General features: G+C 39.7%; 13 protein-coding genes across 17 annotated transcripts in view; 5 read left to right on the top strand and 8 right to left on the bottom strand.

The window, feature by feature from the left end:
* The first annotated feature begins 3,596 nt into the window (after nucleotides 1–3,596).
* LOC146616187 (cytochrome c-b) lies at nucleotides 3,597–5,274 on the top strand. 2 transcript variants are annotated; one of them, XM_085373921.1, is made up of 3 exons: nucleotides 3,597–3,728; nucleotides 4,261–4,434; nucleotides 4,535–5,274. In XM_085373921.1, the coding sequence occupies exons 2-3, from the start codon at nucleotides 4,263–4,265 to the stop codon at nucleotides 4,678–4,680; spliced, it is 318 nt and encodes a 105-aa protein (XP_085230047.1). In that variant the 5' UTR covers nucleotides 3,597–3,728; nucleotides 4,261–4,262; the 3' UTR covers nucleotides 4,681–5,274. The 2 variants fall into 2 exon arrangements, with proteins under 2 accessions (XP_085230047.1, XP_085230046.1); XM_085373920.1 differs by having other exon boundaries at nucleotides 3,597–3,714.
* Nucleotides 5,275–6,590: 1,316 nt separating this feature from the next.
* Nucleotides 6,591–58,619, top strand: pde11a (phosphodiesterase 11a). The gene is made up of 20 exons (XM_085374062.1): nucleotides 6,591–7,379; nucleotides 7,890–8,048; nucleotides 20,121–20,210; nucleotides 20,821–20,961; nucleotides 21,116–21,180; nucleotides 22,816–22,948; nucleotides 24,335–24,410; nucleotides 35,200–35,267; nucleotides 35,358–35,450; nucleotides 36,282–36,332; nucleotides 39,350–39,496; nucleotides 39,628–39,735; nucleotides 44,112–44,221; nucleotides 47,102–47,192; nucleotides 52,328–52,428; nucleotides 52,626–52,703; nucleotides 52,800–52,863; nucleotides 53,158–53,232; nucleotides 54,091–54,174; nucleotides 58,386–58,619. Exons 1-20 carry the CDS (start codon nucleotides 6,591–6,593, stop codon nucleotides 58,617–58,619), a joined length of 2,757 nt encoding a protein of 918 aa, XP_085230188.1.
* A 4,926-nt stretch (nucleotides 58,620–63,545) lies between these two features.
* On the bottom strand, nucleotides 63,546–92,192 carry agps (alkylglycerone phosphate synthase). Its single transcript, XM_085374164.1, has 20 exons — nucleotides 91,927–92,192; nucleotides 86,479–86,568; nucleotides 85,226–85,316; nucleotides 85,018–85,138; nucleotides 84,821–84,895; nucleotides 83,898–83,969; nucleotides 83,257–83,336; nucleotides 82,038–82,118; nucleotides 80,785–80,910; nucleotides 80,551–80,659; nucleotides 76,540–76,667; nucleotides 76,136–76,187; nucleotides 74,594–74,670; nucleotides 74,396–74,508; nucleotides 72,691–72,760; nucleotides 71,680–71,741; nucleotides 70,849–70,938; nucleotides 69,318–69,417; nucleotides 69,082–69,139; nucleotides 63,546–65,388 (listed from the first exon to the last, which is right to left on the bottom strand). Exons 1-20 carry the CDS (start codon nucleotides 92,190–92,192, stop codon nucleotides 65,267–65,269), a joined length of 1,983 nt encoding a protein of 660 aa, XP_085230290.1. The 3' UTR covers nucleotides 63,546–65,266.
* A 4,513-nt stretch (nucleotides 92,193–96,705) lies between these two features.
* nfe2l2a (nfe2 like bZIP transcription factor 2a) lies at nucleotides 96,706–103,366 on the top strand. Its single transcript, XM_085374139.1, has 5 exons — nucleotides 96,706–96,889; nucleotides 99,833–100,078; nucleotides 100,695–100,784; nucleotides 100,883–101,074; nucleotides 102,058–103,366. Exons 1-5 carry the CDS (start codon nucleotides 96,854–96,856, stop codon nucleotides 103,276–103,278), a joined length of 1,785 nt encoding a protein of 594 aa, XP_085230265.1. The 5' UTR covers nucleotides 96,706–96,853; the 3' UTR covers nucleotides 103,279–103,366.
* Nucleotides 103,367–105,647: 2,281 nt separating this feature from the next.
* hnrnpa3 (heterogeneous nuclear ribonucleoprotein A3) lies at nucleotides 105,648–111,102 on the bottom strand. Its single transcript, XM_085373718.1, has 11 exons — nucleotides 111,069–111,102; nucleotides 109,550–109,672; nucleotides 109,290–109,436; nucleotides 108,981–109,191; nucleotides 108,798–108,887; nucleotides 108,619–108,690; nucleotides 107,927–107,974; nucleotides 107,551–107,688; nucleotides 107,317–107,433; nucleotides 107,170–107,237; nucleotides 105,648–107,067 (listed from the first exon to the last, which is right to left on the bottom strand). The coding sequence occupies exons 1-10, from the start codon at nucleotides 111,072–111,074 to the stop codon at nucleotides 107,185–107,187; spliced, it is 1,005 nt and encodes a 334-aa protein (XP_085229844.1). The 5' UTR covers nucleotides 111,075–111,102; the 3' UTR covers nucleotides 105,648–107,067; nucleotides 107,170–107,184.
* Nucleotides 111,103–213,975: 102,873 nt separating this feature from the next.
* On the bottom strand, nucleotides 213,976–215,371 carry hoxd3a (homeobox D3a). Of its 2 annotated transcripts, none has more exons than XM_085373918.1 (2): nucleotides 214,924–215,371; nucleotides 213,976–214,727 (listed from the first exon to the last, which is right to left on the bottom strand). In XM_085373918.1, exons 1-2 carry the CDS (start codon nucleotides 215,369–215,371, stop codon nucleotides 213,976–213,978), a joined length of 1,200 nt encoding a protein of 399 aa, XP_085230044.1. The 2 variants fall into 2 exon arrangements, with proteins under 2 accessions (XP_085230044.1, XP_085230043.1); XM_085373917.1 differs by having other exon boundaries at nucleotides 214,909–215,371.
* Nucleotides 215,372–224,378: 9,007 nt separating this feature from the next.
* hoxd4a (homeobox D4a) lies at nucleotides 224,379–225,534 on the bottom strand. Its single transcript, XM_085373931.1, has 2 exons — nucleotides 225,084–225,534; nucleotides 224,379–224,677 (listed from the first exon to the last, which is right to left on the bottom strand). Exons 1-2 carry the CDS (start codon nucleotides 225,490–225,492, stop codon nucleotides 224,379–224,381), a joined length of 708 nt encoding a protein of 235 aa, XP_085230057.1. The 5' UTR covers nucleotides 225,493–225,534.
* Nucleotides 225,535–237,624: 12,090 nt separating this feature from the next.
* Nucleotides 237,625–238,923, bottom strand: hoxd9a (homeobox D9a). Its single transcript, XM_085374153.1, has 2 exons — nucleotides 238,356–238,923; nucleotides 237,625–237,869 (listed from the first exon to the last, which is right to left on the bottom strand). Exons 1-2 carry the CDS (start codon nucleotides 238,921–238,923, stop codon nucleotides 237,625–237,627), a joined length of 813 nt encoding a protein of 270 aa, XP_085230279.1.
* A 2,107-nt stretch (nucleotides 238,924–241,030) lies between these two features.
* On the bottom strand, nucleotides 241,031–242,818 carry hoxd10a (homeobox D10a). 2 transcript variants are annotated; one of them, XM_085374209.1, is made up of 2 exons: nucleotides 242,071–242,818; nucleotides 241,031–241,305 (listed from the first exon to the last, which is right to left on the bottom strand). In XM_085374209.1, exons 1-2 carry the CDS (start codon nucleotides 242,816–242,818, stop codon nucleotides 241,031–241,033), a joined length of 1,023 nt encoding a protein of 340 aa, XP_085230335.1. The 2 variants fall into 2 exon arrangements, with proteins under 2 accessions (XP_085230335.1, XP_085230334.1); XM_085374208.1 differs by having other exon boundaries at nucleotides 241,031–241,297; nucleotides 242,060–242,818.
* A 4,046-nt stretch (nucleotides 242,819–246,864) lies between these two features.
* Nucleotides 246,865–248,451, bottom strand: hoxd11a (homeobox D11a). The gene is made up of 2 exons (XM_085374150.1): nucleotides 247,760–248,451; nucleotides 246,865–247,100 (listed from the first exon to the last, which is right to left on the bottom strand). Exons 1-2 carry the CDS (start codon nucleotides 248,358–248,360, stop codon nucleotides 246,865–246,867), a joined length of 837 nt encoding a protein of 278 aa, XP_085230276.1. The 5' UTR covers nucleotides 248,361–248,451.
* A 4,647-nt stretch (nucleotides 248,452–253,098) lies between these two features.
* hoxd12a (homeobox D12a) lies at nucleotides 253,099–254,354 on the bottom strand. The gene is made up of 2 exons (XM_085374470.1): nucleotides 253,805–254,354; nucleotides 253,099–253,337 (listed from the first exon to the last, which is right to left on the bottom strand). The coding sequence occupies exons 1-2, from the start codon at nucleotides 254,352–254,354 to the stop codon at nucleotides 253,099–253,101; spliced, it is 789 nt and encodes a 262-aa protein (XP_085230596.1).
* Nucleotides 254,355–264,164: 9,810 nt separating this feature from the next.
* On the top strand, nucleotides 264,165–266,552 carry evx2 (even-skipped homeobox 2). Its single transcript, XM_085374746.1, has 3 exons — nucleotides 264,165–264,822; nucleotides 265,161–265,402; nucleotides 265,938–266,552. The coding sequence occupies exons 1-3, from the start codon at nucleotides 264,165–264,167 to the stop codon at nucleotides 266,550–266,552; spliced, it is 1,515 nt and encodes a 504-aa protein (XP_085230872.1).
* A 14,930-nt stretch (nucleotides 266,553–281,482) lies between these two features.
* Nucleotides 281,483–288,358, top strand: part of lnpa (limb and neural patterns a) — an 11,691-nt gene continuing 4,815 nt past the window's right edge. For both annotated transcript variants that reach the window (XM_085373915.1, XM_085373916.1), the window contains exons 1-6: nucleotides 281,483–281,553; nucleotides 282,285–282,390; nucleotides 282,894–282,935; nucleotides 285,037–285,224; nucleotides 285,309–285,367; nucleotides 285,465–285,505. In XM_085373915.1, the coding sequence (XP_085230041.1) occupies nucleotides 282,364–282,390; nucleotides 282,894–282,935; nucleotides 285,037–285,224; nucleotides 285,309–285,367; nucleotides 285,465–285,505 (357 nt within the window). In that variant the 5' untranslated portion in view covers nucleotides 281,483–281,553; nucleotides 282,285–282,363. The remainder of the gene's footprint in view (nucleotides 281,554–282,284; nucleotides 282,391–282,893; nucleotides 282,936–285,036; nucleotides 285,225–285,308; nucleotides 285,368–285,464; nucleotides 285,506–288,358) is intronic.

Here is a 288,358-nt window from a genome sequence, read left to right on the forward strand (position 1 = left end):
AAGCCGTTCTCCTCTATCCTTTAGCCTGTGCTTTGTCCTGTTTCCATATGCTCTCGTTTTTCGTTTCTCTTTCCCCTCACGCCCCTAACCAGTTGCAGTGCATGGCTGCCCCTTGCTGAGACCGGTTCTGCTGGAGGTTTCTTCCTGTTAAAAGGGAGTTTTTCATCCCCACTTTTGCAAAACGCTTGCTCACAGGTGGGTCTCTGGATTGTTGCGGTTTTTACAGTATAAAGCACCTTGACGTCACTGTTGCTGTAAATTTGCGCCATATAAATAAACTTGAATTCATTTGGCTCTGACTTGATAGATACACGTAAACGATAGAGGTTAAATGTTTGGCATCGATGACATAAAAAGGGCAAATCATCTGCATTGTATTGAAATGCACTTTTCCAAACTTCTTACTGAAAGTTTAAACACATCTTTATGTTCTTATGTGATTGTCTTTGTCCACCTGTGTACTTCTGTTTTCTATTTTAATGACTGTTAGTTCAGCTGCTTTTCTGTCTGCTGATCATCTTTGGGTTTTCACACTGATGTTTTTCAGCCATATTTCTTGTAAGAATCAAAACGTGGGACATGATCTCAATATGTCGGATGAGGAGGGACAAAGGATAAAAATGCAGTGCAGTTCATCTGGTCACCCTGGCTACAAACAGCAATCAGCCCTCAACCTGTCAACAACAATATGGTTCTTGTTTTGGAATTTTCTTTCTGCAGATTTCTTCATATTTTACTGTTTTGTTTTTTTCACGTTTGAACGCTACTCTGGAGCTGCAGTTTCAGCACCCCTGGTTTAAGGCATCAGAGTATTTTCTGTCCATGTCGTGGTACATTAGATCTGGAAATACTGAACTTTTCATTTTCACTCATAGATATTCAGACGAACATCAAAAACAATGACGTAGATAAATGGCAGACAAAATGCTACAATCACAGGCTAGACTTATGTGCAATAACTAAACAGGGTATGTGAAATAACAGATGTAAAGACGATAGAAGATAAGACTCATGGTTATAATGTGCACAGAGTTTATCATCTATGATGTACATAGCTTTTTATATACACAAAAATACACTGACTATCCATCAACCAATCAAACTGTGTTTGTAAGTTGATGCAGGTTCAAAGTGCTTCACACATAAAAAAACAAAAAACAAATTGAGAAAAATTAAAAAAGATTCCTTATTAAAAGTATTAATAAACACTTAAAACGTGGATACAACTAGTGTTTAAAATAAAAAAATACTAATCAATAATTAAAATTCTGAAAACAGGCATTTCATTTGTAATCTGGATTTTTGTGGCTCTGAATATCTGACCTAAATTAATATTTTTAAAAGCACAACACAAAGACATATTTTGGAAAATGTTTCCAATTTATTTATTGCAAGAACTATTTTCAAGGTATTGTACTCAAACAAAACAGTGCTCCCTGGTGGACAAAGGGTTTTTAAATAACCTGTTATTACCACACATACAGTAACATCATCCGATCTATCATGGCCCAAATAAATTACCAGCTGGCTTTTCATTTTAAAATTGTCACGTTTGCACCTTTATGTTTATTAATCTTTGGCAACACTTGACTGAATAATGCACAGTACATTGAGGGTGAAACTAAAAGCACGTGCACAGTCACAAGATTGAGAATTTATGAAATAAGACATACAAATTGCATTTCTAGAGAGAAAAAGATTCCCTTTTCTAGCCAAATAAATAAATAAATCCCTGAGAGAGGCTAGTAAAGCAAAAGGCCAAGACAAGCATATGCTGCAATCTCCCAGATGGTTTTCTTGATAGCAGGGTCAAAGGTGGATGGACTTTCATTCATTATGTAAACAGAATGATGACTTTAGCAGAGTCCACGTAGCTCTGTCCTATGGATGTTCCAGTTAGCTGCAGATAAAACTGGAAATAACTATGATATATCTGTCAGATAGTGTTGAGTGCCTTGAAAGCCTGTTGGTAGCTTTAGCGTGCTAACAAATCTGCTTCATCTCCTGAGGAACTCAAATTTTAGACAATATATTAATCTTAGGCTATAGATAATATTTTTTCTGGTCACATGGATTTTTTTAAAAGACCAGTGAAAGAAATCGCAGTGATTAAACTTCTGTGGTTATTTGATTCCAACAGCCAGTGGATGTCGGTTCTAATTAGCCTGCATCATTTGTACACGTCACGGTGCAACACTTTGCCACTCATCTTGCTGGTGAAACTAATCCCGAATAAGCCTGCTGCTTCAAATGAAAAAAAGAAGAAGCAACTTTGTGTGTTTTGTTTTATTGCTCATTAGCGTTTGGTGCCAGTGTCAGTCACATAGAAGCTTGTACACTCATGGGATTTTTTTCACACTTTTTCTGTGCAGAGCTAAGTTGAGAGGTTTTCTAAGGGGAAATGAAACCTAAACTAATATGCACTGTGCGTGTCTCCTCTGCTATTCTACTAGCAAATGGACCGCCAAACATCCTCTATTCCTGGGTGTTTGACTTTGCATGCATTATTGTCACTTAAGATTAGCAATCACACATGCAGAATAAGAACCATGTGAACCTGAGGGATGCTTGTGCTAATCCCCGTGCTCTACACCCTCTTAACCTGTGCAGCCTTGTAGACCACGACTATTAAGAAATTTGCGGAATTAGTTAATGAACTAATTAGTGAGGGTGATGAGGGAGCAAACAAAAAGAAGAAGATGGTGGAACAAAACAATGACATAATGTGAATACGTGCGACAGAGGTGTAAACGCCTTCTTAATTTAACCCCTTGATACAGTTTATATTTCATGTTTTCAGAGTAAGCCAATAGGTGTCTATGCCAAATTTTGGACCATGGATCTATTTAGAATATATAAATAAGCTGACATTAATAAATGGAATAAAAATCCTCAATTAATGTAGAGAGGTCAGATTAAGAGAGCAAGAGTTGATTTTGAGATGTAGTCCCCAGCAGCAAATCAGTGCAATTGTGTAATAAGCTGGAACCGCCCCCCACATACCCCCACATTTATTGTCATTCCAACACTTGTACTGACATGAGGTAACAGGAAAGTTTGCACTTTAAGATCCTGGTTAAAAGCCAACAAGAACATGTAAGAGTAATATATATATATATATATATATATATATATATATATATACACACACACTTGTATGCAGTATAAAGCTTCGTGGCAGGCATACCATGGTCAAAATACCATGTCAGTATTAAAAAGTGTTTCATTTGAAGGCCTCCTGCGTGAATAGTGTGTGGGAAGTGAAGGCATGTGGGATGGCAAAGAGAGTCCAGTAATTGTGACTCCATAAGGTGACAATATTCTCCACTTGGTTGCAGCAGCATACAAAAATTGTGCTTTTCAATAACAGATCTGGGCTAGAAAATGCGAAAATAAAAAATAGCAAAACACACAAAGAAAACAAGTAAGTCGGACGTTTATTTATTTATATATTAGTGTGGTATTTTTTTGTTGTTGAACCGATTAATCGGTTAAATGCGAAGATTTAATCTTACTTGCGCTTTCAAAATCCCGTCATGACGTGCACGACGACGCAGGTCAGGTGACTGATGACGTCTCAGGGATACTAAAAGTTTTGTGAGAGGAGGCACGTCCGTGAAACTTTCGTGAAACGGGTGTGACAGAACCCGGCAGGGGGATTAAATTCAAGAAGCTGCGAGTCTCTTCATTGTGCGCGGAACGGAAACGTAAACGGTAATTACTGAAATGTGAGGTTTGCTGTTCTCTGTTCTTCGTGCTCACAACTTTTTACGGATTCAAATCCGTCTGCGTCGGTCCTCTAACATGAAACGTGCTCCAGCGCCGATGTCTTTAAAGACGATATTCTAGCTGATTTTTTTTCCTTATCTGAGGAGCTGTTTGAGTTTAACACACATTAGATACATTACCTTACATTACAGTCAGTGATATTTAAAAGATGAACTTTGGTATGTTTTATGTAAGGTTGATATATGAAGTTATAGCTACAGGCTTAGCTTGGAATAAGATGTCAAGTGTGAGGTGGTATTGATATTTTTTACTGGAATAATTTGCTTTAAGAGGATAGCAAACGCGCTTTTTTAAACACCTGTCTTTGGTTTCATGATAGGAGCGGTGTAATTTAGCAATACTGTGAGAGCCAGTTTGGTAACGCCCCCAGGGGCATAGTTGCGCAACTAGCACGTGAGCTCCCCCCTGTGGCTGAATTGGTGTATACCGTTATACTGTGATTGTTCTAAGCCTGTATATTCTCCTTGTTAGAAATGACTGGAGACGTTGAAAAGGGCAAGAAGACATTTGTCCAGAAGTGTGCCCAGTGTCACACCGTGGAGAATGGTGGGAAGCATAAGGTTGGACCCAACCTTTGGGGCCTCTTCGGACGCAAAACCGGCCAGGCAGAGGGGTACACTTATACAGATGCCAACAAGAGCAAAGGTGAATACTCTGTGTGCATGCACTCTTTAACCAGCCTTGTAAATCACACAAACTTGATTTTAAGCCTTACTTTCTCCTGTTGTTGCCTACTTTAAAACAGGGGTTATCTGGAATGAGGAAACCCTGATGGTGTATTTGGAGAACCCCAAGAAATACATTCCAGGAACAAAGATGATCTTCGCTGGCATTAAAAAGAAGACTGAGCGAGCTGACCTTATAGCGTATCTCAAATCGGCAACTTCATAAAGATCTCTGTATCCGTGCACCTTTTTAGCAATCTTTGTTCCTTAACAAACTGTTCAAGATACCAAGACTTGTCTTTTCCCCCCCCAAAAAATAAGGCAAAAGAGCAATCAGTTGTGGTGGCACTGGGATGATAAGTTGTCGCCATTGTCTCAGGTTTACTTGATGTGGACTAAATATCTCCTGGTTTGAACAGGTTTCAGACATAAATTATTAAATAATATACTGTGCATCCATAATGTAGGGACCAAAAAAATGTTTAACTGTCCATTATTTTTTGGGGTGAGTAGGTTGTTGTTTTGTTATCAAGTTATTTGAAGATGTGTCTGTTCTAAGGATGAATGTGCCTTCTCTGGTTTGATTCCTACCTCAGCTGTCTTTTTTGTCATTTCTGAATTTGAATAAAACGACACTAAACATGAGAATTTCTTCACCTTTTTTTTTGCCCGAGATCATAAAATGCTGAGGAGGCAGCATGCCAGGTTTTGATACACTTGATTTGTCAATCAAATAAAGATTAGAGTGGTGTACTTCATTGTCTTATATGCCAGAGGATGTGCAGGATTTCTATCACAAAACTGAATAAACATGACACACTGGGACACTACTTGCAGGATTTGAGTTGTTAGTGGGGAGAGAGAAGCAAATAACTGAAGTGATCTTTAAGAGGCTGTGACTGATATGAAGCTATTTAAGAAAAAAACCTGCTACACTTTGAAAACTGTTCTGAGTTGTTTGACCACATTTTGAGAAAGAAAATACTGGCCAAAAAGACAGAATGCATTTGTAGGGGTCATGTTAAGCAGATAAAGGCATGTCGAAGTTAACCTTGCTTATCAAATCTAGAGGTTTCACGCTTGAATTCAGATTGCTGAACAATGAGGTGCTCATGATAGGAGTCAGATTTGTGCTGGTAGCTGTATCACTGTCCAAGTTGTGGACTACAACTCCCCCTAGTGTTCAAATTACACACCTACTCACAGAGGAACTAGTATAAAGGAATTTGAGTATCTGGCATGCTCACTAGCGATAAAAGTCGCGGTTACATAACTAAATGACACAGACCGCTGCAGACGATGTTTAATATATGCTATGAATTCCTTCTTTTTTAGTCGACTGTCACTCATTGATTATCACAGAAAAGCCTTTTTTGTGGAATGCATAGAGATCCATTGTATTTGAATCATGTTAAAGAGTTAATTCACCCACATGGGGTTCCTTTGCTTCAGATAAGCCTTACAAAACTGGAGCGGATCCGAAATATTGAAAGTTATGAACAGTGTGCAACAAATCTATCATTATAGTCTACTGTTTTATATTTTTGTGTAGCTTATTGCATATGTAACCATACGCATTCTGTATAATATGTGCTGGACGGACAGACGTTAGTATTATCCTCGTCGTTTTCACACTTGGAGCCTGTAATAGGGGCCAAACGGTTCAGATGTCCAGAGGGCTGCGTACTGAAGCAACCCTGAGCTCCTTCTCGTGTGACGAAACGAGCATCAGTGGGACCGAGCCAACCACAGCCAGCGTCATTTGCAAACTAGAAGACGCACACGACAGTAACGCTCGGTAGTTGCTGTTTGTTGTCTTTTCAAAGCCCGTGGCAGTCCCAGCGAGCATCAGTTTGCGTCCACGCTGCTTAACCTAGATCTGCTTAAATGATCTTACATTAAGTGAAAACGGCGTGGACATGCTGTGGAAGAATATGCTGGTGCGCAAAGGGAGTCTCCATCGCCACAGAGTGGAGCTGGATATGTAGCCGAAGCTCCAGGGATGCTCCAAGCGTACTGCACCTTGGAAGTTGTCAAACGATTCTTGTCTTCAACCCCCCAGCAAAGCCTCATAGATGATATTTCTCTGCGCGACTTCATGGATTTGGTTCTCTGAGGACCATCTGAAGAACAGACATGGCAGTGTCAAAGATGCTGTTCTCTGACGTGGAAACTTTTCTGGACTCGCATCCCGAGTTATTCGAGGATTACCTGAACAGAAAGGGGAATTATAGCATGGTGGAGAAATGGCTCAAGAATCACCAGGCGAGCAAAAGTCCAACGGCTTCAGCTCCGGCCGAGACAAGAGAGGAGAAGAGCAACCCGTACAAGGACAGCTGGGCGAGCAAATGTGACGGTTTGCAGCGGAGAGCGTCTCAGAAGGAGCTGCGTAAAACTTTCGCCAGATCCAAGGCAATCAACATCAACAGGACATACGACGAACATGTTAATACCAGGGCGCAGGAGCCGCTGACAAGCATGAGGAGGAGAGCACTGCTGAGGAAAGCGAGTTCTCTGCCCCCGACCACTGCGCACATACTGAGCGCACTGCTGGAGTCCAGAGTCAACATCCCCCAGTACCCTTCCACAGCCGTGGATTTTAAATATTACCTCAAAGAACACAACGAGCGAGAGTTTTTCCTGGAGCTTGTAAAAGACATATCAAACGACTTGGATCTAACGAGTCTCAGCTACAAGATCCTCGTGTTTGTTTGCATTATGGTGGATGCAGACCGGTGCTCCTTGTTTTTAGTGGAGGGAACAGGCAACAAGCAAACGCTAGTGTCCAAATTCTTTGACGTGCACGCAGGCACCACAGTTTTACCCTCAATGAATTCAGACGAAGTTCAAGTGCCGTGGGGGAAAGGGATCATTGGTTATGTAGCCGAGCACGGGGAGACAGTGAACATCCCTGACGCTTATCAGGTGCCTTCTGCTCTGTGTGCATGTGTTTTTGTGCATTTCCATCTGTCACAGGCAGTGAGTCAGATCGTTTTCGTGCAGCTTTTCATTTTATCTCTCACAGTTTGACGAACAAGAGCACTGCTGATAGCTTGGGCCAAAACCACACGTTCACACAAATCACATAAGAGTAATAAAAAAAGTGTTTTTTGTTCTTTCTCCCCCTCAAGTCCACTGTGATTTAATACAACAACTACATAAAGGTGCTTAATAATGGCAACAGCCTTTTTAGATGTAAAAGTCTTAATGGCTGGCCAAACATTTACACTAATGCCTCACCACATTGCTCTACTTTACTACTTTTTGTAGAACAAGCTCCAAACTCTGCAGACGTCCATCAAACTGACATTCCTGTAGACACGCAGTCATGATCTTTATGTTTAGTGCCCCGTCATCTGAAAAATAGAGGAAGCAAGTGCTCTTTTCCAACAAGTGCTTACACTGTGTCTTTTCTTCTGTGCCTACGGCTTGCAGGATCGTCGGTTCAGCGATGAAATTGACAAGCTGACAGGGTACAAAACCAAGTCACTGCTGTGCATGCCCATTCGCAACAGTGATGGAGAGATCATCGGAGTTGCTCAGGCTATTAACAAGAATTCAAGTGGAGAGCTCTTCACTGAAGATGATGAGAAGGTAATTTAATCATTACAGTTATGAGCATACGTACTGAGTAAAGAAGACACACACATACACACACATGCTTCTCTAATACAGTGCATCCTCCCTGGTGTGTGCAGAATAAGCTTATGTGTTTGTTCTTTGTTTGATCCCTCCCTGTTTTCTTACATCTTACACCACTAAACCTTCCCACAGGAACTTTGTGCACGTGAATCAAATGACTTTATAAAGCGCTATACAAATAAAAATAATATCTGGGGCAGTTTTCGATCACACCATTTCTCATTCTTACATAAATAGAAACAATGCTTGTGGGTAAAAGGATGGGAAGTCACAGTGAATCGGTAATTTATCTCAATAAAAGCATACTGTTTATTTCATTTTTATTCTGTTTTGTTAAATTATTGCAAAGATGAAATAACACATTTATGTGCTTAAATCCTAATGTTACATTTCATAGACTGGCAAAGCAAGAGAAGGAAATGTGACAGACTGCATTTAATCACAGTGAAACAAATAAAGCCATATGGGGTAAAATGGTAGTTTGGGCATGAATTTTAGCCACACTTGTAACATTGTGCAAGAGCTACATCAACTGGCCTGTGCACTTCTTTGGTCCACATGGCAGGTTGAACTGCAGAGATCCTGTGACCTCTTCTCAAGCACTAGGCATGAAATATGGTTCCTTCATGTTTGAAGATGTCACCTGATCACTTTAGTAACCTGGTCACTGGCTTGATGTTTTATGAAAGCTGTTGTATGAACAGCGATGAGATTTGGCACAAACATTTTTAGAATATTTGGCTAGAACCTGCACACATGCACACACACAGTCCCATTTTCATGTCTTAGTGACATAATGCTATCCCTTGCTGCCTACCCTATTCCTAACCATCAAAAATGAATGCCTAACCCTAAGCCTTAGCTTAAACATAACCTTAACCTAATTGTAACCCTGACACTAAAACCCAATTTTGAGTCTCAAAAATGCCTTCAAACACGTGGGGACAGGCATTTTGTCCAACAAAAGGGTTTTACATCTATTGATAAAAACAAAAACAAAACGAGAACACAGCTATTATAGTTAAGAAGAAGCCAGTTTATTGTTCCATAGTTTAATTCAACAATACATACATGCAAGCCTTTTTCATAAAAGTTGGTATGCTTCATAGGACTTAAATAAAAAACTGAATACAAGATCTGAAAAAATCTGTTAAATCCCATATTTAGTCGCAGATAGTAAAAGAGAGGATTTGATGATGAAATCACAAAAACCATGGTTGCCATCAATTCAAATTCATTCACACTTTTCTTGCACGATGATCAGATCAAATTTCAAGTGTGCCATTATTTGGATTTCCTGAACCTGCAAAAGTAACAGTATTAACACCAGAGAAAAGATTACAATGTGAACACATTGCAGGTAGACTGTGAAAATAGTAAACCTGCAAACCATCAGCATGTTATAATTTCCATTGCAAGGAAACTGTGGTGATAATGATAGCGCTTCTTAACCATGGCTTTACAGAGCTGCTAGCAAGGCCTCCAACTCTCACTTTTTTTTGTTATTATTGCAGCACATTGAAGTAAAGTACAGATGAAAGAATAGCCCTGAAGTAATGCTCATGCTTTATGATTCATGTGTGGCATTTCAGGGATGTTACTCAGTTTTTTTTTTTTGGTACATAGACACTGTTTTGTGGTGTTAGCGGCACACAAGCAGCAGGGCTGTAGCGATGCCAGCTGTCATTTTTCATTACCGTCAGCGCTGCAACACTCATGAGTTTACAGTTGTAAAGATTTTAAGAACAGGATGTTTTTTTCTTCATATTTTGCCTCCTTTCGTGTTTTGTTTTGCACTGTGACCTACAAACAGGGAACAGTTTTTTTTCTATTCCCTCCAGTTTGTTGGGTGATTCTTCAGTTTCTGTGACATTAAACTTAGAGTTAGCCTCCATTCTGTTTTTAATATTTAAATTGATAAATAAATCTGCTTTATTAAATTACTTTTAATTATCAGATGACACAATAGATGTACATCTTGGAATTTTAAATGTTATTACAACTGATTAATTTCTCAAGATCTTGCTTGGCTTCAGTTGAAAGTCATTGTTAATGTTTTAACACACTGCTTAAAACCCTGAAATTAGTAACTACATCTTAAAAATATCATAATATTTAATGTAGGCCACGCCAGTAGAAGTGATTGGAACCTATTTTGAAAACACTTCCTCTCAGTTATTTTGGCATTTTAAACCTCTGTCAAAATGTATAAAACTGTAATTTAAAGGATGACTAGGCCATATTACAACCGAGTCACTAGTAAAAAATCTGCTTTAAGAAATGCTTCTTGCACATTGAAAGTTTTTTTCAATGCAATTCATACTTTTACTGCACATGTGCAAAGTTGCATTACATAATGGCTTTATTAACGACTCAGTCCAGAGTACTGACATGATAAAACACCTATTGCCTCATCCCACCAGAGCACTTGAACAAATACCATGCTAATTCATGTTATAAATACAGCAAGCCAAGGAAGAACAAAAGCAAAAAATTACATTAATTACACACGTCTCCATCTTTAATACACACGCCATGTTTATGGTCACATTTCAATTCAGGGTTCTTCGAATGCCTAACTGCCATCATCACAATGGATATTACCTTTACATGAACAACAGTAAATATTATCATGTTACATACTGTAATACTGAATGTAGGTCATGTAATGTTGTCACAGCTGTTCTTGCTTCTATCATCCCTTGTCATAAAGTATTTGACAAACAACATTAACTGAAGACATCATCGTCCACTTTATTAGATACACCTCTTCAACTGCTCATTAACACATCTAATTTAACATCTAATTAGCCAATCACATGGCAGTAGTTCAACTCTAACCTGCTGAAGTCCAAACTGAGCAACCGAATGGGAAAGAAAGATGATTTCATGTTCATTTCAATGTGGCATAGTTGTTTCTGCCAAATGGGCTGATATGAGTATTTCAGAAACTGCTGACCTACTGGGATTTTCCCACATAACTATCTTTAGGGTATACAGAGAATAGTCCAAAAAAGAGAAAATACCCAGTGAGCGGCATTTCTCTGGGAGAAAATATGTTGTTGATGCCAGAGGTCAGAGGGAGACGGCTTTGAGCAGCTTTGAACTGATAGGAAAGGAAAAGTAGCTCAAATAACCAGTTAGCACACTCACCTAAAATGCAAAAGATTTCTGGCTTGAGCCTGAGAGCTGAAACAAATCCTTTGGAGGATTATGTAAGTGTAAAAGGATGTTCCAAATTAACAATGTGGATCCATCCAGCGTGGCAACCCTTTGTGAATAGGGCATCAACCAAAATAACTTTTCAACACACAGCCTGCCACACCTTGAAGCAGATGAAGATCACACCCCTTTCAGCTAAGAACAGGAATCTGAGGCTAAAAAACATTACCTGGTGTAATGAGTCACAATTTCTGCTGTGACATTTGGATGGTAGAGTCAGAAGTTTGCGCAAACAACATGAAAACTTGGGTCCATCATGCCTTGTAAGATAGTGTCTGGGATATTTTTTGGTCACACTTTGGGATTCTTAGTACCAAACAGCATTTTTTGAACACCACAGGCTACCTGAGTATTGTTGCTGACCATGTCCATCCCTTTCTGATCTGTTCAGATGATCTCAAACTAGCTTCATGAACACCAGACTTATATCATGGATGTGCAACTGACAAATCTGCAGTAACTATGCGATGCTATCTTGTGAATATGTTTCCAGCACCTTTTCGAATCAGTACCATGAAGAATTAAGGCATATTTTACATGCAAAAGTGAGTGTATATATGTAATCTGATAAACAGCAGATCATTTTTTCTCATTCTGTCTTCATTCCTGAGTCCAAACTGACTCAGTATTTATTATTTAAATAATTAACCCCACTGTCTGAATCCATAAACCAAGGTTGAGTCATCTGTCATTAAATTTTCCCAAGGCAGTATGATGTAAAGGGCCGGGGCACTGTGTTAATACCACCAGTATTGGCTGGTAAGACCCTCGCATTGGTTAATGCTTCACTTTACTGCTGAGTAGAATATCCAGTGTGTCAGCAATTAATTTATTGTCACCCCTTTGGACTGCGCCATTTGTGTGATTTTGAATGGTTGCCAACGGCAGCACCATGGGATTTGTGGCAGTGTTGGGGCAGCCAAGTTACTTAAAGATGATTCAAGAGGACGAAAGCAGACTCTTGGATGAGAACCATCCAGGATATTACTCCATCGGTTAGTAAACACACTGGTCAAGTTTTCAGCCCCAGCACAAAGCCATCGCTGTCTGTGAGTTAATGTAATGTTTAAATTTCAAGCAGCTGTCAGGGGAGCAACATCTCCCACAGTGATCCAGATAGCCTTCTGTTTGTGAATGATCGTTTGTCAGAGAGACACGAGGAGCACGTGTTGAGTCCATCAGCGCGCTTGAATAGACGTAGCAGGAAGGCGGTGAAAAGCCAATACAGCGACTTGTTCTCTTATTGCAGGGGCCCCTAAAGGAGAGGAAAGATGAAACATGAAAGCACAAAGCTAGCTGTGCTTTTATTTAAGCGTCAGGTTTCACTGTGGCAAAAATGATCTGTCGTATGTTTTTCCTCCACTGCTGCTCTGCCATCAAAATTACATCTCCAGACTCGATGCGTTGTTTATAATAGATGCAGATTAGGAATTCTTTTTTTCATTTCCCTTGTTTTGAGTATGTTTCACATTTCGTTAACATCACACTAATGCCTGGGATGGCTGCAGCTGAATTAGTAAATGCAATGTGAGTGTCAGAGAACACAGCAAGCTCCCTGTACAGCACAGCTGCAGCCCTGCTTTTATGGAAGACCTTGTAATAAGAAAATTTATCATACCTTTCGAAGCAGATTCCTTTAGAGACATAAGCTTACGTTTATCCTTAAATGATTGTGCTGAAAATTTACAGGATTTTGAACACATTACATGCTTGGTTTTAAATCCCAACAGCCTTAAATTTGTTCTGTTCTGTCATTCAAGATTTGAGACCTTTGGCAAGTCTGAAAATGGTTCAGCCCATGTATAATTGCTGTGTCTCATTATCTTCTGCAAAGGAATTTGGCTACCGACTTAATTTAAGAGTGCAAACTGACCCCGTCCTCCTATCTCTATATTTTGCATTACTTTCTTGATTCTTGTCTTGCATGCCTTGTAATACATCCGATGTGAAATGTGTTATTCTTGTGAATTAACTTTTATTAATTCTCCCATGTAGGTTCCATCTGCCAGTTTATCTCAACATGTGTGTGAGCTGATTGTCAAACAGCAGTCCCCCCCTCACCACAGTGCTCCCTCTGGCTGCCAAATTCCCAGTCAAATTGGCTCAAAGCATTTCAGTTAATAACCACTTTCATACAATTTCCAAATGTAAATCTGCAGCTAAAGAACAAAGAACACAATTTCAGCTTGGCACCTAATTAAAAAAAACAAAACAAACAATCCTAGAGGATATCAGATCAAATCAAATGTAAGGAGTGCATCATACCAGAGTTGCTCATTGCAAAGCAAAAGAAGGGAACTATCACAAGAAATCCTCTTAAATCTTTGCATGTTGCTGTATTAAACTCTGTGTATACTGTACAGGGGTGACCCACACACAGTAAAAGGAGACCTGCCTCCCCAGCCACTAAATAAACAGTTGATGAGAAAAATGTAATCTTCAATATTTTTTTCAGATGTTTAACAAAAGGTCTGATTCTGTTCTTTATCCGACTGTCTTCTGATGTTCCAGGAATAATACTGGATCATGTTTATCTAACAGTCATCATATTTGGTTAAAATTAGTCTTCTGTTATGCTTTCTGGGGACTTTGGTTTAACAATTCACTGTGTTATCTACCTTTGATGGCAACAGCAGTGTTAAATATATGCACATTACTTTTTTTTATATGCAAGGGAGCGAGGTGCACCAGGTCAGTCTGAGAAGAAAAACTGTATATAAAAGATGGATGTAGATTCTAGGTCTGAAAAGCCTTAAACTTGCATTATTTCTAACATCCAGCAGGATGTGACTCCTGCAAAAGTCCACTTGTGTAGAAGTTTAGGATCAAATGATACTTCTTAGTTGCTTTAATACCTCATCTATGAGTTTATGGTTACAGTTTCAAGTTTCAAGTCTTTTTTATGCAGCAAGATGCTTATTTGGTACATTATGGTTCCAGAATATCAACAAAGGCTATACTTTAAGACTAGAGATGGCACGATACCGCTTTTTTATGTCCGATACCGATACCATAAATTTGGATATCTGCCGATACCGATATGAATCCGATATAGTGTATTTTATAATCAATAAAATTGTTTTTCTATACATTTTACATCAGATAAAAACTTTTGTTGTAAGATTCAGAAAATTATTTATTAAAAGCTAGACATGAGAATAAGAAAGAAAAGTATTTCTTTGTGCCCCCTTTTCCCTGTTAATGCCCTACCTGGCCCCCTGGCAAAACTTTGCTAGATCCGCCCCTGCACAGTTACCAGCCGTCAGCTACTTAGAAAAGGATCCTGGTGTGGAAAGTAATATTAAATAAGTTCTAACAACAGCTTATCAAGCTTGAACGCGCTGCTGTTGTTTAGTGCAACATCCGCTGGTTTCCTCTTTCTGGCAAAAGTGGGCCAAAAACAAACAAGAGAGACGGGAGTCGCGACAGAAAAGCCGATCAGTTGATCATTGATCGGTTTCATGATTTCAAGTAGCAACAGTAGAGGGAGGGAGAGAAGAAGAGGCAGTTGCTCCATATATCGGTTGTTAAGCTTAACGTGGGAATGCTTTACAAACATTCCGAGACGAACTTACACACTTGCTTTACTTCTCTGGGATAGCTTTGTCGGAGAGGAAATGCTGGTTTGGAAGCACATAGCAAGGCTCCAAATGCTCAGGGAGACCACCGACAGGTCTGGCACACCGCAGCCGCTCTATCACGCGAGACATACTTCTCCGACGTGCTAAGGTCATGAGTTGGATTACGTCATGTCGCAAGTTTTGTGAGATGCTTTTGTGATACTTAATGGATCGATTACATTTTTTGTTTCTTTCTGATATCCGATCCAGTAATTTAGGTCAGTATCGGACCGATACCGATACTTAATATCGGATTGGTCCATCCCTATTTAAGACATGTACATGTGACTGACAAGTTGCTGCAGTATAGGCAAATACTCATAATCAGAGGCTTCAGAATACGACTCTACAAAATGCTGGGTGATGTGACATTGGCTACATTCACCTTTTGTATGCAAACTAATCTATGAGTATATAAAAAAAATAAAAAATAAAACCTGTGATGGGGATGTCTGACTTGTTGAGGTCAACATGTCGGTAACAGTGGAACCTGTACTAGATTAAATTAAAGCAGTGTTTGTGTCAGACAAATAAAAAGTGTGCAAACCTTTAAAGTACAGAAAGTGTAGTATTGAGTAAAAACTAGAAGAGTGTGGGTCCTTCCAGTGAACAAAGCAGAATAAAGCTGAGGATAACAGTTACATTGTCTGTGAAGAGAGAACTAAGTTAAGTTTATGTCTTCCTTTTTAAATCCTCATATTTCACAGTTTGTTATTAACCTGCTTATTAATTCCATCAAAGTTTAGATAAAAATAAAACAAATAAAACATCTGAACTAATTTCCACAGGCAGGTGGAATATGTTGGTTGTATAAGCGGCCAGAAAAGGATGTTTCAAAATTTCTGAATGGATACAAAATCATGCTCTAGGGTTAATTAGTAAATTCATTTCCATTCTGAATTCCAAACTATTAATGATAACCGATTACTCTAATTTTCTCAGTTAAGAAATTAGCATATGTAAACCACCTTGCCAAATATAGTGGCAGCACACTGATGTTAATAGAGTGCACCTGATGCCTCTATGGGTAGATTTAATCACTAAATCAGCTTTCTGGTTGATGGAACACAAAGTCCATTTTTCTATCCCAAACTGCACTTCAGCCTCAGTGAGTTACTTGTTGCTTGAATGAATATATTTAATATATTTTTCTATTTAAGATAAGTGAAGAATCTGTAGTTCTTTTCTTATTGTAAATCAAGATCCATGTAATGTCAGGGAAGAGGAGAAATTTTCTTTTTTGTCACTGACTACAAACCTCGTTAAAAACAACAACTGTTTCCTCTTTTCACACATGCAAAGCTTTAAAGCGCAACTTTAAAAGATATCCATAGAGAAATGGAGACAAAAAGTATTGTCTGTGTAATTCCCCTTGATTTCTCTCATTTGAAATTCCAGTTACAGAGAAGGAAGTCACTGAGGTTAGAGGAACTGACAGTCCCTGAGGCGGTGGCCAGTTAGCTTTGTTATTAAACCGCTCTTTACTGGTCAGCCCAGAGGTCTCTAGGCAAAAAAATGTCTTGTTTGTAATGCAACCTTGTATAATGGCCTGCTTGACAGAATGTAATTAGAGCAAGCAGTGCTTTTCTTGGCTATGCCTGTTAGTTCCACAGGCAGATCCATAGCCACATCCCCCAAGTCCTGCTCATTAATGAATCTGCTCCTGCTGGGGCTATTGATGGCCACTGCCTTTCTGGAAGATCATTATTAGAGAATTCCATAGGACAGCTGAAATACATTATGTATGAACTCATTGCTCAGCATCATCTGTTTTCTGCATCTGAAAACAGTTGCATAAGGCACTGGATTATGTATAATGACTGAATGAAGTGCATAAAGTTAATTTACCCATTAGCATGACTGAGTAAGTTTTCGTGTCACGTTATGATTAAATATGTCTTTAATTACAGTGGCTTAACATGTAGTTAATGTATCATAACATGCACACCAACAGGACATGGGAGAGCAGAGGATTTACACTTTAACGTTTACTGACGCAACGCAATAATTATAAATACACAAGACTATAACTCTGCCCTGCAGAGTTTCAACAGATGAGTGACATAGTTGACTTCTTTCAGGCTATCTTTTTAAAATCTATGCATTTCTATCCATTTTGAATATTAATTAATAATCCCCCATTAATTTACTCCTCAGTCACTAGAGTATTGATGCCAAAGTAATGGGTCACATACAGCCCGAATTTGATCTTGAGTATGTATACCAGGCCGGTAACCTAAAGACGCTACAGTCATACAAGACGATGGACAGCCTGAGAGGAAAACACAACAGCTTCAGTTTTTGCTGTTGTAAACTAAAGGCACACCTCCTTGGATTGACCACCTTACAGTAGTTTGACCTGCAAGTCATTGGTAATGTCTTTGGAAACCCACTGCTGTGGTATGGTCCAGTTTTAAGAACTGACGATCTAAATAGATAGTGAAAGAAACAAGAAGTATGTCATTTAATTGTTTATCTATTACCTTTTGGCAATTTTGTAGTAAGATTGACCATGGGACAGGTCTTTATCAGTAGAAAAACCTATAAAACTAAAATTGAGGTCCCCCTTCACATTTTCCAAAGCTGCCCAGTGGGCCAGATTGCAGTCTTTTGCAAGCTCATTCTGGCCCCCGGGCCTTATGTTTGGTACCCTTGGTCTAGAAAAAGTGACCTTCTTTGCAGTTCCAGATCCAGCAGGACATAGGTTTGATACCACTACACTCGATACCACTACATTATCCCCAATCAATTTCTGCTATATTAGTGGTTCAAAGTAGTAGCACTACCACTGTAATACAGACTAGGAAGTTACTGATATGCCACTAACCTTAAGCAGGAGCCAGCAGAAGATGGGTGCACTGTGGCTTCAAAGGGACTACCTTAGTCAATAGCAATACTCAGGCAAGCTGTAAAGTTAAAACAATGCTCATTTAGTAATAAGGGAAAGAAACTGTGCAGAGAAAATATTCCCCACACCATTATACTACCACTACCAGTCTGAATGGTCAATACAAGACAGGATGTTGCCTGCCACCTGAAGGCAACATTTTTGGTGAGCTTGTATCAATTGTAGCCTCAGCCTCCTCTTCGTAGCCAACAGTGGCACCTGGTGTGGTCATCTACAACTGAAGCTCATTGGCTTTAAGGTTAAATGTATTGTGCATTCAGGGATGCTCTTCTGCACACCTTGGTTGCAGTTACTCACTGCCTTCCTATCAGCTCAAAGCAATGTTGCCATCCTACTTTGACCTCTGGCATCAAAAAAAAAAAAAAAAAATCCCATCAGCAGTTTCTGAAAAAACTCAGATGAGCCTATCTGGCACAAAGAACACCGCCATGTTCAAGAAATTCAAAGTCACTTAAATCACCTTTCTTCCCAAGACTGTTGCTTGGTTTGAACTTCAGTAGGTAACATCAGGTGGTATTATCACCTCACATGGCAGCAGAAGTGCTGTGAACCGACGGTGTACGTAAACGTAAAAGAATATTTTCCATGTAGGCCACAGGTACAGGCGTATAGTTTTCCACAGAAGGCTTTAGCATTGTGTTCTCCACATGTTCATTTGCAGCTGATGAGAAACTGATAGATTATAATTTCTGAAAAATGAAAGCGATATCCTTGTATCAGTGGCGACAGCTGAGTAACTTCCCATTCATGTATTGTTGTAATGTCCCTACCCTCAGGTCACACTGAAGGCTGGTAAATATTGGTGGGTCTGTTGTGCTGATTGTATTGTTTACACAGCAGCCAGATGCTAAAGATTGACAACTAAACAAAGAGGCAGCGCAAGGAAGCACACAACCTAAATTCTATTGATTTAATGTTATGGAGCTGAGTGTCACACCGATAAGGCCACATTGTTGGAGAACTGCGGTCATATAGAATTCAAGCCGCACGTTCACATCACAGACATATTTTTGTAGCACTGCAGCCGCTGCTTTGCACTTTCTATACAGGTAAGGTGCGTATTGATATTCATTATGAAGCAACTGTGGTAAGGAAGCAAGGAATGTAGTTTGACTCTGAACCAGTAATACAATTCAGGTTATACATACCATACATATTAGCTACAGCAATCAGACCACATCAAGTGATTACATTATTTATGTGAAGAAAATATGAGGGAAATAAGGAATTCATGTTATGAGCCCAAGGCACAGTAAGTCAGACTATTTGGTCAAATGGTAAAATGTCAGTTGAATTGATTTATTTGTCCTAGCAAGTAATAACACCAATGAAAGGCCATTTCTTATTTGTTCCAATTTAATTTAACAGCTAAGTTTTTCCTGGATGAAAATATTACTTGTGTTTTAATTTCCTAATGCTAAAAGAGAAGAGTTACAAACAAGCAAAAACTTTTGTCTTTTGGTTAAATGTTAAATGTTCAGTTAGTACTAAGGGGGCCAAAACGTGCCAAAAAATATCCCTCACATCATTAAACCATCAAAACCAGACTGAACCATCACAGGATGGATTCATGCTTTTACGTTGTCTTACTGTAGCCTCAGCTTCCGTAGTTAACAGGAGTGAAATCTGGTATGTATCCGTGTGTTGTGTGCTCAGAGATGCTCTTCTGCTTAACGTGGTTGGAATGAGTGCTATTCTGAGTTGCCTAATTATCAGCTACGAGCCATCTGGCTATTCTCCACTCATGTCTAATATCAAAAAGGTATTTTTGACCAGAGAACTGCTGCTCACTGGATATTTTCTCTTTTATGGACCATTCTTTGTAAACCCTAGAGGTGGTTGTGTGGGAAAATACCAGTAGATGAGCAGTTTCTGGCAATAACAATAATGCCACATTTAAACTTAAATTACCTTTCTTCCTCATTCTGATGCTCGGTTTGAAATTCAGCAGGGCATTTTGCCCATGTCTTCATATTCCAATGGACTGACTTGCTGCCTTGTGATTGGCTGATTAGATATTTGTGCTAATGAGCAGTGGAACAGGTGTACCTAACAAACTGTCCGTATAAGTCAAATGAGATTTAATATTATATTGTATTTTTTTATACAACAATAATGTGTTATTTGTGGCATACCTCCTACTTCAAACGATGTTTCATGAAGTCTTACAGTTTAGTTTCAAAGATTAAATGTGGGGGCTATGTGTCTCATCTCAACAAGCGCTTCAAACCTGTTGCTTTATTTAGTCAGCAAATCTGTTGAATATGTCCACAGGTGCTGCAGATGTACCTGCCCTTCTGTGGTATTGCAATCTCCAACGCCCAGCTATTTGCCGCCTCAAGGAAGGAGTATGACAGGAGTCGGGTAAGGGCAACAGGGCCAACCAAGATAATAATCCCCACCTACCCCTAGGATCAGCGGTACTTCCTCCACCCTCATGCTGACATTGAGGCTGAGTATTGATCAGCAGCAGCCCACTTGTTGCCACTGCAGTGGGAATCTCAGAGCAGCATGCAGCCCTGTCTGGACATTTTCTGTGGACCTGTGGAGGGGGATGGGCACATATCCAGCAAGGGGCCTGGTTCATGATCTAAATCTCTTAGGGACCGTTAAGAGATGCACTAATTCATGTCACAGGCATTGATCTGTGATGGAAGAGAACATAATGAGTGCACAGTTCAGTGAGTAGAGAAGAAACCGCATGATTTTTATGTGGTTGTGTATTAAATTCGATTGGCACTCGCTAAGATAAAGGGCCTAATTTTCTTTTATTGGGCAAAGTAATCATATTATATCGTGCTGTTGGTTTATGATTTAGAGATAATGATAATAATCAAGTTTCAATAGCTGAGCGAGGCAAAACATCTTTATTCAAAGGGTCATCACTATTACCTGTTGACCAATTTTTTTTTTATTCAGCCTTTGATTGTTGGGAATAATGCCAGTGGTAACGTTTTCTGTCACTGGTCTTTAGGCACTCCTGGAAGTAGTCAATGACCTGTTTGAAGAACAGACTGACCTGGAGAAGATTGTCAGGAAGATCATGCACCGTGCACAGACACTGCTTAAGTGCGAGCGTTGCTCTGTTCAGTTGCTGGAGGACATTGAGTCACCGGTACTGTTTTTCTCTCTGCTGTCCTGTCATATATGTCAATGCATTTGCGCATGTGCGTTCTTGTTTTTTTGTTTTCTGTTTTCCCCCTTTTTTCCCAGTAAATACTTTGTATGTCCATGAGCTGTTGTGATTTCTTCCCTTTTGCATCTTTCAGGTTGTGAAGTTCACCAAGTCGTTCGAGCTGCTCTCCCCTAAGTGTAGCGCAGACACTGAAAGCAGGTATGTTTCATTCAGAGCACCTCGGTAACATTTGGCCTGATTAAAAAAAAAACCCCTCATACAACCCCCCCTCCATAATTTTCCCTTCCATTTCCTCACTCATCATACCATTACCCTTCTCATTAAATAGTCATATCTGCAACATGGCACCTGTGCATTTGGCACAGAGCCTTTTTGAATCTGCAGAGCGTCCATCAAGGACAAAAAAATCTGTATAAAATTTGACTATTATGTAGTGCTGTGGGAGTAATATGCGGATTCTGAATAGAAGGCATACTGTGGGAGCCCTGCTTAATTGGGTTTTCCAGCTTCTCTCTACAGCTAGGCATGGCTGAGTGGAGAAAGAAAGGTTTAATATTGCGTAGGATGTTTATGGATGAAAAAAAAAAGGCTGAAAAGGAAGACAAATTATCCCCCCAAGTCCTGCACTTGCTGTAACTGATATGGTCACTTTGAGGCAGTAGTTACAGTAACTATAACAGTAATTTAAAAATATCATAACACAAGAAATACCAATATTAAAAAATTAGCGATGATGAAAGAAATTTTCAGCCGCTAGACTGGGAAATGTATTCTTTCTGACTGCACGCTCCTTTCCGATATGTGTTGCTACTGTCACATTTTAAATATGAAGCCAGTTTGTAAATAAAACTGCACAAATTCCTGAAGCACCTCTTCCTAAAGGCTCTCATCTCAGTAACAAGAGAGCTAGTGAAATTTATGTGTGTAATTAAATAAATGCATTCGGTGACAAAAGGTGAGGATACTGTAAGATTTCTGATGTGCCTAAAATCCCCAGCTACTCCCACAAGAACAATGTTCCTTTATGAGAGGGATGAACCGAGGAAGACAGAGAGAGAATTAGGAGAGAAACATAGTAAAAATAAAAGAAACAGGAGGTAAGGCAGATTGCCATCACACCCATGTGGTTTATTACTGCTGTGCTGTGGTTCCACATCTACACACAGCTGTATCGCTAGATCAAAGGGATCCAAAAGATCTGACATCTGTGTCGTTCCGTCTTTTTTCTAACCTTAAAAGACAAAATGAGCCACACTGAACATTTACTTTGGCGTATTTGAAAGTAAAAACTCAGTGATGGCACCCTGCAATAAGATGTAAACAGTCTGAATAGTGATGCAGGTGTCTGGCAGAGAGTGGGGGCACCGTCTAATCAGAAAATAGCTCATACTGTATGCTTAACTTTTCATTACTTTCATTACTTTTTAAAAATCAAGTAGCTAAAAATAAGATTGTTTGCTTATTGTAACATTTCTAAATGCGTATAAAGGGGGTCTGACCTGTGCTCATTTCCAGCTCCCTGTTTTATTCTTGGACTCTGCTGGAGCAGCTATGTGTGAATCAAAGTTCATGTTAATCCTTTATAAATGTATTCTACACTGGCTTGTTCCCCGGCTTGAAACAAGTTGTTTTAACTACATTACCTTTCCCTCTAAGCCAGCTTGTTTCTAAAGGTCTGAACAACAGTTTTTTGGGACTGAACCTTTGAACCTTTAGGTCACAAGGATTCATTTCACATATCCTCACCTCATCTCACACAGTCTAATTAAACAAATCTGGTTGAGAACTGGTTGAGTCTTTTGTCATCTATCTTGTTTTTTTTTCTGACCATAGTTTCAAAGACAGCATGGAGAAATCATCTTACTCAGACTGGCTCATCAATAACAGCATTGCGGAGCTGGTGGCTTCCACAGGACTGCCTGTAAACATTAGTGACGCCTATCAGGATCCTCGCTTTGATGCTGAGGTAACCACACAGTAACATACTTCCTAAAGTTCACATCACTAGGATTTAAAAAAAAAGGTGAAATGATTTGTGGGACTTGTATGAAATACACCTGCTGTGATTGTCTTGCATTGTGATATATTATATACAACGTGAATTCAAAAAGCTGAGACCAATAAAAACATACCTGATTTAAATCTGCCCACTGTGCTCTTCAGAGTCATTTCCTTGTGCACTTCTGGCCTTTTTCACGTGGCCCTGCTTTGTTTGGATAAACCTGTTTTGATCACTTCTCTGTCCTAAAGATATCTTGTAACTCACTGTTTCAAAACTTGAAAAACAGAAGGAAGTTGCAGGGGAGCCAAAACTGCCAAGTAGGACAGGTGGCAAACAGTGATTTTGTTTTCAAAGTTTCACAGCATTGTGAGCAGTCATGTGATGCCACATGTTAGCTGGTCTGAAGCAAATTTTCTACGTCAGACACTTGAAGACATTACAGTTCTCCACATTGACAATCTGTTGGGACAAATACATGGCTATGTTGTGTATATGTACGATGGTTTCCTAATAATTTTCACATTAAGCAACTTATTTAAGTTTAACATTTAACCTGGATTCACACAATAGTGAAGTGCTCATATAGATTAAACTGGCTGCCAGTTTTTTGAGCTGGTGAAGCCTCTTGAAAATGTCTTTATAGCTCTCTGCACACATAAACGTACATTTTCCGAAGCTGTTCTTTCTCATTGCACTGCAGGAAATGCTCTACTTAAGACACTTTCACACTAACTGAAATACTCCGTTGGGTTTCGGTGATGGAGAGTGTAGCTGGCGGGTAAAAGTCTGGCTAGTGTCCAGCTGAGTGTGCATACTGCACTTGATCTTCCAAACAGAAGTATTCTGTCAATGCCGCACTTACAATAAAATCATATTCTTAAAATCAGTCTCAAATGCATCAGTTTAATGCAGTAGCCATTCAGAATAGTTGTAATCTGTTTTAAAGGCATTTGAGTGCACATCCTCTGTCCATGCCCTTGCCCCAAAGTGGAGATTTTAAAGAAAGTGATTCGGAACTATTACAGCAATAGCTATAGACTTATGGCTTATAGTTATAAACTTCTGTGCAGTACATCAGTTTCACGTTTTATATTTGGACTATTTTAAACTGCACAGGCAAAAAAACAAAAAACCCCCCCAAAAAACTGCACTGTATAGATGAAGAATAATTATAACTACAAGCAAATTTAACAGGTTTTTCACTCATTTTTTCATGATATTGATGAGGAGAAAAACCCAAAACACTGATCACATAAGAGAATGAAAACATTTTAAATAAAGTAAATAAACATTTATTATTTACATTTTATGTAGAATAATTATAATGTTTTATTCTCCCACTTTTTGCAGGCAGACCAGTTCTCTGACTTCCATATCCGCTCAGTGCTTTGTGTCCCTATATGGAACAGCAACCACCAAATTATTGGTAAGTTCATACACAAAAAATCTTCTAGATTCTCAAATTCTTCTGTTTAAAAGTTTCTGGTGTGGCTGAATGACATTAGATACTAAAGGATGTCTTTAGGCACTTACTAAGGTTCTGGATAGCTTATGTTGCTACAAAGGAATGCAAAATGTCCTAAAATATCATTTTAAAAGTCATTTGTAGAAGGGTCCCTAGCTGGAACCAATAGCAAGAAGTCAAGCCATAAAACATCACCACATTCCACATACCTTTGGCTGCATGCTGTGTTCAATTGCAGTAATTTCATTACCACTAATACTGCACAGGCATGCACCTTTTTGCTGCATAAGGCAGAGAATATAAGAGGGGGAGGGCTTGAAAATTTGTCCAGCCGAGACTGCATGATTAACTCCATGCTGCACCATCACGCCACACTTAGAGGTGGTTCCCTTCTTCTGGCAGCGTGCTTTGTGTTTGTGAATCAGCCCCAGGCTAACACCACACTGACACTCTGATAAATCATTGATCTCTCGTCTGGCTTTGGCGCTGGATATTGCAAGGAGGAGCGACGATAGCGGCTCTATTCAGTCCACTGAGATCTGACGCGGGAAGCCATTAGTTTTATTTGAGTGCAAAGTGATCAGCATATCTGGTGCAGATGGTTGGTGAAGACCTGTGTGCATCTTTGCGTAGGTGTAAGTGCATTTGTCAGGGAGGGGAGAGGAAGAAGAACACAAAGAGTGAGGAAGAAACACAGTGTGTGGGTGGCACCTGAGGATCTGGAGTGAAAAACCATTAAACAAACAAAGCAGCAGAAGATGAAATTCTTATATCAAGGCTACATTCAGCTAGAAAAATTAAAGCCCTTGTGTCATCCGCAAGGTTCCAGCAGACTCATTCAAAATATAAGCAAAATAAATACTTTAACAATAATAATGATTAGTGAAATCCATCTTAGCATATTATGCATCATTGAAACTGACTTTAATAAAAGCAGATGGCTCACCAGGTATTTTTAATGATTTATTTTCCTGAATTTAATGAATATCTTTTTAAAAAAAAAAACAATTATTTTGCTATCCAGATAAACAGAGAGAACAAAACATTTTTTTTATTATACTTAAATCCCTAGTCCCTTTAATGTAGTACACTGTGTACACTACCTATTTATTTGTGTAGTATGTGTTTTGACAGCGTAGTTTTGTCTGAAGTCTGAATCACGTTTGTAGCACCTTCTCAATCTTAAAATGCAAAAACCACAGCCCAACAGTTCTACCCAACTTTGGACCAATTTCTAAATTCTTTATTTCCATAGTATCCCTGTATTTAACTGGGAGAAGCGTTTCAGTTTATGTGGGGTTCCTCAGGTGTCTGTTCTTGGCCCAAGTTCAATCATGAGAAAGCGTGGCCCCTCACTTCCTTTTTATGCAGATGATTCTCAAAATTAAATCTTGATTTTAAGATTTTATTCTTAGTTTTTTCCCGAGTGACAGGAGAAGGGAGCCGGAGATCGACAGACGGATTGGTGCTGCGGCCGCAGTGATGCGGATGTTGTACCGGTCCCAGGATACGCTGGAGAGATTATATCTCTTGGCTGGCCTGGGAATGCCTTGGTGTTCCCCTGGACAAGCTGGAGGAGGTGGCTGGGGAGAGGGAGGTCTGGGCTTCTCTGCTTAGGCTGCTGACCTGGCCCCAGATAAGCGGAAGAACATGGATGGATGGATGGATGGATGGATGGATGTTTTTAAGTGTTTGCCTGGGTTGGTGCTGCGTACCTCACTGATTGTTTGCCCCTGCATGCTCCCACTTTACCGGTGGGGTCTGGTGAACAGATGCTCCTAGCTGTCGTGAGGTTCAGAATAAAACATGGAGCCGATTGGGTCTTCACAGAAGCTGCTCCTAAATTGTGTAACAAACTGCCTCTTCACATCACATCGGGATCTCCCCAACATTAGAAACTTTTAAAGCCGCTTGAAAACCCACTTTCATACTTTGGCTTTTAAACCAGACTGCGTTTTGATTGCTTTTGATTTATATTGTTTTATTATTTCAGCCGCACTTACAGGATCAGCTGTTTTTTTTAAAAACTGTTTTGTAAAAATAAATCTGACTTGACATGAGTCCACTTTATAGAACGTTGCCATAGACTCAAGTGCTCATTGCTGCACTGTTGCTTGTTTCCACCTTTTCTGGGATTTTTGCATTGGGTAGAAGATTTAAACACATCTGTTATGGTACAAAGAATCGGCACAGGCGCTATCCCCGCATCTAAAACTGTAGCAGTTCATTTGTTTCCATTTAGCATTTAGCACTAAAGGCCTCCTTCTCCTAACAGTTATTTATTTATTCATTTATTTTTTGGGATGTTCTACAGGAGCTAAAATGAATAACCTCTGGAATTCAATCTAAATTATAAGGAAAATTATTGGAAAACTTTTTTTCATTCAACTTCTTTTTTTTTGTCATCAACAATTTTTATTTATTTCATTTTAAACTTAAATAACAGAACTTAAGAATAACTACATAAATAAATAGTTTAAAAAACAAACAAACAAAAACAAACAACAACAAAACAAAACACAACAACAGAAACAAAACAAAAAAAAAACCCCAAAGGAAAGTTATCCTATCCGGTTGTTCAGTCTGACGTCACTAGCCGTGTCTGGGCCTAAACTCTGCTGCAGGTCCATATATCAAACGATCATATGGCATTACTGAGAGTTGAAAAACTGTCTAAAGTCTTTCATCTTTAATAAAATGATCAGCGTTCTGCTCAGGTGTAACAATTGAGTTTAACATCCAGGCATCCATGAAAACGGAATTTATGACATTTAACGGAGTTAGAAGTTAGCAGGGAGTTAGCTCGCTAGCTTCTATCTAAATACAATATAGCATGTCCTGACTGCGGGGTTTTGGAAACAAATTAAAACGTACAGCTCTGTTATCACTTCCAGCATAAATGAAGACAGAAAACTAAACAGCAGTGACGTTTGTAGGGTTACTGAAGTTGGGCTAGCTGGTATATAATGATGTGCTGCGTGACCGCTAGCGACACAGCTACGTTAGCATAATATAAACAAGCTAACTTTTTTTCCACTCGATAAAAGTTACCGTGAGTGTTCTCGGTGGTCAGGAACAAATGTAATCGCATGGCAGGATGCTGTAAAAGGACCAAACTTCAGCCAGGAGAACAACTGAGATAATCCATCCACAATACGAGGTTAGTCATTCATAGGGTTGCCAACTCCCTGAAAAATAAATAAGGGACACCTCGTGGCCAGGGCCGGGCGACCCAGTTGTCTTCACCCTTCCCAGTGTGGTGAATTTTCTAGCTCTTTTTTTGTGTGTGAAATTATTTTTTTAACCATTTGACTTGAAGTTGATTTAAGTAGATGCATATTCTATTCTTTGTGATATGAACACATGTGAAACAAATGATCATTTAGCCATTTATTTTTAGCTCAAAATGACAACATTAACACAGTAAAACAGGTCTCTTTCTTAAACAGAAGCCTGTCATGCTTAACTTTTGAGAATATAAGGCTACGTTCACACTGCAGGTCTTAATGCTCAATTCCGATTTTTTGATCAAATCCGATTTTTTTGTCTGCTCGTTCACACTACAAATAAAATGCGACAGCAAACGTGCTCTAGTGTGAACGCTCAAAGCGGCCCGCATGCGCAAAAGAAGATGTCACACACAACGCGCTCTGTTTAGACCCAGAGCAACAGTATTGTTTGACTGATGGCCCTTAATATAAAGACTTCGGTCTTCACGTTTCCCAATTTTTGCTTTAAGTTATTTTGTTATTTACATAATAATGTAAATAACCTAATAATGATCCTTATTGCCGTTTAAGAGAGGAGCGGTGCTTCAAAGGATAGCTGTAGATTTCTGTCAGAATCTGCAGATTATACAGTACAAATAAAATGTTTACGTTGTCTTCCCAACAGTTTCACTAACATCTACACTGGATGGCCAGGAAGCGTTCGCGATGTCTTCTCGGGCGCTTCTCTGGCGCTGATAATTGGCTTCAGTCTTGTGTCGGTGACGTAAAAGGCGGATTTAATGCGACTTGACCGTTCAAACAGCAGTCGCTTTCTAAAACATCGGATATGTATCGGATTCAGTACCACATACGAAAGTGACCCAGATCGGATTTGAAAATATCGGATTTGCGCCGTTCACACTGTCATAGCATGATCGGATATGGGTCGCATAGGGTCAAAAAATCGGATTTGATGCGCTTTCGCCTGCAGTGTGAACGTAGCCTTAGTAAATCTTTCTTTAAAAGCACTCTGTCCTGCTTAACTTAAAATAATAGAAAACAATAGAAAGAAAAATATTCTTGTAACAGTGCACATTTAGTGCATTTAGTACAATTGGCTTCAGTTGAGGTATTATTTCAGCTTTTCTAATGCTAATCAGCTGCTCCTGTTTGTAAACCCGCTTGTTCCCATGATTACGCATCTTAACTCATCATCATTATTCATCTATGTATTACTTTTATGTATTAGTCATCAATTTGTTGTAATCATCTATCCTTGCAGTTGTTTATTACACAAAATAAATTATATTATCACACTTCTGGCCACATAGCGCTGATATTCACTGCACATGCCCATATTAACGTTTTCCAGCCAGGTGTTTTCCTTTTCCCATTCTTCCCTTTCTCTGAGGGGAACAAACATTGCTGCTCTAATGCTGGGCTCACACTGTGCGGTTTTTGGCCCATTTTGAGCCGATTTTTGAGTGATCGGACCGATTTTGGCCTTCATCGTGCGTCGTGTAGTATACGTGGGGTAACGAGAAGTGATTAACACCTCACGACCAGCTCCCGATCATCAATCGCTCGTGAGGGTGTCACCACAGGCGCTCACACTGCTCACGCGCAAACGTAAACGTTGGTGTAAAAGATGGAGCAGCACGGCTGTGCAGCGTGTGATCTGGACACAAGCGATGGAGGCACAACTTGTAGAACTTTGGAAAGCTCATCCGAGCCTTTTCGATGTGGCATCACAAAATTATCACGACCACAACAACCGTGAAAATAGTTGGATTTACACTGCTGCTCAATCACAGCTGCCTGATCAATGTTTTTCATTAGCAATTTAGCAAAGTTGATGGTAGTGGTGTGTCTGTGTGAGTGAAAGACAGAGAGAGCGAGCGACAGATTTTCTGTTATAACCTTCATGTTATGGAGGCACAGTGTGCGCACTCAGGTCCCATCAGAGCATCGGGCCGTATAGTGTGAGAGTACATCGTGACATACGAACTTCTAACCCCTGCGAGTCAATCGTGCAGTTTGAGCAGGAGCTGAATAACGTGACTGAAAAAAATCGCACAGTGTTTGCCCAGCTTTAGGTGTACTGTCATCCGAGACTTGCACCGCAGAGTCGGCGTTTGTTCCCCTGTTGGCCATGCTTCTTGTTGTGGTCATCTGTTGTCTTCCGGTATTTTCTCCACAAGCGACCTTTCCTCGACCAATGAGATGAGCGGTAATCTGAATTGTCATACTCGAATTGTCATAAGTGTGCTGTCAGCTCATTGGTCACAAAGCAGGAGAGGGGCTGGGAATTATGTTTTCAAACAAAGTGTTAATTCCATAAACATTTATAGACTACTTTTGATTCTCACTGTATTACGGGACAAAGTGCGTCCCTTATTAGCTCAATACGGGACGTGTACTTTTGTTTCGAAATACGGGACGATTCCGTATTTTAAGGGACGGTTGGCAACCCTAGTCATTCATATACTGCTGCATGGGCTGGGCTGTAGTTACATCCTAAGGTTTTAAAAACTGAGCTTAAATAAATGATTAGCGGTAATAAAAGCCGAGGGAGATCAACAGTGATCACTGACTGTTTTAGGAGCTTTTTGAGATCAAATAGAAGAAAATACATAACATTAAACATGTTAACAACACAAAAGCCATATTAAACGCAGACTACTTTAGACCCGGAAGTAGGATTCGTCGCGTCATCACTGAACAACCGGATTCTTTCTTCGCACACCAATCCCCACACCACCACTCTATCATTACTCTTCTGTTCTTCAAGTTACAGAAAGCCAGCTTGTAAAGGGGGACCAAATACAATCATATTGATGCAATTTATCTAATAAACCATAAGTCACTTTTTCATAAGACGCCAACTTAGCCGTTGTCTTTAGCCACTCTTCATAGGGAGGGGGGTTCTTTTTCCGCCAATGTCTTAGTAGGACCCGTTTGGCCGTAGTAAGAGCCAGAATAATCCATCTTTTTGTATAACTAGAAAAATCTCCATCAGAAAGTTCTGTGGTTATACCAAGTATGGACAGTTTTGGTGAGATACCAAATCTCCTTTTTAAAACACTGAAAATTACCTCCATTATATTTTCCCACCAATCTCGAAGTGCCGAACAGCTCCATAAGATATGTAAAATCGAGGCATTTTGACCATCACATCTCCAACATTCGTCCGTAGAGGCCAGGTTCCATTTATACAATTGTTGCGGTGTTCGATGCCACCTATGGATTATCTTAAATTGAATAAATCTACTGCCTGTTTCTTTATACATAGTATTAACACTTTGAAAACATGAATCCCATTCAACTGAAGATATGTCCAATGCCATGTCCTGGGCCCAGTAGCCCTTAACTTTAAGGAGAGGTGATCTTGAGAGCAGGACTTCCACAGGGCTGCCCACAGGACAACTCAAGGGGGTTCCCAGCCACTTCGATAATGAACTATGTATTTGGACATATCTCCAGAATTGATTACGCTTCAACTTATATAACTCCACAATTTTATCAAAGCTTAAAAAACATTTAGTCCCACAGTCAAATAAATCTGATACATTAAGGATGCCTGCTTTACGCCACTGTAGCCAGTCAACCGATGTCCCTCCAATTAAAATTCTTTTATTCCCCCATAAGGTTGCCTAAGGTGATTTAATAAAGTCCCAGCGACCTGCCCTATGTAATTTACACCACAATGTCTTCGCGTTTGCAATTATAGGATGGGTAGTTTTATGACTGGTATCAAACAGCTCCCTCCAAGGAGAAATACCGCCATTAACTTCCGTCTCTATATGGGACCAGATGGGTTTAACTGGTGCAGTAGGTAACCAAGCTCTAAGTTGTTTCACGTTCATCACCCAATAATACCATTGGAAATTAGGCAATGAAAAACCTCCTTGTTTTACACTCGCTTGAAGTTTCCTAATACTTAAACGATGTGGTGAACTACCCCAAAGAAACTGCCGGATCAAAAAGTCTAGATCTTTGAAATACTTATCTGGAATGTGTAATGGAATATTAGATAAAATATAAAAGATCATGGGTGCAGTCATCATCTTAATACAACTAATTTTACCCCATATTGTGAGACACACTCTGGACCATCTACCAAATTCCATTTTTATTCTTTCAATCATTGGCTCCATATTTGCTTGAACCATCTTAGTGTAATCCGAGGTAATTTGTATCCCCAAATACCTCAAACCATTCACGGACCACCGAAACTCCCACTGTTTAAATAAAGTATGGGGGCAGTGTCCTGACATAGGCATTGCCTCTGATTTATCCCAGTTGACACGATACCCTGAAAGCAGCGTAAAGCTTTCTATACATTCTAATAGGGCTGGAATTGACTTCCCAGGCTGGGTCATAAGTAACAACATATCATCTGCATATAATAGAAGCTTATGTTGACTATTACCCATCGAAATTCCAAATATATTTACATTATTTCTCAGTTTTTGTGCCAGAGGCTCTATAGCAATTACAAAGAGACCGGGGCTAAGGGGACAACCCTGTCTTGTGGATCTCTGTAAAAGGAATAGGTCTGATATGAGCCCATTCGTCAATACTCGCGCTGAAGGCGAATCATATAATATCTTTATCCACCTAATAAAATTATCACCAAAACCGAACTTTTCTAATGTCTTAAACAGATAATCCCACTCAACACAATCAAAAGCTTTTGCAGCATCCAGCGATAGGGCCACTGTTGGATATACTGAATCATATACATAATTTAGCAAATTAACCAACCGCCTAATATTATCTGGACCATAGCGGTTTGGAACAAAACCAGATTGGTCTGCATGAATTATTTTCGCCATTATTGCTTTTAATCGGCCCGCTAAGACCTTTGCCAAGATTTTTTGGTCAGAATTCAGCAAAGATATAGGGCGGTAACCACTTGGGTCTAAAGGGTCTTTCCCAGTTTTAAGAATAAATGTTATAAGTCCAGAGTGCATTGACTGAGGTAATGAGCCTACTTTGAACGCCTCATTATAAACATCGAGCAACAGGGGACTTAACATATCTTCAAATGCTCTATAGAAATCCAATGGTAACCCATCTAATCCTGGAGCTTTATTAAGTGGCATACTGTTAATTGCACGGGTAATCTCCTCCACTGTAATTGGAGCATCTATAATCTGCTGGTCAGTAGTAGAAAGCTGTGGCAGGTTTAAATCAGTAAAAAATGCTTCGAATTTCTGTTCATCTAAACTACCTTGCGTAGAATAAAGATTATTGTAAAAGGCCCTGAATCCATCATTTATATGTCTAATAGAAGTTGAAATAACCCCATCTGATTGTCGTATGCCTGGGATATGGTTCATACTGTCTTTCTGTTTAAGACGGTATGCTAATAAACGACTCGGCTTTTCTCCCATTTCCCAATATGCTTGATTAATGCGAAATAAAGCGTATTCTGCCTTTCTGTTGTACAGTACATTCAACTCATATTTAACTTTAACGATTTTATTCAACGTAACTCTGTCTTTTGTATGGGAATGTACTGCCTCAAGTGCCTTTAATTTGGCTTCTAACGTAATGATATTCTTGTTAGCTGCCTTCTTTTTAAAGGAAGCGTAAGAAATTATTCTCCCCCTTAAGTATGCCTTCATAGCATCCCACCAAGTAGCCAATGTAGTGTCCTCTCGATTATTTGTCTGTTTGTAAAATTGTATTTCATCTCTTATCAATTTAATAAAACCAGAGTCTTTAATTAAGGACACATTTAAACGCCATCTGCGGCTTGGAGGAATCTGTAAAATATTTCCAAGACAGAAAAATTGGCGCATGGTCCGAAATTACTATATTACCAATACTTGAATCTATAGAGTTATTCACTAAGGCTTCAGAAATAAGAAAGTAGTCGATTCTAGTATAAACATTATGAGGCGGAGAGTAAAATGAATATTCCCCGCCTTCTGGATGCATTGTCCGCCAAATATCATTCAGACCCAAATCTGAGGTCATCTGCCTTATGGCAACTACAGATTTACTCTCTGTGCCTCTCCTAGGAAGTGATCTATCTAGGTCTTGATCCAGTATTTGATTAAAATCTCCTCCTACCACTATTTGTGCATCTTCTAATTCCAAAAGATACTGTGACAGGTTATGAAAAAAGGCGGGTATGTCCGCATTAGGTGCATAGATATTACATAAAATTATTGGTGTGTCCAGTAATTGTCCATAAACCAATATAAATCTACCTTCCTTATCTGGTATTACTTTTGTTTCAGTAAAGCTAACTGCTTTATGAATCAGAACCGACACTCCCCTGCTTTTACCAGTTCCAGGACTGGAAAAGACTTTACCTACCCAGGAACATTTAAGTTTTAAAGTTTCTGACTTACAGATGTGTGTTTCTTGAATAAAGGCTATATCAACTCTTGATAACTTTAAATATTCATTCATTCAACTTCTTGACCAGCAGAAACTCTTTCTTGTAGGTAAATGTATATAAAAAACTGGCATTATAATTGCTGTTCTAAGCCAATCAAGTGGAGCTTTGACTTAAAATGTGCTTTCTTAGAGGGATAGGTTAACAGTGCTCTGGTTGCTGCTTCACAGAATGTAACATTGCCAGTTACTGGATGAAGATGACTTTGAGTTTAGGTTAGTTCTTTGATACACTGTAATTCCTCCTGGATTAATGTAGTGCTGAGCTGGTTGCAGCTCAGGTCTGGCCCAATGCTTTGTGAAGCTCTAAGCAAAATTTGACACCACCAGAGCAGTGAATAAATTGTACGGTACAGTCACACAAGACCATAAGTCGTTTGCGTAAAAACCCGTATTAGTGCTGTGATCATTGTGATAGTGTGTGTGTGTTTTTTTTAAATGAAACACTTGTGGCACTAGGAATATAGCCTCGTTAAACCAATTAGCTTGTCTATGCTGCAACTCATCACAAATTACAAGCTCAATACAGAAGGAGCAAAATTAGATTTTAGAGAATGTTTGCCATGCATTAAAAATTAATGGCACCAAAATGAAAATTGATCATAGTTGCATTGTAAATTCTTTTCACACTATTCGTTGAAATGAACACATAATCCCATTGACAGGCTTCTTTCACCTCCTGCAGATAAATAAAAATTGTAATGATGTGGAAATAAGAGTTGCTGTATTAATTGGATGTTCTCCTTTATTACCGGAGTTCTTTCTGTTTTGATTAGACAATGAGAGAAGCGGTCTAAAAAGGAAAGACTGCTTTGTTAAACCCCACTACAGGGTTGTGGAGAATAACTGGATTTTCGGTCAAAGATAACATTATCTATTTTGCAGCTTCAGCACTATTAAACAATCATTTTATTCTTCTGTTTTCACTGATTTCCAAATGTTTAACACAGGAGATAGCTGCACTGCAGACTTTTGTTTCTTAACCACATTTATGTGCACTATTGTTGCCTCTTCCCTTAATTTTCTTTAATAATTCATAATATTGATCCTGATACTAGTCTGCCAGTATCAACCTTAAAGCATTACTGCTATGCTGTTGGTATGGGTAAACTTATTTTGTGTAACAGGTGTTGCCCAAGTGCTGAACAGGCTCGATGGGAAACCCTTCGATGATGCAGACCAGCGTCTTTTTGAGGTATTACAATTGCTTGTGTATTTTTTTCAGCATTAGCAATTCTCTAAACATTTTGGAAACCATGGGAGTTTCTCTGTTTTATCCTTTTAGGCATTTGTGATCTTTTGTGGACTGGGCATCAACAACACCATCATGTACGACCAGGTGAAAAAGTCTTGGGCCAAGCAGTCGGTGGCTTTGGATGTAAGAGCGCGTTTTTGTGTATCCACTTATATTTGTAAAAACACTGCTAAGCAAACTGCTTGACGTGTTTATTTGTGCTTGTGAGTCCTACTGTATTTATTTTTCTGTTTCATTCACTATAACGGCATCTTTACTTTGCGTTCCGATCAACATATGCTCAGGGGTAACACATTTAACCAGAAGTCACAGCAAACAACAGCTGCTACATGGAAAATGTAAACTCCCTTCCTACTTATTCTCTCTCAGTGGTCTTTTGTACTTGGCTTCTCTTTTTTGTCTCATATTTCCAGAAGAATGTACGCATTAAAAAAAAAGTGCTGATCTCTCTTTGTAGATAACCTTCTCACAAAGGTTTTATTGAAAATTTATGAGAGGCAGTGAAAAGCAATCCCTCATCTGCCCTGCGGTATGAAGCCATTCAGCACTATTCAGCCTTTACAGCATGTCCTTAGATTACAATAGGGAGCTTTCAGGTGCATTATGGTAGTTAGCACTGCTGTTTCCAAATAGGACAAGTAGAGAACAGAATTGAGACACTGGGTGAACTAATATGTTGATGCACTGCGTCTGGTAGCACTGAATAAACATGATCAAATAAGCAACTGCAGGCCTGTGCAAAGTATTTCTCTCGGGGAATGAGCGATGGAATCAGCGCTGACATTGCAGCTCTTGTAAGCTGTTCCAGATGTGTTACCGTCATCATCTGGATGATCCACTAAAACGTACAAACGGGCAGTATTTTCAGCTGCAGCAACAGCTGGGCGTCTTGTAGAGCCTTACTGGTAAGGGTTTGAAAAGTACACTGAGTGACACTGTGCCATCATTTTGCAGGTTCTGTCGTACCATGCCACTTGCTCCAAGACTGAAGTTGACAAATTCAAGGTAATAGATGTTCACTGTTGTTCACAGTAGAAACTTTTGTTTTTCTTTCAGGATTTGCAGATGTGGCACAATCAAGTTTTTATATTTTTATTTTAAGTATTTTGTAATATATATTTTTTTGTGTTTTTGGAAAAACACAAAAAAGGAGGCACTGGTGCAAATTGGCCACTGCACAAGAGAAGTTAGCATGCTGTGCCATATCCTACTCATTACTTGCAGCTACAAACTGAGCATTTAGTTTGGCTAAATAAACCTGATCAAAAACCTATAAGGCATTGGAAGAAAGCACCACCTTGTGGGGTATTCTTTTAATGAGGTAACTTCCATAGACTCTAAATAAAAAATGGACTAAACCCCCTAAAAGCTACTAAAATCCTGTTTTGAAGCCTCATTTTTAAAAAGATGGTAGCTGGCAACTTAGTTATTGGGGGCTAGACGTTGAAGCTGTTCACAGCACTTGAAATGGCTTTGTCGACAGTGAGCACTGATCTGTTACTCACATTCTTTTGGCTTGCATTTAACAATGGGTTGGCATTAAGGTTACAGCTGGTTCAGTTCTTCTCTTAAGGTGTCAGTTTTTCTTATTCTCTGCCCCTGTTTCTTGTGGGGTCCCTCGGGGGTCTTTGCACTTTTTTCCATTTAATAATAATATTAAGAGATATAACATTGCCTTTCATTTCTATACTGATGATTTACAGCTATATCTTCCAGTAAAATATCAGGATTCCCTATAGCATCTACTTGACTGTCTTGGAGACAAACAAGGTTGGCTGATTAACAACTGCTAAAGCTGTTAAACAGTGACAAAACTAAGATTATCATTCTTATGATCAGGAAAAAAAAATTATGTGTACCTTTATTACTTCACGTCTGGATTAATCTTCCCATACCTACGTCTGCAGATGGTGCAGAAATCAGCAGCAAGACTGCTGACTGGTAGTAAGAAATATGAGCACATCCCTCCAGTCCTGGCCTTGCTGCATAAGCTTTCTGTCAATTTTAGAATCCAGTTTAAGATTTTGCTGGTTGTTTTTAAGGCTTTTAATGGGTAGATCCCAGTTTATATCACCAATCTCATTCATTTTCTATCAGCTCCCAGGTCTCTCAGGTCCATTGGCAAAGATCTGTCATATGACCCAAGGTCATGTCTCAAACAAAAGAGGGTGACAGAGCCTTTGTAGTCACTGCTCCACAGTTCTAGAATCAGTTTCACATAAAAAAGTCCTGCATCTCTGCTTTTAAATCTAAGCTCACAAACCACCTTTACTCTGGCCTTTCCTGCCCACTAATCTCCTATTTACGGTTTCTCCCCTCTTGTCCTGTGGTTGTTGTTATTGTTATGTTGCTGCTTATTTGTTTTTAATGTAATTATGTGCAGGTGAGTGTATATAGGTATATAAACTTTGTACATCACGAACCTGACGGCTAGCATCCACAAACGATCGATCATATTGGCATCCGATTATCCAAAAAAGACCAAAGTGGGTCATTTTAAATTTGGAGTTTGTAGAGATTGGTTAACTTTTGGAGTCACTGTTTAGTGGACATTGGAGGAAACTATTGAGGCCGAAGCAAACAATCACAAAAGCAAAGACAAGAAGTAAGACAAGAGAAAAGGTCTTAAGGGAGGCTTCTTGATGTCTGTATTGGTGCAGATAATTACCATGATCTAATGTTTTGTTCTTCTAAATGCTGTCCTTAATTAATAATAATAATAAGACAATAATAAGAATCAATAATTAATTAAGACATATGAAATAAAACACCAACATTAAAGGTGTATTAGGATTCTGCTGCAACCCGATTTCACAAAAGTTTGATCTAAGATAAACTTTTACTGATACATAAAATGAAAGTTTTTTCACAGAAAGTTAAGATACTCACAATGTATTTGGTTTCCTCGTAGGTGCTTTAACTAAGATATATATTTTTCTAATTAAATAACAATTTCTTATTAACTTTAATGAGAAGGGAAAAAAAATCTATGGCAAAAGAGAGAAATTATTGGCAGACTTCAGCTTCAAAAGAACTGCAGCAGCGCACAAGCATAAATAGGAGCTGAGAAGTCCCCTGCGAATTTAAACTAATTGTAGCATTTGGAATGGATTACTTCAATCAATAAGCATTCATTCACAATGCATTATTGATAAAGATGAAAATATGGAAAATGACTACATTTTTAATTGGCAGGACATTTCTGAAAAATAGATATGACCTATTTTCCTGCACTTTCATGTTTAGGATTTTCCCCTGTGGCCATTATTGCATAGTAGGATCCCTGCTCTCTAGTGTGCCTGTGTGATCTTTCAGCCCCCTCATGCAGCACTGCTCTCTGCTTCTGCCTTTCCCTCCACTTTCTGCACTACATAAGTAGCCTTGTTGAGCACGCTTGCCTGGGATTCCACTGGTGTGAAAAAGGCAGTGGCAAACAAATCTGGCTGACATTTCATAACCCCGGGGCTATGAATTAAGATCTAAAGAATACCTGCTGGCCAGAAAGGCAAATGTTTGCGCAGGAAACAATGGTGGTTGTTAGAGAAGACAGATAGAGAGGAAAGAGAAACACAGCTTTACAGAAACTTTAACTCTGCTAAGATATATTTGACTGCAAAGCTCAAAATCCTTCAATTATAAATGCTGACTCAAGTCAGGAAGAGCATTTCCTGATCAGATAGACGTTGTGCTCATTAGAACCGATTAAAGATAGAAGATGTGCTTCAATATGAAAATGCTTAATTGGAATCCTATATTTTTGTTTGAATACCACAGAAAAAAAGCTGCTGCTGATTATTGTTGCCACAATTGTCAGTGAGCTCTGAAAGTAAACAACAATGAAATTCTCCAGTAGATCCCCCTCATTAATCTTAAACCCCTCCAAATGAAGCTTCGGGTCTTAATTAGCATGTTTTTATATTTCCGTATAACATCTGAAAATCGCACAACATCCTCTGACCTCTTCATCTTCATTTCTGCTCTTGTTCTTCTCCTGTATGTTTCCTCCTGCCATGGCGAAACAGGCTGCTAACATCCCCCTAGTCTGCGAGCTGGGCATCGACAAGCTCTCCTTTGATGATTTCTCTCTGGATGTTGACGCCATGATAACGGCAGCTTTGAGAATGTTTATGGAACTGGGAATGGTGCAGAAATTTAAGATTGACTATGAGGTGAGGACACTGAGTTTCCCTGTCTTAATTCCTTTGCTTTAATACTTGATTGAGATTGCCCCGAACAGTTTTGGAACTGCACGAGGACCGCTGACCCATGTGCTCATCTCGCCACCTGTCTTACCCTGCAGACGCTGTGCAGATGGCTGCTGACTGTCAGAAAAAACTACAGAATGGTTCTCTATCACAACTGGAGACACGCATTCAACGTTTGCCAGTGCATGTTTGCCATGCTGACGGTAATGGTCATGCTCATTTTTGATCACTTTCTGTTCTAAACACAGTTAGATCAAGGCATTGCATTTCAACATACAGTTAGAGATAAGAATAGAAAAGCTTTGAGAAAGTTGATCTGACCAGCAGTGACGATATGAGGGCTGTTGCCATATAAACTGCTATTGATAACTGGAAAACTTAATTAAATAATTTGTTTGCTATAATGATCGTAGTGTATATCTACATATATGTTTGTATGCATCCTATGTTGCATATCCATATGTTTTCGCTATCTTAGAGTTAGTTGTTCGTTCCACTTTGCTTTTAGCTTTACTTTCCTCGTCTTCTTCTCTATGATTGACTTCAGCTTTCTCACTCTCTCCAGCTGTCTCCACTTCCCCGATTGCACTTCTGTGTACATATAATCGCTGTCTCCTTTTGTCCTTAGTTTGAGTGTTTGTTCCTCTTGTCTTACTGCTTATTCAAGCTTTTATGTTCCTGTAGTTTTATAATTTAGAATTTCCTCTTCTGGACCTTATGTTTTGGTTTTTTGTTTGAATATAAACAGTCATTAAACAGCTCACTTTCAGTTAATGCAGTCTGCCTCTGCACATCTGCATTTGGGTCCTCCTCTAATCCTTCACTGTCAGTAGCACAGCTGACCATGACAATAAATTTAGAAGACAAAAAACCCCATTTTTACAGATGTCATTTTTTAAAAATTTCCTATAAATAGTCTTTATTTGACAATCCACCTGCAAATATGATGTTACATTCTACATTTGCGTTTTTTTTTCACCTATGATGTTCAACATACATCACCTGTAGGGGAGACCGGGGATAGTAGTAACATTTTTCACATTTCTGTCTGTAAATTGGAGCTCTTTTAAGGTAGTGGATTCAAAATGTAATGCAAAGTATTTACATGTCTCTGCTATTAAATAGTGCAGCTATTTTCTCTGCAGCACAATTACCCATTGCATGGTATGGCCTCAAACATGAAGAGTGAAATGTTACAATTAACCCCATAGTCTGGGTTAGTTGTAACATATCCTGGGGTGAAATGTAACACAATGAAATAAGGGTACTAACAAAATATTAACATGTAATCTTTGTTTATTCAACACATGAATGCACTTACATCCATTTATGTAGCTGTGTGTGTGTGTGTGTGTGACAGAATGCAGAAATCTAGCTTTTGAACATATTCCAACCCCCCAAAAAAGACAAATTATGGAAATTTCTGCAACTGAATATTTCATTCATTTTGGTTGGTCTTCCTTGAGTTTGGCCTCATTGGCTCAGTGGGCATTATAACCTACAACTCTTGCACCAATTTTGAACATAACAATGGAGCTGAAAAAATGTAGTTGTTCACCAGCATCGCAATTCCATTACTTTTTATCATGGCTTACCTTGGTGTGGTTTGCAAAGTGCCTCAGAAAGATGAGGAAATCTGTTTCTTGCACCCATCCTGATTTATTTCACTACCAGTACTTCCTGCTGGTCCATCTCTGACACAGTGGTCTGCATAATGTATGTGTGGGAACACAAACAGTGGAGGAATTGTGTTGCCAATGGCATTAACCGCATATACAAATGCGACCAGTGAACCTCTCTCTGCTGATGTCGTTGCCCCAACTTGTTTAATATAAGTTAAAGTAATAGTGTGGTAAGTTGTAACATCTGCATTATTGTTACAACTGACCCAGACTGTTGCTGTTACAACTGACCCAGACTCCTATAGCCATGAACTAGCTAACATTACAGCCAACGGCTAAAACATTAGCACTAAAGACCCACACAGAATATATCCCCATAGACATACAAATAACATAATTTAAGTTTGATGAGTTTAACTGCAAAGCAGATAATGCTATTACAAATTGAAATAAAGTAGAAAAACTTACTTTTTGGCATACAAATTACTTTTTTTCATGTTAAACTGTCTGTGTTTGACGAAATGTGCTGATTTTTCACATGTGATAGCAGAACTGAGTTGGGCATGCACAGGATGAGTCACATCATTTGAAACTTAGCCCTGATTGGAGAAATTGGAAGTGTTACAACTGACCCACGTTACAACTATCCCCGGTCTCCCCTACGCAACGTACCAAAGTTTGTATCCGTGATGGAATTTTATTTGGGCCACGAAAAAATACAGAATGAAGAATTTCAAAAAGCGCTGCAGCAAAAACCACGCTGCTTTTTACTACATTTAATATTATTAACACCAGCAAAAACCAGCACAGATATGATAATGGCTGACACTCCAAAGTGGTAGGTAGTGATATTGTACCTTAATGATTTTGACAACCACCAATATGCAAAAAAGAGAGGACAGTCACTGCTCAGGTAGTGCCACAGTGTGTAGCTAGCTAGTACCAAGCAAAATCATGTTGGAGGAGTGTGAGAATTCTTTGGTTTCTGTGGTGTTAGCATAGTATAGCATAGACTCTACGTGGGAAGCTGAAAAAATTGTACTATCCTGTTTTCTTGGTGTCAAAATTGACTTATCTCAAGACAAGACTGTGAGTGCTAACTTATCAGCTAATGCCAGTTTGGTTTGTTTTGCTGATTAGTGCTAAAGGGGAAAGCGATTTTGCCACTTGTCACTTTGGTGCTGATGGTTGACTGCTAGTGGACATTTGAGTTGCTCTGGTTGCCTAGGTAACCTGCTACCACCCTTTTGTACCCTTTCTTTGTTGTCACATGATTCAGTCCCACAGCTTAAAGTTTAAGTCTGATTGCGTCCACTTCGTTGGACCAAATTGAGTTTTTTTTGTTGTTTTTTTTGTACCATTTTTCTTATCCTTCTTTTTGGTGGATAAGTTTTGACAGTTTGTCTGTAAACCGAGCTTCCCAGTAGGCACAATAAAAGGATTGAATTGAACCAGTGGTTATTTCATCTGATGTCACGTGAAGTCGCTGTCATTTTCAATGAACTTCACTTCCCAAATCTGGTGCACAAATGTCTTGCACAATCAGTGAATAGAGTTAACCATATAGCAAGCTACTTTATTTTCCCCATTATCTTCTTGGAAATGCTGCAAAAGGTACCAACACCATAAATTCTAGGTCTAGAAGCACACTAAAAAGCCTCAAAGCAGGCTACAGGTGCTGGTGTTGGCAAAGAAACCCAGTAATTCACAACTTTAAACTTTAATGCAAATAAAATTGGTGAAAAAAAAATCCCTCTCTGCAGTTTACATTAGTGAAGAAATTAAAGATTTTTCAGACCAAGCTGTGAACATGTCTGCAGCAAAGTTGGACAGTTTTTTATCACCACCATAATCATGGCGACCAGAGGCCATAGAAAGTCAGTGGCATTTAGTGCCTTTAGCCAACCATGGATGAAAAATCACTGGCGATGTGAAAGGGGTGGATTCTGAGTTAAACTTTTTTAAACTTTGAGGAAAACGATCCAAAGGACTACCAATAGGAGCGCAGGATACCGGTGATTGACATATGATAGGATAGTAAGTATATTTAAATGACGGACCTGGATGTTGCTGGATGTACAGAAAATCAAGTTAACGTAGCATATAAATGAGAGACATTAAAAGATAAGGTTGCAATAGCTTTGCTGCACACTGGCATGAATATGAATGGAAATAACTAGCCAGCTTGCAACTAGGCAGCTGATGAATGACCCTATGATCAATGTTAAGATTGTTAAAATCGTATTATTTTATGTAATACTACATTTCAGTTTGATCTACGTTGAACTCACAGAGATTTAAATGATGACTCACTATATTATTAACTGTACAAACAGCCAGTTCTGTGTTTGCTTGAATTGAGACCCCAAGAGAATTACTTCTGCTTTTCCAGCAGGCCTTTTAATTTATCAGGTCCTTGGGGTAACGCACACTCTCACACAATTACACATGCATACAGACATGCACACAAACTCGTATAAAACACCACAGTGTAGTTCACTTAATCAAGTGCAGCATTAATGTGTGGCATCCCATCTGAATTGATTATTGGCAGAGGGGAAAGAAATAGCAGTGTGTAAGCTCCTGTGGACCCCTCAGCTCTTCTCCCATGTGCTTTAATGAGCAGGCTGAGGGCCTTGCTATCTTTGCCGCTATCCCGACAATGACCTATAGTGACTCACTCAGCACATGGCCTCCAGAATCCATTCATCCAAGCCATAAATCTCACTGTTTGGCTGTGTTACTGCAGTCCCCTCATTTTTAGAGGGATATAGTTTTGGATGATGCTGCTGTTTTAGTGGGGTTTTTTTTTTTCATTTTATTCAATGTACTGCTTACAGCTTCATAAAATTATAGAGTAATAGATGCAGCTCTGGAGCACATGGAATGTGTGTGTGTGTGTGTCTCTGTGTGTGTGTGTGATTTCTTATTTGCCTCCTGTTCTCTGTGCCAATCAGACAGCAGGTTTCCAGGAGACTCTGACAGACGTGGAGATCTTAGCCCTTATTGTCGGATGTGTGTGCCATGACTTGGACCACAGGGGCACCAACAACGCTTTTCAAGCAAAGTAAGGAAACACACACACACACATACGAACATACTGCAATCTACACACTGCTGTTCCCATCTGCAGCAGTCTGCAGTAGTGCAGCTCAGATCAGCAAGAGTCAAGTCGGAAGTTGTTTAAGGCTTATATAAGAGTCTCCTTAACGAAGAAACTGTAAACATTGCTGACTCTGGGTGCATTAAAAAAAGCTAATAAATTACTGAATATAAATATTTTCTGCTTCCATCAAGATTGTTATAGTGCAAGCTGATTTTCAAAAATGTTGGAACATGATCGAAAATATATCAGAAAATGATATGAGAAATGTTGTTCTGGCAACATGTTTATATAAAGAATGGGCATTTATCACAGCGCTGTTGCAGTTTTTATTTCAATAACACGGTAAATGTACAGCAGCTGAGGAGATTGCTTCGAAAGTTAGATTTCTTTCGCTATTCTTGTTTCATGTAGGATTTCAGCTGCTCAACAGTTTAAGGGTTCCTTTATTGTATTTTGACTTTCAGAATGCACCCAGTGTTTTCAAGCTGGGCACAGTAGTGTTGGTTTTAGCAGCCCAACACCTGTTCAGCTGCTTGATAATGCAAATGTCATCACTTGGCAGCAACCCAGTACATTTAGACAATGTAGACAAGGAAATCTGCTCAAGGTCAAAGTGAGCATCAGAATGGGAAAGAAAAGTGATATAATGATCTGAAAAAGAGAAACTCTTAAGTGAGCAGTTGGGTTAAAATGTCTTGTTGATGAGGAGGCTGGCCAGACAACACGACGATGTGGATTCAACCTGCCTTGCAGCAGTTCAAACTCCTGGTGGTGTACTGCTTCCTTAATTATATTTTTTGGACTGACTTTGGCATTGTTTAAAGTCTGCAGCCTACCTGAGCATTGTTGTTAACCATGCTCATCCCCTTATGACCACACTGTACCCATCTTCTCGTCACATCATCTCAAACTGGTTTCTTGAACAGAGCAGTGAGTTCATTGTGCTTAAATGGCCCTTAGAGTCACCAGATCTCAATCCAACAACACTTTTGGGATGTGGTGGAACAGGACACACATCATGGATGAGCAGCCAACAGATCTGCTGCAATTGCATGTACACCTCAACCTATTAATCCAGACTAATTCACATTTGTAAAACCCTCATTATAAGAAATGCTGATTTTTACCATGTGTAACCTGGACGTGTGTCCCTCTATCTATAAAGAGATGATCTATACTGCTCGCCCAAGTGCAATGTCTACAATATCCGAATCTAGGTTTGGGAAGGAGATTGGCGGTAGCAACTCTGTAAGAGCAATGAGACTTCCAACCCACATAACACGCACGACCACAGGTTTATGAAACAAAGTTTGCTTTATATATTTCCTTTTGGATCAGTTCCCTTTGCTCATCCTCAATGTAGGGATACCTCCAAATGCAGTAACCATCTCAAATGCATCACAAAATAATTGAAACAATCAAAATAGATGTAAGACAAGAAACACAATATTTCAACACCCCAAAGAAAAGGAAAAAGAAAAGAAAATAGCATGTGAGTGTCCAGTTCCTTATGGTGTCAGTTTATTCAGTTACCCACTGTCCTGGGTTAAGAACTGAAAACGACCTGAATCTCAGGCGGAGAAAAAGTAGCAAAAGAAAATGATAAGGTATCTCTCAGGTGGGCTTCCTTTTGTTTTTTTTTTCCTACCGCCCTCCTGGTACGGCAGGCATCAACGTGTAGCGTCCTGACACAGAGAAGGCCTCCACAGCAGCAACAGTGTCTTAGACCCACGATACCAGCTCCTCACTTGGCACCCATGGAACTGTACCTCAAAAAAAAAACCAGTCTGCACACAAATACGCAGAATGTTAGATGTCCACATTCCTTAAATGTCCTTGTTCCTAATGTCCTTGGTTCTTTTGAAATATTAAAATAAATCTGCATCTTGTGACACATTAAAAGTAAATACACCGTATTACTGTGCATCACCCGCAGTTACAGTAACAGCACAGCTATTGCACGTGAACTGCGCATAACCACTTAGCTGGCCGCGGCTGAACTAGCAGGCCCAAGAAAGTAAAAACATTAGACACTCATAATAAACAAAACTGTCACAACATTGCAATACTATGAAAACACATCTTAAACATCATTAAACACATTTACTACTATTCTGACTGGTTAGTTATTTTTTCCAGTGCATTGAACTGCAATAGCGGTGCTAAGTGAGCTAGGCTAACTCACCAGAATAGTTCAAAAAGTTCGAAGAAATACTCCGACTCCTTTCAGGTAGGTACCCGTCTGTGGTTCACCGCTAACGACAGCTCTCTCACAAATGTTAATTAAACCTCTTTCCTCTCTTTCAACTGGAAAAAACCGTGCTCCGCGGCAGCATGGAGTTTTTCCTTGCCGTCCTTTTTCCTCTACACCACACCTTCACGCGCACGGAGCTGCAGATGGTGCCTTCAGGGCAAGCCCGGAAATTAAACTATCAGACAAGGACTACGATGCATTCAAAGAACCCTGTACTTCTGATTGCTGTAAATCTTACCAGGGTTACACATGGGTAATAAATAACATTTAAAGACGGCACTAAAATGTGGGATATTTTTGCATTTTAAATCCAGCTCGCATGCGTCGTTTGTGGCTGTGTCACTTCTCTTGAGTATTCTTTTTAGAAGCTAAATTAAACGACGATCTTATTCAGTGTGAAACCTCTCCGTCTTTGCTGTAGTTTAGGATATGACTCTCAAGCTGTTTTCTGTACTGCAACACGTGGTGACAGGTTGGTGAGGAAATCATACCAAACTCAATCAGTTTCTCTGCATGTGTTGAATCCTGATTATGTTATCCCTCGTTTTTGATCCCAATATGCGTGCGCGTGTGTGTGTGTTTGGCAGGACGGGCTCAGCTCTCGCTCTGCTTTATGGGACCTCTGCTACACTGGAGCACCACCACTTCAACCATGCTGTCATGATCCTGCAGAGCGAGGTGGGCTATGTTCTTATATCTGCTGCAATGCAGTTACCATAAACGGTTTGCTAATGCCTACCTCAGACAAAACAGAAAGCATTCAGAAAGACCCAACATTCAGAATCTCTTCACAAAGACATTTTTTGCAGCACTCTTGTATTTCAGTGCATTGCATGTTCACATTTGTGCTACTTTTCATTATATTGAAAGTCTGTTAATATCTGCACTGCAGATCTTTTTCACTGCCCTGATATTTTACATGGTCAAACTAATTTCATTACTGATGCCAGCTGCCAGCAGCATGCACAGTACCAGGAACCTGGAACCACCAGGTCCAAAAATTAAATGCAATAATTTTAGTAACACTCATGGTTTCCCTGCTGAAGTAGATGTCAATGCCTATTAATCCTGAAGGTTGAACAGTGAGTGATAGAAGGTTAAAGTTATGACCTTAAAGGACTGATATTACCTTTTTTTTGGTAAATACACTACTGTGTAAAATTCTTGTGCCACCCCTCATTTCTTTATATTTTACTTCCAAATAGAGACATTTATTTTTTTTAAAGTGGTCTTGAGCAGTAGCTCTCCAGACATGTTTTTCTTTGGTCATTGGCTGCTTTTTCCCACTCATTTTCAGTTCAGTTCTTGTACCTGAATATTTTTAGAGGAATGTTTTTTGTTTTGAAGCCACTTAACACTGATCTATGAATGATTAAGCATTAAAAAGTCATCTCACACAAGGGATGAACCAGTGTTGTGTTGACCAATAATGGACAGATTAGCAGAGAAGCAATTTTAAATCGTTTAAGCACTTTGTTACTAGTATCTGACGTAAAAATAAATCCTTTGTTTACTCAAATCTATGAAAAACTGCCACAGATAAAATGGTATTAATAAATAGTATTTTAGAAGTGCTATCAGCTTAAATGTTGTCCAATCTCAGTATGGTGTGGTATCTCAGTATGGTGTGTCCCTAATATATTTGAGGAAACTGGCCCGTCAGATGATCCATCTACTGTTCACTGGAGCCTCATCAGAAATGGTCTCAGTGGAAGGGTTTTTGTCAAGAAGTGATTCTTCTTAAATGGGAAAGAGGGAGAAAAGACTGATGTATAACAAATTACACAAGAACTAGACTGAAAAATCAGTGGTAATAGATTTTATGGAGTGATGAATCCAAATCCAGATTTTCTGCACATAAGGAGGAAGTCAGTGCAGAGGTCCAACAGTGAGCATCTATAGCCATCTGTAAAAGACAGTGGTGCTGGGAAATGCAGAAAAGAACCACCTCAGTTGTTCTCCTGGCTGAAGTTTGGTCCTTTTGCAGCATCCTGCCATGCGATTACATTTGTTCCTGACCACCGAGAACACTCAAGTTAACTTTTATCGAGTGAAAAAAAAGTTAGCTTGTTTATATTATGCTAACATAGCTGTGTCGCTAGCGGTCACGTAGCACATCATTATATACCAGCTAGCCAAACTTCAGTAACCCTACAAACGTCACTGCTGTTTAGTTTTCTGTCTTCATTTATGTTGGAAGTGATAACAGAGCTGTACATTTTAATTTGTTTACAAAACCCCGCAGTCAGGACATGCTATATTGTATTTAGATAGAAGCTAGCGAGCTAACTTCCTGCTAACTATTAACTCGGTTAAATGTCATAAATTCCGTTTTCATGGATGCCTGGATGTTAAACTCAATTGTTACACCTGGTAGAGCAGAACGCTGATCATTTTATTAAAGATGAAAGACTTTAGACAGTTTTTCAACTCTCAGTAATGCCATATCGTTTGATATATGGACCTGCAGCGGAGTTTAGGCCCAGATACGGCTAGTGACGTCAGACTCAATGACCGGATAGAGACGAGAAGAAAGCTTGCCTAAAATTTGTATGGCTCTGTAAGGGTGTCAGCCAACCAGAACAGACTTTAGGATGGATGCTCTTAAAGTAACACGACTAGTATCTACGTTTTACCATGACTGCGCAGAAGTCACGTGTTTCCCTGCTGTCAAACTCCTGTGCACCTAATGTGGCTCTTCAACTCTCTGGCATCCCAAATGAATAAATGCTAAATTTTTCATAAAAGAAAACAGTGTGTGTGTGTGTGTGTGTGTGTGTGTGTTTGGGGAGAGGGGGGTAGTTTGTACTCACAGTGCTTGGAGGCAGACAAGTGGTGTGGATTGTCTGCTACATGTGAACGAATAAACAAATAGCTCACGCTACTCTCAAATCAATGTAATTACCGAGATGATTGATTCGGTGGTAATTGGTTGAGAGAGACATTTTACCAGGTGACTGGATTCCGTGAAGTTGTAATTGAAGGCGTTTTGAGGGAGCAGCTGAGGCGAAGCTTAGCGGTAGTTTCCACAGGCTTCATTATCGTGGTGCTGACAACACAGTAAGCTGACAAATGTTTGCTTGGAATATCATAATGGTGTGTGTTGATACTGGGGTTGAACTACTGTTATCCTTAGTTCATTAGCATATAAATGAACAGCGGGGCTAATTCAAGTCGAAGCTGGAGCTCAAATTCAATCCGCCAGCCCGCGCAAACCATTAATAAAATTGTAAACTTTTAAACGTCACTCGCTTCCTTTGTATCTCTCAGATCCCGCTAGTCATTCTATTTCAGTCGCCTCCTTCCTTCATCTGCTCCAGTTGTGACAGAATGAGAGATGTCCTTTGTGTTACTGATGTTATGCAGTTCAATATTTCATAGGAACCCATGAGCTGATGAAAGGAATTACAAGCATGTTGGCACAGTTTTTAGAGTTCAGTGCTCAGGTTGCGAAAGGGAAAACGGTGACGATCAGCATTTAAAAACCTCTGCTAATTGCAAACCATCCGTTAGAGGAGAGTGGATATAATGTGATCGCTTATATTCTAACTATGTGTTCTACTGTTATGGCTTAATTGTCCAAATAAGATCTTTTTATGACTCTTTCACACGTCAAATTTGTGAAGACTTCATAGGACTGCACATTCCCTCATTCTCTTCTCTCTATAACACAGAAACGTTTTATGGTGGTGTAGTTTTATATGGCTTTAATTTCAATATGAACTGACAATTTGGTTAGATATTTAGGCGTGTTAATGGTTCTAACAGGGGTGAATACCAGGTGTAGTAAGCACACTCCCTTCAAACACCCCCTGATTTTTAAAATTCTCCCATCAGCCCTTTGTGGTGCTGACACAAAGGGCTGATGGGGCTGACCCCTGTTATAGAGAGATACACTTGATATCTCTCTATAACAGGGGTGTCAAACTCAAATACACAGTGGGCCAAAATTCAAAACTGGAACAAAGTTGCGGGCTAACGTTAATATTTATTGAAATATATTTATTCCTCCAGATATAAGAATGAATCTTTTCTTATGGACTCAAACACGTTTTGCTGAAAAACTGAATATGGAACAAGCAAAGCTTAATTAAGCTGTATAATACCAGTAGGCCAGCTCTAATAGTAATTTGGTATGGCTTCGTGGGCCAAATGTAATTAGGCTGCGGGCCAAAGTTTGACACCTATGCTCTATAATATCTGGAGCTATATAAGTAAAATTGAACTGAAGGTTTTTGTTTCAGTTTATCAGCTCTCTCTGGTCACAAAATGCTCTGTATATGCTTCCCCACATATGAATTAGTACCTATTAGTAATAGGGCTGGGCTATATCATACCGTTCACGGTAATACCGGTGTAACTTTGGGCAACGATAGGAAAATGAAATATCGTGATAGAATATGGGTAAAACGTGCGTGCGCAGTGCCTTTGTTTACATATGCACATGGCGGTGACACAGAATGAGAAGAGTGAAAGCGGATCGTTGAATGAAACGGATGAACCAGAATTGGTTTGTAAAAATGCTGCAACTTCAGTGGTGTGGAACTGGTTTGGCTTTCATCGGTCAGATACACAACAAAGCACTATTTTTGGTAGAGCATCCTAGCGGGCCATCGTTATTACCGTGTTGTTTGGAAAATACAGCACACTTAAAATCAATCCTTTGATTTTTCTGAAAATCGACAGTGCCCCTTATAATCCCGTGTGCCTTATGTATTAATTCTGGTTGTGTTTACTGACCTCGAAACGATTTTATGTGGTACATGGCGCTCGAAAATCTGTCAAATGTTTTAGTACGACTTTGCTAAGCTACGAAGCTGCACCGCTTGATGGACTGTCGCAGCATTACGGCTATCGTAGGCAGGAGCCTCGCGGAGTGATACCTACTGTGCTTCAACATAACATTGCCGTATTGTGTGTGTATAACCTCTTTTTAAGTTTTGTGGATATTATACATGGTTATGCTGAGGAATTTCCACTGGAAATGCCTTTTGGTTAAACTGTCAGCAAGGAATTTACATTTGCACTGTTAAATTTTTATATAACTTTAATGCACATAAAAAGCAGCTGCTTGTTTAAGTCAAAATGCATTGATGGGGTTTTTTGCACTAATAAAGTTGTGGAGTTGTAAAGCATTTGTCTAGTGTCAATTATATCGTCAGTTATATCGTTATCGCAAATTTTCAAATGTATATCGTGATAAATATTTTTGGTCATATCGCCCTGCTCTAATTAGTAAAAGTATTATTATTAGTAGTAGTATTAGTATACATTATTACTGGAATTCTTCTTTTTAAAAGAATCTTTAAATTTAAAAAAAAAAAGGCTGGGAACCAACTAGAACTTTGACTGTAAAAAACAAAACAAAAACGCTTCCAATTCAACACTGACAGTAGTTTCCTTGATCTCTGTGCCACCTTTCTAGTTGACAAATGCTTATTTTAACACGTAGATTGTAACAAAATTTAGCCCAAACTTTTATTAAAGGCCAAATGTGAGCAAGCCTAGATGAGTTGAAGTTGAAATTTTGGGACTAAATATCAAATGTTAATAGTTATTGCGGTAAAAACATTTAAGTGGACGGATTGGGTAATACATTTGTAAAGATATCCCACACTGCTATCACGTCAGCTGCTTTAGTTTGTATATCTGACGACAGGTTTGTGCTTCTCTTAAAAATTATACAGCAGGTCATAGGAATGGTACTTATCCAAAATGTCCAGGGACAGTAATCATTCATTTCAGGCTACTTGTATGCTTTTAGAAACGTGGCTTATGTTTTCTTTATGGTGTCTCTGTGTGTCTCTCCACAGGGTCACAATATCTTCTCCAACCTCTCGTCCACAGAGTACAGCGACCTCATGCAGCTGCTGAAACAGTCAATTCTGGCCACAGACCTCACACTTTACTTTGAGTATGTACCGCTAAAAAAAACACTGCTTATTAAACTGTTAGTGAGATGTCCACAGAGCCCTGACAGTGTAGCACACTGACAGCTACAGAGCCTCTAGCTGTTCACAGCTTACTATGGGTTTCTTTTAGGTAACATCGCCCCCTTGTGGAATTTATGTAATTTACATGTACATATGAGGATTTCTTGTTTTCATTCAGGAATAGAAACATGTTCTTTGAGCTGGTCAGCAATGGAGAATACAATTGGAATGTGAAGGCACATAGAGACATGTGCAGGTAATCGTGTATGTCTTTGTCTTCCTGATTGAATTTGGTTTTATGTTACATTTTTTGGGATTATTAATGCTTCTTAAAATAAATATGTCTTCGCAGATCCATGATGATGACAGCATGTGATCTCGGTGCTGTCACTAAGCCCTGGGAAATATCACGAAAGGTGACAAAAACAGTGTGAACTCTCATGCTCATATGTAACACAGGCGACATTTGTGTGGATGTATTTCAAATCCATTCACGTGGAGCTGAAATGGCTGAGCAGCAGAAAGATACGCTGCATTCATAATCAAATCATCATTTAAAGCATTTTGAAGCAAAAAAGTTTAACTAGCCGCTGCATATAAATTGTGGGAATCTGCTGCTTTTCTTTGACAGACATAATAACTTGAGGCGTAATTGGCGATTAATCACTTAGTTGACTGAATTAGCACCTTATTGAATTGTCTCTCTTCAGGTGGCTGAGCTGGTGACGAGCGAGTTCTTTGAGCAGGGCGACAGAGAAAGACTGGAGCTGAAACTCACGCCCTCTGTGAGTAAACCGAGCCAGCTCTGGTTTTGTGCTTTTTTGCACTTTCTCTCCCCTCTGCTGACCTCTAAGAGCTGATGATGCTGAAGATAGATTTTCGCTGCAGTCGCTGCACATAGTGGCTGTTTAGGAAACACGAGAGCTTGCGTCCCATAGTGTGAGAAAAGCATATGGTCAGCTTGACTGCTCCACTGCCTTGCTGCTGTGCCAAAAAGAAAACTGTGGACAGACTTGCAGTAATTCTTAAAAACAGAAAAAGGAGAGAAGAAAAAGAAAAGAACTGCCCCCGGTTGCATTTAGAGCAAAATGTGACCTTTTTATTCATTAACGCTATTTTGGTGTATCGGGACTTTACAAGAAAATATGTTTCCTTTTTTTTAATTAGCAAAAGAGCACTGTCTGTTTGACTGAGGGGTTTTTGAGCTTGAATTATGTTGGAAGTCCTTAAAAGGGGAAAACAGACAGCTTTCCACGTACAATTAATGGCTGTTGAGTAATCGAGCCAGGCCACATTGCCTCCTCTCTGAAATAACTAATTCAGTAGCCTCAGGTCTGCTGCTTGTGTCAAACCTTTACCGCTCTGTGTGTGGGTGTTGGAAATTAAATATTAACTTCTAAGTCATATCCCAGTAACTATCTCTGAAGCACAGCCTCGGTGGAGGCTCTTAAATTCCGGCTGCAGGAGAATGAGGCGGAATGGAAAATAAAGTTATAAAGCTGTCTTGAGAGCTGAATGAGAATTTTCTTTTACAAAAGCAAGAACGGCAGCACTTTAGGGACCATGATGCTAACTTGTAACCGTTTTTTGTCTAGTGTGAGCACTGATATAGATGTAAATAAATTCTGTCTTTTGTCTTTCAGGCCATTTTTGACCGAAACAGGAAGGATGAGTTGCCAGGGCTTCAGCTAGAATGGATTGATGGAATCTGCTCTCCGCTGTACGAGGTAACGCTTGAAGATCCGCCGCTCTCTGGCCTTCATTGTGTGCCGCTTGTCACACATCCGCCTCTGACATCAGTAGTCACCGTCCTTCGCCCGTTATTGTCCTCCACTGACGCCAGCAATGAAACTGTCACCAACAGCTATTCAACTTTCTATGCAGCAACAGATTTCTCACTGAAAAAGAAACACTTTTTTTTTCTTTTATTGAAAGCTGTGGAACAACTTCAAGGTTGCATCCTGCTCTTTTGAGAATAGCAGTGTGAGTGTGCACTTCCTGGGTGTGAGAAAGCTCAGAGGTAGTCGAGTGCGTGAATGAAGCTGTGATGTAAGTCGGGTTGAAACGTCTCAGTAAGACAGTGTTCTTCGTTGTTCGCCGCACACAAATGAAATTAGCAAGGACTGATGCGTTCGGTTCTTTAAATACCAAAAAATTTCAATAAAAGCAAGCAAGCAAGAAAGAAAATCTCATTTCATTTCTAGATCCCTCATGAGCAAATATTAGGATCAAGCTAATACTGTGTCCTTGCTAGTACAGTGATGCGCGTGTGCATGTGTTTCTGAATGACATCAACAGAGCCTCACTGCCCCTCCCACTGCCAGCAGCGGCGGCTGTGTGGGAGGAAGAAAAAAGGCTGACTTACTGGTGAGATCAGGTCTGTTAAGAGATGAGACGTGCTGGAGTTAAATTCATGAAAGTCAGACAGAAGAGGAGTTGTGAAAGGAGTCGAGGATAAAACAAATCATTCAGTTTTATAGAACCGGGGCCTTTTCCCTCTGCTTTTTCTACTGTGAGACTACACAGCACAACCTCTCTTCCTTTTTACTGTCATATTGCACATATTACTCTTAGTTGTCACGGGAAGAAAACAAACCATAGATCATCCTCGCATCTACTAAATTAACCCAGGATCAGTGTCAAAAGTTCGAGCAGACTAATCTTTGCCAGGCTCTGGTTACGCCATTGTTACTGCCAGGGTAGTGTAGATAAAAAGCATCAAAGCTGTGCGCCGTCTGCGTGGGGGGTTTGTCTTCACACTGGCTCGTGTAAAAAGCTGATGTTTGGAGAATCCAGATATGGAGCTCACGATCACGCTGCTGCCAATTAAACTTGCGACGGGGAGTACAGAGGAAGTTCAGAGGCAGCAGGGTTTTTATCCGTGGGTGGAAGAGATCTCGTTTGTGATCTCGCTGATCTCCTTCTCCTGGTGGTGACTCGCTATTTTCTGGAATATTAATCCCCCCATTATATAACCTTCCCTTCTTCTTACCCCACCATATGACAGTCTCTTCTCTTCTGAGTCTTCCTTAGTGGAATAATGAAGCTGCGCAGACCAGTGAGGATATGCCACAGAGGGTTTTCTGCTGCGTAGAAAGCGGGAACATGTTTTTCCCCAGAAAAGCCCCCTCTCTCAACCTGCAGATGAGACAAATCTCATCAGGTTTTGTAGAAAATGTGAAAATAACTCTGTTATGTAGGCATGTGGTGCATGCAACTGCTTTGAGAAAAAGGATTAAAACTCATTTATATGATAATTCTGTTTCATGTGAATGTTTGTGAGTGATACACATTCACATTCATTCAGATTCATTATCTGAATGATAGGTGGGAAGCACTTAAGCATAGAAAAAGGTGCTGTGTCAATGAATGAATGAGCCATGGTGTATAAGTGCTTTGAGTGCTCAGAGTAGAAAAGCACTAAAAGAACCAGTTGATTTACCAGTTACATCAGTTACATTCATATATGTTTGTACACGTGAAACGTTAATATCTACCTACCTACAGTGGATGCCGCTCCTGTCTTGACAATAGGAAACAGACATAAGGAACACTGCTGTTGTATGACTCCCATATGAATGTTAAAAAAAAACTTGCCTTGTAAGTTGGACATATATTCAATTGTTAAAGTTCAGCATCAAAAAGAGATTATTGAAATAATAACTAATTACACTGGCTGACTGCCGTGGATATCCAGTAGGCAATGTTAGAAAAATAGAGTTCTGTCTTGCAGGTAATTTATTAAACAGTGGGTGACAGCTTTGACCACATTGCCACAAGCAGCTCAGTGCAGAAAAATGACAAAGGCAACTAATCTCAGTCATACATGTGCTTCTAATCTTTAGAAACCAGCCATTTAATGGGCTGCAGCTATGAACCGGCTGTGTGTCGCTGTTATTGTAGTCGGCTACTCCCCCTGTATTGTTTCATTTGTTTGCCCATGTAATGCAGTGGATGAATAATGTGCAGCTTCTCTAGCCCCAGTCTGAGCCTAAAAAATAAATAAGTATATACTATTTCAACTATCTGGATAAAAAAAAATGTTCCCACTGTTGTGCAAAAACAAAGTACTGCAACTGCTGTAAAGCATTACTCTTAAATAAAAAATGTTATTCTGTATCAAAAAATATTGGCAACAATACATCAATGTGTGCGATTTTGCTTTTTTGCCTTCTGTTGTGTAAATTCATATTTGTTTGGATTATTAAAAAAGGAAAAAAAGTACCAAAAAAAGTTTTTGCTAAAACACAGACTGTATTTAAAAAAAGGTTAAGCCTCGGGTTTTAACCCTCTGAAGCCTGACCTGTTGCTGACATCAGACGGGTGTTTTGCAGCATTTTTTAAACATCTGTAACTCCAAAACCATTTGCTTATTTTAAGAATTCCAACGCTTCCTCAAAGCAGCGACTCTGCGCGTTGCTACGGTTAGTACAGTAATTGCTTGGGAAGAGAGAGTGAGTGAGTAAGTGACGGAGCTCGACAGAAAACAGACACTTTATTGGACATTTGGGTTGTTTTCACTGTTTTTTTAAATTGTCTTATTGAGTTTTGAATGTGGTGCTCTGCCTGGGATTATACTGTAATGACCCTAATATCACAAGCATAGAGTTGCTGCTTTCAGGAACCATTAGAACTTTTTTGATTGACGGGTCAAGAGTTACGGTAGTTTGACGTAAAGGTTTGACCTAATGTGAACTTGTTTTTTTGTAATGCAAAGGGTGACAATTCATTCAGTACATTGGGCTGAGGGGCCCCTGGTGAGCTGTGAAGGTACTGCATGTGTACTGGAGTAATTCAGTTTGACATTCCTCACACGTATGTACAGTTAAATATTTATATAAACGTATTTATTTATATAATAACTTAATTGAAACTGGGAATAGGAGCGGTTATTTTGTGAGATTACTCATTATTATTGCTATTGTATTGAAGTTTGCGTCCCAGTGACTGTGTAACATTAGCATATTATAGCCAATAGCTTGTGTTGTTTATGTGTTTTAAGGAAAACTCTTTAAGGAAATACATCACTTATGCATTTTGCTTAGAGTGGGGGGGGGGGGGGGGGGGGGGGGGGGGGGGGGGCGTGGGATTTTCTGGTTTTTAAGTGGCCTGCAGTACGCTTGACTTTGGGAGTAGTTGATTTAATAAATTATGCTCCATCCAGCCATTCATTCCTCATGAGGGGGAAATGAAGAGCGGATGGCTAGAGGGTGGAGACTGTCCCAGCTGTCATGGGACATGAGGCAGGGTACACGCTAGACAAGTTGCCAGTCTATATTGCAGAAATTACAGTCCTATTAAGAGGAAAATAAACAAAAAAGCAGAGCCATGCTTTAAGGAATAATGCATCATCACTTCAGCATGCAGTGTTTCTTGTTTCGTCCATAAGATCCATTCCTCTTCAAAAAAACAGACAGACAGACAAACAAATAAAAATACCCCCTATGAGTTTTCTTCTAAGAGTGACTGGGCTCTCCCTTAGAGATAAGGTGAGGAGGTCAGTCATTTGGGAGGGACTCTGAGTCCTGTTGGCAGAAGGCTGCTGACCATGAGGAAGACATGCTGGACAGATTATATCTCTCAGCTGGCTTGGGAATGCCTTGGGAATGCATCCCTCTGGATAGCCTGGAGGAGGCTGGGGAGAGAGATGTTTGGGTTTCTCTTAGCTTAGACTGCTACCCCTGTGACCTGAATCCAGACAAGCGGAAGCAAAATAAGTTTTCCTCAGTCCCGGCTGTATACTACGAAAACTTTTTGGGTGTTTTGGGTTTTTTTTTTTTTGCTTGTGGTGTTTTATCCTTTATTTATTTCTGTCAACCCTTTAACCCTGCAAAAGTAGCATTTCAAAACATTTGTTTTTAAGCAGTATCTTGCCGTTGTAAGCACATGTAGCCAACTGTAAGTGTTAATTCCTTTCCCCCCCTCTTTCTCTTTCTAGACTCTGGTCAAGTTGAATCCCAAACTTCAGCCGATGGTTGACATGATCAAAGCTAACAGGGCCAAATGGGAGGAACTGAACAGGAAGAGACAACGTGGCCAGAGTGTTTCTGCACCCGCGAGCCCCTGCAGTGGTGACAGCACAGAAGCCAGTGGCTGCACTGTGGCCAAAACTGGCAGCACACTCTGCTGCAGTGGCAGTGCTGACGGATCACCATCTAAAGCAGCTAGTTAGCTTCTGCTGCCGAGCTTCTGAGCTGATTTCCTAGGCTTATTTCCTCCAAAATGCAGTTTGCAAAGGAGGAAGTGCAGTGCATGCAGAGATTCATGGGCTCTGCTCCTGTTCGCTTTTTGCTACTAGGGATGAGCTTCAGACTTGAGTGTGGCGCTATCATAGAGGTTTTTCTGCTGCCTTCAGATTCCCTGTGCTGAAGGGTGACAGAACTGTGTTTGGCAAGCTTGTCAGAGCAACTACAAATCAGCCGATGACGCCACGTCAGAAAGGAAACTCAAACCACTGTGTCAACATGTCAGCCAGTGAGCTAACACCAACAATTCCACGGCAGTGTACAGATTTTCAGCACAGTCGTGGAGAATATAGGGGAGGAATATTTGTCTCTGCTGTGGTTTGTTTTGCTTTTGGCACCCTCTTGTTGGTCATTCTTTTTGTCCAGGGTAACAGATTATTATTATTATTATTTGTAAATCTGTAAATAGGTTACCGAGTTATTGAAAAGAGTAAGGATTGTAATGTGGCTGTAGACTTTCTGAAGGCCAACGGGGTGCAGGAACAACAAGGACCTGTGACAGTGCTTGCAATGCAAATTGAATTCCCACTCCCTCTTTTCCTGTGCCTTGTTTTAGGATCCTAATGAAACATGCATGGCCTCCGTGCTGAGGTTCTTAGATAGTGTGTCAAACCACGCTGTATTTTTTTTTGCCATAATTTGTAAAAACCAGTGACTGCAATTAACATCTTGACCCCCATAAACTTAAATATATATTTGCCTAGTTTTATAAATGCAGGGCCTGACTTATCACATACAAACTTACATACGTGCACACACACACAAACGTGCCTTGATGAAGCTGTTCTGATATTATATTAACTTCTGCAGGAAAAATCTTAACATCTACTAATTTAACACTCGCAGCTGTTACCTAAAAATAAAATATTCTTTAATATCAAAAGCCATTGTTGGACATTTGAAGAGCTGCCCTTTTTTGCTTATAGCCAATCAGTTTGAAAGGAAGATCCTTACCACTCTTGTGGTTATCTGTTGAACAGGCAGGTGATCAGAGCTTAGATAGCATAGAGACTGCAAACACGTGGAAGCAGATAGCATTGCTGTTTCTCATTGTTTATTGTCTAGCAGTTAAGGGTATTTCCTAAAATGTAAAACGTTTCAATCTAATTTCTGGCCTTTTCTAAACTTCACAAATGCTACCAGCTGTATACTGCATTTTATTTAAAAAAATTCCTGAGACAATGACATATCACTTGTAGTCACAAACTTTTGTTTCAATTAGAGCCCAGTCATTAATATATTGTTGGGACTTAAATGAGAAAGTAAAAACTTTCAGTACCTATATATTGGGTGATATTCTTTGAAGATATTGAAACATAATATGTTAGTTAAATGTCAGTTATATATTCATTTTTAACATCACTAAATATTTCATAAAATAGCAAAAAACTTACTATCACGACCCCACTTGACTCCACGGTTAGACTCTATATAAAGGATGGACAGAGCCTTCGTTAAGCCACCCTTCAGTTAGTAAACTAATGTGCGACTTAAGTCTTAAACGTATTGTTTTAGTGAAATGAAGAAGAAGAAGAAGATCTGACTTTGAAACTGAGAGACACCACACAGTCATCGGCTAACAACATGTGACTCACTTACTTTCAAATTCTAATGATAATTTTAATTAAAATACTAAAATAATCAGGGAAGTATATGCTGAGCTTAAAGAGCAAGGGAGCCCAGGGCATTTTTCCTGTAAATATATATACAACTGCAGCTCTTTTGACAGTCAGTGCTGCCCCCTGCTGGTTATTTAAAGAACTTCCACATTGGCTTCCCCATCTATCTTTTATATACAGTCTATACCCAGCTGAGATGTATACTCTTGTGCTCCTGCACAGTCCTGAGAGCTTTGGAGTTGGAGCCACCCTATGGACAAACTATGTGATGACGCCATTTCTAAATTAGGCTTTAAATTGGACATTATTTAAATTATCAAACAATTATAATAAGTGTTATTTTGGGGTGGGGGTTTGCCTTATGAATTGTGTTGTAGCTTTTGTTAATTGGAGTTTTACAACGTGACTGTGCACATTGTGTGGCATGGATCTGTGTGCTCTGTATTTTAGTTGAAGAGCTAAACTGAAGTCAGCCAGATTGTTTGTTTTTTCTTTGTTTGTTTGTTTTGTTCTTTTTAAAGAAATCGCATGTCTTTATGCAGTATTAAATTCAACCACTTGCTAAGGATGTAGCAAATAAGTGAGCCAAGAAATACCTCGTACTTTCATCAGTAAACATTTTATCTCATGGGAAATGCATGACTTAAATTCTATTGCATCATGTTATGTGATTTACGTATGAATATCACTGTTCTATTTTCCAATTAGGTCTCCGTGCAGGGCCAACTTCTACTCATTTTTTCCCGCAGTGTAACGTGCTTTTTGTGTTTCTACTTTCTCCCAGTTTGGACTCTGGATTTATTCACGGCAGGCTAAACTGAAAGAAAACTAAGGCATGGAAAGGCAAATGAGCGATGTTTCTGTTGAGAGTTTAAATAAAAACTGCTGCTACACGTGCTCTGGTTTGCTCTGACTCTGATTGTGGTGATCCATTTTGAAGCTGCGCTGCTGTCAAGTATGCATTTTATTTTATGCATTTATTTAAAAACAAACAAACAGTAAAACGCTGCTTCTATGTAAATTATTACCTGTTACTACATACAAGGCTCACAAACTATATTTCATTGTTAGATAGCCTTTTTAATAATCAATAATTCAACGAGATTTTAACTGACCTTTAATTTTAATGGTGCATTTTTACAGTTCTGTGCCAAAGCCATGTCTCATTTCTTTATATCTTGCTTCCAAGGAGTCAGAATTTCCTGTAACTTCTTAAAGTAGTCTTGAGCAGTAGTTTTCCAGATTTTTTGAAGGTCTTTCAAAGCTTTTCTTTGGAGACTGGCTGCTTTTTCACACATTTTCAGTCCAGTTTTTATACCTGACTGTATGTTTTTTTTGTTTGCAAAACCAAAAACCACTTAAATCTGACCTATGAATCATCTAAGTGTAAAAGAAGCACCTAACTCGAGGGATGAACAAGTGTTGTGTCTACAGATAGCAGACAACTTAGCAAAGAACTCATTTTAAATTGTATCTTTAGGCACAAAAACACATAATTTGCTCCCACTTCTTTAGTAAATCTAAAAAAAATGTCAACGATAACAGTCTGACAGACACAACACTGTATTTTTGCCTCAACAAGGTGATTCTCAAAGAGCTATTAGCTGAAAAGTTTGCATATCTCAGCATGGTGTGGAGTGTGCCCTTAAAAAAAAACAAGTGGAGGACAAAAGAGGAAATGACAGGCCTTAAAAAACATCTACAGAAAATGAACAGTGTCTGAAAGTCATATCCTTAAGAAATACAAAGAAATCATGACCTGAAACATGATCTGTATCTGGCCCATTAGTTGAGCTTTAATGTTGATTAAAGCATCAACAGAAATGGTGTAAATGGAAAGGTGGGAGTCTCTGTCATGGTTTGTGGCTTTATTTCAGCCAGTGACCTTGGCGTCTTTTGATGAAATTATGAACACACACAAAAAAAGGTTTTGATCCATTATGCAATAACATCAGAAAAGCATCTGATTGGCCTGTATTGATAGATGCTCACTCGTACAGATACTGTTGATACTGTTTATCTGGATGCTGCATTTTCAGATGAAAACGCAGAGACTTGGATGGTTGATCAAAAGTTTCTCCCACTGAAAACGCAATGTCCAGATAAACAGAATCAACTTTCTGGAGCTTCTGATGGGCAGTGGCGTCATTTTTCAGTTTGACAACAATCCCAAAGACTCTTCCAATACCTAGATAGAAAAACACTATCAGTGGTAGTCTAAAAAGCTTGGAAAGAAAAAAGCGTCTGGACTTCTTTATGTTGCTTGAAGACGTTACTGAATATTGACTTTCAAAAGAATTCAAGAAAACAAGAGGCAGCCCAAGACTTTTGCACAGTACCAAATAGTCCATCAGAGATGCTTATTAAAATTTTCCTCACCATGGACACTGTCTCCCGTTTTACATCTGATTTCTTCAGTGCAGTACTGACCTCATGTGGACAAATGCATCCTTGCACACAAACTGTATCTCTCAATGAAATTCAGTAGATAGGGCGTTTCATTGAGAAATCTTTGAATTTGTAAAGAGTGGAAATTGCACAACAAACATTAGACTGGTCAGGTTACAAAGATGTAAAGATATTAGTGAAAAGATAGTAATTACCTGCAAAATATATCAATCTAATCATATCGGGAAATATGACCGTCAGTCCTAAATTTAATTATGGATCCCTTGTGTCTTTTATCTGATATATCTATTCACACATAATTCTGAGCATTAGACTGTTAGACTGTGAAAGCTGCAGCGCATTTCACAGTTCAAGTCTGAGCTCGATTGCTGTTGATCTTGGTGGTGCTGACGTCAGCCAGCAGTGTGTGTGGGTGGCTGTGTGGGTGAAGATGACTCCCAAATGAGCCTGTGCGTAGAAAAAAAATAATAAAAAAATAAAAGCCTGCCAGGAAGCAAAAGACAGGCTCTGTTAAGCTCTGCTGTTTTACCTTGAGCTCCGCATGGTGCAGGTAAAGGCTGAGCAAACAAAAAAAAGCTGCTCTCAGGCTCTCGTTGACTTTCCTAACAGCCTGACAGTATAAATAAAGACAAGAACTGAAGGGCTAAATTTAAGATGATGTATGAGGAAAAAGTTTTCTGCTCTCGCAACAATGTGGAGTGCATACAAAAAGCCAAAGAAAATAATAAAGAATTCACAACTGGGAAGTTTTACTTTAATTTATTGCACAAACAGCATTGACAAAACATACTTAGAAGTTACTATGTTGTTAAGAGAAGTGGAAAAATTGACCAAAAAGGGTACAGCCATAACATTCAAAAACAAGCTCTCGCATATTTTTGACACAAGAGGGTAGAAGGTCAGATAAGAGTTTGGGGGCGGGGTCCTGAACAAATCTTTTTACTTTTGGGGGATTTCTTTTGACCTTAAAGCACACAGGGATCCTGGAAAACATGACACATAGTTAACAATGGAAAGGTAGACCTTACTTCAACATGAGAGCAAAAAGTCCAGTATCAAAATGTAGTACATTACAGGGTCCGATCCAAAAAACCTTTCATACAATACACTATTCAACTGTTTGACGAGCTGAAGAATTTTGGGGTGAACACAAATGATCCAACTACATGGCAGGAAGAAAAAAAAAAGTGAAACATGGACTTGTGTTTTAATACAAAGTTTTAGCAGGTGTAACAGTCACACATATTTACATTTTAGAGCTCTTCAGATGGTTATCTTTGCATATGCTAATTAAAAAATACAGTTTAACTTTGCAGTAAGTTGCCATAACATTAAACACATGTACAGTATGCTCGCATGATCTGATGAGTTGAGTCTTTGGTACAACGTGAGCACCAGAATCCAGAGGCCCTACACTGCAAACGTGGTCATAATGGAAATGGCTTTTTCCCCTCCCCCCACTCTCTCAACAAACCATGCAAGGTTGATGCCTTCAGTGCAAACGCTAAACACACTGGGAATCATCAGTCTTTATCCTCATACTGTTCATCTAAGGGTGGGGAAATTTTGGTTGTGCAGAACAAAGACTCGAGGGGACCCATTATGTTTTTTTCATCATTTTCTATTATGGTTTTATTATTGTAGTTAATGTTGCCATAACATCAACCCCACCCACCTGCTGCTGAACACTACTGTTTGTGACTGGCAGCCAATTAGAAGAGAGCTAGCTGAGATGAGATACGCAAAGGTCCAGCAGAAGATAAATAACGATTATTGTGACCTGTGAATCGTGCCAAGCTACTCGAGCAGAGTCCAAGAATAGAAAGGTGGGGCTAGATATGAACATAATAGGTCCCATTTAACTCGAAAAAGTTCATCACCAGTGGTACACACACACACGCATACACAAGAAACAAGTCTCTTGGCAATTGGTCAGTACAACAGAAGGCAGGAGGGCATGAAAAGATGAACAGAAGACACTGATGACCTTCACAAAGGGACTTCAATGTACACACGTGTAGTAGAAGGGTAGGCAGACAAAAGCTTTAGAAAGGCACAGAGCTTCAGAAAGCGCATTGAGCTGAAAGTTACCACTAAAGAAATGCCAATCACTCAATTGCATACACTCATACACACACACACACACACACACACAGACTCACACACAAGACAGGATCATGTAGACAAATTGTTTCTGCTAATGTTGGCAAGGATTTTTAGCAGTTTAACAAAAGAAAATGTGATGAAAAATGAAGGTTTTTGTTGCATCACAGTTGTGGCTTAGGAGGATGAGACCGTGACACGAGTAAAAATGAGCTTCAACATGGACGACAATGATTGTTACAGCAGATTAAGTGCAATACAAAGTCAAAGCAAGAAAAAGCCTGGGTGAATCGTTAAATGGCACCGGATGACACTTTTGATGTAGATGACAAAGATCTGTGTCCGTTTTGAAATCACATTTAGTATCTATTAATCAAAAATGCACAAGATGCTTTCAGAAAACAAAACAAAAAGGTTAGCTAAAGATGGACAGAATTATTTAATTAGAGGAGGTTTCTGTTGCCGAAGATGTTATTTGGGTCCACGTAGTCCTTGACAGACCTGAGCATCCCCATGCCGACGCTGGAGATGGTCTCTCTCATCCACTCCTTCCGAAGTTTCCCCACTGAATGACAGAGGAGAGAAATAAATAAAAAAACCAAGGAAGACGACTGAGGGGGAGAAATAGAGGAATCGGCACGGCTGATTGCTCAGCAGGCTGCTGGGAGCCAATCAATCTTGTGAGAGTGAGTGAATAAACAGAGGGTGATAAATGCTTTTATTCAGAGAGGAGAAATGTTTTGCATGGCATGATTTATGGAGCTCAGCAGACTATCAAACTCATTAGGCTCTGTGTGTTCCCAGAGGAGGGGCCGGCTGGCGGCTGGAGCGGGCCGTCCCCGGCTCCCTCACTTTTTGAGCCACCGCTCCCCTCCAATCCCCCCCCTGTCCACAGTCACAGGAGCGTTTTCTGTCTCATTGTGCCAACGGCCGCACTCCTCCAGCTGACCCGCGAGGGTTTTGTGCTCCGTTGTCCCGAACGTCACTCTATGCCCCAACACTGGCCCGATCATCATTAGGGTGCCACAGCCAGCCGTGGAGCACCAACACAATGGCACTCTGTCAGCGGGAGTTTGGCTTTCAGCCGCTCCTCGCGGCCTCTCATCATCGTCGTCCAAACCCCCCAACCTGAGGAGTGAGACTGCCTTCGGCATGAAGCCCAGTGAGAGCGCCCATTACTTTACCAGCTGTCCAGTTCGACATTCTCCAAAGCATTTGGACCTGACAGGGTCCCGCAGAGTGGAGCCGGCAACTTTTCAAACAGAAGAATTTAACAGCAAATGTAACCAAATTAAAGCACTAATTTATATTTTTGTATTTGGCAATAAGAGGAGGAAAAGAGTGGTGCTACTGGGGACTAACAACACTGACTTACTCAACTGGTCAGTAGACCCAAGAAACCCCAAATATGTAGATTTAGGTTCATGTCAAATGTTTTTCGGCACAGTCACGAAAATTGATCTAATTTCAAGTTTAACGTTGCCTTTTATGGCCTAACCAAGTACTTAAATAATAAATGATACATGAGAAGCTTTCACCTTCTCTCTGTTTTCTATCAGTGCAACTTTTTGGGGGGATAATGTGGGATTTGGGAAGCTGACAGGCAACTTTCACATTTTTCAGTGTAAAACACTGAAAAATGTGAGATAATAGCAGTGAGAATGATCATTTCGGTCACTGTTTTAGCTTTAATCCCTGCAAAATCAGTTCAAAAAGAGCAAGTAGTCATTATCAGAGTGTGATACTAATAACTAAAAATCCGGGAAAGGAAAGCTGCTTCATTCTTGGAAAAAGTCGTCTTTTAATAACAGTCCAGCAAAGAGGAAGTAAGTAAATTTTAACTTTTGACGTCGTGTCACTTTAAAAGAAATACTCGATATCTACAACCCACCCACGCAAAAAAAAGATAGACTTGAGAACAGAGCAGCTCAGAACAGGTGCTGCTCTCTGTGTAAACATGTGAAACCAGCAGTGTAATCAGTTTAGATAAGATTATAAAGGCCAAAAGGAAAAAAAACGAAATGAAAAACCCAAAAAAAACCCCCCAAAAACGTGTCTTCACATGCCTTCCTTTCCCAATCCACACGATTCTCTCCAGCCTCTACCCCCCCCGTGCTCCCAGGGCAAGATGAGAAAAAGGGGCCACCCTGACATGTTACAACGCTATGTTATCAGAGTTTGGCCAGGAAACCCAGATGGGGATAAGCCATGAGGCTAGTGAGGCCCGTCTCCTGACAAAACAGGGCAGAGAGCGGGGTCACTGGGGACTCTGATACCACACAAACCTCCAGATGGGGACAAGGGGACCAATCAGCTGCTACCCAATAACTAAGAAAGTACCAAGCTCTCTACCACCACCACCTCCTCCCCACTTCTTTCCCCTCGTTCCACCTCCATCCCACCCTCCTCTCAGGAATAGGAGAGAAAACAGAAGGTGCTGGGACTGCATCATTGCCTCCATCACTGTGATAATTTACACATCTATCTTGTCATATTCTCTCTTTTTTGCTTGCTATTGCAATCAATCTCACCAGGCTTGGTGTGTGCAGCTGAGACATGCAAAGAAGTGCAGGTAGCTATTTTAGAAAATCCCCCCCTCCTTCTCAAAAATCAAACAACTGACATTTCTCCCATGTGGAAAAGCCCGGGGAAGTTCAGGGCGAATGGCAAACGCGGAACTTCACCAAATCAGGTCATTCTTTTTACCTCCTGAGAGCAGTGACCTGAGTGGAAGTGCAGTGTGGGGAGCAGGTGAGAGAGAATCTCCGCAAAAAAAAGAAAAGAAAAAGAAAGCCGCAAGGTGAGGTGAAGACGCTGGGCACCCTCGAATGGCCTTCATTTGGAGAAGAAGAGAGAAGCTGGGTTGAGGCTCATCCGCTTCCACACCCCGCTCTCGCTCTCCTGGGGTTTCTCTAACAAATGGGGGTCAGGACATGACAGACAGGGTAAGGCAGTGGCCATGCATTCCTCTGATATGACCAAGCTGGAGTATTGGTTGAGGAGTTGCGGTGCAGGGTTGATAGATGGATGATTCTCCTGGTGATGGATGTTCCGACAACTCTTCACTGCTGCGACACTGGTGACCTAGTTAAAGAGGACATTTCTCCTGGTGTTCTGTCTTTAAGCACTGGCCAATATTTAAACATTTAACATGTTTGTTTTGGGGTTTTTTAAAGCCAGTTTGTTAAAACTGACTCCTTTTTCATGAAAAATGGTTTTCCCCTGGACAGCAGCTGACACACAGTGCTGTTAGGTGAGTATTACGTCCTGTAGTGAAAGGGGTCGAAGCGCTCTGCATGCAGAGATTCCCTTTCGTATGCCCACGCAGCACCGTGCTGACCTGCTGTAAATACAGGGCCACAAAAATGTATATTTTCTCCACTGGCCTCCCACCTCACCATCCTTGACTACATCTGTTTTGTTTGATACACAAAACCCAGGGAAACTAGCTCCATTTGTCAAGCGCTGATTGTGGGCAGACAAACCGTCCTGTCTGCACCCAGATAGCGAGCCCCGCTGTTATTAATCACAATTACAGAATGGGCCTCGCACACGGTAGCTGCATCAATATCCCACCCCCCTCTCCCCAGCGTCACCTCCCCGTGCCGCTCGGGGTGGCCGGGCCACCGTTTGGAGGTCAGTGTACAGCCGGCGATAACGGCGGCATCATTTACCCCGGCCCGCTGCCTCCTTTTTATTAGCAATCTTTTAATTTTGAACCCGTCCCCGCCTTCAGGAAAAATTGTGATTTAATATCGCAGCTGATTCACTACATACTGTTTTTGACAGGTGTGATGAATAGCCTCAAGTGATGTATGAAAACAGCGAGGCGGATGGCAATATAGATAAGGCAGCCGTTTCGGTTAGCCCTGATGGGGCCAGGAGAGTTGTTTCGCCGCCCTCCCCTGCTCACGTTTCATTTGGTCACTGCTGAAATGAACAAATAGCCGAGTCAGAGTCATTCATCTGAGCTGTGGGAACAGATTTTGGAAATGTGAAGGAAGCGATGAAAGATCCACGACCAAATGCACATTTACAGCACGACTGGCTGCCAGCGTGGAAGAGCACGCCGGGTAGGCTCGCCATGCTGTCATCGCAATTCAGTACAAAACTTTTTTTTTTTTCCTGGCCAACTGAAACATGAGAATCTCCAAATATAACATCACTGTGCTTTTTTGGTGATTTATATGCACTTGCTTTCTGCAGTTTGTGAAAACAGGCTCTACATTTTAAGCACAAAATTCTCAGCTCTGGGTACCTCCATGGTGATGTGACAAGCTCCCTCCATTGGCAAGGATCTCCTCTCTAGCTGCATGCTGTGAAGAGGGGAAAAAAACAAAACAACACTCAGTTTATACATTATATAATGTTATATTCTGACATCTGTTCTGATGGGTGTTGGCGTTTCAACATGTTATCACATCAGATGCAATTTGCTCTAATTTTATTTAACAGTTTTTGGCATAATGTGCAGAAAAATAAAACTGGATCTACCTCCACTTGTTCATACACATGCACTGGATCACTGAGTCCTCTGTAGTTGAAGGCAAAGTAAAAGTAGACACAGGCACCGGCATCATACGTCTGAGTCACCCTGCACGAAAAAGAAACACGTTCAAACGAGCGGAAAAAACCTTAATCTTTCTCTTTCCACCGTCTCTCAGAAAATCCAATTTACATGCATGTGAAGGAGGAGTTTTTTGACAAGTTGCTCCATTTTACATACAATAAATGATTCTTTTCTATTGGAATCGGAAGACAAAGTGCAGTGGGAGGTTTGGTTTTCCCCAGCGAACCTCTGACCTCAATTCCATTCATGGTTAGCAGAAAGCGGAGGCAGCGTGAAAGCACTATCGCCTTTAATAACACAACATTATCACATAATAAATGGCGATCAAATCCTTTTACTGAATCATCTGAGCCACATTTACTCCTCAGGTATGATGCAGGCAGGGTGATTCAACTGACATCATAATATTTGTGTTTTCCCCACACCACTAAATGCAGCTTACGCTCAGGTTTTCGAACATATTGTGTAACAACCTTTGTGTTGAGAATATAATGCTGCTTTTCCCGTTTACATGTTCTCTCTCTGGCCTTGCTCCCTCTGGAGGAGCAGGGTGCTGGGCCCTTGTTCATTTGACATGGCCCATCACCTGGCACACTCACTGTTCTGGAGGTTAAATGGACAAATCAATCATGTGACAGACTGCAGCCGGGAAATGAATGGCTGTAGCATAATCAGGCTGAGGCCTAATCTGTCCGCAATCTGTGAGCAGCAGCCTGGTGCTCCTCAACCAGCTCGCCGTCTGTCTGTCACAACGTCCGACCGCATTGTCTCCGTGGCTCTTGCAAACTCAACAGGGGTCACACTTGGTATGCACCTCAGTACTTCCAAGGTTATAACTGAAATGTATCTTTAGGATTGAATGCCATTTGCTGTCAAACAATAAAAGTTAGCAACTGATAGTCATTCTATTTTTTCTTTGCTTTTCATTTGTTTCTAATTTGGACCGACTTCTTCAAAATATTTCATTTGGGGAATGCTCTTGATTATTTGTGTATAGATGTCATTTAAAGGATTGATGTGATGATATTTTATCACAGCATGATGTTTATTATTTTTTTCAGAAGCATTTATATTTGTAAAATTTAAACAATTCAAAAACTGTTACAAACTGTGACAAACAACTACATCTTATTCCTCAGTTTAAAATAGCATCCAACAAGAAAACCATTTAATCCTTGAGTATCATTTGCTAAAAACTACACTGCCCTGCTTGTTTAATAAGTTACCTGAGCTCGTTACAAATGTGTGACCTGATTGAGAGTGTCATATTTTTAATAGCCTTTGGACAAATTAGAACACACAGTGCATTGTTGTGTTCTTTTCATGGGAAGAACAATATGAAATCTATACTGTAGGTGTCGTTTCTGCACTAGTGTTAAACATTAAAATATGGTGAGGAGACTGGCAGAGCGCTTGTACAGGCTCAGTCTTTTGGAAACTGTTTTTAAATATTACCTGCATGTGGATAATGGTGGAAACTGAACTCCTTTGTCTTTACACTCTCGCACAATGCGCGCTTTTACATTTCTGCAAATGTCCAAAACCCTAAAAAAAAGAAAGAAAGAAAAGACAAGAAAATTAATAGGAGTTTAAGCTGATATTTGTGTGTTTAAAACATGACAACAATGTGTATTTAAAACCAAGCACTGCAAAAATATAAATAATAAAAGAAAGACAGACCAAAAACATTAAAGAAAGGCAAGAGACCAGGCAGGAGGTAGAGACCAGACTGACTAACATGAAGACCATTGTGGGAGAGATTCCCACTGGTGTGGAAATGGCCGCCAGTCCTAAGCATCTGCAGTCGTGCGTGGAGTGTGGAGGATGGGGAGGAGGCTGGGTAATGAGCCAGGCACATATGCTCGCCTCACTGCCTGATCTCTTGGTCTCTCCCCATCAGGCATGTTACACAACAAGGAGCCTGCATGTGCTCCTGTTTGTTGTGTGAGAAAGCAGGACAATGAAAACATGTAGAAAATGCAGATCACAGTACATGGGTGTGAGATGAGCCTGTGACTCATAGTACATGGTACACATACAGAGGACACTCACACACCTCTCCCCTCTATGTATGTGTGTGGGTGTGTGAGTATGTCAGTAGTGGTACGTTTGTATGCTGAGGAGGAAAAGCTCCACCAACGCAGGGTCATTTAATGAGGGGAGAAGGCAGGCATGAAGGTGAATGTGAAAGACAGAGGCAAGGAGAAATAAACGAAAGGAAGGGAAAAACAGGATTAGGACGCTCAGGGCAGAGACTGCAGGAGGCGAGTGAATCAATGTATTTACCTGTCCCAAGGCACAGAGGTTTCAAAGGACTCGCCAATCACATAGTAGTCCATTCCCAAGTCCTGGTTGGAATGAAATGCACATATATAAGCAGGCTTATATGTTAATGTGATTCAGCACATTTTATGAGAACTGTGGTAACCCTGTAAATCAAGCATATGCAGAAATCCTCCAAGCTTGTGATCTTATTTTGAAACCACAGCTTCTTATTTTTATGAGCTGGGTGACATTCGATCGATTTTTTTTTTTTTTAAAGGCAATGCACAACTTTCTTTTTTAAAGGAAAAAAAGAGAAATGAAAGCAGCTTCTCTTCTCTGTACCGATAAAACAAAGACATTATCTTGGGCTTTTTTGTGATGTTTTACCACCGGCTTACATTCAACAGAACAAACCACTATCATAAAACTAGAATATAAAGAATGACTACATAAATAACTAGTAGTACTAGTAGACATCTCAACGAGACATTTTCAGACCTGTATTGCAAAAAGGCATTTTTGAATAGAAGCTGTTGCTTTATTGAAAAGGGCTTTAAATTCTGGATGCCCTTTCCGATGCAACCCCAAAAGGGTTTGTGGCTCCTCCTGGGATTGAAATCGGGATTATTGCTTGTTGGGCGAATGTGTAAACATCTACAATATGGAGCCACTGAGGAAGGACTTTTGACAACTGAGATAAAAAAAAACAAAAAACTAAAAAGCAGAAAGCTGTTGATGACCTGCTTAAGTATATTTAAACACCCTGCTTGTTGATGATTATCAGAAAGGTTTCTAACAGGGATGACCTGAGTCAACTTTCTATTGTCATTCTGTCTGCATTTACTGTGCTCTTCTACTGCTGTTCAATGCCTTGACAACAACTGCGACCAGATCAAATCAAAGCCCTCCCGAGGTCATATTCCGCTGCTTTCATTGCTGCTCGCTATCCTCTCCGCTGTCAAATTGCAATCTCCCTGCCTGCCCCACCTGCCCATCAGCTCAGGCAGGGAAAAAGCCAGAGAAGTGACCCACCCGGAGGTAAGCGATGACAAAGGTCAACATGTAGCCCCTCTGCCCATTGTCCTCTCCAGCTGCCAGGCCCCTGCGAGGAGACATCAGGGTTAATATTTAACAGATCTTTTCTTCAGCTTTGTTGCTCCGGCTGCTCCCTCTCACAACCGCTGTCTTGGAGGCTGTCAGTGCAACAATGTACAGATCAATGGCGCTATGCTCCTTGCATCGCCATAGGTCAGCCACACATCTATCACCTGCGGTGGGTAATCACATTTTCATCTACCATCCAAACTAATCAGGCCAAGCTCATTAGAAAATCACTATATTGATTTTCACCCTTCTTCCTGTTTCCCATCACTGCAGGAAACGTTCCTCACCACACCTAAGCAATCCATCACCGGCACTTGAGCTGATGGGTGATGGCCATTTAATGAAAATAATGCAATTATTAAGACTATGTTGCATCTGACAGGTTTTGGCTGGTATGGCTTAACCCCTTTCTATCACAAAACCATTGTTTGAACCTCAGCAAGATCCTAAAATAGAAGCAAACATGAAATGCTACAATGGTGTCAAATAAGACTTAATGAATATAATGTATGGCATGTACAATCAAATACTGATCAAACAGTCCGTTTTGGTAGCAACTGTATGAACACTTGAGATCTATAGATTTACAAACGCTTCACATAGATGTGAAATATCTGCAAACGTAAAGGTTACTGCCACAACCACTTTAATGAATGACTAACACATTTATGCATTGGCTATGTCATGACTCATGATGGTGCAAATCTTGTACAAATCCTTGCAGCCAGTTTTCAGACCAAACATATCACATTTGTGGTCTACCTGAGATGAAAGGTTGATATCTTTATCCATTCATATGTTTCTGCAGTTTTTTAAATGTCCAGTTTACCATAAAAATCCATCTTTGAACTTTAAAGCTTTCTTTCTTTCTTTTGTTGTGTGTGGAAGATTTTGGATCTGAGTAAATTAGGACCGAGGTTTTGTGTTCTTATGTGGCTGTGCAAAATAATGGGAACAGACAAAAATGTCTGAGGAAACTGTGCATCAGGATTATTTGGAGTTAGTTATAGATGAGAAATGTTTATATGAGATTTCTACACAGATATATTCATATTAGGTTTCCAAAAACCTTTTACCGTTTACCAATTACAATTCACCAATAAATAAAAGTAATTATTTTCATAACAATTACACAGATGGCAAATGAACTGAATATTCTTTTTTGAGGGCTTAAAAATGGTTCTGGATGAAGGAGGTTTCCTCTCTGGCTGGCTGGTAACAGATTTCCAAGAAAGTCCTTATTGATGTGTTTCATGATCAATCACAAGAGCCAAACACTCCCCAGCTGTGTCTTGTGGCCCTGTGCTGTCCTAAGGGGAGCTGTGCCCTACTATCTCTGCCCACCTCACACCTACTTTAACATTAAAGCTAGCCTGACAGGAGGACATCCAGAGGTGATCCATCAATCCACATCGAGACAAGCTACTGAGTCGAAGAACAAATCTTAAGTGTGTAACTGTGCTTCTCAATTCTTATCACTGCTACTCCAAGGCTGCTTGAAAGCAGCGCCACCACTGTGTATAAAGCCTCACCTTATGGCACATTTCTAACCTTTCTGATCTTTAAATGATCCAACAATATAGAGATATAGAAGAAAGATGTAAAAATACCAAACTCAGCAGCCACTACTCACCCAAATTTTGCAGCGATGTCATAAACCTGCTTTTCATGCTGCAGGACCTTCTCGCGGTCTCCCTCAAACAGCAGGGTGGCCACACACAGGCGGTTGGGGTCAAACCCTTTGAACTGAGAATTAAAGAGGTAGGCTCATTTTTCATGTAAAACACCTGCAGCAAGAACCTTACAGTGTTCACCCCTGGTTATTTTTTACCTTGGTGATGTAAAATTTCTTCAACCCGTCCAAAAAGGAAGTGAAAATTGAAGATACTTGAGGCTTCAGGGCATGACCTGTTAAATATCAGATTAAAATCAGTTCAGTTAATTCACCTAAAAGAAGCCCTAAAGTAAATAAAACAAAATTTCCCACAAATTAGGCAAACTCTGCTTCTGCTTGCATCCTCCAGTGTTCTGAGAGAGCAAAGCAACTCTGATATATTTGGAATTGCAAACAAAAGAAGAAGAAATAAATGGTAACATTTGAATAACTTCACAACTGGCCAGTGGCTGCGAGCGACAGGGACTATAAATCAGAGAGTTTCCGAAGGGAAGTGGGGTTGACACAGTGATATCCGTCTTCCTCAGCCACCCTTTTTGATTTATTCCTGATCGGACGCACAAAAGCGCCTGTGGACAAGGGAAAATGAGGGGCTGGGGCCAATGGGATGGTTATCAATCACAGCAGGGAAGTCATGGGTGATGTCGCCGAGACTTAACAGTTCATTTATTTCCCCCTATGCTCAAGTCTCTTCATCACTTAGTGTCCTAATTGTTTCCATTCCAAACTGTGATTGTGGGTCTTAAGGTCCCTCACAGCCATCATACTCGTTAATTAAATACTCAAAATCCAGAGAGAAAAAATTGCTAATACAATGAACAAAAATGATATGTTCATATGTTTATATTATCTTTCCTTTATACAAAATCCTTATTTTTATATATTAATACAGGTAGAGCTAAATTGTTTGTGTAGTCTCAAACTAAAAAAAAAAACCCAACCCTTTTATACAGTACACAAACTTTCTCCACAGTAATCATTATTAAAAAGTAAGGACAAGTTACTAAATCCATGAATGCATCATAGTGCCATGAGTTTTAGTTTTTATCCCCCCTCCCAAAAGAAAAAGAAAAAGAAAAAGAAAAAAAGATCCTGGTCACTTTGTCTTCCCTGTGTAAGGCTAGGAAGTGCCTACTCTGTGAAAAGTGGAAATACAGGGAAGATAATGAGATCCCACGAGACTGGGGAACTTTGCAGCGATCTCTAGGAATGCCAGATGCATTCCACTGGACCCGAAGAAACAACATCATAAAACTTCAGTGCAATAATGACTTAATTCTGGTCGGGTTTATTTTTCATCGTGCTTCAAACTGTGTGTTTGTGTGTGTGTGCGCGCAGATATTCGGTTGCAAAAATAATAATCAATTTAACGATTCAGTGGCATGGACCGTTGTGACATCATTGACTGCTGCACAAGTGCCGTTCATGGTTAGGTGGAACACCAAACAAAATAAAATGGGAGAAACTAAAGAAATGATTAAACCACATCATGTGGCTCATGTTGCAAAGCTCTCTGATCAAAGCCAAAGGTTTTATTGGGGCCTGGAAAAACAAAAAATAAAAATCTAGCCAAATTAAGTCCTACTTGTAACGGGAAAAGCTAATGTTGAGAATTTGTAGATTAAATGAAAGTCATATAGACACATAAAGAGGTGATAACTGAGATGGGCTTAAATGTGAACTCCAAATAAAACTTACCAAATTTAAATTGTTCATTATCCATGAGTCGTATAGAAGCTGGGGCACACCTCTGCAGGGAAAAGAAGTTGGCCCGAATTAGTCGAATGAACAACAATAAAGAGCTTTGACTTTATAGCTTTTGGTTATTTGTCCTAAATGTACAGTATACAGACTCTCTGAGACAGCACTTCAGGCCAAATGAGGTCTGACGACGTCAGATGCCTTTGCAAGTTGGTCTATAAATCAGTTTTTCCCTGCTTTCTTCTGCCAGGTTAGCTTTAAAGGAGGTAAAACGAAGACCTGAAAGTGCTTATTTTGTGCATACCTCAAACACAGTAACTTTCTAGCCTCCATCTCATGTTGAGACATGGCTTTATGAAGCAACAGAGCACAACATGCTGAAGGGGAGATTAACCTGTTACCTGTCTGGCAACCTCTCGAAGACAGGCAACTCCCATCTCGAAATTAGGGAACACCACAGAGCCGTATTTTTGGTACTCCGGCATGGGACGAATCTTCATTGTAACCTCAGTAACCACGCCCAGGGTTCCTGTGGAAAATCACAGTGAGAGATTTTGAGCAGAACAAAAGTACGTACATCAGTTCCCAGAGTTTATATGACCTAACCCGCTTTAAGCGGAACTCAAGACTGTTTTACAGGGCTCTGGTACATGTCCCAGGGGTTGTTCTGGTGTCTCACATTTCACTTAGCAGATCTGGTTTTCTACCACACACTGGGGGATAACTGAGATTTATCAGCTTAAGAACACCAGGAAGTAAAGCAGGGGTATATCAAAGGCACCAAGACCAACAACAGCAACACGCACACAAGGTAGAAGGAAACCTGTGGCTGACCTCATGACCTGGAAGCTTTCAACAATTACCTGCTGCTGCTGCTGAAATCCTCACACCACTTGGTTCAAATATACCCAATGTTTATTTGAAAGTAAACTATGGGTAGCAAAGGATGTTTGCCATCTCTTCTCATAAAAAAAATTGAATTAAGCTCAATCTTTGAGCACTTGCTTTCAGATGACTTTTCTGAAAAAGATGTGGCTAATCAAAATGCTTTCTTTTGTTATCAGATGAAAAATGAAAACTACAATGAGTGAAAAAAAATTAAAACATTGCTTTTTCTACAAGAACACAAGCACAGTTTAAAAACATCTATTCTTAAAGTGAACTGTACAAACATTTTAAGGGTTTTGGACAACAAAAGAGAATATCTGATGGGTTTGCACAACACGTAATTGCCATTTTTACACTTTCTCCACACACTCAACAATGAACGACAGCTATTAGAGCTAGTTTGTGAATTTTATTGCTATGATCCAAATTGCTTTCTTGCACCCTGTGCACTCTGTATCATTATAGATCACGTTCATTTATAAATGTATCCCCCATGAACACAGTCCATCAGGAGGCTTCATCAGCCTGTTATGGTTGTTAATGAGGCCTCTAATGTGACACTGTATGCCACATGCTGCTCCCTAGTGGCACACTGGAAAACGTGACTGCATTGGGCCTCACCCCAAGAAGGGTTTTTTCTCCCCCCCCCCCCCTCCTGATAGCATGCAGGAGAAGCCACTTAATGAGAGAGGGGTGGGGATCTAGAGAAGGAGAGAAAGAAAGACTGTAGGAGGAGCCAGGGTGAGGGCTAAATGGAGGCAATAAGAACAGCAATGCTGGAAAAACTCTCTCGGGACAGATGCAATGAAATACTGAGTGCAGCTTAAGCTAACTTTACTGGAACTCTTGCTATTAGACTAACCTCATCTTAAAGGCTACGTATTTGCGGAAAGGGAATATTCACAATGAAGAGCATTTTTAGCAGCAAATATTTTGACCAAAAAAGCCACTGACCATTGTGCAACCACTGCTTTAAATCAATCATTTAACTCTCAACATTAGGTTAGCGTTAGTTGGTTTCATATCGTATTTTCTGCATGGTTGAGGGGAGTTTAAAAGAGAAAAGGATTAGCATTTATCATTCCAATCATTGTTTACACTGGCTGTAGCAAGGGGGAAGAACTACTTTGCATTCAGGTTACTTCAAGGTCAGAGAGATACACAGACCCGTTGTTGTGCAGAGAATAAGAAGTCTGAGGTTTCACAGTAATTTCTAATGAAATGGATGCGTTCCACTTAACATGCAGAGCATAGTTGAGGGTTTTAGCGTGGCGCTTTGCTGTTGTTGTGGCCTACTGTCAGACACCAGGATGGGATTCTTTCGGTGAGGAGGTAGATAATTTTAATGAGACTGTGTGCTGGTGTGACCTCTTAGCAAAAGAGTTAGGCCTCCCAGAACAACATGCTCTACCACTGAGGTGTGGTCCTGTCCTATCTCTGCTCAGTGTAGCAACCACAGAAGCAAGAGCATCTTCAATTTCACTCACCTTAATTGCAAAAAAGCTCCTTCTCTAAGCTTGGGTTTTGAAGATATGAAGCATGTTAGAAAAAATGTGCTACTGTGATATTAGATTATTCAATATTCAAAATATTTGTACCATGTGAGTGAGTACATGAGTAAGCAATATCTAGCTATGTATTACAAGTAGACTGCTATTATTTTCACTTTCAGTAATTGATTATCTTTTATAGACTCATATCCAGAAAAAGCAGCAAACTAGGCTTGTTGTTCTCAAGTCCACTGTTTCACAAACGTAACATTTTTTGGATGCCATCAAGATGCTAGAGTTGCTTTACACACACACACACACACACACACACACACACACACACTACATAGGACAATGCACCATGTATTGCTGGCTGTATAACTGGCCAGTAAGCAAGACAAACACTATTCTGATATTGATTGTAACATGATATTTAATCCGATACAGGATTTTTAAGACTGATATTGATACTGATATTTGGTGATTTAAATTTCCAATATTTTACAAATCAGCTGAGGTTTTCTTTCAGATACATGAAATATAACTGATGTTATGGAAATCTGCTTATGTGTAGTTGTTCACTTAGTTGGATCAGCTTGATGTGTTTGTGATGTTCCAACACGTTGCAGGGAAGTTGCAGAATGCCCTTTAGTGGACAAAAGATGTAACACTCATTACATGGTTGAACTGTGTTCCTACCAACTCTTCTTTACTTTTTAAATTTAAATTTATTGGATGATGTAAATGCAGATATGGACAGATCAACAAATAGCTATTGTAAGCCAATAGTATTTGCAGATAAAACAGTCTGGCTCTAAGGGTTCATAGTGCATAAATAATAGGGAACCCATTGCAAGTATCTTTTAGAAATTCATCCTTTGGGAAAGGAATTCTTGGATTTGGTCATTGTGTACTTCTGTAGGTATTTGCCCACGGAGAGCTTATGAGGAGATGGGTTTTCAGCCTATGCAAAAATGCTCCCATGCATCCAACAACCCAACAGTGCAGAGCTCAGCTATGCGTAGGTCGAATGCTGATTGGCTGACAAGTGGGCTGGAACAGGGAAGGGAGCCACAGGCTTTTCACAGGAGTTCACCAGGAATGGGAGAAGCATAACCAAACATCCAAGATCTGCTCGGTTTCACTTCAGCTCTTTGTATGTTGTAACTTATGTGTATTAGTATGTTATAACTACTCTGCATCTGGCTGAAGGACCATCAACAACCTAACTGAGAGCCCACAGATCATTTGTACCAGATACTTTGGACACTGCAGTCATCTCACAACAAAAGTTTTTCTGCAGGGCTGTCCCGAGCACCCTACAGTCTACTAGTGCAGAATTATGTTCAAGCCATGAAGTGTAAAGTGCCAAACGTATTTAAGGCAGAGCAAAATTCTTTGGAGAAGATCTTTAATTCTGTGGTGGCCGAGTCATAAAGAGTAAAAATACATGTGGCTAGCTTAATTTGAAACTACCCATATATGGCAACTGTCAGTCAAAACATGACCTCTCACAGTTAATCTGCGCGGTCAGGACACAACTTCCAACCTTCAAACCCTGTTTCTTGGTATGATACTGTTGCTGAGATCAGTTTCGCTGAACGCAAATAGAGACTTCTGTAGCAGTCCCAGCCCAGTCGAGGAGCAGATTGCTGAGCTTTGTAGGGCAAATAAAAAGTTTGTATCCACAGCTGTTTAACATAACGATGCCAAGAGTCTCTGAACCTCTTCATTATGCAGGGGAAACCTGACATATGGCAGTATTCTCTGTGGGCATTCACAAGGACAGGACAGTGCAGATGGGGAGCAGAGGACACTTGCTGGTTCCTAACTAACACCTCTCCAGATCACATTTCCACCAATGCTAGTAAATGTGTAAGAAGCGGAGAGCATGAGAATCATCCTGATGTTACCGTTTTATCACAGAGGTTTCAAAGACACGCACACAAACCCACATTGACACGCATGTTTACACAACTGCACACACGCCCACATGCACTCCTGAACTGGAATAACGTGAGAAAGTCATCTAACCTTCCGAGCCCATGATGAAGTGGTGAACATCCGGCCCCGTGGACATGCGAGGTCCCTGACAGCTCTTTTCAATCACACCTTGTGGGGTAACCATCTTTATGTGGACAACCTATTCAGTGAGAACACAGCGATAAAGCAGCTTTAGAACCAAACAACACCTGCCCAAACTTAAAGACGTGAAGCCCACAAAACCTAATGTAATAATTTTCTTTCTACAGGTTTCTGCGCACTCACCAGGTCCTCAATGTTGCCATAGATGTTCTTCTTCATACCTGATGCTCTGGTTGCTACCCAGCCCCCCAGGGAGCTGAACTCCATGGAGTCAGGCTCGTGTCCTGTACAGTAGCCGCTCTCATTAAGCTGCAATAAAATGGAAAAATATAAAAAAAACATGTTTGTTTTTAACTTAAAAGGGAGCCAGAAATGTGTGGTAAACAATGATGTCGTAAACCCACGAGAATGTTTTAATAACAAGCGAAGAGAATGCGCAAGCAAAGGGAAAATATAATTGCACCTCTGCTGCTGCATGTCACTGCTCTAGTTATACCGCAATGTAAAAACGGCGGTTTTATGGCATTGGTGGTTTTATAATGGCCCAAAATAAACCAAGTGGAAAGACTGAATAAATAATGCACTGATCTCTCTCTCTTTAGTCTGACAGCAGCTCTGCTGTCATGTGCAAAATAATGCCTGTAAACTTGATACATCCAGCACACACAAGCCTTTGTTAGTAAAACTAAAATAATAGTAAGTTTTACATATTTATTTAAGTGTATGAGTTATGCAGGCAAGACTGCTTACACATTCCTCTTCCACAAAGAAAAAAAGAACAGAAAACACACTGTATGGCTTTGTTCCTTGCCATGCAGTAATAACAATGTACTTCTGAGAAATCTATTCATCAGATTCACTATCCCCAAGGCTTTGAGGAGAATGTGTAGGTCATTGGGAGCCCACACATTCTCCTTAAGGCAGACGTAGCACTGAAAGATTGCATCTTTAGGCGGAACATTCAACAGTAATAATAATTAAGATCTTAAAGTACAACAACAATGCTCCCCAGAAGCACAAGGGTAAAGTCAAGCCTTGTTTTATCACAGCATTCCTCTGGAAGGCAGTTTATAATGCAGACCCATCTGCTCTATGAAATCGGCCCAGTCTAAATGCAGAGGTGGAGTCTGCTTTAAATGCAGCTCACGCATTCCTCTACATCAAACGCCTGCTCCTTCTCCATTTTTCTGAATTAGCTTGATGGTGCCATCTGCTCATGACCACCGTCTCAGACTCTAATCTCTCCCCTTCAGCGCTCTGCTCCTACCGCAAACTCCTTCCTGCACCCTGTTAGATCTACTGAGCAAAGAGTACCAAGGTGAATGAGCACAGACAGCCTCCTAGGGAACAGGCGCACAGCTTGATTGTTGGCACAACGCTTTATATTAACGTAAGCTCTTTCGGTGAATTAAAATGGATGGGCGAGCAGTACTTACCAATCTCTCTAGATCCTGACCGACAATGCCAGCTTCCACATGGGCAGTTAAATTTTTCTCGTCAATCCACAGAATGCGGTTCTGTGACAAACAAACAACATGTCGGAGGACGTCATAAACATACATTTTATATTTCACAAAGTTTTTTGGGAGAAATTTTTTTTAAAGCCGTTTCCTTTGTGTAAAACGGCTGCTTTCAAACACATATTGTATATCGCCATGTCTGTCATCTGAGCTCTGCCTACATCTGTTATGTTGACTTAAAATATCTCAGACTCAGACATAAACATTGCACTCAAGAGCAGGCTGTGGAGACAGTCTCTTCACAGTTTGCTTACAACACGGTATGTTTTTCATCAAAACGTCTGAGGACGAATGTGTGCAGACAAGGATGGGAGACAACTGTCAGTTTCCCAAAGGCTTAGCCCTACCTATAGGAGGTCATAAATTAGTCCCCAGAGCTAATAAACGTTACGTTCCTACTACATTGCTCCTTTCATGTGGTTCAGCTGGAGACACCTGACCTCTGATCCCTGACACAGAACGCTGGTCACTGATGTCAGTGGCAGCAAACTCAATGAGTGGTGAGCTAGGAGCTTGTAGACAGCTTGCATATCACCTCTGGGTGAGCATGGATCAAAGGGCTTTACTGTACAGTGACAATTTTCACCACTTTATATTGTATCCGATAAAAGATTATCATGTTTATGGGGACTTGTTTGGGATTGTATTGAGATTAATGGCTAATTTACCAATTCTAACTCTGGCTGCACTCATGTTACTGAAAAAAAAAGATGTATATGGGAAAAAAGAACACTGGAAACACTCAGTCTCATAATGCAATAGCTTGTAGCACACACTAACAGTTTCCACTATTACTTGGCTGTTATCAGCTGATAAAAAGAAGGAATTCCTGAGCCCAAATAATGTACATGTACTATTACTACAATCATGTTTTGCCAAAAACACAATTTTACTTGACACATTTTTTTAGTAATCCAAACCTGAAGAGATATCAACAATAGACACAGAAAACAACACGTTGAATATTAATCTTAATATCCATTTCAGCTTATGGCCTGGTGTCTATGAATAAGTATACTGATCCAGCCTGACTCTCTCTCAGTCTCTTTTCAGATTATTGTTCTAACTTTAAAGATCAGATAGATTGATTTTAGTTTAGTTGTCCTTAACGCTGATCGCGCAGGTGTTTACGTACCATCTGTGAGGTATCCAACGACACGATGGAACGAGTTTCCTCTGGGGGGCACTCGAGGGCACTAGAGACACTAGTCCCTCCTAAGAGATAATAAAAACCACTGTTACAATAAAACTCCTTTTCACAGCAGTCATTTTGACACGTTACAGGAGGAAAAGCACCATCTGAATAGCTCATCCTTGAGGTGCAATATATAATTTTTTCTTATGGCACGTCTGCACACTTCAGGATTTCACTGCAGTAATGAATGACTGACTTTTATTGATATGATTGTCACGAACCTGTTCGCAAACTGCAATAAAACTAACAATACGTAAGATTTATTTCTCCCATATTATTAGCATGACATTTTTTAGTAGTGACTGACAGAAGAAAACAAACAAAAAAGTTACAATCATTTCCTATGGTTGTAACCACCACAATTAGTGCAGTGTCCACTGCTCTACTTTTAACAGCAGCATCTATAATATAGATAATAAAGCTTTCACTAAGCCCTCACCCACCCACATAAAAAACAGATAACTGATGGATGAAATTACACTATATGTTACAAGTTGCGAAATGCAAATAAACTAGAGCCCCATAGTAATTTTACATAAAAGCTAATTATGTAGATTAACGCCTTTGATTTCATAGCTCACCTCCATATGGCATCAAACAAACGTTGTGTTTGCATGCGAGCTCCACAATTTTCACTACATCATTGTGACAGTCTGCAAAAAACATAGAAGATTTGTTTTGACAGGGCATCCTTTGATTTGCCTCGGGCTTTCTTCAGGCTGAGTCAAACTGCATGAAGCTACACTCTCTTGGGTGGGACATGCTAGATCAATACAGATGTATTTTAACCAATCAGAGCCCATATACATTCACACTGGGGCAGTGAGTGAGTGGGATGAACAGCAATACCAAAGTACATGGATGTGCTTGACTGGCCTCGAGAGCTTTTAAGAGGCAGTGAGAAATGCTTACATTCTACTGCATTTGGGCATCCAATTAAACACATAGCGTAGGCCAAAGGATTACAGCTCCACAAACTAAACATCCACTTAAAATTCACTTGTAGAGGCTACCGAGGAATGGCAATTATAGCTCAAAACATCTACTGCACATTTAGTAGATGAGAGTGCATTTGTACGGTTGGAAAAGTTAAAACTTGGGATTAGCCACTGTGGATGAGAATGTGCCTACAGTTGCCTGGTGATTCGCTTCCCATTTGGGAGGCTGCTAATCAAGTTTCAACCATCAGTCAACATTTATTTGCATGATAAAATAGTGCTAGCCATAACAAGAGAAAACCAATCTCAGAATCATAATTCATGAGTGTACTATGCAGGGCCAGACTGTGGAGTATTGGGTGTCAACCGTCCTCCCCCTGACGCTTCTTATTAAGCTTCTACTCATACATATTAATATCCCTGCCGCTGCAGAGATTAACCCTTTAAATCACCTAAGCCAGTAGGAGGGATCAGTTATGCTATGTAGGAGGAGAAAAGCAGACACACAGTGGAAAGAAATTATATATACACATGTTTAACAGTGACAGCATAGCTTCTGAACTCACTTGGCCATACAACCAAATCTGGAACACGGCCAATTTTCCCCTCTCTCAAAGCAAAGATCTCGTGTAAGCAATGGCCTGGAAAAAAATTTAAAAATGAAATTACGTCACCATTTTAAAAATATTTTCATAACAAATGAAAAAAATGTTGCAAATTAAATTACAATTCACAGACATTAAAAGACTTTTTTCTGCCTTACCATGAGAGCGAAAAACCCGGTCTTCAGCGTCATGAGAGAAGGGAATGCCTGTGGACTTTAGCTCCTTCAAGAAGGCCTCGTTTAGAGTGGGAGGCTGGACAGCACTGCTATTCAGAATTGGCTTAAACAAAACAAACCACAGCGGTTATGGCTTCTGCACAATGCCATTCATCGAAGTCGCAACAAATAAACAGGAGCTGTTACTCACTGCTGCTGGAGTTTTGTGCTGCAGATTGGCACCGAACGTGCTTTCCATCCACTCTCTGAGGCCGGGGATGATCATACCGCTCAGCCTATACCTGGATTGTGTAAAAGAGGAAAGAAAGTTTGAATTACCAATTAAAAATAATCAACCGAGTCTCATGTATTAGCTTCAATGCAGCAGAAGTGAAACTCTGAAACTGAAAATATCTCCATGCTTGACTGGGCAAATTCATTTGGAGAACCAGACCTGTGGCTAATAAGAATACAGTATGAGATCTGAGTCCAGTGAGGTTATTAGACAAGCAGAGCAGCAGTGACAGTGCTGTTATTGCTTTTCCTTTACCATCACTTTCATAATTGTGCTGGTGTCACAGATTGGGCCCATCCGGGGACTATGGTGTACCTTTGTAAAATATATGCAGTATTTAAGTGAGGAAAAAAAAACCCCTCCTGCAGCAAGCGAGCCAAGGAGGACGTCACCCTTGCTTCAGCTGATATACAACACCCAGACAGCTTTTTTTGTTGGTAGGGCACGGAAAGCCCTGAGGGCTTTATGGTAAGTGCTTACACAGGAGGAAACAATTTGCTTGATAATACGTGCTCGTACATACTGTGCCAGTTCTCTGTTTTGATTGTCTCACAAGCACAGCTACCTCTCCCAGAGCTGTCTGTGATGATTACGGAAACAAGACCCACCTACACCTTTGCTCTTGTCGTGGAAGGCATGGATAAAGGATATGCAGAGGAACTGAGTAACAGTTGTTTCTGGGAATCTGCAGCAATTAAAAGTACGTTTTTTCTTACACCTACATTTGCATTTACCATCAGACACATGACTGCCAGCATAATATTCATCTTATATTTTTAAGAAATTGGTGAGTTGTTTCTGCTAATGGGCACCTGAGTGCTGAAAATCACAACCAGTGACCTTCTCAGATGACAATAAACAGTTTAAATGCCAACCACTAGGTGGCAGTAGCACCACATTGTTGTGAGCACACAGCAAGCACAGAGACAGCGACTGATTTTCAAAGGCTGGGTTCAAGTAGTGGGCTGTAAAAAAAAAAAAAAAAAAAAAAAAAAAGATCAATGCAAAGCTGCAGCCTCAAGTTACACAAACAGAATGAATGCTAAAGCTCAACACAGTGGCTAACACTAGATTAGAGGGAGTGGATGAGACCAAGTAATGACTGATTTTTCACCAACAGATAAGAATAAGCTTTACCTAAGAGTGCTGGCTGCTTTCTCATACTTTACCTTTTTCCAGTAAATTCTGCTTGGCCTTTCTTGTTGTACAGGAATTTTGAATCGCTGTATCCCCAGCCATTCCATTTCATAATCTCCTGTCTGTGAAAAAAATGAATTTAGGTACAAGTTAGGACTTGGGCAGATTATCACTCAAAATTACAATAGAACATGTGGGGATTATTCCAGGGTGTGGTGCCCTGGTTAATTTGCCATCCCAGTCCCTCTGGGCTGGATACTGGCTCAGCATCCTTCCTGACAATCTCATGATGTTATCTGAAAAGCCAGACATATAGAATATCCCTTAATCTTATTAAGCCATTCCCAGCTTTTCCATTAACCTGAGGTGGCTATGAAGTGGCAAATTTACAAAATGGGAGGCTGCAGACAGGCACACCCAAATGCTTTGCCCACAGGTTAGCAAACACATGGCTCTTTTAGTATTGCAAAGGCAACACATTCAAACAACTTGTCCATCCACAGAAGAAGTGAGCATACAGTCCTTGAGCTCCATTTAATACATTAGATATTTTACATTTATGGCACCAATCAGACATTTTTCAACGGCTACTTTTAACACTCCTCAGCTTTTTAGGATTAGACTTAAATGTGTGTGCTGAACTTCCAGGCTACACTTAACAAAAATGGCACGTAGACACCAACTACGCTTTGTGTTTTCCACTGTACAAACAGGAACCAAGTTGGGAACTAGCCAACAGATACTACGTGGCTGTGCTTGCTTTGCAAAGATGTAAATTTCAACAACTGTCACTATTCTGTTACTGTTCTGAGATATCAAAATACAAATGCTGGCTTTACCGCCTTATGACTGTACTGTACAATGCTAGTGTGCAGGGATAGCTCAGTAGGTAGAGTGGTGGCCCCATGATCGGAAGGTCGGGGGTTCGATTCCCCTGAACAGCTACCCTGAGGTACCCCTGAGCAAGGTACCGTCCCTACACACTGCTCCCCGGGCGCCCAATGGCTGCCCACTGCTTCACTGAGTGAATGGGTTAAATGCAGAGAGGGATTTTCCCCACGGGGACCAATAAAGTACACTCTTTCTTTCTTTCTTTCTTCTTCTTAAAGAAAGACAGCTGTACAACCATGTACAGATCAATAATCACGGGTCACTTGGGATGGCATGCTACTGTTGGCATAAAAGCCATTATTAAGATTAACACATGCCAAAATGGGGTTTTCTCTAAATTACGAGCAGGAGTGACACACTAAGTCATACTTTATTGAATCCTCACCACCACTGATGGAGTGTAATAGCTGCTGTACATGCGAAATAAAACTGTCTCCATAGCTGGGCATTGTGTTTGGCAGTAAGCCAGTAAGTACAGACTACTAACTTTCATAGGGGCGACCTTGGCTCATGGGATTGGGAAGCTCATCTGTAACCGGAAGGTTGCCGGTTCGATCCCCCTGCTCTCTCTGTCCTGGTCGTTGTGTCCTTGGGCAAGACACTCTACCCTACCGCCTACTGGTGTTGACCAGAGGGGCCGATGGCGCGATATGGCAGCCTCGCTTCTGTCAGTCTGCCCCAGGGCAGCTGTGGCTACAAAGTGTGTGAATGTGAGAGTGAATGAATAGTGGGTGCCTAGAAAAACGCTATATAAATGCAATCCATTCTTATTATCATTATTATTAAAGTACAGGTACCAAAAAACAGAAACTCTCTTTCCGGCTATTAAGGATTCCTAAATTGTGGGGCAGGGTTGCTTGGGTGGACATAGTCTGTGTGCACCCCAACTCTGTCTCCACACAACATCTGTTACATTCCTGTCCATCCTGGAAGCTGTACTTCTAAAAGTTTCTTCTTTTATCCTCCCTTAAAGATTTTTTCCAAGTGTTTCTTTCTAATCAAAACCTGGTCTAAAGATAGATGACGCCATTTGTTGTACAGATAGAGAAGCAAATCCGTGCAAACATTTCTGATCCATAAAAAGTAAAGTTGCCTTAAAATGATGCAATCTAGTTAATGTGATGGTCGTAGTGAATGAGGCATGCTTTGACTGAAAAATGCCTTCCACAAGTAAAAGCTGTTTGCTCAGCCCGTTTCCTGCATGACTTTTGCTCTTCGTACTACTTTCTAGTACCTAGCAAACAAAGCCCAAAGGCGTGACAGAAATCTACTTCACTCTCACGGAAAGATTACTACATGTGTGATGACACAACATCTTGTCAACTGCTGCTTTAGGAGAACACACAACCTGTACATCAAGATTCTTGCTTAAACATGCTTTTTAAAACAGAAGCTAAAATGCTTCCCATCACACACAAAGCCCCGAATGAACAGGATATAATCACATCTTTCAATGAATCTTACATTTCGTTTTTAATAAAACTTACAATTATGATTGGATCAGGTGACCCTAACAACCCCACCAGTTATGCTGGTATGTGCTCAGGCTGCTGGATTCCTGCCGTGAGGCATTAGGTACCTTTCCCTACTCTCCTCTTTCGCTTTCATTTTCCATTCATTTATAGGTTACTATTAGATGCCATCAACATTACTGTGCAAAAAGTCTTGAGTTGCCAATTATTTCTTTATATTTAGCATCCAAAGAGCAAGACCTTTGTATTTTTAACTGATTTTAAGCAATAGTTCTTCAGACTTCTAAAAGTCTTTTAAAGTTTTCTTTGGGTATTGGCTGTTTTTCACTCATTTTCAGCCCAGTTCTTGAACCTGAGCATATTCAGAGGAATTTTTTTCTGTTTGTTAATCCACTTAACATTGGGGGAGGGAGGAAAAAAATGATACTGCAGGTAATTGCTTAACCCGATTCAAAGACTGACTCAATCTTGTGGCAACATTTAGAGCAGGTTTTACTGTTGGTATGCCTGACAATCTTATTTTGTAACAAAAGAAAGTGAGATAACGTTATCTTACACGATAAATCTGACCTATGAATCATTTAAGGATAAAAGGCTGCCTAATCAACTAAGTTAACAATCAATTTTGAAATTCTATTATTAAAAACTTTTAATAATAAAAAATAAGCATACTAATAATAACAACTTGTATTTATATAGGTCCTTAAAAAACTTACCAAAAAACTTAGTAGCAGCCTCTCACAGAAACACATAATTATTTAAAAATTTAAATTGTATTTTTTGCAGCAACACAGTGATTCCCAACCAGCTATTACACAAAAACTTGGCACCTAACCTTAAAAAGTAAACTGGAGGAAAAAGTCGAGGACAAAAAAAGATATCTTTACCAGATAAACAGTATAAAAAAGTGATGTCCTTGAGAAACTGGGGGAAAAAAATCCAGAAAGGACCTAGCAAAGGACCTGAGAGATGTACCTGGCCCTTCAGTTCATCCATCTATTGTTCACTGAAGCCTCATTTGAAAGGGTCTCAGTGGAAGTGTGGCTGTCAAGAAGCCATTCTTAAAGAAGGGAAAGTGTGAAAAAAAAGACTGAGGTATGCCAAAATACACCAGAACTGGGCTGAAAATCAAGGGCTACAGGTCTCAGTGAGTGATGGTTACAAATGTGAGGTTTTTGGTTTAAATTGTTATCAATAGTACAGAGAAGGTCGGGAGAGGTGTATAACAATATACAGCTATCTGTAAAGCATGGTTAAGATTCTGTCATGTTTGGAACTACATTTAAGCCAGTGGTGTTGTCAAAACTGTGATCTACCAAGAAATACCATCTGGAAAGCATCTGATTGACAACAACTTTATTTTTCAGCATGACAATCATTCTAAACACACTGCCAAAGCAGTAAAAGCACACCTTATATATCTGGATAGAACAAATACACAATGCAAAACTATCAGGCATGGATTGGGCCCCCCAGAGCACAACATTACTGAAGCGTTGTGGGAACAACTTGATAGAAAATAGATGATGGCTGAACAAAAGGTAGCCATCATCAAAAAAAACCAAACAAAAAGCTCTAAATTTCCTTCAAGAAGCCTGAAGAACTATTCCCAAAGACTACTAAAAGAAATTACAAGAAGTGCTAAATAAGAGAGGTTAAGGTCTGTTGAAGAATAAAGGTGGTCATACCAAATATTGATTTTCAAGCTGTTAGAAATGTACAAACTGTTTTTGACTTATATACTGTATTTGCATGTATGTTTGTACATGTCTCGATAAATTCCTTTACCAATTTCATATTTGCCTAGCAAAATATAGCAAAAAGGGGTGATGCAAAACATTTTCAAATACCATATCCGCCACAGTTTGTACTTCATCATCTTTAAGCACCTCTGGCTCTGGAACTGTATGTTTCCAGTCTATGGGGACTAACCAACCTTCCAAGTGTTTCTTGTATTACGTGTTTGGCATCTCGCTTTGGTTTCCTCTCACCACAAGGAAATTCTTTCCCTAGTCTTACCAAGTAATTGCTGATAAGAGAGTCCCTGCGGCTTCCATTTGTAATGCTGTAGTGTCTTTAAATTACAAGATAAGCTGCCTCACTCTAAATGAGACACTAACAGGACTGAATGAAAGAAGTGTAGTTATACCACTGAAACAGAAATTCTCTAACACCATATAACTAGTTTAGTCTCACATTGTCAATTGATTCTTTGAATTATAAGTTTGGCAGATAGCTAGTGGCTGTGTAACTGTTTTTGCTTTGCATTTCCTCAACTATCAAACTATCACAAGTATAGCAGACAGGGGTATAAGACATAATATTTAGCCGCATTATCACTGTGTCATACTGGCCTGAAAGGGGCACGCATTACAAGGCCAGATGCACATACTTTTGCCGATTGTGTTAGCTGTTGTTATCTGCCACAGACACTAGATGTCAGTGCTCTGGTGGGGGTTCCTCAAAAGGCACTAGGCTGCTAATAGGTTGAAAGTCAGACCACCACTTGTCCTGACCAATCAGAGAAACGGAAGAGACAGAAGTTTCTCTGTCTCCTCTGACTGTTGTTACACTTTAGCTACAGGCTGCTTTACTATTTTACCCAAGATGTCTTCTCACAAGAGACAAAATTTTGGTGAACCTGCTAACGGGTCAACTCCAAAAAAGGAGAACCGCTTATCAACCCCACTAAATCGGACAGCTCAGTAACAGTTAATGAATATCAAATCGGATTAATCAAACACTAAGGACTTCACTGAAAGGAAACATAGTTACATAACAAATAAAAGAATGTACTTCGAGAGTGGATGAAAGTTACAGCTGGCAAACTTTAAGAAAGTCGACTTCTTCCTCCTACACTTAGCCGCACCCACCCCTTAGCAAATGAATGGCTGCTCTGTAGCCTAGAAACGTTAGCTATGAAGCTAACCAAACTCCGCTTCAGCTACGTTTCTAACAGACATCTATGTCTAGTGGGGAGACAGCAACCAGCCTACCGCTGCACGCCACCCAAATGTCTCATGTTTAGCTGGTAATGCACTTAAGTTTGACTTAAGAAGTAGCCAAAACCACAGCGGATAAGCCCCCCTCGTCCACCGCTCCATCACAGCCTCGTACCTCCTCCTCGGCACAGTCCTCCGCTCGCTGGAGACATCTAGCTTGTCTCCCTGGGCTTTGCACTCCGCGGCTAGGATGCCCGAGTTACCCTCCACCGGTCTCTGTAAATGTCCGGCAATTACACTCAGTCTTTGCTGTGCAATGCGTTGCCTGTCAGAGCTATCGCTGCCGCTGCTGTTGGACGCCATGCTGCTTCCGTGTTTGTACAGGAGGGAGCAGATCCGCGAGCTCCTGTCAGAGGTCAGAGCAGGGAAAGTGTGGCACATTCAATGCCTGTAGGAAATAACAAACCCCACACGCGAGTGTTAAATGTAAAAATTAGGATTTTAAAGCATACAATACAAAATAAATGTTGTTATTTTGGGTAAATTAATTTGTTATTAGACACAGGGCTAGTTTATGCATGAAAACGGTAAGTCGATTAAGAAAAGCATAGGTCAGCGCATTCTTTAAGGTTATTTTGAAGTTATTTAAACATGGACTGGTTCTAGCTTCCCAAGTATAAGCATTTTGCGTTTTTATAGATTTTAATAACACGTTTAGCTTTTGGAACTTGGATTAAGGATTTTCCACATCTTAGGACCCAAGAAAAGAAAACTGTTCACGATTCTAGGCGATAAGCATTGCACTTGTGCCTAACAATCTCCATAAGGTTCATACTATAAATAAATGAATAAAACATTTGATTTATTTATTTTATCCATCAACCTTTAAACGAACCGTTGACATCAATGCAAAGCTCCCACCTCATTCTGAAAGGAGTTACCGAGAAGTGTTTGAATGCAGCATTTAACTCGTTTCCCAGCATGCATTGCAACATTAGCGTAGACTGTAAAGGGCTGGTTCCATATGTTACACTTACTGCTGAGGCATCTTTTATATGGCTGAGTATACAGTTTGTGGCTGAGATAGTAAATGCAATTAGTTAATTATATAAAACAACTGTAACCCTTCTGTTTGGAATATTAAAGAGTTTATCGGGTTTATGAAGAAGCACTTATACCCTACATTAAACACCATTTTCAAACAAATGCATGAAAGTGAACAGTGGAAACATGCAATTCAGCAAACCTGTAAGTTAAGTATCAGAATTTTTTAATTGTCTTAGTTTTAGCCAGGTATATGTAAGACGAATCCAAATCTAAAGATTTAAACTAATCCTAGAACATCTGTACATCTGTAATGATTTCCCTTTACTGCGGCTGCATCATCACCTGTCTCATGTGTGCACTTTTTTTTGATGTGGTTGTAAAAACAGAGTAACTTGAAACAGTCAACGCTGTTTACCTTTCTGCTTCACCTCCACTCGATCACCTGACCAGCGTGACTAGCGCTTCCATATGGTCCACATGGCTGCTTTTAAACTAATGATTTGACACGAAACGAATACACCACAAGCAACATTATTGTGAAGTACATATCAATTAGGATTAAAGTACTGAAGGAAAGAGACTGTAAAAAAAATCTTAAAATAGAAACTTTATTTTACACAACATTTGCCAACAGAAACAATAAGACGTTCTATAAACTAAAATGTCCAGATGTTTGAGGTTTTATTTCCAAAAGGTTAAAGTATTAGCTTCCAAAACAAAGTTCTGTAATGCACTGACTGCGGGCAGTTAGAGTCTAAGTGTATCACAGAACTTTATTTGGAAAGCCACAGTGCCACCTCATAGGTTTGTCCTTGTGTGGAACCTTATCCTCCTCATAACTGGGTGCTCCTTCAACCTGCAGCAAGGCACAAAAGCAAGGGAAAACAGGACAGCCATGTTGTATTATCTTTTTTATTTTCACTATACTGACTGCACTGAAAAATATATAACAGAAAACAGCTCAAAATAGCAGAGCTAAGATCTAAATGCGTTAAGGACGGGCCTAAAGAAAGGCGAGCTGTTTGGTGGTTCCTCCCTAGAGCCACACAGGTATATAGCAGGCCAGGTGGTGTCTTTTTACACGCTGTTAGCAATACAGAAATGATTAAAGACCTAAATAATATTTGGGTGTGTGCAAAAGTTGATCCTGCAGTGCAACCTCCTCAGAAATGGTTCTTGAGTGTATTTACTTACCTCTTTAGTCTTGCCCATCTGGTTGCTTGCAAAGGTTACATTTTGCATCTACGCTGGCTGGCATATTTTAAGTTTTACACTGTTGCTGATACCTTTTTGAAAGGATTACTCCACTTCAAGTACCACCGGGTATAAATGAGTCTACCTGTTGAGCTTTAACAACTTTCTGAATTAAACAGTCTCTTGAGAATAACCCATTTACTAAAGAGTGATATGATAGCAATGAGGGAAGTTCAGAAGGCCAGCTGAGCTCCAGGAGTATTGAGTTCTATCAGTTTGAATGTAGTTGGAAACTTGGCACTTCATCAGCAACCAAATGACAGCAACTTCAGAAGTGCAGAAATAACGTTCAAAATCAACACTGCAACGTGCCAACCGGAATCTTAACGATTATTTCTTTAAGAAGTACGATTTTAAAGGCAAAGTGAGCTTTGCAAGTCATACTGTACCTGATATAGGTAGACACAAGGGACCAGCTGCAATCCAACACGAGGGGAAAACAGTCTAGATCATAAAATGCAAAAGATGAAAGCGGGCTGAGGACTTTGCACGCCACGGATAGATTCACATTGCAAACGCCTGTTTTCACTGCAGTTGATGTCCATCGGCGAACTTGCAGCGCTCTAATCGTAAGGTGGCCGCCGCCGCTTTTACCTTTTCTTCCCCCAGTGCTGTGCAGTTCACTATATGCAGCTGGAAGAATGTCGACGTGGAGCTGCCAAACGTGAACGCGTATTCAGGAGCGCGCACGAGAGGCAAAAATAGGCTTTTTTAGTGTAATTTCACGTAGTGGCACAGCGAGCTGCACTTTAGTGCGAGACTCTTCACAGATGGGTGCTACAACCAGGAACAAGTCTGTCTTATTACGCGGGCATATCTGAAAAGCCACTTAATGGCACCTCGGTTTCGAATTCTTACTAACGCCGAGGTTTCAGAATGATTCAAATGTGATTAAGAATGAGGGTTTTTCTTTGGGTTATCTTCCTCTTAATGTTCTTAAATAGGCGAATCTTAGATCGACTGCTACAACGTTTATTGCATACCTGTGCTCTCCACCAGTGTGGATTGAAGATTTACATCCTTTAGCCTACTTAGGAAGTGGGAAAGTAATAATAAATCATAACCCACATTCCAATTTTTGGAAAGGTCCGAGGAATTACCAATAACATTTAGCTGAATGAAAAGTAGTGCTTATGGAGAATGTCCTCTTTCATACTCTTAACTTGTTAATGGATATGCTTTACTGTTAAAATAGCATTTTAATGTTCTAGTTTGTCAAGGTGGATCAATGTTTGATGTTGTTATTAATGTTAATTATTAATGTTAATAATCTACAGCACATGTGGTGAAAGAAATCATTAGACTGTACCTTAATAAAAAGCAGCTATAAAACACAGCTAGAGTGATCCAATATCCTTATGCTTTAGAATATTATATTATTACTACTATTGATTAACTAGTTTCTATCTATCTATCTATCTATCTATCTATCTATCTATCTATCTATCTATCTATCTATCTATCTATCTATCTATCTCTCTATCTCTCTATCTATCTATCTATCTATCTATTGAATAAGTATTAAATAGCATAAAATGCATTAAAATTATTGCACTATATTCTATACATTTACTAACCATATGATAAGTGCCCCATAAATGGAGTAAAAAACTGCATATTTACTTACAAAATGTACTGAAATGTGCAGTATTTCGGTAAGCTTAGCAAATTTTGCCTAAACAATAAAACTATTAACATAACCTAAACAATTTTTCTACACCCTACACACTACAGTACCTTCATATATGTACCAGTTTCGAAGAATAGCCTTTTGTGCATTATAATGGTTAAAACTTTAATATATTTTTTCTACACTACGTAATACAAACATATATGTTGATAATGGAAAGGAATTACAGATCTGCAAATCTTTGAGATTCCTCACTTACACGTTTTAGATCATTACTTCAGTTTTGTTTAATTTTATGAGAAATAGTGTAACAGGGAATAATTTAGCTTGTAGCACATTTAGTTAACCCACTGTAATGATTCATTACTTGACAGATGAAGATTTTCCAATTAGAGCACCCAGTGAATTATGGCAGAGTCTGACTCCCACACCCCAACCTCCTCCCAAAAGATGTTAGTAACAGTTCCACCCATTTGAACTAGTATCTCTTATGCACCTACCTCCCCTCCAAAAACAAACAAGCCAATAAACAAACAAAAACATATAAACTAACAGGAATCATTCTGCATTGGGACTTTTACCACATATAGGTGGGTGTTCTGTTTCTCTCTTTATGATTTTGTGATGGTCTACCCAGCTGCACAAGGAACATCAGGGCCCCAGGGTCTCCAGCTCCACGCTGGTCACGGTCACCAGCAGGGGGAGGTATGCACCAAACAAAGTCTGGTCACATCAGTGACGAAGTTAAAATACAAGGTACACATTTCTTTTATGAGCTGGCATACATAAAGCTGTCTATAAACGAACGATATAACATGTTGCAAATTACGTAATGGTTAATGTATTATAAAATGTTTAACTTACACATAAATATGTTGTGTAATTTTTTTGCGTGGCAACTATTGTGTTCTCCATGCGCACGCACACACAGTCCTTATCTCCAGCCCTCATAGGCCGCTGCGAGGGGGACGATCCCGGTGGGGAGGGCCATCATTTCCGTAATGCTCATTAGGTTTGGAGGAAGCAGCACTTCTCGCCGCTCAGCTCCCGTGACGGACTATATCGCCTCCAGACCGCTCGCCATTTTTATATCCAATATAAGGAATAACTCACAAATTTTTCAATCATACGGAGTTTTTTTTCCCTCAAAACCTCACGACAGAGCTCCATAATGATGGAAATGGAGGTGATGCATTCCGGTCAACAGGTAAATAGAGTATTTCTCTCTAGAAAAGATTAGACAAACTATCTGACATTGACTGTCAACTTCCTTTTTAATGCGGGCTATTAGAGAGATAGACTTTATGTAAACTTTTATTTATCAGTTAAATTACAGCTAAATTACAGTACTAGTGTATTTACGCCGGTGTTACAGACGTTATAGCTTTAAAAGTGTGAGGTAGACTACGCCGACAGGCTGTCTTAGAGTTAGACATGTTAACTGTCTTTCAGTTCTGCAAGTCATCCACTTGTGACGCTTTTCCTGGACAGGAAAAAATCCCCATTAACAGAACAGGTTCAGATATTAGTGTTGTGATCGATTGCCCGAATAAAATAACAGGTTATTTTATCCTGGCAAGTTAGACAAACAGAACCTGGACTGTGTTGAAGCATTTGTCGTAACTGTGTCATCGTCTCCCCCTGCCCACCCCGCCCTCCTCCTGCTCAAAGCATGTGATCCCATATCTGATAGCTTTTATAACCACCATGAATGATTTCTTTTACTGCTGCTTATGTCTTTGCTGTGTGTTTTACAGAGTTAATAAAAAAGGACCAAATATTACTAGACCTGTTCTTATACACTGAATGAAAATATTGAACTTGGTTGAAGTTTATTTTTTCCTGTGACATGGCCTCGCATCTTTAGTGTTTCGCTAAGCTTGTCATAGGTGAGGGTCAGTGGAAGTACAGTTGACTGATGAGGGCCCAAAGGGCTGTCCACTGAATGGTGTTGAAAAAAGGTATGTTACAACAGCAGGTTCGGGTGCCTCTTTCGGGGCCTTGTGTTTAACTGTAGATAAGTAAATGAACAACCAACACTAAAGGCTTGTTAAGTTTAATATGTATCTCTGGTAACTGTCATTCTGAAGGCTCTGTGTGTAAAAGCTTTTTTGACTGGTTTTTGTGTGGCATCAAGGTGCAGGAAGTAGTTTTCTCAGCCTTCCCCCCCCCTTGTTCTGGTGCCGGTCCATGTCTTGTGGCAGTTGATTGTGACACCATTACTTAAGCACACCCATATTCACAGAGCCCAGTTGCCATTAATACAGAATGTGCTGTTTATAAAGCTGCATTATAACAACAGGCTAATTTAACAACCACACTGAAATCACTGACTGACAACAGTCAGTTTTTTGGCCTTGCGGTGGTTGTTTTTTCTAAAGGACTGGCGTGACTTGTCTGATGAGCTTATTAGGTGTGACCAACAGACAAGAGTGTTCTTTCTTTCTTTCTTTCTTTCTTTCTTTCTTTTCTTCTTTTTATTGTTGTTTGTTAGAAAACATCAGCAACCTCAAGAAGTGAGTTTAGACATCCCACACAGACATTTTAAGGGACTTCCTCATTCCTGTACAAACCATAATGTCTAGTTGTGTGCTCACCTTCCAACCAGCGAGCAGCCTTAGTAATGTGTAATCCTTCAGTGGTCATAGCTCTGATGCAACACAGAGGCAAAGAGGGTTAGTGGATTCTTTTTTTTTTTTCTTCAGCACCACAACTGTAGTCAGGAAAATGGTGTCAACAATGGCTTAAAGTATTTATAGGTGCTCATATGCCATTATTATTAGTTTGCGGAGGCTTGTGACTCATCCTGTTTTTATTAAAAAAGAAAATTGAAGAAAACATTATCTGACAGGGTTTTTCTAAACAGTCCCACATCCTCCTTATTGTACATTGTTCTGCTTTGTTCTTTATTCTCCCTGAGTTCCCTTTTGGTGTCCTCTAGGCTCTCTCTCTTTTTTTGTATTATAAACCCAAGCTCATAAGTAATGTTTACACCCAAATCTGAGGCACAAACAAGTCACATGCTCATTTTTTATTTTTTTTTGTGTAAACCAGTATTGCGGGTTTATGTAACATCCTTGGGCCTTGTGAAACACTTTCCTTCTGTAAATAAATTCTGCTAAAAGCCCAGAGAAGGGGCCAGCATAATTTATCTTTAGACATCCTTGTTTAAAAAGGCAAATAACAATCGGCAAGTTAGGGGAAATCTACAGGAAATGGTACTAAAATGTCATCGCATGCTCTGCCTAATGTGTAAATATATGTAGGACAAGACTATTATTGTGCTAAGATAATTTAGTAGTACTTGTAATAGTTGACTTAAATACCTAGTGAGGGTGAAATTGAGGAAATAAGCATTTTAATTTCACTCAGTATGACATTATGACCTCATAGTGTGATTAGGTACAAAGGTACATTGTAACACAAACCCTTCTGAGACCTTACGCTACAGCGTAAGGTCTCAGAAGGGTTTGCCGTAACCTGCCGTAACGCCTTTGCCGTAACCTGAGCACCTTCAAAGAACTGTAGCTATAGGTTGGCATCAATGTAGCTGTTGCCAAATAGGCAAATGTAAATGCAACACTATTATACATTTACCGCATAATCATAATTGACGAATTACAGTGCCAATTCTACTTTGTTTATATGTTTATATGTTCTTCGCTCATATGTTCTTCACCAACCATAATACTGTATACTATGGCCACATTTTCTAAATGGTGTAATATGATTTAACTTCTAAACTAGTTTGGAACCATCCTTTAAATCTGAACTTTAAGTACTCGCTAAAAAACGATCCCTGGCTGTGTGGGAGTCTGAATACGCCAAACAAATTCACACTTCTGCGTAAGCAGTGACTACTTCCCTTCACTGGAAAAAGTATCAAATGAGGATATGTGTCTTTTGCTGGTGTGTGGTGACAACAGAGGAAGGAGAGAAATGCGTTCATTATTCATGCAGTTTCTGTCCCTTGACATTAGTGCCTGTGTTGTTGTCGGTGATCAGATACTGAGGGACAGGGTGTGGCAGGTGCAACAGTCACGCTTCGCAGCAGGGACGTTCTGTTTGGCTGCGATGCTCAGAACACTCCTATGCAGGACAGCATGGCTGCTTGCAAACTCTGTTAACCGATCTGCGGCTGTCTTTCTAGGACATGGACCTGATTGACATACTGTGGAAGCAAGACATTGATCTTGGTGCCAGGCGTGAAGTGTTTGACTACAACCACCGTCAGAAAGAGCATGAGCTCCAGAGGCAGCGAGAGCTGGAGGAGGAGAAGAAGCTGCATTTGCTCCGGGAGCAGGAGAAGGCCCTGCTGGCACAGCTACAGCTAGATGAGGAGACGGGAGAATACATACCTCGAGCCCCGCTGCAGCCTGCCGTCACACCTCTAGAGGTAGGTACACAGGTACATACACGCTCCATCATTACTCATGTCAAAGGTACACCCCTCCCACCTCATTTTATAGGCTCTGGCTGTGTTGTAGCTAGGTTACCACCTCATCCTGTGTAAATGCAGCAGCGCAGGTTGGACTTCAGTTTTGCATCAGTGCTCTGCAGGGACCTGAGCGCTATAAATACACAATCATGTGCTGCTGTTAAAACATGGTGTGCCAAAAAGCTGGAAGATGCTAGATGGTAAAAAGTAACACAAGGTATTTTAACTTCTGGGGCGATCGTGGCTCAAGAGTTGGGAGTTCGCCTTGTAATCGGAAGGTTGCCGGTTCGAGCCCCAGCTTGGACAGCCTCGGTCGTTGTGTCCTTGGGCAAGACACTTCACCCGTTGCCTACTGGTGGTGGTCAGAGGGCCTGGTGGCGCCAGTGTCCGGCAGCCTCGCCTCTGTCAGTGCGCCCCAGGGTGGCTGTGGCTACAATGTAGCTTACCATCACCAGTGTGTGAATGTGTGTGTGAATGGGTGGATGACTGGATATGTAAAGCGCTTTGGGGTCCTTAGGGACTAGAAAAGCGCTATATAAATACAGGCCATTTACCATTTACCATTCTGTTGCAGAATGCCAGTTTCACAGAAACAAGTGACGCCATGTCATTCGATGAATATTTGCAGCTACTGGCAGAGACGTTTCCTGTAGAAGAAACTGAGGTAAGAACATTGATCAGAAATTAACAGAAATGAACCGCGTGATTGTTGGGCATCGTTTTTAGCTGTATAAAAACTGTCATATCTGTTTTGTCTCCTAGAACACTTCAGTTTGTCTGGACACACCTGCTGTCTCAGCAGCCATCAGCAGCAACATGATGATGTCCCCCGAACAACCAGCTCCATCACCTGCCACCCTCTCCCCAGGACAGCTGCCACCACCAGCACCACAGGGAATGCCCCCAGATTTGGAGGAGGCCTGGATGGAGATTCTGTCCCTCCCCGAGCTGCAGGTATGACACAGAGATTCTACGAACTCAGCGACATGGCATTTCGTGTGGTGGAACAAATACAAAAAGAAAAAAAATGGATAAATGGCAGGAGCTTGACATTAGAAGACAAACAGTTGTTGTTTGCTTTAGGAATCCAGTGCACACTGCTAATTCCACTCCGACTAAATTTCATCATCTAGACATTTTACAGCATTAGAAGCATGGTTGCTCAGGGGTTATATAATTCATGTGATTAATAGCCACTAACATTTTTGCGCAGAGCCAAAAGATAGCTTGCTCAGATCAGGTGTGTCTTCAAATCTTTGCTTAGTAGCAGAAAGGTGAAGTCATTTTCATTAGCTGCTTTATCAGCTCTGTTTCAAGGCACCTCATATTTGCATTAGCTGGTGGGTGGAGCATTGCACCATTAGTTGCCTTGACCTTTGACTGAGTGGACTGGGCTGCGGTTGTAACCACAAAATAGAATTGGCAGGACTAATCTAGTTAGTTGGTGATGATACTAAAAGTGTAGACATGAAAGCTGAGTGGAATTGTGCTCAAACTTGTAAAAGCTGCTTCATGAAGATAAGATATTCTGTTTACAGCAGTAGGAAGTTCTGACATTTCAACAACTGGATAGTTTTGTTAATCACAGTAGGCAATCTTGTGCTAAAACCAGCTCTACCGGCATTCAGTGGAGCACAGGGAGCTGCAACAACTGAACAGCTCAATGGTTCAGACTTTGTTAGCTGAAACCCTGTTTAGTGATGATAACAGATTAAGAAGGAGAATTTAATAGAGTAAAATTATACTTATAAAACATACTAATCTTAGGTTTCAATATTTCAACAATGAAACCACTTAATAACAGTCATTCAGTTTTGAATGTGTGATAAGTCTTTTTTTGTAGGCTTTTTAATATCCTACCACATAAATGTTGAGATTTTTTTAAGCCGTACTTAAAATGAGTGCATTTATTTTAAAATTGTAATTTTTTTTTGTAGGAATGCCTCAACATGCAAATGGAGGACACACTGGAGACCACAACCTATCCCCTTCAAGACAGCCCTGAAATACAGAATCCAAACTACTCTTTTTACCCCATGACAGATGAGAAAGCAAACAGTTTAAATGTCGATCCCACAGAGTTTATGAACACATTTGACAGCTCCGTTCCCAGCATGGCTCCAGCTGATGGCCTCAGCCCGATAAAAGTAAAAACCTCTCAATTAAATGGCAATTTAGGCGCAGAAAGTTTCTGTAACATATTTTATCAGAACACTATATTGGAAGAGAGCAGTGGTCAGCATGAGCTCGAAGGAAACGAAAGTGCTGCCATGTCCGATGTCCCGAAGGAGGCCCCCTTCACTCCCATGGATTTGTACAGCCTCTCACCCGGAGATGCCTTTGACAGAAGCAAGCAAAATCTAATAACAGAACAGCCAGACTCAGATTCGGGGATCTCTACAAATGCAAGTCCTGCAAAATCTGCATATGGAAGCGAGTCCTTTAGATGCAGCGACTCGGACATGGAGGAGATGGACCAGAACCCTGGCAGCGCAGAATCTGACTACTCTGAGATGTTTTCATTAAATTTCCAACCAGATGACGCACACGCAGCAATTTCCGTATCTATACCATCTCAGCAACCAAACGAGCACGAGAAGAATCCCAAACATAAGGTGGACCCAGGAGAAGAGAGCAGCCACAAGAACGCCCCCTTCACCAAAGATAAAGCGAAGAAACGCTCTAATGTGCGTCTCTCCAGAGACGAACAGAGAGCCAAGGCGCTAAAAATCCCCTTTACCGTTGACATGATTATCAACCTCCCCGTTGATGATTTTAATGAGATGATGTCAAAACACCAACTGAACGAGGCCCAGCTGGCCCTGGTCCGCGACATACGCCGCCGCGGAAAGAACAAGGTGGCAGCCCAGAACTGCCGTAAACGCAAGATGCAGAACATAGTGGGTTTGGAGAGTGAGCTGGACTCGCTGAAGGAAGAAAAAGAGCGCCTGCTGAGTGAGAAGAGCAAGAACATGACAGACCTGAAGGAAATGAAGTGGCAGCTCAACAACTTGTACCTGGAGGTCTTTGGCATGTTGAGAGATGAGAAGGGAAATTCCTACTCCCCATCAGAGTACTCCCTTCAGCAGTCAACGGATGGCAGCGTCTTTCTCGTTCCCCGCATTAAAAAGACTTTTAAAAGTGACAACAGACACTGATCTCCTTTGTAATATGGTACTTCATTATTATAGTATACTATACTATGCAATAACTTTGTAGTTGCTCAGCTTTAAGCGTTAATAGCTCAGCAGAACTATTGTATAGTTTTTGCTTTCTTGAATGTTCTACTATTTTTTTATATTTTACTTCTTTTGTACTCCGACACCTTCACAGATTCTTTAACCAATAGTTTGTAAATATAAGCACTGAGATTGATTAAAAAAAAGTTACTGTGTTTGTACATATATATTGTATATATATTATATTTCTGTATGCTAATGACTATTTCAATCAGTTACTTATTTTATAACTTTATCCTTATGATTTGCTCCCCTTTTTTATTCTGATTTCTGTGCTTTGAAATAAACTATTCATATAGCTACTTAGCCTCCCGCTGACTGAAAACAATATTGCGTGCTATGCTGCAGCCACAGCCCACAACAGATTGGTGCCAGATGGATATGTAGTTTTAAGATACTATTGCATAACCTACTTCATGTTCAAGACCGTTCCTGACATGAATGCTTTGCTAAAGTGCTTACAGCGCAGCAAATGAATAGAATTTTGTAAAGACACAAAGACGTCACTGGATTGAAATGCTTTCACAATCTGCTCAACTTGTATAGGAGCGAGCTTGTTTGTACAGTAACCCAAATCTTTTTATTCTATTAAAACTCCTGGTAAAATAACTCACACCCACGGCATTCTTTATGACGCGGTACAAAGGGCACAATTGTCAAGGTACAGTCGAGTATGCTCAGCGCTAAACATGAATGACAAGTCCACAATACTCCAACGGGAAAGTGCATTCAAAGGCAAAGCCTGTTGCAATCAATGTGCCCCCACGCCATGCACTTTCACACACAGACTCTCCCCTTTGGTTGTCAAGCCTGTTTTCTGCACGTGGCAAACAAAACTGGAGGGTAGAGTTTAAAAAAAAAAATTCCAAGGACACACGTTAATCAAATAATAAAATGCTCTGATAACATTTACTCTGAGGAATAAAGAAACAGTTTAAGAAATAAAACACTCATATCATGAAAAATCCCTTTATTCAAACACATAAGTCAAACGTTACATATTCTGCTTAGCAGACAAAATGGTTCACTGGTGTGCCCTTAACAAATAAGTTTTTCTTTTCTTTCCTTCGTTGACTCGCTCTTTGTCTCTCCTGACATGAGGCTGGTTATTTTACATGCCTTTGCAAAGATAATATCCTGGGAGAGACAGGATAACAGTGGGCACCGTTTTTGGTTTTTATACTGAGCAGTCTAGACATAAAGTATGTGGAATCAAAACATTTGACACCTAAACTTTGTCCACCTAGTCGCAACACGACCAAAGTATCACAAACATGAATACATATAAATCAGAAATAAGTTAAAAAAATAATTAAATGTCAAGTTTATTTTTATGCATTTGATGAAAGATCATTCATCACTTCTAAAAACTACACGGTATATGTGCCGTAGGAGGACTTGTCATGATTATGGAAACTTTACAAAAAGTCCCTCAATTTGCTGGCTTACTTGGCTACTCTGAGAACTGAAACAAATGGAAGCACTTTGTAAATGGCCTGTAATGGAAAAATACTATGCTTTCATCTATTACACCAATATTTGAGTATACTCACATTTAATGCTATACGTGCCTGTGACCCCTGCTGATAGTTTTTTTTAAACAATTCTTTTAAAAAATTGGTTACATTTCTTTTTAAAAATGTTAGCTTTCTAGAGAGCCTCAGCCTCCAGTTTAAAGTGCTTATTTAATAAGTCACAGTTTATACTGTGTGAATTGATACTGTAATATTATAACTGTTGATTTTTCTGACTTTGCACCTTTTGGGATTAGGATTGTTTGATACATGATAAAACTAAAAATGGGAGCTCCTTGTGTAGTGGTTTACACATTTACTCAGTTTGATCCTGGAAGGAGATACAAATCCCTTGGAGGGTTGTGCCAAGAAGGGCATTGGGTGTAGGATTTGGTCAAATGAAATATGCAGACCTACCCTTTGAAGTAGGGGAGCAACTGAAAGTAGTTACTTATAAAACTTTCTTAACTTCCTTTCTTGGAATGGATGATAATCTTTCTGTTTCAAGTGTTCAATCACCACCACCTTTATTTGAGCTTTAAAATATACTGATGATAAGCATAAAGAGTATTTGGCTTCAAAGCGTACCGAGCAGTGGGGTGAAGGGCACATGCTGATTCTGCTCAAAGTAGACAAATACTGAAGGTCAACCTGCTTTGTTTATCTTAAAACACCCTGTGTTTTGCACCTTGTGTAATCAGCATTAGATTGAAATAGGAGCAGGCTTGGACAATATTTAAAAAAAAAAAAAAAAAAAAAGTCTTACCCATCCAGAACCTTCCATGTTATCAGGTCTTTACAGATTTTCAGCAAGAAGAGAATTCCTCTTTCCACATCTGTAAATCAAGCAAAATGGTTACTCTTACCTGTTCCATCTTCTCAAGTCAGCTTTGTGAAATACTCATTCCCTTTTCTTCTTAATGTCTGAGTTCTAGTATTTGCGGGTAAAACTGCGGTATCTCTGACTCAACAGGACCTCCAGTGTGTCCTAGTCTTTCTTCACTAGCACGGGCTGCTGGAGAGTTTAGCTAGTCTTGAAAAAAAGATAGATGCTCACTATCAGGCACGACACTGCAAGCTTCCTCCATGGGCGTTGTGCTCGATGCTGCCTTCTCCCTTCTCTCTCAAACTGCTGACTGGTCCACTGTGCTGGGGCTGAAGACGTCCTGTCTGACAGTCATCTGCAAATCTTCCACACTAGTGACGCTGAAGCCCAAAATGCTGGTGCTTGTAGCTGTTATCCTACTTGCGTAAGTGGTGTCTGGGCCCTTCACTAGGACTACCCAAAACTCCCTTTATATTGACCCTGGTACAAGTACATGAATGCAACACGCATACACTATTTTCACGTCACAGAGCTCCTAAATAATACTCCACCAGATGGGAAAGTTGTGGACCAGCTGATTTGCTACACTTCAGTCACAATAAGCAAGCAACAGATATATTAATAACTCATTTCATCTTTTTCTGAACCAAAGATGCACTGAACCTCATGTTACTTTACTACACAATTTTATTCGGTCTTTTTCAACTAATCAAAATATTTGAACAATCTATAATTCGGTTTGCTGGGAACAAGAAGAGTGAGGGATTCCCTTAATTCTACTCCAGACTGCTTGTAATTGTTGACACTGGTACTACGAGGGATTTACACACTGAGCTTTACATACAAAATCAAAAAATACACTTGACACTTGCAATTGTGAAATCATAATAACTTTAGAATGAATGTATAAAGCTATCTTATCTAAGGACCTAAAATTATTATTCTATGTGACAAAAACCAGGTTAAAAGACAAAGGTTAATTGGCCAGCAGAAAACTTACCCATATAAAAAAGAAAAATAAAGATATTTAGAACTGACTTCAGATTAAAAAAAACAAAAAAAACATAGCAACCCCAAAACACTTTACTCTTTATCCCTGATACCACAGGCACAATACACACACACACTTCAGACGCACAGAAGGAAAAATTGCTCAGTAGGGAAACATCTATCACAATTAGGGTAGAGTATCATCTGCACTCATGTCTTGTATACAGTCCTTCTTCCATAAACTTCTCCGATTTAGCTGCAGTAATTTCTGACTTGTGTGTTCCTCTAATGCTTTCAGATGACTGCCTCAAAGTAACCTGCAGCTTTCCTGACAATTCCTTTGCTCACCTCCTCGCCTCTGCTGCTAAGAACTGAAGCCTGTTGAATGGATACAGGATAGAACAAATAGTTATTCTGCACTTTTTATGGGCTCACTCTGTACTGTGCTACGAGGGCGGTGTGAAGCTGAATGCAACTTACCACAACATTAAATAATTAATATCGCCGAGAGCCGTAGCCGCCGCTGCCACCACCGGAGCCGTATCCACCTGCAGTCGCAAAATTACGATGCTGTTACTCAGACTTGAAGTCTGAAGGTACTACGAGAAACTGCAGGGTGAAACTTACCGCCATAGGGTCCACCTGAGTTCCTGCCTCCAAAGCTGTTTCCCTTCATGGGCCCATAGTTTGACTGCTGACCACCATAGTTTCCAAAGTCATTGTAATTTCCACCACCTCCATATCCTGAAGATGCAGGTCAATTTTAAGGAAAGCTTTGGTTTCAACTATCTCGCACACACCTTCGCTATTCACATCCCGCGGGCAATTCAATCAAAATTCTGTAGGAAATAAAACTTTTACCTCCACCATTACCTCCATAGCCTCCGTCACAGTTGCCACCAAATCCTCCACCCTGGTTGCCATACCCAGGACCTCCACCTCCGTAGCCCCCTCGGCCACCTCCATAACCTGGTCCGCCATCATAATTTCCTCCTGGACCTATTATTTAATTAAGAAACAAAATAAAAATAAAAAATAAATGATTTTTTTTCTATAACACAGACAAACTGTTATAACATGGCACTACTGCAAAGAGTATTCTACAGACACACCAGTTGTGTAAGCATGACTTTTAAACCCATTAAAATAACCACCTTAGTGACTTTTGACCCCTAAATCAGTGCACCTGCTATAGTTTAAACTCATTAAAAGGCAAAACCTTTGAAAAACGGCTCACCATTGTCAAAATCATCCCCATATCCACCCCGTCCTCCACCATAGCCACCTAAAAAACAAGATAAAGAGATTACCAAGAAGAATCACATATTATAATGATCCCAATCAACATCACAGACCCCTCACACCCTGGACACCGACCCTGACCTGCTGCCAAATGTATAGAAGCCTGCAGACCAGGACCACCCGACACAGAAACTGTTTTTTCCCCTTGCCATCTCCCTCCCAAACAGTTGAACTGTCACAATGCTAGACACAATGCATATACTTGGCCAATAAACGCGATTCTGATTCTAAACATAGTTTTAGACTCCTATTATCTAAAACCGAATGCCTTAATTAAAAGAAATTATATTACTTCTGCTCACATAGCAAACCTTAATTTGAAACTGTCTTTTTACATGCAGTACGGTAATCTACTGAAGACTACTGATGGTAGGTTTATATTAGCATAGGCACCAGAATTTGAGAGCAAATGGTCTTTTATATTGATCAATTCATAAATACACAGTACACTTTGATATAGACATCCACACAAAGACACTCGTACTGACACATAGAACACACGTATATGCAATATTTGCAAGTACTGTGAAGTTTTGATGTTATTTCTGTGCTTCCATCCCAAATTTAAACTTCAAATTAATGTGCTTAAGGCCAGAAGTGCTTTGACTTGACATGCAAACTACCCACCTCTGCCAAAGTTGCCGCCGCCTCCAAAATTACCACCTCTGCCCATGAAATTTCCCGATCCCCCGCTCCTGCCTATTTAAAGAAAGGTATAATTTTAAAGATTTTTATGACATGAACTGCATACTGTACATGCCAAATCACTAAGTCTAATTTTAATCTTTCTTTGATTGCATGCTTACCCCTGTTATTGGACATAGCACTCATTTCCTGTTTTGACAGAGCTTTCCTGACTTCACAATTGTGGAAGTTGATTGTGTGGAATTTCTGGGCTTCAAGGAAAATAGGAAAAACATTACATGTTTATTCACTGCTTTCTGTTTACTAACAGTTTGGCTAACTCTGAAATCTGAATGAGCCCATACCAACAATTTTGTCTACAGTATCATGGTCATCAAAAGTGACAAAGCAGAATCCTCTCTTCTTCCCTGTGGAGCGTTCCTCCATGATGTCAATGCATTCGATCTTTCCATATTTCTCAAAATACTCGCGAATGTGGTACTCCTCAGTATCTTCCTTGATGCCACCAACAAAGATCTTCTTCACTGTCAGATGGGCGCCTGGTTTATTGGAGTCCTAAAGTGGAGTGCATTAGTAAGTACACACCAAACAATAACATATCTATAGTAACTGTGCTCTGGTCTGGGATTTATTAATTTCTTCCTTTATTTTACCTCTCGGGACACAGCCCTCTTGGGCTCTACAACTCGGCCATCTACTTTATGAGGTCTTGCTTTCATGGCATCATCGACTTCCCTTACAGACGAGTATGTTACAAAGCCAAACCCTCTTGATCGTTTGCTGTTAGGATCTCTCATTACCTAGGGACAAAACAGGTTTAACAGGTACAGTTCAAGTGGTGTGCTATTACATTTACACGTTGTCACCTGTATTTGAAATCATTTTAAAACTAGCCCATGAGAAAAATACAAACCACACAATCTGTAAGGGTACCCCATTGTTCAAAATGGGCCCGTAAACTCTCCTCCGTAGTTTCAAAGCTCAGACCTCCAATGAACAGCTTTCTGAGCTGCTCAGGCTCTTTAGCGCCACGGTCCTATAAAAAAAAAAAAGCAAACACACCACCTGGTTAAAGATGCATCACAAAACTAACTGTGAAATGACCCTACACGTAAGAAGTTGTTACTACGCTGTACTAATAACCCTAAAGTAAGACATTACACACAAGAATTGTGTTTCAGACACTTTCTCTTTCTTTCTTTTTTAAATCAGCAAAATGTCCGTCTTTGTTTAAACAACGTTGTGTCTTGGAAAAAACATACAAATTTATTAAAAAAGACATCAAATATAACAATTCAGTAAAACAGAGATACATAAAAAACTATATTGATGTATGTAACGGATTAAGGAAATTTCCTATGGTTATTTTTATTATCTTAACTCATTCACTGCCAGCCATTGGCAGTGAATGAGTTAAACCCATTGACTCATTCACTGCAATTGACGGCTATAGACGTCAATGGCAGTGAATGAGTTAAGCATAAATGGCCAGATGAAATGTATGGGATTCTGCAATCAATATTTTTATATGGCAGCTTTTCACAACAGGTGGTTTCTTCGTACTCTGAGCCTGAAATTTCAACTTCAGCATTAATTAAAGTGTTTTACTGAAGGTTTCTTCAGACATCAATTATTGTTCTTGTTAATAAAATGTAATTCGTGTTTTAAACCAACACCTACAGACTAACAAATCGGTTGTGGTGGAAAATATACACAAATATATACAAATTTACCTCCACAGTGAGACTAAAAATATCATTTATAGAAAAGATAAAAACAAAAACAAAGAGAAAACAATATTTGAATATTTATCAGTTATGAAATTAGGCTGTTCAGCTGTAGTGTCAGCCCTTAATACCAGACTGTGACATTAACTCTTAGGCGACACACTCAGTTAAAAAAACAACAACCCCACAACACTTAAAAAACAAAAACACACGGAATTATATTACGTGACATGCTGCATATACCATCTAACGTGTCCGTGTCCATAGTACAGTCTGGGTTAGCCTGAGCTGCATTAGCTTTAGCAGCTAGCATTAGCTCGCTTCAAGACAGACGCAGGTACTCTAGCAACACTAACAATATACACATAAACAAGCAAAACACACTTGCTCTAATAACTACCTTTGGTTTATAAACTCCAGCGAGATTGTTTATTTATTTATTTGGGAAAGCGCCAACCCCAACACAATATACTGCTCTCCAGCTCCATAGCCGGAGAGCTGAATGTTTAGTCTTGTTGGACCACCATTAGCTTAGCTACAGTCTTAGCTAAAACGACCAGCTTTACAGTAACAGAGCAGCCACATGTTATGATGCAACACAATACGCCCTCTGAGCACTGTCGCGTAAGTGTTACAGAATAGCCACTGTCTCCATGCATGTCTCACACAACCGTAATTAATTTGCAACATTTGCCAGAACCTCACCTCCATTTTGCAGATGTCCACGGACGCAGATCTGAGCGGATCACGTGACCCAATCGGCGTGGCTGCTGATGCTAGTCGTAAGACAATCGTGAACTACAGTGGTCAAAATTTAAAACACAGCACTCTATAGCCTCCATGACTCATGAGCACAGACTGCCATATAAAGCTTCTTGTATAATATTAATTCTGATTAAAGTTATCTTAGTACACTCTGTCTTTTACTGCTCGCCTCGTTTCCTGCAACAAATCAATGTTACTTTGCGCCATCTGCTGGTTGACTTGGAGTACCAACCATCAACCCTTCCATCCATCAAGCCCTCCATAGTCAATGCTTCATGTTTGTGCTGCTGATGTTAGTCTGCAGCACAAGCAGCATTTATAACCGACATATCTCTGACCAGTGTCTACTGGACTCCCAGGTACATTTCTTTTCACACAAACCTGCCTTTGATTCATTTCAGTGAAATAACTGCTGATGCAATCTAGGCTGTAAATCGTTGCTTCAATGTCAGTAAAAAAAAAGAAATAACTCCAATGCAAGCCAAACCCTAAAAACAGGCATCTTCCAAATTTTGTGTTGCATTTGCAGCAAAATAAATAAATACATAAAAACATAAAAGGATTAGAATTCAGATTATTATCACATACAGTAAAACAAGCAAAGTAATTTCAGTAAGAGGACCAAAGTGTGATTGGGCTACTTCTTATATAGCGCTTTTTACTCTAGCTTAGCACTCAGCCCCTCCTCCCCCCACCCCGACCAGTAAACACAACAAACTTAAAACCCTACAAAGTTGTTTTTATCAGATATTTTAGTATTTTAATGGCAGAATGTTTACAACTTTCTATTTTCTTTTTTTTTTTAAAGTACACCTTTAAAGAAGTTTTAGAAATGTCTGCATGAAAATAGTTAATAACAATTATGTTCAGTTGAAAGTGTGGAAATGAGACATAAAGCCATCTTTTCAGTTCAAGTTTCCTCTGTGTTACGAGAACACTTGATTGGACAGGTATGATCTATGAGCCAGATGCTACTAAGCCTTGGTGAAGCTGACCAGCATCTCCAAATATATGACGGTTTTATGGTTTAGACAATGTCTGTCATTAACTTTACTGTAGTATGTGAGGAAAATACAGCCCCAATAAAAAAGGGTAATGTTTTACTGACACTATTAATGATGAGTTTTTATGAGCGGTCCATAGTTCAAATTCAAGAGCCAGTCCATGTTTGGCTTCTTCTGTCCTGCTGCAGCCTATGTATGCTTTCAGACACTTGATCAGTTTTTTTGTGCATTACAACACAGATTTTTTTCTATGGTGGAAAATCAGTCTATAGTAAATTATGGGGAAAAAAATCAGACGTTACTGAGAGTGGTCCTGCTTTTTTGGAACTACATAAATAAAGGTTGTCTATGCTGGAACCTCTATTGCAAAGGTCTTGCTGTGTGTGAACATATAACAATCATCTTCTGCTTTGGTAACTGGGCCCCGTTGGACTATTTCAGCGTGGTAATGGTGCTGCTCACAATAAAGGTCAATACATTTTCTGGTTGCAGCAGATGCCTGTTTAGCAAGATGAGTGTGAATCCTGCCCCGTCCACCACCGTTGAAGTAGAGCAGATGGTCTTTAACACTGTCCAAATGCCATGCTTTTATTTTTTAAATAAATTTTTCCTGTTTGTATTGGAACAAACAAGAAGCACGATGCAACACACATGAGAAGAAATCATTCTGCACTACAGGAAAAACAACAACAGCATACCGGAATCTGTCTTTACTTATCTGTACTTGTTGCATTCATAGACTGATAGTCCTTAAATCAAATTTCTATTTTATTAAATCTATCACTGTATAGTATATTTCCACAGTATGGTTAGGGATTGGTATAAATAGCAGAGAATTTGTTAAACTCATGTTAGTCCCTTAAATATACCTACTGTGAAAAGTAATACATACTGAGTTTATATGCAAGAGTACATTTTTGCCATATTTGTACTTTAACCTACTACCATATTACACTTCTACTGTAATCAGTGCTTAATAATACAGAATATGATGAGCTTATTCAGTAGATAAAATTCGCTTGACCTATGCAACAATAAAATGGCAACATTCTCTTATCACTGAGACATAAATGTTTCAGTCTCAGTGATAAGAGATCCATTTTACAACAGCCTTTTTGCAAGCTAGTGTTAGTAACTGATATCAGTGAAAGGTTCAACTCTATTTAGGTATACAGTGTTTACCCCTTTCAAATAAAAAACGGCTTTTGAGTAATCCATGTCAAGTGTGCCATTGCTTCTTAATTGCAAGCTACTGATCTGGCTCCTGCTCACAAGAGCATTTAAAGTCTCAGCAGGAGCAAGGATTTACAGAATGAGAAGAATCATGACGTGTTTACGTGTCATTTTTAAGAGTTACTGACTGGGGAAGAAATGCATGGTTGTAAATGAGAAGTTCAGTAGTTCTTGTGTTATTTAGAACATCTTAATAGCATGCACGCAGTTGATATGTGGCTTTCACCACTTAAAGTATTTAGAATGTAACTTGGTACTTAGAGAAACTGTTGCTTTTTGTGTTACTTGTTCAGCTTAATTATGTCTTTGCTGGAGATGCTGTACAAGCAACTATTGCTGCAAGGCTGATAAATTATGCCATAATTTTATAACTACATGTGAGACCTGCAAGGGCAGCGGGGCATGATCTGAGTGTAGTGGGTTAGTGAGACTAAACAGAACAGTATCGGCCGCTCACAGATGTGGTGTGATGGATGCTCTGTGTACACTTCCTCGCCCTCGCTTCAGGACAGTGTGTTTGTTTGGTTGTTGATCACACCCCTCAGTCTTTGTACCTAACTGCCCCGCGACACAAAGATATATCACAAGTCCCACACACTGCTATCCGTCATGGGCACTTCCAGTCTCTGTGCTTACTGTGGCTGCTTTTTGTTTTCATGCCATTTCAAGAAACAAGCCAGCGAAAACCTGCAGCTTTTGTTTTATCACTGTAGTTTGGGGTCTTTAATGCAGCAATAGGCCAGGCTGTCAGTCCACTGCTAGAAAAAAGAGATTTAAATGCAATTATCAGCTAATTTACATCAAATAAAGTAAAAAATGAATAAAAGTATTAGTTCATGACACCAATAAAAAAGTCTTGGTTTTCCCTGATTTACCATACAACAGTACAGCACTGGCCTTGACTGTAATTTAGCCTCTGACAAATGAGTGATATAATGATCTGCTGAAATAGAGGGGGATGACATCCTCGTCTGGGCTAAAAGACAGCACTTACTGTAGAACCACAATGAAATAATTAATACAGGTTTTATACCCATTTTTACACCTCCAAATTATGGTTTGCCATATATCTAAGGAGCGGCCGAGCAGAACAACGTCAGCAGAAATTTAATGTACAATAAATCTTGAGTGAGGGAGGGGCCAGCGGTTGCAAATCATATGTGAGGTGAGGGATGACATGACTGTAACCTTTTGCCCTTTGTTCTCATCTGGTGGCACAGAATATGGGAGCACACATCGTACACAAAACCTCTCTTGCGGCGTGTAATATTACACTGTACAGCTGACCTTTGTCTCACTTTAATTTGATCTTATCAACAGGATATACGCACGGATTGTGCTTTTATTTCAATCATATGGCAAGGGATCTAACAGTAGGTGGCACCATATCATAATGCTTCACACAATGCATCACACACGCGCACATGCACACAAACACCCAAACACCCAAAGCCTGAGAAAAATGAGTTACTTTTTACTAGGCTATAATGACACCACATTTGCTCAACTGAATTTTCTCAGCGCAAATAGTCCCACCAACTAGAATATAACCTCTCAAATGATGGCCATGTTGAGTCTGGTTAGTTTTTTTTCAGTGTCCTCTAGATGGCGCCATGGTCCATGAAAAGAAGAGCCTTTTATTTTTCAAATCATATCACCTTGTAAATGTCAAACAATATTCCTCGATACTAAATTACTATTTTCCCCTTGTGTCACATGTCTGGGTGCTTGATCATCCGCAATAATCTTAACGCCTTAATTATTGCTGTGTGTTTCTATTTGTTTGCATAATTAATGTAATTATGGAGAACACATTTTTATTATTCACCTATTAGCTGTTGCACAGCGAAAGCATACTTTAGGGAGACTGTGGCAAAATGATTCATTTAGAGCACCGCTCACTATCTTTTAGCAGATTTACAGGGGATAATATATTGCAATTGGATTTGCTTCATTTTTTCTTAGCCACGGAAGTCATATGGGTTTGCCTCGCCTTATCATTTATCACTGAAATTTTGTTATGAACTCTAATATTCTCCACAAATGCTACCTCCCACTGCTGTTGGTGCCTGAGGCGTTACGGTTGACCTTGTCCTGAGAAATCGTAGACTTGGCTCCATGACTCCATTAGGGAAGCCCGCCTGCCATAACCTGGGTTTGGGCAGACGGACATACGCAAGTGGAAACTGTGAGGAAATGGACATTCAGAGCAGGGAAACCAGGGAGTCAATTTAGTCACCGTCTACTACCTTTTCGCATGCAAGTACAAAGCAAATCTCACACGTTGGTGTTGACTAGAATCTCTCTCTAAGGAATTCAGGGACAGAACAATTCCTAGCATCTGTTTCCTGTTCACTTGCATGGAGGAAACTGGGTGTAAATCAAACCAAATATAAATAGAATCAGCATTCAATTTACAGGAGGTAAAGTTGGTGACTAGTGGCCTTGGATTTTAGTTCTTTCTGTCACTGATATGTATCTGCCCCTGCTGTCGAAGATGAAAGAAGACACTTTGCTCACTTCGATCCAACACAAGGCATAAATCTGCCTTCTGAACAAATAATATGGAGATAGACCCACAGCCAATATTCTATGAGCATTAAGATATGATTTAATATTCAGAGAGTATTTATTGATCCGTTTTTAACTCTTCAGTTCTTCTCTGCAGTTCATAAAAACAAAATCTGTTAATAGATCATTTATTACAGTAATTGACATGGGAATTAGAGAATACTGTTTATGGAAAAACATGAGTAGCCAGTGGAGTATTTTGCTAGATATGAATTCTGCAACACTTGTCAAGAGTGAAAATGATAAATGGTTAAAATTGATAGGTTTGTTATTTAGAGTCGTACACATTAATTCTTTGGCTTCTATACTCTGTGAGATATGTACATGCAAAAACAGGAATGAAAACATACACAGTGATGTCTTGGTATAAAAAATAGCATGAGTCATGAAGTCATGTGATTTCTCTACTGTTTTGTGTTACACACATCATCTTGATTTTTTGGGGTTTAGGGTTTTTACAACTATCACTAAAAAGCATTTTCTGCAAGTATCAAGGCTGAATCTCACCCTAGTTAAGTTTTGCTTGAACCATTTAAGGGTTAAAATGCATTTTCATGTTGCTATGAGCATGAGCAGTACACTAACTTTGCTATTTCATATTTACTGACTTCTCTAGTTTGATACCTTGGGACCATTACAGTCTGCATTGATACTGTCAGACAGGCCTAACAAAGGCTTTTTAAATTGTGGGTTTTCTCCAAATGCTCTGTGGGAGCAATAAATTGTGCAAGACTGTTGCCTTTGCCAATCCTGTTTAAATGAAGAATGGACTGATAGGATTCAAGGTATTTCTGTGGAGGTCAGGACAGAAAATATAGATTGATCCAAGAATGTGAGAGTTTTTGAGTTGTTCAACCCTATTCCTTTTAGTGAAAAAACAAGTCACAAAGTGATTATACTAGGAAACAGTCCATTGCATTGGCCTATTGATGTCCAGAGAAGAGGCGCAGATAGTGCGGTGCAATAAAAACCTTTATTTACAGCTCCTTAGCAGAGAGCAACAGAGGAGTGCTGTGTTTCCCTCTGGCACTAATTGACTGCCTGCAGCAGGAGAAACATAGACTCTCACCCCTCGCTGGCGCACTTCTCTCAGATGTAATAATAACCACTATGCTTTCTCTTAATGCACTTCCAAATTCATTGTCCTTTATAGCTACTGAAAAAGAGTATTCATTTTGATAACTCAGGGACTGTATAATAAAATGAAGATGTGGGCAGTGTGTCGTTCGGCGCTACCCTGCGTGACTTCTCACAGTTTAAATGGTATAAGCTTGCTGTGATCTGTGCAGCTCCAAGGCAGTTGTGTGCGGTCCATTTAGTGCATGCCCCTTTTCCCTGGGTGAGAAATAAAGGAGGGGACAGGTGCAGGAGGCGAGGGAAAAGCATATCTCTCTTCCCCTAATTCTTGTGTACGGGCAACAAACGACCACAAAAGTGCTGCTTTCACAGTTTTCTGTGGCCCGACGTTGAGCTCCCTGCAGAACGAGACAAAGGAATGGCGGGATGATGAAGTCCCGAGCAGTGCAGGGCAGGTGTTTCCTCAGTCTCCTGGGAGCTGGGGAGTACACCTGCCCACTACTAACCCACTGTGATGGATCGATGAAGCAGTAACTGACTCAGCAACTTTAAGAGCTCTACCTGGGATTAGAGCTCAGAGGACCTGATTGAAACACACTGTCATCCCACAAACAATAACACACATCCATCTTGGAGGGCCAGCTCCTCTTCTCTCCCCTGTGCTTTGCTATCACTGAGAATGATTGTACTGTTGATGATGGGAGTTGCAGCGTGCTGGATGAGAGGGGGCAGCTAAATTTCAACAGACATGATGTCTAACGGCACCACTTGGATACAGTAAACAGTATTTGCAACGCTATGAAGTTGCTGAATTATGACCTTTACACATAGTGATTGAATATTGGTTTAGAGTACAGTGTGGCACACATGGATCCGCCCCCACAATATAGAAACCCAAATCAGCGCACACTTTCACATATACACTTATATACATATAAACTTCACAAGCGGTACACAGATATGCAAACATAATGTATGTGCACTGCCGGCCAGATACACACATTTATGTAATGTTTTGAATTAGATGATACTCCACTTAAAGAAGAATAACCATAAGGTCTCCATGGTCCCAGGAGTCGATGACTAATGTAGTATAATAGCGAGTGCTGGCACGGGTCATTTTGCAAGTCGACCCAAGCAAATCCTCCACGGTCTTTTATGCAGTTAGAGAAATGATTACTATCAATGTGTTTCAACACATTTTTAGGCTTTAAAGAAATCCATTTTGATCATATAATATCCACAATAACATGAGGTGGACCATAATATACAAACTCAACTAAGAGTGCATTTTATTAAAATATGTTACAAAAAAATATTGAAATGATAAACAATACGATTTTCATATCCTTGTTTGTTTGGGGAAAATGTGATACATTTTGTACTTATTTGATCAAATATCATGGGAATAATTATATTAGCAAAAATTGTCTTTATATTTGACCTATTTTAAGTACATTTTTAAAATGCAAGTGTTATTAAATGCAAAATTAAATTGGACAATCCTTGAAGTAAATCATGCTTGAAGTTAAAATTTAAAGTGATTAAAAAAAACATTGCATGCAATGCTTAGACACAACTTTGGAGGGAGCCTTAAGCATGAAGTTGATACTCATCTGATCTAAAGACCCTTCATAAACTTTGCAATGTTCCTTTGTAATGTCGACATCATATTCAAAATACTTAATTTTGTACACTTACATGAAAATTTCCTGTTTTTCTTCATGCTTTTATTACAGTAAAATATTCAGAGCAAAGCCTGCTGATTCAGCAACTTTCTAGTTGCTTACCCTGCAAGGATTAAAATGCAGCAGCACTATTAAAATAATACTTTCCCTGGTGAACAACAGAGTAAATGCTTAGCGTAAGAGTGGATGTTTCATCTGCCGGTGCCATCAGAATATCTGGCTGCACTTTGCTGTAGCCAGCTACGCGTCCTTATCTTGTCCTGTTCTGCTTATCTGGCCTGTGTACAGAGTTGGGTCTGTAATGAGCGTCACGCCTCTACCTCACCCCATGTGGATGGACCGGCCACTGTCCCACACATCTGTCCACACATGCAATGGGTGGGTGGGTGCGTGTAAGGCTTAATCATGCACACAAACACCTGCGTATCTCTCTCCACATGTATGTACAAAGCTGCGGCAGGGTGGTGTGGTCAAATGCCCAGGTGGCAATGACAGATTTAGAGGATGTTGTGGATGGAAGTGGACAGAGGCTGCCCTGTGGAGGATGTGTGTGACATCTAACATGCAGCGGTGGCGTGGAGTGATGACATCCTCTGTTTAATGACCAGAGTTAACACAGCTCATGTTAAAGTGAGCTGCCTGCCACAGAGAGCTGTAAATCTGCCTGCTATCACGGCTGCCCCACTAATACAGGAAGTATTATCTAATAAGTGCAACAAGGAGGACAAATTTCACTGGAGCTCATACCCCCCACGAGCAGTTTTCAAGTTTCTCGCTGTAGAGCGGCTAACCCAGTTAGAAACTTTCATCACTGGGAAGCAAGTTTGTGTACCGGGACAGGCACTGGCCAGACGTGTTTCTTCCTTTGAGTTGTCTTATGGTTAGGACAATAAAATCAGACATGGTGCCAGACAAATCCCAGATGTCTGGTTGTCCTGCCGGCAGCTGCCTTTGCTCTACCACATTCCTGGGGCATGCTGGAACTCTAAAGGACCTCTGTGTCAGTGCCCCCACTCTGGCCTGCCCTTCAGCCCTGATTTGTGGAGTGCTGGTGTCAAAGGGGACTACTTTGTAGATGGTGTGCTCTGCTTACCTGTTTCCCCACAGCAGAAGCAATAAATGCCACTCTATGACACTCTCTGGACTGTCTCACCCTGACCACTGTGATTCTGTATTGTAGAGACACAAATGCAGAGAATCAAAAGTGAAATAACTCGTCAGTACTTTTCTAACTAAAAAAGCTTATTTGTGCCCGGATTGTAAAAAGGTGGAGATAGCCACTTTCTTTGTGGATGTGGTGTCTGGCATTTATCTACAGCTGTAATGCAATTGTGTTTCAGAGTTTTCCTCCACTGAGCAGGGGGTAATTGCTGACTAGTCTTTTAACCTTATTAAATCATCCAGAGGCAGTGTTGGAGCGAAGATGGAGTTGATGATACTGCACCTCTCGTGCTTTTAGGAAAAGGAAAGATGCTGACTGCACTTCATCCAGGGGATTATACACTGAATTCAAGCAAAGCATACAGCTAATTAGAGGGAAAGGGAGGCACTGTGACAATCACCATGGGATGAACCTCGGGCTGTGATTTTTTTTTTACACCACTTTTCAATTTTTTTGTGCAAGTTAACTTGCTGGAGTCATTATTGTTACTGTTTCGGTTGTTATTTTTACTACACTGCATTGCATTTGTTGTCATTAAAATTTATACGATCCCTCATGCATAACAATTGTCAGCTTTTATTGCTATATATCCATCGACAGCTATTATTATATCGCTGCATATGTGTGTTCATAAAAACACACATACACAGGTTTGATTGCTCGTGGCCATTTCTCAAAGCCTGACATTCACAATATGACTGCTGAAACTCCAAAGAGGTTTCGGTCTGAGCTTAATTAGATCCTGTGGAGCTAAATCAAATCAGTCTAAACGAGAGCAGAGAGACAAACCCTCCCTATCCAAGCGTGTGTCTGTTGTATACTCTGTGTGATTGCTATCTCAACAGGACTTTGTTTGGAGGATGAGGCAGGGTTCCTTCAAAGCAAAACCACCTCTCTGTCTTTTCTTGTTCACTTCTTCGCCCTCTTCTCCCACCTCTCATGCATCTTTTTCAGTAGTCAAGGAAAGAGCAAGTGCGAAGGAGGGAGAGTTTTCGCCTCTCACTCCTCCCCCTGCTCACACTGCTTAACCTTGACAAGTCAATATGATACAGACGCAATTTGCTTATCTCCTCCTGACATTACCACTGTTCTCCCTGCTGCAGGGGCATAGGGTCTGCTCCATTAGCATAGCTTACAAACACATCACTCTCTCTCCCTGAGGCACCCAGTGCTCATTTACCTATAGCCATACTGTATATGATATCTGAAAAGGCTTAGAAATATCTTCTTGTACCCTGTGTGTTTTCTAATTATGGCTCTAATTGAAATACATTATATTTTTGACAGTTAAACAAACTCTGTGACCAACTAAGGTGACAGTCTTTTTGGCACATCAGTTTCTGTCTCACTTACGATCGCCTTGCCACTGGTCTCCAGAGTGCAAATGTGATGTGCAGATATATACGTATGTGTCAGGCTGGTGAACTGAGGCTCTCAGCATCTGGCGGCTGCTCCCTGGCTAGAGAAACAGTCAGCTTCCTGGTCTCCAGCTGCAGGGTGGCTCTAACCCAGGTCCATTAGTCACCAGACCCTGGACACCTCTCGCTTATCCCACCACATAAGGTGGCGTAATTGATACCCATCAGCCGCAGCTATAATCTCCTTGGTGGGAGGCAGGATGCACACCTCATGTTTGGTTAAGAAGGTGCTGAGCGGGGTCCAGGACTCTGGGTCTGTCTCTTTGCCATCACTCCACTTGAAGGTGAGATGATTTAGGGGCCTGGGAGAAAGTTAATTTCTCTTGATCATTGTGTGCAACCTGGAGCCTTAATGGCGGGCGTAATTAATTCTGCTGATGTTAATCACCAGGGCTGGTCCCCACAATTATCAGCCCTGTGCAGATGGGGCGCGGCGCAGACATGAAAAATTAGGAAAATGAATCTGTAATGGGGTGGCAGATCTAATCTGCGTGAGAGAAAACAAAGTTAGGAAGAGCAAAGAGCCCCAGCATTCCAGGTGAAAGCCACCAATACCGACAAACCTGTGTGGCAGAGCTGAAAAATGTTGCGTGTCCGAAGTGTTTTGTAATTACTGGGGCATTGAATTGTTCTATTGTTAATTCATCACTGCTGCAGAGGTTAAGTTCAACATCTCTTTCCTGGGCTGTGGGTTGGAAAGGAGGGGAAACAGTGGCGGTCACATGCTTCTGGAGTCACTGTAAGGTTAATCAGGTTCCACACTCAGTTGTGTGGGCTTTGCAATCAGCCTCCTTACTCAACACTGTATGTAAGCTAAAGAACAGGCATACATGGAGGGACATGCTCACAAATACTGCCCTCAGTGAAAGTGCATACACACACACACACACACACAGACACACACACACACACACACTGCTTGTATAAATTAGAATATATGAAGTTTCATAACTTACAAATTCTCCAAAACTAACATATTCTTTGATTAACTCATGACAAATTGATAGGAGTGAAATTTATTTTGAACACACACACACACACACACACACACACACACACACACACACACACACACACACACACACACACACACACACACTTGATTGTTTCAATCATGGGCTCTACTGATGGAAGAATTACTAAAGCATTAGTGGTCAAAGGACAGATACTCCCAGAGGACGTTTCCTCTGCCAACGTCAAACAAAATTAAGCAAAATACAACTGATTAATTGAAATTGCAGCGAAGCCATTTTTCAAGCCCTTACTTGGCTCTGGCAGTTGGGCATGCCGTCATTCCTTTTTGGTCAGCTTAATTAGTCTTCTACCTATTTTGTCTTTAATAAGGCATGCCATAGGTTCTCAGAAAATCTAGGATGCTAGAATGAATCATTATTCATCATCACTGTTGTTAGAATCGCGAAAACCGAGTAATAGACTGAACTGCTGGCTATAATTTAGTTAAAGTGTATTATTAATGAGTTGAATAAGCAGATCTGTTACATTGTTGGTCCTCACACAATCACTGCTCTCGTGAAATATCAAACCAATTTAAATATCACACGTAATGGTAAGCTGGAAGAAGTCTATTGGACTACATTAGATTAGAATATTATTCTGATATTACACAAAATATTAAACACTTTTGTATTACACTTCATTCAACATCTTTTAAATGGTAAAACTGGTATGGTAAATATGTTTGCAGTACTGTGGCAAAGTCTTGAATCACCCCTCATTTCTTTATTATTTGCTATGTAAATTGGACACAGGTGCAGTCATTTATTGAAACGTGCAAACATACATGGGAATAGAGAATAAAAGTCAACAACAGAGCTCTAATAATTCTAAAAGACTTAAAAGTCAATATTTACTTTGACCCCTTTTATTGTTCAATACAGTGTGAAGCCTCTTAGAAAAGCTTCTAGTAATTTCTTGATGTAGTTTTCAGGAATAGCTCACCAGGCTTCCTGAGGGACATTCAAAGGCCTTCTTTGGATGTTGGCTGTATTTTGTTCAATTCTCTGTTAAGATGATTGCACACTGCTCTTGGGGGGGGGGCCAATCCATGACTGAAAGAGATCTTCGGTGTGCTTTTTCATCCAGGTATGCTTTTGATACATTTGCACTCTGTTTGTGATTATTGTCATACTGAAAAATGAAGCTGTTTCTAGTCAGATGCTTTCCAGATGATAGTTAGCTGTAGACATTTGGATTCGTCACTCCATTAGACCTGTTGCCACTGTCTTTCAGTACAGTTCTTGTGCAATTTGCCATACCGAGGAATTTTCTCACTCTTTCCCTTCCTTAAGAGTGGCTTCTCAAACTGAAGGGGCAGATGCATCTCAGGTCCAGATTTTCATTGGACTTTTTCCTAATTCTCAAGGGTGTGACTTTCAAAAGACTGTTCCTCTGTAACTTTTTAGGCCTGTCACTTTTTTTGCCCTCCACTTGTAATAAATATTTGTGAATAATCTTGTTGCTGCAGAAATACTATTTTTGCCTGTCAGAGCCTGTGTTATCAGTGTTGGCATTTTTCGTTCAAGTAAAAAATGGAAATAAATGATGTATGTTTGCAACAGGCTGCTAGTAACAAAGTGCCTAAAGATACCATTTAAACTTGTTTTTTTGCTAAGTTGTCTGTTATATGTAGACACAACACAGATTAGTACCTTGTGTTAGGTGACTTTTTATGCTTTAATGATTCATAGGTCAGTGGTAAGTGGCTTTACAAACAAAAAAACGTTCCTTTGAAAATGGTAAGGTAAGATGACTGTACAGAAAATGAGTGAAAAAGCAGCCAATGTCCAAAGCTGTGAAAGACCTGAAACTACTGCTCAAGACTACTACTTTAAAAATTACAAGAAATTCTGCCTCCTTGGAAACAAAACTTAAAAAATGGGAGGTGGCTCAAGACTTTTGAAAATTATTGCAGTTATAATTACAGCTGTGATCAATACAAACACATTGACGATACTGTATTACCCTTAAAGTTTTTTTTCCCCCCAATGTGCATCAAAAGTCAAAGACTCATTTTCTTGTAATTACTCACAGGGGGGGGGGGTGAACCTACACAAACAATAATAGATGGACCAGCTGGCTGTTCATTGTTCTGTGGTCAGACATTTCACAGCGGTGGTGACCAGGTGTTTTCACAGGGCACAGCCACACAGCATCACAGCAAGGGGAAGGACATGAAGAGCATTTAAAGGAGCCATGCAAAGGTCTCAGATCAAAGAGACGACACATAATGTATTGTGCCGCACTACCCAGACTGAAAACAATAACATGTTTTTGCGCAATCACTGGATAGCTTTTGCAAACTGGAAAACTTCCTGTCCTTGAAGCGCGGAGATAATTCCCTCACACGCATAGTTTTTCTGAAAGTGCATGCAGAATTCCTCTGTGAGGGCGCAGTGATGGAGATGAGTATAGTCATAATTCCAGAGGATTATATGCTAATGTAGTATTACCTGTTTGTGTGGGAAAATTGCATCGTGCTTATTAACGTGATGCCAGAGCTCAGAGAAGCTACTTGGCAGATGTCCTCATCGGCGCTCGGGTGCCCTCCAAGGATTTACATTTTTATTACAACATGAGAGGAAAACCAAAATAATAAAACACCACAAATGCACACACCAAACACACGACTTGAAGGATTTAATTGAATGTATTCAAATGTGATTCATTGAACAATTACACTCTCATTCAGCAAGCACATAGTGCAATTGTTTTGCCTATACTGGGCTCTCCTCCCCTATTCTCACCCTCCTGCTAACACTCCCACTCCCTTTAAATTAGAAATCGGACTGGCCTTTGCAAGAGACACTGAGGGGGAATCAATACGTGCATTAATTACAGCAATTCATTACCCAAATAAACATGGGACTCAACCTTTGCTGGATACAAATTCGGGGGACGTTAAGTGTTTGGCTGGAGACAAAGGCCTGGAATCCCTATTGCATTAATCTGAGGGATCAAAGTCCGCTGAGTGCCAGGGCTTCTCCTGGGAGTGTCCAGCCTGGGATCAATCCCTGTGCACAAGCAGTGAGTTATGGCTACTGAATACAAAGGTGGTCATGTGACATGGCACGGACACTGCTCTGCTGCTGCCGTGGTGTGTTCTCTCTGTCTTTCTCTCTCGCTCTCTCTCTGGCACTTAATGGAAAGTCCTGCTGGCCCACAATGCAATAGGCAAGCAGGGCAGGCTCCTGTTCCCCAGATCACGAGCCTTCCTGCTTATTCTAAGGTTGGGTCTCTTGCATATAGGCCCTCAGAGACTCCTGAAGGCTCGTGGCAGAGGACGAAGGTAAAGGACATCCCTCTCCCTCACTGTCATCTCTACAGAGTGTGCCTATTTGTGAATTATATCTCCAATGGTGGCCATAATAAAACATGATAATGATGGATCACACCAATAAATTACTGTTGAGTGGATTGTTAGGTCAGATGTGGAAGTGTGTGTGTGAGCTGCTGCAAATGTTTGATAGCCCTGAGCACCCAGGAAACTATGAATACCCCTCCAGCAAGGTAAACGCACACAGGCAAAAAAAAAAAGCAAACAATAGCAAGTACAAGCTGTGTGTCTTTAAATATTGAGGAACATGCAGTGTTTTTAAACAGCTGTTGCACAAGTCCTTAATCCTAAATTTACTATATGTAGCATGCAATATGTTTTTTTTTAAAACAAATTGCATACTGCAGTACTGCAGTTTTCACCTTTTATGCAAAGGGCACTCTTCAAAATTTCATCCCTGTTTGCGCACCTCTGCTAATTTTTAACCATAATCTTTTATAACTTCCAAAAAGTTTAGAACTTTTGAAAACAGAAAAGTTCCTGAAACCTTAGCCATGCTAATAAAGCATCCGAGTCTCAAAACATTCAGCAAAAAAAAAAATATTGCATACCAATACTCCTGGAATACCTAGTAGATGATAACGAACTGCGAAAGACGCTTTTCTGGGTCAAGTCAAGCTACAACAAATAACAATCCTCCAAAAAACAAAATACACCTAGAAACACAGGAATGGATCCTGTATGACGAGTGGAAAATATAATAATAATGCCAAGCAATTAAATAAGAGATAATGCAGCTCCTACAGGATTTTGAAGGATGAGTATTCCTCTGTAGCAGACTTCATGGGCTTGACCCTGCAACTGCACTGTGCACATCTGGGACTAAAATGTTACAGATGTAGTCTGTGTCTCTTTTTGCCATCATAAATATTGGCCCAGTTTATAAAAGCTTGGTGAGCTTTAATAATGAGCTCATGCCAGATGAACTCACAGGGCAGAGTTTCGGGCTCATCTGACCTGCTTGTTTAATGTGGACTGACATTTTGTTGGCTTGAAAGTTTTCAGGAACCCTAAGAAGATATCTGACCTGACCTACTTTTCATCTACTCCACGTCTGCCCTCTCAACACACAACTTTAAGAACTCTGAGGTCATCTCTGTACTCTGTGTAGAGATTTTTCTTTGAGAAAGGCTGCTCCCGCTATAATTCATACAAATGCAAGGTTGTGAATAATTAGTAGCCTTTATTTATAGTGAATATGTGAACACCGGTAAAGCTTTAAACCATTCACTTACAGCTTTCAACGCTTAAAGCTAAAAGGTGATTAGTTTTTCATAAAAGTCCATTTGAGTTGGCCAACATCCAAAAGTGTTACTAATTAAAAATCAATCTGCGGGCCATTAGCGCGAAGGTGTGTCCCAAGGTTGTGTGTATCAGAGGATCATTTGTAATGAGGATAGCTTTGGATCTGGAGAAGGGAGAGAAGGAGGGATGGGAGCGAGGCGAGGCACAGATCTGAGATAATCTGGGGACCTGCTGTTGCCCAACTTAACAATTGATACTATGTGTAAAGATGCTGAACTTGTAGTCTTCACTAATTGATCCACTTACCCTCATCGGGAGAAAGCAGAGAAATAAATGTGGGTGTTCATTGCATGCGAGAGACTCCATAGATAACTATTAAAGCTGGATTTGTTGCCCTGATTCTGATGGCTATGGAAGGGATTGCAGAGCAGGAAGGCATTTGTCTGCTTTAGCAGGAGTGCTGTTGGATGTTTATGTGATAAATATTAGCTAACTCAGACCAGCACCTTGGGAGCAGCAACCTGGAGCCTAGGACTCTGGAACTTATTAAAGTTGCAGGGGTGTATTTCATAGCAGCTTTCTAAATTCTGCCCAATTACAGAGGTGTAGCTGCTACGGATGCCTAACATCTTGGCCCTTACTCTAAAACATAAAACACCATCGCCTTTGTCAAAGCTGACATGATAACAGTGGAGTTTACAGTGATTATCTTAAAAGAAATATCCTAACAGAACCAATAATGCAAGGTTGTTGAGTTCTGCTTTTTTTTTTTTAATGTAATTTTATGTCAAATAAAAAGTGTCCTCTTTTGTATGTTGGTGGCCAATTTCTATAACTCCTACTATTCTTTATGGTAGAGCAGCAGCTAATGTGGCATAAAACTCTGCCCTCTAGATCATCTAGAGCAGTAAAAAGAAGCATTGACTGTATTACAGGAATAATTGTTGGAAGAACACTGAAGGTGTTGGTTAAACTGCTCTCACATTCATTCACTTGGTGCCTTGGTTTTTTTTTTAAGAGATGGCAATTACCAAGTATTGTTTATGGTTCAGTTCATATAAGTGACTAATAAACATTGTTACACCGTAAAGGTTTAAACATGTTTGATTAAATGAGAGGTTTACAAAGCTTCAGGGTTATAACAGATAATGTATTTTTAGGCTATTTAACTTATGGTATATGGAGAAATACTGTACTAATGCAGGCAGCTTTAACTAATCTGACTAATACTAATACTAACCTCTGTTTTACAGCATTGCTTCACTTCATTGGGGCTTGATGGCATTCATTTATGCACAGCTCTCTTAAGATCTCACCACAACGTTTCAGTCAGGTTGAAGTCTGAACTATGATTGGTCCATTGCAGCACATTGATTCTTTTCTTTTTTTGTTGTAGATTTGCTTCTGTGCTTGAGATAATTGTCAAAAAGCTGACCTGCAAACACAATTTCTATTATAGAGGTAGTCATACTTTCTAATGATCAGTTACTCCAGTGCATTTGATTAGCACCAGTGGGCCGCTACTTAGTTTTAACATTTTTAATTTCATTTTAATTATTTACATTTTTGCATTTTTCCTATGCTGTAAGTGCAAGGCTTTATGAAATTCTATAAAAAAATAAAAAAAATCAGATTGTGGTAATTGTTTAGCTTGTTGTTAGAGGTACACTGATTTGTGGTATGTTAGGCTTTTAAAGTACTTTTACAGTCATTTTCCATCGTTATTTAACATATTTTTGAACACTTGTCAGGATAAAAACATATGACAAACTCAATATTTTTCAGTCTAAGCTGGTCTTATATTTTAATATTACATTAGCTTTGTCAGTGAGACACATCGCAGTTAGAATGAAGCAATCTTTAACAGCTGTATATTAACTTGATCCAATATATAAATGTTTACACTTACACTTATATCTGAGATATATCGAATTGCAATCTGTGCAACCATTTCCTAACTTCTATTATTTGGGGAATTTGACAAAAAAGAAGATTTGTTTAACTAACGTTTGATGGGACATTTGCATCTACTTGCCAGGCATAGATAGAAAGACAGTGAGCAGGGAGAGGGGGAGATAAATTGTGAGTGTGTCAGAGGGAAACTGAGAGAAAGGTGTTGCATCGTTTTGATAATACATGAGCCCTGAGAGCGATCTGTGGCTGCTGTGACAGAGGAAACTCAAGGAGAGCTCAATAACAGAGCTGTCAATGTATTCCCTATTTGAGTGTATTTTTAGTGCAGGCATCATGGGTCTCATGCATATTTCAATAGATCTTTTGTATATTAGGTGCGAGAGCACACACAAACTAGAGTGAGGACTAGCACAACATGACTTCAAGAAATATGGGCTTGATTCTAAGATTTGACAGAACAGCTCAGAGCGGCTCAGGATAGGTTGGGTTTGACTTTCAGTAGATGGGGTAGGAAGACCTTCATTGATTGCATTTTGAGACAACAAAGAGATGACATTGAATCAACTATAAGGAATGAGACAAAAAAGATGTACAACATATTAAATTGGCAGGGCCAGCTAATGTATAATAATACTATGCAAAGGGAAGAAAATTAATAGCTGCTTTGGCATTCCGACACACATGTTGTCAAACAAATATGCACAAACTAAAGTGTTCTTATTGCATTATAAAGGCTTGTTTTTTCAGGCTGTTTTCTAGATTAGAGTCTCAGTTCTCTGCATGTCAATGTGAGAATTCCAATCAAGCACCATTCATCTCATATAAAATTTCAGATATCATCCCAGCATTGTAGTTTTTGTCTTGCAATGTGTTCAATTTCTTCTGTCTGTCTTTTCTGGTGATGGCGCCATAATTTTGTTGCCATCAGGGAGGGAATGTAAGCGCGCTCTCTTCCCCTGGATGGTTGACTACCCATAACACTCCTGTGACTGCAGACCAGGCTCACGCTCCAACAACTGCAGCCAGCAGCTTCTCAGATTCCTGACAAAAGCTTTGGGAAGATCAGACAGGAATTTTTTCCATTACATCGAGGTCTTGGAATTTACTCTTGATGATAGCTGGATTCTATTAAAGAGCCCATCTTTGTTGCTTTTGAGAGTTTACTTTAATATGCATATATCACATTATAGCAAATATATTCTATAATCAGTTCCTGTGATTAGACAAGTTGTTGACATGTCCTAGGTCTGTGTAATGTAAAAGAGACAGCTCTCTCTTTTACACCACAGTAGTCTCCAGTGGAGGATAGAGGAAATTTGGCCACAATGTGCCCTGTAGGGTTAAGCATCCTCAGATGTCACAGGGTGTTACTTCACACCGTGGCATGCACTGCAGAGCACTGCCAGGAGAGGGAGTTTTTCTTTCCAAGAAAGCAATTGGGTCTATAGACATAGTGGTGCACTACCATTCAGTTATTCCATGTCTACCCAGTGGTGTGGATGGACTGAGCTACTTTTTGACAGAAATTCTCTGTAGGAAAATCAGGCCTTAGCAGTCAGGTTTCCACAGCTGCTCCTAGGTGCTTCATGCAAAACACATTTTGTCAAACCACAGTGTGGTGTGTGCGATGTAGCCTGTCTCGATTTCTCTACTTACAAACATCTGCCGCTCATGTTAAGAAAGTTTACAGTTTGTCTGGTAGATACAAGTTCAAGTTTGACGCATCATTTGTTAAAAGAAAACTAGGTCCATGCAGTGCTTTGTTTTAAGGCCAGTTCCTTTTATGCTGATAGTTAACTCCATATTTATTGTAAAGACAAACTGAACAGATAACCCACATGAGCACGAGAAGAACAGACTCCACAAATATGGTAAAACAGATTGTTTTTAATTCATCTCTAACCACAGTGTCATCACGTGTCCATTTTCAGCACTAAAACAGATTTAGATATGCAATGTCTTTTTTTCTCTCCCTCTGACGATTTCTTCCACTGTTTCAGAAAATATGAAATAGCTGTGATACAAACAAATCAAAAGCACATTTTAGGAATGGTTTTACAGAGCTAATCATTCACAAGATTATTCTTTCAAAATGCTCTTGACTGCACAAAATAAAAGCCATGTGACCATAGTAAGATACTTTAAAATTGATTAGGTGAAGATGCATTTCTGAATCACGTGTATATCAGCAGGAGCCTCACAATAAACACTAGCTGCTGATTATTAGATGAGTGGAAAGAGTAAATAGAGATATGATAAAAAGGAGGATGAATTTGATCTAATAGTGATTAAATTAAATAAGGATTAAGATGAAGAGGACAACAAAGGAGAGAGCGTGTTTACGGCTGCAGCCTTATTTAGAGGTGTAATTAGACAGAATACCAAAGTCAAAATAGTCCTGCTCCACTGGAAAGATCTACCATGCCTATGGATTGGCCTAGAACTTTCAAGGTGCTCTAATGAGAGGGAGAGGAGCGGTCACATTGATGGCAGAGGGGGCATCAGATTTCCATTATTGACTGCTGCAGATATTGCACTGTAGCGGTGTGTAAATTGGTTCCTGAGGGGTTTTCAGCTCTCTGAGCTGGGGCGAAGTGTGCAGGTTCACCCCCACCCCCATCCTCTGTAAATCGTAGCGGCGGATCGCTTCCAGTCCCTCACTGGCGCCGGGCCCCCCCTTCTGATCAATACCTAATTCCAGCCTGTGCAATCAGCTGCTGTTGCCCTGGCAACACCGATGTCACAGAAGTTGAGTGCTCTCTCTTACAACAAATCATTTCCTTTAAGCAGATGTAATTGAGTATTTGTACAGTAGGCTGTCAACTGAGACTATTTACATCAAGCCTGAACCTGCAGGACATTAGTTATGCCTGTTCTCTGAGGGAAGAGCTCACCAGAGCTGGTGACCTTACAGAGTAGCCGGGAAAAGGTAACTATAGCAACACAGGTTACTGTGGAGCATAGGAACTCTAGAGAGGATCAGGGTCACAGTGGTGCAGAAGATGGGATGGGCCTGCTTTCTCTTTAGGAGCGGTGAACTCGAACACCCGTAAGGAAAATTAGTCACTCGCCCTTGTTCGCAGCCAGAAGACACGGGTACAGAAACATCACTGATGTACAGTCACTATTAACTGTAATATCACAAATGAGAGTACTTCTTTTAAATCGCTTATTTCTTCTGAGACAAAGACACTTTAATTAACAAATTAGCATATGAGGGAACAGTTTAATAACCTCATATTCTCAGAGAGATGCACTATGGCACAGCGCAGGTAGTGTCCACTTGGCCAATAAAATAAATCAGATTTTCAAAAGTAATTTAAGTGGATTCGGGGACTACATAATATAAAACAAAGAACATTTCTGTGTCATATTATTTATTACATCAACATCTCATTTCTCAGAGAACTTCTCCATAAATTACAATTCAGTCTTGCTGGTGACAGCTAGGTTGTTTATCTCATTCTCGCGAATGCCTCGAGGGAGTTTTTTCACATTTAGCTTGACTCAAGGATGAACTTATTAAGATCTGGTGGTCAAAAGTCAAAGGCCACTGTGATCCTACAAAATATATTATTAGAATATAATATAGGAGTTCATCAGCTAATTAGAACTAATGTTCCGAACATCACTAAAATAAAAGGGTAAAACAATGACCTTAAAAAAACCTTAAAAGACATTCATGATCACATATAAATAGGATAAACTCATGCAACCGCATCTGAAAATGTTAACTGCAGCATCAAAGGCCCACCCCTCTACCCACTGAGAGGACTTTGGCAAGCACCAAACTGTATGATTGTGTGAGAACATTTAAATGAAAAACACACTGTAAATAGCTTTGTAGAATCAGATGTATAAAAAACGACCAATAAGTAAACATAAAAGTTTTTTGTATGCCTGCTGTAATCTATACAAACACTTATTTATTTTATGAATAACTTCGTAGCCTGCTGTTATGATAGTTTGTTACCCGATTGCAGTATAGTAGTACACAACATTTCCTTTGTTTGTTTGTTTTTACTGCTATTTATCATATTGTTTGGGTCAAAAAGGGGCAAACGTGATTTGAAATGTTGAACTGAAACATCAGCTTGCATTCAAATCTCTGCAGCCGTATTAACTCTCACCATAAAAGTAAAAATACATGACATGAATCATTCATTGGTACTCATTTTACCTTCTATTGGGAAAAAATCCCCCACAAGATCATTGTACATCCACTGCGCGTACCCTTCACAGTTAGCGGCAGCCAAGATTTCAAACAATTTTATTACTCCCTGAGCAGCTAAATCTAAAACCAAATATCTTTGTCAGTCTTACAATCGCACTCTTTTATGAGATATTATTGTAACATTCTTGTTAAAAATGCTGAACTGCATAACATAACCTGTCAAACATGGAACTCTGATTCCTATTAGCTCTCTTTAAGGCGGTTTTACTGTCATTTGTCAACGTTATTGGTCATTTATCCTTGGAGAATGATAATATGTCTCAGTACAGTGAAACGCATAATACTTGGTGACTCATAAAGACATAAAGACTGGAGCATAGGGTGACAGTCGTAAATACTGAATTGTTTATACCCACAGAAAATAAATCCTAAGCGCAATTTTTGTAAATCAAATTGCTTTAAAACCACTACGACGAACAGTAATATTTGAATCTTCAGGGTGAGTCTGTGCTTATCAAAATAACTTTTAAGTGCTTCGTTTAAATTATGCACACATTTAATGGTGCATTGTGGGTTAGGGTATTTAGTAAAAGGAGAATACAGTGTAACGCAGTTAGTTCTGTGGCTTTACTGTGAATTCTCGGCTGCTTTAGTGTGGTTTGAATTCCACTTGAAGACAGTAAAAACGCTCTACATTGCATTTACTCTTTTCTGTGCTTAGTCAGGAGGAAGTTGAATGAGTGACCTCTAAGTCCTTAAACATTGTTACAGCAGATACAGTTAAAGGGGTTCTTGTGTGTTTGCTTCTGGTTTGGTATAGATGAACTCTCCCCAGGGCCACTGATTCAATCAGCGTGTCTCCACGTCCACTGTTTTCTGGCACTGATATATTGCAGAGAGCAAGCTGTGGTGTGTGCCGTCGTTGCGTGGATCAAGTTATGTCACAGCCGTTTCACAGCAGCAGCAATTTTATTCAGCGGCCGTTCAGAGATGCTGAGGGGGGAAGACATTAGTTTGATCTGCCCGGTGTGATCCCTTTATCTGAATGTGGATTGAACGAGGCAGGATGAAGGTCGACTGGATTTTTAGTGTACAGGTGGACAAAGATGATAGAGCGACTGTGGCTAGAGAGAGAGAGTGAATGAACTGAGACGAAGACAAAACGGTGTACATCACCACATCATCAGGCAGAAAAAATTGGTTTGATGTTGTTATATATGTTTGTCATTGTCAACAAATTGCATGAAAAAGACCAAAACTATGCGTCACTCTGTCCTTTCATTAAAAGGACAGAGTGAACAGAGTAAATGTGGCTCTTATATATGTTTTCACATATATTTGGAAAACAGTGGAGCTTTAATAAGGATGAAGCCAGAGTTTGGCTACATATGCAGGACTTTGATTTGTTGTACTTGACTCCTACAAGAAGACTTAAATGCAGAGATCTCCCAGTGGATCTTCTTCATGTCCAAATGTTTAAAAAGCATGCATTCATACACCAACAAGCTGAATAACATTAGAATGCACTTTTTGGTTAACCATCTCACAGGTGACACACATGTCAAAGTGATTAAACATTCAGTTAATACACAAAAAGTTCTTTATCCGAAGAACATAAGCCCCAAACAAAGGGGATAACTCACGTAATTAAATGCAATTAAAGCATGTTTTAACTAGAATGGAAGTGTTTTTAGTCTATGCTGACTTGTAGCAGTTTTGCACCTACATGTGTGCATAACTATGCTCCATCCTGGCCAATAAGAGTCCTCGCTGCTTGATAGAGTATGGAGATATTCAAAAGTTAATCTGATTCAGACCTTAGTGTAAATTTCCATATTACCCAAATGTATTCCTCTGGTGCATATTTTATTCAAGGTGACATTGAGATCTATACATTATGGCGTGAAAATATGCAGAATGTGATTATATGGCACTTATTCAACTTGTCATTTCTCACAAGGGTTAAACAAACACAAACTGAATTAAATGTAACAATTCTTCCCTCTCCAAAGGAAAACAAAAGCCGGGCCGCTGCTTTGCATATTCTCTGACATCTCTCGACTAACAGATGAGACGTGATTTAAATAAGACCTCGCTTTCCTCACCTGTCGACCTCCTGTAAATATTATTAATGGTCCAAAAGAACATCTTTTAATTCCAGATATGCTTTTTTTGTGATAGCCAAGTGTCAGTTCTCCAAGTCAAAATATTGGCTTGTGCCCATTTTTCAAGACCTTGATGAATATTCAAAGGATGTGCCTTAGAAAGGGTGAAAAAAAAGAAAAGGGGAGAGTTAACATAAATTAATATTCGTAGCAGTAAAAATGAAAGCTAGACCAGCACTAATTTCAATAGACAATTAATCATGAGGCTCGGTAATTACACTGGGGAGTTTACAGATGATTTTTTTAAGGGGCCAGAGTAAAGGAAACAGATAATCCCCTTCCCATCACAATCACTGGCTTCCCACCAATCCCTGCAGAAAGAGCAATTAGAGCAAACAGCAGCAGAGCAGTAATTGTGTACCAGGAGAAGATGAAGGCAGAATCTTAATTGCAGTGAATGAAGATCACTTGCTCTCACACCTGATTGTGCTGAGGGAAAAGAATGTGCAGGTCGGAGCAGGTCTGTAGCACCTCCAGGTGCTGGGGTAAAAATAACCTTAACAGGAGCTCCTGCTGTAAGAGGGTGTGTAGCACATGACATCTCGGCATCCACGGCGCCCCATTCCAGTTCTGTCACACTCAGGCTGCCACACGTTCACAACCAAATCTCACAGGGCATGTTACCATTATATCACATGTTTTATTTGGTTCAAATTATACCTGTTGGCTTGTTAGCTGAGATTGGAGAATGTGAAAACAGCTTCCAGTGACTGTTGTGATGTGCAGTTTATAGCAATATAAATACTGCAAATTCATGGGTGACCTGTGCTCTGTGGAATGAATGTGATTTCACGCTGCCATGTGAGAAAGTTCACATTATTTTTTAAAAAAAGCATGTGAGCCTCGAAAGCAAATGGACTGTAATAGTTTAAGTTGCCAAAGAAGTGATGAGACCAGTTAATTGCATAAAAAACACAATTAGTGGATATCTTAGTGATAATTTTCAACTAAACATGCAATACTTTTTTTCAGAAATTAACATTTGCAGCATTACATGTTCAAGAATGAGAATATCAGTCAGCGTAACATGGTAGTCTAATGTTTCAGACACATATGATGCCCACAATTTACAATAGATTAGCTTTATCTTTATACATACTCTGAAATAAACAAAGTTTGACATGTCCTAGATGTACCTCACCTCCTGCTCTCAGACGCTCCAGATCCTCTGCAAAAGTCAGTTGGATAAGTGGAGGAAAATGGATGGATGGATGGGTAAAGCTTAAGACAGAAAATGTGTTTTTGCATTGCCTTTGGGCTAATCTATACATTTTGCTAGCATGTTTGCACACTATGTGGCCTAAATATAACCCATTACACAACCCTACATCATGTGTAAACCTAAATGTAAAAGTTTTTATGTCCGTATGTATTTGTAGATCATCATGCAGTCTTATTCAGCAGGTATGTGTTATTTTTTCACTGTGACTTTAATTTGACTTCTCATACCTCTGTATTCTTACCTCTGACAACTTCCTCTTACATCCAGTCAAGACTAAAGATCGTATATGATCTTATATAACTTGTTAGGTATTTGGTTCTTTTTTTTCAGGTTCACAGTCAAAGTTCAAACTGAACTGGGACTGAACATTTTCCATCACTGAGCCCACTGGATGCATTCCTACCCCTTACTCGTGACTGTCTGGTCTTCCTCAGTTGAGACCCCTGTTTTATAACTCCATTTGAAAAACACCCTTGAGACACCAAAATTATTTACATTTTTCCACACTATACCTGCCCCCCCACCCCCCCACCCCCATAGACCCCTGATGTGCCGGGCTGTTTGACTTGACTATTTGTTGTTCCTCTGTGAAGACTGGAAACTGGTCTCTGAGCCCAAGCGACCACTAAAACTGAGCAGAAATAAAGAAATCAGTCCAAGCCCAGGTTGCAGTGAGTTTGAACATGTTTATTGTCAAATGGATTGGCTCATAAGGAAGAATATTAAGTCAAGCCACTCTAAAATGGTGTTGAAATTTCATGCTGTCAGCACATTACCCCATCACCTCTTGACATACAGTGAGGGCACACAGCACAAGGGCCAGCTCTTTACCACATTGTTGTTACTGGCGGCCTCCTGAAAAAAACACAACCAGCATTCACAGAAGACGTCCAATCTTTCTAAATATTGCAATTATTTTAATTGCACCCCTGCAAAATGGTACCGTTCCTTGTTATTGTTAGAAATTATCATCAGCCTATTTATCACAACAGTTACCCTGGGATACAGCCAGCAGGTTAAATGTGGGAATCTTGGCATGACTTGACTTTGCTCAAATTCTCCAACTTCACATCTACTAAACCTGGTGAGAAATATGTCATTTCTTTTTATTTTGTTTTCTTGCAAGTCTTTTACTTACCAGTTTTACACAACTCTGTAACCAATTTGACATTTGAAAACTTCATAAGCCCATTTATGCTCACAAGGTATGATTGAAACCTGTAAAATATTTGATTTTAGATTTCCAGCAAATTCAAATAACTTATAAAAGACCCCTACTTTTGCAGAGTATCATAGGCTTTTTATGTGAGGGATTCTAAAACTCCTCATTTAAATAGTAGTTGAATGATTGTTGAGATACTGGTTGCAAAAATTCCTTTCCCAATGCAGAAAACAGGCTAGACATGTACAGATTTGTTCACAGTGATCTGAACCAAATGACCTCTCTGTTGTTTCACTGCAGTTTTATGACTCTGTGAAATCTTTCAGGTGTTCATTTTGCATATTCAAACAACAAACTTGACCAAGTCTTTTTTTCCTTTGTTCTTTGTATATCAATTAAATTATTTGAATCAGTCCAGCTCAGTGCTTTGTCTCACAAATATGACAGGGCTACTGGGAAATGTAGGGTTTCAGTGATCTATTCAGAGAAGTGTGTCCACTCCAGAGCCGGATAATCGTTAAGAAATAAATTAAATCCGCAGTGAATGATCAGTGCCGCCTGTGATCTCAGTTTATTGTGTAAGAAGATACAAGGGCAGGCGTGCCGGAGCTTTGTGCTTAAACCCCAGCTTCCTGTCTAACAGTATAGCATTTCTGTTTAACTTTATAATCAGGGCTTTATTAATGCAATGCTTTTCTTCCGCCTAATAATGAAACAACACAAATAAAATAAATTGTGATCAATGGAGGCAAGCAGAGACAGATGAGGAGTGTGTCACACTGGGGATGATACCAATTTATCTCTTTAATGCATCTCCATGGGGTTCTCTCACTAAAGGATACAGATTACTGAACCCCCTTGTCTCTGAGGGAATTGCGTGAGAAGAATCCATATAACACACAGAGACGGAAAGCTGTTCTTTCATCTTGTATCATTCATGCTTCTTGGTCACTCTCTACATCACATTGAAGAATCCAGCTGACACGTGTACAGATATTCGGAAGAAAGATGTTCTCTTGCAGTGAAAAGTGAGCTAGTCTTTTTAATAAAATCTGCATGTAACAATCTGTGATGTAACAAAGGCCAACACAATGTTTCAAGTCCAAGCGAAACAGATCAAGCCAGAAAGTCTATCTAAAGTTTTTTGACCTTTGATTTTATGCATATGCAGGGTTTTGTTTTCTTTCACAGTATACGCTGTGTGTCTGTGCATTTCCAATATATATCAGATTGAATCTGCTTTTTCTTCTTTTAAAATATCTTTTTAAACATGGGTGTTTCTTGCGGGATTTGTTTTTTACATGATGACCGCTGGGACGCTGGCAAAGAGAAGCCAAATTTCAAATTCTGCTTTCTAGGACGTATGCACCATTAACAACTAGAGCTACAAAAAACAAAACTTTTCGGCAAAAGAAGGGGAAAAAAGAAATCTGACATGAACTGGCCGATGAAAACAAGGCACGCCCCTCCAGTAAAGACAGAATTCAGTCAAACTACCCAAACAAACCAGACGCTATCAGCCAGATCAGTGCTGCATCAGGAACTCAAAAAAAGAAGAAACAACTCATGCCAGAGAAATATCTGAGGTCAGACAACAAAATAAATACTTAAAAAAACCCATGCATGTTGAACAGGATCCATCCTGTGCAGCAACTTGGAGCAAAACAACCATATTTTCTGGGCAAAATATTCCAGTGTTATCCAAAATAAAGAAATCAGTTCATGTCTTCATAAATATAAACATGCTTCCATTCATGAGGTTTCTACATTTTTTGAGCAATGGCATTTCAGGAGGCCCAAGGTCAAAACCAGGCTGGGTCATAAATTGTTCTGTTTGATAGCCTGCGTTTGCCTCAATAGCAGAGGGAAGGCCAAGCCCATAAAAACGTAAAGAGGACTGTGGGCTTGGCTGCCAGCATTGTTGTCCTGGGGACCATGAGATGCTCCCAGTGGAGGTTTCATGGTGAATAAAGACTGTTATGGTCCACCACTGGCATGCACGGGGGGCTCATGGAGATCATTACTGCCAGCTCTCATTCAGTGAAGAAGACACAATGGCAAACTCAAAGCTGAAGCCATTCCATTGTCAGCAGAGTATAGAGGCTTGGCACCAACAGAGGGCTGCATTTCTCTTTACTGAAACAGTCCAGGGAGGCGTTAATGTTGGGATAAACGGTCATATCACCGATTTATGAAAATGTATTTTTAGATAGGAAAAGCTTATTGATAGTTTCAGAATTTTGTTAGATATTGACTTTGCTGTTTCAATAGTGTGGTAATATTGACTCTTCTTTGCCCTATATTGTTTAGTTGCTTGTCATGATAAATATAATCAAATTAAAAGCATCAAGTCTAGTCGTTTCTGTAGGATCACAAATTCACAAATATACACCTTTTTCTTTTTAAATGCCCAGTTTCTACCTGAAACAGCTGAGGCTGTACTTTTACTAATAGGTTACTCAGTCAAGAGTAAATAGTGTATTTATTTTGGACTATTTTAAGCTAATAACTACATATTTGGAGCTCCACTGAGCATTTTTGCAACACCGGAATGAATGTACTTAAGACCAACAATTAACTACACCACCTATGTTTATTTTTATAATGGATCATATTACTTAGCACAGTAGCATGGTTTGTTTTCCTTATTTGTAATTCTGGTGTCCAACTTACTTTGAAAACTATGTTTGTATACCACTTACACTGATACATATTTTAAGTTTGAAAAAATTCAAACAAAAGTAGTGTGACACCTTTGTGGCTTGAGAATATTAATGACTATTTCCTGTTTAAAACTGTGAAACAAAAGATAGTTTGTTGCTCTTTCCTCCATGATTAAGAATTGATGAATGGATGCATTTTCATTTTTTACAAAACATTCTTGAAACAGCTGAGCACAGTAGTTTTTAGCTTTTTAACTTACTGTACCAGGAGCAAACAATGCATTAGGCTGGAAATCCTTTCCGCTCAGTCTCTTCTTGCTTCCATTTGCAGTCAATTTCCATTTCCATTTGACCAATAGCATTTGAGGAGGCTTTAACTGCCTGCAAGGAAATAGCCAGTGTGGCGATCTATGGAGGGCTGACATTTGTTTCCACAACAACGTTTAGACAACATTTTATTTGCATTTTTGCATTTATCTGTACACTTAAATAGTGACAGGTAGACAGAGATCTATATATTGGGCCTCAAAAATGGTCATTGATCCCAGGCGCTAAGTTAGCATAGCTGATAGCTTCCCAGACTGGCTATCGACTGACTCATATTCGTTATTCAGTGAGTACTTAGTGACCAAAAAACTGTGTACGTTATAATCCTTTCTTCTGCGCTGCGATATGCATCATTAGAGCTGTTGTATTTTCATAATAACACAGGCCTATAGTATGCAAAGGTTTCTGATATCAATCTATTTATGGCTATTTTTAATTATGGTTAATTAGAAGTAAAATCCAGGGCATAAAATAGAGCTGGATTTGAACTCAAAAGCCCTAATAGCATTACATAGATGAAACAAGAGGGGTTTTCAAAGGTCTGAATCATTTACGACTACAGTAACAACCTTTCAGCATAGCCAAGGTTTAGATGGATGTGCTAAATCACTGCGGTAGGCAGTTCTCAGTGTTTGCTAATAGCACTTGCTGAGTAGATATTAACACATGAAGAGAGGCTGTTTTTGTTGCACTGAGAGGGGGATTTGGGGATCTCTGGACAGACCTCCATGTAGGTTTACCCTGGACAAGCAGCACCTTGCTCCTTTAGCCCCTCCCCTCCTTTTTCTTCACTCAGCTGCATCTGCTCCTCATTAACACCATTATAATGAGCCATAGCACCTGAGGTAAATAAAACTTTGGTCTGGCTCTCAGTCCTCTCCCTTACCCTCACATCTACATTGGCACTCTGTGTGTAGTAGAACTTGCTGCTGTTATCAGAGGAGCTTGGATGCACCCCCTTGACCCTGCCTACCCCCCTCCTTTTCTTTGTTTCAGAGAGGACATTAAATGTGGTCAGTGGAGGAGCTACTGGCTACACATAAAACCCAAACAGGACCTCCATTCAAAGCCATGGCCACAAAGCGGATAATGAGTTCCATAAAACTGTCAGGAAGGAAGAATAAATGTGCATCGGATGCACCAACCGTAACTCAGATGTTGTCTACGTAGCTGGAAGAATGATAAAAAAATGGCTTTCACTGGCATTGATCAGACCCTGTAGAAATATTAATGCGTTAAAACCCTGATAAGAGGCAGCGGTAAGTCTCTAGCATGGGAACTGCTTCTGGTGGTCTGGACTCTGGGCAAGTCCAGCTCTCATTAACGTGAAAAGGTTAAATGTTCTTCTAAAATTAAGGTAACTTGGCTTTTGAACGCAATTATTTTTATTTTGCCTTCAACCTGAACAAGACTACAACTGTTTCTTTTTTTTGGCAGGAGACTCATACTCAGCAAAGGCTGCTGTGTGCAGCAGCTGGTTCTGCAGGATTACTGCATGATGGCTTATTAAATGCGTTCCCTCTGAAAAATTCATCTGTTTATTCTCACTTTATGTTCCCACCATTAGTCCCAATATTTGCGTAAATACGTTAAGACGTAGATAAATTGCATTTAAAATTGTGTGCAATTCCATTATTGTATCATTACCATAAATATGACATCCAAATAAAAATCCATCCCCCTAAAAAAATCTGATTTAGTTGGACGTGAAGCAGTAGGCAACTTTGAACAGCGCTGTTTTGACAAATGAACATGACATGCGGGGGGAAAATAATTTGACAGGTGACAAATGTTGAGCAGTGATACAATCTGAAAAGCAGGCCACCTGAAATATGACTCACTCTATTAAAATCATTCATGGAGGATATTGAATAGTTCTTTAAAGACTTCGAATATCTGATAAGACTTATGTTCATTTGATTAAACATTTTTACGATGAGCACGTTCAAGACAAAATCTGCAGCAGCGTTTAGTTGCTAGCATGCGATGTTTCGATTTGTTGGGAAACAATCGCTTTTAAGAATTCTTGTATTTGTGCAGATGTTTACACCATTCTTTAGACTAAATGAAATACTATCATCATCACACAGTTGGAGGTTTTGAAGCAAACAGTATGTTCGCATGTTGAAAGTTGGCTTTAGCTATGAATACTTTTAGTTGCACCTCGGATTAGATTGTTTGGGTCATTTCATCTGAATTACTAGAAGATGTTCAAGGTTCCTGCAGCTGCTTCTCAGAGGAATCCAAAAAGACCTGCAGACTGGCAAACAGGCAACCTCTGGGAGAAGAAAAGCTTAACTGTACAGACAAAACACACTGTCTGTGCAGGGAGATGAGCACTTAGCAAACTACCCAGTGGTATTCATCCATCTGTGCTGGATCATGGCAGCTGTTTACCGTACTGTCTTTTCCCCTTCTTTTGCTGCAAACCTCAATTCAGTGTTATATTCAATATGTCACTGTGTCACCGGTAGTTAAGTCACTGGAACAACAGAGCTATTGCCGAGTTACTTTTCTTACCTAAATACGACTACGTTTTCTTTTCAGTACCTTTGACTCCCTGCTGTCAAGGAAAAAATACAGACCTTACCCCGCAGAGCTTCAGAACAGAAATAAGGCAGAGGTTTTGTGATTTTACAGTTTTTAGGTTTAATTATGTGGCCTTTAGCATTTCATCTTGGATTTTGCTTGTTCCAAGAAATATTGCCGATGATTTATGACCACATCCAAGTTGAGTTCAATAGACTTTTTTAAATTTAATTCTCAGGCTCTCTTCAATTCCAACACAAACACAAGAGTCATGTAGAGTGAAGGTCAGATGTTTTCTTTCTCTGCATGTTAAAAAGCTGCTGCAAATACTCCCACAGTTGCTTAAAATAGGCACACTATAAACTCCTATCTTATAGACGAAGAGTAAATGAATAACCTAAAGTGGAACAGACTGATTTGTGCCTGTGAAAGCATAGATTTATTAGATTTATACTGGTGCTGCATCAGAAAACTTGTCACAAAACAACATGTGTACATGCAGATCTGAATATTGTTTGTGCTCTCCCTCGAATTGCCCTGAGTGTGAAAGGAGGAGGACCGTTGATGAATAAACCAGTAATAAAGTTTCATGAGCAAAACTGGGATGCGTTCAGGAAAAAAAAGGTCATTGTCACCGTTCAGCAACTTAAGCCTGAGTCTTCCAGTGCCAAATTTATGACACCCATGCAGCGTTGTGTTGTACTAATCCAGTCTTCCTGACACAAATTTAACTTATAATGCTTAAAGCTAACAAATTGTTGAACTTTAAATAAGATGGCAAAATAAAAGGCTCTAACCACTTGGCATCAATTTTAGGGTGTGTGAGACACAAGATACTTTAAGAAACCAAATCACTAAAAACAAGAGCACCATAAACATGATGGATTGTAATATCCTCCACTGATGACACCGCAAATATGATCTTGTTGTTCTTCTAACCCCTCTTCCATATTATGGTTCCTGATAATTTAGCACAAAACTAACTGTATTTGTTCACTGATAATTATGTGCTTCTATGCAGTCAGACATCAATACAAATATTGACTTTTTCAAAGGAGTTTGTAAGTTATGATTTTTCTTTCTTGGTGTTATTCTAAGTTTCTCTCTCTCTCACTGCATTTTCATCTAAAAATAACTAAACTCAAACAAATATTTTGATTGGTTACATATGCTCCCTGACTAATTATCTTTTATGCATTTGTTTCTTTGCCCCTATTTTGTTTTTTTTTTCAGAAGCCAGTGATTTACTGTTCATGAATATATGCAAGAAGGGAAAGCAGCCAGTTCTGGAGGCCATAACTCATAGGCCAAAAGTTGGCCTTATTTACATTGTATACAACACAAACCTGATTCCTCATTTTGTTTTAAACCCGGTGAGTAAATCTTCATGGGAATACATGTAGCCGATAATAGTGCAGAACTTTACTGTGCACTAACCAGAAAGTAAGGTCTATAGTATGCGTAGCTTGCAAGCTACATTCTTTAAGACATTTGTAATTAAACAACACATTTTTACAGCGAAAATCAAGTGTTCTCATAAAAATATTCCTTTAAATAGTTTGAAAAGTCGAGATTGAGACTGAATCGCTCAAGTTTTTATTACTGTTGTCTTGTGTATATTTCAGTGGTGTTGTCACTGCAGAGCGTACCGTGTGGGAGTAACAGTACAGACACTTTTCGGAGGTTAATGGATAAGCTTAAGGTCTCTCTTACCCAAATGTTATTTTTATGGCCGACTTTGGCAGGGAGCCTTTTGTTTCATTAGACTGCGTCTTTATCATTTATGCACTGATGGGAACACAAGGTTTTGGGGTTAGAGACACTTATTCTCTAAATGGTATTTCACTATTTCAGCCACAGGGCAAGGCTAATGGAATCTGCTGATCCCTACCGCTCCAAATGGCTTCAGAAAAGTAAGACGGCGGCCCAAATCCTGCTTGAGATTCTGCGCACAAATATCGCCAGAAGTAATGCATTAAATATTTTATATTCAAAATATTTGATGGCTATCAATAAACTTCATAACAGCTTTCATAGATCTATAAAAGTATCTTTAATTTTGTTTGCATTTTCATCTGCAATGAATTCTCACTTTCCACAGGCTATGAAAGTGAACTGTGAATGTTTTACGCTTTTTATATTGATTGGGAGGGCTTATTTAATTCAATTGCTGCATATCCTTACTTCGAGGTGCAGTGAAAATCGTTTGAGAATCAATGGGCGGAAGCAAGCAAGACAAAAATAATTGACTGTTTTCAAACTCCTGCAGGCAGCAGAATAACTAACCAAAACAGCTCCCAGGGATGTCTGAAATTGGTTTTGCAAATCCTTCAACCACATATCCAAACCAAGAAAAATGATAATTTAGAAATCCATTTCAGACTCAGCACACATGAAGTTTATTTATTTATTTGATATTCTGACACTTCTTCTGATATACAGTTGCATGCTAATAGCCAGTATGGTCTGGTCAGTGATAGGAAAGAAAAGGTGTGTGTTGTTTTGTTTTGTTTGTTTCTCTCGACTGTTTCGCCTGTACAGACCAGATGCAGTGAGGTGGAGCTCTCCCCCACAGAGCTGTCTCCCCGGGTGCCTGGAGGTCCACTTCCAATCTATTTGCTGTAATTGCCGTCAGAGTGTACACCTTGGAGTCTTCTAATTCCCTCTTTTATTTCAGCCACCATGAGGGAGACCATCTGTCCTCCTGCCTGCACTTCCCCCACCCTTTGGCGTCAGGTCTCTCCCGGTCTACACAAAAATACGCAAAATACACACACACACACACACACACACACACACACACACACACACACACACACACACACACACACACACACACACTCACAGAAAGACAGCATGCCAAGATTTTTGTCTGGGGCTTTGATACATCACACCTTCGTCCAGCCGGCATCACATGTCTGCAGCCGAGGACCCGAGTGTGGTTTTATGAGGTGCCAGTGAGGATGACCACAGTGCTGTAAAAGGCAAGAATTGTCAGGATAATGAAAGTAAAGCGACACAGAGCCCCATCTGCTGACTTTTATTTTAATTCATTCAGTTTTGCTCAAGTCTTAAAGGCTTTACCCACAGAAGCACCCACACACTTCACTGCTGGCCTTCTTTGCCTTTAAGATTAAGGTTATATTATTGCTACCGCCTACATTTCCTGTGTCTCGTCCCCTGAGAGCAGACTCAAGCTGTTGTTTGCAGTTACCACAGCCTCTCTCCTGAGGTGGTCACAGTTTGTTTTAGGGACCACAGCTTTGTTCCATATCACTGGCGACAGGCAGGGGCTCAGCCTCGGCGCTCCAGTAGGACAGGTGCTGTGCAGGTGCACAGATTTACCACGGTTTTATATATGCATTTTGTCCACAGGTTCTCTCAACTTGCATCGTCTGCCTGTGAACTTCAAACTATGCATGTTCTGGAAAAGCAAATTTATCTCACAATCAGTTTTCAGTATTCAATCAAAAGGGTGAGCTGAAGCCTGAGCTGCATATACTGTTCTGCTTAAATAAACAAAAAGCAATCATAATACAAGGAGATGCTAGTAGTAGGTCCCCGCATTGAATAATAAGTGACATTTTCTGTATCTATCTCACTGCATCCGTGCTCTCTCACTGCGTCTTTGTTTGTGGTTTTCTAGACTGCATCCACAGTGTCTGGGGTGCGACTGATTTAAATACCATCCTATCTCATTAACATGCACAGATAGAGCTGCGAGGGCCAATTACATTCATCTTGTCATGTGGCTGGGCTTCCAAGTCGTTAATATTTTATGGCAACACGCTCCCCCAGCCACAGCAGCAACACACCAGTGCGCTTACATTATTCCACAGTTCGGGACACGAGATCAGAAACATCCCCCTGAATACACACACTTCTAGGTCATGACAATGTAAGTATGAAAAATGAGCGGAAGGGGAAAGAGGTGGAAATGCACACATAGACACTGTTTGCAGTTTTCATGACCAGTGACTTTTATTCGACAAACATTAAAAAATAAACACCCTGAACATGGATTTAATTGTTTTTTTTTTTGGTTTGTTTTTTATTAAACCGCCATCTGTAGTGCAAATGTTAAAATCTGAGTATTAGAAAGCTATGCCACAACTACTGAAGTTGTATTTGTGTTACTATGATAAGGGAACCTGGAACAATCAAGCTACTCTTATTTTACATATAAAATTTTCTTAGATAATTTTGTGTATATAACCTATAACAAAACTAGGCTCAACACAAAGTCTACAAGTTTTTAGGGGAAAGAAACATCTACATAGACGATTTCATCCAAATCACATGAAATTTCCTGAATACCTGGTGAAAGGACTTTGTAGTGAAATTATTTTGAAATTTAACAGGATATTCCACTGATCACATCACAGTTATTATATAAAAATAGTGAGTTAAAAAGTGAGTTAGTGTCCAGGGACAAGTTACTAACTGCATCTGATCTGAAGAGATTACTATAGCAAGAAACACAACATTCAAATCTTTTATACTTTTATATTTTCTGTAATACATTTAAAAGTAATAAAATAGTCACGTCACGTTTCTGACATGTAGGGTGTAATTGTTAGTTCCCAAAAAAATTACAGCCTTACTTACTAATTAGAGTATAACAAGAGTATAACATTTGGCAGTTTTAAAGGAAAGAAGAAAATGCTATACTATGCTTATGCTAAATATTTTTCCTGTAAGGCTTTCTTTAGGGTATTAAAATAAAATTGTATTAAAATAAAATTGTATATTGCAATTACAAAGTAGAGAATAGGTTGTATTATGGAGTATTTTTCCTTTCTCACACTGTATTACACATTATAACTAGGAGTGCAGGCTGTATTATAGAGTAGTCTAACATCCCCTTCTCATATTGTATAATACATTATTATTACTGGCGAGAGTGTAACATAGAGTATCCTAAACTCCTCTCTATAATTACACATTTGGGATACAGGCTTTTGTTGATTTCATTTATTCTGCTTCCAGATGGAAAGGCTCTCATTCAAAAGGGACAGCATGGATGGCACACGGTTCAGAGCTGGAAAAGTAAAGAAATAATTAAGAGAAATTGTTGTTTTTCTTTGTTTGTAATGTTTTAATGATGAGCTGAAAAACTACGAAAAATAATGAACAGAATACCCTGAAAAAACTATTGATTGGCTAAAAACACTGGTCAGACTTGGATACAGGGATGTGCCAGAGACAATAGTTTATCCTAATTAACTGGACAAAAAGACCCCCTTGGGATCAGGATAAGGGTGCATAGAAGGATTGACTGAATCAACAAGATCCACGAGAAAGGTTTTCATCACCTTGTTGAGTTTTTTATCTTTGAAAGCCAAGCACAATCACACGGCCACACACATCAGCAGAACTGTTTTCTCCCCCATTTCTCTCACACACAAGGGGAAACATTTTTTTTTGCAACGGCTGCACTGGTATTTTAGTCATGTGCTTGTGGAACTGAGCTAAATCCAAGCACAATAATCCAAAAAAAATCCATGGCTCAGCTCCTGTAATTCCTTTAATGACTTCTCTAATGAAAGTGACCACTCTTCAGAACACTGGCCACAGCTTGTGCCTCTACTGTACAGAGTGGGAATGGCTAGAGGAGACAAGCTCAACACATTTGTGACTGGTAACAGCAGACTACGCCGACTCGCCTCCTGGCTCTGTGGCGATATGCACCAAGATTGATGTGTGTTCCTGACAATGGCCATTTATATAGAGAGATGCAGCTTGGCAATGTGAGGGGAAGAGTCACTTAGCAGAACAATTTCCTCACGCAGCATGGTCCTTTCTCCTTATCAGGCCAGCACAAATTATATTCAGAGAAATTGTCCCGCTTTCAGACTATACAGAGTTGTACCTCATTGTATCACAGAACCAGCCTGACAACAAAAGCAGGGGGAAAAAGATGTATCTCTTTGAGATGATAAATACTGTGATAAGGCATAAATCACTAGGGGATATTGATGCTATAAACCGCAAATGGGCGAAATATAGCTCGAATGATGGAACAGGTTCATAGACCATGTCAACAAAGCCTGCAACATCCTAAAAGGAATACTAAACAACTCCCCCAAATCAATAAGGGGCAACGTGATCCTACAGATTCTTGGGGTAAATGACTGCAATGAGACTGCACTGCTGTTAAAGTGCAATGTCTTTAATCGGTTACCTATACAGTGGTGCCTATGGAGTGAGTGACAAGTTGAAGGCTAATATAAATAAATACACAAAGTTTAAGTGGACTTTTTACATTATTTTTATGTATTTAAAAAAAAAAAAATTAACACTTTAACTGTTACACATCGATTCTATAATGCACTGTATGCTATGCAACTTAATATGTAAACTTAAAAAAAAAAATCTTAAAATAGGCTCAGATCCCATCAACATCACACTGCCAAAGCCCGATGCTGTGACGATGCCATTAAATGAGAAAATGTAAAATAAAAATGTAAACGTCTCTGAACTGTAGAAGCGATTCATCTCATCGTGTGCATGAAGGCATAATATTAATTTGATTTCTGTGGGATGATATTGACATTTGAGCTGCAATTACACTGTGCAGTACAACGAATGAATGATGCAGATTTGTGATAACTGTTCATTAATATTTTGGCTGCATGTTGCAAATGAATTCCCGCTCCAGTAAGCAGTCCAGGAAAGACGGCCTATTGAAATTTAGCAAATGCATTTTTTCAACAATAACATTTCTATTACCATTAAAAAAAAAACAAAAAAAAACTTTCAAGTCTTACTCAATTAATTGTATAATTATAAATATAAAAATTCAACCTTCTTTGTATTGGATCCTTTAATTTAATAAATAGTATTTGCAGAGGCTGGCTTGTTTGCTCTGTAGTGACATCATTCTTTGAAAAGCTCTCAGGTACAAATAAAAATAAATAATAAAGAGTAATAACATCCAAATCTTCTGAACATTACTCATGTCTCTTATCTGCTGTGTCTTAGCAGGGCATTCCTCATATCTCATTTCTCTAACAGCCAGAATTACTAAAGTGACAGCTGCTGCATGTTTTGCATATCAACCATCTTCCTGCTGACAAATGTTAGCTTTAATAAATCCACAGAATGGAGAAGGGAGTGGTAGGAAAACCCACCAGGACAGGCGTGGAGTCGAGACAATTTACCAGGAAATGAAAAAGTAGAATTGTCTGCAGGGAATATCAAAATCATCATAATCATTTGTCAAACTTTGATCTGTATCTTTACAGCTCAGATTGTGTATCTGCTGCAAGCAGAACTTTTGCGACTGTGCTCTTTGTCTGCATGTTTTCAGACAGAGCTCTGCGTTCATTAAGCAACCCTTCATGTCATCTCCCACCGAACAGTTTGAAAGGCAACGAATAACTTCTTATCAGCTCTCTTATCATTATTACGAGGACTGGTTATTATCAATCGCTAATTAATATGTTATGTCTCATAGAGAGACGCTAAAAGCGAAACGCATGCCACCATCTTAAGAGAGGCTTTGATCATGAAGTATACACAACCAAATGTTTACTATAGCACTCAGCATTGTTTATAATTTAATCAGGAACTGACTGCAACATTAGCAGACACAGAGCGCTTGGTGTGAGGCAAATGGCATATGTAAGAGCAGCCAAACTGCTTCAATATGTCTGGAAATGTTCAGATAGGTGGGGTATAGTTGCACATTCATATATAACAGTGATTTAGTAACATAATAATTTATATACCAAGCTTGATGGGAAAAGGAAAAAAACACAGCTACATTTTACAGATTTTGCATCTTCAAAAGTGTTTTGTGCTCTTCTTCTTCGTTAGTGGTTACTTTCGAAGACTTTTCATTGTGGGGAAATACATCATCTTTGTCATACATCGCCCTTATGTAAATATGTTGGTTTTGTGTATATAATATTACAATGTTATTATTTTATGTATTTCTTTTTTTGGTTTGTATTTTACTCCACAAAAACATGATGGCTTTGCTATTTAGTGAGTTTGAATGGTGCCTGACTGCTTCCAGTGTTTCTAATAATTGGACTAAGCTAAGCTAACTATCTAGATAAGTAGGAATTAATCCGCCTTGTAGCTGGTTTATGAAGACTGAAATAATAATACATCCTACAACATAACATTGGTACATGATACCATACTGATCACACAAAGGAGAGACGTTCATCTATTACAAAACTGTAATAGTGGGTTAAACCACTGAAACAGTTGATTTTTTTTACTTAACTCTAGACAATATCCTGAATATTAGAAATGTAACACAATGCACTAGTTTTGCATTTGTGGAAAGAGGTACCCGAAATCTTTTAGGGAAATTAATAAATACCTTGGACTGGATGGAGCAGGTTTTGCTAAACCAGTGGGGTTTATTATAGATCAAACGACAGTGTTGGAAATTAGTGCTGGAGACTTGTCTGGGTGGATAACGTCCAAACCAAATAAAATCTGGCAACATTAAAGGACCAACATGTTAGAAAGAAAACAGCGTACTGATAAAAATCAGTAATACGAGAAAAAAAAATACCACTATGGTGTCAGGATTACTGTATTATGTCAAACTCCTCAAAAAAATCACATCCCTAAAGTTTCTCGCTATTCCTTTAAGTCTAAAATGCCAACATTTTATCTTTCCAGGGACACAGTAAACATCAATCAGATGTCAAAATTCAGCATTTTCACTTTTTCTCTACATTTCGAGTAAGGAATATCATGTGAACAAATTATTTTATCAATGTGTTGGATGCTGTAGAAACAAATGGAGTTAGTCCCAGTACTAGGGAGCGTGTACAGATCTTAATAGTCTGGCGTCCTTGATAAAAACAAAACGGTTACTTTCAGTTTCTGCACACCAGGTCTCCTTCTTTTAATTGGCATAATGGAATCATGTGCCGAGTGTTTGGTGTGTGAGCCATCTGTGTGCCAGCTGCAACAACACAGTTCGAGCACAAAACATCTGAAGGAGAACTCATACTCTTATAAAAAGGTAGCAATAGAGGCTGAGAGCATGTATAATTTTTTTTTATAAAAAGATCAGTGTGAGAGTAACATTTAGAAGAAAATCTGATTCATAAAATTTCTAGAAAAGACTGTCCTGCAAAAAAAGAAAAAGCCAAAACTTGAATGTATCCATTTTCAGTGGGAGATGCACAGACAATAACCCATTTAAAATACTTTATATGAAGAAGATGGCGGTATATGATGTCAATCAATACAGAGATAATCAGATCAGAGAGGATACAAAGTGGGCAGAATTTGATTTCTGTATTAAATATGGCGAGTCTGCTTTTGGTGTCCTGACACCTCCAGAGCACAGCAAGCAGAGGGGAAGACCCCACGATGAGCGAGAAAATACAATTCACAACATCACCCCCTCGTATCCCGCTGAGCTGATGTGACGTCCAATTAGGGCAATATGCCGGGGCATCCAGGTTTGCTCTTCACACTGGACTGGGCTCTGACAGAGCCAACAAACATGTCTTTCACCGTGACTATGTCCTACCATTACAGAAAAACCATTGTAAACCAGAAAGATTTTTTTAAACTCTGCAATTATACAATAATCATATCTCATATGACGTTAAACAAAACTCATAGTGTCTACTTAAAAACACAGTTGTAGTTTTCTAAACGGCTAAATACAGAACTTGGCTGTTTCAGTTGCAGGCTCAGCGTGCCACTCTCCTGTGGCTAGTTATGTTGTTTTCTGTGAACTTCACTTAAATATTCTAAACTGGATTCATCGTTCCTGTTCATTCTCCAATATATCTGGCACAGAAAAGTTGATCGTTGTGGCTCGCCTTTAACGGCTCCATCTGTACCAAACCCGTCGGGACGGTGCCGCCTCGAATACTTTCCCACTTACAGTACACGCCGAGCAGATAACTGCCACACAGACCCAAAGCAGAACTGCAACGGCAGCAGTGCACTTCATTAAAGAGAAGAATGCACTACAGAGGAACCCTGTACCTCAGCTGGCACTGACTGCTTGCGTAATCAGACATCCTGAGCAGATGAAGCATGGTGTGGTATGCTGGAGCCGACTGCTACATTTACTTAAAGGATGTTTCCATCACTGGAGTGTCATCTGGAATCCGTTCGCTGATACCTTTGCTCCATTCCAAACCAATTAGCACTTGATGGTCTGCGTGAAGGTGGTTTCCACTCCACTGAAAGCTAATCTAAATAATCAATACTTTCCCAAGCAGCAGATCTTTGAGTTTAAGTGCCAGGAAGTTCAAAGCTAAACTCTGACAGGAGCAGAAGAATGTGTTAAACATGTTGTATTATAAGCTGTTTAGTCTATAAGCTGTACAAACAACCTAATAATTGAACATTTTGAAAGCAGGTGCATTTATAAAAGTACGTCTAATTTATTGTGCTATATTATAGTTATTGTGTAGATGTGTTTGGAAACACGTTTGCAGCTAAAATAGAGACAAAAATATAAATAAGCTACATAAGATACAATTAATGGAGATGAACATCGAATGAGTTTAGGAGTATAATTCCAGCTTTGGAAGACCTTTTATAATTTAAGAAGTAGTTGTTTCGATTCAAATAAAATGACTGGAATTAATGTCAGCTGTATCTGCAGATGAAAATTGTGTGAAGAAGTGAAGTTATCAGATTTTCATAGCTAGTTTCTCATTGTTCTGTAAATCAGCCTGTAAAAATAAAAAGCCTTACCTGAAATCAGTCAGAGCGCAAGGCCAACATCCTCTTTTAAAGCATGTCCAGATGGCTTCCACTGCAGCTGTTATTTTCAGATCGCTCCCCGGATGTCTGGTTTTGACCGCCTGCACTGCACGGACAGCAATTTCACCAAAAATCTCAAACTTGCAGACACCAACAGATTAGTCTTTTTCAAAACTAATCTGAATCTTGTGTGAAGAATGGCCACTTGTGACGAGAGCTGGGTCCGGTTCTGTGCCTGAGCAGTTTTTTTAAGCACGTTTGACTTAAAGAATCCAGAGTTTTGTTAGAGAAGAGCCATCCCGAGGTGTCTGGAGGACAACAAAAGCCAAAGCAACCCGAACTCTGGTGCCTGCCAGTGGTGCAGTTGTTGGCCACACCAACACAATCTTCTCTCACCAACTGTAAGGTTAAAAATCAAGCTGAATGATCACTGCTTTGTCGTACTGGAAGAAATCGAAAGCAGAATGCAGAGGCACGAGGATAAGGGGACAACATGAGACTTCCAGGGAGTGACCTTAAATAAGAGCCACACTGAAAACAGTCCAGAAGTCTGCAAGAAGATGAATTTGATTTAAAAATTTGCCAATTTTAGATCAGGTACGGTTTTTAATTTTTATAGACTCATTCCTGTGACTTTTTGATCACACCTCATCAGTGTTGGTCAAGTTACTTGAAAAAAGTAATCAGTAACTAATTACTGATTACTTCCCCCAAAAAGTAATCCCATTACTTTATTGATTACTTATTTTCAAAAGTAATTAATTACTTAGTTACTTAGTTAGTTTTTAAAAACACGATTTACAACCTGAAAAGGTGATAAAGCGATTGATCTGTCAGCCCAATTCTACTTTTTCTGCATAATCCATCATACAAAATGTAATCAAATGGAAAAGTCTCTTTTTTTTAAAACTTGTTTTATCCGTTTTAATCTTTTAACTTTATGCATCAAGAAAAAAAAAAAAATTATATGCACCATTCTCTGACTCTGAAATTAGTTTAACATTTAAACCTATTTTCTGCACATTCCAGCACATAAAATAAAATATTTTTTGTGTTTACACTCAGTCTTTCAAATAGATGCAAGTAAAACACAGCAGAAAGTAAATAAAATCAAAGACTAGCGGTCCTGTTGCTCTATTTTCACCTGTAAAGCAGGAGTGGGGTAGGTGGAGGTGTGCTCTGGTGCAGGTGTGGCGCAGCGGTCAGTGGAAGAATCCGCGAGTTTCTCTGCGAATTTCCCATTACGTCGTTGCGCATTCGGAGCTTGTTTAGGGGTTTTTTTCAGTGTAAAAAGAAGTTTTCTTCCCACGCACAACTGATGCTAATTTTTTTGTCACTTTTTATGGAATCAAACTCAAAGCAAGGTCAGTACTTCCACGCTTTAAACGCTGCACGCTCATACTCTCTCCCGCACTCGATATATGATCCATTGTTGATCTGCAGACAGCTGTTGTCAGGAACATCGCACTCGCTTACGTCATTGTCATGAGACATTCTCGCAAAAAAATCACGGTTTTAGTAACGCAGTAACGCAGCGTTCCTACGGGAAAGTAATGGTAATCTAATTACCGTTTTTGCAAAGGTAATCCCTTACTTTACTCGTTACTTGAAAAAAGTAATCAGATTACAGTAACGCGTTGCCCGTCTCTGCACCTCATACATGTCATAAAAAACAACAGCAAACTGTTCAGGATATACTATTTATGCTTTAAATTGCAAGTTTGGAGGTAGTACACTTTGTAAATGATGAACTTACAAATGGCAGATGACTGCGTGCGTGTGCATTACGTTTATTGAACTTATCGACAAACATAACGCACAAAAAACCTGAGATGAACTTTGCCTTACTGTATTTTTTTAACACTGATTTAGTGCAGGCATCAATGGCTGCTCTGGAAACAACTTGATTATCGCATCATTTTGACAGGATGAATGTATTATCAAAAGCAATTAAGGTGTCACCCGTGTTTGCACAGAGATGGATGGCACTTTGATGATTATGATGAAAAGCTATATGCTGACCCGGAATGAGCCGACATCCCGGTTGTGTGACGGTTATTCGGATGGCTGTTTGCTGTACTTTTCTATCACAGGCAGTATGATCGCAGATGGTGCTTTACATTACATTTTCTAAACACCCTGTGTTATCTTTAGGAAGATGACTACAGTGTTTTCATAACATGTGAATTATTGTCCTACATTACTTACATGTAAGAGTATAAACACAGCTATGACGCCTTGGTAAGGACTCCTAGAGGGAATAAATGGCATTTGCAGCTTGAATCCTGATTGGCTGCAGGCATACACACCCTTCCGGGGGGGGGGGGGGGGGGGGGCTATTTCCTCAAGGTTTTCTCCATGTAAATACAGGATGTCTCCCAAGACTTTATTTACAGTCAAAAACTCTTAAGCGTGCACATTAGTGCGGAAGATTTATCACTCAAGCCTGCTTCATTTGAGAGGCACTGTAACTCTTCTTCTGTGTGCTCTGTAATGAGAGTGCAGAAAAATGTACACTAATGCAGTCGTCAGAGGAGTTTCGGTGAAATCCGCTCTAATCTGGACGCCTAGTGATGGCTGCTGAGGACAGGAAGTGTAGAGTAATGGCATTAGTAATTGGGAAAATAGGTCACCTGGGATATGAGGTGTTTGCAGGTGGAGTTAATGGAGGGACTGCTTTGGTTAAGGGCTAATATGAATCACCGATAATGTGCTCTAAATACAGATGGCCATGCTGTCACGTCAGTTCAAGCAGAACTAGACTGATAGGTTTACACAACTGACAGATTGAGGTCATGGCTTTAAACTAATACTTCTTATATCCTAATGGAAGTTTGCTTCACATCTAAATCTCATGTAGGAAATGAGATGAATCCAGGTACTTGGCTGCTTGTAAAAGACAATATTCGGGGAGAGGGCCGAGTGTTTATCGCTGGCTCTGTGCGCATGTTGCGGTTAATTATTATTTCCACAGGAAATCCCTGTATCGAGCGACGACCCCCACCTAAAACACACAGAAACGCACACACGGGCACACATACATGATATTGAATGCAGCTGCATCTCCCAGAGGGGAAAGGGTAATTTGTCCACCTCAGAAATAAGGGTCTCTCCATTTCTCTCAGCAGGATGATGAAAAACATGAAACCGTGCTGCTAATGAAAAGAACACTCAGGATGTGTATTATTATTCCATCAGTCTCACCTAGTGAGCCCTGGCCCGGGTCCATAGCAGAGGAAGGGCCACAGCTTTTCCACCCTCTCCTTTCAGAGCGATCTCGTGGTAGGCTGCCACTCGCAGATTTCCTCTTCATTCATTCCGCAGGAATTTGGCTGCCATTTCCTGAGCAGAGAAGGTTTGACTGGCTTCGTGCAGGGCCAAGCTGGTATTTATCTAACCACACACTGGGCTTGATTCATGTGAAACAAGCACGCCCTGTAAACAGTCTCATTACTGAACTCCAACACTTCATTACTCAACAGGCCAAGTCACTGGCTTTAGAGGGAATCAAAGATGGTGTAAAGCATGGTTTGAACACATTCGCTTTGGATATACCCACAAGGAAACTGATGGATTTATCTCTGGGGCAATATGATCCTAACATCTGACTGATGTGGTTTACCCTGGCTGAGTAATCTTGGGGAGAACAAAGTTAAATACCACAATGCTGACAAGTTTTTTACTGTACAGCATTTAGCTTAGCTTATTACACCCTGGGACCCTTGTTGGCAAAAGACTATACTGACTGAAAACTGAGGATTTAATCCTTACCACAGGTTCCAGGCTGTCTAATGAGGATGTTGCTCAGTCCACACCTGAAGCACTTAGAGCAGCATGGCGTTACCTGAAAGAAATCCACCCCTGCAGCAATGCTAACCTCATATCCTCATTAGCCCTCTGCTAGCACATGACAATTTGCAATACAACAAATCACCCTAATGCAATCTAATACTTAATGTGATTTATTTGTGATGAAAACAGACATATTCATTGCCTCCTAACAGCATTACGTTTATCACAGTGGGAATCACAAATTATTTCCTAATATCCTCTGTCATTTAATCTTTTGCATTCGCACAACAGGAATCTGGAAGGAAATCATTGCTCCTCTAAATCTATTTGTCGCACCTATCAAACTCACAGCTCTCCTCACCGTGGGTCACCTGTAATTTGTAATGTTAAATAAAGGGCAATTCATTTCCTGCAGGGCCGAGCAGTAAGCCAGACTAATACTGAATCAGGCACACATTCAAATTCATTACATGCAAGGTGTGGGGCTGTTTCAGTTCATACCTGTATGCAGCCGTGAATATTACAGCCAGTCTGAGAAGTTGCGACAGTCGCACAAGAGTTACAGCAAAACTCTTTATACGAAGGCGCGTGACCCGGTCAATAAAGAACAGAGCTAGAGCCACATAACGTCATCGCCACAAAATTGGGCTTCAGTGTTATTTATCACCAATTATATTTATTATCACAGCCATTCTGACTTCTGAAATTCAAAGATTTATACTGTGTGGGGTCCTTTGTGAGTCGGTCCTTGTGTATTGAGGGAAATGAATAACTCATTTGTTAACAGAGACAGTAAGGACTTTCGAAACATTAAGACAGAGTTTTAATGCTGAATTGTGTTAATTAAAAACTGTGTTTCTCTCATGGCATGTCTGCATAAATCAGTGGGTGGTGCTGGGTTCACAGACTGTATAAAAGAGCATTACATAGTTTCCAGGTCTGGAGAGTGAAACAAATGTGTAAATGCATTAAACCTGCAATATTTCTAACATCCAGCAGGGGATGCAAAAAAAAGAAATCAGATTGTACAAGAAAACTGACACCTTATTTCCCGTGATATGACCTCGGAAAACACTTTCCTGATGAGTTTATGGTCTCACTTACTAATTTCAAGTCTCACTGAATAGAACATGGTGATGATTTTGTAAAATATGATTCCCTTGACAGTGAAACAGACAATAAAGCAGGATATGGTTTAATGTGTGGCTACCTTGACAAGTTTGTTTTATTCAGAGCCACCCCTTGCTCATTGGGGCCAGTTTAAAAAGAAAACAAGATTGTGATTGCCAGAGTTCTCATCCTGAGACTTCCAAACCAATCTCTTTGTGTGTGTGTGTGTGTGTGTGTGTGTGTGTGCGTGTGTGTGTGTGTGTGTTTCCACTTCAGTGTCTTCACACACTGTATTTATGTCCAACTACACCACATTTATTTCGCTTTAGCAAGGCTGTAGAAATACAAACAAAAGTATAAAAAATGTTTTGTTAGTTAATAAACTCCATCTTCCAGGTAGCCCACTTTGCTACTAATAGATACTTTAGTGTGGTGTCTTCCATCATTTCTGACACCTGCTGCACTTTGAAGAACCACAATTTTAATGTAAAATATCACTCGCCAAGAATTATTGCTTGATTCTTGCTTTGATTCTTGTGTTTGTACTCTGCCCTGCATTTTAAGCAACACTCTTGAATATCAGGGCGCAGACTACATAAAAGAGACCATTGTTGTCTTTTTATAAACAGCACAGTAGTGGTGTCTCAGAGTACAGCTTCAGAGTGTTTTTGAGGAATGAGTGTCCAGTAGGATCTGGCCATAGTGCAAGCCCTGCTGCGGAGAAGGGACTGTGTTGCTGTCTGGCTGTATTCACCTGAGCCAAACAAATGGTTGTGTCAAGCTATCTCTGTTCATATACCCCTCCAGTCCAGAAGGCTCCATTTTTCAGCTGGAAGCGGCTGGCAAACGACTGTGGAGGAAGGTGCATGACCCTGATGACTTCAGTGGCACTGCAACCAACTGTGAGACAGAAATTGATTTTGAAAATACAAACCGTGTGCCTGGAAACTGTTAGGTGTTTCCTGTAAGCGCTCCCATCTGATAAAGGACTACAAAATGTAGCTGTCCCAGGTAACAAGATCTTTGATACTAAGTATTATCCTCCATAAATATTTTGGGGGGCTGATAGGCTTTTAAGCCTTTGCGATTTTTTTGCACGAAGTCTGAATTTGATTATGAAAAACACAACTGTGGTCATGTTACTATAATCACAGCAGATGTATTTGGTTTTGCTATGGAACAAAAATAATCTGAGAGCTTTTAAAAGGCAATACTAAGTGCTTCTGATGTGAAACTTTTTAAACTCAGGCAGACGTTTACCCTTCACTTCAGCAGGAGTGGAGGTTGGAGTTTATGAATGCTCGAGGCCGCTGAGCAACACTCGCTCATGCCAAGGCTAACTACAGTGTTGCTTCTGTTAATGTAGCATAGAAATGATTATGACAGGCTTCATCAGTCCTTCTGATCTCAGAGAAAGGCTACATTTAGTGTGGAGTGTACAGCGGTTTCAAGAAAAATGTTCCCGTGTCTCCAGCTTTCTATTTGCAGCTGGGATCATAGAGGCGTTTTCTGCCCTCTGTTTACAGTTCTGATCCTGCCAAGAAGAGAGAGAGAGAGAGAGAGAGAGAGAGAGAGAGAGAGAGAGAGAGAGAGAGAGAGACAAGAGGAGGGATTGATGGGAGAGCCACTGGCCATGTGGTTATCAGATGAACTCTGACTGTGTTAGTGGGAAAGTTGGGAAATATTATGTAAAGACTTTAAGTGATGTATCACTGTTCTGCTTACAACTTATTTGAGTAAAGTTGACAGATGACTAAATTCATGCCTCTCACAGTGTTTTCCCTCAGAGCCCTCTGAACCCCACCAGCAGGGGGAGCCGTTTGTGCAGGACTCCAGCTTCATTGTCATGTCCAGCCTCCAGTCTTGGCCCTCCTTGGTTTCCCGGTCAGCCTTAAATCACATGAATAGACTAAAGAGGGGAGCATCTGCATTCCACAGAAGTTGAACGCTCCTGCTGGGGTCATGTTGAATGTTTCATTGCACACACGAGAACAGGCAAATCATTTACGATAGAAAGTTAAGTGAAACATTTTTGCACTAAAGTTTGAGGCTATATATCACTTTTGCATTGATTGTGAATATGCAGGTAAACCTGCCAAAACAAGACTGTTTATTACATGATCTCATTTCCTTTTATTTTTGTTTTAAAGCTACATTATAAAATAACAGTTTAGGAGTATGGGACAAAAATGTGCTACAATGTGTCAGATATTGCAAGTAAAAAGACAAAAGTAAACTGCACACATGCACACATTAAGTCGCTGTGGCCTTTTGCTGTTATATGACGCTGCAGCATGTTTTTTTTTTATAAAAAAAAAGACAGTTCAGTCTCGCCACAAGGTGGTGCCGTAAGAGGAGATTTGGGTGTGTTAAGATGAAGCAGAAAGGCTGTAGTATGTATTTATTGTACTCTTACCACTGTGTAATGCATGCTGCTTGCAACCAGATATACGTCTAATTGGAATCAGATGACGTCTGTGTCAAAATTCATAACCATAACATATTTATTTGCTCTTTTAGCACAACATTTTCCCTGCTTTCATGGGCGTTCGTTGCAGGAACAAAGGCAGCCGAGAAGCCTGCTCAGGATTCATGTTAGTCAACAACATTTACTGCCTCTAAAAGGACAGGATATGCAGGACACAGAGAGAAAATGGTAAAACAGGGCTGGAATGGTGGCGTTGAACAATGCAGGAGGGCGGCTGCCAGGTTTTATGGTCTGGGATCCTGCTCCCAACCCCCACCACCACCAGGTCCCTCTTCCTTCCTGCGATGCACTGTAGTTTACACTTGAGCCACTACGAACCACGTTTGGTGAAAGAAGCGAGGCGGAACAATGAAACAATGAGGCTGTGCAGAGAGGCAGTGCAAGCCAGTAACACTTGAAATGTGGTTTGCAACACCTACGCGATCCTTCAGTATTAATCTCACTCACCATCAGCACTCTTATTCAACCCTGACATCCTTGTGTGCGAGGGATTCAAGTTCAATTTGTGCCATTTTGAATGCAAAAGAAGATGCATTATTAAATGTCCTTTTCTGAATATGTCTTCTGGTACCTGCTCTAAGAAATTTTCTGCTCTACATTTAGGACAGAAACATGTATATGGATTTTGCTAAATTAAACTGTAGTTTAGTTAGATGCATCATCTCTTGCAGGCATGTAAATCTGCATGTATCCTTGCCTGCTCAAACTCTCACTGAGTTGTCATTTTTCAAAATGCTTTTCACTGTTTCTGAGTATATGTAACACAGGGAAATTGGCAAGAGTGCCACTTTCAAAGCCAGAGAAAGCTGCTTTGTTACAGAGTTGGCCCTCTGAGCTAATGATGACAGCATCAGCTCTGGATTTCACCAGGCTCCAAGGCTGACCATGGCTTTTTACATCCTACTTACAGCACACACTCGCTCACAAATACACACACATACACAGGTTGACAGGCTACGAAGGAACCTGTTTGTGACAGTGCTTTAACAGCTGGAACGGTGGTCATCCATCAGCACTGGGTTTGATATTAGGGCCGGCTCCCTGGTGGGTCATTGACACAGATGACAAACCTGTCTGAGGGAGTTATAGAGCTGCCAATCCCTCCACTGTGTGCCACTTACTCAACTCACATTCACCCAATCACAGGCCAAAGGCTAAACTGAACAACCCACTTCCACTATAGTCTAAATACTGTTGCCGCTAATGGCATTTTCTAATAAAGCTATAATTCAAAAATGACACAGACTGTTATTTTGGCTTTAAAACGCTTTTCCACAGCAAAATCCCACACATAAAAGCTTTAAGGCAACTTGTTGAGAGATTTGCATGGGATCTGCCACTGTGAATTGGGCACATTAACACTCTGTGTTGCTGGTGAGAATACTGCACACTCCCCACAACACAAAACAATACACAGCCACACAGGCATTTACAACTCCAGCTATATGACTGCAATAAAAAGCACAGCAAATGAGGCATTCTGGGAGCCCCAAGCCAGATGCTGAGTGAGTGTTGTGCGTAATAAGGCTTAATGAAAGGTTGGAGTTACCAAAGTGTCCAGGGAATGAGAGGGAATAAACACAACATAAACAAGTCCTAAAAATTAAACTTGTCAGTCTAAAACACACTGCTTGCAAATGCCACTGGATAGATATGGATTCACGTACACTTTCTGGGATCACTTTCTTCCATTGTTACTCGAATGCATGCTATTTTCTGAGTATATAAATAGAGAAAAGGTGTTCTGGGAGGTACACATTGTTCCCTACCTTAGTGTGAGTTCTGTGTAGGGTCTACTGAGGACCACCATGTTTTCAAGGTGACATTACCCACAATGCGAGGAGGCTTCCTGCACTGGGAGCCTCTCTGGTTTACAACTTCCTTCTTGTGGTGACAATCCTACCAAAATACGTGTCAGGTTGTTGAACAAGAGTGATGATGTCCTATACAAGTACAAAAGCTCCATTCCCTAAACTTTTTTATAGTGAAAAGAAACCATGTATTCTAGCTCTGCTCTCAGCACTAGCTGTATTAAAACCCTACATGTGCGTATCTTTTAGTTCATGTGCTGCAGCGTCAGTAAATGAGCTATTAATTGTTATACTTGGCTCCCAGAGGATGGTGATATTGGACAATGCTGAAAGTATTCTCCTGCTACCTCTTACAAGCCAGAGGGGAGGTCACTGCCTCCTTCACACTGAGATAACATTTCCTTATCAGCTCCCCGTTGAAATGAAGTGTTTGATGTTTGCATGCTGTGGAAAGGTGGCGGCAGTAAATCAAGAGTGCAGTGAAAGTTGCAGTAACTTGTTCTTTATTAGCCGCTCATTTGAATAATGGTTATCTAATAACAGGAAAGAGTGGACAGGTCAGAGCACCTGGTTCGTAATGTCACATGGTTTTTCTGAGCTTCTTCAAAGACCAAATGAGGAAACAGCTGCATCAACTATAGGAAGGGACTGATACAACTAAATCTGACTTCAGCAAAGTCTTTGACTAACATCCTTTCGCGCTGGGCCTGATGTGGACCGGCTTTGCGCGGGCTGAGCACTTAAAAACTTGATAGCGAAAGGACGTTGTTGTTGTTCCTGAGAGCTCATAACAAGACAAGACAAATTAGGGAAAGGTTAAGAGATGCTGGTTGCTGCACAGAGGTCCACTCACTTAAAGTGATGCATTGCAAAATTGCTTTCCTATTGCGCGGGACATTTATTTTGTGTGATGGCTGTAGGCTTACTGTGTCAGCAAACAGGGTTGCACTTTGTGTGTTGGTGTTACCTGTATTTCAAACAGTACTTTTCTTTCTCAAGGTTTTAATGATTTTTTTTGTAGACTGTGAAGTGGCTCAAGAGTGCACGCGTGTACTATTATAATTAACTCTTGAATGCGAGGATACCTCATCATACTCCATCTGATTTTATTTAATTTATTAAAGATTTTATTAAGCAAACTGACTGCTAACGCATTTTCTTGTTTAGAGCCATATTGTGTCAGTCGTTTTTGTTTATCTTTGAGGTAAAAACGCAGTGAGCAAGAACTGCTTGTTTTTAATTCAGTGGGTATGAAGTTAAGAAAGTGACCTACCACAAAATAAACTGCTGATCATATTTTTGACTCTCACAGCTCAAAGTTCATGAGTGTGGCTTACAAGTTGTGGGCTCCTGCACACCCGTATAAGATGCTGCAAGGCCACATGACAGTAACTGCACTTTGCCATTACTCTGTTGCCATATTAGGTTAGGAGTGGGTTACAGTAGCATCTGGGTGTAACTGGAGACAAATAATGACTAGAAAGGCTGAAACTAAAATGAAAACCATCCACACTAATAGGAAAAACATGGTGAGTTTATTTAAGAGGGAGGATAATGAACTTCAAAATTATTACAGGTAATTAGTTATAATCTTCTGAAAAATACATACATATTTAATGCTTAATGTAAAAGTGTATTAGGTATAAATAGCTAAAGTTAATAGTTCAGTTCCTGAAAAAAGACAAGCATGTGTTGTGTTTCCCTACTAGATGGCTCTATATAATTTTTTGTTTGTTCATATTAAATTGAAATCCCAAGGCAATCCTGGCAGGTGACAATTAAAATGCATGTACAGCGAGAGAGAACTGTCTTAAATAAGTGCACAGTATTTTAGACACAGTAAAATGCAGCAACAGCAATGTTTTAGTGAGCATTTTAATTTTAATTTAAAGCTACCAGTAGTAAATGTAGCTCACCGTCGGTCTATATTCCACATCCACATCATTACAAAACACTCTAGACTAGCCTCTGATCCCATGCAAATGTGGTTGATCAAGTGGCATGGTGTGAAGTGACCAATGCTGTGCCAGAGAGATAAGCCAGAGCTGAAAGTCAGGCCTGTCCAGTTGGCCAGGTCACAATATCTGAGTCAGGCACACAGCAAATGGCACGCCGTTTGTCTCACGTTACCCACTGACAGCGAGGGGGCCGAGAAGCTTTTCACCAACACCAACACCAATTTCTGCTGGGCTTTGCACACACACACACACACACACACACACACACACACACACACACACACACACACACACACACACACACACACACACACACAGAACAGTGTGCAGGAAGAACCTAACCACTACACAGTTTCTATTTCCCAAAACTGGAGCCAAAAGCTAAAATGACCACAACTTCTTTCCTCCTGAATGAACTTATAGATGATAGTGAATAAAATCTCTCTCTTAGCGTGTAGGTGTCTCTCTCCTTGGCACACAAAAACATACCCATGGACAAAAAAAGTAAATAAATAAAATTTCAAAAATAAAAATAGCCACACGGTGTATAAAGAGTATTACATTCGGTTATTTGAGCATGACACCTAATAAAGGAAAGATTTTCTTTCTCGCTTCCAAATATAAATTAAAGTTTAAACTGTACAGTCAGTTTCTTTGAGCCACCTAGTTCCTCAGCATAAACCCTGGTTTGTCTCTAAGGCGTAAGTCAGAGCCGAAAAGCCTGCCAGGGTTTTTAGTGGCCTTGTAAAATATTAAAGTCTCCTTGTAAAGTTTCATAAAGTGCTGAAACCTGTAACAGCTAATTTCTTTTACTGACAGACTGCAGAAAATGACAAAGCTGTTAATGTGAAGGTCTGTGTAGATTGACAAGTCATCCTGTTACATGTTCAAAGAGTTTGGCTGTAGGCTGTGCTTCATGTGCTGTGGCTGCTGGGTACTGTGCTGGAGCAGGCAGGCATTCATGTCTCTCTTGACTTTGACACTGTCAGTCACCACTAGAGGGCAAAGCAGCTCCAAAAATCTCTCCTGACTCAGAGCACCTTCATTTGTTTCCTACTGCTGAGATACAGGAGATGAAAAAAAAAAGCAGTTTGGCAGATTATTTATTCACCAGGGTGCAAATTACTAATTAAAACATGTAATAATACATAAATCCTGAATAAAATGAATGTTTGTTACAGGGGTAAGTACATGCATTTTGTCAATGAGACTAGCCTGAGGATGACTCACTTTAAATCAAACATGTTCCAAAAGATCCTGCTTTGGAATAGAACACGGGACAGTTTTTTGTTTCTGGGTTCTTATTCTTTCTCTCAGTTGCTGCACAGTTGAAGCTGAAATCAAATAGAATTGTGTGCCTTTACCAAAAAAAAAAAAAAAAAAAAGACAAGACGTTCTTTGTAGACAAAGAAGGTGCTGAGATTTATTGTTTTAAGTACTTCCTGTCAAGAAAGGATGTGGCATGGTTGTGATATGGAGCTGGATTCACTGGTCTGCAGCTGCTCCTCTGTGTTATGCGCCTCTTCTCCATTGCTGTGCAGTGCTCCACAGAGAGCCTTGCTCTGCTTGTGTGTGTCTGGGCCTCGGGCCCCACAGCCACCTGGGCCACAGGGAGAAGGAATGGTTGACTTAATGATGTACCGTAAATCAGAGGACCCACATGGCGATCCCGGCGCTGCCATTGGACAACACTGTGCCCTGGAAGCCCAGCCCACTGTGAACTCGAGCCCTGTGCAAAAAGCTTGTGGAAACACAGTATGTGGACCCACTCAGAATTCGTTTGCACAGAGACATGTTCTGTGCTGCTACACTCTTGGTTGTTCTACTTCTCCAGTCACCTCTGCAGAGGTCAGGGAGGTCTCAGCGAGACAAGACAGAGAGCAGAAGGGTTGAAACTAAGTGCAAGGAGCTTTATCCCCTCAAGGCTGATGGGAAACTAGTTGGGGGCATGGAGGGGCTGAGCACTGAGGCAGACTGCCATAAGTGATTGCAGCTGCTGCTCAGGCCTTGAAGTTGGCTACAATAACATCCAGCCAAGTCAGGCAGATGACAAGGTGTGAGGGAGACTGTTTGTTTTAATCCTGCTGTAGGTGCAGATTCATAACTGAAACGCTGTAGGTAAATACAACAATAGAGGTGAAATCCAGCATTTGAATAATTGGCAGAGTGGCACATTAAAGCCATTTTGTTGTTTTCTAATCTTCACTCATGTAATAGCGCATGAGCTCAAATTGAGAGAAAAGACATTGCATTCATTAAGAGGAAATTTGGGCGAAATTAGGATGTTTTTTGTTTTGCATAGCTGCACACATCTGCAAATGTAATGATACAGAAATTAGCTCTATTGTTTTCAGCTCTCATCCATGCATCAAATTTTTTCAACACTCACTCAGTGTCTAATTTCTATAGTTCTGTATTAATTTATGTTTTTAACCTATTCCAAACCATAGATTTGGCTCTGAGGCAGCATGCACTGCACTAATAATGCAGCTCACAAGGTTTCATTTCAGTACGCCGTGCAGAGCTCGTCTCTCCCTTCTTCTCGGGACGCCTTTTCTCCAGTCTTACTGAATGAAGGTGTTTACAGCGCGGGAGCTGCAGCACTGGCAGAGAGGTTTGTGTCGAACGATGCTTCATTTTTCTCCCCAGGACTAACTTCTCCATGCAGTGTGGGACAGGACTAATGACAGTCATGTTAATGATGTTGACACTCCCACCAGCGCCAGCCAGCGTACAGTAATGAGGGGAAGTAAATAGCAGGTAGCTGACAACACGCCTGCTTCCGCTGCCACACAACTAATGATCCCTTTCACACCCTCTGAACATGCTTTGTAAAGATGACAGCACACAGTTTAGGAGGGTAAATCCTGCCTTTCTTTTACCTTCACTCCACCTGTCAGCGCAGAACACCTCTGTTAAAACATGATATCACATTTACCAAAGGGTAAAAAAGATCTAAGAAGATGTCCTGCAGCCATGCAGTAGCCTGGTCTTTGATTGTGGATTAGCTGTACTTTTCCTCTAAAGCCAGGGTTACATATAGAATAGAAAATGTAGTAACCACGCTCTCATGCAAACATGAGTGATACTGTATACAGTATGTTTTAAACTGTACTAATTCTCGAGCTGGTTTGCAATTTTTAGACTTAAAACATGCAACATGTGTCAGCATCATGCATGTGAATCTTAACCAGAAACAACTGGAATAATTAAACAAAACCCAAGTAATTTGATACTGTGGAAGAATAAAAAGAAAGAAAGAAAACTGAGTGCTGTACGTCCTTTGGTTTACCTGCTGCGCTCTATATGTAAAGGTATGCATCTGTGTGACCCTGCACTGAACTCTAAAGTGAAAAATTCATTCACCTCAAGAGTATCTGTAGAGCGTTTGAAGATTGATGCGTGTGGCAGAACAGATGAGTAACGATGTCATCTCTAGCATGGAATGATGTGGGGTCTAATCTGATCCTAAACAAACTATCACAGCAAATCCAGGGTATTCTGCCATGCTCTGGGCTCATATGAAATCATTTACATACTGAAATCAGTGGAACTGTAAGGCCCTCGGTATTAATGGCATCCCCGAACGAAAATGATCTCCATGTTACAGCAGCATATCTTGCAAACAGGACATGCTAGATGTTCTGCCTAGCAGCATGTGATATCTCATGTGATGAGCATCAACCCCATTTGCCATTGGCCGTGCCTGAAGCCACAGATCATAGAGAAATGCATGTATCAAACCCCAGCAGCTAGGGTACTGAAAGCATCCCTGTGAAACCAGCAGACATAATCCATCACTATGAAAAAACAAATTATTTTTGTTTATTTAGAGAAGCGCTGTTTTTTTTTTTATAGTGTGACAATGTGTAATATGAACCATGCAATCCGTGATTTGTTTAAATTTATAGAAACTGATGAGCACATTTTTTAAAATGCACGTTCCAAACTGCATAAAGCTAACGAGCAAACATCGTCAGTCATAAAAATTTTCCGTGACCCTCGTGCTCACATCATGACCAGGTTTTGTTTGTTTGGTTTGAGTGTGTATTTGTGTCTGTCTGAGACAGACTGACCAGCAGAGGAGGGGTGGAGTTTCCATCAACACTATGTCTGTGGAGGCATAAAGACTCTCTGACCCTCCACTGAACTTTCAGGGGGGTTGCAAAGGCCACGGCACAGGTCAGAGGTCAGGATTCATGCTCATCACATACAATGTGCTGCTTTGCCAACAGCACAGAGCGAGGACAGTAACCAAAGGCTGCTCATATGAGCCAGAGTGTAGTTACACAATACGGGCTTTCATGATATTTCTTTCAAGCACTTCTCTCTCGTTTTTTCTTTTGCGGTGAAATTAATTGACAGTATGTTTAATACGCTTCAGACCGGAGCACATATTGGTGTTTATTGTGCACTGTCTGCAGCATGCATTGCATAAATATTATAATCACGAATTATAGTAACCACATTTAAATTCTGTATATGAATACAGTATGCGCTTGACTTACAATATTGCCTCCATACTGTCTGCAGCATTGCATCACTAGCCTGTTTCTGTAGATTTATATATTATTTGTACAGCTTTTGCACAAAGTTGTGTGCATAATAAATGCTATTAAACTTTATTGGACACAATATAGGCTAGTACAATGAAATGCAGTTTAGGCTTGCTACCCACATATAGCAAACAACAACAGCAAAGTATGTGCGCAGATATTAAAAAGAAATAAATAAATGCACAGAATAAACACTAAAATGATGGGGTTGTTATAGTGTTGGAGCATAAAACTGTGATATACAATATAAAACAAACAAACAAAGCAATAAACAAATATACAGTACAAATAAAGATAACTAATAATTCAGATCATGACCTGCTGTAAGGTGTTGTAAGTCCTGACTTCATTTTATTGCATTTATATCATTCTAAAGACTTCTTTATTCTTTTATAATTGCTTATTCTTTTATAACGTGGCACTCCCTAATGTGAATATTTTTTATTTTATCTTCAGTATGACACATTCATTTAACCGGGGTGGAGTCCAGAATCAGGATCAGATTTGCTAATAATTTGTTTACACCATCATTTCTATAAATTTCCTGTTATTAGCTGCCAGAAATCTCACACGCCAGCATCATCATTCTCCATCTCTTGTACACGGACGAGCTCACATTGCATCTTTGAACAAAGAATTACACAGCACAGATAAATCACCGTATGGTCATGTAAATGTTAAAGAGGGATCCAGACACAGTATGTGCTGGTGGGTGGTAAACTGTTATGTCAGCACAGAGCTTTGCTGAGAAAGGAGTGCAGAAACGACCATTTTGCCCTTGTGGCTACATGTGCACCTGCTCTGCAATTGCCGGCTCTGAGATGTTAAGGATCTGACGCCGCTAACTAACATGCTGAGGAACATCAGGCTTGTTGCCATGTCTACTGCAGTACTGGGGAGTGTGCTTACAATGAAGACACAGAAGGACGCCAAAGGGATGCGTCTGTTGCCGAACGATAGGAGTGACTAGCTCAGCTTTGCATGGCCCAGTCATATGTCCCCTCTGTGTCCCCCCGAGGCCCTGCGAAATGCTGAGCAGCAGGAAAGCAGCACACCAGAACAGACAGGCCCAGTGGTGCACCCACTCCACAACAACCTAACCCACCATCACAGCCATACTGACATATTCATTTATAAACATCTGCACAGACAGAGGAAAACTTCCCAGCTGCTGTTGCACAAACTCCACAATTCTTATAAATGAACACAGCACAGAAATAAAGTGAGCTCAAGTCATTCTCACTCTAGTGCGCACATCAGCATTTAAACTGATTTTCCCTAATGTTTATTAAAAGCAACTCTGGCTTGTATTGCTCCCGTGAACCACTAGGGGGTAAAGCTGCCCACACTAGAGGGCTGCTGATGTATGCAGCAGGTCTAACAGCAACTAACCCCGATCCCCTGGACCAGACCTCCCCTCTGCTCTGTTATCCACTGGTCTAAATGAACCAGTCCACCTCCGCTTGATTATCATGATGTAAGGCTGTCCTAATTGGATTCTCTGCAGAGTAAGGACTTGTTATTGTAATGCGTTATCTATTCTCTAGATTTCTACTGCAGCATCTGGGAGATGTTGTCATGCCAATGATAAACACCATTTTCACTTGAGCCTTTATTACTAGACACCGTGTGCACGAAATGGAGATAAATGAGCGTGAATCCCCAAGCTCTGATACGCGACTATAAGCTTTCACCTCCCGTATACCCCAACACTCTGCCAGCGGCCTCGCCTCCACATGGGAGATGCACCAGCTAACAAATGACCAGCAGGATTACACACTTTGAGCAAAAAGGGGAGGGAGCAAGGAGGGGGTGGTAATCACATGTTGAGGGAACTCTCTTCAAGGAAAACGCATTTGCTGTTTGACTGTTTGGCCTACCTAATCCTTATCTAAAGAGCGGAGAGATTGCTCGGAGAAACTGCCTCTGTCCACGAGCAGGATATTTCTTTACTCATATTTTCTATGGTTGTACACTCACTGGCTTGGCTCCCTGACACATATATGAAAGGGGATATTCATCTTGAAGTGCAGTAACATGATAAACTGATGCTCTCCCAGCTTTTTAAGAGCTACATTTCTGAGCGGACATTGATGCAGTATGAGAAAACAGTGGAACACAGGGACCCCGCGACAAGCTCGGTGTAAATGACTGCATTTGAATAGACTTCACATCTGTTTTCTTCAGCTTGAATGTCAGAATAACATTCGCAAACATCCTAGTGTGACTCCTGACCCAGTGCCCTCCCGACTCAAAAGTATCTCGCGGAGGTTTAACAGTTTATCAGCATACTGTAGGAAACCACCTCACTGCATGCAAAATGACTGCCCACTGCCACAGTGAAAATAATCTTTTTACATCGCAAGTCATATCAGAATCTAATAAGAGCAGCAATTTTTGGCCCACCTTAACCTGCTGGTGAACTCTATAGTTAATACACAGCGGTTATTATTTTATCATCAATCAACAGTGAGGCAGGCAGGGTGCTCTCTCACCTCACAGTGCTGCCTTGCAATCTAATTGTGCCCGAGCTTCATCAGTTTCCAGAACAATCAATTCCTCCTCTTGCTGGATGCATGCAGCCGTGCCTTTGACCACCACACAACCTTTAATATGAGATCCATCGTCCAGGCCTCCTAACCAGAGAGCCAGGAGGCAGCTTTGTTGGCCTGAGCGGCCCTGGCTCCAAACCTGTGTTCCATCATCATTTTTTTGCGGTATCTCTCCTGACAGGTCGAGTCTCTTCATGAAGCTTTGAAAATCAAGATGTGGCGAGAATGTGATGAGACCCTTGAGGAAGTGGCTGAACTTTTGAACTGACGTGTGGGGACAGCCGGGGTAACATGGACAATATTAAGTGGCCTACTGCCTCGGAGCTGTCACTAATGGGGTAAACATTGACAGACGAGCTGAGTCTCAAGCAACCATTCATCTGAGCAACTTTGCAAACCTTGAGAGGAGGCAACATCCTCCTGTCTGTAACAATTCAAAACAAATAGAGAATAGATTATTCCTATAAACACATTTCCGAGAGGAATCATGCTTGACTAAGACGCATGAGCCCCGAAACTACATACTGTGTTCCTCCTACAAAACTGAACTGTAAATGTTATAAGTGTATTACGATACTATACAGTACAATAAGTGCACACCTGCCTAATAAGAAACTCATTTGTATTTCAATAGCAAACTCTTCCCTCCTGTTTTTATGGATGTGCTTGTCAACAAAAAGGTTTATATTCATTTATTTTGATAATTCATGCAAGAATCTCACTATAATGACACAACATGTAATGAAGTAACCCTGTGATGTGTATCAGAACCCTAAAATGTTGCCTTTGGGTTTTCGGCTCGCGCAGTGTGGTACACTTATTTGTTATACGTGTGTCATTGCTGAAGATGAAGACATATGGCTCTTTTAAATCTCCTAACAACACCAATCAATAATCATGAATGTCTCAGTATTGTCATATTTCATATCTTAGCTCCATTGTTTCGAGATGACAGTGATCGTTCTCTACAGAGTTGTGATATGAACGCATGCAAATAATCCTATCCTGATCACTGTCATGTGAACTTTCCTCACTGGCATCCATTATTTTATGTGGTCTGTAATCCTGCATTGAGACTGTAGATGATAACCTTGTCTGCATGAGAAGAGACGCACACTGATATTAAGATATATTTGAGATAAACATGTGCCAGCCTTAGTACCTTAAGGCTGGCCTAAAACCAATCCAGCATCCCATAAGTGTTATACTTTTTTCAATTCAGGTCACTTAGATCAGCGTGTCTGCATTTCTAGCAGTTACTATTTAGCAGTAGATTTATGTCGAAGAGCACAGCAGGATAACCTGCTTGGCGCTTGGCAAACTGTTCTGGTTCCAAGCCAAACATATCTGTAACACACTCTTTGAATCAGAGCAGACTGAGCAGGAAAACAAGCCAGTGAAGCCAGTGATATTGTCACAAACCACATATCTTTTTTCCTCCTAAATGAAGGAAATGCTCAGTCGGACAAAAACTGGCCGCTGCGCTGCATGAAAGCCAGGGCTTCCTCTTGAATACAGTAAGCGATGACTGACAAAAGTAAAATGAATAGGCCTGTCTTGCACACACACAACACCTCACGGACACATTCATACACCAAAAATAACAGAAAGGCTCTTCCTTGCGCTGTTTCACAAAGCACAATTGAGAGTGATGTGTGCTACAGTCAGGCAAAGGTTGAAGTATGTGGGAAAATGTGCAGGCATATAACTACTGAGAAGCGCGCAGCAGGAGGACGATCTGTCACTGGACTTTTTGCAGGGCTGCGAGAGAGGAGCTCAAAATGACAATCTAATAGCTGGGATGACATTTTGTTTAAAAACGTGATGACAGAATGATCCCATGTCTCTGTAACCGTAGCTGCTGCCGGGCCAGGAGTCAGCTATTATTCTCTCCTTAGCCACTGTCTGTCTTGGTGGTCACTTTGAGCGCTGCTTGTAATGGGCTATGATGAGTTTGTATGACTTATAATAGGATCTCCCATGTCAGCCCATGTCATGCAAATATTTATGTCAAGTAGGAGCACTTAAGTTTGCAAGCCCCCGCTCTGATAGATGTGAATTCCCCGCTGGCGCTTGTGTGATTGAACGTTTCTGAGGCAGCGGCCTACTTCCTCGTCCGCTCCCCAGGCCTGGCCACCAGCGCTGTGCCAGGGCACTGCCCCCTCTTCCTCTGAGAGATCCTGTGATTGAGAGATCTGAACACGGTATTTACTTTGGCCGCACCTCAGAGGGAAGCAGATGAAGGGAGACAGACACAAGGACAGAAAAAGAGGTGGCTCCAGATTCAGTGTTTCGCTTTTTTTTTTTTTTTTTTAAATCAACAGGCGAAAATCACTGCCTTCTCTGTGCTTATTAGGGCCTTAATGTGGCTGCAGATCAACGTTCACACAGCAGGCGTGTGGCCAAAAACATTTACTGTCCTAATATGATAAAATCAAACACACTGTTGGTTTGTGGGATTGTATTGTATTGGATTTATTTGTTCACTGTTCTGAGCAGCGTTTGAGGCAGTAATTTGAAGTGTGAGAGCTGATAAATACTAGTTGTGTCCCCCCATTGTGAGGGAACAGTCTAAGTGGTGAACTCTCTCTTTCATCCTCTCCCATTGCCTGTGGCTTTCTGAAGCGTCAACATTCTTCCACTTATCTTTATAGCCATTAGTGCTGTCAGCCTCCCCGCGTCTCTGCTCAGGCTCACTGTGAAGCCCTTGTTGAAATTCCATGAATATCAGTTGACAAGCGGGATGCCTTAAAACGTAAGTCGCCAACAAATTGAGTTATTTGTGCTTCTTGAGGAGTAAACAGGGATGAACATGATCTGGAGAGAGGAGTGCGTAGGCCTTTGGGTTCCCCTTTGGCCTTGTAGCAAAAGCGCATTTACACACCCAGACAAACACAAAAACCAGCAGTACAGCACGAGTGTAGAGTAAAGTGGCCTCTCTGTGTCTCTTCGGGGGTGAGCAGAGGGAGCTGTCGTTGAGAGGTTCTGTGTGATAACTGACTGGTTCTGCTGGATAATCGAAGCATGTACTCACACGCAAGACTTTAGGTGTGTAAAAAAAAAAAAATCAATGAAGTCTATTATAAACCTCTGAGACTGAGGGTTATCCACTGCTTTACTTGATAATTTAATGTCCTGATTTTCATTGATTTGCAGATGCTGTCTTTTCTGTCATAGCTGGTTGAAGGAGATTTTTGGAGATCCATCCATCCTTCCATTCGCCTCCGCTTATCCTTTTCAGGGGGTGCTGGAGCCTATCCCAGCTGTCATAGGGCAGGGCGGGGTACACCCTGGACAGGTCACCAGTCTGTTGCAGGGCTAAGATTTTTCAGAGATTGATTTTTTTTTATCTATTTATGTTTATTTTTTTGCATGAATTAACAAATCGTTAAACTAAAAGCAAATACGACTGCAGCAGAACAACAATAATTCTGCTATTTTATAGAAGAGTTGCTACAAATTAGTAAGACACTGCCTGTATCACAAATAAAATCAGCTTTTTTGAAATGCAATTCATTGCAGTAGACCGTTCTCACTGGAATCCTGAAGTACTCCTGGCATCCTATAGGGGGAGTCTGGCATCATTGCTGCGTGTCATGAGGAAACACACACAGTGGACCACACAATGATGGAATGTGCAATCCTGTCATCAGCTTGTAATTACAGACTTTTCCATTTTTCTGCCAACCTTCAGAGTTGTTAAAAAAAGAAGGAAAAAGTGTCTTTTGCACCCAGTCTCTCAGTGTACGCTGACTCAGGTGGAAAGAGGCCCACAGCTCTTGCGTTTTAAACAAATCATTTATGTCATATTGGAACAAAGGGAGCAGCACGTCTTAAGTACCACACTCCAGGATGACCAAACTGCCTTCAGCTATTGTTGGTAGTCTAATCCTTTTCAGTAATAGAATTTGAGAAAAGCAATATGAGGATTAAACTAATCCCCTTTTAAGCGCCTGTATAATCCTCTTGAAAACCATTGTATACACACCAAGATAACTACTGTAGTAACAGCAAAGGTCAGAGGGATTAGCTTCATTGAAACAGATCTTGCGGCTTCCTTCTAAAAAAAAGAGCAACTTCAAAGGCAGCTCTCAGCTCCATTGCATGTGACACTGCCCCTCACAAAGGAGCTCTGGCTCTCATAATATTGCATGTATTTTATGTATAGGCTCAGTTAGGGAAGAGAAAATGTCTTTGTTCCATAGTTTGATTTTCAATTTAAGATAAAAATGAAAAAAAAAAAAAATTTCAATTAAACATGATGCAAACAATGATACAGTTTGTTAAGAAATAATTTGCATAATTACATTTTTGTGTGTGTTTTTTTATTTGGTTAATGAGCAACAGTTCCTGCATGATCTACAATCAATGAGTAATCACATTATTCTGACTATTATTAGTGCTCAATTCCAGTAACATAATCCTCATACAATGGTGAAGTCCCTGAGAATTCCTCTGTGGATGGAAAATGTATATGCTCCATATGCTCTCTGGCTACTGATGTCAAGGCAGAGTGATTAGGTGGAAGTGGAGTTAATGTAAGCAATGGCGAGCGTAAATCGGCCCCAGATCTCCCCGCAAGATGCTCACACTCACTGAGCAGCACTTTTACAAAGAGCATTGAGATATGTGATATTAAGTAGGTGGCCATAAAACGAAACAAAAAAGAAGGACTACAAGTAATAGGGAACAGTCAAATATATATTCAAGTTTTCAATGACAGCTTGTTGAAAGTGTAATGATGTTAAAGTGCTGTCAGGGGAGTCCCAGCCTGATGTTTTATTGGCTGTTTATTTTATTGGAGCACTAGCCATGAATCTAGGTATCCTTCAATGATATTGCCACAGTGTGGTTGAGCCCCTCAGTCTGCATGAGAGATTTTATTAGGCAAACATTTGTTTCTCCATAATAACAGCAGCCAGGACTATGTCTTTCCAGTTCAATGGTGAAAATAGTAAACAGATGTGTGTTAAGCCTACAGCCTCCACTGCATGTCATTGGCACTGTCTTTTACTTTGCTGTTTGTTCTTAAAATGCAAACTTTTACTTTTACCATAAGAAACACTGGCTGTGGCAAAGCTGTTTATGATAGAATCAAATAAAATTCAGTTTTGCACAGCAAACAGTTACTATATTACCAAGTGCAATTAATTCGTATAGAATAACTGCACTGAAGCCCATAGAACCTGAGTTAATATTATAGCTAACATGAATGTCTGCTTGCATGGAAAGCTGCGTGATTGTTTACGAGTGTTTCAAAACCCTGGGGATAAAATAATACTTTTTTTTCCCACAATGCTCCGTTCCATAAATGTGGATGTGATGCTGGGCAATTTCTGTTTCATTTTCTCAGCTCACTAACTGTTGGCTACACTGCAATATGTGATAACTACACCAGTAATATTTGGTCTATGGCACTAAATCCATAACAATAAGCATTTGCATAATATAGTAGTGTCATTGAACAAATGAGGAATATGTAATGATCCAATCTGTGTGGGACAAAATGAACACTGCAAGTAAATATGTAATGATTTCCACATGACTGCACACCTGACGAGATGAACAAAAGCCCTCTCTGTGCCTTAGGAATGACCCTGATCATGCAGTTGTCCGCCTGGTCAGCTCTGAACGTATCAATGACCTCATTACAACTGCTAGCAGGAAGTGGTGTAAATTAGGTAAGCATCAGATGTACATCTTAAAAGACTATCCCTTAGCAAGTCGGTCTACCACACATAATCAGTATAATAAATATTTACAAGCTGCTTGAGCCAGCTGACAAGCTGCTGAATGATGTGGTTGGAAGAAAGTGGACTGAATGGATGGCACAGATCGGCTCGTCTGAGATCAGAAACCAAAGCTCTCGCTTCGTTTGGCCCAACTGATCTCCAATTAAACAGGGCACTGACATCACACAGAAGAGCAGAAGTAAGCCATCTCTGGATCTCCAGCCAAGACATGTCACACTCACCCTCTTAGCTTTCAGAGTTAAAGTTAGAGTAAAAAAAAAAATACACAAGAGGAAATTGTGTCACCTAATTTTGTCTTTGCATTCAAACAGAGCCTGCAGAAGCACTGTGGAGGTTCATCCCAGGAGTCATCTGCTCTGATGTTGGGTACATGATCTAGTTTCTGCAGGTCTGTACTTCTTTAGCAGCTCCTGTGGGGAAGGAGGAGTACAACCCTTTAAAGGCTTACTTGGCTATCACATGTCGTGCCTCAAAATACAGAGACCCCAGTCAATACATCTACCACTATTATTTATCAATTAATACATCTGTCTCCATTGTAGAGGTCCGATGCCCTGCTAGTGGCCTGACCAGGCAGTGAACTCTTGCATTCCTAAAAAACACGGTCATCCAGCCTCTGCAATTTGTCATGTTGGAAGCTGACAGTAAAAGGTCATCCACTCCCATCGCTGGAGGCAAGAAAAAGCACCAGGATGAAAGTGCACGTTCAGATGATGGCTATTACTGGGCTCTTCCTATTTGTATAAGACTGGAAAGACACGCACACATACATGCAGCGTTATCTAATCTAGGTCACCTATCTGTCTTATACTTCCCAGACAGATCAAAAAGCAGAAGCACTAGCTCATCCATTAAAAGGTACCACGGTAACAAGTAATCCCCCTATTACGTGATTGTTGGTATAACTTCATGATTGCTACAGCACATTTTAATGAAGACTACAATCCCCATTTTTTCTCTTAAACATATTTACCCGTGTTTGTTTTCATATTTACATTTCTTATATGCATACAGTCATTCGAGTACATGAAATAAAGTACGCCCCTTCTGAGAGTAGAAAGCACTCTGTCAAACAGCTCATAATAATCATGTACTGTAGATACCATATCAGTAAGCTAACACCACCTTTCCAGCAAATGTATATTTTGTGTTGCAGCAGTTGCGCGTTTAGTTTCAAAGCCGACAAGCTATCCATTAAATCGGGCCACCCCTGACTCTACTCCAAAGAGAGGGCAGGTCTACCAACAGCTCATCCATCATGCACAATATCTATTGATTCTCAAACACAAACAGAGCATCTATGATATAAAGGACAGCTGGATCAGAAGGGGCATGGTGGAGGAAATGCACTTATAGACATCATGGCCGAATAGTCCAGCTCCTGTCTGCTGCCCTCTCCCCGCCATACTGGTATGATTTAGTCAGGTCCCTCGCTTCCTGCAATTATTTTACTTCCGAGGCACAACACTCCTAGAGTCACAGCACCATGACACTGAGAGGTTTACTCAAATGACTCCTCCTCTCCATCGCGACATGGGGACCTTTAACTTAAGTAATGGCAAGCAACAAAAGGTGCAGTTGCTGAAATGTTTTTATCTGTTCATTTTTACTTCTGCACCACAAAACTTTATAGAAAATATTAATATATTAATGATGTTTACATTTCTATCTCAAGGTTGCAGTTACATGTTACTTTTAAGATTAAAATTAAAATTGTAAATGAGAAGATAGCATTGCTAAATATTAACCTTTTGTGAGTTTTTTTTTTAAATTTGCAAGGCAATATCTCCAGGAGCTTTTTTTTCTCAACCAAAAGACAACAAATGCCAGATATCGAACATGAGCAATAGGAATTTGACATGATGGAGAAACTGACACCACTATTAAGTCAGCCATCTTAAATTTAAAAAAACTCAAATGAGTAATTCAACTCACCAAATGTTTTCATATTTAATACTAAAATTATATTTTTTGGTAATAGTTCTGTAGACGGTTTATTACATAATAAAGTGTTTTTAGGGTTATGTTACTACATATGCATATATGATTACATATGCAGGAGCTGCTCACCAATGGTAAGCCAAGCCATGAAGTTTCTGGTGCACAGTTTTTGTGCTGGAGTTAACCCCAGAGGAGGTTTGGACCTCTGCAAGTACTGAAACAGTAGTGTTGGTAACGTTTATGCATGATGCGCCTCAGCACTCAGCAGCCCCGCTTTTGTCACTTCATGGCCAAGTCACTGTGGTTCCCTCCAGTTTGCAATAATACCACTTTAAGTTGATTGCTGAATATGCAGCATTGAACAAATTTCCCAAATGGTCTGGTGGTATCCTCAGATTCTTTAGAACGACCAATTCTTCCACAAACGTTTGTCAAGCAAGACAGCATGACTAGGTGCTTGATTTTATTTGTATGAATGAAAACACCCAAATTTCAAGATTAAGAGGTGTGGCCTAGTAGTATTGTCCATATAGTGCATACAAGCCCTCAATACTGCTCACACAAAAGTCTTCTTCTTCTTCTATTGTGATATAAAAAAAAAGTCAGGAAGATGTGGAGAAATTATTAAAATTTTTTAAATTTATGGGCTCCCCCTGACTTCATATTTTGTTCACAACCTTCACTTCACACAAAGAAATATTAGAAATAGTCTCGCATAGGGAAAAGAACAGCTACCTGTTAATAAGGTGAAATGCCAATGAATGAGTAAACAGCAGTAATATGTATACACACACACACAGGACCAAATTTTGCCATTATGACACAAACACAACTCACAAGTTAAAAACACTACCACCTACTCTATAGAGCTAATAAACAAACCTCATCTTTAATTGCTAGATAATAACCTGGGAGTACTGCCTGCACATAAAACCGCTAATAATTCGAGTATTGCGCATTTGTTTGATTGTGCATGTTTGCCAATGCTTCCACACTCGGTAGATCAAAATCCAGCGCTCACATCTGCTCCATCTCAATTATGAAATATGCCTATGTTCTATTAATTATTCATTGATAATCTTCTTGAACATAATATGGAGCAATTCTGTTAAGCTACATTGAAATATAATCAATTATCACATTTTAATTTTTACCCAAGTGGCTCCCCTATCTCCACTTACATTACCCTCCTCTGCTCTACCATGCAGCATTAGAGAGGCGTCATTAGTGAGGACCAGTGGGAAGGCTGCCCGCAATGGAGCAAATGGAAGTCATAAAGCAGCACTACTCATCGCACGGACATTACACATTGACCCTCCCAATCCCTCAGCCGCTGCAACTGGCTGACAGTCTGCACCAATGACACGGTAAACCACAGGCTTTTCAAACCCAATTTAGTCTTGCATTAATTATTCCTCTAAGTATCCTATGCCCCCGTTAATATTGAAATTCATAAATGTATAAGGTTAGGGGCGAGCATGTTGTGGTACACTTACCAATGTGATGATACAATTCCCATTTGATGGTAGCTACCTAATTAAGACTAGCGAGCTGTGTACTGCAAGACTCATATATCTTTGTTATACCAGACAAATGCTCCCCTTGGTTCATGACCAGAGCAAGTTCGAGTTTTTTGATGACTGAAACTTCTATTAACTTTCATTTAAAATTCAATCGCTATTGTATGAGGAACTACCATACCTCCATATCCATCTATATCTCGATATACCAGGCAAAAATGAATTACCCGTTGCTAAATTGAATTTGTTGCAGCACAGCCTCAAATCCTCAGAATGTTTGGTGCCATAAGTAGATTAAAATTTCCCTGTGATGTAAAAATATTCAATACAACTAGAGGGTTGCACAGTTTCAGGGAGATACTGGACTGCTGATGCACTTTGTCCTGTCATCAAGGTGAGAAGGGTTTATGTTTTCTGCCCGAGGGCCCCGTTGTCCATTTGAACCCTTGGCCTTTGGTCCAGAGGTTCAGAGGTGCAGACTGTGCTACATCTCAGACATCCAGAGCATGGCTCCATATGCAAACAAGCCTATCAAAAGTATTATTTAAGTAAATGTTCTACTGGAATGATAAAAAGGCAACAGATTTGCAGTCCAGCTGCACAATACATCCAAAATTATTATATGTTTAAACCACTGAGTTAAGCCTGCTTTTTAGGAAAATGCTGAGTCAGCATGAAGTTGTAGCAAGCCAAAACCAACCTCTAATCAATCATTGTAAAACAGCAGTTTTTTTTAATAGCATAAAACATCTGGTTCCTTTTACATGACCTGTAGGAGATTATGGAACAGTAGCTACCGCAGCCTGTGACAACTACAGATTATGTTTGTTCAGATGAATGAGCAGATTAGAGAGCGCATATCTTGATATTTTCTCACAGATAACATATCAGGCCCACACGCTAGACTGAACAAATCAGGTCTCTGGAGGGACGGAGCACCAAGAGTACTCGCTTATTTGGTGTTGCGATGATTGTGATGGAGACTGTTGTCTAACGCATTGGTCCCAGAATCTCTGATAGATGTTTGGTTGATTTTAAGTTCAACAAATGTCCAGACTATATGGGAAAGTAATAATAAAAGGGGCATAGGGAGGGAGGATTAGGAACAAAGCAAAGGGTTTTTTATTAGCAAAGACAGAGCTAGGACACTAGCGCTTTAAATAATACATCCTTTAGCACAGGATACACAGGAACATCCCTTATCAAAGTGCAACAGTCAACATGACTGGCAGTATTTTGTGACTCAGTATTCAGTATTTTTGTGATAATTGATTATATTTCACTATCACTTCAATTGCGATTGCTTGAAGACAAGTCTGTGTGTTCCATGCAATCTACACTAATCACAGCACATCTCTAGCAACCAAAGCAATTCCAAGGAGATTTCAGTGCAGCACCGTACATGCAACCAGTGTCACACTGATGCTGCCAACAACCACTGACCAAATGGTCACTGAATTCACACTTTTGCCTGGTGACCAGTGATTACCAGTCTCTGTGTCTGAGGATAAAAGTGGGTGCTTGAGGATTGCTTTAAAAGATAAGCCAATTTACACTGGCTGCCATGTGCAACTGCTAAACTTTTCATCATATGTCTACAGCCTGTTACAAAAAACTGGATGTGATCTCTATGGCTAATTTCCGCTTCTTAAGATATTTTCTTAAATAAGTCAGTTGTTTAAGCCTGAACCCTAATATAATCAACAGAGGATTATTTTTTTTGGGAGAAAAATGGAACATTTATTGAAGTGTTGAGTTTTAATTTGTATTACATTTGCTACATCTGACATTTTATGTGCAATTTATTGCTTAAAAATGGAAAAAGTCACAATGATGATGTAAAGGTTTCAAAAACTCACAAAAACTGTATATATCAAATATGATGCACTAGGCGTTAAGGGGTCAACCTTTATTGGGCATTACAGTTATGCATTAATTAGGAGCATGGCAGCTTTGAGAATGTGGAGGGTGTTGATTTGGCTGCTAGCTGTCTGTTAGCTTCCACCTCAACTTAGCATCTCTTCATTGTGTTTGTGGTTTTGCCTTCTTTCAGAGCATTTAATGCTTAATATGTCAACAAATATGATAATTGCTGACTCCCAAAATAGAAAAGAAACTAAATAGCATTAGCCAAAATGCCAAATGTGAAGTTCTATTTTTAAAATAAGACTTCACATAGTAGTGGGTAACACCACAGTGTCTGCATCATTTTTTTCCAAACAGCCTATGATCTAGAGACTCTACTCCTAGACTGAATCTTTTTCATTTCAGCATATTAAGCAAGAAACCATACAGTCACAGTACATAACAGATCCTTTTCTTTCATACACTCAGTAGGGATCCTTTTTTGCAATAATGGCATAGGGCTTGTGACATTCAGTGCTGATAGAGGACATCATTTCACAGGAGAACTCTCAGAGCAGCTAGACCAGGAAGAATGCGGCCAGATGGAAGTAGACTGAATAGTCAACATTTCCCTGTTGACTAGCCAGCTAAACAAGTTCCACAATGCCAGCAGATTGTACATTCAGGAGGCAAGAGGCACCATACACACAGACACACACACACCTCCTAAAAAAGACACCAAAATCAAAACTAAAGTGAGTACACAGAGCCTCTCGAGTGCCTCGTCTGAGAGGGGGAGGACAAAGGTGAGGACTGGCTGTAATAAAGCCGTATGCCCGCTGTTAAGAAATGAAATGTAAAGCCATCACTGTGATCCATCTTCATTAAACAATTTCCCCTCTCCCTTGCTTTCGAGGGTACCAGTTTCAAGGGGTCAGGTGCTATTTCTCCTCCTCTTGGGTGTCGGCATGTGTTTAAATATACTGTAGAGCGCAGCGCCAGCGCAGTGAAGCAGAGGAATGGGAGGCCATTGGTCCCGTGCCGATTGGCTGCCATTCAAGGTTACTCTTGGAGGGGTTCCCATCACCCCCCTCTAAGTGATACATTGCAATCTGACAAATGCAAACTGTGACATTTAGGAAAGCACTGTGAGAATAACTACTGTTGTGCTGCTAATATGGGAGCATCACTGCCAAACTACACTGTTGGACAGGGAGCTTTACAAGCCTGATGTCCATTACACAGCTAGATCATTTCATAGTTACCCTGCACACACTTTTCCATTTTTTCCAATCCTCTCTCCTCAAATATTTTGATAATTGTACAACACAAATGTGTTGAAGAAATGTAGACAGTGCATTATAAATGCATTTGGACGCCAGATAAAAGAGAAAATAAAGATGCTGTCGATGCTGTGTAGATATTGTGCATCAGAATGTAAATCCACATCAGTATGCATAAAAAATGCAACAAATTATTTGTTTTGGATTACATTTATTTTCTGCTTTTGACTACGGGAGCATTGATTGTGAAAACTACATTAATTAAACAGAGCATAAAGATGAAAGTACATTTTTCTCTGTAAACAAAGCATATGACTGCAAAGATCAGATGCTTGCTTTGACAATGTAATTACATGATTTATGCTCTTTTTTTCCTAATCTACGTCAGGGATAGCCTTGCGATTTTTTGCTGATTCATGAGGAAAATACACCAGGGCAGATCAGATGAATTGCCTTTTTCGCAGAGTCGTGTTTGTCTAAATAAGAACTCTGTGATCAATCTTCAGTCTTTCAGTTAAGTTTATTGTCATGACTGGCTCCTCGTTGTCTGAGCAATCGCTAGGCATCTTCACATAGCTGATTACCTCATCACTCCAGGGCAAATCTGTTATAATTTGAGTGAGCAGGTGCACATCTTACTGCTATATGCAGCCAAAACAAACACGGGAGATAAGATCTGTAAATCCTCTGGAATCTCATAATTCTCTATACAAGAATGTGTCAAAACAGAAAAAAAAAATCACGGCAGTATAGTCATATCATATTATGCAAACATAAATAAATAAAAAATAGCAGGTGGCAAAAGGGAATTGAGGGACCGATGTGAGAAATCTTTCATTTTGTTCCCAAATGCAATGAGCTGTCCCTCACGTATGGTTGCAAGGCACGCATTAATTATGCTGCTCACAGGAATTTCACTGTTGCCTTTGTCACCGAATTGCTGCCTATTTCCACAAATCGGCTCCTTCTTTAATGTGCCATATAATGCAGTTTTTCCTAATCCACTTCATAGACAGAGGTGAATGGAAATGTTGCTGTGTGTGTTGTATGCAAATTGGGAGACAAGGTGATTAATTTATAATGGGTTTCAGTGCAATTGAAGGCAGTAGGAACTGATCAAGGGCAAGGACATTATAGAATGGTACAGGCTGCATAGGGGTGGCTCTGCTTGTTCTGCACTGTACCACAGCATGACAGTATCTCATTACATCTAGACTAAACACCTCCCCCATTGATAATGAGCATTTTTCATGTGGAGGGACCACTTTCGTCTCTTGTTGTATTTTCTTGTTCTAGGCTGCGCATCATTCTTCATGTAGCTAAATCATGTATTGATCCAGCTCTATATCTCATATCCATGCACTATAATGTGTTGTGTACTGTGCATGAAATGTGGCTGAGCCTATTGGAGATTTTCTCGTTTACTGTGGGATGCTACATATGAACTGTAATGCATCACCATCCACAATTTAATAACAATAGTTTTGCACGGGCTAACTAAAATGTGCTTCATACTGACATTGGCAACCACTTTGAAAATAAACCAAACACTCATGCACATAAACTAACATAGTTTTCTTTCAGTCTCTTATTCTCTCACCACTTTTAATGGAATTGCATAGACTGTTGAGTATAATTTCTTTGCCTGGGGAATTGAGACTAGAATTTGCCTTTCATTGCTGATAAGCTGCTTGTCTCACCTATATAGATCTAACCTTATATGTTTAGATGTGTCAGTCATAATTCTCCTATTATAAAAAATACACATTAACACCTCCTACCTCCTAGCTGATTAAAAACATAATAGACTTTGTTCATTGATGAGTACACAAAGGATTTAGAGAGAGGACCTGAAACTGAAAAATGCTATCTGTTTGCTTGCATATGTCATGTTTCTGCAGTAACTGTGTAACTAGTTATAAGGCAACAGGTTTATGCCAGAATTCTACTATACATTTTTATGGACAATAGCTTAAATTTTGTATCTTTTACAGACGAGTATTATTTGGTCTTGGAATTTCAGCCACAGCTTTAAGCCACAAAAAGCAAGCTACATCATCATTACTTAATGCGTCTATGGTGAAGTACTCACCATTTCCACAGGAGAAAAAAGAAGTCGAGATACATACAGTATACTTTTTTTGGGGAAAGCACATCAACCCTAATCAAAACTATCCAAGTATGTTTCCAGAAGCATTACCAAGATGACTGCCAAGTGCGATACTTGCTTCTGGAAGGGCTTTGCTAAAGGCTTAGACTGAAGATAGCTTTGCTAAGGCTAGCTAGGTAGCCTTTTCAGCTGTATTAAGCGGTGACATTTCATTAGTCATGTGTTGTGTGTTTAGTAAATATGTGCCATAATGCAATCTTTATTGTAATATAATTTAACAAGAATTAGAGACCTTATTCATCCAGCCTTCCATTCTCGTCCACTTATCAGGATGGGCGATGTACACCCTGGACAGGATTCTAGTCTATTGCAGGGCCATCACAGAGAGACAGACAACCATTCATGTTCACATTCAATACAGAACTACAGAAAGTTCAGTCACCAATTTTTGACTTTAAGAGGAAGCCAGAGTACCTATAGGTTATTACTAACCACCACATCACCCAGATGACACCTTACCTTTTCAGTCTGAGACAATATTATTATGTTAAATTCACACACTGTGCTACTAAGTATTAATTGTGGTTATTTGCACACAGTAGTTAGTACACACTAAAGTGCATTAACGGAGGTACTAAAAAGAGTGAGCGTGTCCTCAACATTGCCATTACAGATGGTTACTTAAATATAATTAAACTTTCTGTCCGTGCATCGTCACATGTTTATGAAATTAAACAAATATCAGTGTTTTACCAATAGTCAAATAGAGACCTTTTTGTATGAGAAAAATGTATGTCACTCAGGTGGCAAGCTGTCATTGTATAAGAATGACTATTGGTGTTTAAATGCTGTGCTGTCCTTTTTTATTTTTGCATTAAATATTAATCATGATGTGATTCATTGCACCATCCTCCCTTCATGCAGCTTGGCAGATAGGTGCGTGGTATACTTTCTTACTGAAGAGAGGATTAGCCCAGAACAGCCCAAGAGGCTTAGCAGAGACACAAAACAGCAGTGGCACCATTCATACCTTCAGGTGACAGAGTGCTGATGATTATAGCAAGGACAATGCCCTGCATGTGTCAAACAATTGGCAAATAATTTATGTCATCTTTTCCACTGTTATTTCCGTGGAGGGCACTAACCGTGTTGCCAATATCAAACCTCCTGCAGAGGAGAGGCAGAAAAAAAAGGCAACGTGCTACAAAAGACTGATGGAGGGAGTGAGGAAGAGGGAGCAAGAGGAGAGGATTGGGGGAGGGGAATAAGTGCCAGGCTCAGCTTTTTCCTGACTGAAGATGCACTGCCATCTGTGAGGAGACAAACACACGTATGACCATCATTTGTCCAACATCTTACGTGATGTGAAGGCTTTTCACTCGCCATGCCAACCTGTGTGGCAGATGATGTATGTGTTTCTTCAGTCCCGTGATTACTAGCATGGAGCTGCAGAGCAATGCTCTTCACCTCATCAGTTCCACAGGCTGCGCTCCAAGGTGGGTGAGGGATTCTCTGCAAGATGGCTTCTGACACACAGCACAACCAAGGCGTACCAGCATGAATATTATACAGTGTATTTCACCATAGCCACCCACTGTGAACAGATCAATCGAGGTGGATGAGGTGAATTAGAATTTTAATAGAGTGCCTAGGTACAGTAATTAAAAAGAATGATTATATTTATTCCTGTATGTATGAAAAAGTGGATGATGCTGTGCGGGGGTGCTTGCCCCTTTTGTCTTATATGTATTTTGTTTTTCACGTGTGTCATGGTGAACACTTTTAAAGGACAGTGAAATTGCAATACATATAAAAATGTATTATTTTATTTTGTTATTGTTTTTTCTTCCATGACGGTTTTGTAGGCTTTAGCAGTTTTTTATTTCCAGTATTCTTCAGAAAGACAGCGCATTGTTTATTTACTATACAAAGCAGTTGACCTGTATGTACATAACACTTTTTCCTAGTCGCTTCCAAGTCATTAATCACTGCCAGGATTTAGGCGAGTATTATTAAATTTCACTTAATTTTGAAAATTAAGCCCATTGCTCCTTTTGGTCCATAATTATCTTTCATGACCGGTGGGTGATGCATAACAAGTTTATATATGACTAAATTCAGCACAACTAAAAAGGTGGAAGATGCGGAGGACGGTAGCGGAGACGCTGACACAACCACATAGTGTTATCAGGCAAGCTGAGAGACAAGTGGGGTGATAATTGTTGTGGGAGCCACGGGAGCAATAGGCTGTTTGAGGGAAAGGTAACAAACCAGCAAAACAATAGAGATGAATCACACTGGAGGACCTCCCGCTGCAGTCTACCTTCCACTGAGGCCCCATTAGACTTGGCTCACAAGCTTTATCTTTGAGCTACAGACTTATAGCTGTGGCTTTGAAAGCCCAAACTTGCACTGTAACTGATGTTATAAGACAAATCCCGGCTTTTAAAAATGGCCTATTCATGTAAAAGGTAAAGAACTGATGTTTGTTATCTCTACAGAATAAATATGATAGAACAATGTAACCTCATCCTCTAACACCTTCTAAGTTGAACAGCAAGACAGGAAGCAGGCAGTTTCTTTAAAGTTCATTGCAAAATCCACCCAAGTGAGCTTAGTCTCAATTAGAGCTCCACGGGCTGTCTGTCAACAACAACTATCCATTGTTTGGTTGCTTCATCCAGAAAGAGAGCAGTGTTTTTGTAGGGTGACCTCAGCACCTATACAATGTCAACTGGTGTCAGGCTACAAGTGCAATATAGCAGCTTGCCTGCAGGCTAAAACCCCAAACGAGGCCCCTTGTGTCCTAAACAACCTAACCAAAGATAGGGTTCCCAGTCTCTTCCTTGACAAATATTTCTGGTTAAAAACACCAGAAGACAAGACACGGCTGCGGTGATGACACAGGACGTTGGTCAGCCAACTTATGCTTTCAATGTTAGCAGATCACAGTTGAGAGATCTCAAGTAGAGTGCATGAACATTGCTGTGCAAAAATTTCAGTTGAAACTGATATTTTGAGGTGCTTCTTAAGGAAGAAGAGTGTTTTCTAAAATGTGCATCTATGCTTAAGATTTGCTCTTTTGTTTCCTCCAGGGCAGAAGTCAAGGTTTCTCATTTTCTGGCACCCTGCACCACAGAGGAAGCTTTGGCTCTCAAACAAAAGAAGCGGTCTACTGTAACTGCGGCTTCAAAGTCAAAGGGCGCGTTACAGATGATGCAGCATCTTTCATGTTAAAGTTAAGGAGAAGAGGAACAAGTGAATAACGTAACCTTTAACCCGTGCACGACTTTTCAGGGCCCTTGGTTGATGTTTTGGTACTTAGAAATAATGACCAATCACTCATTGTCCAGGGCAGCAGACCATAATAATACTTTTATTTGAATTTTGAAATTGGGTAGACTTACAGGGGGATATAGCTAATTTCCCATGAACAATGCAAGTCCTTTTTTATTATTTTTTTGGAAACAAACCAGGCCATCCAGTTCAGTGGTTCTCAAAATGGGACGCAGAAAAACTCATTAGGTTTCTCCTCACCTCCCTCAGCCTTGGTTGAGCTACAGCAGGTTAAGTGTCACTCAGAAATTAGCGTTCTCCTGGTAGAGCAGTGGACGCCACATCAGCTGCTACCATTTTTGTAACTACATTAAACAAACCCTCTGAAGGCCTCAATGATGCATGCAATCTTAATTTTTATTACAGCAATTTATTATACACTCCCCAAGCTTATGACAGCCCCGACTGTCATTAACAGATTAATTATAATTTCCCCCTGAGCTCAGAGTTAAAGAGAAACGTGAATGCATACAGGCGCCCCTTAAAAACAATGAGAGTTGGGTAACCGCGTTCCATCATTCCAGTGCCTTTACCCTTCACCCTTCCTGAAAGTAAATGATAAGATGGAACCAGGGGTCTGCTCCTGAGCTTCTTCTCAGCCTTAACAATGCGCTCAGATAGAGCTGATCCACTTCAAAGGGGAGACTGTCTCCTCCCAGTTCACGATGTGCCAAGAAACTCAAAAAAAGACATGAAAGCTGCTGTTGGATCCTCCTCCTTTGGGTCACCGTCCAAAAAACATGACAGTAACAGAGAGTGTAGATGTCACGTACAGTATTACTTTACATCAGTGGTTGACTGTTAAACTGCTGCCCTTCAGCTGCAAACAAATACCAACTCCCAAAGCTATTATCACGACCATATCAGCTTGCATTATTGTTTCGCAACTGGAAAGCCTGAAAACCAAAACAGTGGACAAATTTCTACACGACAAGAACATCGGTGGAATTAATGAAAGACTGCTCAGTCCAGTCGCTTTGAAGTTGTGTATCATAGGTAATTATTCCAGCTGTTCTTCCAAGCCTTTCTTAATGCAGTGGACTCATTTTACAACATTTAAATGCTGTCCCCAAACTGAAACCTCAACATATAATAAATGAAGCCGACTGGGATGGCCTCAGCCACACATTAGTAAAATCAGTCCACACACCTCATTAGTTTTGTTTCACAGTTAAACACGTATTTTAGTAACGTAATTCATTAATTTCTTTACTTAAACAGTGATGTGTGCAACCATAATATTACTGTGTTTTTTCAAATTTATTAAGTGCATTCTGTTATATTAATTATGTTTCTCTTAATTTTGAGTTACCTGGTTTGGGGAGTTTGCCGTTTCCTGTCTGTGCAAAAGGTGTGGACCAACCATGTGCTTGTCTAGCTAGCTAGGTTTAGCTAGGTTATTTTGTGCTTGGATAGTATTGATCTCCCATTGATTAGTTTAGTTTCCCCTATTGTGTGTAAATGGTTTGACCAAACCACTATAAAAGTTACACTCCTAGTCTTTGTTTGCCAGTTTATAAATTAAGTTGTATATACTTTGTTTGCTGAGTTAATTTTCTCTAAGTCACTTTTTGAGAAGTTATGCTTACTTGACCTCTTTAATGGACCCATTAATTATATTTTTAACTTTTTCATTTTGGGGAGTGAAATAAAACCCCACAATGAAAACATTTTTTTCTGACCTTCACTGCTTGGTCCCTCACAACAACGCACAAGTGCCAGGAACCCTAGACCCTCAAATGGTCATTAGAGTCGATGCCCAGCTTTAGAGCAGAAATAAGTATGTTTACAGCCTGCTGTGAAAAACAAATTTTGCCTCTGCACAACACTGCAGTGGATTTTTATTAAGATATGACTATGTTCAGAGGTAGCTGGAAAAACTAACATCATTCATGTGATGTTAGTTTATAAGATATTTTTTCTAATGCTTGGATAAAAATGCTTCACAGTCAATGACTACCTGAAAACTAGAAGTCGGGGACATCACTAAATGCAGCGTTTCCTCCCTTGAGACACTCTGTGTAGCCTTTTATTGCAGCCACCTGCAACTGCTGTGTGTTTGTGGGTTTTTCTGCATTCAGTTTTGTCTTCAGGTATTGAAATGCATAATATAATATGTTGAGATCAGGTGATTGACTTGATCACTGAGAAACCTCGGGAGCTCTTGACTTGGTCAGAGGGTGTGAGCTTGTTTTTCTTAACCGTGATAATAATTCTGCCCATCGTGCACTTTTTTTCCCCTCTGTGATCTTCCAGACCTTCTCTTACTGAGGTGGCCAGTTCATGCCTTCTTTTTAAAGATGACCCAGACTGTTGACTTGGTCACTCCCAAAGTTTTGGTTATCTGGTTTATTTGGGTTTTTCAGCCTAATGTCAGCCTTCTTTTTATGTATTGGCATCTCATTGGACCCTATATTTATACTGAGAGAATTAGTAAAAACCAAGTTTAACACACATCAGCTCCAGGGTTATCTCTTTAAATTTTCGTGGAATAAAGGTGTCGTGGCCACGTCTCATTTCTTTTGACCCTCTAAACATGCTAACTTTTTGGAAAACCTAGAACTTCTTGATTGTTTAATTTAAAAAAAAAAGTGCAGTGGTGCAAAGAGACAAAACTATAAAAACTCTACTGTTGTCCAAAACCTGATGAACCTTAATATAACTTATAATAATAAAACTGCACAAATCTTTAGAGCTAAGAGCTAAACTGCTGTACTAATATCGGCAGATTAACAAAGAAAAGACATGATGCATACGTAGGTGCAGCGAACCAGATACCAGCTAACGTGAACAGCAATTCACCGAAGGTCTGTCCCCTACAAATTAAAGGAAGAGCACAGAGATATTGAGGTCAGGGTAAGTTTAGCTAATTTATGTTAAAGGCTGCGAGGCGAAGACATTAAAAGGCTAGTTGGGAGAAAGGTAATAGCCCAATATTAGACAAAGGTGGGAATTAAACTCATTATATCACCCTTAATCATCTCTAATGACCCCCACCTGTAATTCGCACCTCATAAAAGTTCTTCCCTTTCTGAATTTATCATCTTGGGTTACAGTGAATTTAAACACAGTAAGTGCAGGTGAGAGTGAGAGTCTTAGTTCATAAACATTTGTAATTAGTTTTCGCGAAATAATTCAATATTGCATTAGAAAAAAATTAATTTTTAAATAAATAAAAAATATATAGTAGGTATGTTTTTATCACTCTGTGGTATCCATGATTGACATGTTTCTGCTCTTTATTTATAACATAACATATTTCAATGTAGATGGAAACAAGTTATGTTATCATGGTGACAATTAATGCCTCTTTTAATGGATCGTTTGTATACTCATTAAAACAAGGAATACACAGAGTTAGCTCTACGCTTCATGAAAAATCTACTATTCCTTATTGCCTTAATCATTAAGTGGTAAAACTCTGGGCTGGAGGGGGTCTTTGTTGCATGTTCTACCCTCTTTTTATACATGTGTTGTGTCTATATCTCTATGAATGGTGTCAAACTCAAATGAAAGCTAAATTATGCTAATCTTTAAAGAAATGATGACCTCTGCATGACCTTTCCAGCCAAGCACACCTTGTGCTTCTGTGCATTCTGAAAATCTTTTTTTTATTTCACCCTGATCTTGTGCTGTCAAATGCTCATCATAATATATTTTGAATGCAAAAACAAAAACAGGTTTTTGGATTCACTGTATATTTGTATAAAACAAAAATATTAAAGCATTCAGTTTAAGCATTCATACCCTTAACAGACCTTTGGCAGTCACAACCACATTAGCCCTTCTTGGGAATGATGTTACATGCACAGCCTGCCTCCAGAGAAGCTGTGTTGGATTCAGGTCCCGAAACTGGCTGGGCCAATAAAAGTCTTTGGCAGAGTTTTTCTGAAGCCACTGCTGTGTGTTCTTGGCCACATACTGTGGGTTGTTGTCTTGCTGAAATGTAAACTTTTGTGCCTGCCAGAGAATTTCAGCACCGCAGACACAGTTACTCAGGATTGCCGTATGTTTTTCTACATCTTTCCTTTGATTCAAACTAGTCTCAAAGTCCCTGTTGCAGAAAAAACACATCCCCACAGCTCTGTGTTTGACTGTAGGGATAGTATTAATGAGGTGATGCTCATTGCTTGGTTTCCTCCACACAAACCAGAGGATTTTGCTTCTTATGGTCTGCAAGTTGTTCAGGTGCCTTCTGGCAAACTCTCAGTGGGCTGTCATCTGCATTTTAGTGACGAATGGCTTCTGTCTGGCCACTCTACCATGAAGGCCTGATCGGGGGAGTGCTGCACCAGTGGTTGTTCTTCTCTAACAGCATGGTGACTATGAACGTCGGATCCCTATATATTTGGACAATGACACAAGTTCTGTAATTTTGTATTAATATGTGACTGAAGTGCTGACCTTTAACCTCAATTCAAAGGGTTTAACAACATGTTTTTATAACTTTGCAGTCAATGACTCTCTAAAGAGTAGAACTCAAACCAAATGCTGTGTTTTCTCACTTAAGATGCTCTTTTAGGCTTTTACCGCACTCATTCTTGGTTGTTGTTGTTTGTTCATTTCTCTGCCTTCAGTTTTATTCTTTTGGGCTGAGACCAGGTACCTGACTTGGCAGCGGAAGGAAATCCCATTTGTTTCCTTCTGGAAACTCTTGGGCTGCTTCGGGTCATTATGCGTTTGCGCCGTGAAGCACCGTCTGATCAGTTTTGCAGAGTGAAGCTCTTAAACTTCAAAATTCCTCCTGCTACCTCTATCAGCAGTCACATCATTAATAAATAAAAATAATTAATCATGGTTTCATTCAGCGACATGACCGAACAGTGGACTCCGGTAAGCGCAAAGGAGGGGGGCTCTGTATGTATGTGAACAACAGCTGGTGTACCAACACAGTGATAATAGACCGACACTGTTCACCGGACATTGAATATCTGACTGTTAAATGCAGGCCCATCTACCTACCTAGGGAGTTCACCATTGTCATAATAACAGCTGTTTACATACCACCAGATGCTAATGCTAACTCTGCGATCGCACTCCTGCATACAAACATCAATAATAAACAGAGCACTTACCCTGACGCTGTACATATCGTAGCAGGGGACTTCAATCACGCAGACTTAAAAAAAGCAATCCCCAAATTCCACCAGCACGTCAAGTGTGCCACTAGGGGTGACAAGATTCTGGACAAAGTTTATTCCAACATCAAAATGGGCTACAGGGCCAGACCTTTGCCACATCTGGGTCAGTCTGACCACTTGTCACTGTTTCTAATCCCTGCATATGCCCCCCTCAAGAAAACTGCTCTTACCATCACAAAGAATATTACCATATGGCCAGAGGGTGCCTCTCAGCAGCTGCAGGACTGTTTTGACAGGACTAACTGGGATATCTTTGAACATCAGGACTTGGAAATGTTCACAGACGGTGTCCTCTGCTATATAAAACACTGCATAGACACTGTTACAGCAGTCAAACGGATCCGGGCTTATCCCAACCAAAAGCCCTGGATGACCCGGGAGGTCAGGCAGCTGCTGAAGGAGAGGAACATTGCGTTCAGGTCTGGCAACAGGGATTACTACACCACAGCCCGATCCAACCTGAAGAGAGGCATCAGAGAGGCAAAGGGGGACTATAGGAGGAGGATCGAGGACCATTTGAAGAGTAATACCAGCCGGCAGGTGTGGCAAGGCATCCAGCACCTAACCAACTATAAGATCAATCTCGGAGCTGCGGACGGTGACCTGGAGCTGGCAGAGGAGCTGAATATCTTCTTTGCCCGCTTTGAGACCAGGGTACCGGAGGTATTGGAGCCACAGCAGCAACACGCCACCCATAGCAGCACCACCCTCACCCTGGAAGAGCACGAGGTGAGGCGCATGCTGCAGGCTGTTAACCCGAGGAAGGCGGCGGGTCCTGATGGTGTGCCAGGTCGAATATTGAGGGATTGTGCAGGACAGCTGGCTGGGATCTTCACCAGGATTTTCAACAAATCCCTCGCACAGGCGACTGTCCCACTCTGCCTGAAGTCCTCCACCATAGTCCCCTTGCCTAAGAAGCCCCACATCACCGGCCTGAATGACTACAGACCGGTGGCACTCACCCCAGTGGTAATGAAATGCTTTGAGAAGCTGGTCCGCAGACACATCACAGCAGCCCTGCCCCGCAGCCTGGATCCACACCAGTTTGCCTACAGAGCAAACCGATCCACGGAAGACGCTGTAGCCACAGCACTCCATGCTGCATTAACTCACCTGGAAGAGCATGGTAGCTATGTGCGGATGCTCTTCGTGGATTACTGCTCAGCTTTTAACACCATCCTTCCACACAAACTGGTGGCCAAGCTACAAGACCTGGGGCTTCCATACAGCACCTGCATGTGGATCAATAGCTTCCTCTCGGGCCGTAGACAGAGAGTCAGAGTTGGCCATCATACATCCTCAGCCCTGAGTCTCAGCACTGGCTCACCCCAGGGCTGTGTGCTCAGTCCACTGCTCTACTCTCTCTACACACACGACTGCACTCCTCGCCACCACAGCAACATCTTTGTGAAATTTGCAGATGACACCACAGTGGTGGGGCTCATTTCCAAGGGAGACGAGTCTACGTACAGAGACGAGGTGGAGCAGCTGACGTCATGGTGTAAGGCCAATAACCTCCTCCTCAACACTTCAAAAACCAAAGAACTCATAATAGACTTCAGAAGGAAAAAGGCAGAGATCCAACCACTATTCATAAATGGGGACTGTGTAGAAAGGGTGGCAAGCTTCCGCTTCCTGGGAGTCAATATAGAGGAGAACCTTTCCTGGAGTGTGAACACCTCCGAGCTGCTGAAAAAGGCCCAACAGAGACTGTACTTCCTGAGAATTCTCAGGAGGAATAACATCACACAGAGACTGCTGGTGTCCTTCTACAGAGCCACCATTGAGAGTGTTCTAACTTACTGCATATGCATCTGGTACACTAGCTGCACAGGGGCTCAGAGGAAAGCACTCCAAGGGATCATTAACACCGCCCAAAAGATCACTGGCTGCCCTCTCCCCACACTGGAAGTTCTACACAACGCCCACTGTTTTAAAAAGGCCCAAAACATCATAAAAGACACCTCACATCCTGGCCACTCCCTGTTCGAACTGTTGCCCTCAGGCAGACGGTACAGGGCAATCAGAGCAAGGACTAATAGACTCAAACACAGCTGTTATCCAACTGCAATAACACATCTGAATACTACAAAAAAATGTCCATCACGCCACTCTTGTGTTAATCTATGCACGGTCTGAAGCATGTGTGTGGGAATGTATGTGAATGTTTTACTGTTATATCTTATTAGTATTTTAAGTATTCTATCTATTTTATTTATTGAATTTTATTGTTTTATTTATATTTTGATATTGCTAGGGATGATGCAATGATCGGGGACCATTCTTAATTTCGTTGTTCTCATGACAATGACAATAAAGTTTCTGATTCTGATTCTGATTCTGATTTGCCCCAAAGTTTTGTCTTTCAGAGGCTGTTTTAGATGTTTTCAGCCTGCACAGTCTAATCTGCCCCCCCCCCCCCCCCCCCCCCCCGTTCCTGAGTGTAACCACCTTGTTGTAAACCCTCTGTATTTACGAGAGCAATCTTTACTTGGTAAAATGTTTTTCTTAACAACAGAAATAATTGTGTTATCATGAACTCTCGTTGTTTGGTGTTGTTGGGCTGGCCAGAGTATTCCTCCTTTATAAGAATGCATCAGATTTTTGATTTGGCTACTTTTAAAGTTTTTGCTTTCATTCTGATTGCTTTATTTTGATTTTGTAGCTTTAAGCTCTCTCTGGACCTCATATTGAGAATCTACCAAATGCAAGTGTAACATTTGGACTTAACTCTACATCCTTTCTATAAAAAATAACAAGGGAAAAGGCCTCACCTGGCCATGAAAGAGCTTGTCGGTCAATAGTCCAATCACCTTTAACTCTCAATTCTTTTGTAAAACCTCTTCAAATAAAACTTGAGGTCCCCCTTCATTTACACCCCGATTGTCTGATTTAAAATCCACTGCAGTGGTGTATAGAGGCACAATTATAAAAATGTGGTCATTGTCCAAAAACTCATGGACCTAGCTCTAGTGTGCAAGACAAAAATAAGTTTTTCTCCAACAGGACCTCCTACAAATCATTTCTAATTGTTAACACGTAGTTTAATGAGGCACTTATGTATTCCAGTAAAAGAATCAAAGTGACAGTTGATAGAAGTGGGTTTTTTTTCCAGAGATAAACTGCAAGTCTCATACCGAAATGTCTGATTTTTTAGTACATACATAGGATGTTCTTTTATTTTTATACGAAAACAAAAAAACTCTAAGAAGCAGTTTTGCTTTGTCATAGTCTGTTCTGTGGAAATTAATGAGAAAAATGAACCCATCTTAAGGTGAGTCTGACATATAAGAAAAACTTGGAAGGATGTGAAATCTTTCTTTATGCAATATAAAGGCAAAGCATCAGTCAATAAGGTAAAAAAAAATGTATTTATTCGTTATTTAGTATCACCAGCATACACTGCTCGTGGTTGTGATTTGTCTCTGAAATGCTTCAAGTGTATCAACAAGATGCTTTTTCTGCCTAAAGCCATAAATCTACCACCTGTCAAGCAAGTTGCACACCGAAACTATAAAACTCATTTCAAACTGATCACTTAAGAAGAATATCAGTGTGAGTTTATTACAACCCAAGATGACTCGATTGTACCTTCTGCATACATTTTGATCTAACGCAGAGGCTTGCTTTGTGGAACACTGGACATTTTTCACACCTTTCTTCAATACATCATGCAGTTTGTCCGCATGATAATCTCCGCCACTACACTGCCACCGATTCTGGTTTTGTTTTTGCATCGGGACACATCGCTCAAAGAATCTTTAAACTGCCAGTATCCATAGCAACAGCATGACTTGCAACCTTTTCTGCTCTGGTTAAGATGACTCCCTGAGGTGTGTTTAGATAAACATGAAGCAAAATGAGTTGAGGCCTGCGGGAGTTAAAGAAGTCAGCATCACGAACAAAAAAGTAACGCTAATCCTGGAGGATAGATTGGAAGATGCAGAGGAACTTAAGAAATCATAAATGCAAAGTACAGTTGGTACACCAGTAGAGTGGGGCAACAGGCGGGATAACAGCTTGCATTTTACTCACCCTGTCTGCCCGTAAACGAAATGGGAGAGATTGATAATCTGCCTGAACGCATTCTTTTTTTACACACAGATGCACCAACAGAGCTGTTACTGCTGCTCGGCTAAAATGCTGCTCACACTGTGCACCTTCCGCGTTAACAGTTTCATGTGGGCTGTACACATTTTGGATGCCACAAAATATAACCATTGTTTATTAAAATCATGAAGTCAGTGTTCAACTTGTCTTTATATATCTTCAACTCTTACAAAGTCATACTATATTTCACACTGTGTGTCATTCTTTAGAAAGACAGATGAACACTGTTTTTAAAGGCATGGTAAGGCATGTGTGGCGCACATTCATGTCATCAAAAAGTAAACTCTTTCATGGTGAAGGCATATCTTTAGATAGCAAATATTGCCAGGGACCAAGACAGTGAGAAAATGCAGTGATGTACATTTAATTCATTTAATATTAATGTATTCTTTAATATTTTATTAAAGAGAAAGGAAAAAAGATGAATGAAAATAAAAGTGGTAAAAGATCACGTTTGAATATGTCTGTAAGATGCCAGTCATTCAGGTCACTGAAGACTCAAGTACTTGATTTGAACTAGACTTCTTTTTATAGGCTCATGAAGATGTTTCACCTCTCATCTGAGAGGTTTCTTCAGTTCTCAAAGCTGATGAAGTCCATGAGGTATTTAAGACTTAGTGTGGCTGTCACTGTGAGGTGGTCCTGAGAGTCACTGTCCCACCTTGCCAGTTTTGCCAAGTTTAAAATTAAATTAAGAAAAAATAATAATGTACAGAATAAAATAACAAAAAAAGTTACAAATCTGAAATTGAAATTATTCAAGTTAAAGAGAGACGGCACAGAAGAGGATGGAGCACTTGCTAGCATGGCCTCTTCCTCAGTTGCATGCTACTTAAAACAAAAATAATAGCTTACACTTGGGCTGTGATATCAGCCAATAGGAGTGGCTGTTAGAAATGACATAATTCATTGCATGGGCTGTGTAGCTGTACTGAAAACAGGCATCTCTTGGCTTTGAAAGCCTAATTTATTCAGGCAGTGGCATTTCTAAAGATTAACCTGACAGAGGTTCATTTCTGAATGCAAATGTGCAACACAGCTTTAACCTTTCCGCTCTCTAGTGCAAAGTCTGTGTGATCGCAGGAATACGCAACTAGTGCAGCTAATTGTCACCGTTAGTGAGTGGGCGTCATGTGTGCTGCCTCCGGTTGCTTAAACCACACAGAGCATCTCATGTAAAGCGAATGTGTCTGCTGTGTGAGAAGACTGTGAAAAAAATGTCCCAACTGTATTCTCTGAAAATTGTTCACGAGTGAAAACAGCTATATACTATATTTGCTAGTATACCATTTGTTTCAGCAGGCCTAAATGAACACTGTAAAGGCAATGCTATAAAGTACAATGTTTCATTTATGAGCTGCAAGACACAATAGTAAAGAGAGCTGCATTTCATTAAATTTTAATTAAGACAAATGATCTGTGAGAGCATACCGTCTCTTAGGTGGCTGTCCTCATGTGACAACCAGCTGGTTGCAACTGCTGAGGAGAGAGAGGAGACACAGAGAGAAGGAGGAAACATTGGCGACTAGATAATGAACAATAGACTTGTGAGTTTCTCGCTGAGTTACATACATAGAGTACTGAAACTAAAACAGCAAAAGCTGAGGAGGTTTGAAGAGTTGTGTGAAACAACGTCCTAGTGGCAGGTGATGTGATTTATAATGAGATGGCAGAAATCCGAAAAGGTTAGCAACATGTCATTAATGAAATTTCACAGTGTCACAGTAAAAAGGCATCAACGTGATTGGATAACATCTCATGCAAAACCATGTGGCCATTGATGGATGTTGATGCTGCACTCGTTTTTTGTTTTTTGTATATTCTAAGGGAGAAGGCTCTTTATATACCCCAAAAGCTTGCTGTCCTCACCAGCTAAGTATTTATTTGGTGTATCCTAAATTTGGTGCTAAGTATGTAGCACAGATTCATCAGAGCTTTTTAGCAAAAAACAGATGACTGCTGTCCTGAAGCTGGTTAGACCAGTAAGATAAATGGTAAATGGGCAGATTTACCATTTACTATTTTAACCTAGCACTCAAAGCATTTCTTTACTACATGCCGCATTCACTCAGTCACACACACACATTCAAACAAGAGCTTTTTTTTTTAATATACTGAAATACCTTGTCTAAAATTCACACACACCCACACTCCGATGGATGCATCAAGGGCAACTCGGGGTTTGGTATCTTACCCAAGGATATAGTTGCCTGGGATTAAACTACTAAACTTCAGACTTGTAGACAGCTCACTCTACCTCCAGAGCCACAGCTGTGAAGCTAAAAAAAGAAGGGGAAAAGGGCAGCTGGGCTAAATCTAGACTCTCATCCCAGAGCCCACAATTTATTCTGAAGATTTGATCCATTGCTAATAGCGGTCCAAGATATTGCATGGTGGTCTGGTTATGTGTACAAACTCTTCACATTCAACAAGCCCTTGCCCAGAGAAATCTAATGTCAGCACCTCTGAAGAAGAAAATTGTGTAATTTATTTTCCTGTCAGTCAAACCAGACTTGAGAGCTGTCAGTCACCATAAGCAAAAGAGCCACAAACACGCTGCTCTTCTACATGTCATTAGGAGTGGCAGCAGTCACATTTTGAACATTTACAGCACCCGAGCTGTCAGCAAGACATTTTTCATCAGAGGGCTTTACTCAGGGGCTTTTGGACAAAATCCAACCCTTCAACACGCAGCTTCAGGACAAGAGGTCCGAGGATTTTACACCAAGACGGGTCCTAATGACTCGTCTAAGATGCTGCAGCTGTAACAATAAAGAGTCAGGACCGTTTGAACCAATAAAGAAATCTAATGTGTAACACAACTCCAGAAAAAATGTAGTGTTTAACATAATTTCTGCATTTTGTGTTAAAGAAAGAACCCACTTCATATCAGCAAATATTTTTCAAATGGTTATGGTATGTATGCAGGCATTGTGCAGAACAGAGGGAGATTGATGGACTTGTGTAGCCCTGTGCAGTCTCTGCTGCCTGGCCACACTAAGGCGAGCTTTCCCCTGGGCAACCAAGACTATTGGTCGAAGTTCAGATATAACTTCATTTTCTATGTGGATGAAATGCACCTTAAGGGCAGAAGCAGTGGGTGGAGGGGAGGGGAAGAAGGGGTTTAGGAGAAACTGTGTTTTCCATTCACACAGATGCTTGGTGAGAGTCAGAGGCTAAGGCATAAAAGAAATCCATTGTGGCTGTGGAGCCTGACTGCTGACAGAAATTAAATTGTGTCCACTGACTTTTCATATTGCAACCCAAGGTCTATGGCAATAGTGCCAGAGTCTCTGTAGCATTAGTGGTCAGAGATGCCTTTTTGCTTGAACTGGAGCATTTTAAAAATTATTTTATTATGAGAAGCTAATAAAGAAAAACAAATCACAACTGTAACTGTGAAACATCACTTATGGGTAAACTGTATTATATATTTTCTATTAATAATGACTGATAATACAGATTTTCATACCAGCAAAGTTTCTGAAAATATTCATTCGTATTCAAAATGAATGAGAACACAAAACCAGCACACATGTGATTCTAACCTAGTACATAATTTCGGACGATCTCTAGACTTTACTGTGTTTCAGTTTCCCCTTTTCTCATTGTGGGGTCGTTTTTAGTTTGTTTAACTTCCTTGTAGACTGATACATGACTTGTGTACAAGGCTTGTCCACAACAGTCAATACAGGCATCATTTCAAATGAAACTCAAGGACCGGCATCGATTTGCTATTTCCAAACAAATGAAACCTTAGCGAGTGTGTTTAATGAGTACAATGAATGGGCAATAGAAGAAAGGCTAAAAACAGATATGCTGCTGTACTGCACAACTACTCCTTAAGTTGCTGCTGGTATAGAAATTAATATCTCTAACACCTCCCTGTAAATGTTAATGGTAGTGTGAATAATTTAAACATAATGCCTTAAAGAAATATTTTTGAAAAATATCTGTCTGGCATTTTTTGACCAAAAGATTAAGCCTACTTTCAAACCTCTTTGAGAAATACAGGGTTACAGCCCATATTTTGTTATCATAGCTTAGCTGCTTGCCTAGCGCTATCTAAATCCACCTACTAACACTCCAGCATATTCCCAAGATATTCATTCATGTATTTGAAGCTACAAAAACAATAACTACAACATAATTTTAAATATCATATGGTCCTTATAAGGCAAATGAAAACAGTTATACTATAGTAATAGAGACTATAAAAGTAATACAATTATTGTTCTGTATCCATGCAAAAAACAAACAAACTAATTTACAGCTTTTATAAGCTGTAAAAAATATAGAATGCAAAAACTGCAAAAAACAAAATCTTACCTTGTTGCATCAAGATGCTCACAAAATTCCAAGCTCACACTTATTCTTTCAGAGATTGAATCCTCGGAGACAGATACAGCCCTCAAACAAATATCAGATTGACAGATTGATACATGAGGATGCCAGACGTGATGATAGTAGCAATCTGCATGAAACACAGGCCAGAGCAGCAAAGAGAAATAACTTCTTTTTTTTTTTTGATGCATGGATCCCGCTGTTGAGCCTAGTTCACAGAAAGTTCAGCTGAGCAGCAGGCCCTGTCATAGACCTTTTGAATGGATTCATTCTGCACTATCTCTCTGGCAGACTGCGTGTAATGGATGAGGTGCAAGGTTCCAACAAAAAGCACATCTGCATCCACCCGATAAAGTGCTTCACAAAGAAGAGGCATCTTTTTTGTTGCTTTGAGCAAGGACCTGCTTGGAGTTTCCCACACATGGTCCTCATAAACAGTCGAGGTCCACAGTATTACTCTTTTGATACAGCCTGCTGAAAATATCCTAATACAAATTCTCACTGTACTGCAAACAGACTCTCATGCAGACACAATCATTTTCACAGGTGACCAATGCGTTATTTGACAGAATGAAAATGAAAATCTTTTAACAAAAAAAAAAAATCTCTATCAATGGCATCAGTATAAACAATTGTGAGGCCTGTCTGCCGTTGGTCCATTACTGAGCACATATCGTTGCTCTGGGTAGGCAGTATTGTGTAATTGACTGGCTGGCCCTGAGGCGACTGTAGGCATCTCTATGGTCACACCTCAGTACCTCACAGTTGGCAAGGCTGGGCTTGCAACAAATCACACTCCACTGACAGCCGTGCTCGTCTTTCGCTTCTCGCGTCCTGTGGAACTGCAGCAGCAGCAACAAAACGCTTGAAAGCCAAGGATAGCACATTTAAATATTTCTCAGCAAAAAAAAAAAAAAGCCCAAGTGTCTCTGCAAATGAGAAAAGACTAGTTCTGGTCAGAGAACTGTAAGCAAACAGTCAGGGCACTTATCCTGCCTGTAACCATAGAAATAGCTGGAAAAACCTCTGCTCGAGCAAATGGGAACGTCTGGCGGGGGGAAATGTATTGTCTGGCCACTCCAGAGAGAGAACAGATGGAGATGTGATCCTGTTGTTGGGCCAGCAGGACACTTGAACAGGCAGATTGCGCATTTACATTTACACCTCAGAACTGGAGTCATTACAAGCCAGTGCTTATTACAGTTGCGTTAATTGGTTCATAGTTCTATTCATACAGCTCCTGTATAGTCCAATGGTACTCATGGCAGACTGTACATGAATGTATAGGTGTACCATTTCAATGCGGGCAATAAACAGACTGAAATTGTAATAACTGAATAAGAAATGTGATGATATTAATCATTACGTACACAGTACACAATCTCTCCCCCCCCCCCCCACAAAAAAAAAATAAAAATAAAAAATCAGACAGGGACAGACGAATACTGGGAATTCAGAAAGGTAACAATGGCACTATTTCTGGGGACACAAATGAATTCAGATTATGCCTGGTGGTCAGAGTGCATCCCAAAATCCTCTAGTTTGATTTTATCCCATCTATCATTATTCTCTTTGGCAAACACAATGCCATTGGTTCCCAGAAGAATTATAGGGCTGCACTGCAGAAGACAAACAATTTACTGGCACTTTGCCTCACTGAACAGCACTGTCAGCCTGCCAGGAACCATCCATTTTAAACAATACATGTTTTAGTCACGAGGCTGCACATTTCTTGGACACAATAACTCACACTATTCATAGAACCATTTAAGTTATGCCAACTACTTAAGATAATAGAAGCTATTCAAACACGGGAAGTGTGTAGCCTCATCACACATCTCTGATTTCATTTTATGTTTAACATTCTGATAGACAAATATCACACAGATGTGCAGGAAAAATACCACCGCCTTCCACCTATGCTTTGAACTAGCTCGCGCTTAAGAGGGAAAGAAGATAAGATTCAACTTGGCAGGCTTTTCTGCATTAACTCCCTCTCCTACCAGAGTGTAAATTAAGTGGGGAGCTAGTGCAGTGTGCTGAAGCAGGAATGTGGGCCTGAGGCAGAGCAGAGCATAGCAGCGGGATGCTCGAGGGGAGCCGGAGGCTACATTATGCTGCAGCGGGGCCAGAGAGCTCGGTGTGTGACAGCCCTGCACCCTCGGTGGACACACCAGGACCACTGCCACCGTATTCTCAGGACATTTACATTATTCAAAGATAAATGCATTGTCAATTTTGTGTCTCCCAGCACTAGATATGTGTGCCGCTTCACTCCTCCCGCAGCCAAAGGTGGGCTCACCTCCGCCCGCTGCAAGACACACTACAAATGAAATCAAATGTCTTTCTCGATGGTGCAGAATTACTTAACCCTGCAAGCTGCCTCTGCGCTCTTGGATTTTAGATTGTAATGCAGAGGCCTGTAGGTAAGGAGAACAACAGAAGTAGGAAATGTTCCTAAGACTGGTAATTTCAAAAGGGAGACACTGCAAACTGTCTATAAGATGGCAAGATCTGTAATTTTATTAAATGACTGTCATTTGTTTGTGTCTTGACAGTTTTGGTGTTTTGGCTTGTTTGCTGGGACAAAATCTCCCATCTCAAGGTTGAGGCTTTTATTTGCTTGAATTCTAAGTGAACAGTTAAAAAAATTACAAAAGTTATTGGCATGCATCCATCCTCTGGGTATCATGAAAGCCTGCAGCAGATTTTGGCCCTATCCATCAAGGATATGTTGAGATATTTCAACCACAGTAGTAGTAACATTAGCCAGCTGGTGACACTACAGGAAAAGTCAGGGATCGCTATGCTGAAACTGAGATTCATCCTCCGGGGGAGCATAAAAGTCAGAATCAAATGTGATAATAATTTTTTTTACCCCAAACTAAAAACATCACCTTGATGTGGCACTAAAGAAACAAGAGAACACTAAAGTCCCCCCCCCAGAGGAATTATTGTCAGTACAAATTGCCAAAGTGATCCAATAGTTGTCTCGATATGTGAGTCTGCTAGATCAAAGTGACCAGCACTGCGATGACTGGAGCCATGGTGTCTGTCATCCTTTCACATGGATCCTCATTGGTTGTTATAGTTGGCTGTTAACTTAATTGTGAACTGTTGCTATAAGTAAACACACCCAGCACTAATCTTATTTTCAATCATTTTATCTTATTTTAAGATACCAAGTTTCCAGCAAAAGAAAGCTGATCTTCTTTAAATGTTTTATTTAAATGGGCTTAACATAAAAAATAATAATAATCTATAGTCGACTGTTACATAGTAGATTTTAACTTGAGGTCAGTGAGGTCAGATCAGATGTAGTCCAAACCAAAAGGTGATTTAAAAAAATCTAAAAATTTATGTGAGACTTGGGTTATACTGGTTAGACAAATAAATCTTAGGGCTTTGCCATATGTCTCCAAAGAAAACAGAAATATAAAATGAGACTTTAACGTTTTCCTTTAAATTTGCTGCTGTTATAACAGTGAAACAATTACATTTGACAAAATTAGAAATTTGAAGAAAGTAATCAGTAAGGTCAAATAAGCTTACCTAATGCGTGGCATAGACAGACACAGTGATAGTTTTTAAAGATAACAAAGATTCTTTCAATATTTGATGCCTGATTATGATTAGAAGTATTTGAAATGCACAATCTCTCAAATCAATTCAAGGCATGGTAACAAGACTGTGTTAAACTACACAAATGATCAACCTTATTTCATACTTTATCACAAGAAATAGTGCTGTAATTTTCAAAGGTAATGTGGAAGACATTATGGGATAAATAATTACTTAACTGACAGTTAAAGGTGGTGTTATTATCATTTTATTGCTGCACAGATCTCCAAAAATGACCAAAACCAACAATGAAGTGGTCCAACAAGCATGGATAACTTAAGCACAGGTAGTGGTGGTGTTATAGTTTATTCCTGTCTGTAATAAGAAATGTTAAGTGTTTCAATGCAATGGATGTAGGCACAGTGGTTGATGTGGAGTCTAACCCTTGTACAGTTTCCCCAGCACCAAGTACTGTATTTATTAAAGTGTGCCTGAAACACAAAGTCCTCAACAAATGCACCATTAATCTATGTTTTAAAATGAAACTATTTGTAGTGGTCTTTGGAAAATTACATCTTCGGAGGGAGCAAATTGGCCCGGGGCAGAATGAGTCAGACACAGCAGGAAAGTTGGACAGTTTTGAAAGACCTATTAGCACGCTGTTGGTTTTGGTCCTTTTTGTGGAATTTGTTAATGCGAAGGGAAACGCAAACCAGTGACAGCCTTATCCTTTAAATACACATTTCCATGATTTGAACAACATCACCCATCAGTGTAAATCTTTCAGGTGTCATTCTCCTCTCCTGTAAATATTTCAATCAGGTGTTTGCTTGTGTTCTGCTGTAGGCTTTCCAGCAAAGATGACACTGGCAAATATTCCCAAGAAAATGGCTTCCAGAGTAAAACAGGGCAGGCTGTAGGATTGACCGTTGAAACTTCCTTGGATGAATTGTTAACTTTAATACAGAAACTTATGAATATAGTTATTCATTCAACAATCCATCTCTCATATCTAAAAGTCACAGACTATTTTACTGAAATAATGTGTCTGGGATTACAAATGAAAACCACACAGGATCATTCTTTATCCAGGAGACAGATTAAATTCCAAACCCTGTTACTGTAATAGCCACACTTGTAGCTTGCCATGAATTAGAGCTCTAATTATATTAGGTACTATTTTAAACAAAATAACACATTTCTTATGATCCATAGGTGTAATTTATAGCATAAGCCAGGTTCATTTTCTTGGGCAATCAATTTCGTGGTGTAGCAGAAGACTAATATAATTATGTAAAGTGCTGAGAGCTGAGTATCACAGTCAGCACAGAAGGTTTTTTCGAAGATAAATGAAGATGCAATTTATTCACTCATAATTTCATACAGAAAATACCAAGAAGGAAATCCATAAGAGCATCAGAAAAGGGTACAGGCACTAATACTTTTTGATATAGACTATCAGAGCATTGCAGTCAAAGGCTTGCGTAATGTATGAATTACTTCAGGTTTCCTCACATCAGTGAGCTATCTTTCACACAAGGAAGGAGGAGTAGAGCCTTTTTGGCCAAGCCCTCTAAATCATACCCGGACGAGTGAGTCATTTATAACAGTTACAATTATATCAATATCACTAACACATAAGAGCTGCGATAAATCCACGCACATCAGTTTCTGTGACACAATGCATGATCCATGTGGGGAGGTTCCTCAGCTACTGTTATTCGTTTGGCTGCAGGTTTCTCACGGTTAATGTGTTTCATGACTCAACAGGACACAAGCTCAACACAAGAACCATGAATTAAAGTACCAGCTCTTCTCATTTTAGTATGACATCAATTTTCACTCTTTTTATGGTCAATTTTCATCTACTGCATGCTCTTATTGAAAGAAACACACCGTAGCCCTACTGTTATGCTATGCATAACTTCACTGGAAATCCTTTTCAGTGAGCTGTACAGGCATGTTTTAGGAGTAGGAGCTGCCAGCATGAAAAAACTATTGTCAGTACTTTAGTTGCATCAGATCTGGACTGTGCAAACCAAGAACAAATATCAGTCAGTGGTTTATTAACAGACAGTATCCAGTGCTGTGTTTAGCTCTTTGGTAATGTTTTCACATTTGTTGTTCCGCGGGCATAAACAACTGCAGAACAAAAGTAGTTAAATAAAGTAGTTGTGTAGTTCATTTCCTTTGAGGAGGAGAAGTGCAGACTTTACAGGTTGCAAAATAACACCTACTTACTGTATGACCTTCCTAAGGGGGAAAAAAGTGTCTGCCTGTTTTGCTCATCCAACCACACACAGTTTGGTAGATCCCTGATGACAGCAGAGGCCATAGAAGGAAGGACTTCTGGCAGTGGTGTCCTCTGACATTCACATCCTCTGTCACTGTTTACAGATGGTCAGGGTGTGTGTGAAAGATCATCTTTCCTGCTGCCTGATGCCAAAGGCTTAGCGAACGACTCTATGAGGAAAGAAATTAAATCCTGCCTGTCGGTTTTACAATAAAAATTAGATATGATATTGCATAAAACATGCTCTGGAACAACAGGGTGGTTCTGGAGAGGTGGGAATTTCTGCAGAGCTGTTCCTGTCCTGTATTTTGTGATTAGTTTAGATAAGAGAAGAAAGGAAGTGAATGAATATTAAAAAGAACACACCCGTTCAAGTCAAACTAATCCTTTTATTTGGAGGATCTGGATTTTGTTGACATGAATTAAATTATGCTATTAAACAGTCCATGGAGTAACTGAAAACACTAAGTGTTACATAATGGCACAATCAACCTGAAACTTATGCTTCATCATCTTACAGTAGGCATAACATTACACTGGTTTGTTCTTACACCAGGAAAAAAGCATAAAAAGAATGTGAATAGACAAACAAAAAACAACATTAACGTGAGCTTTTTTTTATTTCCTTTGCTGTGCTTTGTTCTTACTGATTTCAAATTTTGTAAAGCCACAAATCTACAGCAAGACATCCTAATACTTTACAGTTGATTCTCTAATATCAGAACTAGAGCACTTTAGTCACTTTCTTAATTTTAATTTGTGGATTTAATGATAAGACAAACAAAACAGACCTTGCCCCTCATCCCCCTTTTTTAATATCACGCTCGTCAGCCAAAAATCCGTTTCAAACTAAGTACCAGCCCTGCCTTTACGACACATTTTTTAAAGCTGAAACTCATCTCCCAGGTCACTCAGCTGCTTGCTGTGAAGTTCAGTCTTGATCCGATGCTCTGTAATCCACAATCAGGTGCAAACAGAGCAGCCAAGGAGTCCTTTAACAAAAGCATAAAGACATTGAAAGAAACTAGATGTCAGTACAGCTCTAATCTTAAAACAAGGGCTTCTTCTGCAGCTTTTTCCACGACTACAGCTCTCTTTTCTCTTGAACCAGCGCGGGTAACAAACAATGACCCCCCTCCCCATACACACACATCGGGATGGAGATGAACGCTGCTCACTTACACAAAGGAGACATCGCGATATGTTATGCCAATGCCGACGTAGTAACTTTCTTTGAGATCTGATTAAATAATTGTTTCGCGTCTTTCAGTACGAATGAATTTGGGACCCTGCCTGTATAAAGAAAGGGTACCTTTTCTAGTTTACCTCAGACAGTTTGAATGAACAGCTGGATTCCTCCCTTGTTGTACAGCTCCTGATCTTCAGCAGAGACAGCATACATGAACCCCTCACCAAAAAAAATGTTTTTTGCAGGATGTCCTGAATACAGATGAGTTTAAATGCTGTTAGAAGCTCTTGTTCTCATTAAAACAGTAACACTACTTCGCCATATGTAAATATTACTCTCCACTGAGAAGGCGTGGCCTGTCGGCTTTGTGTCCAATCAGGAGCGCAAAATGCGCTGCACAGCCTGCTCCAACAAATGCTTTCGTGTTTAATTAAATGTACTACTTCTCTTTTTAAGCCATCATTTAAAAATGTATTTAATACACAGTCTATACAGGATAAAGTGCATGTGTAATTTCACCATAACCAGTTGCATGTGCTTAATTGACAATCACTGTAATGATATTTCTCCCCAACCTCACCTTTTCCTCAGTTTGCATGGACAAAATTCAAACCCAGGATTCTGTAAAACACCACCTCTCTGCACAGTTTTCTAACCATGGTTTTTTCTTCTTTGTAGGGTTAGAATGTCTTTTTTTATTTTTTATTTTTTTACTCGGCAGCCGCAGGCAACGGAACTGTGCCGCTGCTATTTCCAGCTGAGGTGTAACTTGCTTTTTTTTCTTTTTCTTTTTTTGTATGCCACAGTGCTGAATTTGATCTCAGCTACACCCGTGGTTAATTTTCAAAATCAGGGGCATTATGACGTGGATAAAATCTAAAACACAATTTGCTCCATTTGTTGCCTCGTAAATTAGATTTTAACTTGCATTATTTCCAAGCTGGAGGATGCAGATTTCCACTTAGCCTCACAAGTTAGCCAAAACAGTGGGGAAACGGTCCTCTACTTATTCAGCTGTGTTTTTGTTTTTAATTTAAATATTTATTTATATGATCATTATTTCACTTACTTGCATGTAAATAATAAAATTGTATTTTCATTGGAACTTAAAATTGCCCGAAAATCCCAGGAAAACAATTAATATTATCTTCCTCGGTGCTAAAGTTGTTGTTTTTATGAGAACTATTTTAAGCTTCATAAATTACATGTGAGGTGCAGAAAGAGGGAGGTGGCGGTGGTGGGGGGAACCCACCCAGGGTTAAAATGGCCGCCATCCACGGAATACTGATGATTTGTGTTGCAGTAGCTCAGAGACAAAATGCAAGATGGATTTGTTTGTGGCACAGCACGGACTGAACGTACAAACGCCGCCGTTAATATAACCGTGAATCACGCTCAGTTCAGCGGCTGATGTTTGTGAAACTTCTGGGGTGGGGGCTCACTCTGAATTAGAGCCACAGTGAATTAAAGCCACTGATGATTTCTGTGACAAGAGTTTCATTTTCCTTCATGCGCTCTTAAATCCAGGGATATATCATCTTGGAAAATGTGAACACAGATTCCAACTGCCACAGCCCCCCCCCCCCCCCCCTTCCTTTTTTCTTCTTCTCCCCAGCTCCCCCACCACCACCACCACCATTAAAGATTGGCCTGTTCGGTTAGAAATGTGTTACTTGGATTTGGAATGCAAATGCTTTGTTCACGAGGAGGAGGGATCAGCTAGGAGTCTGAAAGCGACGAGTTTTTGATTAATGAGCTTTGAAATGGCTCTCCAGGAGCAATAAAGGATGAACTGCTCTCTCTCTTTCTCCCTCTCTCTCTTAGTCACACACCCCTCTGCATCTTGTCCTGTGTCAAGGAATCGCCGTGTATTTTTCTGTTTTGTCACCAGTCTGCTTTGTCTTACACCGACCATGAAAACAAATGGTCGTGTGTATATATATATATATATATATATATATATATATATATATATATATATATATATATATATATATATATATATATATATATATATATATATATATATATTAAGCGAGACTATATATGCTCAGTCTCGCTGTGCACCAATCAATTAGACAGTAGTCAGTGATTAGGCTTTGGTCTTTGCTGGAAAATTGAGCTTATTTTCTTGTCTCAGCAAGCAGGAGGCTAATCATGTGGCCGTCTCTAAAAAAAAAAAAGAAGAAGATAAGTGACATGTGGAAGATGCAATAAGCCCGTAGACTCACTTCCCTCATACCAATAAAACATCAATAACCTCCAGAGCCTTTTATTCCGCTGAAATGCACTTTGCATTGGAAGCATAGAGCCGTCTGATGAGTTTTAGATATCCTGGTGTCTAATTATTGATTGTCTCTCCCCGTTTAGGCTGTACAGTAAAGCTGTGGGTCAATACGCCTCCTCGGCACAGTTACCTGACAGATTCACTGGCAGCAACAGCAGCAGCTGAATGAGAAATTAAAAATAATGAGAAGCTGCAGGGTAACCAGAGTTCCTGCTGCAGGGTTTGTTGAAAAAGAAAGAAGGGGGAAAAGAAAAGGAAATCAACAAAATGCAATAAAAAACGAAGTTTAAGCACTTTATTTACAAAATGTTGAACACAATAAAATATAACATTTCAATATCATTAGGGTTTCATAAATTTATGGATATCCAACTGAATGGAATAACAATGGAAGACAAATAAAAAATAGCAATGGACTACACAAAATGACATGCTGGTGTGTATAATATTTGATACTTCGATAGTCTACGTTTTGCTTAAGATTTGACACAAGAATAACCATGGACATATAGTGATGTTTATACACTATAAAATGTCCCATTTGTCCCAGATTTACAATTAGAAATGCTCTTTTTTATATACCAACAACACATTGCGAGTCATAGCATTTTCCAAACCCTGTTTTGCCCACACTTCCAAGTGCACTGATCTGTCCAATCTTACAACAAACTCCACACGTATAAATACTCGCATATAAACGATAAATAATGTGCAATACAAAAGTAATTAAATAATAAATAGGCTATATGCTAGTACAAAAGATTATGCAAATCAAAAGAAAAATACAAAACAATAAATAAATTGGGGTGTGCGCGGGGGGAAATGAGAGCCTAACAAACAGACGAAAAACTTCCCTAAAAATCCTTCTCGCTAAGGATGCGCTTCTATTTTTGTGATCTACAAGACTTACCTTCAAGTAATGGCATGAAATACTCAGTCAAAAAGAAAAAAAAAACAATTGCGCATTGCACTTGAGAAAAAACAAGAACAAAAAAAGAACTACTGACAACCGGGCTATCTGCTTCTCCGCATCCCCAAATATTCAAGAGAAATGGACAAAGCTGTATTATTTAGAAAATAATTACACAATAGCATTAATAGTAATATCAATAATACTGTAATAATACACACGACTCGCTTGGAGTGTAGTTATTAGACTAGTGAGGTAATAAAAAAAGAGCGCAACATAATCTTGGCACACACACACGCAAACATACACGCGCACGCACACGCACACACGCGAAACCACATATTACAAATGCGTCAGTTTAGGCGCTTCCTGAATCCTTCCCTGAGACGCTTGGTGAGAGGTGAGGTCTGTGTATGTGGGATGGGGATCACAGGGTCCATGGTGGTGGTTTCCTGGGATCTGTGCGGCACAGCTGTAGTCCACACTGGTGGATGAGGGGTGGGGAAGATGGCCGAGGTTGAACATGGGGCCCGAGGCTGGCATGGAATCAACAAAATTCCCACCCACGTAAACGGGGCTGCTTTGCAAATTGGCGTTGGCAAAGCTGCCGTTGCTCTGCATGCCGTGGTGTTCGTACTCGGAGCCCGGGTATCTCTTCTGTTGTGGGATGCAGCCACCCAAGGGTGCCGTGTACGCGGCCAAGCCGTACATATTTTGCTGGGGTTTGGCAAAGGACGGGGGTGAGGGTGCGTCATAGCTGAGGCTGTTCACATTTTGGAGCTGGCCAGAGTATCCAATGTGATTTGGGCCACTCAGCGGCGGGCTTCTATCCGGGGAATGTCCCAGGGGGGAGTGCGCCAGCCCTTTAGACTTCTGGTCCTTTTTGTATTTCATCCTCCTGTTTTGAAACCAGATCTTTATTTGGCGCTCGGTGAGATTCAACAGATTTGCCATTTCCACCCTCCGAGGACGACAAAGATAGCGGTTAAAGTGAAACTCCTTCTCCAGCTCCACAAGTTGCGCGCTGGTGTAAGCAGTTCTGACCCGTTTGGACGCTGGTCCCGGTGGGCTTTTCTCATCACTCACTTCACCACCTGTGAAGGAATCACAGAATCATCTTAGGGTCTTTTGAACAATGTGAGGAATAATTTATAAATTCCATGCACATCAAGACCCCCCCCCCCCCCCCCCCACCCCCCCACCCTGATCCCTCCCTACCCAAACACACCTCTACACGCTCACACAACATACACAGACACTACACATACACGTCACCATCATGATCACTACCTGCGGTGGCACAGTTGTTTGAGTTCTTCTGCTTTGAGTTCTGTCGGGTCTCCTTCATCCAGGGGAATATCTGCTTGGTGAGGGCTGGTGTGGCACTGCTGGAAGCACTGCTGGATGGGGATTTCTTCTTCTGAGATGCAGAGCTGTTGGAGCTAGGGGAAGATGCAGACAGTGGAGGAGCCTGCTGCTCTGAAATACTAGTCGCTTGGTTGTTGTTGTTATTTTGACTGCTGCTTTGTCGCATGCAGTCTCCGTTCAGGTCACTGTCTTTTAGGGCTGGTGGCCGGACTGCAGCTGTCTGAATGGGACAAACTGAGCCCTGGTAGTCGCTGTCTATGTTTGAAGTAGGATAGGACTGGTGTGCGGGCCCATAGTTGTAAGAGTCTGGTTTGGGGTAGGTGTAGCCTCCAAAAAGTCCAGAGTTGTCGTAGTATGTTGCTTTCTGCATTTTGTGGATTCAAAGCCAGTAAGCCAGTGAAGCTTTATCCAGTTGCATGAGTGTTGTTTATTTACGTGATTGGTGTTTCCCACCGCTGCTCCACTCTGTGACCTATAAAAAGAAACATCTCTCACTGTAACGCCACAGAATGTGTGAGATGCAGCGTTTGAAATCCACATTAAACCAAAAGGCACAGCTTGCTTGGCCCAGACTGAAGCTACTGTATAGAGCATTTGGTGCTTTCTAATTAAACAACTAGAGCAATTAAATTAGAAAAGCACCAAATGTCTTCAAACTGTCTATGACAATGCTTCATCTCCAGCTCGTTCGACTCGTTTCTTGGCACAAAACAGTTAAAGTTTAACTTGGACTAAAAGGACCCTCTGGGAGGCTCTGGGAGTCCCTTGCAAATAAGCTGAATCAGCATTTGACACACACGTACACACAATACCCTTTTCAGTAATCACAAGGCCTGACAAAGCCCCTAATGCATTCATTGTTCACGCGCGCACAGGCATTAGGATCGCATGTTGAAGAGCGCAAGAAGCACAACACTGAACTCCCGCACTGTTCATATAAAAATGTAGCCGTGTGAGAGGGTTAGAAAGAGAGAGCGAGAGCGAGAGACAGAGAGAGAGACAGAGAGAGAGGGAGAGAGAGAAAGGGAGGGATAGAGTGAGAGTGAGAGAGAGAGAAAGATGGGTTGGGTTGGGCTGGGTTAAATATGACATTTCACCAGCCTTTACGCACATCTCAAACATTATAATTTGGCTGCTTGGTCGGTTTTCTTCTTAAAGATTTATGTCTAATTATCTTGAATTATCTTTTTTAAACTTTTGGAGGATATTTTTGAAAACCAAAAAATTATTATTAATATTCTCATTATTTTACCAATATGATAAAAAGCATGACAACATTTAAAGTAAGCCGAAACAAAAATATCAAAGGGGCCCTCCTGTACTGTATGTTGGTGGCTTTACGAGGTGCAGCCTGCGCCGTGCATAACAATTGCACCTGTCAGTTTGGACCGCGGCAAAATTTATGACCGCAAATGTTATGGTTGTAAACGGCCTGAGAGAGGGGAATGAAAAGCAAAACACTCCTCAAGACTCACAGCCCCTCAGAAGTGTAAAACTAAGCGTAGGAGGAAGGCAAGGGAAAGAATTTCATAGTCGGCGACTTCTCCCATGAAGAGGCTCGGTTTATAAATGATGCCTCCATTCTGGCTTAGTGCGAGTCTCCAGCTAAACACAGAGGTGGAAAGCACGGAGCTGTTTTGCTGCTTTGAATAAGGCACGGGGATACTGGCGAGGTCTTGAAAAACTCTACTTTTTTTTTTCTTTTTAATTTTCTTATTGTGTGTGCTCTCACTGTTTAATTCCGGCAACGCTGCTAAAAAAGGAAATGGGACTTACTGAAATTGGACTCTGGCCTGCGTAAATAATTACACGTACAGGTTAAGACCATCCTTCATGTCTGTTTTCTTGATTTAAGCCTCCTGTGAAACACTGTGAGCGTAAATATGTAGCCTAATAACAAATCACCCTTTCACCTTGTTAGCAGTTGGCTGTGTTGTCCTCTCCCTTCATTAAAAAAACGTTACTCACCGAAATCTGCGCAGATCTGTTTTATACCCCTCAAGCATTCACCACTGCTTCCATCTCGACCTAAAAGACAAAAATAATAACACAAATAAATGTATTGTTATTAGTCTGAGCCCTGCGTTATTTTCGATGCATGTTGTGTTAAAAATGAGTGATACATTTTTAGTTGTAGTATTTTTTTTTAAATTTAGATTTATGTGTAAACTCAAGCTAAACTAAACAGTTCTAGATAATTAATTGAAAAATATAGTAGCTTAATAGAACTGAGGCTTTAGTTCCATATTTTCCAGCGTTTTTATTGTATGTCTATTTTTATTTCACTTTTTTTTTTTTTTTTTTACTTTTTTCTTCTTCTTTTGCTTTCATTTTCTTGAGACTGAAAAGTCTGACATGTGCACTTTTAGTACAAAAGAGTCAGGCCAAATATCTAGCACTCATAAGCGTTTTAGGTGACCTTAGGGTCATTCAGCAGTAAGTCATAGTTTAATGAACAACGAACAGTTTGCCTTAAAGAAGAGCCAAGTCTCGACTAAATTCACAGCAGCTTTTCAGCGCTAAGAGAAACAGGACAAGATGCTCGACCGACGGCAAGGAAACCAGAACTTCAAACCCAGAAATCTTCCAGATAATTATATTTGCAGTGAGTGTAAAAAAAAGAAACAAACAGCTCCTGTTTCATTGCATCTATCCGAGGAATTTAGCTTCATAGTATCACGATTCAACTGTAGGATTTTTTCATGAGGATTTTCTAAAAAGCCGGTCGATAGTCTGCACCTCGAGTGCTTTTGAGCACACTGAGCTACTAGTAGCAGACATGGTTCCCTTTTCACGCGGCTGTGTTTTTCGCCTACGCGTTGTTACGGTAAGTTTGGTCCACACAATGGGTCGGACTCAATCTGGAGTGTTATTATCTCACTTAGTCGTTTCTTCAGCTTAACCTTTGAAAATCTATTAATAAGAGGGAAGTTTGTATAACTGGAAATATATATATATTATTTTTTAAGCTAAGTTTATAATTTTACACAATGTATTCGCTGCTGTTTTGAAACAACGAAAACGAAAACAAAACACAAATTGCGTTTTGTTTGTTTTTTTGCAGAAAATTGTATAGTGCTTACAAATTCCCATTTTGTAGCAAAATGTCTGTATTTTTAGTTTAGCTTTTTTTTTTTTTTTTTTTTTTTTTTTTAAATCCAGGAGACTGCGCGTAATTATGAGCAGCTCAGGCCTATAATACAAAAGCTGCAGTGCACAAACATTAAATCTTTATCCAAAGTAAAACAGTAAACTGAACGAAAATGGGTGGAAATTATCTCAAATTTGAGTTTATTGCCTTGTGTTCTTAGACCTGCTGCTCATCAGTCCAAAGAGAGAGAAAATATATTTGCATGGAACAAATTAGCCATTAAGGTATCCAAACATTAAAAAAAAAACCGCATTTGCATTGTCCTTGTTCACTATTCAGACCTCCTATCCCTTAAAGCATCCACTATAAATTCACCTATAATATAACGTTGCAGGTTAACAAAGCCATACTATTGAACCCACATAAATCAACGGCAAACGCCAGCGAGTGAGGATAAGACAACAAATTAATGTGATTTACGATCCAAGAGTCAAAAAGAAAAGTTCCTCTCCCACTTTTTCCTCCGAGCAGGTTTTCATAAACGTGAAATCAGCTGAAAAGCGCAGGGTAGCTTTGGCTCGATCTGTCGATAATATTTGAACGCAATTTCTCGAGGAAAAAAAACTATAATAATGGTAATAATATGAATCTGCTTTTGAAGAGATAGCTTTGGGCTCCATACCCGCGCGTTTGCCGGTGAGAGCGACGTTAACGAGCATCGCCTCCATGAATGGAATGAATGATATATATTTCCTTGGATTATATTAACCCGTGGTTAAAGGTTGCTTTCTGCCATGCAATTTCTTACCTGTGAATCAATTCATCATAAAGCAGTTCCCTCTCAGTCTCAGTTCCTTTCCACGTTGTCTCAAGAATAAATCCTTCACCCTTTGTCTGTAGACAATGCTGTCCTAAACCTGATCTTGCTGTTTTTCAGACATTTCCATATACCAGTGGAGACAGTATTCCCGAAAGAATGGAAGGACTCGCATTCAACTACCAATAAAAAGCGAACAAGGTATCCTTATTCCTGAAAAAAATCACTGGCAATCAATCACCCAGTGAAATATACAGGAATTCAAAAACGGAGAGGCCTGTAAAGATTTGCAGCTAACATTGGGATTTTGGGGTGTTTCGGAAGCTTTATGATGACAAATAAAGGCGCTGCCTTAAGGTACAAGCATATTTGTTCACGTGATTGTTCCCTTCTTCAAGTAAGCCTTACCTCACCAATCCATTTTGATAAAGGGTGGCGTTTATTTCCTCATCTGAACTGTGTGAATGTGAAAATGTTCCTCTGCCTATTTCTTTTTATCTCCCCATGAGCTGCGAGCTTTGCAGCTCGCCTGCACTTCAGCGTTTAAACCCAAGCAGATATGCTTTTGTTTGGGTGCTCAACGTGCAAATCTAGACATCTTTAACCTCCCCCCCCACAAAGGCACTGAAGTGCAATGCATGTGTGCAAAAAATGATCTGTGCATTTTATGTCACAGAAGATTTGAAATTTCCAACATTTATGAAGATTTCTTTTTCTTTGCCTCACTCCCCCTAAAGATAGAAACTAGCGGGGATTTCGCAATAAAACGAATAAAGAGGCCCTCACTCACCACATTTTGCATAATATTGAAACGTTTTAAAACGCGGTTCTGTGTAATTTACAAACAACTGCGCAATGATGTGGGAGTGCATTTTAAAAAATGATTTATGAAATAAATGACGTGTGTGTATTTTCTTGCAACTGGGAAAGGATTGTATTCAAATAAACCACATTATCATCTCGTGTTTGTTGTGTCTGTCTTCCCACACAGCTGAAGCACAAAGAGGCACGGAGCCAGTGTCTTCTTGCATTGTTTTCGGTACTAACCCCACACTATGCCAAATAATGGCACGCTTTAATGCCAGAGAAAATATACCGAAAGGCCAGACTCTAAGATTTCGAACCACAGAGACGGTTCTCGGACCTGGTTGGTTCAGCGGTGGGTAATCTTTGCTAGAGAAGAAGAAGAAGAAGGGATGCCGGACTGGTAGCGTCTCAGCATATGTTCAGAGGGTAATAAAAGTGAAAGATTTACAGTTTTCGCCCGGCCCCCAACAGCCTCGCACCCTTTCAGGGATAACTGAGAATGATTTACAAGGAGGCAGAACTGTCAGCCTGGCCGAACTTCTAGGACTTCTAAGAAATCAAAATTAGATCATCCCCCCACTAACAATAAAAACAATAGAAAATGATTGTGCTCTAAAGCGAAAGGGAGAGATAAATAACTAGGAATTTGTCTTATGGTTAAAAATACAACACCAAAAATCGCGATTTCTGCTTCGCAAACAAGACAAGTTAATTTTAATGCTTTCTTTAAACATATTCAATTTACTTCAGATTAAAAGAAACAAAAACAACTTCACATTAAATTAGCAAAAATCCGAATTAGACTCTGAATAAGGAGTCTATGGGCCCAAAAGAGGGAGCAGACTAAGCTGCATGTGTCCGAAAGAGCAGTTATTCAAAGCGAGCATCCATAAATCCTACTTGTCACTGCCATTTACTTTTTTCACATTAGTCCCATCAGTCCATTTCAAGACATTTGCAAACCGCAAAACTGAAAAATTATGCTACTGCTAATATATTTAATTTATTTATTTATTTTAAAAAAAGAAGAAGGCATGCGTACAGCGACTAGCCACAGCCTATACAATTGCGCTCAGAGCGCACACATCAAAGGGAGCAATTTATCAAATATCACGACATTTGATATCGTCATTTACCAGCTGGGGCAACATGAAAAATGTTGAAATATTTACCTACCCAAGCATCCATCGGTTCAGATGTGTTGCTAAAGTGCGGGACTACAGTTGCGCCGGGAATCGGATATTATTTTCTTGGGGGATCTCTTCAGTTTTCAAGTCTGATAGAGTCCTTGCGATTAATGACGACGCCGTGTTTCTAGGGGGACGTGCTGCATTAATTATTTAGACAATCACGTGGTCGAGAATAGAGAGCGGAGTGGTATAGTCTCTGGATTATATCTCTGAATGCAGACAGCGCACTTTAATATATCTTAGGGGGGTTGTCTGGCTCGGAGAGGCTTCTTGCGAAAACAGCTGGAAATCAAATATGGCCGGATGGAGAGCAACGACGTTGTATTCCTGCACTGGGTGCAGTGTCATTGAAAATGGCACTGCCTTTGGCTCCCATTTATTGCTGTTCAGACATGTAGGTCAGTGTGGCTACACACTGCACGTTGTAGTAGGCTGCTCTGACCTGATAACTGCCAAGGAAACTATGATATTGGCATTAGTTCAATTCATGCATTATATATCAGACGCTCAAAACACCCAGGTTTTATATTAAGTAGCTAAAAATAATAATAATAAAAAAGCAACCTTTGGTTAAGTTAGAGCTTGTAATGTATTTTAGGTAGGTTCTCCCCCCTCACCCCCCTTCTAGTCGCTTCTCCCCAGCCCCCCTCTCTCTCGCTCTCTCTCCCTCTCTCTCTCTCATCTTCTCCTCAGCATCTATATGGAGATCATTTTTGGCAGGATGGTGGATTGGTAGCATCACTTTGTCTCTGCTTCTCTCCACATCCGTGTGACAAACTTACATTTTATGTATACACAAACGTTTATGCGCGGTGCACGCACGTGCTCAGTGGGCATCAGCCCGTGGTCACTGGGGATGAAAAGTGTTTGGATGCAGGTTGTCTTTACAAATGCATACATATGGTCACTTTGTTTGTATCCGAGCTGATCCTGTAAAGTGAAGGGGTCGAAGGTCGGTATTGATGCGTCTCATCCTCAATAAAGTCTCAGCTTGTGGATCATGGGGGGTTGGGGGTTAATATTAACCATAAGCAGAATATAGGTATGCTTTAATAGCCTAAAGTTCTATACTGTGCTATTGGGTGTTTGTTCCTTCGTTCTAATACAGCTCTAACAAATGTGGCGTGAATTAGTCTTGGAGAAGGACCAACTCCTCTTAACAAGTTTTCACTGTCAATTTGAGTCTTATGAGGGCACTAGAGATAATTTGTGCTTCCACTGCACCGTAAAGAACCGTCTAAATAACTTTTACGCATTGAATGTGGTTTTTATGGCACAAAAATAATAATAAATAAATTAAATAATCCCCACTAAGAGGTTTTTTTTTTCCTAAGGGGAGGTTTTTGCGCAGTGCTTGCTCTCGCTTTGTTACGAACTCATGAGTAAAATGAAACGGCAAAGTAAAAAAAAAAAACAACCTCTTCTATTTTATTTTATTTTCTAAATAATAAAAATACACTTGTGTGCTTAAATTTAGGACCTACCAAGACAACAGGCTGCATTTGTGTATCCATTGGCCATTTGGTCCATTTGTAGATGTTTTGTAAAAGCGGCCTTTAGTTCCATATGGTTCCACACGCTTGTAACTCTTAGGTGAAAAAACACTTGGAGCAAAGCTGTCCTTTGCGTCTAGCGTAAACCAAATGGCACCAAATAACGCAAACAAAGAAAAGTTACTCTAAAATTTCAAGCTATCGGGGAAATAATAAATAACCCCGGGGTCGAAAAAATATATGTATTTCTTCTAAATCAAAATCTATCTTGAGTGCAGGAAATAAACATCCCAGAACACACACAGTCTCCCAAATACTTAAATGCATAATCAGTAGAAATCTTTATTTTTTTTTATTCAATATACTTCTCACATCTCAATGCACCGTACAAGGTAAAAAGCATGTACAAAAATAAAAACGAAAAGATTGCATATAGACATGAGGAGACAAACGCACAAATCAGAACCTTTTCGGGGGCTTCGCCTGGTATAAATACTGTTTAAACACGTGTAAAACGAGGAATTCAGTGGCTCTTACTTTGAATCAGCTTTAGCCTTTTTTCTTTTTCTTTTTTTTTGAGGGTGGAACAGTCCTCCAAAGCAAAGCGAACAGCGCCTGGGAGAGAAATGCTGCCTGTCCGGCGGGTCAGGGGTGCTGGGGTCAGTCCTTGCGGCTGAAATGTGTCCCCTGGATGAACCTGCCACTGCTGCTTTGTCGACCTTCGGTTGAAATACCTTTTCAACTCTCTCGTCAAGAAGACTTCAGAAAGGAGACCTCCACATACTGGGAGAGCTTCTTGGCTTTTTGTCCGAGGACAAAGACGGTATAAAACGAGAAATATCTGTCTTGAAACATGACCTGAAAGAGCCCCATGGATAGCTTGGTTGTGAATGAAAAAAAAAAAAATAGAAGATTCCCATGTTAACTAAGACTAAAACTTTGCATAAGGCCATGCTAATAACGCACAAGAGTTCAAACATATTTCGGAATAATAAAGGTTTAACGAATACTTTTAATTTAATTGTGTGCTATACGAAAAAATGTACACGTTTTTAAACAAATAAATAATGACGCAGAAATCGTCTGAAAAATAAAAAATAAAATACTGCTAAATCTCCAGGATTTGATTATTTCCGATTGGAAACATCTAGTATCAATTTGATGCCATGCAAGAACAAATGATCTTTCATAGGAGAGTTTTAAATGGCACAAGAGAGCCTCTGAAAATGTACACTGTTTACAAAGATGTCAGGAAAGATTTATAAGGGCACTCTGAATAGTATGCACACAGGAATGTCTTGTGTTTGGGAAATAACAATTTTAAAATTTCAAAGCTTTTTTTGTACAAAATAAGTTAAAACATACAAGTCACAAAAGATTCAGCGGGCATTTCTGAAAAAGGTTGAGGAGTGTTTGGCGTGCTCTATATGCAAATAATATTTCCTTCAAGTATACATTTATATATATATATATATTGTGCGTTTAATGTGAATTTTTCAGTTGGCTAAAATAATTTCTGTGCTGAAAGCTGTAATAACTTTTGTGTATGTGCGTGTAATTTGAAATGATCTCACTGTTTTGTTTTTAAGCAAAGATATTTCATTGTTTAAATCAGCTGAATCCACGTGAGAAGAGCAGAGACACTTTGTTTAAATCCACTGAATCGGCCGAGGCTGCTTGATAAATGTCTCCTCAGAAGGGGCAACGTCGGAAAAAGAGGGAAGGAAAAGTTTATTTCGACGTTTTTTCTGTCTCTTTGAGGAAATTTGAACACAGAAGAGGCTCAGCTTGCAAACCTCTCGGTTTTAAAGACCGATTGATTTTCTCACTCAGACTCGAGGCAACAATGCTGGAGGGTCATGTTTGTTAAATTAAAAACAAAATGGCTAGAAACGACATCAGTCCATGCAAAAGTCAGATGTAACTTTTGTCTTTTTTTATATACAGTTAATCTCTAAGGACAGGACCACTTTCCTTTCTTATAATGCTGTGATATCAGTCAGGTTATCCTTCTGAATGCTCTGCAGATGGTTGGAGACTGGTGCAGATCTCCCCTTGGTGTTGGGTAGTTTGTGATCTTTCTTCCATTTCATCCGTCTGTTTTGAAACCAGATTTTAATCTGCCTTTCGGAGAGACAAAGAGTGTGGGCAATCTCAATCCGCCGCCGCCTGGTCAGATACCTGTTAAAATGAAACTCCTTTTCTAGCTCCAGAACCTGCTGCCGGGTGTAAGCTGTTCTGGACCGCTTGGGTTCAGATCCCGTGTAATCCGGGTTCACTGGGAGAAAGAACACAAAAGAAAAACAAAACGAAACAAACAAAAGTCACTAAATGTGGTCGATGCAGCATGCAGGTAGAACATGTGCAGGACAAGAAAATTAGTTTCTCTGTCAAAGTTCATACTTTAAGGAAATTTAAACGGAACTGTCATCAGGAAACAGTGGATTATTTTAGCTAAATTTAACCAGATTTGCTCTAGATTTCATCCCAATTTCCACCGGCTAGTCTGCGTGTTTGAGGAGCTTTTAGGAGCTCACCTAGCGGCCTATTTCCTGAGCTATAAAAATTTATGACTTGTGTAATTGGCGAGGCCTTTCAAAGACTCCTATAAATAGTATACTGACTGATTTCTGGATTATAGCCCTCAGTAGAGGAAGAAGAGGAAGAAGAAGAGGAAATCTTACCAGTAGTTACGTGAACTTTCTTCATCCAGGGGTAAACTACTGCTGGCTGCTTGGCTTGTATCCCATTTTGGCTCTTTGTGTTTTGCTGCTGTCCACAAGTCCGGGGTCCGGCCACTTGGACCGGAGTCCCCTGCTCAGTCTGTGCGCTAAAATGGCTCGGGTGGCTGGCTCTCTCGTGCCCATGACCCCGTGGTTGCACTGTGGAGTCCTGCACAGTGTTGCAGCTGAAGGGTTTCTCCGTGTAGTTTGACCGTGGGTAGATCCCTGGATGCTGAAAGTCTGTGTCCTGCGATGGACTGTAGTAGTCGGAGCCCTGCTCAGGTATATAGTTATTCTGTGAATATTCCTCGCAGGGAGGAAATTTGGGATCCACATACTTAGAGTTCACCATATACGAACTCATGGCCATTAATTTCTGAAGGTAGAAAATACTAATTTTTCTCGAGTTGTCTTTTTTCCTCCCTCCATAAAGCCCTCCTACTTGGTGTCAACTGAATAAAGTTAGCGAACCATGTGACCAGATCGGCCAATAGAGGTGATGCGGGTCCAAACACTGGTAAACATACAACTAAATGCATTTTTATCTGAGTTAAGATACACAGAAATTAGAACCTGATGGAAAAAACGCAAATATTATCTTGAAACATCGGCGTACGTGTTTGGAAGACAGAAAATGAGGATTTCAAAATAAATAAATAGAAAAATTGGGGGAAAATATGCACAATATTGAACTTACGAAACGTATTAAAAAGAAAACAGAATATTAAAAATGGGGATTGTCTTCTGTGCATGGTGATGTTTCATCAAAGCTGATTCCTGGTTTCTAAAGTCTAACTTAAAAGCATGGTGTTCAACAGAGAAACCAACAAAAGATACAAAAAGCCCCTTGGCATAAAGACAGCGAATAATGAGTGAGGACAATTGATGGACACTGTCTTTGTCAAGAAGGGGTCATCCAAAAGTTACACGAATCTCATCACTTCATCTGCTCCCATCCCTTTGAAAAAAAAATCTGTCTCAGGAGCCTATTGGACAGCAGCAGCAGTCTCTGGGAATCAATAATGTAGAGACAGAAACTGCCCACAAGAGAAAAAAGAGCTACAGCTGGAGTGTCTGTGGCTTGGTTTCATTTAGTAAATTCATTTGGTATTTCATGCAAAGCACAGCGAGCCAAACAGGAATAGAGACACCTTCCAATGTTTATTTCCACGTGCAACATTTCATATTAGATTTCCTTTAAGCCTACAGAGTTACAGCACGACCTCTTATGAGGAATGTGGTGTTGTCAGATTTACTCTCACTCATAAACCAACACTGTTAATGTAACAACTGGAAGCACATTAGGCTTCAAATGCCTGATAACGATGGCAGTAAAGTCAATAAATCGAAGTTTTTTCATCGACCATATACTCCCCTAGAATCGAATCTGTGAATCTGGTTTCATCACACAAATTCGGTTCTACAGGGTATATATAGACGACGGGAAGCGATGCTGCCTAATTTTACCCCCTAAACCACATCACGTTTTCTTTGTGCAGCACTCTAGACTAATAAAATTAACAGAGTGGCTCACAATCAGAATAAACCAAAACCATCAAAGAAGCTGAGGTTACATAAGAAAATAAGAGGCAAGAATTAAAAACCCAGGGATAAACACATACTTTTATAAGCTATAATCACTCCGGAGTGCCCTATTTTCTTTGTTTTAGCCACGGCATTTCCTTTTTAATTTATTCCCCTTTTCTACAGTATAAAGTAGGCTTTTTTCGTGGTCTTTTTTGTTGCTTATTTGAAGGAAATCTCGTCAATAGGACACACGAAACCCTCGAAGCCTTGTCAGTTGCTGGTTGACAGGGCTTCCAAAAAAGCAGAAGAAGAAAGACATAAAGAAAAGGAAAAGCAAAAATATTAGGCTACAGGCTACCTCTGCCCTGGGTGCTCCTGTCAATCGTAAGAAAATGACAAGCGTAAAGTAAATGAAAAAACAGCTACCAACTGAGGTCAGCCCAGCTTTCAACGCAGAAGATCTTCTTCTCTTCATCAGGCTACAGCCCAAGTTCACAGCAAGACAATACACTTCTTCAAACACCATAAATCCATAAATGACCTTAAACTTTTTAAAACTGCCAGCTCAGATTTAAAGTTAAGCCTCCGTCAAGCAATCGAGCAACGGTATAAACCCCTGAGCACTTGCCAGGTTATACAGGGGTTTCCTACCTCCGCTGTCCAAAAGATGCTACGGGCTGGAGGCCATCGAGGTCAACTCAAATCATTTACAAACTTATCAAAAAGTTCAATTATTTTTACTGCTGCTGACAGCTCAAAGGGTGCAAAAGTTTACCAAGTCGTCAGACCTTAACTAACTGCCATGGAGACCACCTCAAGCCCTACACCGAGCTTCCTCTACAAATTAAATTAGTTAAAGCTGGGCGTGATCAAGACAGATTGGCCAAAACTGAGAGAAACTGAGAGGGTCTAGCAAAAATAATACACTTTTTTTTTTCAAGGACGCTAAATCACCATGCGAGTGAGCTAATTTCATATCAGTGCGTCTATATGGAGAAAAATAACGCTGATGGCGAGAAAATATAGCAAACTCTAAAAATTTTGAGTCAGTATTTAAGCAACGAGACAGTAATTTGAATTTATGACATGTTTCCTTCTTGTCCAAAATGTGACACAATAATTGCATCTCAGCTCTGAAAGGGCTTAAAAAGCAACTGTGCCTCACACACAGAACACGTTTTCTTCTTTAATAAGAAAAATTAAACGGATAAAGAAACAAATTCGTGGCTAATTATTTGACAGGTGATGTAAACGGTTTAGTGTAATATAATAGGGAATATTATTGGCTTGCACCAACCTTGTAAAAGAGGCCTTTAATAAATAAGAATCAAACATAAAACAGTAAAATGTAAAATCAGTGTGACGCTTTGTGCTGGAGCTCCTTTAACGAATATGTAGGCCTGCGTGTAGTATGCATGTGCACATATATATGCTGTGATCTGAGCTGGAAAACTTCCGCTAAAATACGAACAAAAACTCAAAATATTCGTTATGGCCTCAATTAAATGATGAGTGCATTATTTATTTATTTACTCATTTATTATAAATCGTCCTTGCACTTCACGTTTCAGTATTTATTAGACAGCCTGACCTGCCTTTCACCTGACCCTGCCGGTCCCTGTGACGGGTCAAAGCCGAGTTCCCCAACAAAAGAATGATAAAGTCAGCGTTTCCTGGCAGCTCGTGTTAAACCAATGGCCAACTAGTCTCCAGCTCGACTATTTCTTCATTACATTCACAGATATTTGTTTTCGATTTTGTAAACCATCAGCTGTGGATTTGAAAGCTGCAGAAAACACCAGGCCTGCTTATTTTTCACACAACTTAATAAAGGGATTTTTTTTTTGTCTGATAGTAATACAAAATAAACGCTAAATTCCATTTGAAGCTTGGATCAAACATGCAACCATTGCAAGACTAGATTTCTAACAAAGGGTGACAAAATTAATAATTTAAAGGCCTGCAGTTAGAAACGCGCCAGGCCTGGGGTGAATTAAGAAAAAAGAAAATCCACACCATGTAAAGACTTACAACTGATTTTCTTGCGAAATCAGTGCTGTTTAAAAAAAAAAAACATTTCTGTGTGATTGAAACCCAAAGAGAAGATGACGTTATCTAGCAAACGAATTGTGGGTGAAGAAATGTGCAGCTTAACAGTTGGACACAGCAGGAAATTAATGCAATTTAAAATAAAATTCCTTTGATTAAAATCTCAAGTTAACTGCACAAGATCACCATACAGCTTTAAAAAGACCAAACAAAGAAGCAGAACCAAAAGAGGAATAAGAAGAATATGGTGTGGAGCAAATCAGACCAATAACACTTTTAAAAAAAGAGTGAAGGTTAGATCCATAAAAGCTTTTCAAAACAAATCAAACAAGTACTAAACTTGAACACAACTTCATCAGAAGAGCACACTGTCTAAAAGTTACCGAGCATGCACTGCAGCTTTACAGGCAGGAAACAGTTTAGCCTGAGCATTACGCATGTGACATCACACGCCCATACCACGAGCATAATGATAAAACGCAGCTTACCGCGGAAACCGCAACAGATGACACGCAGTCCAACAAACGCATCCATGCTGAAGGGGAAAAGTCAGTCCGGTAGAGTTCCATGTCAATTGAGGCTCTATTCCATCTGGACTGTCTTACTAATACACAATGAGAATTATATTTTGGCTTGTCAAGTCCCAGGCCATAAAACAAAGTTTAATGGCATCACGTGTTTCCTCACAGCCATTCACAACAGGGCGCAGGCCCATAAATAACCCCGAAAGTTGCTCTTACTCAATAATAGCGATTGCACTGATGTGCACTGAGGAAAAGTCGTGGAAATGAGGAAGCAGGGAAGCGGAAGGGATTTTGTAACAGTCACAACAGAAAGTGGTACAAGAGCGAGCCGTGACAGAATAGCATGTTTTATTCCCACCGTGAAAACTGGGGAGAAAAATATGTGCGAGCTTTAAACTTCCATGAACAAACACCAAAGTATCCTGGTCATCTTAAATATTCATTTTAATCATTTTAATATTGAGGTGTGATGGAATCAAAACTACTGAAATCGAGAATTTCAATATTTAAATCTCCTGAAATCTGACGCCTTTTGACCTCTAAAGTGTTAACAAATGAACCACTACGCGTCACTGATTGGTGCCCGAATACATTTTTTTTTCTGTCCAGTGAACCTGTCACAATAGGACTGATGTCATTCATTCTTCCGGGCCAATCCCAGAGTGCAATGCCTTTTGGTCCTCCTCCTCCCCCTGCTCTGACCTAACCGGAGAGAGCAGACCATGTTGAGGTTTGGGTGGCTGGTATAATAAATGTGAGGGCAGCAGATCAGAGGCTTTGAATTTTCTTACATGTATGTCTTCATAAAAGCTTTTCCTTCCTTGCAGATTCAAATTCTTCCTACACATAACCCCTGCTTCTAGTTTTCATGTTTCCTCGAACTGTTTTGAACTTGTAAATAAAGTCGTTTTAATTGAATCATCCTGTTTATCACGAGGACACAGTTTACGATTATTGAATGACTGTTTGCTGGGGAAAGATGACAGACATGAATATTTGGAGGATTTCCAAACCAGCACAAAATGCACCATTGTATAATCTTAATGGCTGGTCTCATTTGATAGCAGCCTTTAACGTATCTAGTGCCCATGCGCGCCACATGGGTGACTTTTCTGGCACCAAAACAACTTTTAGAAAGAAAACGAACTGGATCACGTGATTCCCGCCAGCACCAAAGAGCATGCTAGTAAAAGGATTGCTAAATGGGACCAGATAATCTGACTGTTGGGCAACAGCGCCTTCTGCTGGCATGATAAAGGCCTCTCCACAGTTCCACTGTAATAAATACAATAAATAAATAAATATATAAAACATACACAAACCAGTTATTTCACCCAATCCTGTGTTTCATCAAACTGTTGATGAAGTTTTGAATGAGGGGAGAGGAGATTTACTGTTGGTATGCAGACCACTGATTTCAAAATTTGCTCAATTACTCCTCTAAATGATTCCCTCCAAAGCAAGTAGCCTAATGCAAGCTAATTCAAAACTAGGTTTAGTCAAGCTCTTTAAACACATTATATGAATTCAGAATAATTACCATAGCATATTTATATCTAAATATTTTCCTCTATTTGTAGAGTGAACATTTAAAAAAGACTATAATGGGAATATCTGTAGTAATAAACTGCAAAGTAGATGTTGAAATTGAAAATGCTGATGTTGTGGTGATGATTCATACTTAACATTGTTAATGAAAGCATCATTTATCTAAGTGGCAACAAAAAAACTATTAAAACTATTAAATAGAAGGCAAATGACAGCACATTTAGGTTCACATGGCTTGGCTTGAGCAAAAAAAAAATTAAAAAAAGAAATCTCACAAAATATATTATATGATTATATAAGTCTGTTGCTAAAGGGTCTAGACAGTCTGGATGTCTGAGAGGAGCTGAGTAGGAGTGAAGGGAGGAAATCCATTTATGGAAACTAATAAAAATATTAGTGCAGGGCCTGCGGTCACACATATACTAAATAATTACGTGCATTACAAAAAACGCTTAAAACGTGTGATCTTTTTTTTTTTTTGCACTGTCAAAATGTAAAAGATCATGACTGAGTCCTATGTAATTCTCTCAGGCTTCTGCTTGTGCCTGTCTTTCAGGGTCCATTTTGCCGCATTGCAGTAAGGCTGTAAATACTTTCGCAGCTGCCTGTCAGGCAACAGTGAAATACTGTCTTTGTTCAGTTGGCCTCATCTCCAGGCAGCTGAAAACAAGTAGGAAAACTGAACTTTTGCTGCCAGGCTTTGTATACGTTCCATAAAGCAAATTAACTGAACTTTGTCTCGAGTATAATCCCTCATTTATTAGCATATAAAGCGAAACAGTGTGATGGAATATGGTGGCCTGAATACGCCAATACAGATTTTCTAGCAGGTTGAGAGATGAGGGATAATATAGCTACAATTATTCGTAGAGGCTGATGGAATTGGGATCTGTCTACAACCAATAACTTAACGCTGAAAGCAAAATAAGGAATGACCGGTTAAAGACAAAGCTCTCTTGCAGTGCACAGTGGAAAAAAAAACTTCTCTGCATCAAAAACACAGCTCACACATCACCATCTGTGACCTCAGAAACAACTTCTATTTGTGCATCTAAGGCTTTAAAAAGGCATCAATAAACACGATGAAACGACTTGAAATCCATATGATATCTTCTTAAATATTTCTCTGTGGTTGTTGCATTATAAAAGGCAACTTGCCGGCTAAACGGACGTTTGTTAATCATTATAATATAATGGCCAGACTTCTGTTACTGAACATGTCTAAAAACAAAAACAATTAATCCCAACACACCCAGCAACATGTGACTTCACCAAATTACCTGAGTGCCATTACCTTGCAGCTCATTTACATGACCAATGAAACAGGAAGCTGTCAAACTTTACATGCTCTCACACATGCCCAACTAATAAACGCCATTATCGCACAAGAAATCTTACCTATGGTGGTGAGGTACTCCATGCTTGCTCTTTGAAGTTTGCTCAGGCAGTGCATTTTGCGTGAAAGAGCCAGCACAGCTCTGTGAATGAAGAAGGTGGGATGTGGATAAAGTTGAAACGCTTCTCTTGTCATCCAGTAAAAGAAAAAATAATTAATTAAACAAACGACGCAGCGCCGGGAAAATATGCGCTGATCAGACAATTATGAAACGAATGGCAGGCGATTTTTAAGAGAGCAGAGCGTAGTGTATCGGTTTAACACCATAGACAACGTGATACAGAATGCAGTGGGGGGAAATCGCCAGGGAAATCAGGAAAAGGGCCATGAAGACGTTTGCCTCTCGCACATGACCAGTGGCATCCAATGACAGGCGATGGAGGCACATAAAAAGGTCTATTACCAAGTTGTAAATTGTCCCCTCACAAAAAGGAATTTGGACTGCAGCAATTCTCTCCATCTTGGCGCATAATAGCAGAAGCCCCACCAGGTCCCCCAAGCAAGAGCTTTTCCCCTGTTGTTTTTTTTCTGTCGTCGTTTGCATCACTCAAAAATCTAAAACTTCATGCAAAGTGTACAGAACAACTAAGAAACGAGTCTGATTAAGTATATGAGATTAATCTTTTTTATTATTATTAAATATTTGGCAAAATCAAACTGATCCGAGGTTTGGATATTACAGTGTTAAAATGCATAATCTGCCATAGATCACGTTGATGTTTAACGTTTTGCAGAAACTGGAGATTTTACGAAACAAAATCTTTTGAGAAACCAAATATTTCTTGTATAAAATACAGAACAACTTTGTGCCTTTATTTTATTTTATTTCTCATCTGTGAGTTCACGGCCTGTGCAGCAGATGCTAGGAAAACGCCACACAATAAAACCAGCAAGTATAATTTACACCTTTTTTCCCTCATTAAAAGTCTAATGCTTTGTCGCCGGCCTTTTCCCGTGGATGTTCAGTCATTGTCCTGGAGCACAGATTTTCAACGGATGCGGGACTTTTGTGTTTCCAAATGATATTGCATATCAACGGCTTTTTCCCACCCTCTTACAGGCCAGCTGTTGTTTATTATTAGAGACAGAGATACACTATGGTGTGAAAGTTTTTTCGTGTAATTGAAACTCGACACTTAAAGACCTAAATACTGCAACTGCATGCAGTCTCTGCACATGTGTCTACGACTGCACCAAAGAGGAATTTCATGTATTTCACTCTCGTTCATCTGGTGGCACGCCAGAGAAAGCATCGTGCGATTTATAGTTAGGCTAGCCCGAGCAATGGCTCTGGTTTCCTGTCTTATAGCTCCCTTTCCTTTCTCTCTCCCCGCGTGTGTCCCTGTGAAAGAGGGAGAAAGATGCAAGACCTCAGGATTTGTTAAATCACATTGCATTGCGACTATGACGTTACTGTAATGTAGACTATACTTGAAGGCCTTTCTTTTGGAGGGAAATAGACTGATGCATTTTTACTGTACTTTTAACCTATCTATCTATCTATCTATCTATCTATCTATCTATCTATCTATCTATGCAGGCACACACACACACACACACACACACACACACACACACACACACACAGACAGACACACATACACACACACATATGGGGCATATCAATGTCATTTTTTCACTGTATGTCGGCGCCTCTTTGTTTGCGCCCAACATATATCTTGTTGCACGACTTTAAGCGTTTCGGCATGCCACATAATATACATTTATATAAATGAATCAATCACATATCAGTTATTCTGCAAACGACAATTAGGGCTTTGCAAAGTTTAAAAATCGTTTTCTTCTTCTTCTTTTTCTCCTTCTTTTGCCAAGTGGCTTTCACTGACAGGTTTAGTGCTGCATGCTTATTGATAGGCCGACACTGATTTTCTCAGAGACATAAATTCAGATCCTGGAATCATGTCAAAGTCTGCCTTCAAGAAACTAAATATTAAAAAGGGTGGTGAACTAAGTTAATGCTTACAGGCACATTTGTGTCATTATTTGCCAAGCACACTGACTCTATCTGTCTTTGTGACCCATTCTGAGCTACAAATTCCTCGTCACATTACTCCTGACCAGCCAGAGGCTGCCTACCCACACTTTTATCAAACCGCAGTGTTTCATTCGCTTTTGGAGAAGTGTCATTTAGTGTTCCTCCGCATTGTCATTCTATATTCATCCGCAGCTCTATTCTCATAGAAACACCGTGTAACGTCCAGGATCTGTTGAATAGGATCTAGAATATATAGTCATATTCTATGCTTGTTTCGTTGCAGTCGCTATGAAAACAAAAGCGGTTAAATTCATAAGCATATTTATAACAATACATCATTAAAAAAAACATATTAAAAATCTAAAATTATATTGGGACGAGTGGGGGAGAGGAGACATTAAAATTCATTCCTGACAAGCGAACTTTAAAACTCATACATCACATTTGTTTTCTTTTCGTCTTCTTCTTTTCTTCGTTTTTTTAATGCGCACACAGTTCTCCCAACAATAAAATAAAATAAAATAAAAAGGTGTATTATGTGTCTTACGTCGTTTTTTCTAATAAAGTTATCACTTTACGTTTTACTCTTTTTTATGTTAAATTGCCCTGATTATCTTGGCCTACACGCATAACATTAATACGGGAAAAGTCTGCATGCAGTGCTCACTAAAAAACTGTCCCTGTTCACAGTATGTACACACACAGACACACGGATACATACATACATATATATATATATATATATATATATATATATATATATATATATATTCTGTTGTTTTTGTCCTGCTGTAGTGACTGTACACAATAACGTCAGACGGACAGACGTACTAAAATGTTACTCCCATGCTCCTTCTAGGTCTATTATTCTCCTTTGAACCAGTAATTGAACCAGTACGGTCTCTAACTATTCGCATTATTTAAAGGGTAAGCAGCTTCCTTTGCAGAGACAGAATTCGATCCATTCCTCGTGTGTGTAAACAGTGTAGTCTCAAAAAAAGAAAAAACAACAACCAAGTTGAACGTGTGTTCAGCCGTTTCAATAGTGATTACTAAAGTGATGCTCACAGCAGTATGTGCTGCAACATCTCTTTATGGCTCCATAACTGCGCTAAAACGCACAAACAGCAGAAGAAGGATAAGCTGCATTTTATTTCACGAAATGAGTGTAAGGTGTAAAAATAAAGCAAAACAACTTGGATTTATATATAAAAAGAAAGCTAAATCTGAGTGTACTTGGTGTGTTTTATTGTCAGTGAATTGACGCCATTTTTAAACTGTAATTACTTATTTTAATGTGAGCTTTGTGAAACAGAAAGCACTACAGTTTACATTTTAAATAGTAGTAATATTATTAATAGTATCACAACAAATAGACAAAACAAATTTCCCACGTGTGGGACTAATAAAGGTTATCTTATCTTATCTTATCTTATCTTATCTTATCTTACAACAAGCAGGACACTGTGGGACAGTCTAAAAACGACAGGCTACTTCGCTGGTTATTTAACAATAACAATAGCAGGCTAATAATAATAAAACGACGAGGCTCAGAGACATGCCCTTTAAAGGAAAAAACCATCTGTGAAAGATCAGTGTCTCTGTTGTTATTTTCTCTGCATTTACACGGTGGGCTGGGTCTGCTTCTGCCTTCAGAAAGCCTTCCCTCTAACGATTAAATTTGGCTTCTCCTTTGTGCAAATGTGTGACATGTTGCTGAAATATGGGGCCTGGGAGCTGTCAGGAGATTTCAAAATCAGTATAAGGGTGCTGCAATAACCGATTAGAAAAATGGGGCTTTCAGGTTTTGGAACTATTAAAAGTAGAGCGCTCTTCTTCACACACGTTCATCAGGGCATAAGACGTTTATGATATAAATCAGTAAAAACATGGACAATGGTATGGACCTTGCCTTGTCTACGTGTTCCAGCTGTGAATAGGCTGCTTTAGCTGAGACTTAAAGGACAACATCGCCCTCTAGCGCTCCCGGTATTCTTTCCAGGGGCCCTGAAGCTCCAGTAAAGGTAAACAGATTGCTTTTAGATCTGCAACTTTCTGGATTCCTGTTTTAATCAACAAGTTCCACTGAAGGTGGTTTAAGAACAAAGAAAAACAAAGCGTGTTAGCTCCTGCCCGTAAAGTACAATTAAGACACGTGCTCTTCTTGACCATTTCAGTACACAGTCCCATCAGAAGATAAGACTGCACCACACAGCAGTCAAAGTTAAGTTTTTTTTCCCATCGGTGGGAAGTGCAATTGATGAATACACGTGACCATTAAGGTGGGGGGTGATTTCCTCTAAAACAATTCATCGACCAGACACCCCATGGAAAAGTGTCTACACTCTGTTTGTCAGCAACAGACGCAAACACCCAGGAAAAAGGGTTTTTCAAAGGAGAGCGTAATTACTGGCCAGGCCCATAAAGTAATTTAGGCCAGACGTCTAGCCATTTCTATAGCTTTATTGGACCGCGGTTCTTCCTGCTTTAAAGTAATTGTTCGTACAAGTTGGACCATAAATTGGAAATTCGCCGCAACACCTCTCCCAATAGCAAACATTTTATGACTTGGAGCACTACTTTTCAAAAAAACACTAAAATCTTCCGTTTTTTAAAGTTATTTTTAAAGATGTTTTAAATAATATTTAGTGGGGGGTTAATATAATTTTAATATGTGGGCTGCTAATAAGAACATCCAGCCATTACATATTTAATATTATGTTAAATAGTGCTGTTCTCTATTAGGTTACATGGCCTCGATAAACCGCATTTGGATAAGTAAGGCCTTAGGGGATATGCTTTGGTCTAATACAAATAAATTAAAGAGCAAGGTGCTTACGTCAACATGTCAAAAATACGAATAAAGGATAAAATCTTTATGCATTTATTTTTGATTTAGACTAAAGGGAGATTTTTCCTTTCCTAAACATGGCACCTTGTCATGAACTGTATGAAAGCTTAAAAAATAATTTAGGAGGTTTTAAAAACAAAGATTTTAAGCAAAATGTCGTTAAAACTGGGTAAATTCTGGCTTTACTAAAACTGCGTCCCGTGTGTGTAGTGACATAGACAGCAGTCGAAGTAGTTGCTCTGAATTCTTTTTATATTTATATATATATATATATACACACAACTCCAAATAACAGCAATACACATACATGTTTCCTGCTGCGTAAACATCCCACTTTGTTGCGTAAAACTTTCAGTTGGCTTGAAACATTGTTCGACAAATCCTCTGTGGGTCTCATCAAGGCAAATTTTTTGCACGTGTGATGCATATTTGGCCAAATAACCCCAGAACGCTGACACTTAATAAATGTTAAAAAAAAAAAAAATAATAATAATAATAAGATTAAAAAAAATAAAATGGCTAAGGAGGCTCCTATCAAAAATCATTATAATTGTTCACATGGCTTCCTTGGTACAAACGTCAGAATGTGTGAAACGGCACCAGCACCGGACTTATAGCTGCTCCTTGCCGTTCCTCTCTCTGTTCATCTTCTTCATTTTCATCCTCCTGTTCTGGAACCAGATCTTCACTTGTCTCTCCGTTAAACTGAGTATGCGAGCGACTTCATAGCGCCGGTCTCTTGTCAAATACATGTTGTAGAGGAACTCCTTCTCTAGCTCTAAAGTCTGATATTTTGTGTAGGGACATCGCTTCTTTCTCGTCGAGCGTGCGTGAATCCAATTTGCTGCAGGGTTACCTAAAGACACATAAAGTAAATACACATGTGATTAGTTGTTTGGTTTTTCCCCTTTTTATTGTAACCTTTAATAAACCATAGCCATTGTTTTTACTTAATGGGGCTCAGAGACTTGCGGTCGGTTTCATTGAAGCAAAAGAAAATGAGAACTGTTGCCTGTTATGTCCAAAGAGGACTATTTCGATTACATGATTTCCTGTTTGTACCGATTGCCCCCGTGCACCAACAGAGGGGAATAGATCTGTACTTAGGTATAAAGTCTCTTTAGATGCAGTCTTATCGAAATATTAAGTTGTGTATCTATTTCGGGTGTCCCGTGACATGAAAAACATTAGGATCCCTGCAATAACCCTTGTAGGGCGGGTTCTCCCCTTTCGGAGCAACAGTATAGACACTTTTATAGGTTAGTAAAACCTCCAGTTTTACACACCCGGCTCATACAGTTCTTAAAGTTGTAAATCAGCACCGGCTATTTCGTTTACTTACTTGGGTCAAGTTTTTGTTTTTCCTCTTTGGGTTCGCTGTGGCTCGAAAGCTCACTTCCACTGTGTTCTTTGGTTGTTTTTTCTGGACACTCCGATACTCCACACGTGAATTCGCCAGCAAGCGGCCGAGCCTCCGCTTCCAACGTGTCACAATCTGAAGATTTAGCTGGCAAGACCTCTGGCTTTGTCCCGTACGACCGACTGCTGGAGGGGAATCCGGCGAACGAAACGTGGTTCGAAATGGGGTCCATCCACGGTCGGACGCTAACGTATCTCCCGTCCGACGCAGGCAGATGGGACTGGTGGTGGTGGTGGTGCACATATGGATGATAAATCCCCTGAGGATGAACTGAGGACCAGGACGGCGAGAAAACAGCGGATTTCGGTGCAAAATTACACGAGGAAAAGTCTGCGTTGTCCCCAGCACCTGACGGCCTCGGGGTCATCGCGTGTGGAGCCTGAATAAAGCGAGCACCGTACACATCCTCCGGCTCCTGCCCCATTATAGCGTCCACATAGCAGTTACTGAGAGTGCCACTGGAAGACATTTTTGATGGCTTCCTACTCATATAATAAGGGTTGCACTGTTACGGGAAGCTTCCCTTTATGAACAATCATAGTATTTTTGCTGGCCCGCATCTACAGGGATTGGTTACATAGATCACGTGGTCATATTTACCAATACAGCGAGTAAATCAATCCTGCCCTTGCTCACCCCCCCCCCCCCCCCCTTTTTTTTCGTCAGGTTTAATTTAGCTTTTCATTTCTCAAATAATAAAAAGCCCATTCTGATGTGACTAGTGGGAGAAAACTAACGCTCAAATAAAATGCCCCTTTTTTAATGAAGATGTGAGGATGTTTCAACAAAACCTACAGTCTGTTGTTCTGTTTTTTAAAGGAGTAAGAAACATTTCCACCAAAAAGCACACACGGCGTCCAAAAACACGGATTCCTTCTGTCTTAATCCTTCAAGGGGGAAAAAGCTCTTCTAATATCGTCCTGTCCCGATACCCTCAATCCCAGTAAAATGGTTTATGGACTTACAGAGTCCTCGTAAAATAGATGTAATAACATGTTGTAAAATAAAAAAGACGCCATTTCAGCTCACAGTGCGGTGTATCCATTGTTAATATTTTGGCAAGGAAACGTATTTTCTGAGTTGGTTTAATTTTTTTAAGTTGAGGCGGAAACAGCAGCAGTCGTGAAATTATTATATTCATTGAAAGGAGAGTAATAATGTATCAATAAATGTTTTACGAGGTGCGTGTGATTATACATGCCGTCAATAAAAAAAAGACTTGGAGGAGTCCATGTGTGTATTGCTCTCTGAAAGGTGTAATTTAGCACTAATAGCCTGCACATCTTGCCATGTTTCTTCTTCTACTTTTTTACCTACTTTTTTCACTATGTCATTTTCTCGCACTGTGTAAGGCAGAATGTCTCGACCTTCAGTGAACACTTGGAGATAAGAACTAGGTCAATCAAATCTGAGGAGGGGATCAGAAATTGTGTTACGTTATCAGACGTTTGAAAAAGATTTGTGGCAAGCTAAGAAGGCCACACGAAGTTATTTTGTAGATGAAAATGAAGGCTGATTTCGCCACGAAGAAAGGGAGAGCCGAAAGTAATTTACTCCGTCCTCTAATCCTTATAGGCAGTGAGTTTAATTATAAACAGGCCTGCACGCAAAAGCTAAACCAACTTTATTCCATTACACAATCAGCCATCTTCGCATGATTTTGCTGAGCTTTTTCTTTTGCATCCAAATAGACTTTAAAGGAATTCTATCTTGTTATTCATACTAATTTTACTTAGATTTTATTTTTAAGTCGTTTTTAGCCAGAATTTGCCTTCCTCGAGTAGCCTACGCGTAAATGAGCGTGAGAATATATTTTCTGAATTTAAGAAGATTACTGTTTCGGCTCGTCTTCAGATGAAGTTGCGGCATAATTACAAACGTTTGGCGAAACTGGAAACACAAATGAGGGACGCGTTCACACTGTTTTGCCTGCTGTTTTGTGCAACAAGCTTGGAGGAAATTGTTCTTTTTCTTGCCTTTTCCTGCTCGGAATGGGACTGTTTTTTGAAGGAAAACAATGCTTGCGTCAGTGCAAATTAATTTCGGATACTCACAGTGCTGCTAAAACTGAGGCAGGCTATTTGCCGAGCAGAGACCGTGTAGCACGGACAAATCTAAAACAAGATCCTTTGACAATATATTTATTGCAAGATACATGCCACAAACATGCAATAAATTCACAGATTGACATTGTTTTGTTCTGTATTTTTTCCATCACTTTAAAGCCCATAGAAACATTTCACTATCGAGCACACGGCTTGCACTTACTCTTAAACAAATGTTGCACTAGACGACAATAAATGTGCTTTCATGACTGAAATAGAGTAACCTTTTCCACAGCTCGGCCGGATACCCATGTCTTTTTAGTAGAAGAGAAGCACCCTCCAATAATTTAAGACCACAAAGTGTTACCCTGTGATGAAACAAAACAAATACAGGACGCCACGCAAAATAATAATAATAATAATACAAATAAAAAAATACTAAGATTGGCAATACAGTCACAGTTTTGTTGATTTTGAGATAAATGTCCAATGCCAGCGAAGCATCAATATGTGAAGGACGAGGAGGAGGAAAGACAGCTAACACATGCAGCCTCACGAAAAGGTGAGATTTGAGGTCAGTTCACGGATGCGGTTTTCCCTGTTCATTTTCTTCAGCTTCATCCTGCGGTTCTGAAACCAGATCTTGACCTGCCTGTCGGTCAGGTTAACGCTCCTGCTGATCTCTAGGCGGCGCTCTCGGGTCAGGTACATATTGAAGAGAAACTCTTTCTCCAGCTCCAGGGTTTGGTGCTTTGTGTACGGGCACCTTTTCTTTCTCCCACTTTTTGCTGTCAGCCAGTTGTTTGTGAGAGTGTCACTCTTGCAGTCTGCAGGGATTCAAATCAGAGAGATCAGAGTTTTATTTTTTATTTATTTATTTATTATTCTTTTAGCGACGCACTGAGCGTCCTCTCGAACAAAAAGCTCATCAGTTGCTTTGGATTTCACCTCTGGGAAATAACGCACAACATTTCCCTGAATAAATAAAATGCATGGGTTGTTATTAGTCACTCACATGCCATCACTAATAAAACAAAAATGAAATGAAACCCCAAATGATCAACCCGCACACGAGGAATACGTGTGTATATGGCCTGATTTTTTTTCTGTAAATCCTGATTTAAATGGTGAATTAATATGAATCGTGTAAGATTTCATAAGGAATTTGACATATTTTACTAATTTTGCAAATTGTCAAAACTGGATTGGGATTAGGGTGAGATTTCTCCTCATCATTTTTCATCTTTTTCCAAAACTTAAAAGTTCACACATTTGCCAAACAGATGTTAGAATTAATCAGTGGAGCTTGATTTAACGCTTCAATTTATGAAAGCTGTGCAATATGCTCACATAAGACAAGATTATGCATAAAAAAAACTATGCATATACTTTAAATATCCAAAGAACAGGAGGACATAGGCTTCATGCTGCATGGTAAAACCATTCTCTGTTGCCTATCAGTGCAACCTGAGAAAGACTCTCATTAAACATTACGACTTTAGGGTTGTTTGTGTTTTATACTTGGTTTTATGATGCTGGAGCCTTCTCAGCACCGCGCCACGAGATAAAAGCTTTCATTACAGCCAACCCACCTTTCCCTTCCTTCTGTAGCAGCTCAGGACTGGACACAGGCGCTTCCACTGAGCAGTTTTTCTCCTCCGAGCCCGACTTGGGATCCGGGCTTTCTACGGGGACCGGCGTTCTTGCGGTTTCCGGGTTTTGCGAAGCGTCCTCAATTTTTTTATCCACCTCTGAGAAATTAGAAGATGCCGACGAGGGCTGCGGTTTCGGGGTGACCCGGCTGAGCTGCATCAGTGTCGCGTTTGGACTCGGTGCTTCATGGCAGTAGTTTTCCTGATGCTTCCCGTTCGCATAAGTTTGGCTCAGTCTGAAATAGCCGGGAACCGGGATCTCGGGACCATCGACCGGACACGATTCAGGAATAACGTTAGAATATGCGGGGACTTCTGAAGAGTTGACTTTTTGTACTCTCTTATCGGAGTACATGCAGCAATTACTCTCTTCCTTTATGCTCTGTGAAAATGTACAGTTTGACATCTGATTGGGAGGCTCTATTCTGCAGGGTCTGCTCGGATCAGTCCAGTTATCTATCTGAGGTATGTACGAGTGGACGTTCATGCCCATATTTTGGTGGTTGACCTCCCCTCTTTTGCCGAAAGACGGCAGGAGTCCACAGGTTTGCATTCCGTAAGTTCCCATTTCTGAGCCAGACGGCATGTACATGTTGCTGTTGGAGTAAAAGCTGTCCGTCCTGCAAGCACCAATTAAAGAGTCCACTAAAAATGTATTTGCCACAGGAGAGCTACTGGAGAAGGACATTTTTTGAATTTAAGTTCTTAGGAGGAGAGAGATGTCCTTTGTAAGCTGACATATCTAGGAAAAACAATCTGTAAGTCAGGATGCCTCCCAACCACATGACAAGCCCACCAATGAGATTTGAAAATGGCCTTGAGACGCAGCCTCCTCTCTGCACACACTCGCACTGCGGATGCAGACGTGGTCAACAGCGACACCTACAACACGGACTTGAAATTGGTTTTTGCAGAGAGTCGCGCACGTTTCCAATGGGCATCGCGGGACTTGGAGACTTATTCGCGAAATTGAAAGAAATGCGTCGAAAGGACCATTTGAATCCCAACAAAAACTGCTCGCCTTCAATCTAGTCTCAGATTTATAACGACAGACGCGCTGTGAAGTGTTTAAGTGTTTATCAGTGCACCAACTTGAAGAATATGCGTGTCTCTTTGTGTGGAAGACATTCTCGAGAGAGTGAGTGTGTGTGTGTGTGTGTGTGTGTGTGTGTGTGTGTGTGTGTGTGTGTGTAGGTGTGCGTGTGTGTAGGTGTATGGGGAGGGGGGTGGGGGTGCCTGCATGGCGCATAGGCGACAACTGCAGACTATTTGGAAAAAATTTAGCAGCTCTGCTGATTATAATGCTGATTATATTTTTATTTAACCTTTCACACTTCACCCGCTGTAATCATTAAGAGTGCTTTCCCTGCATATATGCAGCATATGTCTCGATTGTATTTGTATTAAATATGTAACAAAAGAATAAACTAAATATAAATGTAACGCTTTCTCCTTTCATCTATTTAAATTTTGGTCTTTTTTCATTATGATTTGACAATTTATGAAAGGCTTATTGTTGTTGATGTTTTTCAATTAAGGTGCACAGAATCTCTCTATTAAAGAGGAAACGATTTCCCCGTTTCCTGGAAGATATCAGCTTTTAAAATACCCAGAAGATCCATAAGATGATGTGAAAGGTGGACACATACCTTTAACAAATTGAACTTACAGACTGGTAAAAACGTGAAGGTCAACGTTATAGCTTTCGCAGTCGTTATTACACACTTCACACTTAATCCATGAAGCTATTTCTCCAGGATTATCATATCTGTGCTTTCGTTTAACGTATTTGACGCTCAGAAGCAGAGTTCGAAATGACTTGCTTGACCGTGGCTGTGCTCACAGTCACAGCATTCTCTAAATACCTCAGTGTTTTCGCTCGTAAGGAAGGCAAACGTGTACTGCCTGTTAAACTAGAGAGGAAAAAAAACACTGTCCACGAAATTATTCATGATCACAAATCAGAGGTCATGCCAGTAATTGCCACTGACTCTAACGGCCTTTACAAAAAAGTGTAACACTGGGAATCCTTATGTGTTTGATAGTAATGGCACAAGCTTGAAATAATTATACAGTGTGTAAGAGAAGATGTGTAACGTCCGTTTGGCTCTCTTTAAGGCTCTTCGATATTTATAGTTGGCTGTAAACAAACACGTGTGCTATGCAAACGGGATTGTCAAAAAAGAAAAACCTAGAATACCATATGCAGCAGTTATAGCTATTTAAATAAAGCTTTACAACAGTTAAATGAGGCAAATGATAATGGATATATATTTTTTCTCTTTTTTAATTATCATGTTTCCAATAATGTTGCAAAGATAACATTTTAACATACAATAAAAAAAAACTCATTTGGAAGCCAGTATGTTCTTCAGGCAAAATCAACAATTTATACATCACATTGATCCAAAATATATTTTTAAGTCAAATGGTCCGAAGGATACGTACACTCGTTGACATCATTGCTGTCATTATTAGTCTTGTGAACAGTGGAAATATTAACAGTGATAATTTAAAGAAAATAACAAGAGATTCACTTGTATTTAAAACATTGGAGTAGAGCGCGTAAATTTAAAAAACGAAGAAAAAATCTAAAAACAAGAAAAAAAAAATACTGGCTGATTTTAGTTACAAGCAAAACAAGAAAGCTTAAAAACTGCGACAATACTCGGTCTTTATTCGGAGTACCTGTACCTTTTTTCAAAGTAAATAGCTAGACTCAAATAGACGAGAATTTGACAATGAAAATAAAAGAAACAAACGTTACATATATATGTTACATATACATATATATATTTGAACAGAAATACATATATAGCAAATGTGGGTCAATATTCACTGCTCCTTTTAGCATAAACATGAGATATTACTGGGCTTCAGGCCCATGCGGCCCTCAGGTAAAGGTCTAAGCCTTTATGATGCGGATCACAAACAAAGAAACAGAACAGAATTAAATTCCTGGTGTCATTTCCATACGCATGACAATTATTTGAAATTGTGTTTGCTGTTTTCATGAAACTCATGAGGAATTTCATCCCTTCAGAGAAGCATTTAGCAAAATGTAATGCGCTCTCTGATTAACAGTGTTCTTATTTTCTTTAAGGAAACTCAAGGCTCTCGTTTTGTCGGTGTTTTTTTTATCAGTTCATTAAAAAAGAGGATTAAATACTTTGAGGGGAATGAGTCTTTAAATAAAAAAAACAGCAACATGCAAACCATGCTGAATTTAGTGGACTGGAAGAAGTAATAATTAAAATAGAAATGTAAACAAACAGCTTGCTGAACTGATTATTCCCTCACTGACAGGCTTTCATGTGGGGTTGATGCTAAATTGACTGCATGGCTGTAAAAACTGAGAGTGCCCTCTTGTGGCTACATTGAGAATTGAAGTGAAACGCCCCTCACAGTTGGTAATGCAATTGCACTGCAGGACAAGCTGAGCACCCTTCTAAATGCTTAATGAAACCTCAGTTTTCTAATATCCTTTTGGGGAGGAAAACGGTAAATGTAACCCAGGTGGTACTAAATTAGCAAAAATCAATCTATAGAGGTTTTCTTTTTCTGACACTAAAAAAATGGGAGTAATTTTTGTTGCATAAATGAGCGATCGCCTATCTTTTAACAAATGAATTATCAATAAAGCGGCTGTTTTGTCCGAAATTGGTGCATTTATTTAGTTCGTCCCCCCTACTGGTTACAAAAAAAGGGAAAGAAGGATATACAGCACCTTATATTTTTATGGAATTAAAATTTTTTTCACTTTTTGCAGAGGCAGCTTGATGGTTCGTGTATGGTGAAGCTACACAAAGATGGAATCGCCTTACCTACACAAGGAAGATCGTACAAATTTCGTGCTATAAGCTCACTTTGCGTTTCTTTCTTCTTCGCAGATTCAGAGCCATCAAAGAAACATATATCCAATTTATAATACTGCAAAAGGAGAGAAACATGAAAAAGAAATACTTATCCTTCTAGAAGACCGGCCTGGTTACAATATTTTCCATTGTCTTCCATTTCTTTAGTTGCAAGTGCCCCAATATGCCAGCATGAGCTAAATATGGAAACGATGCGCAGAAATTCTCAAAGCATTTCTAGCCTGGAGTTAAAGTACTTTAAGACAGGAAGGAGAATCAGTCCTCATGTGGTCTGGGGGTTGGGACACCAAAGTCCAATAGCCCCCTATTTAGACATTTACAGCTACTTTTATTATAGTGTCTAGACGGTTCAAGGTTTAGTAAACAATCAAGTGTTTCAAAGCAAAGGAAATAACGGGACATTACAGTACTGCAAGCGCCTAAATTATTCCGAAATCTTTCCTGATGTAAAGTTTTTTTTAGTTTAGTTTAGTTTTTTGTAAAACTTCCTTGTGATCGGTTTCGTGACAGCATATTTATTTTCGTACTTTTATTCACACCACAATTTGCATTGCATGCGCCTTACAAATATACATTCAGAGAAGAAAGAAGCCTACATATATTTAATATAAATTATTTCGAAGCACAGCTCGCAATTTGCGGAAATTTCTGCTACCGATAACGCAAAAATATGAGAATACAAATAAACGCAAGAGTTGGTGCAAAAATTCGAATGATACAAAATATTGGCAAATTAATTTTTTAAAGCCAGATTTTTGTGAAATCAACTGTTAATCACAGCTGACCATGAAGCCACTTGGAAAAGTGTTTGCGATTTTTCCTCCGTGTGTGAGTGTGTCTGTGTGTGACATGCCAGGTATCAGAACAAAGGATTCCCAGTGAAATACTGTAGACGGTCGCGGTTTAGCTTTTTCTCTTTCATTCTTCTGTTCTGAAACCAAATCTTCACTTGCCGATCTGTCAGGTTTAACATCCTGGACAGCTGGAGTCGCTTCTCTTTGTTAATGTACACATTGAAGAAAAACTCTCGTTCAAGTTCTCGGATTTGGTATTTGGTGTAGGGACACCTCTTCTTCCTGGACTTGGTTGATGAACCTGTGGAAGACAAAAAAAAAAGTTTTCCCAGATTTTACATCAAATGCCAAAATTCCCAAATGTGAAATATAGCAAAGAGAGCAGATTAATAGATTTACTTCTTTATTTCCGAAAAAAAACTTCCTCATCCACACACACACACACACACACACACACACACACACACACACACACACACACACACACACACACACACACACATGAGCGTAGACTGAAATAACCAACACAGGTATTCCCGTGAAAATTAGTCAATATTGCGCAAATGATCATCTACATGTTGGTGTTTGGTTACTTTCCACTACATCCCAGTCTGCATTTCCTCACTGTATTTCTATATCTGCACAGCACTAAAATATAAAATATAGAGTCACAAAAAAATTCCTCTAATGTCCTATCAAAACAAATCAAACCTGGCAACAAGGTATTATTATTGGACACAGGGAGGCCTTTAAGTATGGTTACTTAACGGTCTCCCATTGTAAATACCTTTACAACCGTAAAGTAAATCTTATTGGGATATAAAAGCTTTTGCATGCTTATAAAGAAGCATATAACCCTGCACGGTCACGGCGGTGGAAATGGCGCAGTCCAGACCCTCAAAAGTCTGGACTGTTCATCTTATGTCTAACACACATAGGAGTATATCCTTACTGACTTACTTTGCTGGTTGATCTTGTCGCTGCAGTTGGAGGACGAGTCCTCGTCGACGTTCCCGGTTTGATCAGCTTTGTGTTGTTCTACTTTGGTCACAGCCTGATTGTTATTCGCAGCATCACCCGGAACGTTATAGTCTGTCTTTTGTTTGGGGAGCTCCGCGTTAGGCTTGTCCGAGTTAGGAGTGTCAAGAAACTGGTCGAAGCCCTGGGGAAGAACCCCATTTCGACCCACGCTGGTAAAGAAATTGCAAGGCGAGCCTGTCCCTCCGTGGTGGCCATACAAGGACTCGTTTTTGAATATCACATCCGCCCTGCTGCTGGAGGACTGGATTAAGTCCCGGTGCATTATCTCGTCCGTTGAGTAGTAAGACGTGTAATTGCCCCTGTAGTGCCATTTGGGATGGTCCAGTCCGTAATCCCTGAAAGCGACTTCTCGAACAGGTTGGACTTGAGCTATGTTGGAAGAATAGGGGAAATTAATCTGACACGAAGTCGTCTGGGGTAGAAAGGAGGAGACTGATGTAAAATCGGGCGACGAAACGTAATAAGTGCAGCTCGGTAAAAACATATTTGACGCACAGCTGCGATCATCATATTCCGTCATATCTCCTCTTCAGTTTTCCTCTCTGCAACAGAGGAAAGAATTGGCAGCTTTGCTGTGTTAAACTTTGTCCATCTATAGCACCACAGGCGTGTGGAAAGACCCCGCCAGGGAGAAAAAATCGGAAACGTAGGCAGACCTGCAATACATCTTGATCGATTCTTGAGGTAATTGTGTCATGTGATCCAGCTAAGAAATTACCATACATCAATATCAGTCATTAAAAACTGTCCGGAAAAACTCATGTGAGCGCATGCAAGAGACTCCATTGGCTCTCTGGCTGCAGAGGCAATTCCTCTCCAGCCTTCTTGCCCTATAGCTCACGAAAAAAAAAAAAGAAGAAATGTGTGAACCATCGCTGGAATATTTAATTAAAAGCTTTGCTGCAACATCATCCTCATCTTGTAATGATGTGTAATGACGGTCATACGCAGTGATGGTGTCAGTAAATTTTGGCTTTATATGTTTGTGGCAACAGTTAGCGGAAATATTAACGTTAACCTCAATGCAAAGCTTAAATGGCATGGCAACAAGGCTACCGTACCTACTCGCGCTGAAAAAAAGAAGAAGAAGAAGAAGCAGCCTGTGGAATATGTGATTCACCAAGTCAGATTTTATGCAAATACATTTAAGGCTCATTGCGCATAATCACTGTGCACCATGGTGGTTTGAGTAGAGTTAAATACATACAGAAACGCCAGAAGGAAATCGTTTGAATTCAGTTTCACTGACAAGCTTCTTGGCCTTCACCATGGTGACAAAAAGCTGAGGCTTCACAAAGAAATAAAAGACCACGACAAGACTGGGCTGCAATAGATTATTGTATATATTACACCCCAGTTACATTGCAGAGTCCATTTTTAAAACTCGTTGTTTAGAAATATCTGCCCATTAAATGGTCCTGTTGATTAAAACAAAAAACAAAAAAAAAATCCCCAATTTTAAGTACAGATGGATGCACTTGAAAACAGACAAGTAAACAACCCCATGGAATGTTACTGCAAACACAGAAATGTTGATTTTTGGTTTCCACAGAAACATAAATCAAGCGCAAGCACAAATCGGTAAGCACATCCAGCATTGCCAAGTCCAAAACAACTGACTTTGACCGTCTGTGGTGTAGCTGATGTCCACCAAGCCTTTTTCACCAACAAGCCTCTGCAGCCAAATCATTTTACTGCCCCTGGGCAGCCATGCTTGCAGTGTTTTCCTCCTTCTTGGTGGAGAAAACTAACTTATACCACTGATGAACGGATCTCTCATATAAATGAAATTTCCTCCAATAATTTTTTTTGTCTATGTAAGTATTAATAACTTTATTGTTTCATCTCTTTCTGTATTTTTAACTTATTACCTGGCGATTTTTATTTTATTTTATATGACTCCACTTAATGTAGTTTTTTTTATTGTAGTTGTGATACTGCAGTTGTGAAACTGCATCAGGCGCTGGGCTAGTTTTATATATATATATATATATATATATATATATATATATATATATATATATATATATATATATATGCAGGAAAATATGCAGGAAAAGTGTAGTTCATATTTCTCTGTGGGCTTATATTGTTTTTAAAGGTTAATCGATTGTCGGGCTTCAAACATAATGTGGTGTTCGCTTAAAGACAGCTTTAATATTATCTGGGGCTAAAGTCGAGCTCGTTGGTCCTGTTCTGTATCCAATCTAACTACATTTCATAATAATCCCTTTTTAGCCAGAAGATATTTTCCAAAATTAGGCCAAAATGTTCCAAAGTAAACTACTTCCATCTATATTCCACAGCGTTAGGAGGTCAAAACATCTGTATCTATGTAACTATCACATGAATAAATAACTTAATTATTTAATTAATTTAAATAATTGCAGTGAAAAGTTGATAGCGGTATGAGACTAATGGCTTACTTTAAGTTAAGACGAGTTGTTGCTATAATTTGGTGTTTTGTGTGCTTTAGGTTGTCTTTTTTGGCCGTCTTCTATTACATGGAAAGGTTGCAATGTGTAAGACTGTATTAAGCTTAAAATTTCAGATATCAAATCAGGCTGCAGACGAGATGCTTTAAAGTTCCAAGCATTTACAAAAAGGTTAAACGTCGTGTTGTCCAGCTTGTTTAATTAAGGCGTGTGACATTAAGCAAAACATTAAAAGGTTCCACTTGAAACACAATTGCTGAAATAGACACACGAAAGCTAACTTCCATAAGACTTTTTTTCTGATATTGTGAGAAATAGAAACCCAGTCTACTAACTTGACCTTAACTTTGTTTTTGGCACCCCAACTATCTAAAGGAAGCCTTAGCTATGTGACGCAGCCAGGCAGTAAACCAATAAAGCAGCAAACAATGTCTGAGACGCACAGAAAACCCACTGCAGGCGTCTGAAATACTCTGTGGAAGGAGAACTGGCTGTTAAGCTTCTAACCACCACACAACAGGCCCGCAAAACAGTGAGGGCAAAAAGAATGAATTGCAGTGGTTTGAAAGTATGCCAAAGTCCCAGAAACTCTGTAAGGAGAGGGGAAAAATCTTTATGTTTCATTACAAATTACTATAGCTCTAAAATGTTATTCAGACTTCCTTGAACTTATGACTGCAGTTTAACAGAAACATAATAGTTGCAGTGATGCGGTGATGATGACGTGATAATGATGTAACGAGGGGAACCATTTATAGATTCACTCTCCCGTAATGTCGCGTGTGCTGCTCTGCTGATGGCTGGTCGTTCCTGCAGAGTCGCGGTCTCTCTTCGTTTAAAATTACCCTGACCACTTGTGACCTGCAGGTCCGCCGTGGAAACACCAGCGAAGAGTTTTGGTAATGAAAACAGTGACAGAGCTAGATTTGGCCATATCACATGCACCACTAATGAGCACGGATGGACTTGTCTGGTGCAGAAAGTTCACTTGATGTCGCTGAGATATTGATTTACATCCATTTCATTTAGTTACAGCCGCAATAACCTCCAACTGGCATGCAGAGATTTTCTTGTGGGTGAGAAATGCTGCTGGGTTATCCACTGTGCAGAGGAATTAGGCATATAAAATGCCAAAGCCAAATGCAGAATGGAGGGGTTTCAATTTAAAGTGAGTGCTGGAGAGCAGAGAGATAATAGCCTGTTAAAGGTGCAGATATAAAAGAAAAATATTCCTCCATGCTACAGACATTTTATAGAGATACAATTTATTTCTAGAGAAAGATTACGCTCGCATAAGGCAGCCCTCTCATGGTTCTTTTACATCTGCAGGCTTTGAGATTTCCTAAACAAACGACGCTGACTTTAGTTTTAAAATCTATGTGACGCAGCGTGGAAGAGGTGCAGATCAGTGCTCGGTTATACGCTAAATATCAGCTCTGGAGCGAAGCTATATGAATAACGGTGAACGGCACAAGCGTGAAGTCTTTAGTTACATTTTCTTTCCAATATCATTCCTAATAAATATGAAATATCTATCATGATGCAAAATAACTTGGTCACGATTCTTTTTTAAAGGATCTTTATTTACAAATGCATTCATCTCCAGGTGCATCCACAGTACAAAACCAATTTACCTTGATTTAAAAAAAAAAAAAAAAACTTGTATAACTTCATATTATACTTACCAACACCATGCATTCTGAAATTGCTATTAAATAAGTCAAATCCAGTTTGGAATAAACTATAACTGCGTATTTATTTTCAAAAAATGTAAATCTTCCGCTTTAGAATGACTTTGATGCGACCTTGAGATCACACATATGTGCGTTTTTTGTGACAATACAGAGGTCTAGCAACAACAACAAAAAAAGATAAACATTTAATTTACAACAGATATTATGCGTTTTGACACCATCAGACTGTTTCACATCCACAAACCTTTTTTCTTTTCTTTTTCTTTTTTTGCGGGCTTCAAACACTTCCTAGCGCCAAATACGCTGCGAAAAGTAGTTTCGCATTACTTCTTTAAACAGATTTACACAAAAAAAAGGTGGATAATTCAGACATTTGATTAAATAACATCAATTAGGGGATGGGCATGCAATCATGAGATATATTTTGCAGTGCTGACTATTGCTAATGTTTTACACATCGTAAACGTGAACTTGACTGTTGCCTTCTACAATAAGGCTGCACTACATGCAAAGGCCGTCATACAAAAGACACAAAAACAAATGGTTCCACATTTCCGTTTAAGCTGGTCTCATATTTGCGCTGGATGAGAAACAAGTGGGCTTATAGACTGATTATCATCCGCCGGCTAAGACCAGTTTGGAAGCTGTGGCCTACGGCGCATTTGGAGAATCTTAAAGCCAAAAGTGACCCAGCATGCGTAAAAATCTACTCAGTCTCAGTCACCAATGCAAATTTATTTTTTGCATTTGTTAGGCTATACTACAAATATGCTGGAACTTTTTGATGAAGGTATAATATATAACGTAACAGAAGCTGCGCATTTAAATTAAACTAAAACAAATGTATTTCCATGACCTTCACCAAAGTGCTTTAGTCGCCCAGACCTAACGACAGACACGACTGTAGACACGAAACCCGGCCCACCAATTCCGTCCACCCACCTTTCCCACCTGTGCAGCTGATAAATGTTGAGATTCATTCATTCGAGAAAAGAAAAAAAAGAACATAGGAAATTATTCCAGTCAGTGACTCCTCCAACACAACTGGAGGAATCAATTTAGCAACATGGAGTGCGGACGCAGAACGTTACATTATTGATGCGATGCTCAGGATCAAGGCCAAAGGTCATCAGTATGCAGAGAAAGCTTGCTCGCGCATCATCAGTCGTTTCTTCTTCATCCTCCGATTCTGAAACCAGATTTTCACCTGCTGGTCGCTAAGGTCAAGTCTGTCTGACAGCTCCTTGCGTTTCTGTCTGTTAATGAACTCGTTCATCATAAATTCATTCTCAAGTTCAGCTAGCTGCAGCTTCGAGTAGGGCTTTCTCTTTTTTCTTGTTTTCACTTGCGACGAGCACCACGGGGCACCTGAAGAGAGTAGAGGCGCAAACAAGATTTAAACTTTAACAGCACCTCCAGCCACAGTTAAATAAGGCGAAGGAAAATAAGTGGTCCCAAATGCGCTGCTTATAGCGTGGCTAACGTCTTACATATTTTATTAAGATCATAAGAAAAAGGAACCACATCTGCTGCGCTTATGGAAAAAAGACCTGACATTAGAATGACTCACACATGCAAAGGACTCTACAAGGTTATTATGGGACATTTTAAATAGTATACATGGACCAAAAAAATAAATAAAATCATAGCCACATGTATGCATTCCTGTTGTAATAACCTTATAGGAGATTAGTTATAGCCACAGAACCACACAGTGGCCACACAGAAGCATAGATCATGCCCATATTGTTGCAAATGTGTGGTTTTATAGTAAAATAGCTAGCACTGCTGATAAAATAAGGAATCTGGCCTGAAGAATTATGTAACTACTTAACCTTGAGCAAAAGTCGTCCTGGAGCATGGGTTACTGGATAACGTGTGAATGGGATTCTCCTCCTGTTTGGGGCCGTTCACGTTCAGTGGACCTGCTGTATCCGGATCAAGCTGTGCCGCAGAACCGTGAGACCGGTTGTCCAGAGCTGAGTAACGGACCCCGTGATCCCCGGCGTAAACTTCATCTTGACTGCCAGACTCCTCTGTCTTTTGGCTTGTGTCCTGAAAGCATCGAGGAGACTCCTCCAAATGCGTCTTGACGTGGCCGCTCGAGGAGTTTGTGTTTAAAGACACTGAATTGGACAAAAACGGCGGACAGTAGCCTCCGAAGGCTCGGCTCTGTGGTGGTGCCGCTGGCCCAGACGCGCACGAACTTGAGGAAGTCCACGGGAGCGTGCACACCTCCCTCCTATTGTAAGGGAGCTGATGCAGCCCGGGTATATGGGCTCCATTACCGCGCAAGTTGGAGAAATACAACGACTCAGGGGGAGCAAAATTTAACAGAGAACCAACATAGCCGGGATTTAAAGGATTCCGCTCACACATTTCCATGGAGCTTTCCTCAAACGCTTCTTGCAAGCGTTTTAGCAACTCCTGAAGAATAAAGGGAAGGTAATTGTTGATTTGTTAATACAGTGTCACGTGATATGTAAACTATGTTGTTCCGCCCCCACCCTTGCTTCCAATACAGCAAAGCAAAATACTCCTTGAGGAAATGTTTTGGTATTGGGCGGGTGGGCAATGAAATGGTTCCAACCAACCATTTAATCTTTGCAATTACTCGGAAAAAAAAAACTTAGAAATATGATTTTAGACGATGATTTCAGTGCCACGAGCGGCTGCTGAACAGAACATGAGCACTTGGGATGCCACCGTGAAGCACATATCAAGGATAACAAGTTGATTGTGTGGGCTGACTCATGCAGTAGCATGTGCGCATGGAAGCACTGAAATGCTAGATAGATAGATAGATAGATAGATAGATAGATAGATAGATAGATAGATAGATAGATAGATAGATAGATAGATAGATAGATAGATAGATAGATAGATAGATAGATAGATAGATAGATAGATAGATAGATAGATAGATAGATAGATAGATAGATAGATAACTTTGCGCATAACTTTGCGTTTTGCCTTTCATGTGACACAATGAAAGGCCCAGTAACCCTGACCATAATTCTAACTACCTTTTCACTGAAATTGCACGCAAAAACCTTAAATTGTGCAGACAAGAAGTACGAATTCGTCCTGCCTGGCGTGCTGTATTTATACACAATGCCACTATATCAGGATAAACGGACATAAAGGGGCACATACCTTTAGTGCACGCAGGGCATTGTATTTGATATTTGATTGTAGCCCTGGTTTCCTCGTAATGCCTGCAAAATACCCTTTATTTGCGCTGGTAAAGAGCCAAGGTCTAAGCACAGAAATAAAGTTACGCATGATTGAAAATTCCCACTGACTTTTAGAGAAGTATTTTTGTCTATTATTTTTATTATTTGTATTTATCTGTCTATCTATCTATTTATTTATTTGACAAAACTTGCTCAAGAAACTTGAGGTAGGTAGATCTGAACACACCAGTTAAAGATCACCATAAAGTCACATATGAAATTCACTATAGAATATTGGTGCCTTCATCTCTGTGTAAAATTATGCTACGCTGTAACCCAACTGTGCCAAAATAACACTGAGATTCTTGTAAAATGTTAGTACCTTTACATAAAATGGAAAATACTTCCGTCTGCTATCATTTTGTAGCACATTTGTTCTGGTAATATCAAGTGCTTGGCTAAATTTAGAACAACCTCGGTTTTGTTTGTAGTTTTCCGTATTTATTTATGATCGTACTGTTGGGATATGTGGGAATGTACTGTTGTGGGATACTTCAGCTACACGGTGTAATTGTGCGTTATACCAGCTTTCCTAATACACCCATAATATCTCCATACCATATTATTTTCGAAAGGACGCCTGTAATTCATGGGGAGTATATTGCACTATTTTCTTTGGTATTACTGCATGTTTTATATAAATTATTTGTTTATTTTTTTTCTTGGATACAGTATTCCCCTGTGACGTGAAATTGATTTTTTTTTTTAAATGACACTGACGACAGGGAGGATTTTGTGGTTATGAATAAATAAACAAAACATCCCTAAAATGTAAAATAAACATTTAATCATGCTGAACCTGTCGCTGTGATCTTTTTTATTTTCTTTTGTTTCAGGTTTTTTGGATATGTCTGGAAATGTTTAGCATTAAAGCCAAAGCTTCTGAATGTGTTTAATTTGATACAAGATAAAAGACAAAAGCTTTAATAAACCTGTAGTGTTTTGATTATGTGAGATGTTTCGGCTTTAATCCAATAGGTGGCAGCATAACATTATGCATATATAGCCTTTGTATCGTGTCATTATGTCTTTACTCTGACCATTGTAATGTTTTTACTGCGGTAGGAGCTTTGCTTATCTCCAGTAACCATTTGAGTCGTGTTTGGTTTCCTGTGCAAGAAGAAAAAAAAAAGATTATCAGGAAAGGAACCATGAGATAATGTCTCCAGAGTCTACATCGTCATCAGTACCTAGGTATGCTAAATATAACAATCACATGAACTGATGTTTTACAAAGCCGATTTTAAGGGATTAAAATTATATGTGTTAGACTGAAAACAACGTTTTTTCAATTAATTAAAAGTCCAGTGACGCTGTTACATTTATTTCATCCAAAGAGGGAAACGTTATAAAATCAGACGTTTTGGGGGGGAGGGTTTGCAGTTTATACATTTTCTGTTTTACATTTCATAGTTTAAAAACTTTTAAAATATAGACTATGCGAGGTTTTAGATTTAAACTGTCGTAAATAACTTGTTGGCCCATAATCAGTCAAATCTCAAACATATCGCACATTTGATTCGAAGGCATTTTGAACCTTCCTGTCACAATTTAGGCGCTGCAATCGGTTTTTTGCAAAGTGACCTTAATTCTTCTCAAACCTTCATTACAAATTTTCTTCACCCAGCTCAAAACCTGAAAAAATGACATTAGAAATGTCTTTTTCACGACATCTGGCCAAGACGGCTGCGCAAAATGCAACATAAACAGAGTTCTGTAAAAATATTTGAAGTTATCAACAAGGTTCCGATTGATTGTAACGTGGAGCACAGAAGAGATACTTATAGATACTTACAAAACAGGTTCTTTAATTTATATATAACCCCTTCTTTATCGATGTTAGAAATAAAACACACACAGACATCGGCCATCACTTTTTTGCACGACTCATGCGCCATGTGTTTTCAGTATTCAGAGTAACTCACGAGACACTACAATGAAACTTCAGCAAAGAAAAAGTCAAAAAGAAAAATCTGAAAATTGTCGTTTATTACATCATCATTTTAATGTGACTACAACTATTTATATGACTAAAACTAATTGAGAAGAAAATATTAGGATTAGGAACAATTATGTGTGTGCAGATGAACGGTTTTACCTGCGCCCATGAATTGTTCGTGTTTCCTACGAGTGTTGCCCAGAATCTGGTGTTCACAGCTTCTATCGAGGCCAAATGGATAGCAGTCATCAGAAATGCTAGCTTTAATGCTAGAAAATTAATATAATAACGCACATGAAACGTGTGTGAACCTATATTTAGGAAACGTTTTGCTTTATAAAAGTGAGCTTTCGGCTGCAGCCAAGAATCACAAAATTACAGACTCCGACAATTTCAAAATAGAGTTTTAGTGTCATTTACTGTTCTTCGTCCTTCGTGTTTAGGGTGTCAGGAGCCAAACTGAGGATACTCAGTCTAGCTGTTTCCAGTCTGGCTGTTTTCCTTTGAGGGCTATCCGCCGTCTATTGTCCTTGGTAATAAACTTGCTGCTTCCCTCGTTCAAGTTCTCATGGCTGAGAAATGCTACACTGAATTTTCGCAGTTATTTCTAAGTTTTTTTCTGAGTAATTTCGCAGCAATTTAGAGTCATTGGAAGTAAAAATAAATTTTTAAAAATGAATAAACATAAAAATATAGCAAATTTAAGAGACTGTAGACTTACATTCAGCTTAAATTTCCATTATGTAAAATATAAAGCTCCGGTCACCTTAACCGAAATAATAACGTGAGATGTTGCATCGGAGAAAAAGCTGATTATATTCTGAGAAACTGTCGCGTTCATTTGGGAACACTTGACACCCTGGTGCCTTTCAATAGAATTATCTGAAGTAATGGACCTGAACCAAGAGTTCCTTCGAGGATAGTACTCCCACAAATGAGGTTGCTGTTTTTTTTTCTGTTTTCTGTATTTTAATGGGGCTACCGAAAAGGATCACTGTCTTTAAAAATTAGGTGTGCTGACTCAAATACATCAGTGGTGTGTATTTTTGGAGCTTGGAGTCACAGTTTCTTCTCAAATATGCTGCGTCACAATTAATTTACTGATGGTGAAAAATCGTTAAAATGCCTCATATGCATTGGGCTATAAAAGCTACCCTATGTTATAAGGACGGTGCTGATGCTGCATTATAACTTTATCTCCAGTGCAGTCATGATTTTGTATAAACGTGCCACGAAAGCACTGCAAAGAAATGACACAGTTAACATTTCAAAAAGTGGTCCCAAAACAAGGGTGGGGATAGTTTCCAGCATACATCACAAAAGTTGTAAGTTTTATGGTGGAAAACAGTTACTACTGTGTTATTTAACATTTAGTTTGCCACATTGTTTAGATTGCAGTCAATTTTCTCACTACTGACAAATTGTTTCTTTTTGTCTTTGGTCTTTTTTGTGTGTGTAGAGTTGATAGATGAGGTGGGGCGTGGTAAAAGTATTGCTTTAATGACATCAGGAAAAGACGAAAATTCTCAACAATTTAGATAAAAAAAAAACATATTTACATGATTCCGGTACAGTGTTTCCTTTTAATGGCTTTTAAAAGCATAAATAAAAGTACCGGAAAATGCTCATGTTTTGTATCAACGAAGCAGAGGGTTTAAATGTGAATGTTTCATCATGGCTTTCATCTCTCACTCAAAACGTCCTGTATAATCTTAACCTGGTTGACTAGTTAAAGCAAAATAAATAAATAAATAATAAGCAAGCATCGAAATACTTGCAATAATGCATCATAACTCGACTTGTGGGACAATGTGGCTTTCAAATATGGTCGATTAGGACAACATAATATGCTCCCCTTTGTTATGCAACTGCATTCACAAGATAGCGCCACTAGATGGACCTCTCACTTCAAGAAAGAAGTCTACAAAGTCGTTTTAACAGTGTATATGGATTGTTTTAGCAATATCGGAAGCACTAATGATGGTGTAAGTGGTTCTCTCTTCTGCACATTTTAAAAGGAGGAGGATCATGTGAAACAACTTTATCTATCACTGACCCTGTCTGCAAAACCAGCCCCATGTTATCATACTTCAAGTGTTGAAACAAAAAATAAAGCACTAAGCACAGGAAGTTCTTAAAAAGCTGAGAGAATTGCCTACACAAGTGAGTTAACACTCTTTTACAATATCACACTTTAATTCTCTTGATTTTATGAATGACTAATATCACACACAATCCTACACATACATGATGATTTGGTGTCCCACATAGCTCAGTATATTTGTCACTTTGATTATTATTTCAAGTAAGCTCAGCATCTTTGATCATTGATGGAGGTACATTATTTTACAGCCTCGTGTTATTGTTCACCTCTAATATAGGCTATTAGTAATCCTTCAGTTGCCTCGGATTTACTCCCTGGTTATCAAAACAATATCTAGGATTTATTAACTTAATATTCTACTATCACATTTGTATGTTTCACATATTATTTTTTGTGCAAGAGCTTGAGATGCGATGAGGAGAAAACAAGTACCAGTAAATCTTTGCTAGCATTTGTTAACATTTATTCAGTTGTGAGAATTGTTCTTAGCAATACCCTGGGTGCTCGTTTTGTATTCTTCACCTAGACATTGTTTTACCATGGATCAAGATAACTACCTAGACTGTGGTGCCAGGATGGATCAATAATTTTCCAATGCCAAGTGCATTTGCTCAGTCTGAATGTAATGGGAAAATGACTCATTCTTCATCTATTGCACTTCAAACTGCAAATGTGAAATTTTTGTCACTGTGGATCATATTTTAATAACCAACTAACCTTTGTTTTTTATAGGTTTGTTGTGTAATTTTTTTTATTCTTTATGTGTGTGTCATCATGTATTTATCTTTCACTCTTCATTGAATAAATTCCTCTTTAATGCAAAAACAATTAACAGATGTTCGAGGTATAAGAAGATTTTTTAGAAGGTAATGTCCACTGATCAGGGGCCAACTGAAGCCACTTAAGAGCCGCGAAAATGCAGTTCCACTAATGGTCACTAGAGGAATACTGATACACACAAATCTACTGAGGTTAACTGGGAAACTCCCCAAACTTCTCCCATGTTTTATGGTCTGTGGTTCATTATCCAGTTTGAAATCCATCATCTCACAAAGTTGATATTAGAGATTATGGGGAAATATTCAAAGCATGTAAGCTTAATTGGCAGGTGTCTTAGTTAAGAAATGACAGCTTGTCCCATGTCCGTTCCACCAGACTCTTCCTCTCTGCCCACACTTGTATTTTCTGACTTATTAAAACAGACACGTTTTTCTGAAGTTTTAGCACAATGTGAAAATAAATGTTCGGTTTTGTGTTTCTAATGTCTGTTTATCTTTGTATGTTTGTGTGGTGACACCACTGAAGAGTAACTACCACAAAGGTAGTTTTGTGTGCTTGGGCAGGTGTTTATATATCTGTCCATCTCTTTGGAAACAGGTTTCTAATGTGTTAACACTCCAATTGTGCATTGCATACTGTAGCAACATTTGCAGATGTAAAGTTTGAAGACTGATGTTGTACAACTCTTAAGCACCACTGCCACTGTGTGACCCCAGTGCAGGATGGTCACCAGTCCCGAGTCCCTAGTTTATTTGAGTTTAACTGTACATGCATTAAATCTGATCTTATGCTTTTTCTGTGTCTTGTGACTCATCGACACTAAACATGTGAACAATTTATTAGCTGTTAAACTCATTTGTGCTTTTTATTGCTTCACACTCCACAATGCATACTTTGATATAACATTATTGCATCAATGTCATTTCTGTCCACTGTAATAGGCAAAAGAAATGGCACATTTAATCAATGTTTGCTCTCCGGAATAAATAAATAACTTATTCAAGTCAAGCAATATGAACTTTTTTTATTCACCTGATTGCATTTTATCCCATTCTATAAGATGCTGTTTCCTATACTTTTTCCAGATTCCAGAATATCTGTTTTTACCTTACTTTACAGTAAAAAAAAATAGTTAATTATGTTCACAAATGGAAAATCTTCTTAACAATCACAATGTCTGAAAATTTCTTTCACATAAGAACAAAGGACACCTTTGCTACTATGAAATTGCGAGTAGATATCGTCACACACAATGATAGCAAAATCTTTGATTACACATATTTTCTACCTCACCTTCACTACCCTAATTATCTATCAATGAAGAGAGAAGTAATCGATCAATACCTGAAGAAACTCTTTGTCCAAACAAGCTATCCCTTGCACATAAAAACACACAGAAATTGTGTGCATGGTGACTCCACATGACAGAGAAACGTAACTGTAAAGTACAAAAAAAGGAGAGAAACAACATATAACCTTTCATCAGCACAACTGCAGCCTTGCTTTCCACCCGGTGATTTGGCTAATACTATGAAAGCTGCAGGTTTATATTTATAGGCTCCAAATGTTCCCAACATATGTACATAGGTAAATTCTGTGTGAAAGAGCTCTGGTTCTCAGTGCAGCTGCACACTTTAAGTCATGAAATGTGATAACTCAACACATGTGCATCTGTGCAATGCATCAACTGCTGAGGAAAACCTTCAGAGTCACCTCAAGTCATCCACATTAAAGCCTTCATGTCCGAGTGTAAATGTAGCAGAAAAGTGAGGGAATGCTTATTCCTCCACACTGTGCATGGATATTAACACTAACTCCTGTCATAAAAGAAGGTAAAGGTGTATAACTTTAAAAAAGAATTATATATGTAATTGCACTCTCGCAACAAGATGACTGTGACTTAATAAAATTGAACTTCAAAGGAAAATTTAATCAAACAAATCAGTGGCAAGATTTATTTTCTGTCACAGATTTTTTTTATGTACAGAAGAAAAAGATTTGGTCTATTTCTCTGAAATTTGCCAAAATTACAGATTACAAATTACATTTTTATAGTACATAAACTTTTGCACTGTAGGACTAGCTCTCTTTTGTTGGATGGTGCCTGTGGAAGAGTCGCACTGCAGTAGCTGCACATCCAAACCTTTCCTGTCTTCTACATGTCATTTGTATTCATGCACATATTAAGCATATCATTTTTTATGCCCAACCTCCAACCAACACACACACTTAAAAAAAATTCATAAAAAGATCCATCAGCTGCAGAATTAAAGCAGTGCATATGCAAATTATCTAATTATATTACATGTAAATTCCCAAAGCTCTGGGGGAACAATGCATTTCAGTGTCTTATTTCAGTTTAACAATATTTGTATTTTTTTTTAAAACATATTGTGTTCCCAGACAGTATAACAAATGCATGTAACTTGCTTTAGATTTGTGTAAATTTAATTAGTTGGTCTTTTACTGCAGGTTGTAAAACATAAAAATAAAATCAACAGCAGTTAAACAGTGGGCTGGGTCCCTGATTAAATGATTATGACTTGTGTGGATAAAACAAACGAAAAAGGGGGTGCTGATGCTGCCATGTTGATACTTAGTCACGCTTTCACTGTTAGTTACTGAAAAATAATAATAATACAACAAAACATGGGTTGGGTGAATGATTTCTTTTTCAAACTGCAACACAATGCAAGTGATACAAATATATTATAGCCCACAGTCAGCTGATTAACTCCATTATATTCTTGATAATACAGAGGACACTGTAAAATAGGAATAAAGCTCTTTCAGTTTCCAGCTGCTTGCAGCTGTTTTATAATACTCTTGTGGTAGGCTCATTACAGTATTGATCTATTAAACCATTGTCATAGACACTAGTATTGGCTGGCCAGACACAAGTCAGGACTTAAACTACAACCAAACATCCATTCAACGTCTCATTTCAATGCAATTAAAATTAAAACCTGCAGGAGGCGCCAGAGGACGCGCATAGGATTATCTGAGGGCGCCTTTATAGTGTTTTCACGTCGACAAACTAGTCCAAGCACGGGTGTTATGTGCTCACATACAGTTAATATGTTAAATACTTTTCTGTAATTGTCTTATGAATACACCCTAACTACCTTTCAACAGAAACGATTGAAACGGACTAAAAACTGGATATAATACTTCAATTAGATAAGACATCCTAAAATGCCAGAAATGGCTGTGTAAGATATGAAATCTGAGTAATTCAGATGAATTTAATGCATAAGTCAATCAAAACGAACGAGGGAAACGTAACGAGAATTAGCTGTAACGAAACGGCTGTTATTACAACAGCGACGTTTCGATCGTCAAATCATAAAAGCTTATATAGACCCAATTTGGCTAAATTAATTTTAAAAGTGGCCTTGTGTTAACGAGCAGCCTTCATACTATGTGTACTGATAACTGTTTGTGTGTGCTGCTGTAAAAAAATAAATAAATAAAATAAATAAATAGAAAATCCAGGCGCGATTATCGCAACGAAATGTGTCGTTCACGATTAAAGAGCTGGGTGCAAGTCCCCCAAAAAACGGAGAAAAACACATACTTCATAAAATAAAATAATAATAAAATAAAACAAATCATCAACGTAACACTATCTGAAGAATAACACTCTTATTCTCACGTCACTGCTTTCCAGCTTAATCTGATTGCACTTCGCATTCTGATTAAGTCGCAAAAATGGCAAAAATATATATATAAAAGAAAAAAGGGGAATAAAAGGAATAAAAAAAGAACAATGATTAGGGAGGGGGAGGGCTGGAAGAGAGGAGGCAAACAATGGAGAATCAAAGCATAATAATATTCGTAAATGAAGAGGGAAATGTTGCCTCGCTCATTTTATTAATCAGACTGTCAATTTCACCCAAGAGGCCAAACCCAAGAGCGATCTACAACAGACCCAGAGATCAACCCAGGGACAAGCACCTCGCTCCTCACTTCTCTCTTCCTCTCCACTTGGATATTATTCGTCTGACCGAAGGCCGCCTCCATCATCAAGTGACAGCCCTCTCCTATTTATTTGCTTATAAACCTGTTACAATAAATGATCATTGGAGCAACGTCAGCCCAGCATTTTAACAACGAACAGCAGCCACTTTTGATGAATGACATTTTGCTGCTGTGGGGAGGATGCACGGCTCATTTTGAGCAGTCGCTCGTCGATTGCGTTTAGATTCTTTCATTTTTGCGTCTTGCTTATAAAAAGGTTTAGAGACAGTTATTTAGACACAGTTGCAGGAGTTGCATGCGGATTTAGCTCCGACACAACTCATTGGTGCTCCAGCCCCCTGGACAAGTGTTGTGTGTGTGTCTGTGTGTGTGTGTGCTTTTTTTTCTTCTTCTTCGTCGTCGTCGTCTTCCACGGCTTAATGATGGAGAGGATAAGAAAAGAGATGATATTGATGGAGAGAGGTCTCCACAGTCCTGTCGCCGGGAAGAGGCTCGCAGACACGCCTGGAAATTCAGTGCTGGAGGCCCTGGAAAACTCCCAGCACGGCGGACGACTAAGCCCGAGAATAACTTCCGCTTCCCTCCATGGAAATCTTGGGGACATCCCGACGAAAAGCAAATTTGAAATTGACAGTCTTTTCGGTACACACCACGGCAGTGAAAATTCTTCCTCGGCGGAGATTTCCTCGTCAGAAAGCAGGAAGAAAATGAGCCTTTACTCCGAAGTTTCGCAAGAATCAGATATTAACAGTGATGTGGAAGTGGGATGCCCTGCGCATCGCTCCCCGAGCCAGCACAAGGAAAACAATAAAGGTAAGATTTTATTTTCATCAGTTTTTCTCTCGGCAATCATTTTGGACATGAACATTACTATTATTGTTGTTATTGTCGACTATTTATTTTATCCAAGGACAAAAAATTCCAAACCAAAACCCTAAATTATTATTATTATTATTATTATTATTATTATTATTATTATTATTATTATTATTATTATTATTTGTTACACAAACGTCTTGTTATTCTACTACACTGTGAAATCCGGTAGGCCCACTCACAAGTAAAGCTGAATTACTATTATTAGTATTAGTATTAATCTTATTATTATTACTGCGAAATTTTTATTTTTTATTTATTTTTTTAATTTTCAGGTTTTTCAGACAGTAGCTCTGGATCTTCCAACACAAGCTCAAACTCCCTCCAGAACATGAACGGTAATTCAACGGTGGGATCAAACAATTCAAATGCCGATCAAGTCAGAAGGTATCGGACTGCTTTCACCAGAGAACAAATCGCAAGACTGGAAAAAGAGTTTTACAGGGAAAATTATGTTTCGAGACCGAGAAGATGTGAGTTAGCGGCGACGCTAAATTTGCCCGAAACTACAATTAAGGTACGTTGCAAAATTAAGCTTGAATAAATATTCCTCTGTGTGTGCGCGCGCGCGTTGTGTGTGACGTGCACGTGTTTTTGTGCATGGAAAGCAATGATGTGACTATTTAAAAGCAAACACATTAATAGCAACAGTGAAAATACTCTGCAGTTTAAAACAGGGGCCGTGTTATCTTTATTCGTGCGCATAAAATGGTGCAGACATTTTTTAAATTTATTTTATCTTGCACACACTCACACAAAATGCGATTTTACTAAACAGCTAAAGATGTGGATAGTGACAAATTTTACGTTATGGATCCAAGTAATTTGTACATTAATCCATTAAAACAAGAATAAGTGCAAAACAATATACCCCCCTTTACTTTAACGGATTGATAATACTGCAATAAGCCGATCATTACTTCGAGAACATTTGCATGAAACATTTGAAATCAGCGCAGGTAACGTATCTGTCCAGCTCAGCTCTTCAGAGGTCTGAGCTTGAAAACAACATGGCAGCTTCAATATGGGGCTTGTTTTGACTCTGTGTGCAGGTGTGGTTCCAGAACAGGCGGATGAAGGATAAAAGGCAGCGTTTGGCGATGTCCTGGCCCCATCCAGCAGACCCTAGCTTCTACACTTACATGATGACGCACGCGGCAGCTACAGGAAGTCTACCTTACCCTTTCCACTCGCACATGCCTCTACATTACTACCCGCACGTCGGTGTCACGGCAGCAGCAGCGGCCGCCGCCGCCACCGGTGCCGCCTCGTCACCTTTCGCCACTTCCATCCGCCCCCTCGATACCTTCCGAGCGCTCTCCCACCCATACTCACGGCCAGAGCTTCTATGCAGCTTCAGGCACCCGGGACTCTACCAGTCGCCTGCAGGCCTGAATAGCTCGGCCGCTGCATCCGCGGCGGCTGCGGCCGCGGCCGCGGCAGCTGCGGTAAGCGCTCCGTCAGCCACCGGGCCCTGTTCGTGCCTGAGCTGCCACAGCAGCCAGGCGGCAAGCGCATTGGGCTCCAGGAGCGCCAGCGCTGACTTTACCTGCACAGCTTCCGGGCAAAGATCCGAGAGTGGATTTTTGCCGTATTCTGCTGCGGTTCTAAGCAAAACTTCAGTCCCGTCACCAGACCAGCGAGAAGAAACTTCACTTAACAGATAACTGATCACGCAGCCAACGCGACCGTTTCCTATTTTGCTCCAGTCCTACTTTTAGGGGTGGGGTGGGGGTATTAGGCCTACTACTTTAAATGGGGAGTCCCACCTGGGCGATGCATTAGGCGGTATCATAAACACACCGACACTCGAAGATTAAAAGTCTAAAAGTGATTCAACTGGAAGAGACTGTTTTTATTAAAACAAACACTGATACCCAAAACTCTGAAAATTTTGCAGCTAATAACTTTTTTAAAGGCTTATGGTCGTGTGTTGAACTATTTTTACGGGAGCTACTGGATTAATTTACACATTTGAGGGGAGAAAAAAACATTTTAGCTTTTTTATTTAATAATGTCCCACTGCCTCAATAAATGTATCATATTTATATTTTTTCCCCAAATGAAAACATAAACTTCAACTTAAATGTCCAATACTCTGTGTGACAAACCCAGCCTTGGCTATCTCGGCTCCTTTAGTTTTCGGATAAAAATGTGAACTAATCATGCTTATCTAAATTTAGATATAGCAGACGGTCTACTTTTCTGCCCAGCAGCATATCTTTCTTCACTATAGGTCTAATAGACTGAGATTTTGGCAGCAATAGCTTCTCCAACACCCAGCCTCGGCTCTATAGGGACACCTCTAATCAGCTAGAAGGTGCATATAATTTTGCACCGCGTCTTTCGCGTCAAGTTTTATGTTAATAATGAGAGGATCATGACAAAAATTGCCAATCATGTACCTAGATGGAGCTCCTTTGAATACATGACTGTAAGAAAGTTCCTCGTTTTGAGACCCGCTGTCAAGTGCTAACAACCCGCGGAGGGAAGTCATTAGACATACAAAAGACCTGGAACAAAGCGACAGTCCTGGCACACAGAACGCACTGTATGAGGATGCTGTATCTGACACATGGACGGTTATAAAATATTACACACAAAGTAGCTTTCCAGGACCCTTTGATTTTTTCTGATAATGGCAGATACCTCGATATATCAGTCTCTTTTATTTGCATTGCTGCACCTCATTATATCAATCCAGTATTTTCATACGTGGGCTATCTAATCCCTATAGGACCTCTTCACCCACAATGACGGGACGGAGCAAGGCGAGAGTTCAGATAAAATAGCCTGGCTTTACAATCTGTCTGCGCCTGTAAAATGGCTATGTGCATTTTAGTTGTTCCTGTTGGGACATCACCAATATGTTAATTATAAAACATGTGAACTGTAAATCGTTAAATATTTTCCAAATAGTCCTACTGATAGCTTAAAACTGAAATATTGATCCGGAAAAATGTACCACGAAATGTGGATGGTAGGCTATTTTTAAAACTTTTTTTTAATTTATTTTGTGACTTGTTGAATGTTTCTTTTTAAATGTTAAAACACTGGATCCCATAGCCAACAAACTGGCTTGTAAATTCACCAATGGTCCAAACTCATGACCTGTTTTGGGGGTTTGTTTGTTTGTTTTTTCGTGCAAATTTATACATTTACTATAGAGATGGAGAAAAATTCTTATGATCCACTCAAAAGAGGCTTGGAAGGGCTGATAAACGGGCACTGAAATTAAATGGAAAAATCTACTGGCCTTTGTCCCCATGGTCTCTGTTATAACTCTATATCTCTGTATTTAAAATATCAATGACTGTATGAATTTAAATATTTTAACTTGAAAAAAATGTGCAATATGAAATGTAAATTATGTTATTTATTGATCGTGTTTGTTCTTGGAAAGTAAATTAAAAAAAGTCTTTACACATTTCCGTTTCTTCACATGAATGACACATTTTTAAAAAATAATTGTAACCCTGGATGCTACAAATTATTATGATTAATTTTGAATTTAACTGCTTAAAATAATGTAAACATTTTTTTCTGCGTATGCTTATAGCGACATTGAAGGCACAGGCTTATTTAAGTGCCGCTGCACCATATCTATACCCAGTCTAACATTAATTAAAAATACGTGGAAAGCTACAGGGAATATGAGGCCTGCCATCACGGGTCATTCCGGCCCTATAATTTACCATTATTTTTACATTACCTCTAAATGATACAAGCTGATACTGTCGTTAATTGCACTTGGTTAAATATAGCCTACACCAGAATGCCCCCAGGGGACTTCAAGATAAGTTGCTTTTTTGAACGTCCCCATTAAAGAAATAGGATTAGGGGAGCAAATATGGGCGTGATATATCACCAGGTTTACTTGCTCTTTACTAAAGAGAGGGCTGCAACCCATGCAACAAAGGCACTGAGATAGATGGAGGTGTAAAAAGGAAAAGACAGAGGCCAGAAAAACACTGTCCACAATAACACGATTAGTTTTGTATCCAATGTGCAAGACAGAAAAAGAGAATTCATCATAATGCAGAGGACTGTCTGTCACCTTCACTGAATGGTTTTTGACAAGAAAATAAATCTTTTGGGTTGTTTAATATATTTTATATTTTCTTTATTTCAGTGCTAATAGAAAAACCAAATTAAAATGTCCACCAGCGAAATAGAAATGCAAAGATCGATGATCCTGCAGCTACTGTCCAATCACCCCTATTTAATTGACTGTATTTTCAGGGTAATTGAACTGCTTGTTGTAAATTGAGGATTTTATAGAAACGACATGAAAACTACATTTACTGACATTCATCGCATCTTTGACATTGATTATCTGATCAGCGCCGTGTCATGCTAACCTCCAATTCTTCATTACACACTGTTTATGAGCTGTTACAGAACAACTTGCTTGTTCCAGAGTGATTGATTGCCTTATTAACGCGTGTTCTTGTAAGTGTGACCGGACTGATTACGATGCATATGTTTAGAATAATGTTTCATTTAGCTGACTGCGAGTAATGCAGGGTGACAGCTGCTGCGGGAGGACAAAAAACCTAAACTACAGGGAGCAAGCGGGGCCAAAACGCATTTAAGGTGGAACTAGAAGACAACACACGGCCCTGTGGTCAAATAGTCGTTCAACGCCACATAACGGACTGGCAGCTCAGCTGGGTCTTCAGTGAGCCAACTGGGAACTAAAACAGCTATTTTGTTACTATTGTAGGTTTAAAAGCATAAACCCGAGTCCATTGTAGCGTGCACTCCAGCTGAGCGTATATAAAACATATATGATACAGTAAAAGTGACTTCCCAGCTATTATTTAAAATGGTGGCGAAACCTATCAAGACAGCAACAACCAAAAAGCATCTTTGAGGTAGACGTTTTCATATTTAGCTAACATATTTCTCCAAACTCTTGGATTAAACGCACACCACAAACGGGAGCCTGATGAGATTTATGCCACCATTATGCTTCTAAAGTAGTCTCTGCTCTGTTTGTCTCAAATCATTGCCTCTGTTCAAATGTTACTTTCATATATTACATGGCATTAATTCAACTATAGCTCATTAAGACAGAATGAAATGGTTAAATTAACTTATCAACTCATAATGATGATGAATGGGGTATTAATTCAGATACAAGCTGGGTAATTTGCAATTTTGCGCGTTTTGATGGTTCTCAAATAACATTTAATATAGCGGGTCATCCCCTCAATCAATTACATGAACATGTGAGTCGGTCGTATGGAAAATCCCCTTTTCATGCATATGTATTGAAACATGTTCTCAATTATTTTTGGAAATTGCTTTTATAGGTTTTAGAGTGATTCTTTCAGTGGTTCTTCACTCTGGTTCTAGTTAAGGTGGTACTCCAAATTGCCACTCTTTTTTTCTGAAAGGTCTGTTAAGCCTGTAGTGTTGCATTTTTAAAAACCATGTGTGGAAAACACGATTTATTAGGAAAAGAAATTCAGCGTTTTATTTTAAACCCTTTTTCCCGGTACTGAAAAAGCATTACATCTCATCAAATTAGTCACAAATTCATCACTTATTTATTTATTTGTTTATCTGGGTAAAGGAGCTGGGTTAAGGTGGGGCAAGGTCAACGTAAAGACCAAGAAATAGACAGGTTAAGATACAATTACAATGGATTAAAATTGTTTGCGACCTAAAATGGTTATATTGTTGTCAGGAGTCCCAAAGCAGTTCACAAAATGCTGTATTAAAAATGATATTAAATACTGTTCAAAATATGGTTCTAAGAGTAAATACAGAGTTAACATCATTTCCACGATTTTCAAATTTGTTCCATCTTAGCCTCACTGAGATTTACACTGCCCCCCTGTTTTTGTAATGTTCTGTGGGAAAGTGTCCCAGTGTTTTAAGTAGCACACAACGGAATTTCCACTCACTGAAATTGCTGCCTTGGTACCAATATTGGTTCCCTAGCTAATCTAGACTAGTTTCAGGTCTATTTGACCGGAGTCAGATTATAAATATTCCTTTTAGCAGACCAACAGTGTTTTCAGTATAGACAGCGTGTTGTAGACTTGTTTCTGCTGCAATACTCAAATAAGTATGCTTCTCCAAAACGTACTTTTTGGAGTGACCAAACATGAAGCAACAAGATATATTGAAAGTCTCCGGGGATGCAAAAAATATTTTAAAAAACACAAAAAAAAAACGTCCTGAGTGCATGAATATTTTGACTGGCGGTATAGTTCCATCATTGGAACATCTATACACGACGATAATAAAAAAAAAAGTGTACACTTAATTTTTGGGCTTTTTTGCATGGGAAAATTGCTCTCTGCGCTGATAACTTCTCCGCTGGAACCCGAGCACGTTAAAGCCGAAATAAAAAGTGAAAGAGGACGCGCGTATTCTACAAACATTCTGCGTGAATGTATAAAATACACTGTATTATTTTCTTTTTTTGAGTTGATTACAGAGTGACCCGTCAGTTTGTACTTACTTAGAGGCAGGAATACAAAGCAGAAATTTAAATGAATTGGCTACAATTTTAAAGAGTGCCACAGAAACAGTAAATGGAAGATAAAAACCTCAAACAGACGGGGTTAGTAACACAACAATGAAGAGTCAGCACCAGAGAAAGTGTATTTGGGGAGATACTTTACCCACAGTGGTTCTAGTGTCATATACATGTAGTCATTAAACGTCTGTAAATTGATAGCTTTCTCCAGGGGCGTGTCTTAAAAGGAGCTGGGGGTGCCCTTTCACCCCCACCCAGCCCACACTTCTAGGAATATAGAGTGCTCCCTCCATCCCAAAGCCACTGAATCAGTGAACGTTTTTCCATTTTTAAGTGTATAAATATTCTGATACTCCACTTTACTTTGCTGTAAAAATTGTTACTTATAGTTGTTGTTTTTTTTTGCTGTATATAACTGATGCAATGTTACTAAAGATTAAACACAAAAAGGCATGAAGTAATACAAAATTGCTCCAGTTTGAACATAAAAGTGGAACATAGGGGCATTAATGTTTATGTAATGTATTAGTAGATGACTGAATAATATCATATAAATGATTTCTATATAGCTGTTCTGCATAATGAGTGTCTTTACTGTAAATGCCTATATTTTCAACATTTTCAACGCTTATACTATTGTATTTATGATTTTGTTAAGTGGAAACTTTCTAGAAGATTATTATTACACTGTAGAATTGCTACTTTTGAATAAGAACTGAATCTACATGGATCTTCAGTCAGCATGAAGGAGTTTTTTGTTTTGTTTTTCAAATACACAATTATCTTTAGACTTATGCAGTAAAACGTCGCACATAATTCCCTCTATATACAGCACAAGCCACTGACTAAATGCTCAAAAATTCTGGCCAATGTTATCTAAGATAATTTTCAGCACAGTATTTATTTCTGATTAATTGTATTATTAACTATTGGCCCCATACAACTGGTTTTAGTGTGGATTGTGCCATCACATTTAGATAATCCAGGAATTACCCCTACAATTGTCTTTAACAACAAACAGCAGTGGTCAGCTTTAATTCCCTCTAATTTTTCTGAGTAACATTAAACCAGTGTATCAAGCTAAATATCTTATGTCCTTGGTAAACCTCTTATTATATAGAGTACCATAAAAAATCTGATGCTCTGTGTGACATGTACGTGTTGCATCTTTCACAGATTGTAATGAAATTAGTTACGCAAATAATAATATTTCTGATGATTCCTTAATTGTTTCCTTCACATCATTATATGCGAGGTCCTGTTCAGATATTCATATAAAAACACAGAAAGGATTTTGCTCACACTTAGCCAGATCCAGTATATACAGTATGTCTATGGTAGTCACAGATCTGATTAACTTCATCTCATATTTGATCCCGACACCTGCTCTTTTGTGACCTATTAAAAAGGAACATGTTACTGGTACCCTCAAAATACAAAATACACTGTGATGCACTAAATCCCACTATCAGGGAAGCATGGATCCAACATTTTAGTCCAGATATCGATACAGTCACCTTGTCTTTGGCTATAAGCCAGTAGTAAGTATCAATCCAATACCACTGGAAAAATTATAAGCTATATTGTTTACTGTGAGCAAAAGACAGCAGATCATTCTTATTTGTGGACGACATCAGGCTTGATTTAAATAATAAAAAATACAATCTGATAAAAATGCACACACAGAGTGGAGCAGACAAGAGACCGATGAAGTGAAGATAATAAAAGAGTTGCTGGCATATCAGGATACTGAGCCTTTGTTGTTAGTTCCTCACATGTTATTTTAGCTGAATTAAATAAAATTCTGACTGATATAGAGAGACAATAAGCAAATATAAAGACAGAGATAAAATATCTTATTGGGAATTAAATATTGGAATTAAGTATCTTAAGGGAAGGTAAGTCTTACACAACATTAACTTAATGAAAGATAAACTGATATAAAAGCTATAGACAAGATGTCAACTTTTCTTTTGATGCACAGTTTGGGAAATTTGCAGCTATAGCATATGATATCTGTTTTGGCCATTCAGTTAATGGATGTCTGCCAGTAATTCAGCTACAGGTGCCAATGGTTGCAAAGAATACACTATTTGTGGCTTGCAAATGGAAAAAGTCTCAAAAGGGACACTTCTTGTCACTCTGTCAGCACTTATTATTAACTTATAGCTTGCTGAGCAACTGGCACAAAAACACAACTTGCTGCTCCAACAACAGTTGCAGTTTTAGCTGTAACTGTGGCTTTGGTTACTACTGTGACTTCTGAATATAACAAAGTATTTGCCTATGTGATGCAATACCTTAGATAATTGTGAAACACTGCCCAGAACAAATTATCTTACCTATCTTACCTCAATATGGCAATAAATACACTTAATGCTACATCATTTAAAAGTGTGTGTTACAGCTATGATTACGTCATGAATTTAAATTACAGTTACTTTAGCTAGTATATTATAAGTGCAGTAGCTAAGATTGAAATCTGAGTGTCAAAATCTGCAATTAGCCAAAATGACATTTAAGGCCAAAATAGTCCAAAAGAATAACAGTGTTTAAGAATTGTATGTTAACATACTTACCAGTCAGAAATTAACATTTTTACTGCTAGCATGGAAAAAGGTTTCTTTGACCTGCATAGCTGATTTCCCAAACCAAGCATGCACAGGGCACTGACCAGGCTCTATGAAGTTACTGCAGAAAAAACAGACATTGCATTGTATTGATATTGATAGAGGAATGGTACCTGGTTAAAGACCAAAATAAATCCAATTTTTCTTGCTTTTCTTACTACTACTACTGGAACATGGTCAACTCTAGGGTGACATTATTCCCAGCTCTGGCAGCCAACTTCCAAAGTAAATGGAATGCACCACAAATGTATGACAAACTAGAGTGGAAAGGATATTCCTGACTAAATGTAAAATGGAATGGGGCTCAGTTTTCAAATCCATCGTTCATGTTGGAGTTATGAGATTTTTACTTTGAAACCAAACCAGATTGATATCAATATACTATTTATGCCTCCTCACAGCATTAAATGTTTCACAATTCAGTGCCAGTGCAGAGCATCATGGTGATGTAGTGGTTAGCACTGTTGCCTCCCAGCAAGAAGGTTCCTCAGTGCGATGCCACCTAAGTTTGGATGTTCTCCACATGTTTACGTGGGTTATCTCTATTTTCCACCACTACAGCAAAGTAGGTATGGAACATTGTCCACTTGGACTCAGTGTTGACAGCTTCCCTCTCAGTATGCTGTCAAAGCACTACTGGATATATGAGCTAAAGATCTCTTGACCAGGGCCTCTTCAAGATGATCCCAGCATACCCTCACTACATATTTTGGCACACAAGGAATATTCCAGTTTCCCCACCACCTGATACTTCTCATCAGTTGACAGCTCAGCTCCTCTCTTCACCTCAAGTTTTCAAGACATGTGATCACAGTTCTGATGATAAAAATGGCAAAATCTGTTATTAACCTGCAGCCAAGTGCACATATGAACGCTTCCAGTTTCTTATCAAGGAGCCCATTCCTACCAGTCATACCCCCTCTAGGTTACACTAGTATTGTCACAAAATTGTTGTCCCCCAGTAGAACAATGGCGTCCCTTCTGGTGCACTGTCCAGCTCCCCAGTGGACTCCATCTGAGTATCCAACTGACCTGTTGTTCATAGAAACAAGCACTAACAACAGTGATGAACTGTTTTCTGACTTGAAGGCACAAGGAAAAAACTTTTCCATCTACAGGGTGGGCCATTTATATGGATACACCATAATAAAATGGGAATGGCTGGTGATATTAAAGTCCTGTTTGTGGCACATTAGTATATGTGAGGGGGCAAACTCCTCAAGATGGGTGGTGACCATGGTGGCCATTTAGAAGTCGGCCATTTTGGATACAACTTTTGTTTTTTCAATAGGAAGAGGGCCATGTGACAGATCAAACCTATTGGTAATGTCACAAGAAAAACAATGGTGTGCTTGGTTTCAACGTAAATTTATGCTATCATGAGTTATTTAGAAGTTTCTCTTTGTTCACAGCCATTGACATGTTGAAGAGGTTAACACGTGAGGAGCGGATCGAAATTGTGTTGATATCTGGTGAACGCAGTAACCGGGTCATTGCAGCAGATTTCCTACGAGATCACCCATCTCCCATGCTACAGTCAGCAAACTGCTTGCTAAGTTTCGTGAAACTGATTCAGTGTTGGATTTGCCAAAATGTGGACGCTAGAAAACTGTCACCAATGAAGAAACATCAGTGATTGTCCTAGCTTCATTCAGCAAGAGCCCACAGCGTAGCACTCGCCACATGTCACTGGAGAGTGGCATTAGTCGAACATCCCTTCGGCAGATATTAGCTACTCACAAATGGCACCCTTACAAACTCCAGCTACTGCAGCATCTCAACGAGGATGACCCAGATCGGCGCACAGAATTTGCAGAATGGGCAAAACAAAAATTGGAACAGGACCCTCAGTTCACGCAGAAGATTTTGTTCAGTGATGAGGCAAACTTTTATGTGAATAGTGAAGTTAACAAACAAAACCACCGCTATTGGTCTGATACTAACCCACATTGGATGGATCCCTCCAAGACTGTTGGAACAACAAAAGTGATGGTTTGATGTGGTATATGGGGTACAATGATAGTGGGTCCATTCTTCATCAATGGAAACCTCAAGGCCACTGGATATTTGAAATTGCTACATGATGATGTGTTTTCCTCTTCATGCACTGAAGCTGGCACGTTCCCTGAGTTTTTCCAGCAAGATGGTGCACCACCACATTATGGGTGCCAGATCCGAGCATTCCTAGATGAACAGTTTCCTGGAAAGTGGATTGGTCATTGTGGGCCAGTTGAATGGCCCCCAAGGTCTCCCGATCTGACCCCCTTAGACTTTTATCTTTGGGGTCATCTGAAGGCAATTGTCTATGGTGTGAAGATACGAGATGTGCAGCACCTGAAACTACGGATACTGGATGCCTGTGCTGGCATTTCTCCTGCTGTGTTGCTATCAGTGTGTGAAGAGTGGGAGAAAAGGGTTGCATTGACAATCCAACACAATGGGCAGCACATTGAACACATTTTATAAGTGGTCAGAAACTTGTAAATAACTCATGAAAGAACAAAGTTACGTTGAAACCAAGCACACCATTGTTTTTCTTGTGACATTACCAATATGTTTGAAGTGTCACATGGCCCTCTTCCTATTGAAAAAACAAAAGTTGTATCCAAGATGGCCGACTTCTAAATGGCCACCATGGTCACCACCCATCTTGAGGAGTTTGCCCCCTCACATATACTAATGTGCCACAAACAGGACTTTAATATCACCAGCCATTCCCATTTTATTATGGCGTATCCATATAAATGGCCCACCCTGTACTGTGGAAAACCTCAGCATACAGGGGTTTGCTCTGTGTTTGTGGGATGTAAGCATACTCATCCTGCTCAGAACCTTTAACCATGGCGTACTCCAGAGCAGAATGAAGTCCACCCCTCTACAGGAAACTCATGATGTGCATTGAGGTGACCCCGCTGTCTACTTGATCCTTCTCCAACAGAGAAGTGATGTTCAATGTCACCAAAACCAGTTTAAGCAGCAGGGGAGTTGAACCACCAAGGCCTCCACCTTCAACTTCTGCCCAGTCAACAAAGCATCGGACACTCTCAAACAAGCCCCTGCCCCAGAACTGGCTGCAGGGTAAGACCCGGTATCCCTGGTCCACATGAGGTTTCTTGACTGCTGTCATCATCATTATAGAAATTTAGAATATATAGTCTAGTCTATATAGAAGCCTTAAGTCAAATTTTGCCACAGTCTTGGCTAGAGGGTCTATAGAAAGTACCTTAGCAGAGTTACTACCAGACAAGACTTTATATCACAAGTCTTGTCTGGTAGTAATGGCATATTGTATATGTCTTACAGCCATATACAATATGCCTGTAAGAACTGTAATTACTTTTAGTTTAAAGTTGCAAATGGAACTCTGACTGCACAGAAGTATATGACAAAACAACCCTTTGTTTGCCTTTCTCCATGTAATAAAGAAAGGCAAACAAAGAGCAGAATGAAGTCCACCCCTCTGCAGGAAGGGGTTTTATCTAGCTGATGTAAGTTTCATCAGTTAGATAAAAAGCATGTATTTACACATGGGTGACTTTGATACTATTTGTAAAAAAGAATACAGTCACACAAAGGAATTTTTTATGTTTGAAATTGAGATTTTCTGTACGTGTTTTCTTGTTGGTAGCTTCCCAGCTTGTACTGGTGAAGTTCTGGTCTAGGAACTGAAATATAGATTAGCATGGCAAGTTTGGTTAGGCCATTTGATTGATTTAGTTCAGCATGTAACAATACACAGTGGTATGGCTTGGGGTTCAATTAGTAGCAGTCTATTAAAGGCTGCCAGTTAACATCAGAGGCTGCAGAAAACAAGTGCCACCTGTGCACAGCATCGCTTTATTTTATTTCGTTATTATTTTGTGTGTTCTTTACTGGTGCAGACCAATACTTGGTTTGACTGCACCTTATCTCTGCCTCAGGCCTGCTACTTTAATTCAGCCACTATTGGCCATTCTAACACTTCTGATGAGGGCTCTGTCACCAATGTCAGGTTTTACTGAAGAAGTTCTACTTTATGTTGGACAAATCACTACCGTATGAGTGTTTAATGTCCCTCAGTTTTAAATTTAGATTGTGTATATATGTAACTGCTCAGGTCAAAGCTTCAAAAATGGTAGCTCACAAACCAGCTGGTGAAAACATGGTGGCATGTCATTTTTTTATAGACATTCTATATAATCTCATTAAAGCCTGGAAAGCTAAATGAATATTTAAAAAATCAGTATATTTAAAATAAATACATAAATCTAACATGCATTCAGTGTACTTGTTCCTCGGTCTAGACAGAGGATCCTAGAAGCCCCACAAATGACAAGCCTCTGTGCCTAATCCATTTATTGGAAAGTGGGCATACAAGTGTATACAGAACTTTCAGGTCACATTGTGTTGAAACCAGTGCATCCCATCAAAGTTTAATTAGAGCATGGTTAATGGAAAACGTGAGCCATTTAAATTTAATTTCCATCATTTTGTAGCTCATCTACATGCAGCACCATTATCTCCCCCAAAAGATCTCTGAAAGCACTGTACAAGACGCTGATTTTAAGACACCATTGTAATTATCAACTCTTCCATCATGTTAGTCTAAGCACATATCTGTTAGTTTTGTCCAGAATGAGTGAATGCCACAGTTTGGACAACTAATGCATCTCCAGGGAAAGAGACCGAAGACCCAAAACGCAATGCTGAAAGTCTCTTTGGTCAGGCAGTGGCCTGGGAGATGTGTAATTGACTTTCAGCCATTTCGGCCACCAGCTTTTCTTTCTTCTTTTTCACCCATATGGAAAAGAAATAGAAAAAAACTTATAAAAGACTTACTTGCATAAGATGTGGCCTACTTCATATAGTGAATCATATAAGGCTTATTTGATTTACTCGTGAAAGTGGCCACTTTCTCATTACTTTCATGTATTGTTTTAGTAAGTATCCAAAACATACAAGTTTCATTTATATAATTTTTCAAGGGATCTTATATCTGTTTTCACTCTTGTATGCTTTTCATACAAGTTTCACACAAGACAGATACAAACTTTATAAGATTTATATATTTTCCATATGGGCACTCTCACAAACATGCACCTATATATACAAATAAATAAATAATTAACTCCAGTAACAACAGCTTGGCCACATGATTACTTACTGCCCATTACTTCACTCCAAAGTGAACTCATCAACTGTTGAATGATGGCAACATTTTCCTTTGTTTTAGATCAATCTTTATATCAGTAAAAATTCACTTGTCTTTTCTGTGAAACCACCATACACTTGACTTTGACTGAAATGTCTCAAAAACTCTTGGATGGCTTTCCAATAAATTCTGCATGCATTAATTTAATTGTGGTGCTTCAGCAATCTAACTGGCATTCAAGATAAACTTGACATTAAAATAAACTTGGGTGCACATTCCTTTCATTGCAACTAAATCAGTATTTATATAGCAATTAGTGAAAGCAAACTTATATTTTTTCACATGCTCTGTACAGGCTGCCCAAGGATGGAAAAAACAAAGTTTAATGATGAAAAATCATAAACATTTTTACCTCTTTTCCCCCCAGTGAATGAATTACAGATGATTTTCAAAGCGGTTTTTTTTTTTCATGAATTAAACAGAAACGGCATGGTGTCTGCCATCAAAGCAATTTATAATGTACTTACTGGAAGTACTGGAACATGTTTTTTTTTCTTTAATTAATTCCACTTTTTCATCTTTGTTTTCAGCAAATAATGGGCATTTTTTATCCACTCTAGCTTTTATTGAGCACCCTCAGGCTAGTGCTGTGTTCACATTCCCACTAATGAATATCACAGCTATATAGTTAGCTATATTGGTAATTTTATGTGCAACCACAAACGAAAATATAAACATGGGAATTTTCAGCTATTGGCAGTTTGTAATGTTTGTTGAAGGGTATATGGGAACATATTGCACAAACTAAATAAATATAATGCTTGCTTTGCATTTGAAAAAACCTTTGTTGCACAGTGAAACACTGTAAAAACTGTTAACACCTACTATAAAATCTGTACTTTATAATAGCATGAGAACCACTAGCACATTACATTAATTTGGCAGACAGTTTTACCTGGAGATATATATTTACGGCATAAAAATGTAACAGTGCATGCACAATAACCATTTTGTATTTAACGTTGCAATTACTGAGCAGCAAGTACTACTAATATCGATACACTATCCAGTATCAGCATTATGTTCATGTCGTGTGCATGTCAGACGGGTTACTTCATTTGCTGGATCACACGCTCAGTTTTTACCATTCAGTCTGTCACTGAAATCAAGAAATCGTTAGAGGGGGAATTAATTCTCTCTTGCATATGTGTACCGGGTGTACATAGCTTAGTTATAAGGGTAACAGTAAAATGTACAGTGCTATGAAAACCTATTTGTCCCCTTCCTAATTTCTTTTTTTGCTTGATCTTCTCACACTTAGATGTCTCAGATCAATAACAAAAAAAACCCATATTTTTTATATTAGCAAAAGATAACCAGAATAAATACAAAATACAGTTTTTCAATGGTTATTTATTAAGGGGGAAACTTATTTAAACCTACTTGGTCCTATGTGAAAAAGTAATTACAAAGCAATTTCTAAGGACTTGGGACTCCACAGAACCACAGCGAAAACTATTATCCACAAATGAAGAATTCGTGGAGCAGCAGGGAACCTTCCCAGGAAGGAACATAAGACTAACCTTTAGAGAAATTATTCTGTGGACTGATGAGACAAATCTTTAACTTTCTGGAAAGTTTATGTCCTGTTACATGTGACCAAAACTAACACACCAACAATCAAGCATGGTAACGGTTTTGTGATGGTTTGGGGCTGCTTTGCTGTTTCAGGACCTAAACAACTTGCTGTGATTGACAGAACCATGATTTCTGCTCTCCACCAGAAAATCCTGAAGAAAAAAAGTCCTGAATCCCAAGGTTGTGCAGTAGGACAATAATCTGAACCGCCTCAAAATGAAGGTTTTGGAGCGGCCTAGTCGAAGTCCTAACTCAAGTCAGATTGAGATGCTTGGCATGACCTCAAACAGGTCGTTGGTGTTTGAAAACCCTGTAATGTGGCTGACTTACAAAAAAGAATTATGCAAAAGATAGTTAACCAAAATTCCTCCACAGCCATGTGAAAGACTCATTGCCAGTTATCATAAACACTTGACTGGAACAATCACTTAGTGTAGGTTTAGGGGGCAATTACATTTTCCCATAAGACCAGATAGATTTTACTAACCCTAACCCCCTCCCCCACCTGTTAATAAATGAAATCATTATTTAAGAACTTAATTTTTGTATTAACTCATGTTATATTTGTCTAAAATTAAAATTAGTTTGAGTTTCTCACAACTTTGTACCAGGCTTCATGAGCCACAGACCAAACTCCCGTGAAGGCCCCGGTGTGCTCATGCTCCATGCTGGCTCTTCGAGTGGACACTCCCCCATCTTGGCTCACACACCCTCCGTGCAAAGACAGGAGCGACTGCCACAGGCTGTTGAAACAGGACAACACAACTTTCAAGGTAAGTACACCAGTCTCTGTCAAAACACGGAGCTGTTATTCATTCACTTAGCACTTCTATAATTTGGCCTCGCTTGTGTGTACAAACTCTGGCGAAACTTGGCGACCTTGCTTTAGTTATCTCGGTGAACTGCAGGGCGCAGTAGTGTTAGCCCTGCAAGCTAGCGATTACACAAACTTAGCTGCAACACCTCAAAGCTAATGTATATGTATATGTGTATTCATTTATTATAGGCTATTTAGTACATGTTGGCTGAAAAAAGCGATATAAAAAACCTGTGAGATAACTATTAACGTCAGCTCGATTCTTGCTGACGCCTCCGGAAAGTTGTTTAGGTTTGCTAATTTGAGCTAGCAAGGACAACCTACTTCAGCTTAGTCACTGATGAAGTTTAATAAAAAGCGTTTAAGTGTGTTTTACAGGTGATTTAAGAGGATTGGTGTATGTTTTCTAAACGTCAGTCAAAACATGTACCTATAGCTGTTAACGAGCCGCTGAAGCTGTGAACGCTCCTCTGTGATTGTTTGGAGCTGCTGTTGCACATACATATACAGAAGTACATGCTTTATAGCTCTACAGTTTAACTAAAAATGAGCCTCACAGAAAAAGTATTATTAAAACTTCTGGATTTATTTCGGGAATGCTGTATTATACTGCGGCAGTTGTTGCACAATGTACCTAATACATTGGCAACCGAGTGTGTATTCACAACTCATTACTGCTGTCAACAGGTGGAGAGGTAATTTGTGAAACGGCATCAGAGGAGGGTCCCAGTAACAGAGTAACCTACACTCCTTCCTCTTCATCAACATGGGGGCTGCGGTCTCACGGTGGAGGGTTTGTATTCAAACCTTTATTAAGCATGTCACGTGAAACAAATTACAGTGCAGTTAGTTAGTGTTACTTCTGCTTTTTGATAGTTTTGAATCATTTTCAGTAAACTCTTACTTTGGAAGCATGACTTTAACAGGCACCATTTCTACCACACCAAACGTAATACACAAGCAATGATCTCATGGTTGGATAGATTTACATAAATTTTGTATGTCTAAACAGTACATCTGTGTTCTAGTTGGCATGACATGATGCACATTTGCATGATCAGGGTAGCCTGTTAGTAATAGAATAACACACATAATGCACGTACAAAAGTAGGAAGAAGAAAAAGGAAGTTTCCAGATCTTTTTCTCTCTCTCTCTCTCTCTCTCTCTCTCCCTCTCTCTCTCTCTCTCTCTCTCTCTCTCTCTTTTTTTTTTTTTTTAAAGTTCCTCACAAAGAGCGCTATTGTTTTGGAAATCGTAATTGTACAATACCTCTTATTCAAACTTTTTGTCTTATAGGCGAAACCATCCACTGTGGAGATTTTGGAAGGAATTGACAAGGTACGCTTAACCTATTTAAAAAAAAAAAAAAAAAAAAACTATTTCAAGCTACAATATGAACTTCCTGTCTTTTATTAATGCAAATCTATGATAAATATTGGTTATTGCACAATTGGTTTTTATGCTCAATCAAGGCAGATTTTGATGCAGAAAAAATGACTTAAATGTGTTGTATAAGCACCGACCTTCAGTGACTGCCATAGCAGCTCCTTATTTGCTAAGTGATAGAGCTTTACTGCTCTTCTGCATTGCAGCCAGTGTCAGACTATTTAAAGATCCTGTCCTTGGAGCACGGACATGATGACATCTTCCTGTCACAAAGACATCAATGACATTGAAGTTGCAATGCAATGGGTGTTGCTGCTTTTTGTTTAGCTTCAATTATTCACCTGTGAAAGAATATATATATATGTTGTGAGCGTGTGTGTGTGTGTGACATATAGCACACAGCACATTCGTAAACACAAACAGACCACTGTGAGGTTAAATGTGAGACCAGCTTGTGCTTAGAGTGACACACACACATGTTACAGTGCAACCATAGTGGCCAAGAGTGGTCCCATTTTTGTCCAGTAGCTATTTTTAGAATATGTAGTCAGCAGCCTGAAGCAGTGGTGTCACATTTCAGTTTAAAAAAAGCATAAAGTACCTGTTTATGTGTGACGTAATAATGGTTGAGGTGAGAGAAAACTCATGTTCTGACCAAATGATTCATTTCCAGTTAAACCCTATGTTAGATTACACATCTCTTTAGTCTGGTGAGCTTAGGTTATTTGCTAAAATGTAGTGAGAGAAATATCATAAAGGGAGTGATGCAAATGCTGAATGTTGGATGAAATTCTGCACTTAAAGTTTGCATCTAAGAAAAATAAAACTGTTCCAGTATTTATAACCCTAATGGTTCCCCACTGCAAGATTGCATCTAGCTGTTTTTCCACAGCATCTTACTGCATTTATATTACCTTCTATTAAATTAAATTAAGATAATGCAGGATCATGCCCAAGTCGTAATGGAAAAGCCTGTTGTGAAATTTTCAATACAATTTTATTTATATTAGACCAAACCAAAAGGGCATTTGAGGCCTTTTATTTTATCACTATAAAGGCAGAAATGCAGTGATCACTTGTGAGCAAGCACTTAGCTACAGTGGAGAGAACAAAAAGAAAAAGACTACCTTTTAACAGGATAAACCAGACTCAGGGAGGCAATCTGTCTACTGGTTGGGGTGTGAGGAAAGCAAAAAAAGCAGACCACAGAGAGACAGAGTCAGTGTGCATTTGCATTGATTCTAAAAGTCTAGGAAACTTGGCACAAGTTTTCCAAAAGATGTATTTGGTATGGTGGCGATGGGGCTTGGTTCCAAATGTTCAGTGCATGTTAAATTGGGTTGTGAACTAGTTAATATATAATCAAGGCCATAGCTGGCTCATAGTGGGCCTTTGAGGGGTTTCTAGTCAGTGAGTCTGTTACATGAGCTAACTGAAGAGTGAGCTTTATGCTGTTATTTCTGGCTGACAATAAACCAAAATGTATGTTTTGCGTAAATGAAACCCCACTTCAAAACAACAACAACAACAACTCAGAATAACTTGATACTGATTTACAATGACTTCCTTCTTGGGACACAAGTGGACTTTACAGTGTCCTTGTATTGTCATAACATTACCACACAAATAGCAACAGTTTTTTGTTTTGTTTTTCTTCACATCCATCTCTGTAAAAAGTTGTAAAAACAGCAGTTTGCGTACAACATTGAGGGGGCTCTGAGCCTAAGAATTTCATTGCCAATGTTATCTGTATGTGACAAATAAAGCTTGAAACTTAAAGTTGATGGCATGTAGAAAACCAGTTTTAGTAATGATCCAAAATAGGTGAAATGGCGTTAACAAAATGTTAATAATTTTCCTAATAAATATATAAACTGCATTTGAATGACTTGCATTACATGAGACTGAAGTTAAAATATGTTCAAAACATTAATGGTTATTTTTATAAATATGTTAATAGAAGTTTGAATATAAAATGTAAGTTCAAACTCCAGTTTTGTTTTTTTAATTTTTATTATTGATCCTTTCATGATCCTTCCATTTTTCTCCACAGGGCATACAGGTTCTTGAAGAATATAGTGAGAAAAATCAAAGGCAGCTGAAGATATGGGTTGGACGACTGCTTCTCTACTCGTCGCTTCTCTACTTGATCACTTGTGTAGTTGTGTATTTCTGGTATCTGCCCGAACAGTTAATGGGACGGCTCATATTGTCTCTTCCCTTTCTAATAGTTCCGTTATTGTAAGTATAAGAGATAATCTATCATATTTTCACTAAACTGTAATTGTGATTTATTGAGATGGCTGTTTTTTCTCTTCTGTTTAGAGTGTGGTTACTTCGAAAATTGCTGATAAAGTTTTTTTCCAGAAGAACTGAAAAAAATAGTAAGTTTTTTTTCCTCTGTTGTGCAAGTTTTTTGTTTTTTTTTTTTATAAATTTATGTTTAAACAGATGTTGGATTTCCTAACGTTTTCTTTCCAGATGAAAAGTTAGAGGATCTTAAAGCAGAAAAGAGGAAAATAGTAAGTGATGTTTTTATTTATAATACAGAAATACTTTTATGTGCAGTGCTGTGCAGAATTGAGACACTGTTGGATGCCTGGGAAGAAAATTATGAAGTGAAAATAATAAGTTTGCCTGATATGATTTATGTTTACTGATGCTGTTGTGCTAAATTTTATTTGACTCAACTTGAACGTGAATTCTGTCATAATGTCGATGATTCATAAAAAGTTTTGCGAGGTTGAACATGACCTTTTTTCTTCGGGAGCTTTTGAAGATGGGCTTGGCACAATAGAGAACCTGAGAACACCATCTATTACAAGGCTTACTGTGCTTGTCTTTGAAGATGATTTATTTTTATATTTGCTTTTTGTTTTTGATTGTTTCAAGTAGTTATAAAGCCTCTAAGATTGTATGTATTCAGCCAAAGTTAATAACATCTTTTAAACGGGCGACATTCCAAAAATCTAACAAAAGTGTCAGCAATCAGTTACGTAAATTCAAAAACACATTTCAAAACAGATATTGCCATGCATCGTTGCACAATGATCTGTGACTCTACCTAAGTGTGTAATGTAAGATTTCAAAGGCTTGATCATTGAAAGCCACAAAATGTGTGATCAATTATTTGTTGTTAGTGTTTTATTTTTTTCTGTTTAGGGGATGGTGATTTATATTGGTAATTATAATCTTTGCAGTGGTTTAGAGTTTTAACTATAAGTAGGGCTGCTCAATTAATTGAATTTTAATCACGATTACGATCTGGGTTTTCAACGATCATTAAAAATGACTGAGCCGATTATTAGCCCCTCCCTCATGCTTTACTCTCGCGCTGCTCCGTGTGACCCGAGGGAAGCTCGGAAAGCTAAGCAGAAGTTATTTGGAGAGAAGAGTGACTGCCATTGGTTGAAAAGAGGTAAAAAAAAACTTCAGTGGTGTGGAAACATTATGGGTTCGCGGAGTCAGACGTGGATCAAGTAGACACAGTGTGTAAACTTTGCTATGGTGTAGTAGCTGCACCACAGAGCAACACTGCAAAGTTCACTAAACATAGATGTTTACATTTTTCATTTATTTCTTATATTGCAAACATTTGCACTGTTATCAGTATTTGCACACTATTTTATATTATTTTTTTAAAGTCATTATTCAATACATTGTTATTGTTAACCCTTTAAAGCCGGTCAGAGCAGCAAGCTCTGTTTTGTGTAACTATTTTTAAATCCCGCTAAGCCGCTAAGCTAGCACAATAAATTTTTTTCCATATGAAACCAGAGGAGTTGTACTTACATCTTATGCCATCAGCTTGTCCTCGGTCACGGTTTCCTTCCACATAAAGTTTTGCAAAAATTGCATAAAAAGCGCTTGCAGGAACAAAAACATAATACTCCAGAAACACGCTTTGCCGATCAGCTGTTCGTAACACTTCCCACATTGAAAAAGACGTCAACGCGAACTATCGCATTTACTGCCCGAAACCGGAAGTGACGTCATTTTCGCGGAAAATGTAGTTTTTTACTTTTAGGCCTTAAAAGCCTATACTGGTGTTTTTATAAGTCATGTTTGACTTTTCTGAATAGTTTCTGTGATGCTTAGAACTCTAATTGCACTGCTGGAAATAGTTTATTTTGATGCACCTGCTGTTTTCTTTGCAAATTTGCATCATAGGATTGTTTATTTTTTTGTTTTTCCTGCAGTATATAAAAATTGCTGTATCTCCAAAATAAAACTGTGAAGACACTCAAAATAAATTTCCTGTTGTTGTAAACTATTTTTTGCAACTTTTTTGTATTTAAAGTTTTGAGGGATAAACCTCTTAAATTTATCCAAGTAGAAATATATGTAAAAAACAAAACAAAAACGATTTTCAATTTTTTTCTAGTTTATTGCACTTTTTTGCAATTAATGTAATTACTATGGACTTAATACATACATATTATTAAAATATGGGCTATAACAGTTGTATTGATGTATAGCAACTTGAAATGCTCCCACAAATAGCACTACAACATGTAAAAAAAAAATAATATAATCTCTGGCCGACTTGGTTCTATGGTAGGTCTTAAAGGGTTAAATAAATATCGTCAAATAATCGTGATCTCAATTTCAGTGAAAATAATCGTGATTATCATTTTTGCCATAATCGAGCAGCCCTAACTACAAGTGAAATGGCTTTTACATTCTTTACACTTAGTGTTTACCCACCAACCATTTCATTAGGTGCATCTTGTTAGTACTGGTTTGGACCCTCTTTTGCTTTTCCAACTACCCCATTTCTTCATGGCACAGATTCAACAAGGTGCTGGAGATATTTCTCAGAGATTTATATTCATTTTTATATGATAACATCACACACTGCAGATTTGTTGGCTACAGAACCGTGATCTCTTGTTCCAGCCAATTCCCAAAGATACTCCATTGAATTGAAATCTGGTGACTGTGGAGATGATTTGAACTTGGCCCTTTACGCTTTCTTTTTTTTTATATCATTCACTGCGGTGTAAATCCTAGAGGCGATTGCATGGGAAAATTTCAATACATCAGCAGTTTCTGACATACTCAGACCAGCCCCTCTGGCACTAACAACCATGCTGCATTCAAAGTCCCTTTTCTTCCTCATTCTAATGGTCAGTTTGAAATGTAGCGGGTTTTTATATCTACATGGCTAAATAAACTGGGGTGTTGCCATGTGATTAGCTGATTAGATACTTGTGTTAAAGAGCAGCTGAACAAGTTTGTAAAGTGGTTGATGGGTGTATTTGTCAGTGTTGAGAAACTTAAGTCTGCTATGAATATATGAGTTGAAATTGAGTAGAACAGCTCAGTTGGTTTTGTCCTGTGCTGCTACATCCTTGATGTGACATAAACAATAA

Source organism: Diplotaxodon limnothrissa, linkage group LG16 (assembly GCF_057381915.1).
Source record: "Diplotaxodon limnothrissa isolate DT_005_m linkage group LG16, D_limnothrissa_male_GT1.1, whole genome shotgun sequence".
NCBI classification, from domain to species: domain Eukaryota; kingdom Metazoa; phylum Chordata; class Actinopteri; order Cichliformes; family Cichlidae; genus Diplotaxodon; species Diplotaxodon limnothrissa.

What these genes read in the sequence shown, in the direction of transcription:
- LOC146616187 (XM_085373921.1), top strand. Translation starts at nt 4,263, where the DNA reads ATGACTGGAGACGTTGAAAAGGGCAAGAAGACATTTGTCCAGAAGTGT. An exon ending in AGATGCCAACAAGAGCAAAG is followed by an intron (nt 4,435 to 4,534) that starts GTGAATACTCTG and finishes ACTTTAAAACAG; the next exon opens with GGGTTATCTGGAATGAGGAA.
- pde11a (XM_085374062.1), top strand. Translation starts at nt 6,591, where the DNA reads ATGGCAGTGTCAAAGATGCTGTTCTCTGACGTGGAAACTTTTCTGGAC. An exon ending in TCACTGAAGATGATGAGAAG is followed by an intron (nt 8,049 to 20,120) that starts GTAATTTAATCA and finishes ATATGTCCACAG; the next exon opens with GTGCTGCAGATGTACCTGCC. An exon ending in AGCGCAGACACTGAAAGCAG is followed by an intron (nt 21,181 to 22,815) that starts GTATGTTTCATT and finishes TTCTGACCATAG; the next exon opens with TTTCAAAGACAGCATGGAGA.
- agps (XM_085374164.1), bottom strand. Translation starts at nt 92,192, where the DNA reads ATGTGCCACACTTTCCCTGCTCTGACCTCTGACAGGAGCTCGCGGATC. An exon ending in AGATTTGGTTGTATGGCCAA is followed by an intron (nt 83,970 to 84,820) that starts GTGAGTTCAGAA and finishes TGTTTTTTGCAG; the next exon opens with ACTGTCACAATGATGTAGTG. An exon ending in GACATCGCTGCAAAATTTGG is followed by an intron (nt 72,761 to 74,395) that starts GTGAGTAGTGGC and finishes GTCTCCTCGCAG; the next exon opens with GGGCCTGGCAGCTGGAGAGG.
- nfe2l2a (XM_085374139.1), top strand. Translation starts at nt 96,854, where the DNA reads ATGATGGAAATGGAGGTGATGCATTCCGGTCAACAG. An exon ending in TGATGCATTCCGGTCAACAG is followed by an intron (nt 96,890 to 99,832) that starts GTAAATAGAGTA and finishes CTGTCTTTCTAG; the next exon opens with GACATGGACCTGATTGACAT. An exon ending in CTGCCGTCACACCTCTAGAG is followed by an intron (nt 100,079 to 100,694) that starts GTAGGTACACAG and finishes ATTCTGTTGCAG; the next exon opens with AATGCCAGTTTCACAGAAAC.
- hnrnpa3 (XM_085373718.1), bottom strand. An exon ending in GTACCCTTACAGATTGTGTG is followed by an intron (nt 109,437 to 109,549) that starts GTTTGTATTTTT and finishes TTTTGTCCCTAG; the next exon opens with GTAATGAGAGATCCTAACAG. An exon ending in AGAGGGCTGTGTCCCGAGAG is followed by an intron (nt 109,192 to 109,289) that starts GTAAAATAAAGG and finishes ACTCCACTTTAG; the next exon opens with GACTCCAATAAACCAGGCGC.
- hoxd3a (XM_085373917.1), bottom strand. Translation starts at nt 215,371, where the DNA reads ATGCAGAAAGCAACATACTACGACAACTCTGGACTTTTTGGAGGCTAC. An exon ending in CGCAGGTAGTGATCATGATG is followed by an intron (nt 214,728 to 214,908) that starts GTGACGTGTATG and finishes ATTCCTTCACAG; the next exon opens with GTGGTGAAGTGAGTGATGAG.
- hoxd4a (XM_085373931.1), bottom strand. Translation starts at nt 225,492, where the DNA reads ATGGCCATGAGTTCGTATATGGTGAACTCTAAGTATGTGGATCCCAAA. An exon ending in GAAAGTTCACGTAACTACTG is followed by an intron (nt 224,678 to 225,083) that starts GTAAGATTTCCT and finishes TCTTTCTCCCAG; the next exon opens with TGAACCCGGATTACACGGGA.
- hoxd9a (XM_085374153.1), bottom strand. Translation starts at nt 238,923, where the DNA reads ATGAGTAGGAAGCCATCAAAAATGTCTTCCAGTGGCACTCTCAGTAAC. An exon ending in AAAACAAAAACTTGACCCAA is followed by an intron (nt 237,870 to 238,355) that starts GTAAGTAAACGA and finishes ATGTGTCTTTAG; the next exon opens with GTAACCCTGCAGCAAATTGG.
- hoxd10a (XM_085374208.1), bottom strand. Translation starts at nt 242,818, where the DNA reads ATGTCCTTCTCCAGTAGCTCTCCTGTGGCAAATACATTTTTAGTGGAC. An exon ending in AAGGGAAAGGTGGGTTGGCT is followed by an intron (nt 241,298 to 242,059) that starts GTAATGAAAGCT and finishes GCAGACTGCAAG; the next exon opens with AGTGACACTCTCACAAACAA.
- hoxd11a (XM_085374150.1), bottom strand. Translation starts at nt 248,360, where the DNA reads ATGACGGAATATGATGATCGCAGCTGTGCGTCAAATATGTTTTTACCG. An exon ending in CGACAAGATCAACCAGCAAA is followed by an intron (nt 247,101 to 247,759) that starts GTAAGTCAGTAA and finishes TGTCTTCCACAG; the next exon opens with GTTCATCAACCAAGTCCAGG.
- hoxd12a (XM_085374470.1), bottom strand. Translation starts at nt 254,354, where the DNA reads ATGGAAATGTGTGAGCGGAATCCTTTAAATCCCGGCTATGTTGGTTCT. An exon ending in CAGGACGACTTTTGCTCAAG is followed by an intron (nt 253,338 to 253,804) that starts GTTAAGTAGTTA and finishes TACTCTCTTCAG; the next exon opens with GTGCCCCGTGGTGCTCGTCG.
- evx2 (XM_085374746.1), top strand. Translation starts at nt 264,165, where the DNA reads ATGACATTTTGCTGCTGTGGGGAGGATGCACGGCTCATTTTGAGCAGT. An exon ending in GCACAAGGAAAACAATAAAG is followed by an intron (nt 264,823 to 265,160) that starts GTAAGATTTTAT and finishes TTTAATTTTCAG; the next exon opens with GTTTTTCAGACAGTAGCTCT. An exon ending in TGCCCGAAACTACAATTAAG is followed by an intron (nt 265,403 to 265,937) that starts GTACGTTGCAAA and finishes CTCTGTGTGCAG; the next exon opens with GTGTGGTTCCAGAACAGGCG.